The sequence below is a fragment of the Pleurodeles waltl genome, chromosome 1_2 (genome assembly GCF_031143425.1).
Source record: "Pleurodeles waltl isolate 20211129_DDA chromosome 1_2, aPleWal1.hap1.20221129, whole genome shotgun sequence".
Taxonomy (NCBI): domain Eukaryota; kingdom Metazoa; phylum Chordata; class Amphibia; order Caudata; family Salamandridae; genus Pleurodeles; species Pleurodeles waltl.
Genome location: NC_090437.1, coordinates 600,972,584 through 601,260,941, shown reverse-complemented (window position 1 = coordinate 601,260,941; position 288,358 = coordinate 600,972,584). Strand labels below are relative to the sequence as shown.

At 44.8% G+C, this 288,358-nt stretch overlaps 1 protein-coding gene across 1 annotated transcript; it reads left to right on the top strand.

Moving 5' to 3' along the window:
* Positions 1-79,415: 79,415 nt before the first annotated feature.
* On the top strand, positions 79,416-267,696 carry LOC138301868 (uncharacterized). The gene is made up of 11 exons (XM_069242359.1): positions 79,416-79,690; positions 80,057-80,351; positions 125,195-125,601; positions 140,977-141,047; positions 199,166-199,228; positions 203,342-203,484; positions 214,412-214,508; positions 227,202-227,354; positions 229,913-230,085; positions 256,863-257,028; positions 258,327-267,696. The coding sequence occupies exons 2-11, from the start codon at positions 80,140-80,142 to the stop codon at positions 258,519-258,521; spliced, it is 1,680 nt and encodes a 559-aa protein (XP_069098460.1). The 5' UTR covers positions 79,416-79,690; positions 80,057-80,139; the 3' UTR covers positions 258,522-267,696.
* The last annotated feature ends 20,662 nt before the right edge of the window (positions 267,697-288,358 follow it).

Here is a 288,358-nt window from a genome sequence, read left to right as displayed (position 1 = left end):
TTTGAAGAAAACAATATTAGAACAAGTGTGTCAGAATCCCATTCAGAGGGCCACAAGGCAAGTAGGAGCTATTGAGCCCAGCTATGGCAGCTTATGTCTTTCACTCTTGATGTCCGGGGGCTCGAAACTACAATGAGTCCTGAGCAACTGTGAAGAGAACCCTTTCAGCACTTGACTCTAATTAGTATGCTTGGTTGAGCAGTCCAAGGCTTTTTGGTGGGGCGGTAAGGGGTTTTCAGAGCATGGAGTGAACACGGACTCATAAATCAAAATATGCACAGCAGCAGCAATAAATGATTATCCAGCCATATACCTACTTTTATGAAAAAGAGGTATATTACTTTACTGTTATCAACAAAAAGGGAAATATGGCATTCACAACTTTCACAGTCCTCTGAGTTCAGGAATCTAGTGTTTCTTTACGTTGTTCCTGAGTCCCATTCCCACATTGCTCTAGCTATAGTGGTTATTCCACATTTACTATAGGCTTCATTGAGGGGAATCCTCACTAGTAGCCTGAGTCTCGGGAGTCCCACTCCAACTCTGTATTTAAAGCCAAAGTGCTATCTGGCAAGCACGTTCCCCTAGGGCCAACTGGCCCAAAACAGTCTTAGCTGTACCTGCAAGATTAGAGTGGGCAGAGTCTCTGATTGTTAGACCTGACAGCCGTAGGGTGGCCACCCCTAACTTTTTGCCTGCCTCCCTCCACTTTTTAGATATTGTTTTTGCTGGTTATAAGACTCTGCACACTTTACCACTGCTAATCAGGGCTTAAGTGCATATGCTCTCTCCCTTTAAACATGATAACATTAGATCCTACCTGATTGGATTATTTAATTTACTTATAAGTCCCTTGTAAAGTGCACTATATGTGCCCAGGGCCTGTAGATTAAATGCTACTAATGGGCCTGCAGCACTTATTGTGCCACCCACTTAAGTGGCTCCTTAACTTTGTCTCAGGCCTGCCATTGCAAGGCCTGTGTGTGCAGTTTCACTGCCAATATGACTTGGAATTTAAAAGTACTTGCCAAGCCTAAAACTCCCCTTTTCCTACATATGTCACCCCTAAGGAATGCCCTAGGTAACCCATAGGGCAGGGTGCTGTGTAGGCAAAAGGCAGGCCATGTACCTGTGTAGTTTACATGTCCTGGTAGGGTAAAACTCCTACATTTGTTTTTACACTACTGTGAGGCCTGCTTCCTTCATAGGCTAACATTGGGGCTACCCTCATATACTGTTTGAGTGGTAGCTGCTGATTTGAAAGGAGTAGGAAGGTCATATTTAATATGGCCAGAATCCTGCTGAATGATGAAGTTGGATTTAATATTACTATTTTAGAAATGTCACATTTATAAATTGAGCATTTCTCTGCACTTAAATCCTTCTCCGCCTTACAATCCACATCTGGCTGGGTTCAGTTGACAGCTCCCTTGTGCATTCACTCAGACACACCCCAAACACAGGATACTCAGCCTCACTTGCATACATCTGCATTTTAAATGGGTCTTCCTGGGCTGGGAGGGCGGAGGGCCTGACACTTACATGTCAAAGGACAGTAGCCTGCCCTCACACAAAGGACTGCCACCCCCCCTACTGGGACCCTGGCAGACAGGATTGAACTGAAAGGGGAACCTAGGCACTCCTAAGCCACTCTTTGAAGTCTCCCCCACTTCAAAGGCACATTTGGGTATTTAAACAGGGCCTCTACCCCTACCAACCCAGAAACTTATTGACAAGACACCCTTATTACAGACACTTCCTGGAGAACAGAACCTGAACCAGAACCTGCATCCTGCCAAGAAGAACTACCTGGCTGCCCAAAGGACTCACCTGACTGCTTTCTGTGAAGAACTGCTGCCTTGCTGTTGCCCTGCTGCATGCTGCTCTCTGGCTGTGGTGAGAAGTAGTATCCAAGGGTTTGGATAGAGCTTGCCTCCTGTTCCCTGAAGTCTCAGGACCAAAAAGACTTCATCTCTACAAGTAGGACTCCTTGTGCGGCGAAAATCAACGTACAGTCTGCATTGTGGTGAAAAATTCACCGCATGCCGAACCGGGACGAAGCAGCCCGACTTCGCAACAAGAAGACGCAGCACCAGCATAGCTACTGGAAATTCAACCCACGGCCCACTGGATCGACGCACAGCTGAGCCGGAACAACGCAGCCTGACTTCTAGAGAGGAATCGACGCAGCGCCTGCCATGCGGTAGAAATTTCCACCCAACGCCCACCAGATCGGCGCAGCCCCTGTGACTTCGTCCTGTCAGTACTGGAAATCCACACATCATTCCTGGGGCATCTGAAAACCCTGCAACCATAAGAGGATCTATGACCGAGCGCCAGAAATCGCCACACAGCCGTCCCTGCGTGAAAACTAAACAACGCATTACCATGTGCGTCCCGAGAAATCAACGCACACCTCCCTGTTTTCCACGCATCACCTCCTCTGCGGTTCTTTGCGGAGATTTTGAACGCAAACCAGGTACTTTGTGCTTGAAAGATACATTTATTGTTTTTAAAAGACTAAAAACACTTTATATCACTTTTACAGTGATATCTCAACATATACTTATTGCATCTTAATAGTTTTGACCTGCATTTTATCAGATAAATATTATATATTTTTCTAAGCACTGTGTGGTGTATTTGTGTGATGCTATACTGTGTTATTGCATGATTTATTGCACAAATACTTTACACATTGCCTTCTAAGTTAAGCCTGACTGCTCAGTGCCAAGCTACCAGAGGGTGGGCACAGGGTAACTTGGATTGTGTGTGACTTACCCTGACTAGAATGAGGGTCCTTGCTTGGACAGGTGGCAACCTGACTGCCAACCAAAGACCTCATTTCTAACACTGAGCATGCCCTCTCTGCTTGCACAGGAGTTGAAGTGGCTGTCTTGGTAAGTTCTCTACACATGGCCTAGGCGCGCTGGGCTTGGGTGTCATCAAGTTACTCACACACGGTTGCGCAGCCGCCAGTTCCTCACTGCATATCGGTGATGACACATTTAGCACAGCTATGACCACGGCTCACTTCACAGTGGCCCTCATCTGGCACATGAGGGTTGCTGACTTTTCCTGCATAAAGGCAATGATCTGATTGGAGCCGTAGTCGTCTCATCACACATCACAAAGGGAAATCACTGGCCAGGATTCCCCACTGGAATCCCTCCAGTGCTTTCCTCTTCCTCACAGGGAACACTGGTCTTGGCAAGCAGGCAGACACTCATGCTCTAGACTGCAGGGCAGATGGTCCTGAATTCTCTGGTGATGTCATCTTACCCAGATGGAAGGTCCTGGTCAAAGGTAAAAGTCTTGCAGAGCTTCTCCTGCTCGCACAGCTCAACTGGCTGCTTGACAGCTGACAATTTTGGGGATCTCACTCTCCCTTTCTTTATAGTCCATTTTCAGACACCAAATGTGATTTAGAGTATGAGTCTTTGAAGTTTATATTGGGGGCCTGCTTCCTTTTGAAGTGCCCACTCCTCTGACCTTTCTTCCTCCAGAAAGCTGTCTGTCACAGCAGGAGTGATTCCAAAGCTGATAACCTCACAACACAAGCAATGGGAGCGACTAGGAGTTCACAATTTGATGTCAGGCACAGCGACATGTGTATCAAAAGGTTGGTCCAAGGCCTAGGCCCTACTCTTTATAATTCTCTTATCAGCCCTTTCCTTACTGAAATGTGTACAGGCCCCTTCCTTGTGACCTCTCTATGAACCAAGAGCACCCTTCAAAGTGTCCTGGGGTGCCTGGCTCTTTCTCTCTCCTGTGTCCTCCACCCAGCTTGCAGGATTGCAACAGTGCACAAATATTGCTGGGGGACACCTGGACCTCCTCATGTTTCACCATGTAGGCCTGGGTCTCCCAAAATAGAACCCATAGTCAGCCATGTACTGTACCATTCTCAAGCACACATATACCCAGCGCATGTAGATTGCGCACACGCACTACACTGCACCCTTCATGTGATGTACCACTCACAGGCACACATACACCCAGCACATGCATATAGCATACACACACCGCACAGAAGTGCATTAGCCCTATATCATACCATTCAAAGATACACATACATTCAGCACATGTACTCCACCCAGGCACTGTGCAGCACTACAGTAAGAGTAAGAGTAAGTTAAGTCCACAGCAGCAGAACTTTAAATGAGTGAGCCTCTAGGCTTCATTCCAGAGACACAGGTAAAAGGACCTGTCCATTCCTGCTGATCACTGAACTGTATGCTGTTACTATTGCACTTGTGCTGCTTAACTCCTGGTAAAAGCAGTGACCTTTCGCCACTATGAGGGTTGTGCATTTGGAACCCCTCCTGGTCCAACAAGACCTCAATCCCTGAGACAAACCTATGTCATAATGCACACATATGGTCCATGTTTACCTAGCACAACAAAAATCAGCATTAGAGATCCACATATCAGTGCAGTTAGGACACTCAGGTCAGGGGTGCACCTCCTTTACCATGTGGAAGACTTTTCCATTGCAACTAGGGGACAGATGTAGGAAACAGTTTGCGACTCGCAAACTGCAAAAATTGCCGCTTGCGAGTCGCAAACCGGAGTTTCCTATGCAGAAATGCATTTTGCGAGTCGGAACCGACTCGCAAAATGCATTTCCGACTCGCAAATAGGAAGGGGTGTTCCCTTCCTATTTGCGAGTCTGAGTGGTATGCAATACCATTTGCGACCGCGTACGCGGTCGCAAATCGTATCGCAGTTACAATCCACTTCAAGTGGATGGTAACCCACTCGCAAATTGGAAGGGGTCCCCATAGGACCCCTTCCACTTTGTGAATGGACCCCAAAATATTTTTTCAGGGCAGGGAGTGGTCCCAGGGACCACTCCGTGCCCTGAAAAAATACCGAAACTAAAGGTTTCGGTTTTTTTTTTTAAGTGCAGCTCGTTTTCCTTTAAGGAAAACGGGCTACACTTAAAAAAAAAAAAAACTGCTTTATTGAAAGCAGTCACGAACATGGAGGTCTACTGACTACAGCAGGCCTCCATGTTTGCGAGTGCCTATACTCGCTATGGGGCCGCAATTTGCGACCCATCTCATGAATATTCATGAGGTGGGTCATTGCGACCCCATAGCGAGTTGCAGTCGGTGTCTGAGACACCGTAATGCATACCAATTTGCGAGGTGCAAATTGCGAGTCGCATGGACTCGCACTTTGCACCTCGCAAATTTTTAAGTTGCTACATCTGGCCCCTAGGTGTAATAAAAAGAAGCTCTGTTTTGCTAAGAAGTGCTATCATCTCTTCTTATGTTAACTTTTTGATCGAAAGGGGTTTGTGTTTCTACTTGATGAATGTGACATGCACATCAAGACATTTAATAAACATGAAATGATGACCCATTTAATTTCTTGCTACGGCTTTTTTTTCCTTCTGGTGTTTGACACCGACATCCGTGGCACATCAATGTATGTCCTGTTTTCCACATGCCAGGGATTAAAAGGTACCCAGGGTTTGTGGTTTACTTTGCAGGACCTTTAGAACGTAGCTAGAATATGGCAAAATTAGTTTTATTAAATATTAAAACAGTGTTCGGCACGAAAGTGCATTTTTTCCTAAAACGACATTTACAAAATGCTTTTTTTTTCTTTTTGCTTTCATCTTCCCAGCTTTCATAAGCAGGCAAAGGTATTTTGAGCATCTTTCTGTCACTTTTCTAAGTGATGATCACTATTACTATTTATACCTAATTGTATTTATGGTGAAACTGCCGTGAAATTCGTGGGTAAACATGTAAAGCTAAACATTTTCAAACAGTAGACAAAATTCTAAATGTATCAAGGGGTTATTTGTATACCTGTCTCAAGTGTTTCCCCAACAAAACTGACTGTTGAAATAAAAGATAATGAATAGAAATGTGAAAAAAGCGATAGGTGTCAAGGTCTTCATCTATTAACTGTTCTCATTAAAGGGTGATGTACAAAGGTATAAAAATGAATCTTCCAAACGTCTTCTGGTTGCAGAAATGTATCACATTTGCAATGTATTCAAAAGTAAGCAACATCCAGAGCTAACAACGGAGCTATAATGTTTCATTGTGTACTTACCATGTATCAATTGATAATGACAACTCTAATCAATAAATTTGGGTCTGTTGGAAATTCTTGCATTTCTGAAAAGCACCGAAGAATATTAATTCAGGTACAGTGATCATTCATACAACTCTGAGTTCTGGATACCCTTAAAGTCAAGTAATTCTGAGGGTTTTCATTTTCCAAAAGGGTGTTTTATGGGGACCTATATATTATGCAAAGCTAAAACTACAGGCGAATTCCATAGATACAGCAGAAAAAACAAAAACGCTTTTGTTTTTGGGATGTAGCTTGCTCCCTGTTTGGGCCTGTGATTGAAGGCCACACAGTGCAACCTACCAAACCCAACTCTCTCTGAAAACTATAGACTAAGGGAGTTCAGGATAGTGTATCTTGTGTAGATTCCACTGTTTTGTCTTACCCAGAATACCCTGCAGACTTCAGCCTTTGATTAGGGAAACAAAGCTCCTCCCGTTACAGTGATTGAAAGCTCCAGAATATGGGGAACAGCAACCTCACTCCCAAACAAAGGCCCCACACATCACCTGATAAAGGCCATTCCCCATGTGTGTAGGTGGACTTACCACCTGGGACAGGAAAGGTCCATGGCTCAGCTATGGAAAGGGTGCAAAATATGCTTTGTAAAAGCTCGTGTTTTGGGATATGGATAGCTGCAGTATTTGAGCCTGTAGTCAGTGGGAACCCAGGGAAACAAAACCTAGAGTCCCAGAAGACTCAAAAGTAGTGGCTTGTGTCGGTACCGCCACTTTTTCTTATATACAATGCCCTGCTTACTAAACATGAAAAAACATAATTTCCCATATTTCTGTGAATTTGTGGGAAACGGTAAAGGTCGTACCACCCAATATTTTTACATCACTTATGATAAAAAGAGTGCCTCACATGTCTGAGTGGGCCTACTGCCTGGAACAGGACTGCTCCAAAACACAGCCTCGGAAAAGTCATTCCATTTGCTTCAGAACAGCTTGTTTTTTAGAATCCCAAAGGCTGCTGTATTTGGTCAATACCATCATTGTGAGACACAAGCTTTCTTGGACTGTGCCAAGGTGATTAGCACAGGCATGAGTTTGCTGAACAGTAGGAGCAATTTCCACACAAGGAATATCGCTCAGCAGCTAAAGGAAACCACTCCTGCCAAGCCGAAAACTTCCTGGCCAATGTTGGGAGCGGAGCGGAGCGAACATCAATGGTGTGAACACTTGACAGTTTAGCCTTTACGGAGCAACAGCACCAGCAATAGCAGAAGTACACTGGTTGCTAAGGTACTTTGCTTTTCCCATATCCCCAAGTGACCTAAAGTAAAGTGGGGCCTGTAGGAAGCAGGCTCTGTACATACTATATCAACATGAGATATAGGCCCTCATTATGACATTGGCAGTAAGTCCTGCTTACCGCCATGCCGACTGCCACCAACATACTGCGACTGCGGCGGTATACCGCTACCCATATTATGACACACATAGCAATCCGTCACTATACGGACACAAACACAAGTCCCCCAGCCCAAAGGTCAGTGATAAACTAGCGGTAGCACAAACCCACACCGTTACGCCAACAGAGCTACGCCCACAGCATTATGACCCACGAATCACCACAGCGGACATTAAACCACAGTAAACCATTGGCGGTACATATAGCCGTGCTCAAAATACAAATACACATACAAAACAACACCACATTGAACAATTCAAACTACACACACCTGACACTCATACACACACCACACCACTATAGAACACACCCCCACACTACCCACATCCCTTTACGACTCAAAGAAAATGACAACTGAGAGAGAGACACACCAAGAGCACCCACAGAATCAGAGCCACAGAACACCATCACCCATACACCATCCACGCACCTCACAGCACACACCCTAACACATTACCCCACACACCCTCACACACACCACACACACTACACCCATGGCACCACAAAGGCACCCCAGGTTCTCAGAGGAGGAGCTAAGGGTCATGGTGGAGGAAATCATCAGGGTAGAGCCACAGCTATTCGGATCACAGGTGCAGCAGACATCCATTGCAAGGAAGATGAAGCTATGGCGGAGGACTGTGGACAGGGTCAACGCTGTGGGACAGCACCCCAGAACAAGGGATGACATCAGGAAGAGGTGGAACGACCTATGGTAGAAGGTGCGTTCTGTGGTTGCAAGACACAAGATAGCTGTACAGAGGACTGGCGGTGGACCCCCACCTCCTCCCCCACAACTAACAACATGGGAGGAGCAAGTCTTGGCAATACTGCATCCTGAGGGCCTGGCAGGAGTAGGAGGAGGACTGGACTCTGGTAAGTCAAACCTCTACTACTTTCACCCCCCTACCTGCATGCCATCACATACCCCCACCCTCACCCTCACTCCCATCACTCCATAACCTCCCACACACCCCACCATCACAACCCACCCTTCCCAGTACCCAGCACTGCATGCACCACCAATGCATGGACACCACTCACAGCCCTGCATGGACACCCATCACCACAGCATGCACACTAGAGAGAAGTACCTAGCCCACATAATAACTACTCACACAAGGCAAAGATGACAGGGCATTCACAACCATAGAGGCCAACACACGCATGCACAAGATGTCACACGCAGAAACAATAACACTGCATTTACATCCCCATAGGTCTTCCTTCCCCCTGAGGTGCCGGTGTTTTTTCAACCTGATGCCCCAGCAGTGTTCTCTCTGTATTGAGGCAGGAGTCAAGTGGGGCCTTGGCCTATGTGATATGGCCCTGTGGCCCACGGACATAATGGACTGGGCAGTGTCCCTTCATTTGTATATCTGTAAATACTGTTTTGATTTTTGAGGATGTATTTCTAGTATTTTATCTTATTGCACTCACTTTCTTCAAATCATTTTGTCCTTGCATTATTCCTGAGGGGTAGGGGTTAATATGTAGTGTTATTGCATCTGTTTATGTGTATGGTGTTGGGGGTGGGGACGGGGACGGGGGTGTTGCATGTGTGTGTCACTCTCTTTTCCTTCCCCCTCCCCTGTGTGCTAGGCGGCAGTACTCACTGTGGTCATTGTCGCTGGTGTTGGTATTCCTGGTGTAGGAGGAGGTAGACCAGTATGGGGAGCACCTGCGGTTCGGTCTCCATGACGTCGTGGTTCTTCCTTGAGTCTCCAGAGATGAGTCATTTGCCTTCTGTGTACTGTTTCCACTGTGCTTTTGATGGCATTGGTACTACCCCGGAAAAGGTGGCGGATAGATCAGTTGTAATATTGTGGGGGGTACATTGTCTTCCACCTGGCTGTTGGCGGTTACCGCCACGGTTCTTGTTGTTACCGTCGTGGTGGTCGGTGTGTTAAAGTGGCTGTATGTGTTGGCGGTTTCCGCCGTGGTCATAATTCTTTTTTTTTTACCGCCGGCCTGTTGGCCGGTATTACCGCCGCTTTATCACCGACCGCCAGGGTTGTAATGAGGGCCATAATGTGCACAGAGTCCAGGGGTTCCCCAGAGGTTTAACAAAGGCTAAAGTAGATAATACTAAAGCTTTCTTTTGTGGTAGTGTGGTCGCGCAGTTAGGCTTATCAAAGGATAGTGCAAAGCATTTGTTGTCCACACACAGTCAATAAATGAAGCACATACTCAATGACTAACTCCAGGCCAATGGTTTTTATATAGCAAAGATATATTTTTTTACTTTGTTTCTAGAACCCCAAGATTCAAGTTGCAGGTAAATACATTTGTAAGTATCCAACATATATAACAATGCCACTTTGTTTCAAATTGGCAAGTTATACGGTTTTCAAATAAATCGCAATAATCTGTTTTAAAAGCTGACAGAGCAACTTTCAGAAACAGTTCTGGGGGGAAGAAAAGTTAGTACGATTTTGAGGTGAGTACGAGACTTACAGTTCCAGTCTCCAGGGGTTATGATGTCCACAGGTTAGGGTTCAAGTTAACCTCAAACACACCCCACCAGCAACACGGGCCGGCTGGGTGCAGAGGTCAAAGTTGAGATTGATTTAACATGGGCTTCTATGGAGACTGGGGGCACTCTGAATAAGGCCTTCTTGCAGGCAAGTACCCACGTCTTCGGAGGGCACAGCTGGGAAGTTTAATGGAGCACCAGAGGGGCCACAGGTCAGCACCAAACATACACCCTCAGCAGCACTGGGGCAACCTGGTGCAGGGTGCAAACACAGCATCAGGCTCCGAGTGCTTTCCTATGGGGGATCCCAGGGGTAACAAAGATGCTGCAGCTGATGTCCAGTGGGTCGGTTCTGGAAAACCAAAGGCTGAACAAGGAGAAAGGCTGCCTGCTGGACGTTGCTGCAATGAAGGTTGGATTCCCCAAGGCCAGGGGGCTGAGGGTGCAGGGGTACCTTTTGGCGTTGGGAATCCACCTGGTGCTGTCGCAGTCAGGGGGGTCCTCCGGATTCAGGCTTCAGGCATCGTTGTGTTGGACAGGAGGGGTCAACCCAGGGTTGTCACTTGCTCAGAATCACCTGGAGACCAGCTCTAGTCGGTTGGGCCACCTGATGTGAAGCACCTCCACCCAGTGCAGGCTTTGTTTCTGGCCACAGAGAGCACAAAGGCTCTCACCCCATGGGAGTTGCAGGCTGGCACAGACTGGTCAGTCCTGCACTAGCAGTTTGGCTAACATAGAGGGGGAATCTCTAAGATGCCCTCTGGGTGTATTTTTCAATAAGTTCAACACTGGCATCAGTGTGGGTTTATTGTGCTAAGAAGTAATTAATACTAAACTTCCCGTTATTTAGTGCTGCCACTATGGAACTGTGGAGTTCGTAATGACAAACTCCCAGACCATATACTCAATATGGCCACACCACTTATAATGTCTCAGAATGGACTTAGACGCTGCAGAGGCACATTGCTATTGCAGCTATGCCCTCACCTGTGGTATAGTGCACCCTGCCTTAGGGCTGTAATGCTTGCTAGAGGGGTGTCTTACCTATGCCAGGGGCCCTTTGTCTTTTTCTCCCCACCAGCACACACAAACTGAAATGGCAGTGTGCATGTGCTTGGTGTGGGGTCCCCCAGTGTGGCATAATACATGCTGCAGCCCTTGGGGACCTTACCTGGCCACATGGCCCTTGGTACCATGGGTACCTTTTGCAAGAGACTTAACTGTGTGCTAGGGGTGTGCCAATTGTGGGAACAATGGTATAGTTTTTGGGAAAGAACACTGGTAGTGGGGCCTGGTTAGCACACTCTCAGTCAAGTTGACATCAATATCAGGCAAAACATGGGGGGTAACCATGCAAACAAGGCACTTTCCTACAGGACCGAAATGCATCCATAGGTTTTATTGGAGGAGTCAATCGAAATTTTAAGAATGAAAGAATCATATGGACACATAATTAAAATGGATTGGGCTAAAACTGCCCATGTATGTGATACCACACAAGGATTAACTTCAATGTAGATTATGTATAAAACTACCATGTGTTATATTGTGGGAAGATTGAACACAAGAATGATTGTATTTTAAATTGTCACTTTTGGGTTGAATATTTAAGGTGATTTTTCCCTTCTTGCCTTCTTTTTTTAATTTGTTGTCAACATACACTCCAGGTACTACTATGCTGGGGGAGAGAGGACTACTATGCAAAGTAAAGCAACTAAAATGTTGTATGTAAACCATACTGATATCCCAGTGATAAATTAATGTTTCATTGTGGTATAAAGAAATACATGATCTATTCCTACAATATGTACCATGTTTATGTTTACTGACTTTAATGCCCAGGTTTAGTTGGTTTATTGGGCACACCCCTATAAGTTTGTGTATTTGGACCAATGGTCAGCTGGTACTCAAAGAAACCTTGCAAATGCACACAGTTCTCAAAACTAGATACATGAAGGAGTAGAGAATGGTGTAGCTTGTGTGGAAGACGCCATGTTTTCTTGCCCAGAATACCCTGTATATGTCAACCATTGGTTATAAAAGCATATTTTCCTTAATTTCTGTTATGGAAGGCTCTAGATTTAGTGGGAAAATGCAAAAGGTCATTCCAGCCTGCATTCCCACAGCTCCACCCAAAAAAAATGCTACACCACATGTATGGGTGAGCCTATTACTCAGGGCAAGAAAGGTGCAAAACATAACTATGGAAAGGACATTACATTTGCTTTGAAAAATCATGCAATTTTGTGTTATGACTGCTGCTGTATTTCCACATCCACATCCACAACACACAGTAAGTAGTACTATGGACATGGAGAGATCATGTCCATATCATCCAACACGTTTATTCCATTGTTTTCCAATGTAATGCAGTACACAGGGATTTAAATTTCAAGAAAACATGAATATAACAAAAGTAATTCTAACAGAAATAGATATTGTTTTTCTCAGCAATTATCCTAGTGTTTCCACTGCAGAAAATGAGAGAGATCTTGCTGAATCCAGATACCAACAGATATGTCTGAGCCGGATCTGGGATCCAGCCTAACCTATGAACTGTGGTGAATTTGTCCTGGTCCCATTTTCTGACACTGGGACACATTTCAAAATAATAGAAACTGTATTATATTGCATTTACAATCATAATATTTTTTGTTTCACTTTAAAAAATAAACTAAAGAAAACTGACTCAACATTCTAGAAGTGGTTTGAGAAATTGACATAAGTGATGTACGTGGCAAGAGAATAATCACTGCTCAATAAAAAATGAGGTATTATTATCAACTGAATATATTTTTGCATACATCCCTCATAAGCAATTTTTATTTTTTCTGTTTATTTAGACCGAAGACTTGAGAGGGTTACTTGGGAAACCCCATAATGTGTATAGTACTGGGACACATTTCAATAGCACTTGCATGTTATCTGCGTTGTGTCCAGAGCAGCAACCTGTAGGCAAGTTTCTTATTTTGTCTTCCAGCAGGTCCAAAACAAAGGCATGATTTAAAGAGTCATCATCCACCTTTTTGTTTGAGTATCATCATGGTTGGGAAACTTCTATTGCTGTACATCTAGACATCAGTGTAATCGAAAGAAATAAAGACACACAGCTTGTTATTGTGTCACAAGTACTTAAGAGAAACTACAATTTGGAGGCAGGTGTTTAACTTTGATTGACCCCTATGTAAGAGATGTGCTTGCATTATAAGAATGGCAGATGTATCAGTGTGTATGAAAAATGATGTAGATGGCATCTACTAATTTATTTTTAATTCTTCTATAGCACTAATCATCCTAGTGTGGGGTGTCAATACACTTTATATCATGCACAGAGAGATAATAAATCATACAAGTGTGTAAATCAATGTGCAGGAAATGTTACATGAGACAATAATAATTATAAGATGGAAGATTCACATATCGTCCACACTTGTAGACATTAAGGACCTGATTCACAAGGGTAACTTACACCTTTGTGTAAGTTTACATTTTGAGTAAGTTTACTACTTTAATAACTTACATTTATGTAGTAGCTTACACTTTTGGGATGACTTACAAATGTAACTTACACTTTTGGAGTAAATTACACTTCTTTGGTAAGTCCAGCACTGCACATGGCCAACCACTGATTCTGCAACACTCACTCATACAAAATATTGGAAGTAGGGATTAAAAAAAAAATCATAGGAAATATTGTTACATTAAATTAGAATAAATCTAAGTATATATAAATTAATGTTAAAAAATATATGAACATAGTAAACATTTATTACTTAATTATAAAACATTGAATAACCTAGTTTTAATTTTAAAACATCAGGCAACATTTAATGTTATTAAAAATAATGTATTTGGTTAACAAGATGAAGATGGAGGACGTGTGACCTTGCTGCTCCACACCGGCATATTATCTATCCTGACCCATCCACCACTCTAGGCAGCGGCAGGCCTCAGCAAAAACCCCTAAATTAATGGCCATTCTCCTGGGGCTAAGCTCCAAGCAACAGAGAGTCCCCATTTCCTGAAAAAAAGACGGTGATCCCCAGACTGTGAAGTACAATCGACCCCGGCCTTTAAGATGGCGGCTGGGACCTGAGGTCTTTCAACATCGCCACAAAGCGGCTGAAACGTGCTGCAGAAGACAGTGCAGCTCTGGAGTGCAATGAGGGAGCAGACACTCACTCTGACACCGGTGAAGAGTCTGGTGGTGGCGTCACTGCAACGGTGAAGTGTTACATGAGACTGCCCTAGCGGGGAACTAGCAGACTGATTGCTGAGGGCCTCGGGCTTGTTCCTGGGCCCGGGTACAGAGGCCACACTGGGGGACTGACAGGGAGCCACCTGATTATGCAGCCTGGTCATACTTCACCCTCCCCCTGATGCTGAGAGTGCTGGAAAACAATGCCTAGGTGCGGACGTGAGTAATTGCAGCAGCGCTACCCGGGTGGTCCGAAGTGCACCGCTAGCCCCAGCCCACAAAAGACTAACTGGGGCCTATTTCTGATATTGTTGCTATTCCCGGAATGCCCTGCTTGCATGCGCAGGGTGTGGTGTTCCCGGCGTGCATTGAAGGGACTACCTCAGCCCCTGGTGGTGCCCCTTTTCCTCTCTGAGAGCAGGAAACACAAACTACACCAGCACAGGAGGACATGGAGGGCTTGAATATCTCAGGGCATATACCAGGGCCCAACGCAGGGACTGGAGCCTGCTATGTGGCTGTGGGCTCATCGACTGCTCCCTCACTGAGACTGGAGAGGACTGAGAAAAAAAAAACTACATATAACTGGAGGGTTGCTGCCTACAAGATTGGACCCCCTACAGAAACAGTGAACTGGGGGGGCCATATCTCCTAACTCAGTGAGGCAACATAAGCAGCAGTGTAGACTGCGAAACCTGAAAGTATCCCTGTCGGGGAGTAGAGAAGCAAACTTGGAATAAGTTCAAAGGAACAGGGACACCAATGTAGATTTGACCACAAGATTTGTGGGGCACTGGCTAGCCTTCCATGCCCCCTGCTGCCACCTTGAGCTCTCACCCCTATCGGACACAGTGCTGAGGGGTGGAAGAATGAATAGGGGTCTCAAACAGGGCTACCTCTGGCTATGCTTGAGTGTGAACCCTCCTATACATGAATGCCTTGCACCTGCTACACCCCTGAAAACAACCACCTCTCTACCCTAAGGAACTGGCCATAGAAGACAATAGGCTCCACGGGGAACCTTGACCATAGGGTTCCCCACCAGGTACTTCTCTCTGGAACTGGCCATCCTTCCGTGAGCCATCCAAGTTTTACTCTTATTCAACAGAACCAACAGACCTCCTGTAGAACCTTGGCCTCATCTTTGCTTGCCCTCCTGGAGAGGCCGCCTCTCACATGAGTTGATAGAAGCCTCGGGGATACAAACCTGTTCTTTCTCCTGTGGCACTGCTCTCCACCTGTCCACACAATGAGGTTTGTCCCGGGCACAACTGGAACTGGTAGCCCTAATCACTACAGAAAGGACTGTACGAGTAACCCTGATGGGGAAACCTAGGGCCAAGCAAACTGGAGGCCAGTGTGGCTCAGGGGACCCCGCTGGCTCCCACTGGTATACTCCGAGGAGCCTGAACCCCCAAAAAACTCCATCCTTCTTCACCTTGACAAGATCCTGGCCGCCATAGCAGCCAACAAGAACACCCTTCGACAGAACATTAGCATTATGTTTGTGGGCTTGGGTCTACTACAGGCAGAACACGTCAAGTTGGCTGATTGGGTTAAGGAAGTGGAGAGCTCAGTAGAGGAGCTACGGAAAGTCAGATGTTGACACACCAGATGGTGGAACTGACTGTCAGAATATAAGTATATGAGCACTGAGCAGAAGGCGCGGAGGGGCATAACCAATGGAACAACATTCGGGTGGTGGGACTCCCTGAAGGCACTGAGGTAAGAAACATGGTAACCTACCTTGAACGTTGGCTTCAGTCGGAAGTAACTCTGAACCACCTGGCGCCCTTCTTTGCTTAAGGGTGCTGGCAAGCCCGTTAGCTCTGGGTCACCCTTTCTGCCCTGTCATTGCTAGATCACTTCTCTATAAGGACAGAGATATTATCCTCTGGAAGGCTCACATGTGAGGCCCCTTCACAGTGGATAATGGTGTTCCCAGACTTCACATCTGTCGTGCAAGCCAAACGGGCCTCCTTCCTGGAGGTAAAAAGTCCCTCCGGGACAAGGGCCTACAGTACTCCCTGATGTTTGTTGCCAAACTCAGGCTAATACTTAATGCACCATACACTTTTGTGATTATTCCAGAATGGCTTGGGACTGGCTGGAAGCCTATAGAACTGTGTTGGCTCTCCTGAAGGCTAGCACAAACCAAATGCTCCCGGATGCAAATCAAACAAGTGCTCCCGTGAAGCCCCACATGGCAGATCCCTGAAAGTCTGTCCTCATCACAGATAGAATAGGACCGAGCTGCTGATTTCCAGGCTGTGGCTGAGATCATGATGACATTAAGGCTGGACTTCAGGACTGGTACTCCTTTTGAACACAAATCTGTACTCTCAGACTCAGAGTCTTCCTTGGTGGACAGTGTTGCCCTACCTACAGTGATGCCACAGTCTGTTGAGGACATGATTTGATGTGTATTATCAACGCCTTTCTTGGATTGTTGAGGGATTGGGATTCCGGGGTGCCCACTTGCAGGAAGTTTAGGAATTGTCAGAGGTTGGACCATTGGGGATTCTGCATTTACAAAGTTCTGATACAACTTTTGGGATTCACCAACATGAAAGCACTGGTGACTGGCTGTGGGTTGGGCTGCATGCCAGGTGAATACCCATGGGCTGGGCCGATGCAGCTCTGACTTTATTTGGTTTGCTTTGTTTCCATCCTGCCAGCCGATTGGAGGAGGGGTTCTACAGACAATGTTTGCATATATTAAGTTTGGGTGGACAGATGTTGCTCGACTACTCTTGAGAAAGGATGTTTACAGTTAGGCTTTCTATTGTTTCTATTGGGGATCGCTCTACATGTTGAGAGGGGAGGCCTGGACACAGGAGTGACCCGAGAGGTTTGGACAGGATACATACACCACACAATCAGATGCCTGATCAATGCCAGCCATTGACATTACCATTATGGAATATCCATAGGGTGGACTCAGCTTCCAAATTACACAACATCCACAGGCATTTAAAGAGGTGAGGGGTACAGGTGGCCATTCTGCAAAAGACGCATCTTACCAAAGGGCTTATTGACTACCTGAGATGTATATAGTGAAGTCAGTTAAATGCCAATTCATACTCTGCCTTTGCTCTGGGGACACTGATTTGGATCAGGGCATGGATTCCATTCGAATATATCCACTCCTCCATTGACAAAGAGGGCTGTTACATCCTAATCAAGGGTAGCCTGTTAGGCAAAGATATAACCCTAGGGAGTATTTATGCGCCAAATCAGGACCTTTCCTCCACTCTCTATCGGCCCCTCTGGCACTATCGGTAACAAATTGCCTACTACTGGATGGTGACTTTAATTGTGTAGCTGATGTCTCGCTTGACCGTTCACCGACCCTCCAACGACTGGTGCACCAGCACATAGGATAGCAGAGAGACTCTGGGACTGGCTGGGACACTGGGATCTGGCAGTTACTTGGAGGAACCAACATGGGAAAACATGGGACTATTCATATTGCTCCCACATCTACCAACGTCATGCCCACATAGATACGTTTTCATGCTCACACAAACTCAGTCAACATGTCACATTCACCAATTATCTAGGGTGTACCCTTTTAGACCACAATCCTCTGCTGCTAGGCTTCCAACCTGTTGCAGGGTGCCTGCGGATCTCTATATGGCAACTCAATCCATTGTTCTTGGAGGATACCTGCATCTGAGGCTCCCTAGGGGAAGTTATTTCAGGGTACTTTGATCTTAATCACAGTTTAGTGGCCTGGTCCAGTGTGAGACGTTTAAAGTGGTGGATCGAGGCCACTGTTTGGGTCACTCGGTCAGTATTCAGAAAGAGTTGAACAGGGAACTTCGGGTCCTGGGTGATAAGTTGCACAAGCAAGATAATGCTCTGGGAATAGATCAAACAGCACTGGGCAGACCCCAGAGGCCTGGGAGCAATACAATGCCACCTTAAAACAGCTGCTAAAATTATATTGCTAGGGCACATAATGAAAAGGGAAGACTGGGCAGGCTCCTGGATTGGCTTATTAGCCGTGAATCCCAAGAGACCCCTATTACGCATATCCTAGCAGGTGACAGTATGCCATGCTACTCCCCTGGGGCCATCATTGCTTCGTTCCAGGAATATTACAAAACACTGCACAAATGGCCGGAGTCACTCTTGCCTAGGATACAGGTTGCCTTCCTGGACAGATTGCTGTTGCGGGAGCCAGGAGGCTAGGGAAGACCTGGGGGGACCAGTAATGATATAAGAAATCTGATTCGCTATAAAAGAAATGGCTATGGGCAAAACCCCAGGCCCTGATGGCCTGCCTTCAGAGTTTCACTCTGCATTTGCAGAGATCCTGGCCCATACCTGGAATCGTTATATGCAGACTCTCTGAAGTTGGAGCCGTTGCCTGACTCCATCCGAGGCGCAGTTGTAGTTCCACTCCCCAAGACCAAAACTCAGGGAGCCTGAACCTCAGAGTTTCACCCACTATCAATGCTTAACATGGACTTTAAAACCCTTAGGAAAGTATTAGCCCTACGATTGCTCCCTCAGATATCCTCATTAATACACAAAGATCAGAATGGCTTCCTTTCAGCCTACAATACTAACCCTGAATCTCAGAAGAATATACCATTTCCTTTATCATCCGCACATCCGATCTTGTCCACATAGTATACTTATGTCGGTCAACCTTGAAAAGGCCTTTAACACAGTACAATGAGACTTCCTGTTTTAGGTCATGCACCAGATGGGACTAGGGAATGCTGGGTTAACTGGGACAAACTACTTTACGCTACCATCTTCCTGCAATACAAGGTATACAACTGTACTAGGCAGGGATGCCCTTTCTCCTCCCCTTTATTCACAGCAGCCATTGAGCAATTGGCTGAGCTGTTTTGGCAAGAGGGAATGGGCTCTGTTGTGGGGGTTGAAGGCTGAGAGCATATTATCTGTCTTTATACCGACGACCTCCTAGTTTACCTTGCGTATAGGCCCATGGGCTTAAAGGCTACATGGCACCTTCTGAAGGAATGTTAAGAAGTTTAGGGCCTACAGATCAATAAGACCACAACATACATGTTTCCCGTGTCTCCAAATGTCCAGTGACCACACAAGATATTCCATCAGCTCTAACGGGGTCCCGTCCTCCTTTCGGTACTTGGGCATACAAGTCTTTTGTTCCCTGGAGAATTTGCAGGAAGGTAACCTAGGAAAATCCCTCCGATCCCTTCAATTTTGTATTTCCTTTTGATGCTCTCTTAAGCTGCTGATTAGGGCCCGGATCTCAATATCCAAAATGGTCATGTTACCACAACTACTCTACTTCTTCATTAACCTCCCGGTAGGGGTGCCAGTCCCTTGGTTTCAGCAACTAGATACTATGCTGCTGGAATTGATATGGTATGGGGGCCCCCAAAGAGTGTCCCTGGAGATTCTTCGGACCCTCTGAATGAGGGGTCCATTGGTGCTCCTGATTTTGAGCAGCATTTTTTGGCTGTACAGCTCCAGTTGATCACTCAGTGGCTCAATGGACCATACCAGGAGGTGTTGGACTTGGTGGGGTTATCCACACATCTTGGCACCCTGCTGTCTAAGCTACTTTGTCCGGTGGTGATAATTCCATGTCCGGGAGTGCTACTAGCAGTGGCACTGAAATGCTGGAGGCGCTCTGTGTGGGCCTCCCTCATTGTGACCCACTCTCCTTCTTCAATGTGTGGCAACTGTCAGCCTGGACGGATGCCAGACTGGTAGCTGTGTGTAACTGCTACCAACAGGGTATTCTGCTCCCATTGGAGTATCTTGTAGCCCAGTATGACTTGCCTATAGGCCAGTTCCTCACATATGAGGCCCTGAGACGAACGTTCAGAAACCCATGGGCTGGGGAGGCGTGATCACATACTGTACTGCAACTGTTGGTATCCTTGGGCACCTCAAGACAATTGGTGGCCTGGCTTTACCAAGTCTTATCTGAGATGGCCCGGAGGCCCTTTTTGGCAATATGGTGGCAATGGGGGAAGTACTGGGGCTTGATGTTATGGATGTGGAGTGGCGCAAGATCTTGGCTTATCCAAAGAAAATCACCAGGAACACAAAGCTGAAATACACCTGCAGTATATTTGTCTACATGACATACATGACCCTTTCCCTTCAGGGTAGTGGGCATGGGACATTTCAGCGGGAGGCGGGAAGGGTGGGTGCTGGTTTTGAAGTGGTGGGGTCCAGTTTTGTTACTGGGGGATAATTTTGCAGCTGTGCTGCAATATCGGCCTCCAGGAACAAAATCAGCAGTGGCAGTGCAGGCCCCCCACCCTTAGGGACTGGTTCGACAAAATTGTCAGGGCTGCTTTGGGTTCACAGACCAGCCCTGTCCCCCATAGACTCCAGGTTGTTTACAGCAGGGAGCCTCATAACTGTCCTAGATAAAATCACCCAGATGCTAACTTTGTCCATATGACCCGGATCTGTCCCCAACTACGTGCATTCTGGAAAACCGGGACAGACACCCTGAAAACCTTATGGGCTGCTACCTAATCTGGTCCTTGGAAGTCTGCTTGTTAGGGCTGTTCCCAAGACCTCCCACATGAAAAGTAGGCTCTAGATTTCTAGACTTGGCACTAGTGTTGGCCAAAAGGCAAATAACAATGGCCTGGAAATCCACAACGGGACTGGCAGTGGGAACATGGGTGAAAGATGTCACTTAGTGGGCCAGGGCTGAAAATCAAGCCCTGGTTAGAGAGGATGCTCAAGGGGTGCTGAGATGCCCCATTGCGGGGCTGTGGATAGAGGTACTGGTGGCCTGGAAACACCCAGAGGGGGAATCGGGGAATGAGCCTGAGGGACAGGATGGACTGACCAAAGGAGATAGGACTCACTCAATGAGAGACTAAATTGGGGAAGGGAACACACACCGAATTTAGGCCCAAACAAGGCTACCAGATTGTGACAACCTACCTGAAGTTGTGGATCGGTTGGCTACACACCCACTCAATTACCCCTGAATCCCCCTGTTTGTTTTCTCTCCTTTGTGTGTCAGTTTTACTTGACCTGGCTAATTTGAGTGATCCCCGAACTGGTTTGGTTGTTCCCACCTCCCTTTTTTTTCCTTTTCTTCACCCAAAATTATCATATATTAGTTCACACAGTTCTCCTTTATCCTTTTGCTCCATCTTGATCTATTTTAACTTGAAGACTGAAATAGGCAGCGAATATCATTGGGACAATGTATAAATGGTGCACAGGCCTTGTTTGGTGGATCATTGTTTGTATCCCTGTTGAATATTGTGGATCTAACATGCCCTGTTTGTGATGCTTTTAATTTGAACTGTGTTCACCCTCGGTGTTGTTTGTTATAAAAGCCAATAAACATATGTTTAAAAAATTACATTCATTTTATTAAATTCTATGCATCATCAATAATGAAATCATGTGTTCCTTTTCCTGCCCCACCCATAGTAAGATGCAAAAACCTCTTGTGTATATGTGCATACGGGAAGGTCTCCCTTCCTTGCAAAACAACACTCAGGGGGTCATTCTGACCCCGGCGGGCGGCGGTCGCCGCCCGCCTGGAGGGAACCGCCATTCGGCCGCCCCGCGGTCAAAAGACCGCTGGGGCCATTCTAACTTTCCCGCTGGGCTGGCGGGCGCTACCTAATGTAGCGCCCACCGGCCCAGCGGGAAAGGGGCCTGCAACACAGAAGCCGGCTCCGAATGGAGCCGGCGGTGTTGCAGGTGAGCGACGGGTGCAGTTGCACCCGTCGCGCTTTTCACTGTCTGCTAGGCAGACAGTGAAAAGCATACTGGGGCCCTGTTAGGGGGCCCCTGCACTGCCCATGCCAGTGGCATGGGCAGTGCAGGGGCCCCCAGGGGCCCCAGGACACCCGTTCCCGCCAGCCTGTTCCTGGCGGTAAAAACCGCCAGAAACAGGCTGGCGGGAAGGGGGTCAGAATCCCCATGGCGGCGCTGCTTGCAGCGCCGCCATGGAGGATTCGCCCAGCCGGGGGAAATCCGGGGGGAAATCCGGCGGGAAACCGCCGGACCCAGTTTTCCGACCACGGCATTACAGCTGCGGTTGGAATGGGCAATGAAGCACCGCCAGCCTGTTGGCAGTGCTTCAGTCATCCGTGGCCCTGGCGGTCTTGGACCGCCAGGGTCAGAATGACCCCCTCGGTCCTGTAATGCAGGCTTCCTTCCACCCATGCTGCAAGGAGACCTGCATTGCAGGGTTGAGTGTTGTTCTACAGGAAGGGAGCTCATACTGTATGCACATATACACAAGAGGTGTTTGCATCTTACTATGGGTGCTGCAGGATAAGGAACACATGATAAGAGGTGACAAGGTGGATGCATGTGGACAGTACTCCCCCTTGCATCACTCTTACAACACATGTGGGCTGGCAGAGGAATCTGACACATACCCAAAATGTGCATCTGGCAATGCAACAGATTCTGTATGCTTCTATGGGAGTTGCATGGGAACATCCCAAGCAACACCTATGGCATGCAACTATCACGCAGTCTAATGCATGAAATGAGTCCATATGCAGAAGCCCATTAAAAACCACATAACTTGGGTTTGACAAGACTGGGAAATGGGGACTGGCAGAATGTGTCAACAGAGCGTTAAACAAATTGACGCTCTGGTAGCACATTGTGCTACTACAGGCTCAAAAATAAGGGCCCTGATGTGTGGGTCTGTGCCATGTAAATAAGGCACCAGTAAGGAGAATCTGATGACTCATGTAAATAGCTACTACAGCCCAACATTGACATGTCTCTAGTTCATTGCAGAGGATGATGCCATATCTCCTGCCGAGCTGTCTGTCCTGTAATACTCCAATGATGGTGATGACCAGCTTGAAACCATCATTTCTGACACTCTCCAACAGATCCTGGGTGCCATCCAGACACCATCTGTGGTTGCAGGGAGAACACAGAGCATTGTGGGGTCTCCAGATGACCCACCCAACAGACAACACGCACGACTTGGCAGCTCACCCAGAGCCCTGGACTCCCAGGACCTTGACATAATTTTTCAGCAAACAGTAGTAGGGGTCCAGTGGGAGCTGGCACAGTAGTTGCAGGTGGGGATGGAGACCATGGTGGGCAGCCCTATTGGGAGTCCATAGGTGCCTCAGTCCGAAGAAGGACAACTCTGCTGCCATCAGAGGCACCTACTCTCCGCTTTGTGGACTCCAGCAGTCCCTGGCCGACATCACTAGTGTCATGAGTCAGAGGCATGAACACATGCCCTGTCAAAGTGGCACCAGCAAGGTTTCCAACAGGCTGGGGGCTATACAAACTGTCCTGGAGTTCATGGAGCAGAAGCAGGACTCCCTCATTAACAACTTTGCTGCATACCACTGTGACGTTGCTGCCGTGTTCAGAAACCAGCAGGTCCCCCTTGCTGCAGTGACTCTTTTCATATTTCCACAGATGACAGCTCCCGGGACCTTGGAATCAACATCTTTAGTCCTTGATGTGTGTGTGCCTTCTTCCACTTCAACACCAGCAACACCACTGGCACAGGAGGCAACCGCACACATGAGAGGATGAAGATGTGGAAGGAACATTTTTCACTCACAAAACCGCCTGGTAGCTTGAGTCTATGGAATATGGACAGTTTTTCTTTTGCTCTATGCTTAACATCATGCCAGTGTTGCAAAAACTAGCAACGTCCCCTCTTCACTCTCTCACTGTTGACCTACCACACATGTGGACTATCAGTGTGGCCCATCCTATCTAATGGCAACATGATCACCTCCTCACTGATGCACTCCTCTCCTATACATGTCTCATGATATGCCCCCCTCACTCTTGGAGTCTGTCTACCCATCCAATGGCTTAGGATCAAATTGGGGTCATTCTTCTGTGGAATGTACAGTCTGACAATTACAAATATTGCACATGTAAATAAATTCACTAAGACATAATTTGTGTTGAATCTGTGTCTGACGAAGTACCTGTTTGATCTATATGCATTGTGTGAAGGCAATAGACTGAGAGGTCTATGTGAATAGCAATGGGGCACCACTGTGCTGCATGCAAGTTAACTCTGCTGAGCTGTGTCTACTCAAAAAAGTAGGGTGTGTCATATGTAAAAGAATACTATGTGCCCATGTGTACCGCTGGTGCTGTATCTGCTGCCTAGTCTCAATGTAGGCACCCTTGCACCATAGTGCAAAAGTGTCTGGGTTGCAAGGAATGGTTGTTTATGTGAAGGAAGGTGTCCCTCCCTGCACATCAACAACCCATTATGGCTCTTTGATGTTTCTATGTGTGCTGAAGAATACAGCACACATAGAAAAAACACACTCTTGGTGAAACAATAGTATTTCTTCCTGTTGAGCCATGCCCACCCCATCCTTGGTGTGGTGTCAGTGTTTTGGCACTGCCTCAGGTGTACATTTCATTGTAAATCGGAGGCAGCACCAAAATCAATGGTTGTTGTGTGGGTATGCTCACACCAAAACCCATTGCACATACCTCTGCAGCATACATCTGAGTTGGGGGAACAGGTAAATTTCAAATGTAGCTTCAAGCCATGCAAAGTTGTTTCTTGCCACATTCTAAACATGTGAAAGGACACAGCGCCACTGGAGCTTCCCAAAAAGTGATGCTGTGGTGGTGCTAGGGACTTGTCAATATGCCCCTGCGTACCTGCCCAGGGGATATGTATGGATTAGTGACAGTCACAAAACCACACACACTGACTGCTACACAATTTAAATGACTGATAGCTATGTGGACTAGCAAGTATTACCCGAGGCTCACAAGAATGACATGTGACAGTTAGAATGCATGTATTGGGATAGCTCACAACAATCCCTACACAAGTGCCTGGGCCAAGCAAGGATGGTGGCAACAAAGCAACATTGATGCAACAAATAACTGAATGCAGGTGTAGGACTGTGAGGGGCACTTGTGAAAGTCTCAGTAACAACTTCTACATTTAATTGGAGTGCAATGACTACAACATAATGATCATGCAAGTCACCTAACCTCACAACACAGAGGAATGCTGCTTGCATACCTGATTTGGGATATGTATCCATACACAACCAAAGTGCCACTACATTGCAGATTAATGTCTGGATTCTCTGATGTCACACCATTGCCAACCTGCCCATTGGGGACACATAGTCACACATGTAACAAACTATGGCTTGTAAAGCCAAAAGCATCTACAACACATGACCTGTGCAGACATGCTATCACTTACACAGTTAAACATGATAGAGTCCATACAGTGTGGAAAAACAAAATGTAATCAAACATCAGTTTTAACCATAAGAAACCATATCCTAACTAACCTACCTATCCTAACTTAACATATACTATTGTAACCTACACTAACTTATCCTAACTTATTCCTAAAACAAACTTATCTTGTCTGAACTAATCGTAGACATCATACGTGACTTAATAAATATCAGCCCCCCCTTACAATACATCCTTAGACAAGGAACACATGTACTACAGCTAAACATTACCTAACTAAACATGTAATCTAAACATATATATATATATATATATATATATATATATATATATATATATTATAACTTTGTTTGGTATTTTTTATTTTTTTAACACAGATACTCGAACACCTCCCCCCTCAAAAAACCCAAACAAAAGAGATACTGAATAACCCACCAACCCTAAGAAAAAAAATACTATAACCTAAAACTACTCTACACTACGCTAACTAAGCTAACCCTAACTATCTATATACCACAACCATGCTACAAACTATATAAATGGGGAAGGGAAGTATTGTCCATCTGGCCCATTGTCCGGTTGATTGTTTTGTGATGTGGGCCTTTATTTTACTGAGCTTTAGTATTATCTGCTCAGACTGGTGCTACAACTTTCATATCCGGTATTTCTGGTCGGCAGGCTCCGTTCTGAGCTCCTGCACAAAAAGGGGCTCTATGTATTGCTGGACTACCTGGGATGTGCTAGGTGAACTCATGGATGCAGCTGGCATTGATGGTCCTGCAGTTGCAGTGGATGGTCCTGCCCCTGTAGATCCTGGCATGTGTGAGGCCTGAGACTTGCCTGCGGTGTGGGTCCTGGGGGCAAATGGGTGTTTGTGTGGACCTCCGTGTTGAAAGGCCTTCCATGTCCCAGATGCTTTCTCACTCTCACAGAGGTGCCCCATTCTCCTGAAGACCTTCTTAACTTGCCGGATGTGTTAGAAACATTTGGCATGCTTCGTTAATTTCTGCTTCTGGGATGGGGACATGTTGGCAGCTGCTGCAGGAATGGGACATGTCAGGCATTTGTCTATTGGGTAAATGAACAACAGGCATGCAATAAAAACGCCATCAAGTCATCACAAATCACAATGACATCTTGAAGGGCAAGGCTACTACACATCTGCACATCAACCATCATCTCCATGTTGTCCAAGGTATCAGGCAAGCCGCTGTTGCACAATACCATTTCACCATCTTGTAAACATCTTCAAAGGACCATGTCATCTTTGACCAAGATTATCATACACATCAGTCATGTGACCATGGTAGGTCACAATCATTACATTGGATTTCTCATCAATGTCCCTCATGCTTGTGCCATTGACCTCAGATCCAATGGGATGTACCAAAGTCATCTGAGCAAGGACTGCCAGTGAAAGCTAGTCTCATAACAGTTTGTGCCTGAGATGGCAAGGACATATGTCTGAAGACATTGCAACATAGAAAATGGATGTGACAGGTATCATATGTGGAAATGGAGGGTGGAACAGTCACCCACGTCACACAGAGGCGTATTCTCATGGCAAGGAGGGCGTACCCATTCAGGGAGGCCCGTAAAAATGGCGCAGGGAAACGTATAAGCTTTCACTGCTCCATTTTTAGGGGCATTTTTAAAGCCTGCCTGAGGCAGGCATTAAAGTGACGCTACTACCGTTTTCAATGGGCTTCCCTAGACTTTGCAGGAGTAGCACCATATTTTTGGTGAAAAATGTTTGAGTTTATTGTCCTATTGTATGTCATGGTGAGCCATATTGTAACTATGGCGCACAGATGGTGTCAATAGGGGGGTGCAGGTTGATGCAGGAAAAGTGGCACATCAGGACTGATGCGCCACTTTCTTGTCAATATGCCACTTAGGGTCTCACTTACAAACCACTAGCACCGGTACTGTGAGTGTACAGATTTGAGGGTACATGCATTATTGGAATCACAATATGTAAAGGGCACATTTGGTAAGTTTGTGTAGCCACACAGCTTGGGATAGGTGGCCCATGTGCACAACATATTTATGCACATGACACCTTTGTTAAGTGTATATCCAGGGATGCCAGTGGCTTTCCTTGGAACATAGGCAGGTTACCCACCCCTATGTCAGTGCATTAGTGTAAAAATGTGATGTGTGTCCCAAGAGGCATACATCAGGCTGTCACATAACATGGGTAACTTACAGTTCCCTGTGCAGGCAATTGCTGGAATGTGAAGGACACACATTTGGCATGGATGTGTTTATTTACATGGCATGCAAGTGAGTGGTATGTGTTCTTCATGTGTGATATTTGCAGACAACTACAGTGGTCTGTTCTGGGATGTGACTTCAACAACCCTTCAAATGCATTCATGGGTCATATGACTCCTTCAGAGCAACGTCTTTGCTCATGTCTGTGAACAACATGTCACCCTCTGTTGATACATCTCTACTGTATGTCAGTATTAAGAGGTTGCTTCTCTGATGCATATTTGCATTTGTCCATATTCAAAGTTTGCGACTGCACTAAGCCCGGAGCACCTTGTGGGTACATTGAGTTTGCATTATGTGACAATGTTCCTTGCACATACACTTTGACTGTCTAATTCTGCACCAAGTGGTTTTACTCAGCCTTCTTTTAGCACACAGTTTGCATGGCAGGGCTGCCGTCAGACAGTGTGGGCAGGCTACACATCAGTGCACAGTCACCTGCAGCAATCCAACTGTACAAATAGACTCCATGCCCTATTATCTACTAGGGACTTAAAGGCTCTTAGGGTCAGCCTTGCCCTATTATCTACTAGGGACTTACAAGTTCTTTATGTCAGCCTTGTCCTATTATCTACTAGGGACTTACAGGTGCTTTGTGTCAGCTTTGCCCTTTTATCTACTAGGGACTTATAGGTTCTTTATGTTGGACTTGCCTTATTATGTACTCTGGACTTATTTGAAACTGTGTTTTAGGATGGTATTTTCTCTTTTTAGACATTGGTACTTCAATTAGAGGAAGAGCGACATGGACATGTCTGCAGACCTAGGGTACAGATAGTGTTAGTTCCCACATGCATCACTCATACTTGTTTGTGCTGGCCAAGCACACAGGGGGGCTTGCTGAACGTGTGACTGGGATGCTTATTGGCCTACACAATGTATATGCTTATGTGTATGGCCTTACATAGTTTCAATGTTGTTTTTTTAAGTGAGTGTTTGACATTGTGGGGGTCATTCTAACTTCGGCGGGCGGCCGAGGCCGCCCGCCAAAGTTCCCCCGGCAGCATACCGCTGCGCGGTCAAATGACCGCTGCGGTAATTCTGGCTTTCCCGCTGGGCGGGCGGGTGAACGCCAAAAGGCCGCCCGCCCGCCCAGCGGGAAAGCACCAGCAACGAGGATGCCAGCTCCGAATGGAGCCGGCGGAGTTGCTGGTGTGCGACGGGTGCAGTTGCACCCATCGCGATTTTCAGTGTCTGCCACGCAGACACTGAAAATCAATGTGGGGCCCTGTTAGGGGGCCCCTGCAGTGCCCATGCCAGTGGCATGGGCACTGCAGGGGCCCCCAGGGGCCCCCAGGGGCCCCATGACACCCGTTCCCGCCAGCCAGGTTCTGGCGGTGAAAACCGCCAGAACCAGGCTGGCGGGAAGGGGGTCGGAATCCCCATGGCGGCGCTGCTTGCAGCGCCGCCGTGGAGGATTCCCTGGGGCAGCGGGAAGCCAGCGGGAACCCTTTTCTGACCGCGGCTTTACCACCGCGGTCAGAATGCCCCCGGAAGCACCGCCAGCCTGTTGGCGGTGCTTCCGCGGTCGTTGGCCCTGGCGGTCATGGCAGAATGACCCCCGGTGTATTTATTCCTACACGTTGTAGCCATATTGTGTACTGTGGGCTTCAGGTGCCACGTTGCTGGCAGTGTTTGGGCAATTTGTACTTGCTCCTTATCTTTCTCATTGTCACTGTCCAGGGGTTCATGCATGTCTTAGTGTTTGCTCCATGTGACGTTTGTAAATGGACATTTGCTCTTCTACTGGCTTTGCTGTACCATGACCACTGAATGCAGGATGAGTGACTGACGCCCACACATCTCCAGACTCCACTTGTGTAGTCTATGAGTCACCTCCACAAAGTGGCTGGGCCAGGTAAGTAGAGAAGTATCTCAGCTGTCCTTCAACATGTGTGTGTTTGACATGGGCACTCACACACAGCTGCAGCCAACATCCTTTGTCAGATGCACAATATGTGTGGGTGGATTGAGTGATTTATTCTGACAGCTACGAGTACAACATGCTTGTGTTAACATGTCTGTTTCTTGATTGCCACATGCAGTTTGGCAAGGTTTTGAGACATGCTATGTCATTGTTTGGCATACATGCAAGATGACAACTGAAATGAGTGTGACAGACCTAGACATGCAGATGCAGTGTTCTATGTAGTTCACTCATTATATGTCATATATGTGTGTGTTGCTGAGGGATATGTTGTAAGTTATCACCTGTGATTGTGACATTCAGCCACTGAGTTGTCACATAGCTGACACTGACCTACTGTTGTACGTACTGACTACTCTTCCACAACCAGGGCCAGACAGATGTACAGCTTTCATCACATGGATTCACAATTTGTCTGCTGGCAATTGTCAACCAGACAGACTTATGTGATATGTGTGTTGCTATGTTAAATGTGTGTTCAACTGGCAAAGCAAACATTACACCCAAACATTCATATATCAGTGCATTGTCTGTATTTTTTTAACTTTCTGAGTATGTTCCTACTTGATGTCGAACTGTTGTGGCATAGTCATGCTTTCCGAGATGTGGGTGAGTTGCTGATGCATTTGAATCTGACAAATGCTCCAAGACAAATGTGTAATCAAGTGATTTATTTAGATATTGTGCGGAATTGGGTACAATGTTTAAGCAAAGAAGTTTTGCAAAATATTTTTCTGTCTGCATGCCCCCACTACAGTATTTTGTGCATCTCTCTCCTGAGGTGGACCGTCATTGTCCTCATCCTTCTCCCTGGAGTACTCCACCTGTTCATCCCAGGGAACATTGGTTCTAAAACAAATGTTATGCAATACTGCACAAACTATTATGATTGTGCACAGAAGGGGTGGCACATATAACAATCCCCCCCCTGATAAATCAAGGCATCTGAACCGGGACTTAAGGATGCCAAATGTCCTCTCAACCACATTCCTTGTTCTTCTGTGTGTCTCATTGTATGCCTTCTCAATGTCAGTGTGTGGGTCCACATAAGGTGTCATCAACAATGGCTGGATGCCATGTTCTTGGTCCACTGCAAAGAGGGAAGAGAGACAGAGTCAGACTTTCCCTTGTTTTTTCTCCCAACTGGCCTTGCACAGTACTTGTCAATGACGTAGACACTCTGACTTGCATCTTGGTTTGTCTGGGTTCCTGTTTGCATGCATGATTTTATTGGTGTGTTGTGGTGCATCTTTCAGTCAGGGGTACAGCCTCAGGGGCGTGGTGATTGTGTGATTTTTGTGGCATGACACTTCACCCATGCAGGATGTGTGTGATGTTGCAGATTAGTTTACATTTGTCCTGTCACATATGGCGTGCCAATGTGCCATGTTGTGTGAGTTTAAAACTCTTTGTATGGTGTGTGCCATGAGACGGGTATTGTGCTCTGTGTGTTGCATGTGAACCCCCCATGTGCATGGTACACCTCCGTTGCACACAGAGTTGTTATCCATATTTCCTGGCTGGCATGCATGTGTGTCTGTAGAAATCATGCTAAGTGTGGCATAGTAGCTTCAGATGTGTTGCCATGTATGTGGCTAGTTTAAATGCCCCTGACGACCCAGGTAGTGTTCTTCTGCACTGCCCTGCACCACTGGTAAAGGCTAGTGATGTGCCATTTCTACTAGATCAGCTGCCAGGCTGCAATGTAGGCACCCTTGCAGCATGGTACAGTGATGCCTTGCATTGCAGGAGTGATTGTTTCTGTGCAGTAAGGTGTCCCTTCCTGCAAATGACCAATCAATGATGGCAATTTTCTCTTTTGAAGTGTGCTGCAGAATGCAGCACACATAGGAAATGTGTACACAAAGAGAGTACACTTTTCCTATGAGAAAGTTGTTTGTTGGTCCATGGTAATCCCACACCCAGGGTGGCATTGTTTACTGGTGCTGCCTCAGGTTTGCAGATTGTCGTAAATGTGGGGAAGCACCAAAATGCAATGTGTTGCACTGGCATGCCCACAGCAAAAGACACTGCAGGCCCCTTTCACACTAAGGGGGATATTTACAAGCCCTTAGCGCCACTGGAGCTTCACTTTTTATAACGCTCTGGTGGCGCTGTGCACTCAGCCATATTTACAAGGTAGAGCTAAGCCACTTTTTGAGGCTTATAAATATGGGCCACTCTGATGCAGTTTTATCCGGCAGAGGGGTGTGCAATGGGTGTTGTTGTGGGTGTTCCACCACAACACTTATTGCTTTTGATGCTGCTCCCAACTTACTAGGAATTGGAAATCTGAGGCAGCACCAAAAACTAATGCCACCCCAAGGGTAGCGTTAGCATGGCACAACGAGGAGAAATACTTTTATTTCTCCTTGTTTTTGCTTATTCCATGTGAGCCGCATGCTGCAGCACACATAGAAAGAGCAAAACACCATGATTGACAGGCGTGTGCCATATTTTTGTAAATACAGTGCATCCCTGCATATCAGAACTGACACAGCACAGTGCTGCCAATTTTGCTGCAGTGCTGCACCAGTTTCTTGTAAATCTGGCCCTAAGTTAAGTATGTGAGCAGGCCGTATTTTCAAGGCTCTGTTGAGACACCAGAAGTGGCTGAACATCACCTTGTAAAATCGGAGCGGCCATTGTCCTAACCAAGCATGATTAAAAGTGACAGTCCAGTGGTGCTGAGGCTCTTACATGTGGCCCTATCTGAGGGTGAAGTGCATTGGATGTGTGGAGTGATGCATGCTGCATATATGTTGATCAGCAGTCAACCATGATTCCCTATCCATGTGTGGGGAGTGTGGTGTGTGTATTGTTTGCCCCATATGTCTTGCTTGTTGTATGTGTTATGTAGTTGTTGCGTGCTTACCTACAAGTAGGTAAATGCCATAATGTCTGTCTTGGAAGTGTTGGTTGTTTATGGAGTGCCTTAAGATGAAGGCATCATGCACACTGCCAGGATATTTTGCTAGGACGTTGGTGAATAGCCCCTGATGGTCCACAATGGCCTGCACATTGATGGAGTATGTGTGCGACCTGTTCCTGTACAGATGTTCTGTTGCTGCAGGAGGGACGAGTTGCACACGTGTGCAATCTTTTGCACCCAGGACATGAGGGAATCCAGCAATTTGGTAGAATCCCTGTTTGTCTCCTACTGCAGTTGCTGGGTGTTGGGTAACAGGATCTTGTGGGAAGTGTGGGGGGATGATGGCACCCAGTACAGTTGGCAGGAAGGCATAGAAGGATGGTTGTGAGATACCACCTACTCCTGCTGCAGTTGTCTGAAAGGATCCAGATGCCAGCATGTGCAGCACAGCCAGGAGCTTGGTCATGGGTGGTATGTTTGTCCCCCTGTCCGCTCTCTCCGTGATGGTGGGTGAAATCTGTTGGAGCAGATGGACTATGGACTGACGCTTCAAACAATAGTAGTGGATGCACTCTTCTTCCCTGATTTCAAGGATGGCTGTATCTTGGTGATATACCTGCTCTCTTCTTCTGCACTGTCTTTGTGGCTGCTGTTGTGTTGGTGGAGGGTGCTGGGCTGGTGCTTGTGATACTTGGTGTCATTGTTGACATCGCCTCCGGTTGCCCAGCTGGAACAGTAGGAGGTCCATGTTGTCCTGTTGGTTGCCAGAGTGCCTTGTGTCTATTTCCTTATGTAGCAGTATTTGAGTGTCATTCTAGCACCTGGTTTGACCAGGCGTAAACTTTTGACGCCAAAGTTAGCTCCATTTTCCCTAGGCTTGTAAATAGAGCGCTAGCGGGCTAGCGTCATTTTTTTACTAGGGAATACCTACCCTGCATATCATTGTCGTTAGATGGTGCAGGGTAAAGCTGTGCAACTAAAAAATTATGCATGCCTAGAAAAGTGGTGCTAGACAGGTCTGGCGCCGCTTTTGCACCAAAAAATTGTGCAAAAGCAGTGCAAAATCCCTTGTAAATATGCCCCTATATGTGACTTTAATGTACTCTCTCTTCTCCTAGTGCAGAATCGACCTCCACAACCCCTGTCTTAGAAGTGCTCACATCTCTCATCTAGCTAACGCGAATTCTCCTGTTAATAATGTTCTTCAAAAATGTGAAACAAGCTTGGAAACAATATTAAACGTAAAAGAAAGGCAACAATGTTCTATTTAAAACGAAAATAGTTCGAATAACCTGCTATAACATTGTCTAATTTATTTTTTAATAAGGGTACAAACGTCTCCCGTGTTTTTTGATGTTGCTTTTGCAAGCGAAATGCATCTTCATTTCCGAGTAAGATTCTTTACTTTCGTAACCGGAGCCGTTTTCTCATTTTACAGTAGATGGCAGTGTTTCATTGCTTATTGCTTTTGGCAACAGCTTTTTCTCGGTTGCCTAACATCACATGAAGGGACTCATTATAAATTGATCTTCACTTCGAAGCCTGATAAGAAAAAGAGTTACCGGATAGCTGGAATTACAGTGACTCCAAATGCCAGTTAAGCCAGATTTATCAATATTTGGTGCAGCGTAACGAGCAAGACAACTTTCCGTGCCCAATTTGTAAATAAAAACGTGCTAGTGCCCAAAGCTCTCCTTTGAAAGACGCGACTGCAGCAATTAAATGTGCGAGCACGGAATACTGAGGCAGGTAATCCTAAAGGTATCTCGGTCCTCTTTAATCCATTTACAGCCACTCCCTACCCCTTCAATTCACTCTTGCAGTTTTCTGATTTCTCTCTTTGTGGCGCCTTTTTTGTTTTTGTCTTCCTCTGTCTTTCCCATACTTGTCTTTTGATCGGAGTAAATGGCTGATGCAAACAAATAAGTCCCGACCCTCAAAAATAAGTGTTGGTGCTCCCCACTGGAAACCACTGGCTCAAATTAAGCACAGGCTGTGCTGCGTTAAATGAACAAAAATGCACCACATTTACTGACATATGGTGCATTCCTACTCTCTCAATGCGCCGGTGCAGTATGTGCTGCCTAGCGCCAAAGTAGGTAACCTTGCACCATGGTGCAAGGTGTCCTGCATTGCAGACAGGATTGTTTTTGTGCAAGAAGGACACCTTTCTGCACAGGTGTACTCCTCAGAAGCATTTCCTCTTCTTGCATACTTTGAAACAGAAAGCAAGAAGGAGAAATGAATATATTTCACCTCGTTGTGCCTTCCTGAAAGGTGTAAGGTTTTGGCTCAACTCCAGGTTTACAGGCTCTCGTAAATCTGGAAATACGTCAAAATCCATAGAATGCCTCCCTGGTGCAGAGTAAGGCAACACTGCATTTGCATTGCCTTGCCTTACTCCATATCTATGAGGCCATTCAAAGCCACGCAAAGTGTCTTTGCGTGGCCTCATAAATATGGTTGAGAGGTTTGCACCACTGCTGTGTTACTAAAAGTATTGCAACGGTGGTGCAAGCATCTTAGAAATGTGCCCCCTGGTATATCTGGGAATGTGGCAAAAAGCAGGTGGGGATGCCTTCCCGGTGCAGAGTAACACAAAGCAGTAAATTATGCTGCCTTGTGTTACTCCAGATTTACCAAGCCGCGCAGGACCGCGCAAGGTAGCTTTGCATGGCTTGGTAAATCGGACTTAAGGATTGCGTTGCCCTTGAGTCATCCTGCAAGAGTAATGCAATCTTTTTATAAATCAGGTCCATTGCCCACTCAGAGACTGCAGTACCTGAATACAGGAAAAAGACAGAGACAAAATGAAGACTGAGGCCCATGTTATGAGCGGCCTGTTATAAAACACATCAAAACAAGAAGGGAAAACAAACCCTGTCTCCCAAGGAACTTGGGTATACAAGCCATTATTATAACAAATGTTCCAAAGGCAAATATTTAGAAACACATAACAGGTAGGACGCCACAAAGGTCCCTATTGACACAAAATAAATGGTGAGAATGTATGAAAAAACTATTCAACTTTAGTGATTGGATTAATCATATTTATAATCCTCTTTGGAAATTTCAACAGGTGACGGTGCAGTGCAAGTGAAATCAAGTGAAGTAGAATACATTAATATATACAGTGCACATAACTAACTCAACCAACAGGACAAGACTTAAATATACAAGAATGCAATATCTAGTCAAAGCATATTTTTGGGAAAGAGTCTTTTCAACAAATGATCATGTGGTTGAGATGTATTGGTCAACATTTGACCCTTAAAGACTGAAGTTTAACAGGGTCTGCCTCAGGACAAATATAGCAATCAAATAAACATGAAGGCAGAAATGAGACTGGTTGAAGGAAACAATGAGAATATCTGAAGCATACATCAAAGAAGACTCCACTGCAATCAGGAGTAACCAGGGCAATTGTGGACCTTGACCTTGACCTTTTCCTCACAATAGGGACGATCCTTCCTTACCACGTGTGGTTCGGCAGTGGCATGTCATGGATTATGAATATGATTAACCCAATCGTTAAAAGCAAATCTTTTTTCATACATTCTCACCATTCATTTTTTGTCAGTGGGGACCTTTGTGTCTACCTATCTTTTATGTCTTTGTAAATGATTGCCTTTGGATCACAGGAAAAACATGCAGGAATCAGCACTGAAACTCCTAGCATTCATTACTAGTGTGACATAAAATGGAGCACCGGGAGCTGGAACGAGACCTTTGCTGGCAGCTGAGGTAAGTAAAAAAATGCTTTTAAATGTATGTTGAGTGCACGCTTGCAGGTGCGAGTGCGCTTGTGAGAGTAATACATACTGCATATGTGGGACCTTGTGTGTTTGTATGTGTGAGCATATGGGTGTGAGTGAGGCTCAGTGAGTGGGTGAGAATGAGTGAGACTGGGTATAATTTAGTGAGCATGACAGAGTCACAGTGAGTGAGAGCAGGGAAGGCTGCATGTGAATGAGAGTGGGGGAGTGAGAACGAATGAGTAAGAAAGAGTATAAGGGAGTGTTAGTGTGAGTGAAAATCAGTGCGAGCAAATCGTTATCATTTAGTGATAATGAGTGAATCAGAGTGAGTGAGAATAAGTGAATAAGATTGAGTACAAGCGAGGGTGAGTGAGAAAATAGGGATACGCGAGATTAAGATTGGACATGAGTTAGTTTGAATGGTTGAGTGAGAATGAGTGAGTCAGAGTGAGTGAGAATACATGAGATGGAGAATGAGGGATTGAGAGTAAGAGTGAGTGCAAGTGATTGTCAGTGAGTGGGGAAGAGTGAATGTATCAGAGTATTAATAATTGATAGTGAGTGAATGAGAACAAGTGAATGAAAGTAAGGGTGGGTGTAAGCGAGAGAGTGGAGTGCAAGTGATTGTGAATGAATGAGTTAGAGTGAGTGGGACTGCGTTTGAGTGAGTGGATGTAGGTGAGTGTGAGTAGGAATATGGTATTATGCTTGCAGGTTTGTCATTAGCCCAGGCATACTGAAGGTAAATCTTAGCGTTTAGAGGCTCTTATGGCAAAATACTGGCATACTGGATGCAATTCTTAGCATGACTGGCGCCTTTGAGAAAATATTGGCACCTGCATACTTCAGGTATTTATGTGAATAATGGGCAATATGGTAAAATACTGGTACAGGCATAGTAGAGGCCGTTTTTGACAAATAATGCACACCTGTGCTGCAGCTGCACATTTTTCACTTGAGCAAATTGTTGGCATGGGGCACCTGTGGCAAATTGGTGGTAGCATATTGCAGGTAATTCTTAAAAAAAAAAAAAAAACTATAACATACAGGGAATGGCAGACCTGACAAAATGCTAGCCAACACATTACAGGTAGTTTTTGACATAACGGTCTCACATGGCATATAATGACACCCATGGCAAAATGCTGGATAAAGCACTATGGAGGTAATTTTTGACATATCGGGGCTCCCGTAGCACATTTTGAAAAAATGAGGCCAACTACGTGAGCGCAATAGATTTAATTGGCTTGGCATATCATAAAAGGTATAATTTCACAGCTATTTCTTTTATTTCTTTACCACATTGATGGCAGAGTCCTGCTTTAAAATGTAAAACCTGATCCCAATTTTGTAAATGTTCTTTGGGAACCCCCAACCCAAAATCGCCTCTAAGAGTTTTGGCTCAAAATCTTTGCTCATTTTTTACAGTAAAAGGCAAGTAATATGTCCCCCTCCACACATTTTCAAAGCTCAAGTCTGTACACTAATATAGAGGGCATCTAAAATGAACATTTGTCTACAATGTTATGTTAATCATACATTTACTACAGAAATTAAGCAATGCCATTTTTTTGTGATGTCATCATAGTTAAGGTCATGTGACCATTCCCGGGGAAACGTCAAAGTGATAGGTTATATGAGTTGACTTCCTGTGAAGGTCAAAGAATGTGTAGTCATTTTGGCTACCCCTGGGGTTTTGGTGAAACGACGCCCAAACGACTTGCGTATATTTCCCCCCAAAATCTTATCATCTCCATTATTTCCCTATCCCCATATTAAATGGAAAAACCACTAACAGTAATTTAGAGGTGATGAGATCCCAAGGAACAGGTCGGTCATAACGAGGGCCTAGCCAGCAGAATACCATCTCTTATTTCCTATTCTGATGGTTAGTCTTCATTTCTAGGGGCACCGTAAGGGCTCAACTCATAAAGCTCATGCCCCCTTATTCCTCTGACTAATCAGTACCCTTCATATTGGTAATGGAGTGGGAGTGGAATTACCACACCAAAATCAGTTTAAATTTTGATGGCATCAGAAACTGGAATTACTGGCCTCATAAGAAATCAGAGCTATGTGGTAGCTCCGCAGATTCAAAGGCATATCTCTGAGGGGTTTGTGCCATGCTTACACCACGCAACATGCTTCATGTGTGGCGCAAACCACTAAACCATATTTTTGAAGCCACGCAAAGCCACGTTGTGTAGCTTGGAATGGCTTCAAAAATATGGAGTAAGACAATGCATTGCAAATCACTGCACTGCCTTCATCTGTGCTAGGAAAGCATTCCATTGGCATTGCATGGGTGATTCCACGCAACTTTATGTTTTTTTCGCATTCTTAGATTTACCAACCCTGGTAAACCTGGGAATTTGCCAAAATCCTATGCCTCACAAGGTGAGGCATAACGAGGAGAAATATCCTTATTTTCCCCATTTTGTACTCCTTCTATGTGTGCTGCAGAATTCAGCACACATAGAAAGAGGAAAAAGCCTCTCAAAATGCTCCTTCCTGAACAAAAACAATCCTGCATGCAAATCAAGCACCCTTGCACAATGATGCAAGGGTGTGTGCATTAGCGCTAGGTATCCAAAAGGGTGCCAGCGAAGGGGGAAAGGACAGGAATGCTCCGTGTTGCAAGGTGACATGCTGCACTGCCCTGCGCCAAAAGCTCATAAATCTGGGCCTTACTTTGTATCTTAGTCGCTTTCCTTCCTGCTTGCTGTGCGACTACTTAGCACAGTCCAGTTAGGGGGACATCTTGCCATGTACGCTTTATCTTTCATACCTTTCCATTCAGACTTAGCTTTTACTATTACTAGAGCTCCTTGAAAATTCCACTGCTTATGTAAAGATTTCAAAATATATTGCATGACATGATTATTTAAAATCTATTATGTTCTCTAAATAAGTTCGTTTTTTAGAAAGCTACTACAACAAGACAATGCTCCACAGCTCCTTGGACATATTCAATGCCATGTTTGGAAGCAGCTCACTGTTTAAGTAGCCTTATCCATGCAGCACACAAATACTTCCTTCAGATGTGATAGACTATTGCTCGGCACTCCAGCATTCCTGCCTTTCCCATGTGGAGCAGGGCAGCACAACAGGGTGACTTGCTACGCCGCCCTGCACTGCAAAGCCCATAAATCTGGGCCTTAGTATCTTTCGCCAGGAGATGCCACCTGCTAAAAGCTCATTGAGTGTACGGGTAGCAAACAGGGCAAAATGAAGAATAGCCATAGGAATCAGGACTGGTATTACTATCATCCCAGTAATTCCTTCTTTCTTAACGGACCCTCAGTGTCACACATGGCATAACCAGACTTTTTGCTGACTCTCCCAGAGTCACCAATTTCCACAGTATTGGTAATTCCAGGTGGTCCAAGCTACCGAACTCACCCTGGTGCACTCAAAATGAAGCCTACTTGACCCTGATTATCATAGTGCTACGAAATGATAAGTGGGTATGAAACGTGTATCCATATAGCTGTGCATCCCTCTTTTTGTCCCATTATCTCGGTACGTGTGCCTGCTTGTACCATGCATGACACTGTTGATATTTGGTGGGACTATATCTCTGTTTTAGGCAAGACCACTCCATTCACAATGCTTTTTCCCCATTCTGCCTCTCTTTTTTCTCTCCTTTCCACTCTCTTGTCATATCTAGCCATTTGGGCATATAGAGGGTCATTACGACCTTGGCAGTCTTTTCGCAAGACCGCCGAGGTACCGCCTAGGTACCGCCGTGCTGAAGACCGCCAGTGGTGGCGGTCTTCCGCGCCACGTATTATGACCGCTGGCAGCCTGCCGTCTTTTTTCGCACGGAAAGCCGCCAGCAGCCATACTGGCGGACGGCGGGAAAGTGGAGGTTGCTCAACCTCCACCGCCACGTCAACAGAACACCACCCACTGAATCACATCCCATGATTCGGTGTGGCGGTGTTCTGGTGACGGTGTTCTGGTGGCGGAGCTGCCCCCATGGATCCCGTCCCCTCCCGGAGGATCAACGGACAAGGTAAGTTGATCCTCTGTTGGGGAAGGGGTTGGGGGGGGTGTTGTGTGTTGTGTGCGTGCATGGGGGTGTGCGTGTGGGAGTGTAGAGGGGGTGAGTGAGTGAGTGTATGCGTGCGGGGGGTGTTGTGTGTATGGGAAATGTGTGCGGGTCGGACAGTGTGCATGTCTGTGTGTATGTGTGTGGATATGTGTTGTCGGGGTGTATGTGTGTATGTAGGAGTGTGTATATGTGCATGTTGGAGGGGTGTGCCTGTAGGGGTGTTTATATGTGCATGTTCGGGGTCGTGGGGTGGCAGGGGGCAGGGGGTGTGGGAGGAGGATTTGTGGAAGGTAGCGGGGGGTGGGGGAGACCCCTATCAGTGCCAGGGAAGAAATTCCCTGGCACTGATAGTGCCTACTGCCATGGATCTCATGGCGGTTCCCAACCACCCGAGATCCATGGCGGTATGCAGGGTCCTGATACTGTCGGCGGTCTAGTGATGACCGCCGGGCTGGAGACCGCAATCTCCAGCCCATGGTGGTCGGAATGGTGAAGTGGCGGATGAGCCGCGGTCATAATTCCACTTTTTTTTCCGCCGGCCTGTTTGCGTTCTTACCGCCGCTTTACCACCGACCGCCAGGGTCGTAATTAGGGCCATAGTGTCAAGCATATACTCAACACAACCTACCATATGTCTCTCATTCTATATCTATAGATGATCACAGCTTAGAGCTCTGTTTGAATGGGGGCCTGGAGCTCGTGTGATTCAATGTCTATTTGGCAGTCTAGGCGGGGGAGGGCTCTGAGTGTGTCTGTCGAAGTGTATGTGAATGTCTGCAGGTATACTGCTCTGTCTAGTGATTTACAAACCATTATTTTGGCTTCCTCAGTTGTTGTGCAATTATGTGATACAGACCAATCAGGATGATAGTCCGCAATTGTGTTCCAGGTATAAATCATACTGGGGTTGCAAAGTGGGGGTGGAAATAATGCACACATGTATTTGCATTGGATGCACAATCTTGCAGGTGTGCAACTTGTACCCGCTTCTGAGTTCGATACCTCGGAAGGGAGAATAACATGGCAAAAGCTCACTCCATTTTGAGTTGCACATATAACTAATATGTGTTTTTACTGCTGTGATTTTACTTGTTTTAAATCATGCAATCAAATACCTTAGATGTGTGCCTGATTCATAATTCTGTTTCTCAGCTATAAACATACATTGCAATTGAATATACCTTCATGTGTTTAAAACTAACATGCAGGTGTATGTTGCCAAAATAGGGATAAAAATTCAGCATGGAGTCAGGATGGTTAGATTTTGTAATAAATTGTATTATAATTTCATTTATGTACTGTTTACTACCCCTGATAAGGAATAGAAGTGCTTTACACTGGGCAGCACGCAGCTTCAGAACCTAAGGTTACCATTTTTTCTGTAGTAAAGTTGCTTATTGGGATTAATCTTGTGCTCTGAAGGAAACTGTTCCATGGGTTTACTTCAGTTTCTTTGTATTAGATTTCATTGATAGTCGTTAGGTATGATCTTTATTGCGAGGAGTGTGTCAATTCGTACAAATGTTTGGCTGTATTAATAGATGAGATATAGAGATTGGGTATTGTTAGGTTTCAGGGGTACGACTTTTAAAAGAGAGGTTGTAATCTTTGAGATGAAATGTGGACAATTTGCAGCAATACAACAATATTAAGAGTAGGCTGTGCTCGGAAAAAGCAAACATGCAGAGTATGGAAAATAAGGGGAGGTTAATTTGAATTAAAAATGTAGAGGCCATAGTCAGATGTTTTAAGTCAAGGTCAATTTTCATAGGACTGCAGAGGTGGCTTTTTTGAAATTGCATGCAACCTTACGATGCAAAACTGTAGAAAGAACCAACATTATTTGCCTGTTAGTGCTATATTAGGTACTTTTGATAAGCATTAGAATCAGGTACATACTTTATCCCCTGAAAAGCTGCTGCTAGACTACCATTTTAGCAAGAACAGCTGATCAGATCAAGGGCTGGAAGGATAAAGTAATGACTTAATGCACATGTTCTGAAATATAGAGAGGTTTAGGTCGTGCTCAAAGCCAGCAGTAAACTCACTATCATAGCAATGTGAGAGAGTATACAGAGTAAATGAGCACACATCAAAAAGGAGATTCTACAAATGCTGGATTGTATGTCTTCTTATATTCACTCTTAAAGTTTTGATGACTATTATTTTCAAAAGTGATCCATTTTGAATGTCCCTTGTTTACCATGGCTCACGATGCGGTTGAGGATAGCCTCCCCAAACATTGGGGGCTTGATTCACAAAGTGTAAACTTCTGTGTAAGTTTACATTTGTTTTGGAATTCACAAACTCCGATTTAATAGTAAGTTGACAACTGCAGAGACTCCACTGTTGGTGAGCAGAACTCCACACATACAAATATAGGCATGTCACCTTTTGATGTGCTGAGCTCTCTACCCCAATTGCAAAGTTTCCGTAGTCGTAAACTTACTATTAAATCGGAGTTCGTGAATGTCAAAATAAATGTAAACTTATACAAAGGTTTACCTTTGTGAATCAGGCCTTGGATGTGTATTGCATGCATTCCCATTGCTGGGGGTTTGAGACCAGATAATAATGTGGGTAGGATGTAGACAGGGCTACTTTTAGCAATCCCAGAAATATTGTTAACAAGGTGGTGCTCATTAGATCTTCCAGGGCTCTATTTGGAAGATTGTGGGGGTGAAGGGTGGGACTATATTTCTGTTGTTCAAGGTGAGGACGTTTCAAGGTCAGGCCTGCCCTTTGTCTGTCCCTAAATGTCTGCTTCAGAGAAGTGAATTACAACCAGAAACCGAGCTCTCACATTTCACTGCACTCATGTTGTAGGTAATTCTGCCTGAAGCCAATCCCTCTGCTGCCTGGTGTGAGAAGCAGAACTCTACACAAAGCAAAATAGGATGAGATTGGTACTTAAAAATAACCAAACCGGTTGTGTAGCATGAGGTAGTCACAAACTGTTGCAAATTTAGGCCCTCATTTGGAGATTGCCGGTAAAAACCGGCTACCGCCGTGGCGACGGCCGCCAAAAGACAGTCGCCGCAGCTACCAGCCATTCGCTCTATTATGACCACAGTCGGATTTCAGCCAGACGAATGCCAGAAATCTAGCTGTGGCCATGCCGGCGGATGGCGGTAAGGTGGAGCTGCTGTCACAAGCAGCACCACGCCAGTAGACCGCCGCCAGCTGTATTATGACCCATAATACAGCCTGGGGGTGTTCTGCTGACGGGCACTGCTGGTGGCAGCAGTGCCCCGTCCCGTCTCCTGTCAGAGGACCCCCTGAACACAGGTAAGTCGAGTCTCCAACAGCGGAGGGAGTGGGGGGTATTTTGTGTGTGTGTGTGGGGGGGAATGTTTGTGTGCCCGTGCATACTGGTGTGTGTTGAATGCTTGTGTGCATGTATGGAGGTGTGAGTGCGTGTATGTTGTGTTATGTGAATGTTGTGTTATGTGAATGCGTCTCTGCATGTATGTATGAAAGTGTGTGCAAATGTGTGTGTGAATGGATGTATGCATGCATGGATGCATGTGGGAATGGGTGTGTGTATGCGTGTGTGTGTGTGTTAAGGGGGACATGAATGTAGGGGGGATGGTGGGGGGCTTTGAAAAGGTAGGGGGTGGAGGAGCCAACTGGAGAGGGAGGGGGGAGACCCCTATCAGTGACAGGGAAGGAGTTCCCTGTCACTGATAGTGTCTACCACCATGCTTTTCGTGGCGTTAAGAAAGCCATGAAAATCATGGTGGTAGGCGGGGTCATAATCCCGCAGGCGGAACAGTGACAGACTCCGGGCTGGAGATGCATATCTCCAGCCCGGCAGCTGTTACTGCCGTGGTGGTTGGAGTGGCACATTGACGGGTTGGCTTCAGCCAACCCGCCAATGTCATAATATCACGGTAAGTACCGCCAGCCTGTTGGCAGTACTTACTGCCTTATTAACGCAGACCACCGGAGTCATAATGACCCCCTTAATATATTTCCAAATTTCCCAAAAAAAGACCAACATTATAAATGTGGTGCTTCTTTCCTCCAGTTTACTAAATAAATAAACATTGATGAACATGACATTAAGAAAAGTGCACCTTTCCAGTTAAACAAAAAGTAGTCCTTGAATCTGGAGTCAGAAGTTTGAGACTGACACCTGTGACTATGCCGACTTCTCTAATCCCATAGCAGAGTGGGTCTTAACCTGTGGTCTGTGGACCCCTGGAGGACTGCAAAGCCTACTCGGAGGGGGAGGGGGGCATAGTTAGGATAATTAAATACCATAAGGGGTCTATAAACTACATAGACATAAAGCAAAACTGAATGTTTTAAAGTGTTCTCTAACTATGAAGGAATTTGAAGTACAGCAATGGAATCTAGCATGGATCATTGGTGGCATCAATTGCAAAAGCACTGGCTGTGCACCGACAGAAAAAGAGCCCAAAAGGCAAACTGATATGCAAGAGTACAGCGAACTGCTTTGTCTTTCAGAAACAAAACTAAACTTTTAAAATGCTCTAACCTTCCCAGTAAAATGTTGATTTTCACTTTGTTTTGGTTTAAGACTTCAATACAATGTTTCAGAATTTGTGTATTTGTTTCACGTATACTTGTTTCTGTATGCTTCTGTATTGTTGGTCGAATCATATACAATTTTTTAGCCAGGGGTCGCCGGTTTCCAGTAGTAATGCATAGGGGGGGTCCACCGATGTCAAAATATTAAGAACTGCTGCCATAGAGATTGAAAAACTTCCGTCTTTGGGGTGTTGTAAAAAAACTTTGACTTTCTAGTGCTGTACTATGAGAGAACTATGTTTGAAAGGTCTGTGAATTATAGTTGGTAAGAAAAAATCAAACACACTTGTGTGTTTGCGAAACGACTTAAACAAAGCCCCTGGCATTTGGACTAAAACACACTGGGCACAAGCGGAGATGAATTTATGCGCGTTGCAATTTGTACAAAGCACTTTCCGTGCACATTAATAACTTTTCACTTTTTATGTACACGCTTCAGATTTTTCAAATGAACTAAACGTTGACAAAAGCGCATCAAACTGAAAATACACATGTTCATTTAAACATAGTACGGGGAGGGGAGGCTTTGTCCTCAAAGAAATGCTTATGGCTGTCTGTGCCTAAATTTGTCCTTTGCTTCTTTAAGAGCCTCGCACACAGAAACGCCCTGTGTTTGTAAGGCTGCAAGCAATAGTTGCCATATTAGGGAATGATTAAACATAGAAGCGCAGATTTACAAAAATCTGGCGCATCAGCACTGATGTGCCAGTTTTCTTGCCTGGTTTAATGTCTACTTCCTGTTTACAGGTCACGAAAGGAGATTTAGCGCGAGACATAAAGAGCATATCTTGGGTGGACAACAATGTACTGTTATTCAGTTTGCAACAGGGCTTCAAATTTCATTTTTAGGGGCATATATATCAAGACTTTGCACAGGTGCAAACTCAAATGAACTGACACAAACTAGCATAGCGTCTTGATAAACTGTTCACTGTTTAAAAGCAATGCAAACAGTGCTTCATGCTACTGTTCATTTCTTTGCTTCAAGAGGGCATTCTATGGATGGTAAATGGGCCTTCCAATGCAACCACCCAAGGGTTTTGATGCAAAGCCCTGTCTACTGACAATACTAGACAGCTTTGTCCTCAAACGTTATCAGCTAAGTACTGGTTACAGGGATTGGTTACATTCATATGAATCTCAATACCGGAGACACCACTGTTTCGATTTTACTCAACCAGTTTGCAACTTTTTTGTCACATGTGTCAATAACTGTGAAGTGAGAAGCCCTGCACCCCAATGACTGCGTTTATTACTTATATTAAGGAAGCAATTAGTGGATTTTCTGCCTTTTTCTCATCACTACAAGAGCGGCCAAATGAGCCCCACAGGGATCAGCTCTCAGTCCAAATATAGTTCATCTAAATATGATTGCTTCAGCTAAATTGATCAATGAACCTGGTTTCTACTTTTTTCTGCTACCCAAATGACATAATGTTGAATCATGAAACTCAGAATTAGGCCAGCCATACCTAACAACCTTTCCATGACTGTATGATTACAATAGCAGAGTAAATAAAACTACCATTCTTAATCAGAAGACTGAGACCCTCACTCTTCAAAACATGCCAGTTCGCCTTCTGATGGCTGGCAGCCCTCATCGAGTGAACTGCCCCCCACCCACTGTGGCAGTACCTTACTCCAAAATACTGCCATTATTTTTGTTTAAGACCTTTCTTTCTAACCAGGTGTTTTGTTGTACTTTAGACTGAGAGGAGACAAAATAAAAGGAATGCCAAGAATGCAGCACTCTTAGTCTGAATAATGAATTTATTAAGGCAGTTCTCAAAGTTTGTAGAGGGATATCATAATGTGAGCGTTCAGGTCAAATGCGCAACACAATTGCACTTCTGAAAATAATCAGAGCAGTAGAATAATAATGATCATAGAAACAAATAAGGAAAATACACTACGTCAACGGAGGATAATATATATATATATATATATATATATATATATATATATATATATATATATATATATATAAGGTGACAATGCAAAGCTAAAATTAGGAATTAAAAATGCATCACCATAAGGCTTGACAGTGACATCATCCCTTTGTTTTCCATCATCAGGCCGTGGAGCCAAAATTACCGAAAAGAGAGAACTACCCACAATGGGATTAAGTTCTAAGCAAGGCGTCCCTCCTCACATAAGCTCTGTCCAACCAGCCGTCAAGCTCCTACTATCTTTTATGCTTTAAACAAGTTGGAGAGGAGAATTCTAGAAACTCCCCCTCCCATCCAGTAAGTTGTTGTTCAATAGCTGGCCATACCAGGTCAGTGTTGAAACAGCACATTCAGAGACTGGTCACATCCCAAGGTGTGCTCCCAAGACCGAACTGTTCCCTGCGTACCATAAACCTTCTCTGGTACATCCTTATCTCACCTTCACTACTCCATGTTATGTCCCTGCACTTGGTGAGAAAGAGAGAGAGGAGCAAAAAATATGTTGCATAAGCTGTACGTGGAAAAATACCTGCACCACTAATGTGACAGTGTTTGAAGCTCAGCTAAGCACAAAATGGAGTCAGTGGACAAGATGGAGCAGTAGTTAAATACATAAAGCATTACACCAGGGGTATCTAAACATTCATCCTTATGTTTCATGTGACTTTCACTTCAGGAAGACCTTTCCTATTGTTCAATGGATTGCTAGAAATGTTGTCAAGTGGTGACCACATTCTAGTTAGATTACGAGAATACATTCTAGCTGGGGCTCCACAAATACACACTCCGGAGAGTGAATCTTTTTCACACCTCATCTCCAGGGTGTTTTCTCGGGTGCCCACTTGGGACCAAATCTCTGGCTACCTAAGATATATTCATTGGCTCCCAGTGCATAACTGATTGATGTTTAAGAGCCTCCTTATCTGGGATTGTGTTTTACGCAAAACAGAACCAATCTTCTTTGGCATCACTTTTCCTGATTTGTCCCCTCTCGAAATCTCAAGTCTTTTTGGCAAGCAAACAGCAGATCTGTTGGATTACAAGTGAAGGTAGATCATTATCTGTTTGGTGGGCGAAGCTTTGAATTTCCTCTCTCCTAATATACCTGTCATCTCCAACTGTCCTTCCAAGAAAATATGGCTGTTTGACAACAATGTCTGCATTTCTTAGAATCATCCTGTTCTTTTTTCATCATTCAGTCATGCATCACACATTCATTTATGCACTTATTCAACCATCCACTCTGTTGGAAAATGGCCCTCTCTGAAGGGTCACCTAACATTTTTTGCCTTCCTCCTTCTCTTTTTTTTACCTTGTTTTTGTTGACTTTAGGACTCTGGGCACTTAACCACTGCTAACACATGCAACAGCGCATGTGCTCTCTCCCTAAAACAAGGTAATCTTGGTTCATACCCAATTGGCATATTTAATTTACTTATAAATGATGTGCCCAGGGCCTGTCAATGTAATGCTACTAGTGGGCCTGCAGCACTGATTGTGCTACCCACATACGTAGCCCCTTAGGCATGCCTCAGGTCTGCTATTGCCAGGCCTGTGTGTGCAGTTTTATTGCCACTACAACTTAGAATTTAAAAGTACCTGCTAAACCTTAAATTCCCCTTTTCTTACACGTCACCCCAGTAAAGAAAAACTCCAACAGTTGTTTTTCACTTCAGTGAAACCTGCTCCTCTAAAAGGCCAGCATTAGAAATCCCCTTATATGCTTTTAAGTGGTGATTTCTGATCTAAGAGGAATAGCCTTGTCATATTTCGTATGGTTGAAATGGTAGTGAGAGATCCTACTTACTGGTGAAGTTGGATTTTTTATTACTATTTTAGAAATGCCACTTATAGAAAGTAGGCATTTTTCTGCCCTAACTGCAGAGGTCTTCAAACTTTTTGATGCCGGGACCCCCTCTTAAAAAAATTTAGGTGTAAGGACCCCCTTCTGATAAAAATTTCTAGAACCCGGAACACCTCATCATCAACAACAATAATAAACGTCCCCATTTCCCACAGCAAATCATTTTTACTGTGAGGAAATAATATTAAACAGTGTTTAGCAAACCAAAGGTCAGTGAGTGTGGGGGTGTGGTCAAGGGTGTGGCTAAAAACAAAGGTACTCATTTATGAGGATTTGGCATAGGAGAGTGCCACAAGTCTTCTTGCTACACTGCCCCACGCCAATACAAAAGGGCAGGAATGCACCGTATTTATGAAATACTGTGCATTCCTGTCCTTTCCCCCGCGCTGGAGCACAATTGTTGCCTAGCGCTAATATAGGCAGGATTGCATTTGTGCAGGAAGGGGCACCTTCCGACGCAAAAACAATCTAGAGAGGCATTGTACCTCTTTCTATATGTGCGGCAGATAGCAACACGCATGGAAAGAGGAAAAAACAATGAGAAATGAAAACATTTCTCCTCATTATGCCTCTGGGGAGGCGTAAGGTTTTGGCACTGCTCCAGTTTACTTGATTTTGTAAATCTGGGGCAGCGTCAAAATCCATGCGTGTTGCATGGGAACACCCACCACTACTCCCATGGAACGCCTCCTCGACGCTTGCGCTGCTTTGCCTTTCTCCGTATCTACAACGCCATTCAAAGGCACTCAGGAAGGCTTTGCGTCACCTCATAGGTATGATTGAGAGGCCTGTGCCGCTGGAGCATCAAAAAAGGTGATGCTCCAGCAGCGCAAGCCTCTCATAAATAAACTCAAAATATTCTCTATGTTTCTTTTAGGTCTTTCACTGTCAGATAGCTACATATAAAATAACAGCCAGCTTAAATGAAAAATAAATAAAAGAAAGTTGTTACTTATTGGTAAATGCACTGTAGTGCATTCTGAAACCTCTATTAGTTAATGCACTGCAGAGGTCTGCATGTAACCAGAGAGCGACAGAACGAAATCTTGGTTAGTGCAGTTGAGATTAGTGACTTGTGTATTTTTAGTGCCATGAGGTCACAGACTGTGACAGAAAGCACTGTGAATATGTGAGGCATTATTTTATACTTGCATTACACACAGTATAAGATAGGCCACTACAAAAAGGTTTAAGACAAAACCGTGGTTCCAAAATGTAGATTTAAGTAATACCAGAGCATATGCAATACCTTTTTTTTTTAATAGCTGTCCCTTCAACACCTCCAGGTGAAGTAAGCACCGTGGAAATACAATTACAATTAAAAGCAGGCACTTCACAGCCCAGTTGTTAACTCTTTGCACTACCCTCAAAAAGAATAAATATTTGTCGTCCCAAAAGCTTTGAGTGATTCCATCATTTAAAGCTGCTCCCAAGCACCCTTTACATTTGCAGATGAGCTCATAGAGCACATTTGCATTTCATTCAAGAAGCAGACGCCCTGGGAAGGCCTCAGCTGTCTGTGAGGCTTTCACTGCACAGGAGACTCAAAGTTCAGCTGAGGTATTTAGGATCGGCTGGGGGACTGCGGGACCCCCTTTCCAGGACTCCGCGGCCCCCCTGGGGGTCCCCACCCCCAGATTGAAGACCTCTGCCTTACTGCCATCTGTGCCTTACAGCCTGTCTCCAATCCATGTCTGGTCTGTGCTGGTTGACAGTTCCCCTTGTGCAATCCACCCAAACTGCCATAAACACAAGACAGTCAGCTGCATCTGCATTCATCTGCAAACAGATGGGTTTCCCTGGGAAAGAGGGGTGGAGGGGCTCTCTCTTACACTTCATAGGCCGGTGGCCTGCCCTCACACAAAGGACTGATAAACCCCCCACCCCCCCAGGGATCCTGGTAGACAGGACTTATTTGAAAGGGGAACTTGTCCACTTCAAAGACTAGTTTGGGTATATATACTGGGTCTATGACCCCACCAAATCAGACACTTCTGGACCTGCGACTGGACTCTGTTGAAGGTACTGCCTGGCTGTCCAAAAGGCTCATCTGGACTTCATTGTAGGATGGACTGTTGGCCTGCTTGTTGCATTGCTGCCTGCAGACCCCTGACTCTGCTGGAAGGACTTACCTTCCTCCTCAAGTGCTCTCCAATGGCTTGGATTGAGCTAGCCTCCTGTTCTGAGGTCTCAGGGCTATCAAAGACTTCACAATGGAGAAGAAAATCCAGCGCATTGGAAAAATCGGTGCAAAGCCTTTAATATTTGACACCTGCCAGATCGATGCAGCGCCTGGCTGAAAAATCACTGCATTGCCTGCCAGATTGACGCAGCGACTGTTGCCTCCTCTCAACGTTTTCTGTATTTTCCACGCATTATCCCTCGGCGTCAAAATATCCCTGTATTGTAGTGAGGAACCAAGGCTGTGCTCCCAGAAACTGACGCATCGCCTTGCAACGTGGAAAGAAACAACACATCTCCTTTGCAATGCTGGAAAAATCAATGCATCGCTTTACTTTTAGATGCATCTCCTCCTCTGTATCCCTCGTCATTATTTTTGAGGATACAACCACTGATTCTCAAGGATTGCGACTCATTTAAACCTTTAAAAAGTTATATCTTGACTCATACATATAGGATCCTTGTCATTTTGGTCTTATTTTATTCAGATAAATATTATCTATTTTTCTAAACTGTTTGGTGTTTTCACTGTGTCACTGTATGGGTTATTCCACAAATAATTTACACATTGCCTTCTAAGTTAAGCTTGCCTGCTCTATGCCAAGCTACCAGAGGATGAGCACGGGAAAATTTAGGTTGCATTGTGACTTGCCCTGACTATGATTGTGGTCCCTACTTGGACAGGGTGCATACCTCTCCCAAGTAGAGACCCTGTTTCTAACATTTCCCACTCACTACCACTATTGTGTAGCTCTCACATTCATGGACGTACCCATCCGCACCTGGAATTACCGAAGATGCATTTTCACTTGTAAGGCAGACCTATTGAATTCACCAATGCTTGATTATTTATTATATGTAATAATTTACCATGAATGGCACAAGCACCATCACAGTAGGGCCTAAACACTGAGTGTAAAACGCTCAGCTTCTCTAGACTGTTGGGCCCAAGATATGTCAAATTTGTGAGATGAATTATGAAATAAAACACTTCTTTGAGACAGACGTGGAGTTTTACTGCATCCTGCTTGTAAATGTTTTCCTAGCAATTATTCACTGCTGTCGGTTCAAATATGGACTTGCTTCTTAAATGCTGTGTTTGCAGTGTACAATTTCAGCCACTGTATCGGTTGGTGTTGGTGGGAAGCACAAATCTTGCTGGTTTTACTGGATTTAATCGCTCTGTATGAAGTCATGCAATGACAGACAAACATGCATGCCAACTATTTTACAGACATTACAAAGGTTCAAAACCATGACCAACGCTCTACTCGATCAAGCATTTGTTTGTGCATGCGTTATTTATTAGGAAGTTTGATAAAGTGCTATCAGCAGTGCTTAATTTGTGCTTGTTGTTTCCGGTGCTGAGAACCAGCACTTACTGTATTTTTGAGGGCCGGTGCTTATTCTTCTGCCTCAAGTATTTGTTGCAAGCAAAAGACACATATGGGAATGACAGAGGAAGGGAAAACGAAAAAAGCGTCACAAAGAGAGACAGTAGAAAGCTGCAAGAGTGAGCTGAAGGGGCAGGGAGTGGCTGTAAATGGATTAAAGAGGCCCGGGATGGCTTCAGAATTACGCCGCCACAGTATTCCATGCGTGCACATTTAATTGCAGCAGCCGCGTGTTTAAAAGGAGGGCTCTGGGCACCGACACGTCTTTATTTACAAATTAAGCACTGGTATAAAGCATGGAAGTAACAAAAATAGCGAACCCTGAAACAGCATTAAGTAGCCCCAAACCCGAATGAATGAACAAGTTTCAGTATAAATATATTTCATACCCCCACCACTCGCCCCTCCGAAAAGCTAGAATTATCTTTCGCCATTTAGAATTCGCTGTCAATAAAAATTGCTCATTTTGTTAATCTAAAAAAGAATGCAACCTTTCAATTACGTACCAATAATTCTATTATCCTAAGTCTATTCTGTCTTGTTCTGATCGTCATGGTGTCGCAGGCATGCTTTTAAGAAGTTGCAATTGCCGTAAACCAAAAAAAAAGGCAACAAACTCCATATTGTGGGGACATTCTGACACACCTATGTCCAGCACATCCTTATATGTTAAGCTACAAACCTCCTATAATCCCAGTCAACCATGCAATGGTTGGAAGAGAGGGTTGTAATGATCAGAAGGAAGAATGGACTCACTGTACTGTAACTACCAGTAAAAAATTAAAACATTACCTCCTTGTCCTCTTTCTTGTTCTGCTCATGACAGTCTGAGGACAAGCCAGGTGTTCACTAGGAGGACTGGATAAAAAAGATACAGCCAAATAAAAATTGTTGCCATAAAAAAGAAAATATTTGTCAAGGAAGTACCCCATTGAATTTAAGAGAAAGCTGGGGTGGACCAAGTTGCTACTCAAGAAATCTCTACCAATTTTATTGCCCTGAGAGTCTGCCCCACAGTCAGCCATACCTCTTACGGATAGACTTTGCACTCCTGCAGACAAGGCCGCCCTTGAATTAGAAAAGCAGATGCAAACAAATATTTTATCAAGCAAATAAAATACTGGTTTGATTGTTTACTACCCTTCTAAGCCAGACAAAATTGACAAAAGGAGCTTCTGCTTTCGAAAAGAGGACTCTCTATCTAGATAAAAAGAAAATTCTCTTTTGACACCAAATGACTGGAGGGCATGCTTCTGCAGAGATGCAGGAGATGGAAAACATTCATGTAAAATAATCACCTGGTTCAAATGAAAAAGAGAAGACAGCTTGGCACCAAATCTCAGAATGATCCGAATATGAAAAATCTTGAGATAATATAACCTTAAAGTCTGCGGTACCAGGCTATACCAGCCACTAGAGGCCTGCTCCAGCATTAAAGGCCTGAGGCGAAGGCCTATGACAAGGGTGCAGGTCTTTAATGGCTGGTATAGCCCAGCTCCGGTGGGCTATAAGGCTATTAGAACATTTAGCCCCTAGTGGGCAAAATATTCTAATTAGTAAAACAAAGGCCTCATGGAGCCCGAGGGGATTTCAACCCCCTTGGGCCGTGTGAGGCCTTTGTTCACAGCAACAGCTATGAAAGGCAAACATTAGAATGTTGATGCTCCGGACTCACCCGGAGCACTCCATTGTCTTCAATGGAGCGCTCAACATACCAATGTTCTAAGGGGTTTTTAAGAGCCTAGTTCTCCGAATCTTTTAACAGTTATATTGGCTACTAGAAAAAAACTTTCAAGGTGAAGTTCTAACTTCTACTAAATGAAGTGGTACAAAAGGAGGATTTTTGAGGTCCTCCAAGACTAACAACAGAGATCTTAAAGAGGGCCGAGCATTAGAGAAACCTTTGTGAAGACGTAAATTTAACTATACACAGTCCCTTATGCCTCCCTATTTATCTCTAAAAAATGTAATTGATGCCCATTAAATATTGAAGGTAGCAATCTTTAAACTCAATCTAAACTGATCCTACAGTAAAGGCAGCACATTAATGCTTTCACAAATTGAGGGATTCAAATTCATTCTCTCATTCCCTCATCTAAATGACTCCCTAAGTAAATCTTAAGAGTTGACTGCCGCCTGGAGGTTTGAACAGCAATAGGCTATTCTCTTGACGGGCCCTTTTTATGTTGACTAACCCACTCAACTTCCAAGATATTAAGCACAGATAATGAAGAGCTTCATGTGACAGGAGTGGAAATACCATTACTACTATTAGCAGACCATATTCTGGAGAAATGTTTTTCTGAGTTAACAGAGGAAACCAGCAATAACAAACCAAAAATGAAGCAATCATTGGCTTTCTCTCTCCTTATCCTGGTCGGAACCTCAAAATCAGAGGAGACCAGGAAAAAGCATGCATGATCCATTTAGATGAAGCACAAGAGAGAGCACACAATTCCCAAACCTTCTCCTTTCTTGCCTTCAAATGGATGTTGGGAATATGAGCTGTCTTCTAAGTGGTAATCAGATCTATTACTGGACCTGCCTTTCTCCCCATCCTCCTCATGTATTCCTGACAAATCATTGTTAGAGGATGGGATTCCACAGATAATCATGGGAAGTTAGAAAAACTGAAGCTGGTTTGCATACTCTGAATGTGAATTGCAGTAAGAGATATCATGTGATCCACTGTTCATTAAAAATTAGTCGTTGAGTTTTGGAAAGAGTTCTTGAATCAGTCCTTCCTTGTCATATTGTCCATTCAAATTAAGACTGCTTTCCCTTGCAGAAAAAGAGGAAATCCCAGATTGCTGCCAGCTCCCTCAAGTAAGAGGAACAACTCTTCTCATGAAGAGCCCACCTCACCTACAGAGTTCCCTCTTCCCCTACCTGTACTGCTGGCATCTATTATCAGAGTCAGTGCAGGAGAATATATTAAACTATTCTGAGAAAATGTGTGGAATTCAGGCTTCATTTTAATTTCATCTTGGTTCGAAGATTTATCTTTACTCTGGTTGCTGTAGTCATGGGTGTCCTGAGTCCATACAGCAAGGAAATGATTCATAAGAGCCTCCATATGAAACCTGGCCCAAGCAAATAGGCATAGGGTTGATGCCATGTATCCTTGAATCTGTAGCCATGATCTCACTGAGATGTAGTGGCACTGGAACTAGGGGTGCAACAGGTGCCATAGCACCCTCAGATGTCCTGGGGGAGTTCAGCAAGACAAGAGGCAGTAATGAGGCCTCTTGATGTGTTTTTTTAAGTGTGCTTACATTTCTTAAAGGACAAATAGAAAAATGACATTTTATTTGTTTATTGTAAACAGGGAAATAATATTGTTATTTATGATTGCTTTTAAGAACACCCACTTTTCAGCAGTTGCAACTGCAACAACTACAAATGAATAATTGATAGTTTTAATGCATTTTAGTTTTTCAGAGTTGATTACATACAATCATAGTTACTGTGTTTCTATAAATTTTTCAGTCATTTAATTCCACACTTTCAGTGGGCTATGTTCTGTGACACTTTATTATTCTACACTAAAATATAGTGTAATGTTAGAGTGAAATATGCACAGGGATGTTAGTAGATTCACCAGATCTGTTTTCCCTCTGTTTGAGGTTTTGTGGAGATTGAGCATAAGGCAATGAACCCACAAGTGCACCATGCTTTACAGTAGTCCACTCCTGATCTTCTAATTTCAACTTGATGACTGTGTTTTATGGTACACGCTACTGAAAAATGCATTCTTGTGTGGTTTATATGTCCTGAGATGGAACAAATGGGGCTTTTGCATATGGTTACTTGAAAAAGTGCATTTTTTGTAATTGCTTTGTTTTATTTTGCGCACCTTTTCTGGTACTCTTTCTCACTTAATAAACATGCTTAAGCATTTCAATAACAATGTCTGAAGAACCTAAACATACATTTAATTTGTTTTTAAGATATTATCTGAATGCCGTTGTTTTCCCAAAGGGTGTTGTGTACTTGTGGCAATTTAACATATGTATGATGCTGCAGTAGATGCATCAGTTTTTAGCTGGAAGTCAACAATGTTATGCTTATGACACTCAGCACACTGCTAATATATACAAAATTGACATCAAATTAGTTTCTCTACTTTACCCTTCAAGGGGCCCCTCATTCAGCCTAAGGCCAAGGGAAGTCTGTAAGAGATAGGAGACTCAGAGGCCCTCACCACATTCTGCAGGGGGAGAAGGGTTACATAATTTGGCGTTACGCCACTGGGAGGGGGTTATGGTCAGTGCTTTAAATGGGCAGGGACAATCCGGTACTGAGTACCTGCACTTCTTTAATTGTAAAGGAAGAGAGTACCGGAACTTCTCAGGGGCAACCCGGTACTCTTTTATTTAAAGTACCTGCACTTCTATATTTCCGTTTAAAGCACCGGTTATGGTGGCATGCATCATGAAGTGATTCGCTGGTGTTAACACTGAATTTTTACTAATGAATATTCATGTATTCTGAGTGTTGAATCTGCATAGAAAATGAGCTAACGTAGAAGAAATAACACACACGTTTGAAAATGTACGTCCTTGAGTGACCAGCAGTATTCACAAAGTGTATTTATTAACAGCTTATTAATGTAAAATGTTGAACTCATGATTGGATTAATGTAGTAGTATGTCATATTAATGGTCATGGATTATGTATTTGCTTTATTAATAATAGGCCTTAATTTAGCGAGGTATTGGACCTAGCTGCGCGGCCTCATGTCAAGTTGCATTGCTAAGGCAATTTATAAAACATCTGCTTAAAGAATTAAATTGTGATTTTCCATTCTATGGACTGAGTGTTAATAGCTACAGTTCTTTCCTATGAGAACTGCTTGCTAGAATATGCTGTACTAACTAGGGACACATTGTATAACTTAGTGTTTGTAAAGACGACCTTCCCAGGAGCAGACAATGGATGCACTGACGGGAGTAGAAGCTGATACAAATTACTTACCTGACAAGCCCAATGACAGAACAGGAGAAGAGGAGCCTATCATCGACATGTGAACAGTGGCCTAGTAAATTCTTAGATTTGGGATTCTACTTTCATTGGGCTAAACGTAAACTTATGATTCTTTGGCCAATAGCAACGTGGGAAGTGGTTTTAGGGAATCTAACTTAGCCAGACTACACTGAGAGGAGATGTGCCATTATCCCCATTCTTCTTTAGTGTTCAGATATTACTCTTTCCGAAATGCACGAAGAGACTTTGTTTTCCTGAACTTTACTGCTGAAGTCTGATGCTTTGCTGACGGAACTGATGTCCAGTTGACGAAGACTGTCACAGCTTGCTGAACCATATTGAGGCAAGTTATAAAACAATGTTAATTATTGCTTTTGTCCCTAGGTACTAACCGCTAGTTTTTATAAGAGCCATAGTTAGATGGTTTGCAAATTTGTGTTGACTAAATTGTTTTGCATGAAGCCCAAACATGCTATTCTAATCTGAAGCTTAGTTAGGGTACTCACTGATGATGCTTGCTATATGTAATAACAGTTGATGTCTTTTCTTTGCTGAATCTAAATGTATGCCATTTCGTTTGCACAGTTATTCTTGCTATTGTTATGTATTATATCCTAAGAATGTGTAGTGGTCCGAGCCTTGATTAAATTGCGATTCCTTAGGAGATTTGGGCAGCCAGTATTGTTTCTGTATGTTTACCATTTGATTTTGGGACTAAGTTACGTGATATTAGCATTGTTAATATAGGGAAATAAACATTTTAACTTTCACATGAAGTTGTGATTATTCATGGCCGAGAGGTCATGGTGTGTGGAAATTACTGACTCCGATGATAATGGATGCTGTTGATTATCTTTGTTATTGTTTTGTATTGGTACGGAGTCTTAAGTGGGAAATACTCTAAGTGCAGTCAAAAGGTCCATCGACCTATAAACACATCTCCTTATAAATTAATGCCAATTAACCAAATAAGGTCGAACGCGCTAGCACTGGTATGGCGATTCCCCACACAGATGGCTGTGGGCGCAATGCTGCAGTTTTTCTAATTATGCCAGGTTTAACGGGAAAATGATATGTGTGGAAGAACTGCTGGGTCTGTGCGAAATTTCCACATAACAAGATTTGGGTGCAAATACCCATTTATGCTCGAGCAGGGATTAATGACGTTGTACATATGGCATTAGTTCATACAGATAGGATGTTGCAGGGTTGCTTCCCTGAGGGGCTATTTTATTTTAGGCCATTTCTGCCCCCCTTGTGGGCAGATCAGCCTATTTTTCTTAGGCCAATCTACCCCCAAGGGGGGCAGAAACCACTAGACACCAGGGATTTCTTTTTTGCGCCAATTTCACGCAAGGGGAGCGACCCCTTAGGCAAGGGTTGCTATCCTAGGGGGCAATTTTATTTTAGGCCATTTCTGCCCCCCTTGGGCCGATCTCCCCCAAGGGGGGCAGAAACCACTAGGAACCAGGGTTTTATTTTATTATTTTTTTTACAGATGGGGAGTGACCCCTTAGGCAAGGGTCACTCCCCTAGAGGGCAAATTTATTTTAGACCATTTCGATTGGCCTGTTTCTATTGGGGGGGGGGCAGAAACCACTTGGGCACCAGGCATTGGTGTGTGTGTGTTGTTTGGGGGGGCTGCCGCTTAGGTCAGAGTCGCTCTCCATGGGGACACATTACTGTTGGCCATTTCTGCCCCCCTTGTGGGGCAGATCAGCCTATTTTTGGAAGGCCCATCTGCCCCCAAGGGAGTCAGAAAGCCCAGCAGAGACCAGGGAAGATTTTTTTTTTTATAAAAGAGGGTGGAGGTATGACCATACCGCCACCCCAAATAAATGGGGACAAAGTTGTTCTTCCCACTGGTGGGCAGATGGGGCAATTACCCCCCGATCTACTACCCAGGGGCAGAAAACCTACTAGATGCCAGGGAATTAAAAAACAAATAGTTGGGTGGTGGCTACCAACCAGTATGGGCATGGTTATGCCCCTACCCAAACAAAAGGGGGTAACAGCCTTCCAGCTCTCCCCCCGCACACTAACTGATCTTACCCCAGTGGCAAGCAAGAGGACATTTGATTATTTTGGGTTTTGGTTTTACATTTGGGCCATGAGAGCTTGTTTAACTCTCAAAATCGTCCCACTTGGAATGGTGAGGGCTGCACTTTTTGGACTTTGGGACACTCCCATGTAGAAAAATCTATGAGACCAAGACACATCTGAAAACTACATATCTGGGTGAGTCCAGGGAGGTGTGCTTCACATGCACAGGGCACCATTTTATTACCCACAATGCCCTGCAAATTTCCAACTTTGCTGAGGATTCTAGGTAAGAAAACACTGGGGATCCATGCAAGTCACACCTCCCTGGACTCCCTTGGGTGTCTAGTTTTTAGATATATCTGGATTTGGTAGGTTTCCCTAGATGGCCACTGAGCCCAGGACCAAAAACGCAGGTGCTCCCTGCAAAAACAGGTAGTTTTTTTATTTGATCATTTTGATGTGTCCACATAGTGTTTTGGGGCATTTCCTGTTGCAGGCGCTAGGCCTATCCACACAAGTGAGGTACCATTTTTATCGGAAGGTTGGGTAGAAGGAAGTTTGTGGCTCCCCTCAGATTCCAGAACTTTGCAGCACCGAAATGTAAGGAAAATAAAATGTGGGTGACATTTTGAGGTTTACTAAGGATTCTGGGAAACAGACCCTGGTGAGAGCCCCACAAGTCACCCCATTCTGAATTCCCCTGGGTGTCTAGTTTTCAGAAATGTCAAGGTTTGCTAGGTTTTCATTGGTGCTAGATGAGCTAGAGACCAATATCCACAGCTAGGCACTTTGCAAAAAACACGGCAGATTTCAATGTAAAACTGTGATGTGTCCATGTTGCGTTTCCCGTCGTGGGCATTAGGCCTACCCACACAAGTGAGATACCATTTGTATCGGGAGACTTGGGGGAACACAGAATAGTAGGACAAGTGTTATTGCCCCTTGTCTTTCTCTACATTATTTCCTTCCAAATGTAAAACAGTGTGTAAAAAAGAAGTCTATTTGAGAAATGCCCTGAAATTCACATGCTAGTATGGGGACGCCGAAATTCAGAGATGTGCAAATAACCACTGATTCTCAACACCTTATCTTGTGCCCATTTTGGAAATACAAAGGTTTCTTAGATACCTATTTTTCACTCAATATATTTCACCAAATGAATTGCTTCATACCCAGTATACAATGAAAACCCATTGCAAGGTACAGCTCCATTATTGGCTCTGGGGTACCTAGGGTCCATGATGAACATACAAGCCCTATATACCCCCACAACCAGAAGAGTCCAGCAGATGTAACGGTATATTGCTTTTGAAAATCTGACATCGAAGGAAAACGTTACAGAGTAAAGCGTGGAGAAAAATGTTTGTTTTTTTACCTCAATTTCAATATTTTTTTATTTCACCTGTTATTTTCTGTAGGTAAACCTTGTAGTAGCTAAGCAAATTACCCCTTGATGAATTCAGAAATTTGTCTACCTTTTAGAAATGTTTAGCTGTCCAGGATCCAGCATTAGTTTCACACCCATTCTGTCACTAACTAGAAGGAGGCTAAAAGCACAACAAATAGTAAAAATGGGGTATGTCCCAGTAAAATGCCAAAATTGTGTTAAAAATGTGGTTTTCTGATTCAAGTCTGCCTGTTCCTGAAAGCTGGGAAGATGGAGATTTTAGCACCACAAGCCCTTTGTTGATGCAATTTTCAGGGGAAAAAAATACAAGCTTTATTCTCCAGCACTTTTTCCCATTTAAAAATAAAAATAAAAAATTGCTGTATTTTGGCTAATTTCTTGGTCTCCTCCAGAGGAACCCACAAACTCTGGGTACCTCTGGAATCTCTAGGATGTTTGAAAAAAAGGACACAAATTTGGCGGGGGTAGCTTATGTGGACAAAATGTTATGAGGGACTAAGCACGAACTGCCCCAAATAGCCAAAAAAAGGCCTGGCACCTGAGGGGGGAGAAGCCGGGAAGTGAAGGGGTTAAGATCTGAATATACATTCATTCTCAAGATGGCCGCTCTGCATTGCACCATTATTGATGCAATTTTAACTGTCACAAGTCCCCTGATATACATCAAACACGCCCATCATTATTAGTAACTTGTGATCGGTAAAGCCAGGCTTTTTTCCGATAAAGTAATTAGCATTAAATTAAGCCACATGGAGATCCCTTTCTCCCTTCTAAATTGTCAACACCCAAGATGGCCGTCAATCTTTGGACGGTCTGGTAGTTCCTAGCTGACATCTTGAGAAGTCATCTACATTAAGTCAGTTTCCTGAAACGTCTAGAACTAGCCGAAATGTTATAAAAACCTCAAACTGCACAAATGTTGTCTTGATGCAAACACGGATATTTAAACGATTTTACTTGAATGGGTTTTTGATACATTGACAAATGAAAACATTAAACATTGTAACTTTATTTAGATAACACGCTGTCAGTGTATATTTAGCCATCATTTATATTGAAGCCCAGTATACCTTTTGCTCTTGAATACAAGTTTGTTTGATTTAAATCATTTCACAAACCTGTCCGTGTTATCTTTTACTGAATTTCCATTGTTAAATTGTTTTATGTAAATACCACTAATTAATTTACAATACCATGTTTGGACATTTCAAATATATCAAAACTCTGAAATTCTTGTGCTTTTGAATGATTCCCTTGCCAGCAATTTACCTTATTATAGTTTCATACCCAAGCTCAAATATGATTATTGGGCTGCCCCTTTGTTTGAAATAGAATAAAATCTCTTCGGCCTCAATAATTGTCCATCTATTGCCATAGTTGTAGAGGGGAGTGCAAAATGAGGCAGCATTGCATTGCAAATAAGGTTGGCATAGACAGAGGTGCAAGATTAAGTCGCACCTGACCACTGAGGCTGTGCAAAGCTACTAATAGGGGCAAGCCAGACTAACAAGGGCCTAAATGACCACTAAAAAAGGTCCAGACAAACAGTGGTTGGAGAGTAAAATGAGTTTGTGCAGGACCTCAAGTGAGGTCCATTCAGAAAAAACTGGACAAGCAGCTCCATGAATGAAGATACAGCTACAGATGCAGCATAAGTTATAAATAAGGAGACAATACAGCCCAACCCTCAAAAATGAAACACTTGCTGAGAACTTGAGCCTCAGGAATGCCTGTCAATTATTCCAAACATAACTGTGGTGCAGTTCAAGTCATTTCAAGAACACCATGGCCATGTGATCACAGCAGCTTCTCGGCTGCCATGTTGGAGACTGAATTAGAAAGGAAAACTGATACAAATAAAGAAAGCACGAATGAGAAAGAGCATGGCCGAGTAAGATAAAGAGACAGGAATTATAGGGTAATGGAAGAAAGAGGCATGAGATGTTGTAGGAAATTACCATGTTTTGTGTGGTGTACCCCAGATTTTTGCCTTGAATGCTTTTGCTGCTGTAGAACTATGTGTGCTTAACCCTGGCTTACCAGGGGTAAAGTGCCTTTGCTCCTCCTTTCAATGTGATGAAATTGGCAAATCCCTAATTGGCATACTTAACTTACCTATAAGTCCCTTTTATATGGTACAAAATATACTCAGGGCTTATAAGTCAAATATTGTGAGTGGACTGCAGCACCTATTATGTCACTCACTACAGTTACAGTGCAAACATGAGTGGAGGCCTACCCATTGTAACCTGGCTGTTGCAGTTCGATCTGCCAAATATAAATCCTTATGACAAACCATCCTTTTTAAATATTTGCAGGTCATCCGTAAGTAGGCCGTACTGTCCATAAGGCAGGGTGCATGAAAATTAAAATTATAACGTGTAAATGTTTAATGTTAAACATGCCCTCACAGTGAAAAGGCCAAAAAGCTGTTTTCACTTTAGGCAGGCCGACTGTTCCATAGGAAAACACTGGGTTACGTTGTTACATTTAATAATGCTAATTTCAGTTAGGAAATAGCTAGAAATCTAATTCAAAGACTCTTTTTTAATATTTATTCAAATACCAATTTAATGGTAAAATGTAATTTTTAAAAGTAAAAGGTACTTGTAGAAAGTTACCTTTTCCCTGCCTAAAGCTTCTGGTGGCCTATTTGAATGTGCTCCAACTGTTAACTAGCAGATGAATAGCCCCCTTGATGAGGTATGAATCCTGCTACCAGATCAGGGCAAAGGCCTTGGGGGTAGGGAGGTGTTGTTGTTCCTTCAACAGTATATCCAGTGTGCTGTGTCCAGGAACTTGATTAACTTCAAAGAGGCCTACCCTGTCACCACAAGCAGATGTTAGCTGACACCTAGGCAGGCTCTTAATTTGTTTCCACAGTCTTGCAGGCACCGATCCCAGAAGGAGAAGAACTGATGTCAAAACTGGTTTAGAGTGACCACAGGGGAAGGGTTGCTCATCTTCCTGGCCACACCTCTGTGGTGGGGAAAGAGGGTCTGCAGAGGGGGACAAATGTTTTGCAATATTGATTTTAGGCAGAGAGGAAAACTGTGGGATTGTTTGCTGTAGGCCATGCTGAAACTACTGTAAAAGTGGGTAGAATTACACCTGGGAATTTTCACCCCATTGATTAGGGTGGGACCAAGAGGCACCCACAGGCTGGTGCCAGGCATAAATGTGGTCCACAGTCCCCCACTTGAACACTACTGGATCAATAGAGGATCAGAAGAGGACTGAATCTGCTGCCTGAGAAGTGGCTTCTGCTGGAGTGCGTGTTGACCCACAGGTGCTCTTTCTGATGTACTGGAACCCTGGGCTGTGTCAAAGTGTACTCCTACTAACATCCTCAGAGCCCTGGGACTTAGATACGTTTAGCTCCCAAAGACCTCCAGAGGACCAAGATAAACCTGCCAAGCCGATGCAACAAAGCTGAATTGCCAGTGGGCTGAAGACACAGGTTTCCTTCAGTCAGAGCTTTTCCACAGCAGCAAATCCAAATCAGCAGGACATCATGTAGAAGGTATCTGGCCTTGTGGCGTTCTCTTCAGTTACAGGTGCAGCCTTACTCCGATGGTGGAATCCGAGCTCTAAAACTGCAACTAAGTCTGAACCTCGAAATCTTCACTGGGTGAATGATCCAAAAGTATCTGGCCAGCGAGATACCTTCTCTGTGCGTTAAATTCAAATTTCTCACGCTAGGAACTTTCCAGCTAAAAGTCAACAGTTTCACTGGGACCTTGTCCAGTAGCTATCTGGCCTCTTGGAGGCCTTCTAAGCCACTGCCTGCTGCCTTGCCCTGCTGAGGATTTTTGACTTCCATTTCAGTGATTAAGTACAAAGGTAAAACTTCTGACAAGGACAAACCTGGTTTCTGTAACTGACCTGCACTCAGTTGGAGTCAGCATCAAATCATGCTAGATCCCAGTCTACCACAAAACAGTTGGCCGAGGCTGGAGCTTAACCTTTTCTGCCACTATTTTGAACCTTAATCTTTAAAAAATTATATCTCTGTAGGAGGCTGGCTCAGTATATGGTGTACACCTATAGGTGAGGCACCTTTTACTGGGTCCATGCAACCCTTGGTAATAGTGTAGGCGGTTCTAGATAACCAGAGCTTTCATAAGGGTAGCTGTGGAAAGCAGCTACAGCTTATCCAGGAGGGTGTTAAGCCGTTGCAAACACCACACAGGTCAGTCAGTGATGTACACACAGGAAAGAACCACACCAGTGTTAGAAAAATAGGTTATATTTATTGTAACACACACTCTAGAACTTGCCTTGGTATATCTCTTAATCGGAGATATGAACATATAAAAATGTATTTAGCAACAGGTAAGTAAAGGCATAACATATCATGGGCTCCTATGAGTGGAGATAAACCATATGTTAAACAAATGTAATGTGAAAATCACTCCCAACCCACACTACCACCCAAGGACCCTCAGGACTGGGCAAGTACTAAAACCCCAAAGGTAAATGGGTAGGATTTCGCAGGCATCCGAGTGCAGAGTAGTAATCTCTGGGCAGAGTCCATAGGATAACATGGGGAAGTTGCGATTGGAGTTTTCAGTTTTTAGGACCCTTGCCAGAGGACCCCAAGGAAACCTGTAGTGGCAAGGGAAGTTGGATGCTGCCTCCACCAGTTGATACCCTGAACAGGAGGGTACCTACACCAGGGAGCCCAGGCGCATAGGGGTGAAGTTGTGTCGGAACCTAGTGTTGAAGTCAAAAGGGCCCTCGGTTGTCCAGCTGCTGTCGTGACCCATGGACCAGGTCGGTGGAACCTAGGCATGGATTCCTGAAGAAGAGAACCTAAGAAAAGAGGGAACAGAGTCCAGACCACCTGGAGGTGCCCGGGCGGTGCAGGAGGGCAATGCCCACCATTCTCGGAGATGCTTTCCTGTTGGATGGTGGATGAAGATGTGTAGCAGTGGGATCCAGGCAATGCAGGAAGATTCCAGGTCTCATCCCCAAACTGTCCCATGCTGGCTGTCGAATTGCAGAGGAGTCATTGGTCAGCGGGACTACCAACAAGCCTTGGCAAATACAGGGAAACATTGCACTGAGTTTGCAGGATTTGTGGGGACTGCAAGGCCCAGATGACCCAACCTTGGCAAGTGGGTCAGGGCCAGTCCTCGGCACACAGGAGAGCCATCAGGATTCAATGGAGCCCTCAGCAGGACCCTCTGGCAGCAGACACAGGGAGTCAGAGGGAGGCCTTAACAGCATAGCAAAGAGGGATGCCCATGTCACAGGAGTTGCAGAGAGGATGCAGTTCTTGTAGCTGAAGAGTGCTGGAGGCTGGGGCTTCTTGGAGCTAGGAGGTCTCCGGATTGGAGAGCCAACAAACCTTGGCAACGACAAGCAGATGCAGTGCACAGGGGTTCCAGTCAAGCAGCTCCAAAGAGGGACCACAGACTTCCCAGATGCAAGGAAGATAGGTCAGACCTCTGAAAAGCCACAGAACTACCACCCGTGTTGTAGAGCCTTGAAGAGTCTGTAGGACAGCAGGATCCACAAGATGGTTGTCGTCATTGAGGTGCCTGCTGATGCAGGGAAGTGACTCCTTCACTCCAAGCAAGATTCCTTCTTGTTTTCCTAAGTACAGGCATAGTCCCTGTGTCTCTGGAGGGCGCACAGCCACGGCTTGCAGAAGTCTTTGCAGAACTTGGAAACAGAGTTGCAGTAGGAGCCCTCTTACTGGATACAGTCTTGTTCTTGGTTCCAGCGAAGAATAGCAGCAGTTAAAGTGTCCAAGTTGCAGAAGTGTATTGCAGAGGAGACTTGCAGTTGGCAAAAAGTGGGAGTAACTATGCCAGAAAGGTGGTATTTTCCTACAATCTCCAGTTCCCCTTATTGTTTTTTGTTGTTTTGGTGTTATTTTCTTTATTAAAATCTACTTTATTTTTCTAAATTGGTTTGGAATTTTTCTTACATTCTGGATTGGCTTTATTTATTTTTTGGTGCTTCACAAATACTTTACACATTGCCTTTAAGTTAAGCTTGTCTGCTCTATGCCATCCATACAAGAGGGTTGAGCTCAGGTTAGTTTAGTCTTATTCAGAATTATTAGAATTATTCAGCCTCAGAATAATTGTGGTTATTGCTTAAGGCGAGTCATCACCTCTTTAACTTCTATCCCCAATTTTTTTACAGGTGTAATCAAGACTAGGCTGTCCCAGCATTTTGTAGCACCGATACAGGATCTGAAGAAAATCTTTAGACCTCTGCACTTACATTTCTTCAAACTAACTGATGTATATACCTGACCACTGGCTACAATCATACACGTCAAACAAGAATATGCAATACAGACACATTCCCAAAAGCTACCAATGGTGCAGTGGCAACAGGGGTCAAGGCCTTAGGTTGTCTATTGAACCCTGGTTATTATTGTAGTTTACTAGCTGGTCAGCAGTAAGAAGTAGCAGCAGTTTCTTCTCGTGGGCTGGGAAGTGTTGACCCCACCCACTGCGAGCCACGCAGGTAAAAATAAAATGACAGTGATTTCATTGCAATTTATTTTTAACTGCACAACGCGCACCAGCCAAAGCACATGCTGGGTGTGTCCTCTGTTGCCGGCAACAGAGGACCGGAGCGGAGCATGCACTGGATGCTCCAAAGGGCATATGTCACTTTGGCCGGCTGTTTTGTGCCAGACAAAGTGACATATGCACTTTGAAGCTCCCCACTCAGCTGTCTTAAGACAGCTGGGTGAAGACCAAGCACAGACCTCTAGGGCCTGAAGGAGCATTTAGCCAGGCCAATCCAGGCGCTACTTTCCTGCTGGTTAACAGCATGAGAGCAGTGTCTGGATTGGTTAGGGGACCTCTTCCTCTATCGGAGAGCAGAAGTACACAGGGGAGGACGTGCAGCCGGTGGGTAAGTGCAGTTTTTTATTTTAAATGGATAATGCATGTGTAATGCATGTGTGTGTGTTATGAAAATGTGTGTAATGCATGTGAGTATAGTGGTTGTGTTTGTTTTATAGTTGGTGTTATGGTGTCATTTGGACCAGTGCTTAATTTGTAAATAAAAACGTGCCGGTGCTCAAAGCTCCCCTCTTAAACAAGCGGCTGTTGCAATTAAATGTGCGAGCACACAATACTGAGGTACAGTAAACCTGAAGCCACCTCGGGCCTCTTCAATCCATTTACAGCCACCCCGTACCCCTTCAGCTCACTCTTGTAGCTTCCTGCTTTTCCCCTTTCTGACGCTTTTTTTGTTTTTCTCTTCCTCCGTCTTTACCACATGTCTTTTGCTTGCAATAACTGCTTGAGATGAAAAACTAAGCCCCGGCCCTCAGAAATAAGTGCTGGTGCTCAGCACCTGAAACAATAAGCGCAAATTAAACACTGATTTAGACTTTTGGAGGGAGGGGTGTTTACTTTGGGGTTTTGGAGGGAGGAGGTGTTTTTTTTTTTAAATCAGAAGTGGTGGGATACTTCACTCGCCCTACCTCTTTCAAAGGGTACAAGCCGCCGCTGGTAAGAAGGCCCATTTGCCTTGCTTGCACCCAGGTTCGTGGGCACCCTTGCTTCATCTTTGATCACAAGGAAGATGGAGGAAGGATAACCCAGATGCAGGGGGTTCCACTTTGAAATGCAGTGTGCCCAGAAGTCAGAATCCTACCCAATGTGGCCATATGCACACAAAAACTAAAACCTGATTATGCTAAGAGGCTATCCCAACCCGCTGAGAAAATCTTGCTCTGCCCTCTTTCTCAAGGTACAACCCCCCTGAACAGTTTATAACTGAGCTACCAACAGGCTGTTCTGCTCCCTGCAGGGCTTTCCCTAATAGAAAGAGATGCTTCTTTTGGCCCATAGGGTTGACATGGAATAACTACAAAAGTAAATATCAGTTCTGAAACATAACTGGGATACACAGAATAAAATAAGCACACTGTTATTTCAAGAGATGTACACATATAGGCTAGTCTTCTGATTCAGTTTTAGTCAAACTATTTTACACAAGAGGTCAGAAAGGTTTGTGTTAATACAGCCACAAAATATACTGCATAATTTGCCTTCCTTTGCTACCCAATTGAATCAATTATATCACATTAATTGGTCTTCTGTTAACACGTAATTCCAGTGACACTGGGTATCAATGCATGTGTTTGATGTTTAGGGCTATATTAGCATGTAAGGAAAAGACTGGTGTTGTTAGTGTTGTACCACCTCTAAATTGAGAGTAACTTTTTTCACAACTTTAAAGTGTATTTTAGAGAGTTTGCTTCCCTCACAAAGAAGACTAGCAAATTAAGTAACAGCCCATTGACTTTCCAAAAAGGTGGTGCATACACTGTTTGAGCGGACAAGATAGCTTGGTCAGTTGTCTGCCTGCTGCTGCACGTTGCAGCCAGTATGTCGCGTGCTAGCACGTACATCAGTAGTTCATTTTTTTAAAATCATTTTTATTGGTATATTTAGGCAAAAACCAACAATTAAGTAACATAGAGACCAGGGGATACACTTAGTTGGATAATATCATGGGAAACACATGTTATCCATGTACATATATTGTATAAATTATCCAGAGAGCTAACACGGTTAACATAAGGATAGTTCACATGTACATATAAGTCGAAGTAGAGCACCTATTGATAACATTTGTAATCGTACACGTTTTAGAGTGGTTATTACATGGAGGGATGTGTATCTGCTAGTCATACAGGGGATGTTATGAACTTGGGAGAGGGAAGGAAAGGAGAGGAGAAGAGGTAAAAAGGGGATGGCGATGGTACGTATCTGTAACTAGGTATGACTAGTGTGGTTGTTCTAATGAAGTGTGGTTGTATAGAAGCAGTGAGAAATGCACTAAGTGGCATTCTCTTCTTTTTCTATGAAGTGGTTTAGTGTTTGCCATATATTATTTGGTGTCTTTTGAAAGCATAAAGGCGATTCAAATAGCTTATTAGTTCCTCTTAGATATGTGACCCATGCCCACCATATGTGAGGGGAAATATGTTTGAGGGATTTCCAATCTGCTAGTATAACCTTAATTGCAATGGTTAGAAAGAGATCCAATAAGGCCATGTCGCTCTCATCAAGATTGGATCTAGTTGAGATACTCCAAGGGTCGAGTATGATTAATGGGAAATCTAGGGTAATTGATGTCTCAAACATGTCATTACTTTGGTTAGATATATATGACCAATAGAAAGCTAATTGGGGACATTGGAGGTCATTACAACATTGGCGTTAAAAGCCGCTTACCACCGTGCAGAAGACCGCCAACACACCACCGCGGCCACCGAATTCCGTCATTATGACCCACAGCTCGGAATCCGGCAAAATCCAGACACCCAGACAAGTCCGCCACACCAAAGGTCAGTGATAAACTGGTGATAACAAAACCGACACCGTCACGCCAACAGGAATACGCCCACACTATCACGACCCACGAATCCACTTCAACTGCGGTATTCCATTGGCGGTACACACCGCTGGGCTCAAAATACACACACATTTACAAAACACAGCCACATTGGACAATTCCAAATACACACACCTGATACACATCCACACACCACTCCCACACACCCAATACAATATAAAACACACACCCACATCACCCACAAACCCCTACGACCAAAATCCCGAAAGAAGGCCAGAGAGAGACACCACAATCTACAAACAAGCATCCACAGGCACCCAACACTGTCACCCACATAACATCCACGCACCCCACACAACACACCACTAAATATCACCCCACAAATCACAACACACTTTTCCCACACATCGTCCACACCACCCCATGGCACGGCAAAGACACCCCAGGTTCTTTGAGGAGGAGCTCAGGGTCATGGTGGAGGAAATCATCCGGGTAGAGCCACAGCTATTCGGATCACAGGTGCAGCACACCTCCATTGCTAGGAAGATGAAGCTATGGCGCAGAATAGTGGACAGGGTCAACGCAGTGGGACAGCACCCAAGAAATAGGGATGACATCAGGAAGACGTGGAACGACCAACGGGGGAAGGTGTGTTCCGTGGTATCCAGACACCACCTTGTGGTACAGAGGACTGGCGGCGGACCCCCACCTCCTCCCCCACAACTAACAACATGGGAGGAGCAGGTCTTGGCGATTCTGCATCCTGAGGGCCTCGAAGGAGTAGCTGGAGGAATGGACTCTGGTAAGTCAAACCTTAACCACCTTATCCCCCACCCTGCCTGCATGATATCACATACCCCCACCCTCGCCCTCACCCCCATCACTCCAACTCCTCACACATGTCCCACTATCACAAACCACACATCCCAACACCAAGCCCTGCATGCAACACCAAAGCATGGACACCCATCACCAATGCATGGCCACGGCACATACCCATACACCCCCCTAAAACATCATCACACAAGGTCCCACTCAGGAATGCAAGCACTGTGGTACACGGTCACCCACCCATTGCACACCATGGTACACACAGATGCAATAATCATGCTTTTACACCCCTGCAGGACCCCTACCCAACGTCACCGCACAGGAGGGTCCACACATGTCCACACCACCAACAGAAGAGGGCCACAGTGATGACAGCAGCTCTTTCCAACTGGATCTAGATGACCAGCCCGGCCCATCTGGGACCTCAGGACAGTCGGTTCCCCTCACACTGGCACAGGCCACCACAGAGCTTCCCCCCTCTGGAAACACCAGCACAGCACACACCCAGCTGGCCCATACCTCTGTCCCCAGGACACGTCAATCAGCAGTGTGTCCACCACTACAGGGAACCCAGGCTAACCCACCACCCCAACAACAACAGGGACCTGGGGGCAGTGGTAGTGGGCACACCGTTCAGGGGACAGAGGCCCAGGAACACAGGGGAATTGGGAGGGCTGCTGTGCGACAGGGGGAGGACAGGCCCAGGGAACCCACTCTCCACGAGGCCCTCTCCAACATCATGGGAGCATACCATCATTCCCAGAAGACGATGGCAACGGTAATGGCCAAGTTTCAGGACACCCAGCAGCTGCAGGAGGAACAGTATTTGGGCTTCAGGGAGGAACTCAGATCCATCAATTCCACCCTGGGCACCATCGTAGGGGTGCTGAAGGAAGTCCTCAACACCAGGAGGGACACTGTGGCACAACAAGGGGCCCCTGACACTAGCCTGGACGATGAACTGCCCACCACCTCCGCCGGCGCTAGTGGACAGGAGGACCACCACACCAGCACCCCACCCCCTGCAGATGGAGAACCACCCCGCAAACGGTCCCTGAGATCCAGGACAAAGACAGAGAACAATGCCAAGACCCCCGCCAAGAAATGAGACTGCCCTGAATGTCATCCTTTTGTCCCACCTTGTCACCCTGTCCATACTCAAACTGCTCCAGCTCCACTTCATATACCCCTTTGGACAATGCACCTGTGAAACAAATAGACTGGACTCTGTCATGGACATTCCACCACCATCACCCCTCACCATTTTACAGCATTCTCCAATATTAAGCACTAAAATAAACACCCTTAAAGCACAAAACAATCTGGAGTCTGTCTGTGATTTCGAAATAGTGTATTAGCAATTACAGTGACAAAATGCTCTTTCAATTGTAATGTCAACATACCTATGTCACACAGCTCTAGTCCATAAGGAAACAAAGCAGATGTCACACAGTGGGACCCACATCAGTGAAATCGTAAGGGAAAGTGAAAACTCAGTGACCATACACTGGGTGAAAAGGACAGACAGTAGAGAGGTAGTAGCGTTAAATTACATGTAGTAGGCAGGTTTGTCTTCTTACCTGTGTCTCACTGGAAGTATTGCAGGATAACCGAGTTCCTGTTGTCGATGTCCTCTTCTTCTGCTTCCTCGTCTTCACTGTCCACAGGCTCCACAGCTGCCACAACACCTCCATCTCGACCATCCTCCTGCAGAAAAGGCACCTGTCATTGCGAAGCTAAGTTGTGAAGCATACAGCAGGACACAATGATCTGGCATACCTTCTTTGGTGAGTGGAATAGGGAACCACCTGTCATATGGAGGCACCTGAACCTGGCCTTCAGAAGGCCGAAGGTCCTCTCTATAATCCTCCTAGTTCGCCCATGGGCCTCATTGTACCGTTCCTCTGCCCTTGTCCTGGGATTCCTCACTGGGGTCAGTAGCCATGACAGGTTGGGGTAACCAGAGTCACCTGAAAAAGGCGAGGGACAACTGTTAGACACACACTAACTCTTAGGGATATCCCCAGACCCAGACAACTATTCCCACTGATTTGGTTCCAGGTGCTCACCTAATAGCCAAACACGGTGCCTCTGGAGTTGCCGTATCACATAAGGGATGCTGCTATTCCGCAGGATGTAAGCGTCATGCACTGAGCCAGGGAATTTGGCATTCACATGGGAGATGTACTGATCTGCCAAACACACCATCTGCATATTCATCTAATGATAACTCTTCCGGTTGCTGTACACCTGTTCACTCCTGCGGGGGGACCAAGGCAACAAGTGTCCCATCAATGGCACCTATGATTTTGGGGATATGTCCCAGGGCATAGAAGTCACCTTTCACTGTAGGCAAATCCTCCACCTGAGGGAAAACGATGTAGCTCCGCATGTGTTTCAGCAGGGCAGACAACACTCTGGACAACACGTTAGAAAACATAGGCTGGGACATCCCTGATGCTATGGCCACTGTTGTTTCAAAAGACCCACTTGCAAGAAAATGGAGTACTGACAGCACCTGCACTTGAGGGGGGATTCCTGTGGGATGGCGGATAGCTGACATCAGGTCTGGCTCCAACTGGGCACACAGTTGCAGGATTCTGGCACGATCAAGCCTGTAGGTGATGATTACATGTCTTTCCTCCATTGTGGACAGGTCCACCAGCGGTCTGTACACCGGCGGATGCCGCCATCTCCTCACATGTCCCAGCGGACGGTGCCTATGAAGGACAACAGCGAGCAAACAGTCAACCAACTCAGAGGTACGTACACACAGCTTACACAGAACACGATTCATAATCCGAAATTAGCATGTATGAGTGTTGAGGCAAGGCCTAGGTATGTGTGACGCAGTTAAAAATAGAGCCATGTGGGCCCCTGATATGGCGTCTGCCTGACCTGTAAAGTGGGACAATGGGATATGAGGTAACTGCACTGGCGTTGTACACCGTCGCGGTAGGCGGTCGAAGACCACGGCGCAATTCTGCATTGGTTAACATTGGACCCTATGGGTCCCAGGAGCCAATGACGATGTACGCCGGCGGTGACGGTATGCACCGCTGCGGACGTGACCGCCATTTTCTATCTGTTCAATCACTTGATACCTGATTTTCGACAGGAGAGGACCTACACTGCAAGTGCTGTTGTGACTTCAGTCTGGAAGAGACAATGGCTCGTGCGTCTGGGGAAAGGGCCCCTGCCTTCACATCAGAGGAGTTGGAGAAACTCGTGGATGGGGTCCTCCCCCAGTACACGCTACTCTACGGTCCTCCAGACAAACAGGTAAGTACACTGGGAGCATGCTGTATGGGCTATGCCTGTGTGGAGTGGGGTGGATGAAAGATAGGGGTGGGGAATGAGGCGTGCATGAAACGACGGTGAGTGCATGTGCCACAAGGCAAGGGTAGGGATGTGGGCCAATGACTGTGACGGTGCAGTTGGTAATAACTTCTCTTTTTCCCCTGTACAATTCCTGTAGGTCAGCGCTCACCAGAAGAAGGATATTTGGCGTGCCATCGCCAAGGACGTCCGGACCCTGGGGGTCTATCACAGATGGAGCACCCACTGCCGTAAGAGATGGGAGGACATTCGCCGCTGGAGCAAGAAGACGGCGGAGGCCCAGCTGGGGATGGCCTCCCAACGTGGGAGGGGTGCCCGTCGCACCATGACCCCACTGATGTTCAGGATCCTGGCGGTGGCGTACCCGGAGTTGGATGGGCGCCTGAGGGCATCACAGCAGCAACAAGGGGGTGAGTACACTCTCATTCTGCTGATTCAGCACGCAGTGGAGGTGTCTGGGTGGGGGAGGTGGGCTGTGGGTTCCCCTAGGCCAGGGCGAGTGTGCTAGTTAGGTCCCCTTTTTCAGGCAGGCCCTGTGGCATCCCACCATGCCTGGGTACAGTGCCAACTACACCTAGTCAGGCTCCTGTGACATCCATGTGTGCAGATGTCGGCCATAGCCTTGTAGGCCATGTCCCAGGGATTGCATAGTGGACCCCAAGTGCGCGGCGTAGTGCAGGGGGCTTCTGTGTCTGTCGTGTCCGCCAATGGTAACGATAATGCATGCACTCAACATGTCTTTCTTCTGTCGTCCCCCCCCTTTTTGTGGTCTCCCTGTTCTTGTGTGCATTAGCATCATCAGGTGGAGGAGCAGTGGCACTGGAGCAGGAGGGAGCTGCATCCCACATGGCCCTGGAGGGTGACAATCCGGAGTCTGATTTCACCAGTGGGACGGAGGGCGAGGGGAGCTACACGACAGGGACAGGAGCTGACACCAGTGATATGGACTTGTCCTCTGATGGGATCTCCCTTGTGTTGGCGGGCCCATCTGTGCCCCCCCCATCTACAGGTACAGCCGCCACCCCCCCTCCAGCACCGCCCTCCCAGCAGCCCCTCAGCCTTTGCCCTGTGCCCGCTCACCCAGGAGGGTGGGCATCTCCTTCGCCACAGGCACCTCAGGCCCTGCCCCAGTCACTCCTGCTGCCCTCAGTGAGGAGGCCACTGACCTCCTCAGGTCCCTCACTGTTGGGCAGTCTAACATTTTGAATGCCATCCAGGTTGTAGAGAGGCAGTTGCAACAAACCAATGCATTCCTGGAGGGCATTCATTCTGGTCAGGCAGCCCTTCAGCGAGCTTTTCAGATTCTGGCCTCAGCACTGATGGCAGCCATTGTCCCTCTCTAGCCTCCCCCTTCCAACTTCCTCCACCCAGACCCACACCCCTGTACCTCAGCCTACCCCAAGCACACCATCAGACCAGCATGCACACACCCCAACACACAAAGGAAGCTCAGGCAAACATAGGCACCACACATCCCACAGGCACTCACGCAAACATCCCACACATGCAGACATAGCAACATCCACTGCCTCCACTGTGTCCCCCTCCTCCTCGTCTCCCTCCTCCCTCCCAGTCTCATCTCCACTCACACCTGCATGCACTACATCTACAGCCATTACTTCCATCACCAGCACACACACCACCACACCCCGCTCACGTGTAGTCACTACCCCCACTACCATTCACACATCCCCTGTGTCCTCTCCCAGTGTGTCTGTGACGCCACCTCCCAAGGTACACAAACGCAGGCACACACCCACCCAACAGCCATCCACCTCACGACAGCCTCCAGCCCATGCACCTTCACCCAAAATCACCAAATGTACACCTCCTACAACCACAACCACAACCTCTTCCTCCACTCCCAAACCCCCTCCAGCTACATGTCCCAGTGTTCCCAAGAAACTTTTCCTGTCCACCCCTGACCTCTTTCCCTCACCTCCCCACCCTGTCAGTCTCCTAGGGCCCGACTCTCCAGGTCCCAACCTAGCACCTCAGCCACGACATCGGCGGGATCAGTGGTGCCAGTAGTCACCGGATTCTGGAGTGCACCAGGCAGGATGGCAGCCAGTGTGGCAAGGAGCCACAGCACGGACAGTCCGCAACCTGTCAAGCATCAAAAGTTGGCTAGTGCCCGGCAGGAGAGGGGGAAGACACCAGCCACCAAAGCCACTCCCAGGGGTACAGGTGGGAGTGTGGAGTCAGCTGCGACACCTTCCAAGGTGGGGAAGGGGCACAAGAAACCCAGCAAGTCTGCGAAGATCAGCACGGCGGAGAAGACTGCCATCAGCCCCGCTGCCCAGGAGGCAACCGCTATCAGCCCCGCTGCCCAGGAGGCGAGAGACATCAGCCCCGCTGCCCAGGAGGCGAGCGCCATCAGCCCCGCTGCCTAGGAGGCAAGCGCCACCAGCCCCGCTGCCCAGTAGGCGACCGCCATCAGCCCCGCTGCCCAGGAGGTGACCGCCATCAGCCATGCTGCCCAGGAGGCAACCGCCATCAGCACCGCCAGCAGCAGCCCCGCTGGCCCAGACAGGACCGCCAGCACCAGCCCCGCTGGCCAGGAGGCGACCGCCAGCAGCAGCCCTGCTGGCCCAGACAGGACCGCCAGCACCAGCCCTGCTGGCCAGGAGGCGACCGCCAGCAGCAGCCCTGCAGGCCCAGACAGGACCGCCAGCAGCTGAGTCGCTGCAAAGGACACAGCCGCCACAAGCACCGCTGAACAGGACACCGCCGCCACAAGTACCGCTGCCAAGGACACCTCCGCCACAAGCACCGCTGAACAGGACACCGCCGCTACAAGCACCGCTGGCCCATGAGCGCCAAGAGCACTGACGCTACTGAGTCCGCCACGAGCAGGATGAAGCACTCTAGGCACCAAGCTGCCTCCAGAACCAGTGGAGATTTACATCCACTACCTCAGTCCTTGGCTGGATGAAGCACTCTGGGCACAAAGCCCCCTCCAGAACCAGTGGAGAAAAGCATCCACTACCTCAGTCCTTGGCAGGATGAAGCACACTGGGCACAAAGCCCCCTCCAGAACCAGTAGAGAAAAGCATCCACTACCTCAGTCCTTGGCAGGATGAAGCAATCTGGGCACAAAGCCCCCTCCAGAACCAGTGGAGACTTGCATCCACTCACCCTATCCCTGGCAGGATGAAGCACACTGGGCACAAAGCCCCCTCCAGAACCAGTGGAGAAAGGCATCCACTACCTCAGTCCTTGGCAGGATGAAGCACACTGGGCACAAAGCCCCCTCCAGAACCAGTGGAGAAAAGCATCCACTACCTCAGTCCTTGGCAGGATGAAGCACTCTGGGCACAAAGCCCCCTCCAGAACCAGTGGAGTAAAGCATCCACTACCTCAGTCCTTGGCAGGATGAAGCACTCTGGGAACAAAGCCACCTCCAGACCCAGTGGAGATTTACATCCACTACCTCAGCCCTTGGCAGGATGAAGCACTCTGGGCACAAAGCCCCCTCCAGAACCAGTGGAGACTGTTATCCACTTGAGAGACTGTGGCTTTGCACTCCCCAGGATTGAACAGTGGGCAAACCACCCACTGTAGAGACTTGAGAGACTGTGGCTTTGCACTCCCCAGGATTGAACAGTGGGCAAACCACCCACTGTAGAGACTTGAGAGACTGTGGCTTTGCACTCCCCAGGATTGAACAGTGGGCATGTGGCCCCCTCGTGGATTTGGCGTCGTGCACTCAACCGGTTGAGGTGCTCCCCCTTTCCCTTCCCCCTGAGGTGTCTGTTTTATTTCTATCTGATGCCCCTGCAGTGTTCTCTCCGTCATGTTCGGGTACCTTGTGTGGGCCTCGACCATGCAGTGTGGGCCCAGTGTTCCACAGACTTAAATGGAGCAATACCTGGACTTCTATTCTTGGTGTATATATTTGTTAATAGTGTATATATATTTTTGCGTACTGGATTTTAATAGATTACAGTGGTTACACTAATTTCCTTTTGTCTTTGCATTCTTCCAGGGGGTTGGGGGGTGTAACTGTAATGTATCAACATGTACTTGTGTGTGTGTTGTAGTGGGTGAGGGTGGGGGTGTTGCGTGTTGCGTGTGTGTGACCTTGTTTTTTCCCTCCCCTGTGTGGTAGGTGCAGTACTCACCGTGGTCTTCGCCGCCGGCGTTCATGCTCCTGGTAGAGGAGCAAGAAGATAAAGGCTGGGAAAATGTGAAGCTCTGGTTCCATGGTGTCCTGGTTCCTCATGGGGTGTGTAGAGGTGTGCGTTTTCCCTTCGAAGTCCAGTTTCCGCCGTTTTTTTGTTTGCGGTGAATCCACCCCGGAAAAGGTGGCGGATTGGTAGGTTGTGATACTGTGGGCAGTACATTGTCCTCCGCCTGTCTGTTGGCGGTGACCGCCGCGCTGTTTGTTTGTACCACTGTGGCGGTCGGAGTGTTAAAGTGGCTGTCTTTGTTGGCGGTTTCCGCCACGGTCGTAATTCCAATTTTTTTACCACCGGCCTGTTGGCGGTTTTAGAGCTGCTTTAACACTGACCGCAAGGGTTGTAATGACCACCATTGTGTGTAAAAACATATGTTCATGGGATCCCGGAGCCGTTCCACAGTTCCAACATTTGTTGTTTTATCTGAGACCCAGCTTGTGCTGTCTAGTGGGAGTCTAATGTAGGAAATGCATGGTAAAGAATTTAGATTGGATCAACGACGGGGCAACTTTATTTCGAAGGGCATAGTTGCCTATATTAATCCAATTCTCCTCAGAAATATGTATTAAATCTGTCCCTCCTAGATGTTTAGCCCATTTAGAAATTAGAGGTGACCTGCCCTGTGTGGTAGGTGATTCGAGAGCTTTGTATATCTTGGAGCAGATATGTCCTATAGTGCCATTGTTTTAGTCGTTGGCATATGGTTGCATTTGTAGCCCAGTATAGTTTAGAGAATTTAGCTTTAATTCTTAGAAAGATATTGGTAGTTCATTTTCTGAACTAAATAAACCCACACACATTACATTGGGATCATAGCACTAAGCATGGGATCATAGCACCAAGTGGTATTTGCAGACCTTCTGCAAACCTAATACCTGCCACACTAAGCGCTTTGTAAATAAGGCTTGGTTAATAGTCACAGTACAAGGAATGAATGTTCAAGAGTGTGGTTTAGCCTTGGCTAATCGTTAGTCTAATCCATCTAAGGGTTAAACCGGTCCCTCACGCTGGAACGCCTTACACGCTGGAAAGCAAAAGCCCCTCCCCGCCACCCCACACGAAGGAAGGTAGGGGAGTTGCGGCTGAATGTCACCTGATGATGTGGCGGCCTGTTTGTGTTACAGTCTGAGATAGGTGATAGACTTATGTCACACTCAAGGAAAAAGCCAAAACACACGGCACCTGGGAGGAGAGAGGTGGAGGCCTCGCGGCGTGGACTCGGTGCGGTTGCCCTGCCGCGCAGTGTTGCTATGTAGTACAGAGAAAACTGTTTCTGACCGAGGAAATGCGGTCTGCACAAGACTTTTGGTTCACTTTCATTGCAACACGGACGCTAGGCGCTGCTGGAAGGGTGAGTTTATGTATCTCTTTCGGAAAGTCAGTAGCGAATGTCTCATTACTTACAAAAGATGCTTAATAAATTCTAGTGACAATTCAGTGCACGCTATTATAGTCAGAATAGATACTAATAACGTGCTGTTCCTTTTTAATTATACTATACATTTGTAGCCGCATACAATACTTTCATAATTACATCGCGTGAAGGGTCAGTGAGTATTGTTGCAGAGTTAAACCGCGGCCGGTGCGTCACAAAGAGCCGCCTCTGTTACAGCGCTGCAGGTCCTGCAGCAATGAGTGAATGAGTGCCCAGTGTCGCGGTGATCGGTGGGGATGATAAACATATCTGAGAGGGGTGTCGTCTTTCCCTCGCCTGCAGGAGTCACTGGTCAGTCCCCGCTTCAGCTTGGACTGTCAAGGAGGAAACCGTAAGGTTTTGGAGGCATCTGCCGCGGGGTCAAGATGACAGCGCTTCGCCCCGTCCCGCCAGGGGAAGCTCCGGGGGCTGTGATCCGGGAGAGGTCTAAGTGGAGCAGGCTGTCTGGGGCCGGGGATGGCCGAGATGTGGTGGCAGAGGGGATGACACCCCAGTGTGCTGAGCCGAGACTGCCTTACAGTGCCTGCACGGTAAACTCCAATGAGGCGTCGGATATTTTCGACGCTGCCAAGCTAGGGTGAGTAAAACCCAGATCTAATATTTCCACAAAGACGAATGACTTGAAACAACGGCTTTACACTTATTATTAATATTTGATGAAAGCTATTTAAATTATCTCTCTCTCTATCTCTCTCTCCCTTTCTCTCTCTCGCTCTCAAGATGCTTTCCTAGCTTTTGAAAATGTCTTCGATTATTTCTTTATTTTCGTATTAATAAAAAAGGCTGTATGCCGACTGTGACTCTGTTTCTGGTGTCTAGCAATCAGGGATTTTATGACGATGACTTACGGTTAGACTCTTAGCAGTTACTTCACTTCAGGTCAGGCTTTTTTGTGGCAGTTTTCTACTGGGCGAATTTGGCCAACAGGCATCAGAGCGTTTTACACGAGCACCAGATTACTTTACACAAGGGTCAGATGTTTTTTAAGATTAAGTCATCTGTATAGAATGGCAGGGTGTTGATTTTTTTGCCTGGATTCGAACCTTGCTTCAAAAGTAGGCAGCTCAGCCCGTTATGCCACATTTCTCTCGGCTCCCGTACTTTTGTCTGACTCACTGTTCAGTTGCACAGTCCTGTCCCCATCAACATAAGCACTAGAACGAGGCTGAGAGCACGCTAGGAATGTGGCCGTTGTCAGCTCTTGACACTCACTCCCAGGGTGGAATATCTCGACAGTCGAACATACATACTTATGGGTCCTCAGGGCAAGAAAGACTGGCTGTTTACTAACGACTGAAATTTGAAGGGAAGATCAGAACTACGAAACTATGTTAAAGTTGCAGTGAGCTTCATAGTCACATTTAATACATGAACATAAAAAAGCCCTACCATGAACATTTATTTGGACGAAGTAGTAATAAATAATAGATGGGTGCCCATGCTAAATATTGTGTGGGTGTTGGACTTTTGGCCATACGCATGGTCATCCCTAGTCTTTTTGCCTCCTTCCTCCTGGTTTTTCTGACCTCTCGCTGTTGGCTCTAGGACTCTGAGCACTTTATCACTGCTGACCAGTGCTAACGTGCAGGTGCTCTCCCATCTAAAGTTAGTATGATTGCCTTATACCTAATTGGCATATTTAATTTACCTATAAGTCCCTTGTACAGTGGTATCTCTATACCCAGGGCCTGTAAATTAAATACTACTAGTGGGCCTGCAGCGCTGCTTGCGCCACCCACTGAAGTAGACTTTCAAACCTGTCTCAGGCCTGCTAGCGCAGGGCCTGTGTGCGCAGTTTTCTGCCACAGGGACCTGGCATCTAAATTTACTTGCCAGGCCCAGAACTCCCCTTTTACTACATGTAAGTCACCCCTAAAGTACGCCCTAGCTAGCCCTATGGGCAGGGTGCCATGTATGTAGAAAGGCAGGACATGTGCCATATTGCATGGCCTGTCCTGGTAGTGACAAACAGCCTAACTTGGTGTCTCACTGCTGTGAGTGCTGCCTTCTCATAGGATTGCATTAGAAATGCCCTGCCTTATGTGTAAGGGGTATTGTCTGATTTATGAGGGGTAGTGTAGGCATGTTTGGTATGGTTGTGATGGGGATAATAAATACTGCTTACTGGTGTGGGTGTATTTTTTATTACTATCACAGAAATGCCACTTCTAGAAAGTGCGCATTTCTCTGTTCATATGACTCTGGTGTTTTGCACCTTGACTCCAATCCACGTCTGGGCAGAGTGACAGTTGGGGCTTTGTGCATACTTTTCAGACAGCCTGTACACAGGGAGGGTGGAGGTGTCACCGAGGTGCATCTGCATACTGAATAGTCTTCCTGGGCTGAGAGAAGGGAGAGGCGGGGCACACCTGCATTTGTAAAGACTGTGCCCTGGCCTCACACAATAGGGTCGTTAACCCCCCACTGTTTGGAGCCTGTGCTGAAAGGAGAGAGGGGGCACTCCCAGAACCAGTTGCAACTGGCTGGAACCTCCTCTCCCTATCATTGTAAAACACTGTAAAAACAGGACTATAAGTACAGGGGAATTTTCCCCTCAATTTGAACATTCTTGGAACTTAAAACTGGACACAGAACGCTGATGAATGGACTCACCAGGAAATCGCCTTGGACTGCTGCTGCTGTGCTGACCTGTGACCTGCCTGGTCATTAGGAGGAATTGCCACCATCTGCACCCCTTGTGCTGGCCTGTAGCTGGGCCCACCAGCCCTGTACCTTTTCCTTGATTACTGTTCCCAGGGGCAGGGTGCTGTGGCCCCTGACCCCTGCACCGATTTTCTATGACATTGTCTTAGCGCTTAGGGGAAAAGCGCTCTTATGGAAAGGCTGTAGAAGATCACCGCCGCAGCCCAGGCAGCATGAGTATCTTAGCGCTTTGAAAAGTGCCTTTCTTGTGCCCAGGGAACTCACCGCCGCAGCCCAGGCTGCACAATTGTCTTAGCGCTGTGAAAAGCGCTTGATGGAAATTCACCGCCGCAACCCGGGAGCCTCTTGGTGCCTTTGCGCTCTCCACGGCGCCTTTTGTGTGCTAGAATCACCGCCGCAGCCCGGGCAGAGCATTTGTCTCTAAGCGCGAGGTCCGCGCTGTCTCCAGTGCCCCCGGGGCACGTACAAAACCCAAAGAAGGAGCTAGCACGCTCCTAGCGTGCTCCCGGGGGACGCGCGCTTTTCAAAGCGCCCCCGGGGCACCAACAGGCCCCACCTTGGGCCGCGTCGTCATCCGGACAGCGAGGGAGAGGAGGACGCCTCTCCCTCGCGTGCCGGAGTCCCGGAGGACTCCACTGTTACCTTGGGCCGGGCGGCTGCCTCGCCGGAGGCTCGCCCTGGCCCCCGGCTCCCTCGTTGGCCCCCTCGCAGGCCAGGAACATCCCAGTTAGGGGTCTCCCTTCGAGGAAGGGCCACGGAGGCCCAGGGAGACCCCAGAGGTTAGCGGGTCCCCCGGAGGGGCCCGTGTGGCAGCAAGGAGGGGGTGCGAGGCGCCCCCCTCCCCCTACCAGTATTGGGTGACCTGGGCCCCCCACAGGAGGGCCGGTGGAGGCCCGGGGGGGCCCCCAGTGGTCGCAGGCCCCAGGAGGGGCCCGTCAACAGTACAGAGTGGGTGTGTGCCGCCCCCTTCTCCCCCAGGACTCTAAGGAGGCCCCCTCATTGCGCAGAGGAGCGCTGGGGGCCCCTTTCTTCTTTGTCTTCAGGCACAGAGGGTGCCTGCTTCATCAAAACAGGTACTGTCTAAAATGGACCAATATGATGATAATCTAAAGTTCTTTCTACAGACTTTATTAATTATGATGTATTGCCTACCTGTTCCCTGATGCTTTGACATATGTGTGCACATGTTCCTTTTATGGGCATGACTTGCTAAATATGTTTCCCTAACTTGCCATAGGTTTTCTAATGTTCCTACTATGGGCGTTTTATGATATTCTTATGACAAGTGTTCTAATGTGATAACGTGTTTCCTGACTACTGCTTATGTTGCAGAATACTGAGTAACCTGTGTGTTATGTGTGACTACTGCTAGTTTGCAGAGTAACTAATGTGTAACGTTCTGACAACTGCTAAGGTAGCAGGATAGTACTGTTATGTGATGTTGGTCTAATAATTACGTTGTGTACAATACAGTATATTTTCATATAATCTGGTGTTGTGTTTCCTTTGTGGTGGGGATATTGCGTCACATGTATGTGTGTGTTGTGCAAACGCTTTACACATTGCCTCCGGGTTAAGCCTGACTGCTCGTGCCAAGCTACCAAGGGGGTGAGCAGGGGTTATCTTGGACGTGTAACTCCCTTGCCCTGACTAGAGTGGGTAAGTTCTGCCTGGCTGAGGTGCATACCCTAGCCAACCAGAAACCCCATTTCTAACAGTGGGGCTAAGGGATGAACTAAAAGCATGCAACCCACCCTAAAAGAAATTAAATTTTAACTTTAGTTGATTATCCACCCAACAATGTGCACGAATAATTGTGCGTCCTGGATGTCTTAAAACAATTTGTGGCTTTAGATTGGCCTATTAATAATGTTCACAATTAGATGGGATTATGAGGCATTTTAAAAAGGGAGTGGTGCTTCTCCCAAAGGCCGTTTTTTAGAACGATTGTCACACGGTGCGTTTTAAACAAAACTAAAGGGTTTATTTAGCCTTTTGGAGGATTGTTTCACATTTCGCCAGGCTAGCAGCGGAATGTACTCCACTGAACTGGTGGGCTACAGCCCGTCATCTTTTGCGTTTTCCGTTAAGGATGCTCCTCTGAAGGCACTGAAGCTTTGCTGTGTGAGTTCCATGTTCATGGTGCCACAGAGAAAAGTTTTTTGTATATCAAAAACAAACTCCCAAAGTGAGAGTTTATTCTTGAAAAAAAATGAACGGCCCTGACCACTGGGAGTTTTTACAATCGCATGAAGGAGAAGTTCATTAATCCTGTTTCCTGTTCAAGACAACCAAACTTTCTATGGTGGTCCCAAACTGGAAAAAAGACGAAGTTTGGAACATCTGCCCTATTTCGGGCAGATGGTCTGACGTCTATTGACGAATAACCCAATGTCAATCGTGCTGTCGGTCAAAGGTTTTCACCTCCTCTGCCTCCAGAGGCTCCAACAGTGAAAAAACGGTGATTCCCCCAAAGAAACAGAGGAAAGGAGCCAAAAGTTTGGAAGACGTACTCTGCCACATGCGAGGCAGAGTACCTTGGCCTCCAAACCATGAATAAGTAACTGTGAGGACCTGGGTGTACTGTATGATTTGGCTGTGGGGCCTTATCGTGCAGTACACTCTCAAATACCATCTGGGTATACCGTCTTGATCCACTCATGTACGTTTACTTAATCTTAAATTCAACCCAGGGTATCTTTGGTTGCCACAGTTATGAGCAGTAAGACTTAGCAATGGAACAATTTGTAAAGCATTTAACAGCACCAAACAACGAAATAAGAAAGAAATTACACACAAAAGAAAGAAGACACCAATTTATAAAAATAGATGATACTTTATGATTTGTTGGTGACCTTGATGAACAAAATCCACTGGAAGGTTCTGGAGATGCAGATTTCAGACAAGATCATTACTTTTAAATGCAACCGCAAACAAGCATTGCTCAACTTTTGAAAAGTTTGAAACAGTTAGTTTGGCTATTCTGTCCCAGTTTGGGCAACCAGTTCCAGCAGGACAGAGCTCAAGGGGGCCGAGTGGACACTTTCGACTGTTACCAGGCCACCATTGCATTTTTTAAGCAAAATCCAAATTTGAAAGGACAACTGCCATCAACGACAATGGAGTAGTCCTGATGCTGAGGGATGCACACAAAAGATGCTCAAAGAATGCTCCGGTTATGTTGAGGTCGACATGGGTGTCTTTGTTGGTGATCCTCGGTTCATGGGTTAAGTGGAGTGAACTTGGCCACAGAGCTCTGGGTCCCTCGAAGTCCTCTACGTTTAAACAACAGACCAGCAGATGCTGGGCTACTGGTCAGTCTGCACCGCGATTGGGATGAAATTCCTAAGTGTGGGCTAGTGTCCCTTGGATATGATTAATCCAGACTTGGATAGAACTCCAGGGACAGGCAGACTCAGGAGCAACTTTTGGCTATCTCAGATTTGTCCTCTTGTGACCCTGGAGACTCGTGGTGGCAAATGTCTGTGATGGCTACCAACTTGGTGATTTGGACAACTTTAGCTCTTGTGTCCCTAGAGCTGGTTCCAGGAGATCAGCCAACTGATCTTTGGAGTCACTGCTGTTGCTAGGAATCAACATTTCCCCAAGCCAGGAGTCGTAGGCGTAGTCCAATCTTGGGAAGCCCAAAGTGAAGAAGGTGCAGTACTTCCTACCATGCAGTCTCTCTTTGCGCAGGTTCAAGTGCAGCTGGGCAGTCCTTTTTCAGTCGTCTCTTCGATTCCAGTGTGTTCAGGGTCAGAGTTTCAGGGGTGCCCTTATTTATCCCTGGAAGTTGTCCTGAGTGGATCACGCATTCAAAAGCCAACGGCTACTGCCCCCCCCTAACTAGAGATGAAGTTCCTGTGATGCGTGGCATCTGGTTATCCCAGAGTGCCACATTCATGCCCCTTTCAAGATGTCATACCCTTCCTTGGTCATTAGGAGCACGGTAGTCCACCCTAGTGGAGTAGCTACCAGAGGGCTACATATTCATGGCAGAACCGGTTTGGGGCGAGTTTTCCCTCTTTGAACCTGTCTCCACTTTGTCTGTAGGAACAAAAGGCATCCTGTTCAGGGGTATTGGCGTTACTTCCCTTACAAAGGTGGCTTCACCTTTGAAGCTCACCTTTTGGGCTAACACCCGGAGTGACCATCCTGGGGGAGGATGTGACACCTCTTTCTGCAGCAAATGCCTTTATTCCTGTGCTGGGGAGTCGTTCATACGTCTCCCAAGGCAGTCAGAAACCTGTCTGTGCCTTTTTGAGGCCGCTGGGCTAGCTGAAGCACAGTGGCAACTTTCTAACAATTCCTTACCTTTGAAATAGGGGCATTAAATTCGACCTGGGCATCAATTCATATTTAATGCCACAATTAATTTGATTCCTTACATGACCCAGGTTGGTAGTTCCATTCAGGACCAATAAGGCTCGTTATCCACAGCAAAATGACAATTTGGAAGTGTTACTGTTAAGACATATCAAAAACACATGTCTTACTTAAAAAAATAGCGCTCCCTACAATAGGCCTTCCTTAGGGATGATTTACATATAGTATTAAGAAATAGGGTGGCTTTGCCATTGGAGTGAATGGCAAAGCCAAAGTGGCAGTGAAAACACTATCCTTCCAGTCTGAAGGGGCAGGCTGGGGGGCATTTTGTTCCATGCCACACACATGGTGGCACAAACAGTGGTGCAGCCCTGAGTGGACACTGCCTACGTGCCCTGGATACCCTGGGTACGATATACTAGGAACCTGTAAGTATGACAGTCCTTGCCAATGGGGTGTATCCATTTCGACATGCAATTTGTACAGGATCAGAGCACTGGCACTGAGATCTGTCCGGCAAGCCTCTGTGCACTCTCAGAGTCGAAACACCAGCAGCACCAGGCCAAAACCGTGGGGGTGAATATACAAAAAGAGGCATTTCCTTACAGTAACTAAGGCAGTAACATCCAAAAAGGTGAAAGGGACCCTATTCTTAGTACATAGTTGATCCATACATATTTGATTAATTCTGGTATGGCATATTTGCTTTTGTTTGCTTTTGTTTAGTGCCCATCACAGTCAAGAAAGTGCTTCCAGGTGCTTTCTTGCCCATAGCCATTACAGAGTCATAGTACAAGTTACCCCCAATGCTAGAACATAATTTCTGAGTATTATTGATACAAAACATCGCCATCCTAGCCAACCATGGTAAAACTACTATAGCTCATATCATTCAATTTATGCAGTGCCTAGGATAACACACATTGACAAATTCCACAATTCTTAATGCAACAGTTACCAGACCTAAATAGATTCTATAATGTCCTAGTGAGCACATTGGCACATTCAGTAACATCCAAGTTAGAATGCATGATCAGGGCCCATAATGGCTCATTAAGCATAGTGTCAGTGCAAGACATTGGGTTGTTGGTTGAGAGGGGTGAAAACCCTACTCAAGCAACAACAATAATCCTTGTCAGGGTGAACCAAAAAAAGTCACTAAATTAGCCTGTGTTTAACCCTCTGGTAGCTTGGCACAAAAGCAGTAAGGTCTAACTTAAAAGCAACATAAAGGCAATGTTTAAAGTATGTATGCAGCGCACAAACAGCAATGAAGTGAAAACCCAACACAAGAAAAATCCCAAACCAAGTTAGAAATATAGAGTGACATTTAGTAAATAAAATGACACCAAAACAATCTAAACCAATCAGTAGAACCAGAATTATGATTATTTTAATTGTTTGATGAAATCTAAAAGCATAAAGCACCACTCACAGTCATCTTGTCATGCTAGACCAAGGGAAAGTGTCAAATTCATCCTGAGTACAATGGCGTGTGGGCCAGATAAATGAACCAGGTTAGTCTCCCTGAAAAGTTTGCCTTCTCAAAGTTTGTTGTAAAGAGTTCAGTTTGCGGTGGAGAAGGTGGAGAAGGTGAAGAGGAGCTGGGAGAGCGTCACGGATGGCTATTGCTGTAGTGTGAAGTGCGGGCCGGGTGTCTAGGACGGTCACCTCTGTACCACAAAAATTCTGTGGGACATTGCAGAGGGTCGTTGCAGGAACTTCGCATTGGTGGTGACCGTGGGCCGTCTTTACTGTAACATGAAGTGCAGGCCTTGAGTTGCTGGTTGTCACTGTCAGTCTCTGTAGCGCAAATAAGTGGCCGCTCGGTGCTTCGATTGGCAGTCCGCTTGGGCAGCAGGTCGCAAATCCTAAAACTTTAGGATTTTCTCCTTTTCTTTCAGAGGACTGCACTCTGACTCCAGCTAGAGTCCAGGACATAGGAAGGCCCATCTTGGGAATCAGGGACTCACTCTAGCAGTGGCCGGTAGGGCTCAGGCAAGTCCAGTTGCAGATCCAGACAGGTTCAGTTGTAGCAAGTCAGCTGGGCGGTTGCAGGGAGGGATATGTAGCTTTTTGTGTTCCTTTAGTTAAGAACAGAAGGTCAGCCCACTGACCCTTGGACTCACTCAGGTCAGTCTAGGACGAGGGAAGCAGCTCTTTTTTCTTAGAGAGCAGGGCTTGTCTCAAGCAGTAGGGCAGTCCTCTGGTAGCAATAGGAGAGTCTTCCAGGGATCAAGGCAGGCCTCAACCAGCAGCGCAGTCCTCTGGGGAACAAGGCATGCATTTTTTTACAATGCCTGTAGATCCAGGAGTGTACTGATGAGTGACTTAAGAGGGCTAATATATATACCTCCATAAACTATCCCCACATCTGGATCTGGAAAATTCTTGCCTTCCCCTGCCGAGGCTCCAAGGCGTCTGGGGTGGCAAGCCACTAGTGTCAAGTTCCTTTCTGTGGGCTAGCGGGAAGCTCTTTTTAGTGTAAATGGGACAGGAAAGACGTGCGACCCCAGCTATCCTGGCATGATGGCCCATCCTGCCAGCACATCATCCCTTTGTCTCACTGTCTGGCAGGAATGTACAAACCCAAACAGTAGAACCATTCACAGTTATGTGACCCAGGATACTGGCAAGAGGGAGCAAATGATTAGGACAAGAAAATGCCAACTTTCTAAAAGTGGTATTTTCAGAATTGTGACTCAAAATCCGACTTTAACATTAAAGGGGGTTTTAAATTACAATTAATTTGAGTGTAAACATGACATCTCCACCCACTCCCAAACCAAAGGTAGCACTTACTAAATGTTATAATGTAACCCAATGTTAGCCAAAAGGAGCACAGCTGCAGTGGCAGGCCTGAGACGTGTCATAAAAGGTTACTTTACTGGGTGGCACAATGACTGCTGAAGGCCTATTAGTAGCATTTAATTTACAGGCTCTTGGTGCATGGGAGTACCACTTTACAAGGGACTTAAAAGTAAATAAAATGTGCCAATTATTTGTAAATCAATTTTACCATGCTTGAGGGAGTGAGCACAAGCACTTTAGCACTGGTAAGTATTGGTAAAATGCCTCACTTCCAAACCAATATAAACAAATTCTGCATAACAGGAGGAGTGAAGGCAAAAAGCTTGTGGCAATACGACACCAAGGATGTCAGGTCTGACAGTCAGATTTCATAGTGCTTCATATCACTGGTTTAAATGATCAAATTCAAATAGGCCAGATGGAGGGATGACTCACAAACAGGGAACCCACAAGAGACCATACAGACAAAAGACATGCAAAAAACAGTGTTAAGAAAATAGATGCATACAAACAGTGAGAGTGGCAGATCTCACTTCTTCTACAGGAAATGGACAGTGCCACTCCCAAATAATGTTTCTCTGAGTCTGCTTTGACAATTAGCCAATACAAATACATAGTTTGGAAGTACAGACTTAGGAAATGATTTAAAAGGGCCATAATCTGTAAAAGTAATGAGAATAAGAATTTACACAATGTGAAAATGCTTGTGACAGTACTTAAGACTCATCATGATGTTCCTTGATGGTTTCTTCAATGCCAAGAGTTCCTTTTGGTTCATAAACCATACTTCACAAGAAATCTCACATAACACGGCAGGTCGTTAGGCAAAATAACTCACAGAATACCTGAGATTACAGTAAGATTGTACTCTGTTGACTGATTACTCTGTTTGGGAGAGAACCCCTGTGGCTTCAGAGGCTGAGATTATAAGATGCAATATTAATGTGTTTACAGAGTTCAGAGCCTAAACCACAATCCTGCGCAACACAATGAAAAATTAGTTTCCATTGTACATTAGCTTGATGTGTTGTGTTTCACAAGTATCTTTACTTGTAATCACTTAAGCGTAAAACCTAAACGATAAATGATAAAATATACAAGAAGCCTAATGGGTTACACAAGCAAGTTTAGTTACTGGTCAATTGGCTTACTTGTAAAAACAAAACAGGACCCACCTGCAAATCTAATCAATTTTCCAAATTCTGTGAAGACAATGACCCCTACACAATAACTTAACATTGTGTAATTCAGTCATGTTAAGCTCAATTGAGTTGTTGTTAAAACCACAAGTTAATCCTTGTAAAACCAGGTGCTGGAGTGCTGAGCAATATGTCTATCTCATCTGTAGGAAGTATTTGGTATGTGTGTGCTGCATGGATAAGGCTGCTTAGACAGTGAGCTGCTTCCAACATGGCACTGAATATGCCCATTTCTGTTGAAAGGAGGTGTGGAGCATTGTCTTTGTTGTAGTAGGTTTCTAAAAAACAAACGTGTTTAGAGATCACAATAGATTTCTGATTATCATGTCATGCAATATATTTTGAAATCTGTACATAAGCAGCAGACTTTCCAAGGAGCTTAAGTAATATCAAAAGCTTAGTCTGAATGGAAAGATATGCGAAATAATGGGTACATCAATCAATCAATCAATCATAGCATTTGCAAAGCACAGCAGTATCACCCCTAAGAGTATCTGGGTGCTGAGGATGCAGGGTCTCTGTCGCAAAACTCTACATCTTGAGTCTCCTTCTGAAGTCCACCAGGGAGGGAGCTGTTCAAAGTTGGAGGGTCAGATGATAGATGCTGAGGGAGTGTGCGAAGTTGAACGCAGTGGAGCGTAGTTGTCTTGCTGGGACGTAGAAGCTCAGTCAGAGGCTGATGTAGGATGGCCCTAGTTTGTGGAAAGTCTTGTATGTGAGTGTGAGGATGGGGAGCCAGTGGAGGTTTCTGAGGTATGGGGTGATGCTAAAATGCTTGGGGAGGTCAAGGATGAGTCTGGCTGCCGTGTTCTGTAGAGTCTGGAGTCTTATGAGTAGTTGGAAAGACATTCCAGAGAAGAGAGCATTGCCATAGTTGAGGCGGCTGGTGACCTGGGCGTGCGTGACTGTCTTTCTGGTGTCGGTAGGGATCTATCTGAAGATTCGGTGGAACATACAAAGGAAGTAGGAGTAGGAGGTGGTGACTGAATTTACTTGTTAATTCATGGATGGTTAGCAGTCGACGATGATGCTGAGGTCTTGCGTGTGGTCTGAGGGAGTGGGTGTTGGTCTGAGTTCTGCTGGTCACCAGCTGTGGTTCCAAATGTAGGTGTTCTTTCTGTAGATAAGGTCTTCTGTTTTGTCGGTGTTTAGTTTGAGGGAGCTGTTTGTCGTCCATGTTGCTACGTTGGCCGCGTCATTGCAGAAGTTGACTTTTGCGTTGCGGGGGTCTTCAGTGAGCCAACAGATTAGTGGAGTGTCATCGGCATAGGAGACTGTATTGAGTCCATAGGATCTGATGATGTCTGCAAGGGGGGTCATGTAGATGTTAAACAGGGTGGGGTTGAGGGAGGATCCATGGGGTACTCTGCAGGTGATGTTCCTGGGTGCAGAAGTGAAGAGAGGAATGCAGATGCTCTGCTTGCGGCTTGAGAGGAAGCAGGCGATGCACTTAAGAGCGTTTTGTTGGATGCTTATGTTGTGGAATCTGTATTGAGCGCTGCAGAGACATCCAGAAGGATCAAAGCTGTTGACTCTCCTCAGCTGAGGAGGGACCTGTTGCGATCAGGGCTGTCTGCCTGCTGTGGTTGGCCCGGAATCCTGATTGTGAGGTGTCGAGAAGATGGGTTAGTCAGTGAGCTGTTGGTTGATGGCTTTCTTAAGCACTTTGGATGGGAAGGGGAGCAGTAAAATCAGTCACTGTTTTTTTAGGTCTCTGGGGTTGGTGGAGGGTTTCTTTGGGAGGGGTCTGACCTCTGCGTGCTTCCATACGTCTGGGAAGGCTGTTGTGGAGATGGAGCTGTTGAGTATGTGGGTTAGGTCTGTGTTAATAGCATTGGCTCCAAGGTTGAAAAGCTGGTGGGGGCAGTGGTCGGTGGGTTCCTTGGAGTGGATGGATGATATGATGGCTGTGGTGGTCTGTGTGGTGATCGGGGACCAGGAGGTTCCATTGTGGCTAGTGTTTGTTGTTTAAGAGATGTTGTCTAGGCTGGAGGTGGAGGGTTAGGGGTCAAAATTGTTGTAAATGGTGGTGATCTTGCTGTTGAAGCAGTCTGAGAAGATGAAGCAGAGTTCCTGGGAAAGGTGGATGGTGGTCTCTGCGGCTATCAAGTTGGAGAACTCCTTGTTGATTTTGAAGAAGTCTTTCATGTGGTTGGCTGCAGTGTTGATGCAGGCAGTGATCGCTGCTTTCTTTGCTGCCTTGATGTGGTGGTGGTAGTTGTTGAGGGTTGCCTTGTAGGCAGCTCTGTCAGAGGGGTCCGTGGTCAGGCGCCATTGTTTCTTGAGTCATTCGCAGTTGCATTTAGAGTTTTTAAGTTCTGGAATGTGCCATCTTGCTGGCTTGGAGGTGTTTTTGGTTTTAGCTGGTTTCAGCAGGGCGACTCTGTTTGTGGATTTGGCTATCCAGGTGGTGAAGTTTTAGACAGCTTAGTTGAGATCAGCTGTGGGTTTGGGTTGTGAGGTGCCTAGGGCATTTGCCTTCGGGCCTCAGTTATCTTGCCCCAGCTTTGGCAGGGCTTGTTGTGGTGCTTGGAGGTGGTGTGCTGTGATCTGGAGATAGTAAAGTGGATGATGCTGTGGTCAGTCTAGGTGAGTTCAGTCAGATGGGTGAAATTGATTCTGTTGCTAGAAGTGAGGATGGAGTCCAGTGTGTATCCGGCATTGTGCATGGGTTTGGTGACCATTTGGGTGAGAATGATGTTGCTGAGGTTCCTCATGAGGGAAGTGGAGTTGGTGTTGTTGGGATCATTCAGGTGGAAATTGAGGTCACCGTTGTTGTTAGACCTGACAGCCTTATGGTGGTCATCCTACAACTGTTTGTCCTCTACTATTCTGACACTGTTTTTGTGGTTTTAGGCCTCTGTGCACTTTACCACTGCTAATCAGTGCTAAAGTGCATATGCTCTCTTCCTTAAACATGGTAACATTGGTTCGTTCCCAATTGGTATATTTGATTTACTTGTAAGTCCCTAATAATGTGCACTGCATGTGCCCAGGGCCAGTAAATCAAATGCTACTAGTGGGCCTGCAGCACTGATTGTGCCACCCACATAAGTAGCCTCTTAACCATGTCTCAGGCCTGCCGTTGCAAGGCCTGTGTGTGCAGTTTCCCTGCCACTTCGGCTTGGCATTTAAAAGTACTTGCCGAGCCTTAAACTCCCCATTTTCTACACAAAGTCACCCCTGAGGTAGGCCCTAGGTAACACTTAGGACAGGCTGCGATGTAGGTAAAAGGCAGGACATATACCTGTGTGTTTTATATGTCCTGGTAGTGGAAAACTCCTAAATTCGTTTTCCACTACTGTGAGGCCTGCTCCTTTCATAGGCTAGCATTAGGGCTACCGTCAAATAATGTTTGAATGGTAAATTCTGATCTGAAAGGGGTAAACAGGTCATATTTAGTATGGCCAGGATGGTAATAGAAAATCCTACTTATTGGTGAGGTTGGATTTAATATTACTATTTTAGAAATGCCACTTTTAGAAAGTGAGCATTTCTCTGCACCTAAAATCCATCTGTGCCATACAGCCTGTCTCCGATCCACATCTGGGCTGGGCTGGTTGACAGCTCCCTTGTGCGTTTCACGCAGACAACCACAAACACAAGATACTCAGTCACACCTGCACTCATCTGCATACTGAATGGGTCTTCCTGGACTGGGAGGGTGGAGGGCCTGACACTTACATTTCAAAGGCTAGTGGCCTGCCCTCACACAATGGACTGCCAAATCCCCTACTGGGACCCTGGCAGACAGGCCTGTACTGAAAGGGGATCTTCTGCGCTTCAAAACCACTCTTTGAAGTCTCCTACTTCAAAGGCATTTTTGGGTAAATATTCTGTGTCCCTGACCCCACCAAATCAGACACTTCTGGATCAGATCCTCCAACATGTCAAAAGGAACTGCCTGGCTGCCCAGAGGACTCACCTGGACTGCTTTGCTGTGAAGGACTGCTGCCTTGTTGTTGCCCTGCTGCCTTGCTTGCCCCTGACTTTGCTGATAAGTGCTCTACAAGGGCCTGGATTGAGCTTGCCTCCTGTTTTCTGCAGTCTCAGGGCCAAAAAAACTTTGGCCCTCATTTCAACCTCGGCGGTCTTTTTCCAAGACCGCCGAGGTACCGCTGTGCTGAAGACCGCCAGTGCAGGCGGTTTTCCGCACAGTGAATCACGACTGCTGGCAGCCCTCTGTCCTTTTTCGGATGGAGAGCCGCCAGCAGCCATACTGGCGGTCGGTGGGGAAGTGGAGGCTGCTACACCTCCACCGCCCGTCATCAGAACACCGCCCACCGAATCCCAACCCAGGATTTGGTGTGGCGGTGTTCTGGTGACAGGGAGCTGGCGGCGGAACAGCCCCCATGGATTCCGTCCCCTCCCGGAGGATCACTGGACAAGGTAAAAGTGATCGTCCGTCAGGGGAGGGGGGTGTTGTGTGTTGTGTGCGTGCATGGGGGTGTGCGTGTGAGTATGTAGAGGGGGTTTGTGAGTACGTGTATGCATGCGGGGTCTGTTGTGTGTATGGGAAATGTGTGCGGGTCGGTCTGTGTGCATGTCTGTTTGTATGTGTGCGGGTATGTGTTGTTGTAGTGTATGTGTGCGTGTAGGGGGTGTGTATGTTGATGTTGGGGTAGGGAGGGGGGTTGTGTATGTTGGTGGTGGAGATGGGGAGGGGGTGTATGTTGGGGTGGGGAGGAGGGGCCTGCCACCTTTGTGGGGTGGTAGGGGGGTTGAGGGAGTGGGGGGAGGACTCGGGAGTGGGGGACGGGGTTGGGGGAGACCCCTATCAGTGCCAGGGAAGGAATTCCCTGGCACTGATAGTGCCTACCGCCATAGATTTCATGGCGGTTCCAAACCACCCGAAATCCATGGCTGTATGCAGGGTCCTGATACCGCCGGCGGTCTGGTGATGTCTCACCGCCCTGGCAGTCGGAGCGGAGAAGTGGCGGATGACCATGGCGGTAACCGCCATGTTCATAATTCACATTTTTTTTTCTGCCAGCCTGTTGGCGTTATTATCGCCACTTCTCCCCCGCCCACCAGGGTTGTAATGAGGGCCTTTATCTCTTCAAGGAAAATCGTTGTGCACCGAAAATTGAGGCACAGCCTGCCGGAAACTATACACAGCCAGCCCTGTGATGAGAAAATCGCCGCACAGCAGAACTGGAACGACGCAGCCTGACTTCCCGAGCAAAGATCGATGCAGATCCTGCATTGCAACCAGAAATTCTATGCACGGCCGGTCACGGTCTGCACGATGCTTCTCACCTTTGGCTGAGGAACTTGAAAGAGCACCCGGTCTTCTGCTGGTTCTGGACTGACCAAGATAAGAGCGACCCTTTCTAGTAGCCACAATGCTGCTTGACACGGTACGCCTAAGCAGACCGTACACACCAGAAGGAGTCCCAGAGGAAAAAAAACAAAAAATGTGGGAAAAACCTCTACACAGGAACTCCTGAAAAAGAGGATAAAAAAGAATGAAAAGGGAAAAAAGGGAAAAAATGGAAAATCTCAATCAAAAGCAGCAAGAACTGGAGAAAAGTAAGATGAAACAGTAGCGAGGATCACCACCAAACAGAAGTGTTTGCAACGCAAAAAAGACGAGGACTGAATGACTTGTATTCCAGGAGATAGGGAGTAATAAAACAGGAAAAGAGAGCGACACCATCTTGGATTGGGAAAGGCCAATAGAAAAGAATAGGGAAAATTTAGCAGTATAAAAAAAAGAGCATGCTGGGAAAAAAGGAACACATAGAAGACAACATGGAGACCAGAAGAAAGAAAAGGCGAAGTGAACAGAGAAAAGTAAGAAAAAGAGAAGAAAAGAAGAGGAGTCCCCCCCACCAGGTAGAGAAAGAAGATATGTCCGGGAGACAGGCTATAAGGAAGGCGCGACCGGGAGCACGAAATGTGCTTCCTGGAACGTGCTGTCAAAGAAATACAAAAATGCAGGCCACGGTAAGGACGGCGCTCCGATATTTGGAGTGGTGGCCCGACCGTGGCTGGCAAAAGAGACGCCGCAGTTAAGCACAGCCTCACAGTAGGCACCCTTCCCAAGGCCCCAGGTTTGTCAGGAAAACAGGCAAAAAAAAGAAGAACCAAACGGGGTGCATGGACTGATGATGCATCCTCCCAAGAGCAGTCACTGAGAGGATAACCCTTCCAGTGGATCAAAAACTGCAGTCTGTTACGAAAAAATTGAGAATCGCAGATCTCGTGCACCTCATATTCAGAATGGCCATCCACAGAGAGGGGCAGAGGACATTGAAAATGTCAGTGGTACGGATCAGGAATGAAAGGCTTTCACTGGGACACATGAAAAACAGGATGAACTCTCCAAGTATGAGGCAACCTTTGCCTAACAGTAACAGGATTCAAAACTTGTAGTATCTAAAAGGGGCCATAAAAGCGAGGTTTGAATTTGTTTTGAGAGAAACGTGAGGGCAGAAATCTGGATGAAAGCCATACTTTGTGTCCTGGTTGATACAAAGGTGCCACCTGACATTGACGATCCACCTTCCTTTTTATTGCTTGTTTGGAAGCTAAACGGGTGGCATAGATTAGGCCCTGGATATGGTGGATTTGTCGCGCAAATGAAGTGACTGCAGGAACAGACAAAGATTTACGAGGAATAGTGGAAAAAGCCTTAGGATGGAAGGGTTTGCTCCAGTTGCGCTATGTACTGTATTGTTGTAAGAAAATTCAGCAAGAGAAAGGAAATCTGACCAATTACTTTGAGTGGCATTACAGAAATATTGTAAGTATTGTTGGAGTTCTTTATTGAAGCGTTCAGTCTGACCGTTGGTTTGTGGATGAAATCCTGATGACAAGGACACGTCAATGTTTAATAAAGCACAAAAAGCTCTCCAAAAACGTGACACATATTGTGGTCCTCTATCAGAAATAACCTCTTGGGGAAGGCCATGGAGGCAAAAAATATCTTGCATGAATATACAACTCATTTCAGGGCCTGTGCGTAATTTCTTTAAGGCTGTGAAATGCACCAGCTTGGTAAAGAAATCCACAGTCACCATGATAACATGATGACATGAAGAGGACAGTAGAGAACATATACAATCTGTGGACAGGGTACACCATGGTGCTGAAGGAACAGGTAAGGGCATCAATAATCCTGCAGGTTTAGTTCGAGGTATTTTAGTTTGAGCGCATACGGGACATGCTGATACATAAGTTTCAACATCGTCCTTAACAGTAGGCCACCAAAAAAGAATGTAAAAGCAGCTCCTGGGTCTTCTTGACTCCTCGATGCCTAGCTACAGGAGAATTATGACACATCTGTAATGCCTTGTTTTGTACCTTTTTAGTAGGTAGGAAAAGATTGTCTTGATAATAGAAGTAGTCTTGCTCCTTTTGAAAGTGATGAGTCAATTTATCCCACTCTTCAAGTGGAAGAAACTGGTATTCAGATTTAACACGATCAAGAAAAGACTGAGGGGGTCATTCTGACCCTGGCGGTCACCGACCGCCAGGGCCAACGACCGCGGAAGCACCGCCAACAGGCTGGCTGTGCTTCCTGGGCCATTCTGACCGCGGCGGTAAAGCCGCGGTCAGAAAAGGGGAACCGGCGGTTTCCCGCCGGTTTACCCCTGGCCCAGGGAATCCTCCATGGCGGCGCTGCTTGCAGCGCCGCCATGGGGATTCCGACCCCCTTCCCGCCATCCTGTTCCTGGCGGTTTTTACCGCCAGGAACAGGATGGCGGGAACGGGTGTCGTGGGGCCCCTGGGGGCCCCTGCACTGCCCATGCCACTGGCATTGGCAGTGCAGGGGCCCCCTAACAGGGCCCCACAAAGATTTTCAGTGTCTGCATTGCAGACACTGAAAATCGCGACGGGTGCCACTGCACCCGTCGCACCCCTGCAAATCCGCCGGCTCCATTCGGAGCCGGCTGCCTCTTTGCAGGGGCTTTCCCGCTGGGCCGGCGGGCGATCTTTTGGGGAAAGTTAGAATGACCGCCGCGGTCATTTGACCGCGGTGCGGTCTTTTGGCGGGCGGCTCTCGCCGCCCGCCGGGGTCGGAATGACCCCCTGAGTGACCCCGATGATTCGACTGGATTCAATGAGGTGTGGAGAGGAGGTATTGGCGCTTTCAGGATACCAACGGGGTAATGCATCAGCCAGTTCGGAGATCCGGGTATGTCGGTTATCACAAAATTATATTGACTAAAAAAGAAAGCCCATCTTGCTTGACGACTATTACGACATTGGAAACTTCGAATACATTGTAAATTACAGTGGTCAGTCCTTGCTTCAAAAGGCTCTCTAGTGCCCATTAGGAAGTGTTTCCATTCTTTACATGCTACCTTGAGAGCAAGTAACTCTTGTTCTACCACTGAGTAATTGCGTTCTCCTTCTGTTAGTATGTGTGAGAGGTAGAAAATAGGATGTTCCAACCCATCATCGTCTTGTTTTTGCAGTAGAACTGCCCCTATGGCTCTTTCCGAAGCATCAGTTACTACTATAAATTTCTTTGTAGTATCAGGGTGTTGCACAATAGGTGCTTGAGTGAAGGATTTGTTTAGATCTTGAAAGGCCCATTCTGCACTATCGTCCAGACAAATCCCTTCTTAAGATTTTCTTTTTTAATAGTCTGGGTGATATAACTTTGTTGATGGACAAAGTCCTGAATAAATTGTTGTTAAAAGTTCGAAAGCCGAAGAAAACACTGAGTTTCTTTTACAGAAGAGGGAGAGGGCCAGTCTAGGATGGCTCTTACCTTGTCTTGATCCATGGCTATTCCTGTCTGATTGATGCAGAACCTTAGATACAGTACTTCAGTCTTGTGAAATTCACACTTCTCTGGTTTACAATATAATTGATTCTGTTTGAGTCTTTCCAGAACCTGAAGTACATGTTTAGTATGTTGTTCAGGGTTACAGGACTATATTAGGATATCATCCAGATAGATCACCACACTCTGATTCAAAAAATCAAAAAACATGGAATCCATGAATCGTTGGAAAATAGAAGGTGCATTGGTTAAGCCAAAGGGCATGACTCAATATTCATAGTGACCAAATGGAGTACATAAGGCTGTTTTCCATTCATCTCCTACCTTGATACGCAAAAGATGATAGGCACCTCTTAGAACTAACTTAGTGAATATTTTGGCTCCTTGGATGACATCCAGTATATCCCTAATTAAGGGTAAGGGATAACAATCTTTGATTGTTATCTTATTAAGTCCGCGAAAGTCGACACAGGGACGCAGATCTTTCATCTTCTTAGGAACGAAGAAAAGAGGAGCCCCAGCAGGAGATGAAGAAGGAGCAATTAACCCATTCTTTAAATTGTCATCTAAGTATTCTTTGAGTACCTTCTTTTATTGATCCGTCAAGGAATGCATCCGACCAAATGGAGCCACTTCGTCCGGAACCAATGGAATAGCACAGTCATAGATACGATGAGGAGGTAAGACGGGGTTGCAAGGCTTCTGGAAAACGTCAGAGTATTCCTGATAACAACAAGGTACTCCCTGAATCATATTAATAGAGCTATCATTATTCTTGGGAGAATGATAGAACCCTTTGGGAGACCAATACAAGTTGGCAGAATAGCAATTTTGTTGACAAAACTGAGATGTCAAGGATATGGTTCTCATTTCCCAATTGATGTATGGGTTGCACTGAATCAACCAAGGTATTCCGAAAATCATTGTGTGGTTTGGCGAGGATATGAGATCAAAAGCAATATGTTCTTGATATCTCCCAAAATGCAGACAGAGAGTAGTAGTGAACTCCATCACAGGCCCTGAGGTTAAGGGGGAGCCATCTACAGAATGTACTTGCTATGGTGTTTCCCTTGGAACACGTGGAATACCTCTGTCCTTTGCCCAGGTCTCGTCCAAATAGATACCACTTGCTCCACATTCCACAAGATCAAAGAGCTGCTCTTCTAGACCTTGTGAACATTGTAAAGTAACAGATAATATAAACAATGTGGAAACATTTTCTCTGGAGGAACATATTGACCATACTTCAGCTCCTCCCGTCCCCTTCCTCATCACAGGGGACGGGAGTTGGCGTTTCCCGAAGGTCTGGAGGGACAGACAGGACAACTATGAATCAGGTGACCAGCCTTGCCACAATAAAGGCAAAGACCCTTTCTCCTCCTGTCCTCCTTTTTAGAATCGGACAGAGGTCCATGGACAAGATCAATCTACATGGGTTCTTCCTCAATAGATGTAGATGCTTCAGAATGGACTTCATCAGATCGTCGGCTTGTGGTACGGTGTGCTCCGGAGTGGTACTGTAATCGTGTTCTTCGTCTTTCCTCCGTAGTCTATATTCTATGTTCATTGCTTGGTCCATCAGTTCTTTCAAAGATCGAGTTGGAGTGGAGTGTACCAATTCATCCTTAATTTCTTCTCGAAGTCCTCAGCAGAACAGGGTTACAAAGGTGCGTGCCACCCAAGTGGTTTCGGCTGGCAATTGTTTGAAGCGGGTTATATATTGTAAGACATTCTGATTGCCTTGCTGTCTATCACATAATGCCTCCTCCGCTACTGCCTCCAACCCAGGTTGCTCGAACATCTGCTTGAAGAGTTTCAAAAAAGCAGAATAATTATTCAGGACAGGATCTTCCCCAGAGACCAAGGGAGTCACCGAGGCTAGTGCGGGGCCAGACAAGGCATTGATCAGATAACCCACCTTGGCCATATCAGATGAAAATTGATTCAGGCGAAAGGCAAAAAAAACTGTCAAGGCGTCCAGAAATTCTTTTACCTTATGCGGATCCCCAGAATATCGAGGTGTCGAGGTGGACACAGGTGTACCATCTATTGATCGGCAAGACAAGACTTGTCTTAGTGCGGTATTTTCAGCCCGCAATTGCTGCAATTTTTGAGCTTGTTGTTGAACTGTCTGCAGCATGGTTTGTGCATTTTCTATGACGTCTTCCTGTGGTCCTTCCATGGTCTTTGTACAGCGCAGATTATTTTGGCGTTGCAATCTGTCACGGTCTGCACGATGCTTCTCACCTTTGGCTGAAGAACTTGAAAGAGCACCTGGCCTTCTGCTGGTTCTGGACTGACCAAGATCAGGGCGACCCTTTCTAGTAGCCACGACGCTGCTTGACAGGGAATGCCTAAGCAGACCGTTCCCTCCAGAAGGAGTCCCAGGGGAAAAGAAACAAAAAATGTGGGAAAAACCTCTACACAGGAACTCCTGAAAAAGAGGAAAAACAAAGAATGAAAAAAGGGAAAAAATCGAAAATCTCAATCAAAAGCAGCAGGAACTGGAGAAAAGTACGACGAAACAGGAGCGAAGATCACCACCAAACTGAAGTGTTTGCAACACAAAAAAGACCAGGACTGAATGACTTACCAGGAGACAGGAAGTGACAAAACAGGAAAAGAGAGCGACACCATCTTGGATTGGGAAAGGCCAATAGAAAAGAATAGGAAAAAGGTAGCAGTATAAAAGAAAAAAGCATGCTGGGAAAAAAGGAATACAAAGAAGACAACATTGAGACCAGAAGAAAGAAAAGGCGAAGTGAACAGAGAAAAGTAAGAAAAAGAGAAGAAAAGAAGAGGATTCCCCCCCCACCAGGTATCGAAAGAAGATATGTCAGGGAGATAGACTATAAGGGCAGCGCAACTGAGAGCACAAAATGTGCTTCCCGAAACATGCCATCAAAGAAATACAAAAATGCAGGCCACAGTAAGGACGGCGCTCTAATATTCGGAGTGGTGGCCTGACCGTGGCTTGCAAAAAAGATGCTGCAGTTAAGCGTGGCGTCACACGGCCCTACCAGATCGACGCACAGCCGAGTTGGAATAACGCAGCCTCACTTCCTGAGTGAAGAATTGACGCAGCGCCTGCTGTCATCAGAAAATTTTATGCATCGCCTACAATGCTTGTGACTTCTTCCTGCACGCCCAGGATTTTTCTTCACATCGTCCTTGGGCGTCCAAAGATCCCAGTGACAAACCAAGACTACCAGAAATTGATGCAAAGCCCCTTGCAGCATGGAAAGATGCACACCTTATTTTTTCACGCATCTCCTCCTCTACGGCCTCCGTGCGTGGTAATTTTGACGCAAACCAGGTACTTTGTGCAAACAAGGGACAACTGTTGATTTCTAAGACGTAAGACTCTTTTTAAACTTTTAAACTTGCAAACATAATATCTCAACTTGTGCTTGTTGAATCTTTATCGTTTTTACCTTAATTTAATCAGATAAATATCTTATATTTTTCTAAACCTATGTGGTGTATTTTTGTGGTGTTTTCACTGTGTTATTGCATGATTACTTGCACAAATACTTTACACTTTGCCTCCTAAGTTAAGGCCAACTGCTTAGTGCCAAGCTACCAGAGAGTGGGCACAGGATAATTTGGATTGTGTGTGACTTACCATGACTAGGATTGTAGTCCCTATTTGGACAAAGGTGAATACGTCTGCCAACTAGAGACCCCAATCTAACAGCCGTGTAGGACGTAGTGGAAGGAGTTGATGGCAAGAGGGGAGATGAGGTTGGTGATGGCATCCCAGAAGGCTGGGTGTTGTCCCGGGGATCTGTAAACGAGCATACCTCAAATTGTGGTCTTGCAATCGGTCTGGAGTCGGAAGTTGAGGTGTCTTCAGCGTGGTGGTGCTTCAGCCGCGCTCCAGCCTCCATAATATGTGCTGGGAGGTGGGAGGGGGCAGGGTAGGAGGTGGGCTGGTGGAACGTGGAAGTGGCATGAAGACATCATCAATAGAGGTGTTAGCAGATGCCATATGGCCCAGGAAGCGGGTGAAGCTGATAGCAGCAGGCAGGAGAGCTGTGGAGCGGCTGGAGAAATGTGACCCGCCAAAGGGTCAGGCACTTCTCACCTGGACTGTGCTGCGGCCTCCATAATGTGAGCTGGGAGATGGGAGGGGCCTGGGCGGAAAGTGGGGTGGTGGGAGGTCAGGAGCAGCAGTGGCGCAAAGGAATCATCACCAGAGATGTCAGCAGATGCTATCTGTCCCATAAAGTGAGTGGAGCTGACAGCAGTAGGCAGGAAGGTAGTGTAGCGGCTGGGGAGCTGTGGCTGGCCCAAGGGCAGCCTCCACAATAAGTACTGGAATGTGGGATGGGCTGGGTGGGGGGTTGGGCTGGCTGAAGTGTGGGAGTTGCAGTCAGGCAAATGCCTCATCACCAGAGGCATCAGCAGATGCAAACCAGCCCAGGAAGCAGGAAGAGCTGACAGTGGCAGGCAGAAGGGCTGTGGAGTAGCTGGGGAGCTGTGACCAGCCCAAGGGTCACGCAGTTCTCACCTGGACTGCGCTGCAGCCTCCATAATATGTGCTGAGAGGTGGCAGGGGCCGGGTGGGAGGTGGGCTGGTGGGAGTGCAGGACCGGCAATAGCATCGTCACCAGAGGCATCAGCAGGTGCAATCCAGCCCAGGAAGGGGGCGGAGCCAACAGCGGCAGGCAGGAGGGCTGTGGAGCGACTGGGGAGCTGTGATTGGCCAAATGGTCAGGTACTTCTCACCTGGACCACTGTGCGGCCTCCATAATATGTGCTGGAAGATAGGCCGGCAAGAGAGCGGGAGCGGTATTGGCACACAGGCGTCGTCACCAGAGGCATCAGCAGATTCAATCCAGCCCAGGAAGCGGGCGGAGCTGACAGCAGCAGGCAGGAGAAGGTGTAGTGGCTGGCGAGCTGTGATTGGCCCAAGGGTCATGGCAAGACGTCCCCCTAACAGGAAGGAAAGCGACTAAGATACAAAGAAAGGCCCAGATTTATGGACTTTTGATGCAGGGCAGTGCAGCATGTTGCCTTGCTGCACTGCCCTGCGTCAAAAGGAAAGGGCAGGAATGCACAGTATTTATGCAATACAGCACATTCTGTCCTTTCCGACTGCGCTTGCACCATTTGGCTGCCTAGTCCCAAAGCAGGCACCCTTGCACCATAGTACAAGGGCGTCTCTATTGTAGGCAGAATTGTTTTTGTCCAGGAAGGGGTGCTTTCCTGCACAAAAACAATCTTGAGAGGACTCTTTTCTCTTTCTATGTGTTCTGCTAAATGCAGCACACTTAGAAAGATGAAAAACTAAGAGATATAAATATATTTCTCCTTGTCGCACCTCCCCTGGGGAGGTAAAAGTTTTTGGCGCATCCCCAGGTTTACAGGCTTTTGTAAATCTGGGGTTGCATCACAATCCATGGGTGTTGCATGGGAACATCCACCGCAAAGCCCATGGAATGCCTCCCTAACACAGAACAAGGTAACACAGCGATTTGCGCTGCCTTGCCTTACTCCATATCTATGAGGTCATTCAAAGCCACACAAAGTGGCTTTGCGTGGCCTCATAGGTATGGTTGAAAGGTTTGTGCCACTGCTGCATCACTCAAAGAGACACAACGGTGGCACAAGCCTCTCATAAATATGCTCCTAAATTCATAGTTTATTCTAAGTGACAAACGCTCAAAAGGTGTGGGAGAAACAACTGCCAACTCCAACTGTCACCAAGGAAAGCCCGTAATAGAAACAATGTTCCTTGGTAAAAGCTTAAGTATACAGTAGGATTCAACATTTTACAAAATATTTCAAAATAGAAATAAAAGATGAATGTAATCACCAGATACAACAGACTGTCACAAAAAAGCAAGCAGAACAAATTGGTTGATAGGGTGACCACCCAGCAGTAGCAACCACCCATTACGTAAAAAAGGCAGTGCATTGTGGTGTACTTTGCCTTAAAAGGAATGCATTCAATGGTCATCTATTTAGATGGGCCTAATTTTCATTCAAGGTTGACCAATAAACAAAGTTTCTAGCCTCTGTTAACTGATGGTGTTGTGATACAGTTTGGCATTACAATAACTGTTGTGAAAAGAAAGACAAAACAGTAGAGAAACAGTAGAGACGTAATGGTGCTTGAGGTACATGTTGATGAAATGTAATCAGTGGACACATAATTGGGAGTGTCAATGTAAAAACTTGGAAGTCAACATTGGTACATGTTTTGATAGGTGACTTTTTGCCAGCGAGCCAGTTGCATAAGCACTGCATAACCAGGTAGATAGATAGATAGATAGATAGATAGATAGATAGATAGATAGATAGATAGATAGATAGATAGATAGATAGATAGATAGATAGATCGATCACACAGTGGTGGTTGTCCCTATGTTGTTATTGTTATGTCTAATTTTCCTTAAGAAGAGCATTTATTTGTTTTGCTAATAACTTTGATGCCAGTTAAGGAATCTTCACGAATGTTTCCAAAATAAAAGGTCATCCACCACAGCTGCCCACTGGAGAAGCTAGGGGTGATCTGTCAAACAGAGGCTGAGAAAAAGAAGGGGGGAGAGGGGATCCCCTGTTTTGCCACTGGAGTTTCCAATAAGATTTTATGAGGATCTTTCCTCATAAAACATGCTTTTTGTGATTTTGTGTAAATCTGTTTATAGGTTTTTGAGAAATGTAGGTTCAAAAGTTAGTGATACCTTGACAGTTGATCCAGTGGAAATCCTGCAGCACTCCCACAATGTTGCAGATTAAAAAAAAAAGAGCAGTCTGATTGGCAGTGAGTGCTCTTTTTCCACTCAGCCCACTCAGTACTGCTAGAACTCTCCTAGTCCAGCAGATCCGGGTGACCCAATTAGCTGGCCGCAACACAAACAGATGTTACAGGACATGGGTACTCAGTGCCCATGTCCTGAAAGTGAAAAAATAAGCTATGAGAGGGCCAGGGTAGTAGTACCCTGGCCCTCTCATAGTTATTGGCGGGGGGCGGATCCCTATAAGATCCCACCAGAGCCCCAAAAAAGTAAAAAACACTTGCCCTACAAGTCTCATGGTACTCCTGCGGGAGGCAATGGTGACCTTGGGTACTCCTGTGTCAGTCCGATGGGATTACTAGGGATTGTGTAAAATAAATAAAAAACAAGCTTCTGTGGGCTCAACTGGCAGAGATCCCACTCCATCCAGACACTCAAGACCCTGCTATACACTCTGTTCAGTCTGTACTGCAGCCTTTGTGGATAGGCGACCTCTCATGCCTAATAGATGAGACACTGATGGCCAAGCCCGTACAACATGCAGCCTTCGATATGTACAAATGTCTTCACTGAGAGTCCACTCATCTAGCAACTCAAGCCCCTTTTACATTAGCTTTTGCACTGTACTGTACTCCTTACGGGAAGTCCAACTGTGCTGGACCATTTGCTGGTAGGTGATCTTTCATGTGCAATCAATGAAGTCCTAACAGAAAAACCAGTCCCTCCAGATGTTCAAGCCCCATTACATACCCAAGCCTCTCCTACTGACAAAGTTCGCCCTGTACTGGATCATTTGTTGGTAGGCTACTGTTCATGCACAATTAATGAGATATGGGTAGCCAAGCCCCTACAATGCAGAGCTTTTGCTTTGTACAAATGTCTTCACAGAGAGCCCACTCCATGCAGACATCCAAGCCCCATTCGGTGGCCAACCCCTTACAACCCACAGCCCTTGTCCTGTATCAGACCGTTTGTGGGTAGGCGAAATCATATGCACAATTAGACATGAGTGGCCAGACACCTATGATGCACAGGCCCTTAGTTTGACCAGATGTCATCACAAAAAACCTACTCCCTCCAGATAACCAAGACCCATTAGATGGGCTAACCCCTAACACACAGCCTTTGACCTGTATACAACTGTTCACGAAAAGCCCACTCCCACAGACAATCAAGCATCTTTAGGTGGTTAAGTCCTTACTATATACAGCCTTTGCACTGTACACAGCCCTTTTCCTACAGACACCCCAGCCCCATTAGGTGGCGCAGACCCTTCTTCACACAGCCTTCACCCTGTACTGGACACTTTGCAGATAGGCAATCTGTGCGCCGTCAATAAGACACAGTGTGGCCAAGCCCTTACAATGCACAACCTTCACTGTGTACAGAAGTCGCCATTGAGAGCCCACTCTTTCCAGACACCCAAGCACCAATAGGTGGTAGACCTCCAACTGCTCACAGCCGTCACCCTGTATAAAACCCTTTTTTCGAGTAGGAGAACTCTTGTGAGCAATCAATCAGACAAGGGTGGCCTAGCCCCTACAGTGCAAGTCTTTGTTGCTTTGTAAAGAAGTTTTCAAGAAGAGTCCACTCCCTTCAGACACCCAAGCCTTGTTAAGCGACCAAGCCCTACAGTGCACAGCCTTCACCATGTACAAGTCTGTTTGAGGGTAGGTGACCTCTCATGCACAATCACTGAGATATGGGTGGCCAAACCCCTACAACACACACCTTTCACTTTGTACAGAACTTAGGCCCCATTAGGCAGCCATGCCACTATTACGGAGTCTTGGCAGTGTAACAGACCTTTTGCAAATAGGTGACCTTTTGTGTGCAATCAATGAGACACTGATGGCCAACCCCCTAGAATGCACAGTCTTCCCTTTCTACAGAAGTCTTCATGGAAAGTCCCAAGTCCTGTTAGGTGGCTAAGCTCCTACTACCCACAGCCTTCTCGCTCTACCAGATTCTTTGTGGGTAGGCAACCTCTCATGTGCATTCAGTGGAAATGGGTGGTCAAGCCCCTAGGACACACAGCCTTTTCTTTGCACAGGAGTCTTGATGGGGAGCCCACTTGCTTCAGACACCCAAGCTCAATTAGACGGCCAAACCCCTACAACGCACAGCCTTAGACCTGTGTACAACTATTAATAGAAAGCCCACTCCCTCCAGACACTCAAGCCTCCTTAGGTGGTCAAGTCTTCTACGTACAACCTTTGCTCTCTGCATAACTGTTCAGGAGAGACACCCAAGTCCTATTAGGTGGCCAGGCCACACCCAAGTCATGTTAGGTGGCCAGGCCCCTACTACATGCACTGTGCAGGACCCCTTGTATGTAGGTGACGTCCTGTACACAGTCAATAAAATATAGTTAGCCAAGCCCCAACAATGCACAGCTTTTGTTTTGTGCAGAAGTCTTCATGGAGAGCCGATTCTCTACCTACAGCCAAGACCCATTAGATGGTCATCCCACTACTATTGTACAGCCTTCCCCCTTTACCAGACCCTTTGTGGTTATGCAAACCCCTGTGCACAATCAGTGATTCAGTAGAGGCCAAGCCCCTAATCTTCACAGCCTTCATTTTGTACTGAAGTCTTCACTCAGAGCCAACTCCTTCCAGACACCCAGGCCCCATTAGATGGCCAAACCCCTCCTTTGCACATCGTTTGCCCTGTGCATAACTTTTCACTGAAAGCCCACACCCTCAGACACCAAAGCCTCCTTAGATGGTTGAGTTCCTACAATGCCCAGTCTCCGGTCTGTGGACAAGTCTTTACTGAGAGTCTACTCCAACAGAAACCCAAGCCCCATTAAATGTTCAGTCTCCTACTACGTACAGACTTTACTCTGTGCAGAACGCTTCACAGAAAGTACACTCCCTCCAGGCACCCAAACACTCGTAGGTGACCAAGCCCCTACTACTGAATCCTTTGCAACTAGCAGTGGGCAATCCACCAGACATGGGTAGGAAGTCCTTGCTGAAGTTGGTCTTTACTCCGTATATAATCCCTTACAACTAAAGCTCAGTGAAGCTCCATTAGGTGTGAAATTCTCACTGTTCATTGCACTCATCTTTTCCATATGCCTGTTTGACGTGGGCAGATGAGGTAGACTTTTTTTTAAAAACTGGTAAAAGACTTTTACATATAAGTTATTTACATGGTACTGTACCACAATACACCTGCAGTACTAAAAATACTTAAACATAGTTTGTTTCTACCATTTGAATAACTGGGAGAAATGGTGGCTCTGAGAAGAGATATTACATTAATAGAGAGTTGTGCACATTCCTTGATGTTCTTCAGGTATACCCTGCTCCCTTCTGCATGCTATTGTAATTATTAAGGACAAAGGGCAGATTTAGAAAAAGTTGACGCAACACATGGCAACTAGGAAAGCTGCTGCGTTGCATGACCTGGAGGGAGTGCAGATGTGCCATATGTACAATGAACTGGCACAGTTCTGCTCTCTGCCTGTGATCGCCCACTTTCTGCAGTCGTGCGCCAAGGCAGGCAGCCTTGCACCACAATGGAGGGGTGTCTGCTTTGTGGTCAGGATAGGCTTTGTGCTAAAAGGGGTCCCTTCTTGCACAAAAACTATGTGTACAGCAATTTCCTTTGCATAGCAGAATGCAGCACACATGCAAAGAGGAATAAAGAGGAAAAACGAAGAGAAATAACATTTTCCTCATTTTGCGGTGCAAACCCATGTCTACAAGTCTATGTAGCAGTGGGGGGTGGTAACCATTGAAATTAGTAGGGCTTAATACTTGCCACAGGTTCACCTCATTGTTTTAAAAATGTGCCTTGGGTGCACTCACTCACAAATGTACACACACACTCACACTATTTCTCACTCATAAACACACTTGCACACACTCACACTTGCACAATCTCTGAACCTCACTCACAACTGCTGGTGCATAAGGGCATTCGAACTCCAGGGCTATAGATGATCTACTTTATTAGTGCTTTAGTAGTGCAGCAGATGCAGTTGCACCAGGGTCTCTATGCCCTGGTTCGACTGTGCCTGTTGCACCATTGATTAAGATGCCCCTGACTTACTCCCACTCCCTATCACAATCTCCCCTTCACTCACTTATTCTAACTCACACTGCTTTACTCACTCACTCACTTAGTCACTCACTCATTGATTCTTGCCTTTTCATTCACATTGACACTCCCAAACATGTTAAACTAACACACTCACTCAATCTCATTCTCTCTCAATCACTCACAAACAGGCTTTCACTCATGCATGCACAGATAAACAGCATTGATTCTTTTTACTTATCTTTGTACCTCGCCAAAGGAGCAGCCGAGCAGTAATCAGGTGCTGGACATAGGAACCATCAAGCCATAATTCCTGTTGATGAGCCACAGAGAGCAGCATGGCCAAGTTTCAGAGGAACCCCACCTGGAACCCTCTCCCAGCTTCTTGACAGGGCTTGAAACACAATCCTATCAGAAGCTGAGACAGTGCTGGGGGTCCTAGCTCTGCTGCTCTGTGTGGCTCCTCATTGACCTCAGGAATGCACTGATGTGCACCCTCAGAGCCCCATTTAAGCAAATATACTATGCTTTCTGAGGCATGCACACTTTGGTGGTCATTTCAAGTTTGGCGGGCGGCGGTTGCCGCCCGCCAAACTTATGCCGCCACTTGGCCGCTCCGCGGTCAAAAGACCGCGGGGGCCATTCAGACTTTCCCGCTGGGCCGGCGGGCGGCCGCCAAGGGAGCGCCCGCCGGCCCAGCGGGAAAGGCCCTGCAACACAGAAGCCGGCTCCGAATGGAGCCGGCGGTGTTGCAGGGGTGCGACGGGTGCAGTTGCACCCATCGCGATTTTCACTGTCTGCTATGCAGACAGTGAAAATCATGCTGGGGCCCTTTTGGGGCGCCCCTGCACTGCCCATGCCAGTGGCATGGGCAGTGCAGGGGCCCCCAGGGGCCCCACGACACCCGTTCCCGCCATCCTGTTCCTGGCGGTAAAAACCGCCAGAAACAGGCTGGCGGGAAGGGGGTCAGCGCCGCCATGGAGGTTCAGCCCAGCCAGGGGAAATCCGCCGGGAAACCGCTGGATCCCCTTTTCTGACCGCGGCTTTACCGCCGCGGTCAGAATGGGCAGGAAAGCCCCGCCAGCCTGTTGGCGGTGCTTTCCGTCGTTCACGGCCCTGGCGGGTTTTACCGCCAGGGTCGGAATGACCCCCTTTGTCCACTAATTAAAAAGGATTTTGCCTGTATTAGGGAATTGTAGTTGAACAACCCCACTTCTATGTTCAATCCAGACCTCCATCTACAGAGTGCTGTGTTCTAAAACAACACTCTATAGCTGGATCCTCACAGGTATTAGGGCCCTACTATGCATATACTGATTTGTGTCCATGAAGTTAGGGAAGACAGCGAATTGCACTGCATTCCATTACTTCTGCTAACAAACCAGCACAAATTACGATTTGTGTTGGTTTATAAATATATGCTTACATTTTGTGCTGGGTCTGCATTAAAAAAAAATAAAACAAAATCATGGCAAATCTGGCAGAAATCTATTATTATAAAAGTTTTTACTTAAACTTATACCAGTAGACTTAGGGCCTCATTCTGAGTTTGCCAGTCTTAAGACTGCCAAACTGGCGGTGGCAGTCTGACTGCCGCACTCCTGGCGGTCCGACCGCTAGATTACAACCCTGGCAGTTGGACCACCAGGGGACCGTCGCCACTGGCAGGATCACGGATCCTGGTGGGGTGGCGGCGGTCGGCGGCATTGCAAGCCACATTGGTGCCCGTGGCAGCACTGCTATGCAGATCACAACTCCACTTTCCGCCAGCCTTTCCATGGCAGTTTCACTACCATGGAAAGGCTTGCAGGAAGCTGGTGCTAGGGGCTACAGGGGGGCCCCTGCACTGCCCATCCATGGGAGCTTCAAGTAAATGGAGCAAGTGATTTCAACCACTTAAATCTCTTTCATATGTGTGTCATGCATCCCAAAGTGCTATCTTCAGGTAACGTAGGTGGGGGGGGCGGGTTGCAGTAATTTTAGGGGCAGGGTTGGGGTGGTTTTAGGTTTCAGGGGCTGGGCTGGGGTGGGGGATCACAGTAATTTTAGGGGTGGTGATGGGGGTTGGGGTAGTTTTAGGTTTTGGGGGTGAGGGGTCAGGGTAGGTTTAGGTTTTAGGGGCAGGTGGGAGTCGGGTAGTTTTAGGTTTTAGAGGTGGGATGGGGAGACAGTAATTTTAGGGGCGGGTTGGGGTGGTTTTAGGTATTAGGGGCAGGGTTGGGGGTGTTGGTGTAATTTTAGGGGCGGGGTGATTTTAGGGGCAAGGTGGGGGTTGCGGTAATTTTAGGAGCGGGTTGGGGGGGTTTTAGGGGCGGGGTGAGGGGTCAGGGGGGTCGCATCCTGGAACCATGCATGCCATTCCACGCATGTGTTTACCAGGAATGCCCTTACAACGAAAAATCGTTGTTAAGGCATTCATGGTAAAGGCATTAGTGGAAACAACACGGTCATTGTTCCGAGCGCATTGTACAGGCATGCGTGGTTCCAGCATGCATTGTTCCGACATACATTCCTTCTTCGTACCTCACACATTGTATTGCTCAGTACAAGTTCAATGATATTATTAATGACACCACTGATGACATCTCAAAGGACATCACTGATGGCATCATCCAACCTACTGCTGTTCATAATAATATATATATATATATATATATATATATATATATACTGTCGTAAAGGGACCCTCTCTGAAGGGTCACTTATGCTTTTTACCTTCCTCCTCAATTTCTGACCTTGTTTTTGTTGGCTTAGGTGTCTGTGGGCTTCACAAGTGCTAACCAGTGCCAAAGTGCTTGTGCTCTCTCCTGAAAAATGTGGTAACATTGGCTTATCCACAATTGGCATAATTAATTTACTTATAAGTCTCTAGTAAAGTGCACTACCAGTGCCAAAGGCCTGTAAATTAAATGCTACTAGTTGGACTGCAGCACTGCTTGAGCCACCCACTCAAGTAGCCCTTAAACGTGTTCAGACCTGCCACTGAACAGCCTGTGTGTGCAGTTTACACTGCCATAGGGGCTTGACCTTTAAGACATTATGCCAAGCTTTAAATTCCCATTTTATTACATATGACACCCCTAATGTAGGCCTTAGGTAGACCCTAGGGCAGGGCGCTATGTCCTGGTAGTAAAACAATCCCAAATGTGTTTTTGTATTACTGTGAGGCCTACAACCCTCATAGGTTAACATTTGGGATTCCTTATTACATTTGATAAGATGTAATTTCCCACTGAGAAGGAGTAGACATGTCATGTTTAGAACCTATGGAACTGTAATGACAAATCCTCTTAAATAGTAAAGTCAGGTTTATTATTACAATTTTGAAAATGCCACTTTTAGCGAGTTGCCATCTCCAATAAACAACTGGGGTGGGGTGACAGCTGGTTTCATGAATTCCTTCTAGACAGCCTCACACAAAGGAAGGGTATGTGTGAATGAGTGGCCATCTGTATATTGATGGGTCATCCTGGACAGGATGGGAGGGAGGAGCTAACACTTACATCCGAATAGGCAGTGTCCTCCTCCCACACAAAGCACTGCTAAACCCCCTGTAGTAAGTCTGTAGCCAAGGCAGTAAGAAAGGGTCCATGTGCACATCAAATACCCTTCTTTGTTGTTACTCTCACTTCAAAGGCACAACTGTATATAAGTACTGGACCTCTGACCCTACCACCTCAGTACAATTCTGGACCTGTGGATATTCTGCCAGGAAGAAGGGCTGCTGTGCTGCTACAAGGACTACCATTCTTCTGGACTGCTGCTCTGGGAGAACTGCTTTTCTGCCGTGCTGGCCTACCTGCTGCCTTCCCTGCCTAAGTGAGAAGAACTAGGCCTACACCATGTGAACCCAGAGTGACTCCATGGACTTGTCCGCTTGCCTCTTGTACTGAAGTCTCAGGGACATCAAAGACTTCCAGCAACTCTGAATCAGCACAGGGGCTCTGCCAACTGTGAGTCCTCCCTGTCAAGTTGTGCCAATCCAGTTCTGGGCCCTTGGAAGTGGGATTCTCTGTGCTGAACCAGCAAAATCCATGCATCGCCGTCAATACGTCATTTGGAATGGCTGCATCTCCCCTTGACGCCAATGCATCGCTGCTGCCTCCGAGGACACGAACATCGCAGCACCAACTGCGTGGCTCAGGTCCTATACATCGCCCTCCATCCTGATGCATCATCCTTGCATCGACGGTTGTGTGGCTCGACGCTGATGCATCTCCGACAGCGCAGATGGGAACCGACACATCTACTTCGCATCAGCCCCTCTGCTCTCCGCATCAGATATTCGACGTCAGTGCAACTCTCCATACAAGGTACTTTTTTCAGCGGGACAAATTTGCCAGCCTGAGCTCTATTGCAGCCAGCCTGAACATTTGGCTTTTCTCAGGTCTAACACGACCAGATAGCCCGGTTGGGCCTTTAACCCCTTCGGTGTCACAGACGCAACAGTTACATCCTTGGCCGCAGCCCTGCTGTGCCAAGGACGTAACCATTACGTCCTGCACCTGGCCCACGGATGAAGCGCTCCCTCCCACCCACACCCCCCGAGCAGAGATGACAGCGGAATCGCTTCCGCTGCCACCCCGACCACCTCCATCCCCATATGTTATGACGTCATTCATATGACGTCAGCACGCAACCTCATCAGAGGTTGCCCCTTTCGCGCTGGAAGCAAGACTTACAGCACATCTGAGGAGAAACTGATTTGTTTCTCCTCAGGATGGGGGAAGGGGCAGCTTGGAGAGGCATGGAAGGAAAGGAAAGGCTTTTCCTTTCCTTTCATGTCTCTCTGAGCATTCCTACAGCACGATCGCATAGCGATCTTGCTGCATGAATGCCCACTAGACACCAGGGAGTTTGTTATTTTTTTAAATATGACATGACGGAAGTGGCCCCTTGGGCAAAGGTCACTCCCCAAGGGGGGACATTTTTATTTCGGCTATTTCTGCCCCCCAGGGGGCAGATCGGCCTATTTTAATTAGGGAGAGGGCAGAAACCTCTACATAACAGGGATAATTTTAATTTTATTTATGTACATAAGGAGAGCGGCCGCTTAGGGTAGGGTCGCTCCCCTGGGGGCAATATTATTGATGGCCATTTCTGCCCTTTTGGGGAAGATCAGCCTATTTTTCTAAGGCAGAAATCCCAATAGACAGTAGGGAAGATTTTTTTGAGGGTGGAGGTATGGCCAGACCCTCACCCTAAATAAATGGGGACAAACTTGTTCTGCCTACCGGTGGGCAGATGCAGTAATTACCCCCGATCCACTCCCTGGGGGGGGGGGCAGAAAGCCTACTAGATGCCAGGGAATTAAAACAATTAGAAAGGTGAGGGCTGTCAACCAGCGTGGGCATGGTTGTACCCCCACCCTAACTGAAGGGGGTAACAGTCTTTCAACCCCCCCTGCAAACAAAAGCATTTCATCCCAATGCGAGCAAGAGGACTTTTGATTATTTTGGGTATTGATTTTACATTTGGGCCAAGAGAGCTTGGCTAGCTCCAAATATCATCTCACTTGGAATGGTGAGCAGCTGCACTTTTTGGACTTTGGGACGCTGCCACCTAGAAAAATCTACCAGACCTAGACACACCTAAAAACTAAACATGTGGGTAATCCAGGGTGGTGTGCTTCTCATGCACCCCACACCATTTTCTTACCCAGAATGCCCTGCAAACCTCCAACTTTGCTTGGAATCACACATTTTCCCTACATTTTTGTTATGGAACCTTCTGGAATCTGCAGGAATCCACAAAATTCCTACCACCCTTCATTGTCGCATCTATTCTGATAAAAATTCAGCCCCCACTTGTCGGCCTAGAAACGTTTTTTCCAAACTGCATTTTTGTACCTGCTTTGGTTCCCTCTCAATTGCGGCATGTTTTTGGCCCTTCTATGTCACAGCCACTTGATCCACCAACACAAGTGAGGTATAATTTTTATCGGGAGACTGAGGGGAAATTTGGGTGGTTAGAAATGTGGGCTGATGCGGTAATCCCACACAGAAATGTGAGGAAAATTAGATTTTTTAGCTAAATTTGAGGTTTGCAGGAGATTCTGGGTAAGTAAACACTGGGGGAATCCATGCAAGTCACAACTCCCTGGACTCCATTGGGTGCCTAGTTTTCAGAAATGTCTGGATTTGGTAGGTTTCCCTAGATGGCTGCAGAGCCCAGGACCAAAAACGCAGGTGCCCCCTTTGCAAAAACAAGTTGTTTTGTATTCGATAATTTTGATTTGTCCATGTTGTGTTTTGGACTTTTCCCTTTTATGGGCACTAGGCCCACTCACACAAGTGAGGTACCATTTTTATTGGTGGATATGTGGGAATGCTGGCTAGAAGGACATTTGTGGCTCCCCTAAGATTGCAGAACTTTTCAGCGCTGAAATGTGAGGAAAGGGTGTTGTTTAGCCACATTTTGAGGTTTGCAAATTAATTCGGGTAACAGAACCCTGTGAGAGCCCCAAAAGGAACCCCATTCTGGGTTCCCCTAGGTGCCTAGTTTTCAAAAATGTATAGGTTTGCTAGGTTTCCCTAGGTGCCAGCTGAGCTAGAGGCCAAAACCTACAGCTAGGCACTCTGTTTTCATTAGAAAGATGTGATGTTTCCACGTTGTGTTTTGGAGCCTTTCCTGTTGCAGCCACTAGGCCTACCCACACAAGTGAGGTACCATTTTTATTGCAAGACTTCGAGGAATGCTGGGTGGAAGGAAGATTGTGGCTCCCCTCAGATTTCAGAACTTTCCATCACCGAAATGTGAGGAAAAAGTTGTTTTTTTGTGCCAAATTTTGAGGTTTGCAAAGGATTCTGAATGACAGACCCTGGTGAGAGCCCCACAAATCACTCCATCCTGGATTCCCCTATTTGTCTATTTTTCAAAAATGCTTAGGTTTGCTAGGTTTCCCTAGGTGCCCGGCTGAGCTAGAGGCCAAAATCCACAGCTAGGCACTTACCAAAAAACATGTCAGATTTCAATGTAGAAATGTGATATGTCCATGTTGGGTTTTGGGCGTTTCTTGTCGCAGGCACTAGGCCTCCCCACACAAGTGAGGTACCATTTTTCGGGAGACTTGAGGGAATACAGAATATAAGAACAAGTGTTATTGCCCACTGTCGTTCTCTACATTTTTTCCTTCCAAATGTAAGAGTGTGCAAGAAAGACATCTATTTGAGACATACCCTGTAACTCACATGCTAGTATGGGGACTCCTGAATTCAGAGATGTGAAAATAACCACTGCTTCTCAACACCTTATCTTGTGCCCATTTTGGAAATACAAAGGTTTCCTTGATACCTATTTTTCAATATTTTACCAAATGAATAACTATATACCCAGTATACAATGAAAACCCATTGCAAGGTGCAGCTCATGTATTGGCTTTGGGTACCTAGGCTTCTTGATGAACCTACAAGCCCTGTATATCTTCACAAGCAGAAGGGTCCAGAAGACGCAACTGTATATTGTTTTCAAAAATCTACCTTAGATGTAAAAAGTTACAGAACAAAATGTAGACAGAAATAGCTGGTTGTTTTCAACTCAATTTCATATTTTTTTTATTTCAGCTGTTACTTTCTGTAGGAAAACCTGAAGGATCTACACAAATGGCCCTTGCTGAATTCAGAATTGTGTATACTTTTCAGTAATGTTTAGCTGTCTGGGATCCACCATTGGCTTCACACCCATTTCTTGACTAACTGGAAGGAGGCTGAAAGCACATAAAATAGTAAAAATGGGGTATGTCCCAGTAAAATGCCAAAATTGTTTTGAACATTTTGGTATCCTGATTCAAGCCTGCCTGTTCCGGAAAGCTGGGAAGATGGTGATTGTAGCACTGCAAACCCTTTGTTGATGCCATGTGCAGGGAATAAACACATGCGTTCTTCTGCAGCACTTTCCTCCCATTCCCCCCTAAAAAAAAACAAAGTGTAGCTGTATTTTGGATAATTTCTTGGTCTCCTCCAGGGGAACCCACAAACTCAGGGTACCTTTTGAATCCCTAGGATGTTGGAAAATAAGGACGCAAATTTGGCATGGATAGCTTATGTGGACAAAAAGTTATGAGGGCCTAAGTGTGAACTACCACAAATAGCCAAAAAAAGGCTTGACACATGAGGGGAAAGGCCTGGCAGCGAAGGGGTTAAGCTTCTAAGCACTGCAATTGCAGGTATTCTTTAAAAAAATCATATCTCGACTTCTGCTTATTGGATTTTTGTCATTCTGGGCTTGTTTTACTTATAAAATATATAATGTAATTTTCTAACTTGGCATGGTGTCTTTTTGTGTGGTGTCTCTTTTGGTGGTGTTTTCACTGTGGTACTGTGTTAAGTGTTGTGTTGCACAAGTACTTTACACATTGCCTTCTAAGTTAGGTCCACCTGCTCTGTGGCAAGCTACCAGAGGGTGAGCACAGGTTCATTTATGGTGTGTAATTGGTCCACCCTGACTAGGATTGAGGTCCCTACTTGGATAGGGTGCATCATACTTCTGCCAACTAGAGGCCCTACGTATATATATATATATATATATATATATATATATATATATATATATGTATATATCTGTATATATACATACATATATATATATATATATACATATATATATATATATATATATATATATATATATATATATATATATATATATATAAGCCCCAAGTCTTGCAATAGTATTCCTATGTTCCAGCACAATATATAGGAACGCAAATCTCTTTACATGATATGGGATAGTTGGTGTGTGATACTTTGAATATCACTGGCTTGTTGATGTTGATGTTGTTTATATATCTAATGCAGAAAGGTATTTTCTGAATTGTAGCAATGATTCATCATGTATTAGTGCATATTTCCTTTCTTACCCCACAGGCCACAAGTCACATCAGTTTCTCCCTAATGGGACCCTACTTACATGATTGACATTTCAAACAATAAAGCTCAGAGTGAAACTAACTGTAGTGTGTCTTAGTTGGGATGGCATGCTGTTTAAGCAGAGACATCTGAGTGCCCAGCCAAGAAAATTTGGGGCTCTCTCTGGTAACAATATCTCTTGCTAAGAAAGACAAAACAGTAATGAAGCCCACACAAATCTCTGCCGTGTTGTTGGTTGAGTTTGGTGTGCTCAGCTCAGACAATCAAACGTTTTGGATATAAAATTCAGACTCAGATGTTGATTGTGTCAAAGAAAGTCCAGTGTCACATTTAGGTTGATTCTGAAAAGTTTTTACTGTAAAACGTACTGGTGAGTTGGTCACAAAAAATGTAGACCAGGGGATCCCCTACAACAGCAATGGAAACAAGCTCTCTGAGGCAAGATGCAAATACAGATCCAATTTCTGGTATCAATCACATGGTTATATTTTCAACAAGAACACAACCAGGTGCTTAGAAGAGAGGGGGAGAGCATTTGTAGAAGAATTTCATAAACATCAAGAGTGTGCATAGTTTTTGGCTGAGCAAGGCCAATTAGTCCCGCTTCAGAGATACAAAGACAAAACCATATCTTTTAAGCACTCCCAGTGTTTTTCCTTGGACTTCTCACTCTCTTAATTTCATTATCCATGAATACACGATTTTACCATTTGTTGTGTGCAAATGAGGGTGAGCCCTACTGATCATCGGTCCCAGCAATCATTTGTCATGCACTGTCCTAAATTGGGCATGTGTCCCCCCTCAATATGCACTATGTTACTTACATACTGCTCGTTGTGCTGAATGGAATGTAGTGCAGCTACAAAGAACCTCAACATCTGTCTGTCTTCAGCAAGTTTCGATACCGTGCTTCATCTGTGGTTTAGGGTCTTCATTTCAGTTTCCACTATTCACCTCCCGGTGTTATTTGGCCTGCTTCTCTTTCCCTTGCCTTCTGGGTTCCAGTGGAGAGCTGTTGTGATGGAGTCTTGTTCTCTTCTGACAGTCTGTCTTCTATCCAGCTCCATCTTTGTCTCATAATGATAGTGTCCATGCTCTCTTGCTTGCATCTGGCGAGAAGTTGCATGGTTGGAGATTGTTTACTGCCAGAAAATGTACAAGATTCTTCTCAGGGGACTGATGTGTAAGGCTGACAGTTTGGTGATGTCTCTTTTTATCATCCGCCAACATTCTCATCCAATCAAGAGTGTGGACAGAATGCAGCTCTGGTGAACCCGCAGCTTGGTATTGGTGCTGTACTGACATAACTGTCATGCACTGTTCAGCATTTTGAATGAAGGCATTCCTGACCTTGTTCAGTCTGCTCTAGATGTCACTGCCTGCCATCATGTCTAGTACTATTGCCTAGGTAGGTGAACTTTTTATTCATGGCTAAGTCCTTTCCAACCACCTTGACAGGTGAAGAGTTTAGGATGTTGAGTTACAGGACTTACTAATTTATTTGTGTTGATCTTCAGGCCCACTTGCTGTGCATAGATGATGAGGTGAGACATATTTTTCTGCATATGCTGGTGACTGTGAGCGAGCGAGGCAAGATAATTTGCATAGTAAAGGTGTTCCACTATAGAGAATAAGATCCATCTGATGCCTCTGGCTTGGTCTTCTGTTGTGCATCGCACCACCCAGCTGACATCACGCATCCCTGTCTTGCACCGGTCTTGACTTCAAAGTTATACTCACTGTCTACCACCTTGCATTTAAAATTATCATAGATGCTGTTGATGAGAACTATCTGTTGAGGATGCCATAGGCTCTCAGTATACTCAGAGCCTGTTACGGCGTATACTTTCAAACGCTTCCTCAAAATCAAAGAAGTAAATAGTTGTCTTTGCCACTCCATGCACTGTTCCATGATATTGTGTAGAGTAAGGATCTGATCAATACACTCTCTGCTCTTGCGGAACCCAGTTTGTTCTTTTCTAAACAACTTGACCACAGCATCAGGAATGTGTATGAAATTATTTTTGCCAGGATTTTACTCAGGATTGACAGAAAGGTGATTCCATGCTAGTTGTTGCAGATGGTAAATGCTCCCTTCTTCGGAATCTTGATGATGAAGATCTCCTTTTTTCTTTCTCACCCAAATCGATGTCAAAAGTGATTGAACAATCTTGGCTAATGTTTCAGGGTCTCCCTCAAACATTTCTGCATTCAGGTTATCTTGGTCAGAATCTTTTCCGTTATTGAGAGATCAGATGACAGTGACGCTTTCTGCTTTCTATGGTGTGGCAGTGTTCATATCCAAGTCTGCCTCTGCTTCTTGGATGGCCACTTTGCTTGTTAGTACTGATCTGTTCAAGACTTCTTTGAAGTGTTCAACCCGGAATGCTTCCTGTGCTTTCTCTGCTGTGAATAGTCTGCCTTGCTTGTCCTTGGGTGTTCTGCACAATGTTTAACACGGACTATCTTAGTGATCTTGAAGCCCTTTTCTGGTTTTCTGCTACTGGCGTCCTACTCTGCTTCGCTGACAAAGTTATTCATGCACACCCACTTGTCTGCTCTTGTCAATCTTTTGACTGCTCTGTTTGCTTCTAAGTATTGTTTATTGTTGCTTGTACATCTCATCCAGCCTCTCAGGTTTAGCCTCCATGAGTTTCTGTTTTGCTGCCCTCCTGCCTTCAATGGTGTGTCATGTGTTCTATCTTATCCATTCTTTCCTCTTCTGTGTCTTGGTCCCAAGGCATGTTTCACTGCTCTTCTCATATATTGAAGAGATCTGTTCCCATTTCTTGTTAGCTGTGTCTGCAGTTGGCTCATACTGATCATAAGTGTCTGTCAGGAGTTGGAACCTGTTTTTGATTTGTAGGATGAATGCCTTCTCAGTCTTGGTATCCTGTAATATGCCACATCGAAGTGCTGTTGTCCTAATGTTTTGTATTCGGTTTTTCTGAGGTTTAGTTCACAAACGCAGTCACTAGATGGTGATCACTGTGGATGTTCGCTCCCCTCCTCACTCTGACATCCTTCAGTAAGCGTCTTTTGGTGCTGCTTATCATCAGGTGGTCACTCTGGTTTCTGCCATTAGGTGAACATCAAGTTAGTTTGTGAATATCACGCTGGAGGAAGCAAGTCCTCCTATGACCAGATTATTTGTGTCACAAAATTCCAACAGTCTTTCTCCATTGTCGTTCATATGCACTATGTTAAATGTGTCAAATTGACTAAATGTTTTCTTCAGTTTGTTTGTGAGACCATTTAGCCAACTTCTGGCCATGATTAATCCATCCCAGGTATGAATTTGTATTTACCTAAAGTATCTTTTTGCTTGATTTAAAAATAATGCTCTAAAGGAAGCTGACTTACAGAAGAGTTAGAAAAGAGACAGCTGGAGTACCACTGTCTTGTTTGATGTAACTCCTCTCAGAGTACAGGGGACTCACAGCAGTGTTCTTGCAGGCTAATGTCAAGCATAACATTAAACATTTACAATAAATGCAACAAATAAACAATTAGTAAAGTTCACATTCAGAAGCAATGCAATAGCAGAGATGATTTTGGTTGGTATCCTTACCTTGGCTGGCTGCAGTGAACCTAAGCCAACGTTAAGGAGCACCTTCCGGATTTGCAGGACTTAAATGGCAGAGTCTGATACGCCTCACTCTCCAAGACACAGTACTGCAAATATATGAGTAAGCACAAATATCAGTACCAAACTTTAAAGAGAAGGTGGAATGGAAATAAGAGAGAAAAGAAAGCTGGAGTACCACTGTCTTGTCTGATGCATGTTCTCTTAGAGTTTATTTGACTCACAACAGTGTTATTGCAGGCTAATGTCAACCATAACCTTAAACGTGTACAATAAATCGAGAACTAAACAATTACTCAAGTTCACATTCAGAACCAATGTAATAGCAAAGATGATTTTTCATTGGTATCCTTACCTTGGTGTGTCACAGTGAGCCTTAGCCAAGGTAGAGGAAGCACGCACTGGAAATGGTGAGCTCTAGGTTGAAAGCAACCTGGAAAACAGTTAAGAGAAATCAAGGGACAAAAGACAACAAACAAAGCCACATCATTATACAGAAGCAAGTCGAAATTCAGGCAAAAGGTCAGGAGGCTAAGGGAATTGAAACAAGGAGAAATGTAACAAAGTTGAAGGGCAGGTAATATAGTGAACCAACTATAGCAACAATGAAGGAGCCAATGCAACACGAGAAGTAACCAGGCACCTTCCCAAAGAAGTGAACAGCATATAAAGCACAGTTGCCCCTAATAACCTGGACGCCCCATCCCCTTGACCTCCTGGCTAGGAGTCCTAATGCCCCACCAGCATCCGCCAGTCCTTTGCAGTCTCAGGGATTTAAGGGCAAAATTTGCATGGCTTTATGTGCTTGCAAACTCAGAATCAGGACGTTTGCAACTGCAAAAAAACCTTTTTGTATGTACAAACCCCATTTTGCAATTTGGTAACTCATTACCGTATTGCAAAATGGGTTTGCGATTTGGTATGAGAAAGTGCATGGTAAGTGCGTCCCTTCCTAATAGTGACTCGCAGGGAGATGGACACTGAAATGCAGTCACAAAACATTTGCAGTTTACCACCAACTTCAAGTTGGTGCTAACCCATTCGCAAACCTCTTCCCCTTTGTCAAGGTGGGTGCAAAGTTTTTTTACCACAGACCACTGCCACTGGCACGGACCACGGGCCACAGACTACTGCCTGTGCTTAAAAAATTCCCCCAAGGAAAACAGGCTGCATTTAAAAAAAATGCTTTATTTAAAAAACAATCACAGACATGGTGGTCTGCTGAACCCTGTTGGCCACCATCCCTGTGATTTTTGGCCAGTTCCAATGGGTCACAAATTGCGACCTATCTCATGAATATTGATGAGGTAGGCCCATTTGCAACCCACTGGGAATCACTTAGACCCATATTTATACTTTTTTAGCGCCACATTTGCGTCATTTTTTGACGCAAAAGCGGCGCAAACTTACAAAATACAATTGTATTTTGAAAGTTTGCACCACTTTTGCGTCAAATAATGACCCAAATGCGACGCTAACAAAATATAAATATGGGCCTTAATGTGTCTGAGGCAGATTAGTACACCGCTGTTTGTAAATTTCTAATTGTGAATTGTAATTCCTGATTCACAATTAGGAAATCGGAAATACAAAGCTACATACATCTAGCTTTTAGAGCTGCCTCAGTTAGGTCTTTTTTCCACAGCAAGCACTTGTCTCTGCACGTCCTGTTGCTTCGTCAAAAGCACACCCTTTATATAGGTTTTTTGATTATGTCAAACTTTCCAGAGAGACGCTCACACTTGTCCTCAAAGCTGCCAAGTGTGGTGCAGATGTCAGATTTGTTTTGCCATGTAATTGGAGAAAACCTTCAGCAACACTGTTTACAGCCAAGGTGTCCATTGTGCTGGTCACCTGTTATATTTTATGAGTCAGCCGAGGTTAACATGCAATATAATTTGTTTTTATTGTTTATTGTTGTTTTCACACTTTTCTTTACCAGAGTCCTGAATCTTCAGGGACTAGCACCGCTTACGTATCACAATATCAAAGACTGAACTATTTGGGCTGATGGCTCACAATGTAACATCTGTAATGATAGCTGATGTTTGGCCACTAAAGAAACCAGAGGCATTGTCTGTGGGAAATGTAAAACATTTAAATATTGAGAATAAATATAACCTGTTGTGTTTCAGAAACAAAAAAATGCACAATAAAAACATGTAGCAGTAAAACTTTGACAATCTGGAGAAACCACATCTAACCTGAAGACAACCATAGGAAGATTATCTGGACAACTGATTTATATTTTCCATTTATTGAGCTATATGAATTATCATTTTGCTAGTTAAATTATATAGAACGTATTATTTTTTTATTTGAACTATTAGGATTGTCTGTATTTGTCTTCTAAGGTACCCTGGAGTATTATTTCATTTATCACTCCTGCTCCTTATGCAGAAACTGTTCTTACATTTATCTCCCACAGAGACATAAAGAAATGCCAGCAAATAATCGAGATGGAAGGGACTAATGTTCTGGATAGTTACGATGAGAAAGGTCATATGCCAGCACACTGGGCTGCCCTCACAGGAGCAACAGAAGTACTGCAGTATTTTCTGGACTGTAAAGGACCCGTGGATGAACCAAGCCGGGCAGAACTCGGACAAAGACCTATTCACTGGGCAGCTGCCAGCGGTGACATTTCTGCTACTGACCTATTGCTGAAGGCGGGTGTGTCAATAGAGGTGGAAGACCAGAAAGGACGCACGCCCTTGATTACGGCAGCACAGTATGGACAAACAGCACTCTGCTGCTATTTAATGAGTAAGGGTGCAAAATTGCACACATGTGACTCTGAAGGAGATAATGCTTTGCACTGGACAGCTTTCAAAGGTGAGTTATTGATTTATTGAAGACATTCATTTTAAAAGGTGCAAACATTATAGTTCCTCAGTTTGATCTTATTTACCTATTTTATGATTGAGGCATTTTTCTGAAGCACAAAAATACATACAAGCATTGACAAAGCCAATAGTTCTTGCATTAGCCTCCAGCCTTCTGGCAATTCTTCTTTTGTTTTGACATGTTTTTTGCAAAACGTTATCGCTTAGAAATATGCCAGGCCCTCGTCAATCTAAAAGAAGTCATTTGCTACAAGCAAAAACGTTTTTGGGTTTTAAAAAAAAACACACATTACTGTAGTGCTCCCTGAATTGAACGGAACTACCTTGAGTGTGGATGTGTTTCTTGTGAAAGAGCGGCACGCTGCAACGTGTAGTGAAGGCAGTTATTCGCTTAAGTGGGCTGATACATTGCCCTATAATGCTTGCTGGAGTGGGTGGAAGAAAAATGTGAATGACATTAACTACAGACTAATGGATGAAGTCTGATGGAAACCCCCCTAAGTAACTGTGCTACACACTTAACTTTAGTAAAATCACGGACTTGAAAACGTCAGTTAGTTTGGCATTATCTGCAAGCACCTTGACTTTGAGAAAGAGAGAAAAAGAAGGACAGTGAAGGAAAGAGTGGGTACGAAAGAAGGAATTAATGAAAGAAGGAAAAAGAGAGAGAAGAACAACAGAAAAAAAGGAGGAAAAGAAAAGAAGGAATGAAAGAAGGCAAGAGTGAAAGCTGGAGAAAGGAAGAAAAAGAGAAGGAAAGCGAGAAAGAGAGGGAAAAAAGAAGGGAAGAGAAAGGGAAAAGGGAAGGAAGGAATGAAAGACGATAAGACTGAAAGAAGTCAAGAGAAAGAAAAACAAAAGTAGGAAAAAAGAAGGGAAGGAAGAGAAAAGAGAGCAAGAAAGAGAAACAAAGTGAGAAAAACAAAAAGAAAGAAAGAATGACGGAAAGAAAAAAGAATGAAAAAGGCAAGACTGAAAGAAGGAAAGAGAAAGAAAGAAGGTGATGGAGAGAAAGAAAGAAACAAATAAATTAGGAAAGAAAGAAAGGAGAGAAAGAAAACAGTGAAAAGAAGATAACAATACAGAACAGTTTCAAAAGGGACACAATCTGGTATGCTGTGAAATAGTCATAGTCAGAAAAGCAAAACTCTACAAAACGAATAAACAACAGCATTGGCAGGATATGGGATCTGATCAAGACAGAATGTACATCAAAAGCTCTCACTATCAAGTAATTGTAACGTAAAAACAAAAACACTGGCACTGGCACTGAAGGGAGCAAGCTTGTGTGAGGGTGCGCTCATTGTAAAAGGGCAAAATGCAGTCACTCAAAGTGAAGCTAGCCAGTGACCGAAGTAGGCCGGCCGATTGCCCCATGCTGTATGCTTTACTGGGTAGAAGTAAAATGTGAATGACACAACATACCAATGGGTGATGAGAGGTTGCTGGAAGCTGCTATATGTATGTATACTATCCATATTTTAGTAAAATCAAAAGATCTTGGTTAATGCTAGACTTAACAAGCATTGGCAAAGCCAATCGGTCTTGCCATTGCAAGAGCTATTGGCTTTGCCAATATGTTTTAGCCATGTTGTACACCAGCGTGGCTACTGTTCAGCAAGGGTAGAAGGTACTGCCATTCCACTTCCCTAGAATACTCCACTCTATGCCACTAGACTCTACAACAGTCTACTCAACTCTACGTCACTCTAATCAACAACACTCTACTCCACTCCGTTCTTCTCTACAGTACTCCACGACACTCAATGCTACTCCACTCTGATGCACTACTCCAGTCTACTCTCTTCCACTCTGACATTCTACTCCCTCCGCTGTACAACACTCTGCACCAGTGGCTCCCAACCTTTTGGTACACATGATACACTTTCTTTGCAGCGGGCATGTTAACCATCTGTGTTACCTTATATGAGTCAAAACTGCCACTAGATAAAACTCCCATTTCTCTCCAGCATGTACATTAATCACCAGTTATCTTGCCACTTTTATTTTTCCTGAAAACCTCTGGATATATAGGGAACTTCCAGTGCATTTAAAACAAATGAAGTAACAAATATACAAACACTCATGTGTTTCTGTTGAGAGGTCCCAGCTGGAGAAGTGCCTTCCTGTGGGCCCAGCCCTTGAGATGCCTCTCGACCCCCTGGGAATGTGTCACAGACCCCTTGGGGTCCACGGCCACTGGTTGGGAACCGCTGGCATAGAGTGTTGGAGTGGCATAGAGTGTTGGAGTGGAGTGACATAGAGTGGAGGAAAGAAGTGTAGTAGAGTGCAGTAGTGTGTCCTAGAATAGAATATAGTGGAGTATAGTGGCATGGAGTGGCATAGAGGAAGTTGCATAGAGTGGAGTGGTGTCATAGAGTGGTACAGAGTCGAGTAGAATGTTGTAGAGAGGAGTGGCATAGAATGGAGTATAGTTTAATAGAGTGGAGTAGAGTAAAGTGGCATAAAGTACAGTGCTGCAAAGTGGATTGGCATAGCGTGCATTGGCTTTGAGTGAAAGGGTGTAATGGCCATTGGAGTAGAGTCCAGTGACATACAATGGTGCAGAGTAGAATGCAGTGCTGTAGAGTAGATTGTTTCAGATTAGAATGAAGTGGCATAGAGTGAAGTGGAGCAGGATAGAGTGGAGTGGTGCAGGAAGAGTCCAGAGGTGTAGAGTAGAATGGTGCAGAGTGCAGTGTCTTAGAGAAGAGTGGTATAGAGTTCAGTGGTGTGGTGTGCAGTGATGCAGGATCAGGGGTGTGGAATTTATTAAAATATCTACTTGTCCACGGGACAGGTTGCTTCTCAAATCTACTTGTCCTGTAAAAAGATCTACTTGTCCCTTTGGTGCCATGTAGTGTGGCGCCAAATTATAGCAGCAATCTCATTATGTAAGAGCTCTGATAATAGCCTCTCTGATTATGCCAGGGCTACTACCATAGTAGGGCTTGAATACTAGCAGTTTCAATCCCTACTGTAGCAATTTCCTTATTTTTCCACCTTTCTGCAGATCTGCATACTGGGGCTGGAGGAAGCAGTAAGCAATAGTTCCAGGGCTGGAATGCCTTTGAGTCTGCAAACCTACTAACCTGCATGTTTTAAAGATTTTCACCAGCTTCTCTCTAATATTTTCCCATAATAAGAAAGGTTGGACATTTACTCCTGACAATGGCAGAATTAGAACTTCTTCCAGGGTTGGGAAGAAAGTGGCTGGAGGGAAAATGAACTTGCAAATGCTCAATAGATTTTCACATGAGCAAATCTACACATGCGTATTTACCCATGCTAAAATACAGTTCACAAATATTTTATAGGGGTACGACATATACCATGGTTGCACTTTTGTGACTTTCTTTAAGAATTTGGGGCCACATGTAGGTAGGTTCAGATTTGTGACCCGCAAATTGCGAGTCGCAAATCCGAATGTAGGATGGTGTCCCTGACACCATCTGTGATTCGCAAGGGCTTCGCAAATGCTCACCTCATGAATAATCATGAGGTGGGTCGCAATTTGCGACCCCCTTGCGAATTGGGGCCTCACAGGGATGGTGGCCTGCTGGAGACAGCAGACCACCATGTCTGTGACTGCTTTTCAATAAAGCAGTTTTTTTTTTTTTGTTGTAATGCAGCCCGTTTTCCTTAAAGGAAAACGAGATGCATTACAAAAACGAAAAATGAAACGTTTTCGTTTCATTTTTTCAGAGCAGGCAGTGGTCCGCAGGACCACTGCCTGCTCTGAAAAAATGTTTACAGTGACATTCACAATGGGGAAGGGGTCCCAGAGGGACCCCTTCCCTTTTGTGAAAGTGTTAGCACCCATTTGAAATGGGTGCAAACTGAGATTGGTTTGCGCCCGCATTCGCAAAACAATCCTACATTGCACTGCGAGTAGCAATTAGGAAGGGAACACCCCTTCCTAATTGCGAGTCACAAACCCGTTTTGCGATTCGGTAACCAGGTTACCGAATCGCAAAACTGGGTTTGTGCATCGCAATGTGCTTTTTGCACGTCGCAAACAGCGAAAGTCGCTGTTTGCGAGATGCAAAAAGCTACCTACATGTGGGTCATGGTCCCTAATTAGGTCTGGTGTTAACAAAGACATTTTGTTTTTATTAAACTTCTATTTCTCTCTCTTTCGGCTGGCTTTACTGTGAGTGATCGCATTCTTCTCTTCCTCAAGGAGCATATTGCCACACAAAGTAGTTTTGTTCAGTGTCAGGAACTACAGTGGCAATCAGTGACGTAATGAAACTGGAGGGTGCCCCTTTGCAAAGAACATGGAGGAGCCCCCTCTCCAGACTCACTCAGGGCAGGTGCTGTGCTAAAGGGGCCCCCTGGAGGGCGGCTGCGGGGCCTTTGTTATGCCACTGGTGGCAACATGTGCTTTTAGAGTTCAAAAACGTTTTGGTTTTTTTTGCCAGTGTTTGTTACAATGTTGAGGACCTGGTAGCTCCCACAACAATAAAGTGTTACAAAAGCCATGTCAAAACAAGACACGCATTGATGAAACTAAAAGACTTATAAAAAATATGTCAGATCAGTTGGCTTTGTCAGTGTTTGTTTATTTTCATGCTTCCCATAATCGTGTTGAAAATGGTTACACTGATTTTCCATTAGAAATATTTTTGGGAAATACTAGCATGCATCAAAACATTTGACTAAATGACACTTCATTTGCATATAATCAGAGAGCATTCTGGGAGCATTATACTTAGCCTCATAGCCTAAACTTTTCAAACATGTGTATACACGTTTTTTTTTTTTGTACTGGAACCAACGTCAGTAGTGAAGTGTGACATTAAAACATTTATTTACAGCACTCACCCTAATAATGAAGGTTTTCAAATAATGAACCATAAATACAAGTTCGAACAGCATTATCTCTTGGAAACACATTACCTCAACTGCAGAGAGTTCCACTCTCTGTAAACAGGCAGCCAAAGGGTTTGTGCTGCAGGGGGTTGGGTCTACTTGTCCTAAGGACAAAGTAAACATAAAATCTTGTTGCCCTTGACCCCAAACAAGATGTCCCGGGCGTCGGGCATAGGAATTCCACATCCCTGAGGATAGATCAAAGTGGTAGAGTGGAGTGTTGTAAAGTAGAGTGGTGTAGAGTGCAGTTGAGTGGTGTAGAGTTGAGCAGTGCAGAGTAGAGTGCAGTGCCATAGAGTAGAGTGACCTTGAGTTCAGTGGCGTAGAGTGCAATCTGGCAGAGTAGAGTGTCTCAGAGTGCATTGGCATAGAGTAGAGTGGTGCAGAGTACAGCATAGTGGGGTAGAGTGATGAAGAAAACAGTGCAGTGGTGCAGAGTTGAGTGATGAAGAGTAGAGAGGTGTAGAGGGCAGTGGCAGAGAGTGCGGTGTTGCAGAGTAGAATGTCATAGAGTAAAATGGTGTAGAGTAGAGAGGTGTAACGTGCATTGGTGTAGAGTGCAGTGCTGTACAGTGGTGTAGAGTAAAGTGACAGAATTTTAGTGGTGTAAAGTAGAGTAGCATAGAGTGCAATGGTGTAGAGTACAGTGATGTAGAATGGTGCAGAGTAAAGGGGCATACAGTGCAGTAGAGACTGGCATAGAGTGCAGTGACACAAAGTGTTTGTTTTTTAGCAAAATGGCATAGAATGCAGTGCCATAGAGTGGAGTGGTGGAGGGTAGATTGCAGTGGTGTAGAGTGGAATGACAAAGAGTGAAATAGAGTATCATAGAGTAGATTATTCTCAGAGTAGAGTGAAGTGGCTTAGAGTGCAGTGGCATAGAGTAGAGTGTTGTAGTGTGAAGGGATGAAGAGTGCTGTGGTGCATAGTAGAGTAGTGTGGAATAGAGTGCATTGGCATAGAATAGAATGGTATAGAGTGGAAAGAGGTCTAGTGAAGAGTGGTAGAGTGAAGTGGTGCAGAGTAGAGTGCAGTGATGCAATGTGGAGTTGAGTGGCATAATGTGGAGTGGTGCAGAGTATAGTGTAGTGGCACAGTGTGGAGTGGCATAGTGTAGAGTGTTGCAGAGCAGAGTGCAGTGTTGTGGAGTGGTATAGAGTGGAGTGGGGTAAAGTAGAGTATGCCTGGTGTGGGAGCGCACTGCCATTGCAAGCACATCTTCAATTGAAATTACCATTACATTTGCACAGATGTACAGTTTTACTGTTAAAAGTATACAGTGTACAAACCATAATGTGTGGAAATGTCATCACCTAGTATATTGATTTGTTTTGATCATATTAAAATATTTGTTTCTACCACAGTTCAGAATTACCAAAAAGTTTACATCATTTGTGCTTTCCATTTTCTGTAATATCTGCACAGATCAATTACAGACATTAACATTTTGTTTTGTGCTAGAAAAAAAATAAAATTGTGCAGCACACCCTGAGAAGCCAGCTGATTGTCACAAAAATCCTCTCACTTTGAAGTCAGGGAAACAAAAGTAAACCCCAAGCTCCCTGGGAGACAGAGACTGACATTTAACCTCAGTCTTTGAATGCAGAGGAAATATGACAAGAGAAGAACAAGATTTAAAGGCCTGTTTACAGATTCAGTACTGGTGAAAGAATACAGTAAATAGGGATTGAGAAAAGGAAGGGATAAACTCAGGTTGGATAGCCTAAAACAGAAAGCAAGCAAATGTGAAGTGCAAACCACAACACGAATGGTAAGCAATGGGATGAATGCATTCTTTGGGAAGCTTTCCAAATGTCCCCAAGATATCATTAGCAAACCAGAAAGCTTATCTGTCTGGTAGGCCACAACCTAAAAAGACCATTGCTTAAGTAGCTTTCAATGTTTCCTTACATGAAGCCCAATTTGTACTGCTTCAACATCTCTTATAGTTCTTCCAATTAGGCACAAAATGCTTAATGGGATGCCATTTTTTGCCTTTGATAATACATGTTTGTTAAACATTTAATTATTTTATATCTGGTTACTCCTTTTACTAGGGTTCCTAATCACGAAATTCAACCACCAAAGAACCCATTCATGATGGAACACTAGAACCTTAGAGCTCCTACCTTTTAAATAAGGAAGTACCAATATCTCAGTAAGTTTTGTAATGTGCGCAGAAAACTAGTGTCCAAGAGAGGCAGGCACAGAGTCATTGAAAGTACATGCACTGGATGCTTCCCAAGACAGAAGCATTTTTTTGCACTGTCCCCCAAATACTCTGGGCATCCAGTGGACATGCCATAAAGAAAAGGGAGGTGAGCTAGGAACAGCTCATCAACATATTTCTTTCTCCTTATGATCAGTTTATTGTTAAACTGTATACCAGTGATAATCCTGTGTGGACTTAAATCATATTAAAATTTTCAACCCATTCACAGCACAAAAATAACTATTGCTGTATTATATTTGATGCCCTTTATTCGATTTCACCATGGAGGGAGACCAAATTCTAGCCTATTAAAAACAGCAGCTCTAATTTTTCTTTCAAGTCAAAAAAATGTTGTACTCCCAATTCGGTAAAGCAACTAAGAAGGAATGAAGGTTGTGAGTTTTATTGGGGACTTTAGAAACCTATTCTCCGAAGGAAAGAAAACAGAAAAGATAAATTGTCCCCTCAGTTCTGCATCAGGTAGGAGAGAAGAAAATGTTTCAGCATAGTGAAACTGTCATGGCTGTGTTTGATTGCCCAGCCCCCAAAAGTCATGGACAACACAAGAGCTAATTCATTCTTGCATTTGATCTTAGGTATGGAACCCTCCACATGTAGGCAATGCAAATGCTTGAGTGCTCCAAGTGTGATGCAAGTTCAAGTCTGTGTCCTGCTTTACTCCAGATTGTGTAATTTGCAAAATATGTGAAAACCTGCTGATATGGATGTGAGATTATGTTCAACGTTTAAAGAAAAGTGGAGAAGGAAAGGTTTACTGTTATGTTATTTTTGGCTCTAAAAGCACCTCATATTTGTAGCCACTGAACTTCACCTTCTTTCTACCTATCTATGTTTTGATGCCCACTGTTTACTGACACTGCGCCTATACTCATGAGCACTCCAGCGTGTATTGGGTCTGTATTCAACAGCCCAAGATTGGCACTGTGTCTGTATCATCCTTATAAGAGCTGGTGCTGTGGCTATAACACAAAAAGATAAGAGAAAGACAGAAATACAGTGACTAAGGGAGGGGAGGGGCACGGAGGAAAAAGAAAGTGCAAGATTGAAATAAATGGGCAAGGAGGTATGGTGGTGGAAGGAAGAGGCATGAGGTGGAATCAAGACTATGCAGTCTTGGTATTCAGCTATCTTGACATTCATCAGTGCCAGGTGGGGGCCTCTCAGAAAAACTTCGGGCACCAGCCACTTATTATTTTACAAACTAAGCACTGCTTTATCGTATAAGGAATACATTAATTCTGTTTGGAAGAGAGACATCACTACTATTTTTTTCTCAAGTATTATATAGTGTGAACTTGACTCTCTTTTGTAAGAGAACCAGACACTACACATATTTTAGGCACAGGGAGATTAACTAATTTGCTCAGACTCACAGAACATTTAGTCAGGACTGGGATTCGAACCTGGGTCCAAAAGTCAGCAGCGCATGCCACTCCACCACATATTCTCTCCAATATAGTGTACCAGCCAAGGATCCAGACTGCCATTATTTTGGTAGCCAATGCTCTTTAAAAAACACATTGGGTTCTTGAGTTTTTTTCAGTTCAGATGCCCTATAGGCCTGCCCTCTGAACTCGTGAGATGTGGCGTTTCTTCAGCTTTGGGGCAAATTAGAGAGGAGATGTTTAAAAAGTGCCTAATGTCTTAACCTACATTAAGAATATCATACACTTTATGCCCTGAAATCTATTATATTTAACCAGCAAGCAACGCTACAGCAGTGTGTTAATGCCAACGGAAAGAAACAACAGCTGGTGCCTGTCCCCAAAATCTGTAAAAATGTATTAAGCTTACAAAATGTGCAAAATATGCTGGCAAAATAGGAAGTCGGTGATTTGACAGGTACCGCCAGAAATTGAACTGATTCTGCCCAGCTGCACCTCCACTTCACAGGCACTAGCCTGTTGTAAAATCTCTGGCTGTTCCCAAAGACAGTGTATAAATACATAAACCGTGTGGCCATCAAAGTTAAAGGTTGTGGTCTGTTTTCACACTGCTGCTCTGCCCATCCTCGTGCTCGCCTTTACTGCCCTTCACTGAGGACAGGGAGACTGTCAGGTTGTAAAGACTGGCAGAAGTGAGGAAAACTCACTTTCCCACAGAAAGGTTGGGGGGATTGCTCTAGCCCTACAGCAATTAAATGGGAGGGGATGTGTTCTTGGCCAGTGCTTGTAGAAACATCCTTGCCGAGTACGAATAATTCTAAAAACTAGAACGAATGTCTTTGCTTTGGGACTCAGAGAAAGTCAAATATTCTTTGTTCATGTAAATGTCTGGGGTGCAGAGAAAGGTCTCAGTGCTCTATTACCATGAGCCTTTATTGCACTGTCAATACTGATGCATTTACTTTGGCGAAGATCATGCCAATATACTTCTAAAATACAATTAAACAACTCAACTTAAAAGAGCCTCCAGGAATATGTATTTTCCTAAATTAGTCTTCCAAACTTGTCATGACAAATGAGTGTCTTTTCAATGACAGTCGTATTTTCCATTGTAAACGCGAACCTTTTTTTGGGCTGTTTTCACTTAAATGTATATTCCCTCTTATTGTTCCAACATTTTAAAAGACAATTCTCTTTAATCTGGAGACTGACAAATAACAGTGATTGTAGTGGATTTTACCAGTAAAGTTCTGTGTGTCCTTGAGCGTTCGAGAGAGCGCTGCAGGGTAAAGCATTACAGGTAGCATCAACATGGAGATCCAGGAATAGAACGAGGAAATGAAATGGGTTGGCTTGGAGCATTGGGGGCTCGAGTTGAATTGAATGAATGTCTACTCATGTAAAGCGCTCCAATACTTTCAGGTTGAGTTTGCACAATCTTAAAACAGCAACAAAAACAAAAGTCAAAGCCTTTCATGAAGGCATCTGGCCTCTGAGAGTCATTTATTGTGCTGAGTGGGAGGCCAGCAGAGAGGGAAGAAACACACTGATGGTCAGAGGAAGCAAATGGCAGAGCTACAGAACATGCTGTCTGTAGTGGGGCTCAACAAAAAGAAAAAAAAAGTTCTGAAAATTTCGAGCAGTGTAAGCACACAAGTACTTGGGCCATGCTCTAGGGGAGCATCAGGTGCAAGAAGAGGGAAATGCCGACCGCAGAACTGACTAGCAGAAAGCAAGCAATTGAGAGTGTCTTTGAAGCCTACCAATGGTAAATAGTGGGTGGCACTCATACCCACTAAGAGTAAGCAACATGTCTCGAAGAGACAGAGCATGCACTGTCTAGATTAGACCTAATTAAAGGAGTACTTCTGCTATAACAAAGAAGAAACTAGCAGACATATTTGCTTTTACCACGTTCGGGCAAATTTATTTTTAAGTAGATTCTAAATTAATAAAGAGGAGGCCTTGATTAACAATGTGTGGTCTGATTTATAGTTTGGAGCAGATTAGTTGTGAGATCATCTCCCCAGGGATTAGCCAGTATTTGTTCAATGACCTGTCAGCCCTTATCATCAGGGGAATGTTTCCGGATGTTCCACCAGTGGTGTGCCTAGAGTACTGCATATTATTCTGCTAAAATATTGTAAGAATCGCGCTTCTATCTTTTCAATGTTTGTCCAGCACAGACTTTCTTACAGGCGCACCACACAGCGTAAATTACATTCCGTGAACTAAGTAAGAGTGGTATGGAATTTTAAAGGTATTTTGACACAATCATGCTAAAAAAGGTTGACTCTACAGTAAATGTACAAGCACTACAAATGACACATTTGAAATGTTTAAAAAAGAGAGGGCAGACTCAAGTGTGATCTTAAGGTGGGTGCAGAATCTGTAGGTAGCAATGATCTAACCCCTGTGACTCCCATGTATGCTATTACCTTTTAGAAAGCAAACATCTACCATATTTTCCATGGCAGTATTAACTCTGCGAGATATAGGTGTGTATCAGTAATTCCATATTGGGTGACTCCTCTGCCTCCACGTCTGGCAGAGTCAACCCAAAACCTTTGCTGAGTAGACGGTGGAGCACTATGAGTCTCTCAGGTAACATGTATGCCAACTGAGGTGCAGTCAATAGGGTTGTTATAGCTCTGCGAGAGAGGCGCAGAATGTACAATTTTTCAGCTGATTCTGTATTATCATGTACCTCGAAATCAAGACTAAACCCTTGTTAGGAAAATCACTGTTTTGGAATTCAGTGCTGTTTTAGAGCTCCATATGAGAACTCTGCATGTGTGGTAATGTTTTCTGCAACCCTAAGCTCTAAAGATATTTATATGATGATGTACGTGAAAATGTAAAATATATTTACAGTGACTTTTTTCATGTGTATGTGTATAAAACAGTTTAATAAATTAATTGAAAAGCCTTTATTGTTTAAAAGTCATCAAATAATAATGCGTCAAATGTCCCATCACCACAGATCAGTGCCTTTCCTACTAAACAATAGCACATGTCATGAAAGGTTGCATTTTTAAAGGCCAACAGTGATGACTCTGGGACTGGAAGAATGCTTCAACTAATATACCAACTATTGTGCCTCAAGCCCGCATAACCCTACGCTGGGTAGACAAACAGGGGGAGCAGCAATCCATTTGTTTTCAGAAACAGGTGACAGCTGTTCATGTGTCAATGTGCCACACTCCTCAGCATGGAAAGCGTAGTTCAGATCTAGCCAAAGTATATCATGCTGACCAGTACCAAGGCACCCAAAGGAAGAGGGTCCTGTGTCACTCAACTGTCCCTCATCTAGCAGTGTCTCCCTTCAGGACCTTGGCAAATGTAGTTTGTAGCATTTAAGGAAATCCTACTCCTTTTTCTTCATATGCAAGATCAAGAAGAACCCAGACGCAAAAAAAAAATCCCTATAACACTGTGTAGTTTAGTGGACCTGGGGGTCAAAATGTACAGGCTGCTCTTAATAATGGGAAGCGTAGTTCAAGGCTAACTATGGAGGGTCATATTGATCAATGGAGAGGCGACCAATGTAAAAGTTGGAGGCATCACTTCACCGTTGGCATCCTCTACAAATTACCTTGGGAAGTGTCATTGCTTTAGGGCTGTCTTGATTGTTTGTGTGCATAGAATTCAAAATTGGGGACACCACAAGTAGATCCGTCATGAAATTGAATGATTTAATGTACTCGAGCAGTTAATTTGTCTCAGTCCATATGTGTCATTTATGAGAACCCTGGATTAGCTATGATATGTATTGGGACCATGAAAAAGTCGAAAATATAATTCTGTTTCTATTATTACATATTGAGCGCTATATACTACAAAGTTTAAGAAGCCTCTGAAAGGGTGTTTTGAAGGGAGTTTGTGGCTGCCCTTGGGGCAGCACATTCGCTGTAATAGGACACACTTTCTCTGTTTGCGCACGGCTCACCTATTTAAATGTGCACCATGGCACAGACAGGAAAAGTGCACCTTATCTGTAATACGGCCTTGGAACTCAATCCAACTCTTCTCCAACACTGACTTGATCAACTTTCCCCATCCCCTCAATTCCATCACCTTTGACAGTGCTATTCTCCCCTTATTCATCAAGACGCCTTTCACCCGTTTGCATCTCTTTGTCGACTCTAAACATTGTCAACCCATCCCTCTCTACAGGAACCTTCCCACCATCTTGAAACTAGTCAAAATTCTTATTTTACAAAAGAACCTCAAACTTATTGCAAACAGCTGATCTAAAAAATGTCTACCTTTTACTTTTCTACCCTTCCAATATGTAGTCCTGGGAAATCAGTCCTTAAAGCAAGATTGATATGGCCCTACTTTCTGTGATTAAAGCAATTCTGGCTGATTGGTTGTGAGATCTATTGAGCCTGGCAATACATTTATTGGGTAGACCATAATAGATTATGTTACAGTAGTCAAGACGTGACATCCAGTACAACACGTGGTCCAGGAACACATAAATGTCATTTAGAATGTGGAAGTTGTATTGAATATAATCAGCATACATTTGGAAATTCACGTTACAAAGCTCTTTGAGGTCTGCCAAAGGGCAAAGGTTAACAAGAAGACACAAGAGGGAAGATACTTGAAGAATGTTGCATGACGCTGCATGTGGGGATGGTTCGATTGATCTGAATTATTTATTTTGGCTATGGCCAGTGAGGAATGATTCAACCCACTGCAGTAAGGTCCTGTGAAACAGCGTTGTAGAGCATGGCCAGGTCGAGGAGAATCAGGGCAGTTTTCTTATCCTCTAAGGAGAATCTCTTACTAATAGGAGTGAGGCAATGATGAGGTCAGGTATGTCCATCACTAAAGTTGTGAAGAGTTTGAAGCCTACGGCTGAACTTGAACCAGAAGGTGCTTTGGATGCACTTATTTTGAAGGTCAGGTTATGCTCCTCAGTTGAATCCAAGAGTTGGAATGAGGTGATGGTAGGTGTGGAGGCGTGATTGCAGTGATAGTGGGTAACTCCAAGCCATTATTGATAAAATTGTTAATTTTGCAATTTTGGATTCGACAAAGATGTTGCTAAGATGTGCATGGGTTTTTCTGCACAATGATTAACATTATCCTGTGCCTCCACAGTGTGTGGTTTTGTATCACTTTTGGTGTGTGTGCATTGATATCTGTGTTGCATGGGTAATAGCATAATTTCTGAACTCTCTGAAAATGGATGCCTGTAAGGACGTCAGTCTGTTTTAATGCATGCCCATAAGTTATGCCCCTCTGTACAAAAGAAAAATCTGTAGGTTATGTCAAAGCTTGTTATTTAAAACAGAATTAATTTGACACATAGGAGAGGTAGGGCATGGTCAGTAGGGGGCACAACATTCGGCTTGCTTGTTAGGAAACTGAAGCGGTGTTAGAGTTGAGGCAGACATGAAGTGCCCACTGCGGGGAAGCATCGAGAAGAAGTACTCCAGAGAGGAAGCAGAGAGGAAGCATGGTTTAAGTGCCTGCTGTATCAGTAGGCAGATGTCTTCAGCCTGGTTCTGGGGAAGAAAGAATCACAAACAGGACTAAGAAGAAGGGGGGTGGTGTGCGCTTGGGGCATGAGAGGTATCGTTCTACATCCAAACGGGTATAGGACAAAACAACACTGTGAGATTCCATTATTAAAACAAACCTACAACGTATCTTTTTTAAATAAAAACATAATAGAAAACAAATGAAGCTGAATGCCACCTTCAATTTGCTGAGTGCAACAAAAAACTTGTGGGATCGGATAGATTAATATTCCAACAGGGCAGGGAGCTATGGCCCAATAGAGTGTGTAGCCTTTTGCTATGAATATGTAGTATTGGTTTTTTGCAGGCGCGGCTCCTCTGTATGGGCAGAGGAGCGGCACCCCCCTCCAGCAGCAACCGCTGCAAATCCTTTTACACGGAAAGGATAATAAACAGAACTTATTATCCTTTCTGTGTAAAAGGGGCGGGGCATTGGGGGTGACAAGCCGAGGGTAGTGCTCTGTGCACTCCCTTCAGAGCGCATGTGTGTTTGGCCGGCCATCTCGGGCCGGCCAAACTCACATGCGCTGTAGGCTCTCACGGGCTGGAGAGAGCCTGCACAGGCTCCCAGTCTGCCTTGGAGCGCCGTGGCTGGGCGCTCCCAGCCAATCCTGACGCTGCTTTGAGCAGCGTCAGGATTGGCGCAGGGCAGGTTGGGAGCCTGTGCCTGCAGCAGCGACGGGAGAGGAGTGGCGCGAGGCGCAGGAGCAGAGGTACGTTTAAAAAAAAAAAAAAAAAATTTGTAATTATTTTTTCCCCGCGCCCCCTGCACCCTCTGTCCTGCCCAGCCACACGAGCCGCTCCTGGTTTTTGGTTTAATATTAAACGTCTGTGGAGACCCATGAAAGAAAGGACATCTTGTTAAAACAGATATAGAGTGATTCTTTTACAAACACAAAAAAAAAAGTAAATCCATAAGAGTGCAAGGTGTGTGCAAACTTTGGGATAAGAGTGAAGTAAAGTACATATAGGCATTTCCCTAACTCTGCCCTTAAAAAATTCACAAAGCCCTCCAGTAAACCAAAGTGCATAGGAATACTATGTTCTGCACCATAAGCAAAGTTTGAAACACGTGACTGAATGATTCTAAAATGAAAAGCTACGTTTCATTGCACACGACAGAGATTTTTAGTTTTTTTTTTTTCTCTGCACAAGAGTGATTTAAAATTGTGCAAACAATACAAAATTGATTTTCGACTGTATTCTTACCGTTATAACAGTGACAACACTCATCGGTATGAAACTGATCTTAAACATGTTGGCCACAAATAAAACATTGGTTCACGGCCTTCGCCTCAATGTCTAATTGTAATTATTAAATATTTTTGCTTGTACAGGGTACTGTGAGCTAACCCACCTGTTGCTATACTCTGGTTGCGATGCAAAACTGCCAGATAGCTACGGACAGGTAAGCTATTGTTTGTGCTAAAAATTTTTACAAGTTGCCTTAGATACCAAATTATACCTATCACCTTTAAAGCAGTGACATGTGGGGCATGACGTGAGGACCTGAAGCTCGCCACATTCACCTTTGTCTTGTTATTCACCCAGAAGCCGCAGGCTTTAAGAAGGTATAATTAAAGTGCAGTAGTTCCAGTTCTGTTCATTTTTAAAGATTTTTGCTACGATGTTTTCCTTTAAAAACCAAACAAACTCTTTAAAACAGGAGAATATACAAATGTGACTAGATTTTCTAGAGCTAGGCTATCAGATTCAAGAAAGAATATAATAATCCAGTTCGGAACATAACTATGTAATTAATGATTCATAGAAATGATTACTATTTACATAATGTAATAATTGATTTGCCCTAATTTAATTACTTATACAAATCATTAACTAAACCAGTAACAATGGGGAAGTTGATTACCTCACAAATATTTTGATTTGGAGGCTTATCTCTTATGCAGCTATGGAGGACCTCTTCTGGTAAAGATTTTTATGTTTATACTGCAAGTCTTTTGCTTTCTTGTTAGTATTTCTAAATCTCCAACTCAGGTTTTTGTTAGCCAATCTCATTTCAAAGTTGTTGTCAGGTGCATCTTCAGCTCTTCTACATTTGAAATCAAAGGGAGTAACTGGCGCTGAAAATGGGGAAGTGGTGTAGGGTGGCGTGAGAAACTGTTTTATGTTGTATGTTTTTCTTTTAAGGTTTGTAACTGGAGTAGCGAGGTAATAAAGAGTGTCAGAAGAATTTAGGGGCATATTTACAAGGAAGTGGCGCAGCGCAGTGCTGGGCCAAAATTGACAGCGCCGCACTGCATCACTTCAGAAACGCAGGGATGCATCGTATTTACAAAAATACTGCGCACCCCTGTGCTTCCCCTAGCGCTAAATTCAGCTGCCTAGCACCATCGCAGGCACCCTTGCAATATAGTGCAAGGGTGCCTGCATTGCAGGGTTGATTGTCTATGTGCAGGAAGGTGTCCCTTCCTGTACATAGACAATAATTAATGGCCTTTTGATCTTTCTATGTGTGCTGCAGAATTCAGCACACATAGAAAAAGTAAAAATGAGGAGAAATAAAAGTATTTCTCCTTGTTGCACCATGCTAATGCCACTTCTGGGGTGGCGTTAGTTTTTGGCATTGCCTCAGATTTATGTTTCCTATTAAATCTGGGGCAGTGTCAAAAAGCAATAAGTGTTGCGTGGATAGGCCCACGGCAACACCCATTGCATGCCCCTCTGCTGCAGAAAACTGCATGGGGCCCATATGTACAAGGCGGTGTTAAGCCACAAAACGTGTCTTGACACTACCTTGTAAATATGGCGCTGGGCACAGCGCCACTGAAGCATCACAAAAAGTGATGCTCCTGTGGCGCCAGGGGCTTGTAAATATGCCCCCAATTGCTTTTCAGGCAGCGGAGTAGCAAAAGTAAGAATAGCTAGGATTACAGGACTTAGCTGTCATATCTTTTTTCTCAAGAATTGGGAACTGATAGGAGATAAAATGGTTGCTGAAGAGAAGTCAATTTACACTTTCTATTGGAGGAAGGGAAGCAACTGACTTGTGAACGGTAGAAGTAGGTGCCCAAACAGCTAAGTTATAATATTTTCTGTGAGCCAAGATATCAATAAGACAAGGTTTGAAAATCAACAAACATTGGCAAAGCCAATAGGTCTTGTTTGTGTAAGAGCTATTGGCTTTTACAATGTGTTGTAGCCATGTTGTACATGTTGTATAAAGCCAATAGGTCTTGCCTGTGTAAGAGCTATTGGCTTTGACTGTGTTTTTTGCCATGTCGTACACAGGCGAGGCAGCTGTTCAGCATGGGTTAAAGTTTGTGGCCTGGGATGTCATGGCTTAAAGTAGGGTAGAGTAGATAATTGTGGAGTGTCATAAAATGTTGTGGTATGGAGTGGAGTGGTGTTAAGTGATGTGGAGTGGTGTAAAGTGGAGGGGCATAGAGTGGAGCAGAGCAACATAGAGTGCCATGGTATAGAGTGAAGTAGAGTGTTGTAGAGAGGAGGTGCAATGAGTAAAGCAGAGTGAAGTGGTGTAGAGTGGAATAGAGGGGAGAAGCATAGAGTGGAGTATAGGGGCATTGACTGTTGTGGCATACAGTACAGTGTGAGAGTGGAGGTGCATAGGGTGAAGCAGAGTGTAGGACAGTTGAGGTGCATAGAGTGGAGTAGAGTGGAGTGGTGCAGAGTGTCAGACAGTGGAGTGGCGTGCAGTGGCTGAGAGGGGAGTGGAGTGGTATAGAGTGAGGTAAAGTGGAGTATAGTTTATTTGTGATATGTATCAGAAAAATTAATAAATAACATTCTGTTCCTACAGTTGCCTATTGAGTGCTATATACTATTAACACAAGGAGCCTCCTACAGGTGGTTTGAGGCGAGTTTATGGCTGCCTTTGGAGTGTCGTGGAGTGGAGTGCCGTAGAGTCGAGGGTCATAGAGTGGAGTGTTGTAGAGTGTTGTGGATTGGCATAGAGTGGAGTAGAGTGTCATAGAGTGGAGTGAAGTAGAGTGTTGTGGCGTAGAGTGGAGTAGAGTGTTGTGTTGTAGAGTGGAGGGGCATAGAGTGGAGTGTCGAAGAGTGGAGTGTTGGAGAGTGGAGTGTCGTGGAGTGAAGTGGCACAGAGTGGAGTAGAGTGTCATTGAGTGGTGTGACGTAGATTGAAGGGGCGTAGCGTGGCATTGCATAGAGTGGAGTAAAGTGTTGCAAAGTGAAGTAAAGTGTTAAGGAGTAGAGTGGAATGCCACAGAGTGGAATGGAGAGGAGTGTCTAGAGTATAGTGGCATAACATGGAGTGGAGTAAAATGTGATAAAGTGGAGTGGCTGGATGGAGTGGTGTAGAGTGGACTAAAGTGGCATAGAGAGAAGTGGCTTAGAGTGTCCTATAGTGGAGTGGCATAAAGTGGTGTACAGTGGAGTGGAGTACAGTGGAGTGGTGTACAGTGGAGTGGCATAGAGTACAGTGGACTGGCATAGAGTGGAAGGGCTTAGGGTGGAGTAGAGTAGAGTGAAGTGGCCTGGCATAAAGTAGAGTGGTGTACAGTGGAGTGGCTTGGAGTGGCGTAGAGTAGAGTGGCATAGAGTGGCATTGTGTGGAATGAAGTGGGGTAGAGTGGCATAGTGGTACTGTTTGGAGCAGAGAGGCATAGAGTGGAGTTGCATAAAGTGGCACTCTCGCAGTGGCGTAGAGTGGTGTGCTATAGAGTAGAGTGTATTGGTGCAGAGTGTATTGGCGCAGAGAGCAGTGGAATAGAGTGCAGTATTGGAGAGTAGAGTGGAGTGGTACAGAATAGAGTGGTGCAGAGTAGAGTAGAATGGCCTAGTCTTGAGTGGTGTAGAGTGCAGTGGTGAAAAGTGCAGTGGTGCAGAGTAGAGTGGCATAGAGTGCAGTGATTTCTAGTAGAGTGGTGTAGAATGCGTTAAAGTGCATTGGTGTAGAGTGCAGTGGTGTAGAGTGGAATGGTGTAGAGTGCTTTGGAATAGAGTGTAGTGGTGCAGAGCATAGTGGCATAGAGTGCAGCAGCATAGAGTGCAGCGGTGTAGAGTGCAGCAGCATACAGCAGAGTGGCTTAGAGTGCAGTGACTTAGAGCGGAGTGGCCTAGAGTTGAGTGGAGTGGCATAGAGTAGAGTGGTGCAGAATAGAGTAGAGTGGCCTACAGTACAGTGGCATAGAATACAGTGGTACAGAGTGAAGTGGTGCCGAGTAGAGCAGAGAGGCATAGAGTGCAGTGGCATACAGTGCAGCAATAAAGAGTAGAGTGGTACAAAGTAGAGTACAGCGGGCTAGAGTCAAGTGATGTAGAGTGTAGTGGCATAGAGCATAGTGGCACAGAGCAGTGGCGTGGAGTGTAGTTGGTGCAGAGTAAAGTACAGTGGCATAGAGAGCAGTGGTGTAGAGTGGCATTGAGTACAGTGGTGCAGAGTGGTTCAGAGTAGAGTAGAGTGGCATAGAGAGCAGTGGCATAGAGTAGAGTGGTGCAGAGTAAAATAGAGGGGCATAGAGTGCAGAGGCATAGAGTGCAATGGTGTAGAGTAAAGTGGTGAAGTGGTGTAGAGTGTTGTAGAGTATAGTGCAGTGGTGCAGAGTAGAGTGGCACAGACTGTAGTGGTTTTGTGTAGAGTGGTGTAGTGTGCATTGGTATCAAGTGCAGTGGCATAGAGTAGAGTGGTGCACAGTAGAGTAGAGAGCAGAGGCGTAGAGTGTAGTGATGTAGAATGGAGTGGAGTAGAATGGAGTGGCGCAGAGTGGAGTATAGTGGCGTAGAGTACAGTGATTCAGAGTAGAGTGAAGTGGTGTTGAATGGAGTGGTGCAGGGTAGAGTGCAATGGCATAGAGTAGAGTGGCGTAGAGTGCAGCGTGCAGAATAGATTAGACTGTTGTTGAGTGGCATAGAGTGCAGTGGCACTAAGTGGAGTGGTAAAGAGTAGAGTCCAGTGACGTAGAGTCCAGTGGCATAGAGTCCGGTGGTATAGAGTGGAGTGGCATAGAGTGAGGTGGTGCAGAGTGGAGTGGAGTGCCCTATAGTGGAGTGTTGTAGAGTGCAATGGCAAAGAGTGCAGTGGTACAGTGTAGAGTAGAGTGGCATTGAGTAGAGTGGTGCAGATTAGAGAGGCGTAGAGGGAAGTGGTGTACAGTGCAGTGACATAGAGTGGAGTGTTGCAGAGTATAAACCAGTGGCACACAGTAGAGTGGTGTAGAGTGGAGTGGCATAGAGTAGAGTGGCATTGTCTGGAGTGGGGTGGAGTGGCACAGGGTGGAGTGGCATAAAGCTAAGTGGTATAAAGTGGAGTGGAGTGGCATAGAGTATTGTGTAGTGGAGTGGCATAGAGTGGAGTCTCGTAAAGTGGCGTTAAGTAGAGTGGAGTGGCATAGAGTAGAGCAGACTGGCATAGAGTGCATTGGCATAGAGTGTTGTAGAGTAGAGGATTGTAGAGTGCATTGCATAGAGTGGAGTCATGCAGAGTGCATTGGCACAGAGTACAGTGGCATAAAATGCAGCATCATAGAATGCAGCGACGTAGAATGCAATGGCATAGATTAGAGTGGGGAAAAGTGCAGTGGAGTGATACAGAGCAGAGTAGAGTGGCAGAGAGTGCAGTGATCCAGAGTGTAGTGTTGCAGAGTGGAGTGGTGTAAAGTTGAGTGGTGTAGAGTGGAGTGGTGCATAGTAGAGTGCAGTGGTGTAGAGTGACACAGAGTAGAGTGGCTTAAAGTGAAGCATCCATGGTATGGTAACACACTGCTGTTACAGACAACACATTTTCAGTTGAAATTACATTACATGTGCACAGACATAGGTTGACTGATAAAAGTATGCAGCGTTCACACAATAACGTGTGGAAACGTCATCACCTAGTGCATCGATTTGTTTTGATTCTATTAAAATATTTGTTTCCACCACATTCAGAATTACAAAAAACGTGCTTCAACTGTGCTTTCCTAATTCTGATATATTATGAAATGCATGCACAGTTCATTTACAGACATTTAAAATGTATTATGTGCTATAAAAAAGCCTTTCCTTTCACAGCAAGATTGTCATATAAATCCTCTCACTTTAAAGTCAGAGAAAGAGAAGTAAACACCAAGCTGTCTTGAAAGACAGAGCCTGACATTTGATCTCTGTTTTGAATGCACAGCAAAAGTGACAAGATGAGAACAAGATTTAAAGATGTGTTTACAGAAAGCGAGCACTGGAGAAATAATACTGTAAACAGGGTATGCTCCACAGGAGGGACAAACCCGAGCTGGACTGCCTAAAACAAATAAAGCTAACAAATAGAAAGCAAGCAAATGTGAGTTACAAACTGCAAAGCCCATGGTACGCAGTGGCCGGTAAAGAGTTAATTGAAGAAACTCTATTACCTTGTGCAGTCACCATAGCGTCATTAGCAACATTGTTGCTGGATATACGGCATCCCAAATCCATGCTGGCGGGAGAATTCTAAGTTGCTGGCTCACGCCCTGCGAGTGCCCCTACCACCCGATCCACTTCAGGAGTCTTTGTCCCCAACACACCAGATTGAAGAAGCTCTCGAATGAGCACATCGCCGCCATTCCCTGCAGATAGGAGCTTGGCGACAGAGGCCATTGTTTGACTGCATGCCTCCTTCTGCTTGCTAAGTCCAGCCAATCATGCCATAGCAGCCGTAGCAGCAGGATTTACCCTGTGGCCACCAGGGGGAAATCCGGTCCAGGAGGCTTTTGTCAGAGCCAGTGCTACCCACTGACCGATATATTGCATCCATTTTCCCCATGAGGTCATCAGGCACCAGAATTGTGTAAATAAAGAAACTGACTGCATGTACTGGTGGGTCTAGACAACCCGACCAAGACACATTGCTGAAATTAAGTAGGGACAGCAAGCAGTAGTCAGCAGCATTCAGTGACAGTCAGAGGGTTGGGAGCAAGAAGAACAGGTACCGCCAGCCACACACCGAGTCGCTACACCAAGCAGAAAGTTCCAAGCACCACGCCACATCCAGAGGGGCAGAACGTCAGTCAGGAGAAGTCTAAAGGTGAAGAGTGAGGAACATGCCAGCAAGACCAACAGAAGCCAGGACTGCATGCCATTCAATGCCAGCAGGCTCCTCCTCCACCATCTGAAGCAGCCGGTAAGTTTTGAGGCAAGTTTATCTGAGACGAGCTGCAGAGAGGGGCAACAGCAGTGTTCAGCAGCAGTCATTGGAGAGTAGGAGAGATGCACACTCGCAGCCATGTCAACCCCCCACCATCTTTCCTGACCTTTCATGGTTACTTGCTTGCAATGGCACTTTAGTCACAGCTAGAGATACAGTTACTGCCATGACTGAGAGGAGGAATACAGATGCCTGTGATTCTCTATGAGGTGGAGGGGGGATGGAGCAGAAGCAGAACCAAGAGAGGTAGGGGAACTGGGAGTACATGGGCAGTCTACTCAGCAACCCTGCTTCATTTGACACTGCGGGTGAGGAAGAGGAGCTAGCTGTACATCGGAGAGGCTATTGGGTGGCCAGTTCCACTGGCCCCAGAGTGTCTGGGCTGATTCCATTAAGGAGACAGCACTAAATGGGACAGGGCCTGTTTCATGACAAGATTAACATTGTAGCAATACAGAAGTCATCTGTTGGACAACAAGGAGTGGGGCAGAAATGCTGCTGGCTGCATGCTACAATCTAAACAGGAATACAAGGGAAGTATGGACTCTTGCCAGCAGTCAGAGGTACAATCTAAGATCAGCCATTTGTCACCGTGATTTGCAGCCAAACTGAAGAGAAATCAAAAATCCTCAGTTGACAAGGGCAAGAATAAGGCAGCTCTTAGCTGTATGGCTTGCATGCCTGGAGACCACTCCAATTTCCAGGAGCACTGCACGAACTATGACATTATTAGTACAGCTTAGTCAAATCAACAGTCCGATGTAAGCCCAAGATTCACCGGGGATATGGATCCTTTTGTGGCACTATCTGGCGTATCCAATAGTCTAGCCACCTGCGCAAATACCAGTTGTGAGACTGTTGTTGCTGATGCTCTGGCTGAGGGTGCTAGCTGAAGTGCATTAATTACCAAACAGGCAGTCTCAGGCCCAATGTTTACTACAGAGCCGGAGCCAACACTGTCGAAAATCATTCATTTGATGCAAGTTCAGCAGTCTGAGGCGCTACAATACTATGCGCAGGTACATGCAGATAAGATTGAACTACTGCAACCTCTAGTGGCAATAGCTGGACAGGTTTCCATACTCTCTACTCAGGTTACAGAGCTGCCGCAAAGATTCGCTGATATAGAAGAGGTTGGATTATCCTCAGAGAAGGCCATTAGGGGACACAAGGCACAGTTTCCTAAGGTCCAAACCAAGGTGGAGGACCTGGAGAACCATCAGCGGTGGAAGAGTTTGCAAGTATTTGGGACCCCAGAGGGGAAAAAGAGGTCTCTTCCCCGGGAGTTTATAGTACAATTGCTCACATGTGCTTTTCCTGATCAGTCAAATCAGGACATGGATTCTCAAATTCAATAAGTACACCATCACCCAACAGGTCTAGAGGTCTCTAAAATAGACAAGGCTAAGCTCCCGCCTATATTGATATTCATAGACAACTTTGTACTGAGACAAGCAACATACCTTAAGGTTAGACCTTCACCTCCTGCCTCTGTCAACACTCTATCCTTCTTTGTGAGGTCAGATCTGTGTAGATTAACTATGTATCACTGATGGAAGCTCAAACAACTAATTGATCATGTAAGAGCTGTGGGTGCCCAGGTCTTCCTCCAGGAGCCTGCTAGATTGAAGATAGTGAGTGATGGTCAAACACTGTTTTGCCACTCGGAGGCAGAGACAGCCAAGGTCCTAAAACAGTGGCAAAGATAGTAGCAAGTAGTAGTGTGCATCTAATTCCCTACAAATCTTCTATAAATAGTGGATGATTAGGGGTCAGGGGAGCAACAAATCCTGCTGCTCCTTATGGTCTGGGGTTTTTGGAGGATGAACTGTATCTAATTGCACAAATTGGTTGGTGGCATGTCAATTGATATCTAGTATGTATTATGGCATTAGACGATAATTATTCTGGTCTCTGGTCCTGATGTATGTTTTGCCTGTCCTCCTTATGTGTCTCTATGATATTAGACATTAGGGGGTAGTGTGGTAGGGGTCAGGGCTGTGGAGTGGGGAGGGTGGTGAGGTGGGGATCAGGGAGAGTGGTGAGTGACAGACCGTAGGGGTGGGATGATTTATTTCCCTGACATTTGGGTGGGGGGGTTCTCTGGTGGAGGCGGGATTTCTGTATAACTTTTTGTAATAATTGGATGTGTTTCACTGGGTAGGCATTATGGTAAAATGAATTACCAAGTTTATAGTATGTTTCGGCTTTTGATTGATACATCTGTCTGATTTGTGTTAAGGGCAGAAATCTGTTTTTTTGGCTGTACGATTACATTATGGCTCAACTGAAGGTAATGAACTGGGATGTGGCTGGTGTCAATAGCTCGATAAAGCGTTGGATGGTCAAAGAGGAGATTTTTCCCATAAACCTCATACAGTATGACTAACTGAGACTCTTTTGACATATACCATTATCAGCACTACTCAGTCAATCTCCATTTGGAACGTGGCTATACTGTGCTTGAATCAATTGTAACATACTGTCCTTCGTACTGCCTCTGACTCCAAAGGTAGATGGGCAATCACTCAATCCTCGGTCTACTCTAGGGTGCTGACTGTCTGTGCTGTATATGGTCTGAATGTGGATGACCCTTGGGTGTTTGATCAGCTAAACCTGGATCTTTTGGATTGGTTGGGAGACTTTTTTAGTGGTTTAACCCACTAATCACAATGCCTATCATCGCATGGCTAAAACAGGGGCCTGTTTTTCTGAGATATTGTGGGTGCACAGCTTAGTTGACACATGGAGGGCACTTTTTCCTCAGACATCCAGTTATACCTTCTATTCAGCACCACACTGGCAATACTCTAGAATAGATTTGATTGTATTGCTTCAATGGGCTGTTATGGAGGTATGCCCTAAGATAACGTCGGACCATAATCCGGTTCTGTTAACAAGATGACTGCCTGAAACTACTCAAGAAGGGCGTTGCTCTACTTTCCCTCTGTCACTTCTCTCTAATTCCGTCTTTAGAGCTCGTTTGATGTACCAATTGAGAGGGTTTATAGCGGACAGTAAAGACTCTACCCATTACATATTGTATGGGAAACTCTGAAGGCTTTTGTCAGGGGAGGCGTCATGCAGTTTGTTCTGGCAGCAAATAAGAATGAAAGAGATAAGGCTTCTAAGCTGCGTGCTCAGCTAACAGAGCTGGAGGCAAAACATGCACTAGTGGCTGGGAACAAAAAGGTGATTGAGCATTTGATCTATCTGGAGCTGGTGAACCTCATATGTATTCTTGATCGAGCCTGCGCGAGAAAGTTGTCATTAAGCTCCACAGTAACAAGACTCTGAGGCCCTGATTTATACTTTTTTACGCAAACCTGCGTTAGCGCAGGTTTGCGCCAAAAAGTATACAGCCGGCTAGCACCATTCCTGGATGCCAGCCGGGCGTCATATTTAAGCTATGATGCTAGCCGGCGGTAAGGCCCAGTTAGTGTCAAAATTATTGCCGCTAACCGGGTGAGGGAGGCGTAGGGGAAACTGGAGGTTGTGCGTGAAAGAATGGCACTGGTCAGGTTAGAGTAAAAAAAAGACTCTAACCTGATTAGCGTCATTATTTCCACGCACAACCCCATTGGACATGACTCCTGTCTAAGTAAAGACAGAAGTCATGCCCCCCAGCCTAGTTGCCATACCCAGGGCACATAGGTCCCCTGGGCATGGCGACTGGGCACAGTGCCATGTAGGGGGGCCCAAGTTAGGCCCCCCCATGGCACTTTGCAAAATAAATTAAAATACTTACCTGGACGTACCTGGGATGGGCCTCCCCATCCTTAGGTGTCCTCCAGGTGTGGGTGGGTGGGGGTGTCCGTGGGTGCAGGTAATGGCATCTGTGGGCTGTTTCCAAGGTCTCTTACCATGGAAAAAGTTCCACAGGTCCCCTAACGCCTGCCCTTACCCAGGCGTTAAATAATGGTGCTAAGCAGGCTTAGCACCATTATTTAAGGCCCTCCTCCTCCCTGCGTAATTTTTGCATGGGAGGATAAATAAGGCGCTAGGACCTTTGAGTCATTTTTTGCCCGTGAACGCCTACCTTGCATCTCACTGATGCAAGGTAGTTTTCCGCAGGCAAAAAATGACTTTAGCTCCAATATTTTGGTACTAGACATGTCTAGCAGCAAAATAGAAATATGGAGTTAAGTTTGCGCAGGATTTGCGTAGAATAATGACACAAATCCAGCACAAACAGAGTAGAAATATGCCTCTCAGTCTGAATATGGGGAAGAGATCAGTAGAGTTCTGGCATTTTGGATTGCAGAAAAGAGGCATAAGAATGCAATTATATCTGTCAAAGATAAAGAGGGCCTTCTGCACTATGGTATACAGCTTAAGGTTGTCAGTTTTGTGATTTCTACAAAGTGCAAATCCCACAGGCTGTTATTGATGAGTACTTGCAGAAGGCCCATTTCCCATGCCTGGACCAACATCATGCTTCAAGTTTGGAGGGAGAAATTACTATACAGAAACTAGAGTAGGCAATAAAATCTCTCCCCTCTGGCAAGGCAGCAGGGAAAGATACTATTCCCCTAGAGTTTTATTGGATATTTAGTGAAATACTTCTTCCACTATTTATGCAGCTGGTGTAATCTATTGACAGTGGGGGAATTGTTCCGTAGTCTTGGAAGTCTACCGACATAGAAATTTTTCTTAAGAAGGATAAGCCTCCCCTGGAAAGGGGGTCATATCAACCTATCTCTCTTATCAATTCAGACACTAAAATATGTGCTAAAATTCTTGCAATCAGACCTGCCTCTCCTTTGCAAAATATTGTCTCTTCTCTACAGCATGGATTTGTCCCCAGCAGGGACACCACCAGCCATATGAATACTGTTGTAGCTATGTTCAATGTAGCCAGAATCACCAGCAGTACGTCGGGCATGGTTTTACTGGATGCCGAAAATTCATTTGATTGGCTCTCATGGTCCTTTCTTTGGTAAGTCTTGTCTGCAATAGGAATTGGATAACAATTTATATCCTGGGTAGGTCTCCGTATAAAAACCCTGTGGCTAGACTGATCTTGGATGACTATAGTTCACCACTCTTTTATTTATATAAAACATTTCTAGGCTAAAGGGCACAGGCTGCAGGCCTAGTTGCTAAAATAATGTGCCCAGAGGCATCACTAAAATGGCTGCACAACACCCTCCCCTTGTCGGTTCAGAAGTGGTAGAGCAGCCTAGTCCCTAATTTAACACAATTAAAATGCAATATTTTAAAACATATGTATATAAATGGCAACTGTGACAAGTCAAAACATACTTGAGCATGTGAATGAAAAACAATTTGAAGTGGACAATTCAAAATCTTAATAGTGGCGCCAATGAAGCTGAATTTTAAAGTCAGCGTCAGTTTGAAAATCTCCAATTATAGCCGGTACAGTTCAAGCAAGGAAATGTTCCATTTTGGCAGGTGATAATCTGACCAAATCAGTGTCAAAGAAAATCAAGGAGCACTCATGTTCCAAAGCCTGAGCTCCAGCTGAGGCAGCAGCACTCCGTGTTGTGACAGATGTTAAAGCAAGAGCTACATGATCCACAAAGGGCAGCTCATAGATGGCTTCCTGTAGTAAATGCACCCTCAATGTACATGTCTGGAAATGAGCCCTCAGTGAGAACATCAACAGATTAGCGTCCAATGAAAGTAAGCACCATGTAGAAAGACAAACATTTAGTGCACATTCAAAAAGGCACCAGAGGCATCAAAACACAGGCTGCACACAATCCAAAACCGGTCTAAATGACAGTTCTTCCAGGAGTGGAACTACAAAATACTGCATCATGTGTTCCCAACATAGTTGTGCCGGTGAAAACGCCATCATTCCTCCTTGTTGCGATGGGACAGCCATTGCAAATAAAAAACAGCAACAGCAAGATGCTGCCTATTATAGCCAAAGTAATTGGAAATTCCCCTAAAATACTCGAAAATATCAAATGTATGGCTGAAGGTGTCATGCCAAATAGAGAGGAGAAAGTACTGACAAAATCAGAATCAACAGCTTTAAAGAAATGTACAAGTCCTGTAATACTGCCCATGTTACAAAATCCGTCCCATGAGTTCAACAAAGTGTCTCGGAAAGTTTGTATTTAAAAGGGACTTTATTTCTGCAGATGACCTTGCCACTTGCAGCGTATAGATCTTGTGTACAGATGTCCGTGTCACATGTTTTTGGAACAATAGAGCTTTTAGTCTGCTTAATTTGTCAAAATTCACATTTGAAGTAGCAATATGAGGCCAAATATCTTCTAATTGTGTCTGTTGCATGGGGGAAGAACATTAACGCATTAGGTGACAATTTGGGGGACTGAAACTACATAAGCAGTTCCGGCTCGCATTTTGCAACAGCTCTCACTATAAAGAAGCACCTGGTACACTGGTCTAATCAAGTGGACTGGAACTCCCTTCAGATAGCAAGTTAAATTCCCTGCCGAAGAATTGCAGTGCAAGAACAGCTGCTTACAAACCATTGAATGGCTCACAGAGGTCTTGCATTTGCTGCCGCTAACAAAGACCTCTTTCATGCCATTGAGACATTTGTGCGATAAGAGCAGCTCCCACACCTCATGTATGTAACTATATACTAGCCTTTCATACCTGCCCACTGGAATTTGTTTTAAGCAGGATGTGAATGTCAGTGTTGAAATAGGCAGACTGACAACACAGTGTATTAACCATTCAGCAGATGGTGTTCCAGCCACAGTAAAAGACAATTTTTCTAACTTTTCAATGTTTAAAATAATATAAGTCTCTTCCTTCTTAGCCATTATTTGTTGCTGTTGCATCAAATTAAATGCTGAAAAAAATGTCCCTCGTGCTAACGTGTTGCCAGGGAATGTGGCCAGATTCCAGTGTTTGTAGTGTGCAATCTAACTACATAATGGACCTAAGCTGGCTCTGTCCATGTTGCAAAAATGACATGCCCCTTTGTATAATGTCTATTGCAGATGAAACAATGTTGTTTAAGGTGTATATGTGGTCGGACAAGGTATTAATCCCATTATCTACAATGGCTAATGCTTTCTGTAAATGTTCCTGATCTATTAGCCTTAACTGGGCAGTGGCTTCTTGTTGGGAAAGTTTCCAAATTTCATTATAAGCTACTATAAGAAGTGCTTTTTATGTTGTCTTCTGGGGCCTATCAGGAAATCCAGCAAGTTTGTGTTGTTTGACAGGAGACTGAGGTGTTTGTTAACAGCATCTAGTGAGGAACTTTTTAACCATTGCTGGCATAATTTCCCTACACTGAATGTTATTACTATACCCGAATGTTCTGATGACACATAGCAAGGGTCTGGTCTGGCGGGTGGCTTTACAAAATGCACAATAAAACCATTTGTGTCTATCGGCCACAATAACCACCCGCCAGGACATGAAAGTGATGTGTTAAATGTACTGTTTTGGACCCACCCATCGAGCTGATCTTCAGTTGCATTAATGTATTTTTGCTATTTATAGAATTTAGCAGGGACAGGGATACTGGGTGCATTCAAATCCTTAATTTTTGCCAAGCCTAAACAATTTGTCTGTTGTACAGTTTCATTTAGAAATATCGTTTAAACAGGTATCGGGCAAACCCTAAATAAAGCTTCCATTCCCCTTATTTGCCAATCTTTAGTTCCCCATACACTCTTTAAGTCAATCAACTTCAGCCAATATTCATAGCCTTCTATAGCGAACCAGGAAACAAAGGAATCAGAATAAATCAATTTTGTATCAGTCAATAAAACATTGCACATTTCCATTATAGGCAATTTAAAATAATATGACTCAGCATTTTTAACATTTTGGCGGCCATTAAAATATGCAAACTTTTCAGAGTATGTTTTTGATCTGCCTACTGGCGGAGTTGGGCAGTGTTCCCATTGGGTGTAATTAAAATAGTCTTTGGGGTACTTGCTCTATGAATGAAATGATGTCCATAACAATTAAAACAGAACATATCTCCATAATTTTCCTTTGATTGATAAGCATCTTCACTTCCAAATACAGTAAGATATCCCAGTTAAAATAATAATGGAATCAACAGTTTTTACATCACAATCATCAGAAACAACTCCAGGTGTTATTACATCATTCATTGAAAGTTTAAATACATGTGGAATTTGAATAACCTCCATCGGGCCATATATATTAAAAGATACTTTATCCCACACACTCCTATCAAGAATTGGTATAGCTTAAATGTTCACTGGGAACAAATCATGACAGACCTTATGGGAGGAAAAATGTGGTTTTAGGGCCTCATCCACCAGTTCAACTGCAAGAGCGTTCAGGAAGGTAATGACCAAGATGATGACAAACCCAATCCAAAGAAGGAAGGCATGTACAGTTAATAAGAGCCACAGATAGTTACATCGATGAATGAAGTAGGTAATTTTGAGCCAATGTATCAGCTTACGTGTTTTTCATATTCAGGTTGCAGAAGAGGCAGATGAGTCAGTGAAAGAGTCATTGACAGTGGCAAAATATGGAAGAGGAGAACTGTCAGAGGTTTCCCTTGGTGGTTCATAGTAAACAATTCAATCCGTTTGAGTTGAATTTGAGAACAATTACTCATTGTTGTTTACATTGCTTGTTTCAGAAGAAGTTATGGGAACTAATGAAATATCATTTTCCACCCTCTACAAGTTCGGGGAAGTGTTGGTGTTGCTGCTCAAAACCTGTAGAGAAACATTTAGTCTGTAGTGAGAGAGAGTTCGTACTACTCAGGAGTCCGCTAGGTATGCTGTGCAGGATCGGCCATATGATGTAGCTTGACATTGTCGATGGAGACAAAACGTTTTTCTTTAGAACCAGGCAGCATTGGTAGAATAACAGTTCTGGTACCGTGTATTCCCACAACTGGAAATGGTGCACAATAATAAGGACCAAACTCCTTTTTCACAGCAATATATTCATGCACTAGAGCCCCAACTTTTAGAATCTAACTGGCAGGTGTTATTGGTGCATCCCTTATTCCCAGGGAGGCGGCACTGGCAGATGCGTTGTCATCATGGAAGTGTTGTAAGTCCTGCAAGACAGTGACATGTTCATTTATGTCAAAAGGTGTATCTGCCGCCTCCGAGCCAGGACCATCAAGATCTGGAACATGTATTTTTGTTCCGAACAGGCATTCATATAGGGTACCCCCTACCAGGGACCTTCTGGGCATATTAGCAAGTACTCTCTGGACCCCATACAGGTGATTAAGCCAACTACAACCGTGCCTAATACTCTCACCATCAAGGATTGCTTTAAGTCCCGGTTTCTTCTCTCCACAACACTGTTTTCCTTGGGATGTTACGGAGACGAATAATACAGTTGGACCCCTAATGAAGCCATGGAGTCCCTGAATGCCCTTGCGGTGAAAGCAGGGCCCTGGTATGAGTGGAGAGCCGCAACTGCATGTGTTTCGATAAAGACTTGCAAATCTTTATTAACAGTTTGGGCGGCAGCTGAGCATTGTAGCCATACCCATATAAATCTGGAGCATGAGTCGACAGCAACTAAGATGTATTTATATGCACCTTCAGGTATTAAGGGACCCCAGTGGTCCAGGTAAACACATTGGAGTGGTTTGTTTGAAATTAGAAGTGTCTGTGGTAGGCATTTGACGGTGGACCCTTTTTTTGCTGACAGATGTCACAGAAAAGGAAATACTTTTTGGTCTGTTTGTCTAGACCTGGCCACCAGTAAACTTGCTTGTAGTAGAGAAATAGTAGCCGCCACACCAGCATGGGCAGAAGCCACTCCCTCATGCACTGCTTTAGTTAATTCAGGTCTTTGGTATTGGTTGGGAATCACATGATCACCCACCCCTGGTATTGTTACTAGGGCAGTATTTAGGCTAGATTTGTGGTAGGAATTCTTGCAGGATATTCCTTTGGCATGGGCTTGCTTTCAACCAAAGCTTTCACCACAACCAATGTTTCATCATACAACCTTATCCATGAATAAGGTATCACACCATCAGCAGCTATAGCTACTGCTGACTTGGCTGCTTCATCAGCCAAGTTATTGCTTGTAACGTGTATGCCAACATGTTGATGTCCTAGTGTATGAACTACATGGACATTGTGTGGTGTTTCTTCCAGATCCGCTACTTTCCCTCACAGTAGTCTGTGTTTAATGGTGTCACCTTTTGAATCTCTGAACCCATTCTGACACCAGTAACGCAGATATTCATTCAAGGACTGGACACAGTAGTACGAATCACAAACGATTAACGTTAACTGTCCTGTATTGTGTGTTCCAGTGCCATCAATAGAGCCTTGAGCTCTTCTAATTATGCAGTGCAGTCCCCTAAAGTCTGCGTGTAGCTCTGTTGTAGATGAAAATCACCATCCTTCACGTAGCCACTCACAACCGCACAGGTGGCAGAGTTTTGATGTTTGGTGCCTACTGCTGGTTGGGCTGAGCAATCAGTGTACATAATTGTTTGATAGGCAAAGTATTTGCAGGAACTGGGTATTCTAGTTCACATTGGAGAAATTCTTGAGTTTGTAATTAAGGGTCAAAAACATAATCAACATCAGTGGCTGTCAGAGATGTTGCCCATTGAATCCAACGGAGATGTAGTGCCTTGACATTAGGAAGGCTGGCTTTTGTGACAGCCTCAAAGGCTGGGATCGGAGATATGACAGTGATGTGTTTCCCCTGGGCCAAAGTTCTCTCTTTAATGACAGCCACCTGAACAGCTGTCAGAATTTTTTCTGCGGGAGCAAAGCGTTGTTCAGCTGTGGAATACAGATGTGATTTGTATGCTATAGGAAAAGTATCACCCTCATTGAACGTTACATAGGTGAAACCAGTGGTACCAGCAATTACTCTGATGACCAAATGTGTTTTGTTGTCTCTTGTGTATAAGTGTCTAGCTGCAAGCATATCTTGCCTCAAAGGCTCTGAGAATACCTGTGTGTTCGACTGTCTAATAGTTACTTGAAAATTCATGGCGTATTAAGTCATGCAATGGTTTAATGCTTGGTGCATAATCTGGAATGTAAGTTCTGCCAAAGTTTAAGAAGCCCAACACTAATTGGAGCTTTTTGATGGTGTTTTGTGATTGCAATTGTTTGCAATTTTCTAGAAATTGGGGTGCTAGGCTCTTACCTTTGTATGATAATTCATGTCCCAAGAAAAGGACACTAAGGAAGGCTATTTCTGTTTTTCTGAAATTAAATTTGTAGCCTAATTCGGCAAATCCCACAACAATGTGGCTCACCCATCTTATATGTTGAGCGAGATCATTATCTGTAAAGTAGATATCATCTATGTAGGACAATGCCTCAGTGTAAATGTTGTGTAAAATTGAGTAACAAGAGCTAAAAACAATCCTGGACTGTTTTTATACCCCAATGGGAGTCGGCAAAACATTTTTTGTGACCCTAAAGCACTAAAACTTGTTAAATCCCTCCGTTCAGGTGCTATATTTTAGAAGGAAATACCGTTGGGAATGTGCAAGGTTGTTTTGTATTTTTTGCACACTGTATTGTAAATAAGTGCAGTACTGTGTGCATTTTGAATGGGAAATGTGCGTGTTTGACTATTTAAATGTCTGTAATCTAAGACTATTCTATATGAATGGCCTGGTTTAGCAACAGGGAACAACGGGTTGTTCACTGGTGAGTCACAGGGTTCAATTACGCTCTGGTACTCTAGCTGCGTGGAGATTTCCCTCACCGGTGCTCTAGCTTCATGTTTTATTGGATATTGCAGTTGAGGTTGAACCTAATTGGTATTTTATGGTAGGAAGAATCTTTATCCCACCCTACATGGGTGTGATATAATGCGGGTGCCTGCGCCTTTGCCAAATCAATGGCGCAAGCCTCCCTGAGCTCTCTTGGAACAAGAGGCGAGAAAGAGGGTTCAATTACCTCTTCCCCATCTGGGAGATTGCAGACAAATTCTGATGGCCAATCTTTCTCGGTCAATAAAATATCATAAATGGTAACAATGCAATCCCAAAAGATATCATCTATTGTGCACTTAATGTCTCCTTCTAATTGTATTTTTACGTTATATGCCCTATTGGATGTGGAGATGCGCATGTCCACAGTCTCGACTTGTAAAAAGTTGTTAATTGCTTTCACTTCCAGATGGTCTTGAAGATTCCGGTGAACTATTGTGACCTCTGCCACGCTGGCTGTTCTTCAGTATAGTTCTCATCCTGAGTGGCATTTCGAATAGAAATCGCTGCCACCTTCTTCTTTTTGAATTGAGGACTTTGTTGGGGAAGTTTTTCTTCTTTCTTACCAGAAGCTTCTGACGAGCGTTGTGACTCCTTTCTCGGCTTCACATACTCAGTTTGGCTGTTCTGACCACTCACCTCTCTCACTGCATTTATCCATTGAGTCCTGAAAGGAACGAGATTGGCATGTATCATTATATTAATATCTATCGGGCATTTTTATATCACTCTCTTTCTAAGATTATAGTGGTTTTGAAGGGTCTCCGAATGTGGAGATGCTCCCCTTTCTTTTTTATGTGTTTGTTTTTGTTTATCCCAGCATTTTTGGGGTCACAAAAAAGCCCATTTCTCCAAATCAGGTAGTTTGCAACCTCCAAAAAGCTTTGTACATGTATGTGGGCCTTAGAACTCATCAACATTCCAAAGTACAATGAAAACACCAAGCATTCAGCCATTGTTCTTCTTTTTTTCATAATATCTTTTTATTTTTCATAACAAAAGTTCAGGCACATTCCAATACAAGCAATTGAGGCATAGCAGAATGGCGAGGTCAAGCATCATGCAATAATTAACCGCCTGGTCTCTACCAACATATCTGCAGTGGAATACAACTTATTCCATGGTTATAACATTACATTGACATATTGCTCTTCATCCTGTATACCATTAGTCCAACACTCTGGCCTCATCCCTGTAGAAGTGCCAGTTGTTCCAAATTGTTTCTCATTTTTTGACACAGCCCTTTCCCTGGTATACCAGCCTTTCAGCGTTTTGGCACCAGTCTATGTCCCTCTGCCACTCTTGAATCCTAGGTGGTAATGATACATTGAAATATTCCTCTTTGCCACACTGGCCCCAAACCCCAACCACAATGTAGTGTATTTTGGCCAATTTTCTTCATTCATCCCATTCAGGAGAAGCCATTTAGTGTTCATTGGGATTTCCACCATTGCTACTCTCGACATTAAACCAGTGACCCTCTCCCAATACAATTAGATCACTGGATGAATCTACCTTCGTGCCCGCAACCTTGTATGCAATCTCTCTTAGGTGCCCTCCCCATCCTGTGTATCAGTGTTGTTGCATAATAGGACCTGTGGAGGATTCGAAATTGGACCAAGCGAAACTTAGCCCTTGTTACTATGACTCTTGGACCTTGTAGCGCTTTACCGTATTCTTCAACTTCCAGGTCCCCTAAATCTGCCTGCCATCTTACTCTCAGGGGACCCAGCACACCTGAGGCATTATTCATATTTTTTTGTATGTTAGGGAGATAGTATTCTCTAACATTGGGTCCAAAAGAGTCTGTCTTTAAGTGGGAACCCCCAAGTGAGATGTGCTGTGAGGGTGCACGTCACCTGTCGATACTGATAGTGTTCTGTGTCAGCAAGTTGGAACTCTGCCTGCAGTGTCTCAAAGGTCCTGATTCCCCATCCTTCCAAACATCTTCCAGATTTTCTATACTCAGGATCTCTTATCTTGAGAATCCCTCCAGACCACCTACTTCTGCTAATAGGTTACTCACCCATAGGGTAGTTTGTTCCGTCACTTTCACTGCCCATCCCAGAAACATCTGAGTCACCTCCCAGTCCTCCACAAACTTTCTGTGTATATGGCGGCTGTGTCCATCTATGTCCGTTCCTATAGAGTGCCACGGGGTAATCTCTAGATCCTATCACCTCTCTGTCAACCCAGAGTACTGGTTCCTGCCCATCGGCATACACCCAATCATTTATTACTACTAATTGGGAGGCCCAGTAGTACCCATTAGTACTTGAGAATGTCCGGAATTGCTAGATCTCCCTCATATACCCCTTCTGAAGTTTCTGTAATGCTATTCTAGCACTCCAGAGCTGAGTCTCCTGGTCTACTTTTTGAAAGAAGGATCTTGGTATGGGGAATGGTGTATTCTGTAGGGCATAGAAGAGGTGGGATAAATCAGTTCTTTTATACAAAGCAACCAACGCATCAGTGATAAAGGCAGCGTCCCCCAATGATTTGCATCCTGTCAGAGCCTGTCTAATATGATGTATAAGTTCCGCTTCAGGGACTCTGCCGCTTCCTATGTAATATAGATACCTACATTTGTGAAGCCATCTAACTCCACCAGTAGTGTCGTCTCTAGTGATAAACGTGGCAGCTCACCCTCCAGTGAGAATTGACAAGATTACTTCCAGTTGATACAATATCCGGAGTGGTCCCCGAATATCTAAGACACCTACAACACTCTTATCAATGGACCTCCGTGGATTGGCAAAATACAGCAAAACATCATCTGCATAAAGGGATATGGGCTCCTCCAAAGCACCTGTTCCAGGACCTGAATCTATTCTGCTAATGGCTCCAGTGCGAACGCAAAGATCATGGGGGATAGTGGGAATCCTTGCCAGGTACCATTACCTAGACCAGACCTTGGGGACAACACCCCATTTAGTCTGACTTTTACAACCGGTTTCGTATAAAGAAGATGGACCCATGCACAAAAGCCTGGGCTAACACGCAGATACTGTAGGATGGCAAAAAGGGATTCCCACTCAATGCTATTGAATGCCATTCATGCATCCAGAGAAAGGATCACCGCCGGGTCTTTATGGGACTCCCACATCATATGTAACACAGCATCTCCCTTTGTGGCATAAATCCAGATTGATCAGGGTTTATTAATGTGGTGATGACTTTACGTAGTGTGAGTGCAAGAACCTTGGCCTCAACATTCAATAGAGATATAGGACGGTAAGACAAGCACTCAACTAGGGGTTTATTTTTCTTAGGGGGCACACCTATAGTTGCCATTTGTTGATCTATTGGGAGCTCCCCCTCCTTTAGCGTCACTTTGAACATGGCTAATAAGTGTTTAGACACCTTTGAGGCCATTCCTTTATATATTTTGACCGGAAGGCAATTAGGCTCTATCGCGTTCCTGGTGTGTAGGGATTTTAAGGCTCCTATGATTTCACCTTCTGTGATCTCGCTCTCCATGGCCTCTCTGTTATCGTCCGACAATGTTTTCACCAAAATGTCTCTGAGAAACTTAGCATATTTCTCCTATGTGGCACCCATGGATGGTGTAAAGAGGGCCTCATAATAGTCAGCAAAGGCTTTTGCTATTGCATCAGCAGATTCCTGGAGCTCCCCTTATCTGTCATGAATTTGAAGCACCCATCTCCTGCTCTGGTCTCTCTTCTCCAGCCAAGCAAGTAATTTGCCTGCCTTGTTTCCAGTCTCATAGAGCTGATGCTGCATACTAAGAGCATGCACTCTAGCCTGTCCTTCCGTAATCGCTCTGAACTCATTCATTTTAAGCTGGAACCTATGATCCCATTCAGCAGCTTCTTGATCGGGTCATTCACTCCCCCTCCAGCTCCTCAATATCCCTTTCAACAGCCTTCAAGTCCTCTCAATCTTTTTAATAGCTGCAATCATAGAGATCGCTTAACCTCTTATAACTGATTTAAACATTTCCCATATTATGCTTGGTGAATCAACTGTACCTACATTGTCCCGGATATACTGCACCACCATCTTTTTGAGCTGCGCCATGCTAGGTTTGTCATAAAAATACTAAGGATCTATACAGGGCATCGCGTCTCGTCAAGGCATCCTTCCCTGAAAGACAAATTATACTGGAATTTGATCAGATATACCCATGGCTTTGTGCTCTGTCCCAATGAATCTGTACGCCGTGGTATGGTGCGTCTGGAAAGTAATCTAAGTGGGAGCCGCTGGAATGTACTGCAGAGTAAAAGGTATATTGGTGCTCAAGAGGTCTATGTTCCCTCCAGAGTTCAACCAAGCCGAAGGCCTTCAACAAATGCCAGCAGCATATAGGTCCTGCCATCAACGTCCCTCTGTCCAGATCTGTCTGTTGTGGGATCCATAACCGAATTCCAGCCCCCTCCCCCCTAATAATGAGGGCCCTTGGGGGCATCCCCCATACAATGGCACCGGGCTCTGTTAATATGTGTGCGTGCATTCTGGGTACAATATATACATAGTATATGCTTATGAAACATCCCTGCCAATTGCCTGACTATACCACAAATCGCCCGGTGAATGGGCCACGTTGCTTGTGGGATGCATGGAAACAACTTTTTTAGTAGTATGTCTACCCCACTGGAGTCAAATGTGAAACCCATGTGTGCTTTCAGGGTATATTTCATCCTGTCTAGGGCAGGGTATTTGTTACCCCTCAAATGGGTCTCCAGTAAAAGTACTAAGGGCCAGATTTACAAGGCCCTAGCGCCACGGGAGCATCACTTTTAGTGACACTTCGGTGGTGCTGTGCAGTGCACCACATTTACAAGGTGGTGCTAAGCCACTTTTTGTGGATTAACGCCGCCTTTTAAATGTGGGCCCCTACGACGCAGTCTTCGGCTTTAGAGGGGCATGCAATGGGTGTTGCTGTGGGCGTTCTACTACAGTACCCATTGCTTTTGACACTATGACAGATTTACTAGAAAGAGTAAATCTGTGCCTGCTCCAAAAACTAACGCCACCCCAGGGGTGGCGTTAGCATGGCACATCGAGGAGGAATACTTTTATTCCTCCTCCTTTTTTTGCTTTTTCAATATGTGCTGCAGAAAGAGCAAAAGGTCATGAATGGTTGTTTATGTGCAGGAAGGTTCCCCTTCCTGCATATAAACAATCATTAAAAAATGACGATTTGTTACTTCTATGTGTGCTGGATTCTGCAGCACACATAGAAGTGCCAAATCGCCATTGTAGATTGTTTATGTGCAGGAAGGGACACCTTCTTGCACATAAAAAATCATTCCCCTCAACGCATGTGCCCTTGCACTATGGTGCAAGGATGCCTGCGTTGGTGCAGGCTGCTTAATTTAGCACCGGTGCAGGGGGAAATGTAGGGGTGTGCCGTATTCTTGGAAATAGGGCGCATACCTGCCTTTCAAAACTGGTGTAGTGCTGCTATTTTTGGTGCAGCACCGCGCTGTGCCAGTTTCTTGTAGATCTGGCCTTAATTCCGGGGAGTGCCGTTTCAAATATTGCAGCACCATGGTTCTCCTAATTATACTTCCCAGCCCATTACATTCCAGGTCATTACCTTTATAGTATTTTTGGGTAAGGAGTCCTCCTCCTGGATGATGGACCCCACACAGTCCCTACATATCATATCCACCCAGTCCATAGTAAAGTCTCATGTCTGCACCCCTGCCTGCCTCTCTATATGTCACAGTCCTGCCCTATATTGCCCTGTCGCTGAAACAAAAAACCATTAAAGAAAACACAAATTGAAGCAAACCAATACCCAACTCCCCCCTCCCACCCTCACTGCAAGGCAGGCTTAGAGCTACCTGCGAGCCATCTTTCTTCTTATGCGGGCTGTGGATAAACAGAAAACAAAACAGCAAAAAGTTTGATCTTTAAAGAAATGTTCTCTTGACCTTTGATGCACATCATTCCCATTCCTGCACTGCACCATGAAATCCCCGCACATCTTTCAAATTTAGACTTGAATTTCAAGAAAACAAGCAAATAAATATTTGTAGAGATGGGTAACTCTCGGAACAATAATAGTAGCCTTCTACTCACCAGGCTGTGGAAAATCTACATTTTACGTTAGGACATGGAGGCTAACATTCTGCAAGCGCAAAGCTTCGCAACCGAGCAATCTGTAGCACTTTCTACAGACAAATTAAAACTGTCTTAACATGAAATCACTTGTCCAAACTTCAGACATGAGACTATCTTGCAATGGACCTCCTATCATAAAATTTTTTGACACTGCACCTCCTCAAAGTTAATGTGCTTCAACACACCTCCACACTAGGTCTTATCATGGCATCTTTAACCCATCTGGCTAAACTAGGAGGTTAAACAACCTTATACGGATATTTAAAAGAAATGTGTAACTGTGTCACATACAGTGGTCTAACAGCCTCCGTTCATTCCTAGCACATCTTAACCCATCACACCACTTGTAATTTCACATTGTTATTAAAAAAATGACAGAAAATAACTTCAGAGAGTGTCTTTGTTCTCTTAGATAAGTAAACACATATTCCCTCCAGAGTAAAAATTCTGATAGACACTTCCAAAACATTTACATCCAACACCCTCCGGAAAGACACCAAAGGTAACAACATCGTCAATTTTAACGTCAAATCCTTTAGACATAGGCTCTCATTCATACTCCAGCTTTTGAATAGGATATGTACCTTAATAATATTCCAAATGGAATTATACCTTGAAACTAAAGGATTTGATACCTGCATGCTTCTCAAAAATCTCATTATCAGGATATCTTGACCAACAGAAACTTGGTTTACAAAATTATGATACACAGCCATTGCAGTCCTGTCCACATTTATTGTTTTGCTTGAGAAACTTGTCTCAAATACCTCTGATAAACAGTTTACCAGTGACACAGCAACTAAAACAGGACCAAATCTTTTTCCAGACACCAACAAAACCATTTTTGCTGCGCCAATCTATATGCCTTCCTAGTACTTGTTGTCCAGGATTCTTCAATGAGCTTTGACGCTCCTCATGAAAGGTCTGACATCTCCAAAACTTGCCTGAAACTTTCCATGCTACCAATATCAGTGACCTGACCTCACCAGCTCATGAATCTCCCTTGATGGGCATCTCAAAATCTCTTCAAATGAAGGAACTTGTATCAGACAATTTACTGGCATTTCCAACACTACTAGATGCTATTCCTGAGATCACCACAGAGGAGTCACCAACACCAGTCACTCCTTCTATTTGTGTATCATCACCTCCACTTTATGATAATAGCAAGGGGAGGAAATGCATATGGTATGAGACCACTACAGTCTTGTAAGAATGCATATATCTCTGATGATTCTGGATCTGGATGCCAGCTGAAAAAACATTTTACCTGCGCATTTGCTAAAAGGTCTACTCTAAACAGATCCCTTATATTCCCCAATCCTAGAAATACTAACCTTTCTAGCCTCCATGGCTTGTGTCATTGAAATTCCTTGTAAACCAATGCACCTCACCTATTTCTCAACACTGCAAATTGTTCTGCCTAAACTGAAACATTTTGCTTCAGACAAAAAAATAAAACCGTTTGTGAAATCCACCAGTCCCTTGACCACTGACCTCCCCCATCCTGTTACAGTCATCAAAAAACATTCCACCCTGTTCTCTCTGAAACCTTTTATCGCAAAAGATCCTGCCAACAATTCTAACCATTTTATGTGCATACTGCTCTGCTCCATTTACCAGCATTCCCCAGTTTAAACTGAACTACATTGTGCTCCCCAATCTTCTAAGCTTGTATTGACTCTATCATGACATCTGGGTTCTGCCCAAAAGTTGCTTGACTATTCCAAGCCTCCATATTTTTGAGCCACTACTCTAACTTCTCCCTATTGCCAGATAAATATTTCAGCCTCTCTGCAAGTACCCGCCTTTAATCTTTGCAGTGCACAATAATTCAATAATCTAAGAAAAATAGCCTGAAGGGTTAAGGAAAGGAGACCTACTGTCATTGCCAATATCCTCAAATAAACCTGAGCCAAACTCAGCATATTACAAATTACCTTTTGAATCCTTTTCTGCTTGTGTTTTAGGAGCTTTAAAACTCCCTCTACGGTATCCACCATAGAACCTAGAAATAGAGAAGAAAGAACCAATACATCTCATATTCACATTAATTATTCAATTCTGTTGTGACTAGACGTCTTCATTATATTGAAATTGCGCTTGTATATTAATGATTTCGTAACATTCTACATATGAGACTTTGCAATAAAATGATAATATTTGTAAAATAATCCAATGAATTGACCAACATTGCTGAGAAAATGCCCTGAACACATCAAGGCTTACAAAAGGTATGTATTAATTTCACTGTGTCAGATCTCAAATAGGGCACCACATTTCATCAGGAAAAACAGCAAACCATGAATAGCTCTCATTCTAACACCTAGGTGGAAAATCCTGACCCAATTTATTACCCATAATACGCTATTACCCTCCATTAGTAGTATGAGTCACCTAGATATCCATTGGTCCGTACTTTCCCTTTGTAGCACATTCGTATAACTGAATCGATTATTATCATGAATTACTCTCACTCCAATATTAAAGCTAAGAAGACCACGGACAACTAAATACAAAGAACACTGCACTTTATGTCGTTATTACCAATAATACCTACCTGGTTGATTTTCAAGCTACTGATTACTGTTAGTGCATCTTATGTCATTCCAAATCCACAAATGATAATACCTATGATATAGTAATAAAACCACTGAGGTTATATGTCTCAAACTATTAGTATTAAATCCTGCCTGGCAACAAAACTGCAATATGTGAGACGGTTGTCTTGATACTGTCCTGATACCTTCAGGTCCTCTCAGACATTCTAAATAAATAGTCCCTTAAGGTCTCCAATTCTCAAAAAAGGAAATATCTAAAAAAAAAAAAAAAAGAAAAAGGGAAATCTCTTAATATACCAATAGCATTCCTACATACTCACACTATCAATAATAATAACCCAGATGTACATACAATATACTTACGTGGATAAACACCACCAAAAATGAAAAAACTTATCCTATCGAAAACCAGGTCAGTCTGCCAACCACATAATAAAGGAAACTGAAAACAGAAATAAAAATTAAATTATCAAATAGTACAGAGAAAGTTGATTGTGCTACCCATTTAAACATTATTACACTAATACCACACAAAAATAATTTTGAAGTCCCACTAGTTGCATAACCACCTCCTTAGAAACTTCTAAAGTAGTTTTCTCAACATCTTCCATGAAATTAATTGCCTCTGATAAAGTCTGCTGCATGATGCAACTGAACCATTCTCTGTCTACGCCTATATATACTCCAATGAAAAGCCCTCCAAACAATTAGTGCATCCGTTGAGACCGGAAATGAATTGCTAGACTTCTACGAAGGGAAAATCCATCAATCTTTAAGGAAGTACTTCCCTTAATAAAAAACTTTAAATCTCTGAGAGAACAAACTCCTTGTGATACCTTATCCACAGCCAGGGAGCTGTTTTTCTTGTGTTGTAAGGACCATTTTATTACCCGGGTTGGGGATCACTGTCCTAAGTTAGTTTCACAACTAGTGCATTTGTTTACCTTTTGTACACAATTGTATTCATATTTTAGCTAGCCTGCTTTTAGCTATTGCTTTTACATATTTTATCAGCTGCCTCTATAAGGAAGGTAATGTTCAAACTGCACAGTTATTCAGCCATTATACCACATATAGGCCCTCATTATAACATTGACGGTAAAAAACGCCAACCGCCGCAGTGACGGCTGCCAAAAGACCCTCGCCGCGGCTACCAGGCATCCACCATATTATGACCGGAGCCGGAATTCCGCCAGAAGGATGGCCGAATTCCGGCTGCGGCCATGGCGGCATGGCGTTAAGGTGGTGTTGCTGGCAGCAGTAGCGCCACGCAAGTAGACCACCACCGACCGTATCATGACACATGATACAGCCTGGCAGTGTTCTGCTGGCAGAAGCTGCTGCTGGCAGCAGCACCCCGTCCCGTCTCCTGCCAGAGGACCCCCTGAAATCAGGTAAGTCAGGTGCTCCAACAGGCGAGGGAGGTGGTTTTTTTTGTGTGTGTGGGGGGTGTGTGTGTATGTCTGTGCATGTGTGAATGCGAGTGTGTGATGTGTGTTGTATGTGTGTGCACGGGTGGATGTGTGAGTGCGTGTATGTTGTGTTGTGTGAATGTGTGTGCTTGTGTGTATGTCAGTGTGTTTGGATGTGTGTGTGAATGGATGTATGCATGCGTGGGTGCATGTGGGTAAGAGTGTGTGTATGAGTGTGTATGTTGGTGCGTGAAGGTGCGTGTATGTTGGGTGGGGTGGGTCTGCAGTGGGTGGTTGGTGGAGGGGAAACCTGGGGAGGGGGACGGGGAAGGCCCTATCAGTGACAGGAAAGGGACTCCCTGTCACTGATAGTGGCTACTGCCATGGTTTTCATGGCAGTAAGGAGGCCACGAAAACCATGGTGGTAGGCGGGGTAATAATCCCGCGGGTGGGCTAGCGACGGCCACCTACCTGGCTGGAGACTGAAGTCTCCGGCCCGGCAGCGTTTACCGCTGTGGCAGACGGAGTGGTACATTGGCGGTTTGGCTTGGGCCGAACCGGGAATGTCATAATATGGGGAAAAGTAACGCCAGCCTGTTGGCAGTACTTTTCTCCATTATACCTCCATCCGCTGGGTTTGTAATGAGGGCCATAATCTGTACCTTTGTCCAGGGCTGCCAAGTACAGTACATGATATGTTAATTCATTTACCAGCTCAGGAGCCAGTTGCTATTTCCGAGAAACAGCATTACATTACAACTGTTTTCCGAATAATGCAAGTGCCATTATATAAACTACACATAAGCCCAAGAAGGTAGAGGGCATTCCAGTCATGACAGTTCTGGGATGCATAATACACAACAGACAGCTTTGCAGACCCTGGTGCTGACTCTTCACCTTCCTGAGAGAATTGCCATGGACACAATAGGCAGATCCCTGCTATTTGATTCAGGTATAGGACTGGGACTAATCCTTAGGTCGGCCAGGCAGAGGGTTATAACCACTATGCTCTCAGATTTAGACATCTTCGCTTTGGCTGTAATATTGGTTACTGTGCTCTGTTAATCTGCCTTATTATCATAGCATGTGCTTTTTACACTAAAATGAGATTACTTCAATAAGTGCATAGAAATCCAGTTTGCATCTTGTGTCTTGCCTTCACATGTGTGAGTAACTGAGTGAGAGGGATATGATATCTTTCCTCAACTTCCCTGAGGAGTCAGAGTGTCAGGTTCAAGTTGCTACTAATCACCTTTCACCGGGACAAGTTTGGAGGTTTGGGTGAGGCGCTGCCAAGTAGCCAGGAGTTACATGCACTCCTATTACCAAAATAGGAACTGCATAATGTGGCACCACAAACCTATCAAGATGCAGTACTTATTTAATGCATCTCCTGAGTAAATCTCTCACATATGCCAAAGGTACCCTAGTCACCTCTTATATGGAGACATCTGGGGTGTTAGGGAAAAATCCTCCTCAGCTGTATAGCAGCACATATATTACCTTATAGGTTCTTCAAGCTTGAACCTTAAAAGGATGCCTCATTTGGTGTCTCTGTCTCTGAATTCTATCTTACGGACATGGCACAACCAGTAGTAATTCCAGTAGATTGTATACAAGCTGTCATACATGATGTACTTGCTAATGGACTTTCCAGTGGGGGTAGAGGCCTACAATGCATACAAAACTTAAACATTTTATTCATGGGTCAATTTTCCAGCAGTCAATGCTAATTCAAATACATTTCATACATATACAGTAATAAACGCTCCACAACAATACAGAGTGCATGTTATTTAGAAGTTCCACTATCATATCAAGAACACCAAAACTAGTTACAAGGCATCCTCTAACACATAGTTTCACACGTTAGATTAGGCCCTCTCAACAATGAAAGACCAACATGTTCAGTATTGGCTACATATGCACCATATCCAAATGTACAAAATCTACAGGTCGGAATGTAAAAAAGAGTACTCACAATGCTCATATGACATCACGCTAAAAAAGGAAGAGAAACTTCCACAACAAAAACCACAGTTTAAAAAGAAGGTTGGGTGTTTTTCGGCTAAGTATGCCACACATGTTGAGGACATTAGTGAAGAACAAGACATGGGCAGAGGCTCTGCTACACTGCGCGGGAGAGGTCACAATAGTTTACCAGAACCTTCAAGAGTTTCTGGATGTGAGAGCAAGTAATAACTACATTGAAGTCAAAACAACAGATAGGCGAGTCACCCCTCCAGGTCTAGTTTATAAATTAAATATTCAAAATGAGGGTGACATAATGCACACTATTAAGGTATTTTCTGGAAAAGATTGATGCTCAGCTATGACATTCTCCTGGCAGAAAAGTATGGGCCACCAGCGTTTTTAGAATTCTCCTACAAGGGGAATATATAATTTTGCCTTTTTTTCAGTTGTAGTTCCAAATCCAGTAAAAGAAGCCTAAGCTGCATATTGGGCTGTAGCACAGACACCAGCACTGTACCCCAACCACGTGGGCTGGTATAGGGACTCTCCTTAATATGTTACACGTATACAATCCTTTCCACAAGTACAACCTCAATACCCAAAAAAATATGATGCAAAAGTCCCTGCTGTGCGGGACATTCTCTCCCAACTAGTGCACCATGGAGTAATTTAACCTTGTGTATCACCAATGGACAACCCCTTGTTTAATGGTCTTAGTTTACAGACATTTAAATAGTGCACACACACACATTTTCCATACAAAACTCGTATAGCACAGCCATTGTCCTTAAAAAATACACAACGACCTTGGCTGTCTGTATTGATCCTGAGGCGCTGTCCTATGTAGACGACATTTATTTGATGGATGACAACCTCAACACACATCTGGCAATGGGTAGCTCACATTGTATTGTGATTTGCTGACCAAGGCTACAAATTCAGCTTTAAGAACACAAAAATGTCTTCCCGACGTTCAGCCCAGTGGGAAAGGTGTGGCACCATTGTCGTTGGCTCATAATTGAGCCGACGGCAATGCTGCCACACACAGGCTGCCTTGAAACGCGTCCTGTCTACGCAGCAGACAGTGCGCATTTCAAGGGTGCAGGGCAAGGAGACCTCTACACTTGTTCTCTGCCAGTCTTTTCATGCTGGTGAAACCGCCATGAAAAGGCTGATGGAGAATACAGTTGTAATCAGCAGGGTGGCGTTGTGTTCAGCGCCGCCCTGGCTGATTACAACCAGGACTGCCGTCAGCCCATTGGATCTCACTGCGAGTCTGGCTGTCTTGTGACTGTCAGAATGATAATCGGCCCCTAAGTTTCGAGGTGGAGGATACAAGGTCCATCCACAACACTGTTGTTTCAGAAAATGTTATCATATATGGCTGTTCTATTGAGAAGTTACCAAGGCACAAAACATGCTTAAAGTGTTTGTAATACCCAGTCTATTTGTATAATAGCTCATAATTGAGCCTGCCCATGCTGTAATAAACCCACATCTCCTTTTATGAGGTGTAAAGCTGAGGAAAGAATATTATTTAATGAATACGCTATTTTAGAATGCATCTGCATCCCATTGTCCATAACTTTAAAAACTATTTGCTAAATTTCTAGATCTATTTGCCTAATTCTTTCTGTGGTTTAATTTTCTGAATATTTACTCAATTCATTATAAATGGCATATATTCCTGTAGCCAGGAATGTTTAATTTCTTTTAGGACATGTTCCCAGAAGAAAGTCAGAAAAGTCCCTGTTTTCGTTACTTATGGAAAAATGTTCTTGTACAACTGGAAGAATGGTATGTTCCAGCCATCACTAACATAGCTTACATACACTCTATGTGGTCACTTCTACAGGTATTTGTGTGTTATAAAGTGAGTCGGCAATTACCAGGAGTGTTGGAAATAAAACAGCGCACACAGGTGTCAGAATTAAATGGTCATAAGACTAAACCTTCAGTAGGAAACTGAACAAAATTATGATTTCCTTTTTGGATCATTTCACTTATATCTGATTCTGAAATATTTATTTGTGAGTGTAAATTATTGAGCAAGGTCAGCTTGACTTTTAGTATTTCTTTAAGTCCTTCATTGTACCAAACCTGAGACAGGTAGTCATTTGGATAGTTTTGTTCAGAAAAATTATTTCCTTTGGTATTATGCATGCTCACAATAAGGCTTCTTTGCCTTGGATCTGCAAAAATGTGTTTTTTCCAAATACTTTCCTCATCAGTTTTCTTTCCAATACACATATCCCTGAATAGCCAGATTTTGACTATACGCTGTAGAGTAAATCAGCTTGTTAGTAGTGATCAGATTTTTGGAAGCTATTGTGTCTTTTGTATGAAATAGAAAACTCACAGGTTTGAAGGATCAGCACTCTGGAAATAAGAGAATTTATTTAAGAAATTAGGATGGCTACCAGGAGGTGGCACCTCACATTGTTCCTAGTGTGTGTAATTGTGGATTTATCTAGCATAGCTAGTACTGTGTATGTAATAATGTGCATAGTGATGAAAACAATACATTTCTTTGTTATTTGCTGAATTCAAATAAGAATCTTCATTATTCAAAGTAGCATATGCCTGTAAATCAGACGTCATTTTTTTCAACAGTCTCAGTGTCCCAATCATCTGAAATAGAACCAGGTATTACAACAATATTCATTGAAACTTTTATCACATATCGCAGTTATAATGTCTGAATAGGTCTAATAATCTGATATGGATTCTATTCCCATGCTATGCCCTAAGGCACAGGCTAAGCGATAATGTTGTAATATAGGGATCCCTTCAAGCTCTGTGTTCTGAAGATTGGGGCGGTAGTTCACAGACAACAGGTGAGGCAATTGTTCTTGTAGGAGCAAAATGTCAGTTGAATAGCAGTAGAAAAACGAGTATCGTTGACAGCCACATAATGAAAAGAAAAGAGAAAAGCTCCTAAAGTGTTCAAGACAGAGGACCACAGAGCAGTTAGATACTTGTCACAAAACCATTGATAAGCATGAAGCAGTCTTGGATGGTGAATGACTGTGAAGGGGATTGAAAAATCCTCTGTAAAGTATCCAGAGTCATTCTCAATATTGTTAGTCTCTCAGGACTTTCGTAAGGGTACCAGTTAAAATGGTGTAGCATCACGTTGAATTTCAGAGTACAGCATGGAATTGCGATGGACAGTAGCCACTGTCAATCTGGTAGCATCAGCTGTATTTGTAGACAGCGTTCTGCATAGAGTTTTGCACTAGATATCCCCAGCTGGGAACTCTAGCTAGTAATGTTACTACTTTGTTCCTGGGGTATGGTATTCAGAATAGGGAGATGTGAGGCACTACTCTGAATCCTTCTTGGTGTCTGCAAGGAGCTGCTATGGAAGACTGGCCACATAGTGCTTCTTCACTTGATCAATGGACATCTGCCTTTTTCTCCTTGAGCCAGGCAAAGGAGGTAGAATAACAGTTATATTAACTTTTCCCCAAGAACCATGACAGGTAGTCTGTAGGATGATTGAAAAGCTTGCTGGATTCTTTCATGAACTAGGTTCCCAACTCTGGGAACCCGCCGGTCAACAACTGTCACAGTTGGCGGCATCAGAGTGATTCACATAAGACAACTTGTCTCTGACTTCTTGGACACTCTGTAAAACATTTAAACGTTTCTCCATATCAAATTTTACTTCCTCCTCCACCTTCCCAGGATTATCTAAATGAGGCACATACATTGCAGCTCAGAGAGAATCTCGTATGGCGGTCGTCCTCCCAATACTCGTCTAGGCGGGTTATTTAATGCTCTCTGAACTCCGTGCTGATTATGGTACCAACTAAGACCTGAAATCAGTACCTTAACAGTTAAGGCTTCTTTAATCATGATGTTAACACATTCAACATTCAATTCAGAGTTGAACTGGTTGCTGAATTGCAGACAAACTCCCAAAGCAGATTTTGAATCCCTGTAAGCCATTGAGAAAAACATAGGACTGGTATTCTAATTAAATGAATGAACTACCCTAATCACTACCATACACTGCAAATCCTTTACTACTTTTAAAGCATTTGCATTTCTCTGTGACCACACCCATAGGAATCGAGAACATGAATTGATTGCCACCAACATGTATTGATATTGGTTCGTTGATCGAAGGGGACTGATGTGATCCAATTAAATCATCTGTAAGGGAATATTGGAGATTGTGAGGGGAGTTGGCGAGAGTCTTTTGACAGTGGAGGGTTTAATCTGCTATCAAATGTCACACTGCCTAACATGATCCCTAGTCTGTTTTGTACCAGGCCACCAGTAGCATTGCTGTAGCATTGCCACGGTTGCATTGACACTTGCATGTTTAGATGCTGATCCATCATGGGCTTGTTTGATTAAATATATGTGGACAGATTATTAGCCATTATCCTGTCTCCCACTACTGGTAGTGTGATTACAGGAGTGTTGTCTGAATTAAGAGTATAAGAGTATTTGGGAGAAAAGCCTACATTAAGTTCCCCACCTTGCTTGGTTGCAAATATGGCTGTCAAGATGTCTGTGTTTATCTTTGTTTGAGATCTGGTTAGCACTGCTATTCTAACAGTCTGAATTGCAGCCTTTGCCACGAGGTCGGCCGCACAGTTCCCCTTTAATGTCATGCTGATGGCCCAACATACGTGTCACATGGACCAGTGGAAATGTATCTTGTGAGACAGCTACCTTTCCCCAGAGCTGTTTATTTTTTATACGTTTTCCTTTTCAATATTTGAATCCATTCAAACACCAATGCTGCAAGTCAACATTGTAACCCTGCACAGAAAGGATGAGTCTGACACAATAAGTGGGGTAACTGAGGAATCAGCCTTTTTTAGTGCAGGTAACAGGGCATGTAATTCAGCATATTGTGCAGTGCTTTCACCAAGACTTTAGTGTGAGTCAATCAATCAATCAAAGCATTTGTAAAGTGCACTACTCACCTGTGAGGGTTTAAGGTGCTGATGGGTGGGGGCTGCTATTAATCAAAAAGCCAAGTTTTGAGCTGTCTCCTGAAGGTAAGTAGGTCCTGTGTCTGTCGTAGGTGGGTGGAAAGAGTGTTCTGCGTCTTGGCGGCGAGGTGGGAGAACGATCTGCTGCCAGGGTTATTCTGTGGATGCGTGGGACAGTGGTGAGGGCAAGGTCAGCGGAGCAAAGCTGTCGGGTCGGGGTGTAGAAGGAGAGCCGTCTTTTAAGGTATTCTGGTCCAGTGTTGTGTAGTGACTTGTGAGCATGGGAGAGGAGTTTGAACATGATTCTCTTGTTGACAGGGAGCCAGTGCAGGTCTCTCAGGTGGGCCATGATGTGGCTGTGGCGGGGGATGTCCAGGATGAGGCGTGCGGAGGCGTTCTGTATGCATTGCAGTCTTTTCTGGAGCTTGCCCGCGGTTCCTGCGTAGAGGGCGTTGCCGTAGTCCAGTTTGCTGCTTACAAGGGCTTGAGTGACCGTCCTTCTGGTTTCAGTGGGGATCCATTGTAGGTCTTCCGAAACATGCGGAGGGTGTTGAAGCAGGAGGAATAGACGGCATTGACTTGAGTGTGCTGTAGAAGGAATTTGCCATCCTTCACTACTCCTTGCTCCACTGCGCAAGCTGCGCACTACTTATAGTTTGCTGCGACCACTGGTTGGGCAGAGCCATCCATATAGAATATGCTCTGGTACGAATCAGTGGGCAAAGTAGTTGGAGTTGGAACAACGGGTTGTTCATATCGGAGAAAAGCTTGCGTGCGAAGAGTGGGATCATACTGAAGCTTTACATCAACAGCACTTATAGAAGAGGCCCACTGCACCCACCTCAGGTGTAGTGCGGTAGCATTGGGAATGCTTGCTGTAGTGGCCACTTCTAGTGCCGATACGGGAGAAATTACAATAAAATGATTTTCTTGCGCAATGGACGGTCATGCCTTCAAAATAGCTGTTTACACAGCTGTAAGGATTTCTGCAATGGAAGTTGAGCGTGCTTCAGATAAAGAATACAAATGGGACTTGTAAGCAATAGGAACTGTCTGTCCTTCATTGTAGAGTTAGTTTTATTATCGCTAGTATCTAAATATTTAGTCTTGAGCATATTTGCTTGTAGAGCATGCAAGATATCAGTGTGTGCCCTCATAGGAAAACGTGTGAGTAATCCAGTCACACAAGGGCTTAACTCCCTCAGCACAGGAAGGCAAGAAGGTATGTCCAAAGTTGAGAAACCCCAGGAGGAATTGCAACTTTTTCAGTGTGTCTGGAGGCTTCAAGGTAGCACAGCTCTGAATCAGTCCATAGCTAGACCCTTGCCTTCACTGGATAACTCGTATCCTAGGAAAGTCACTGTGAGGTAGGCACTTTTTGTTTTCTTAAACATGATTATTTTATCTATGCAATATTGAGACCTGGTGTGGTTTACCCTAACTTTTTGCCTTCTGACCTCCTCTTTTGCTGACTTGTTTTTCTGGCTTTAGGACTCTGGGGACTTTACAAATGCTGACCAGTGCTAAAATGAATGTGCTCTTTCCCTAAATATGATAACATTGACTTATCCACAGTTAGCATATTTAATGTGATTTAATATTTAATTTAGTTTAATTCAATTTAGTAGTCACGACTTGTCCAGGGCTGTAAATTAAATGCTTCTGGTAGGCTTGCAGCACTGATTGTGCCACCCACTTCAGTAGCCCATTGCAGAGCCCGTGTGTGCAGTTTTAAACTTCAATGTCGGCCTGGCAAGTTAACCCTCTTGCCGGGTCAAAACCGTTCTTTTTAATATATATAAGTCACCCCTATGGTAGGCCCTATCTGCCCCAAGGTAGGGTGCAGTGTATTTAAAAAGTTGGACATGAACTAGTAAGTTTTACATGCCCAGGTAGTGAAAAACTCTTAAATTAATTTTTCTCAATTGCAAGGCCTGCCTTTTTCATAGGATAACACTAGAGTTACCTTATTACATTTTATAAGTGTATTTTCCAAATGGGAATAGGTATTCAGTTCGTGTTTGCTGTCTCTGGAATCCTAATTTAAAATCCTAACTTAAGGCGACGTCAGATTTTAAATTACAGTTTTGAAAAACTACTGCAAGTCCTATCTCTCCCATAGGATAACATTGCGATTGTCTTATTATATTTTATAAGTGGGATTTCCACATTTGATGTCTCTGGAATCACAATTTAAAATCACAATTTATGATGAAGTCGGATTTGAATTGTGATTCTGAAAATACCACTTTTAAAAATTTGGCATTTTCTTACATTAAATCATTGAGAACATTCTGCCTGTCTCTGAATACACATCTGGGTGGGTGACAGCTGGGCTTTTGTGTCCAAAGGGAGCTTAGGTGTGACTGAGTTGCCATCTGCATGTTGATGGCCCATCCTGTAGAGGATGGAAGAGAGGAGCTGACACTGACACCTGAATGGACTGTGTCCTGAGCCCTCACAGAGGTATGCATAACCACCTTAAGTGTTTCTGGAGCCAGGGCAGGAAGTACAGAGGCTTTGTGCACTTCAAATGCATGTCTTTGAAGTTTCCCCCACTTCAAAGGCACCACTGGGAATAACTTCTGATCCTACCAAATCAGTACACTCCTGGACCTGAGGTCATTCTGCCAGGAAGAAGGACTGCTGTGCTGTTGCAATGAATGCCACTCTGCCGGACTCTGTTGGAGTCCTGCTTTGCTGTGCCTGCCCTGCTGCCTTTTGCCTTCCTTGCCTGGGATTGAAAAGGACTGGACCTACATCCCTACATCCTCAGAACCAAAGTGACTCCAAGGGCTTGCTGGCTTGCCTCCTGTTCGAAAGTCTCAGGTACATCAAATACATCACTGAACTCTGCTACACCCTATGGACTCTTCCAGCTGTGAGTCCTGCCCTGAAAAGTAGTGTCGATCCAGTCCTGGGCCCTTGGAAGTGGATTGTGCAGCTCTTTCTACAAAACCCGTGCATTGCTGTCAATGCACCGATCAGAACCGCTGCATCTCTCAACACGAACGCATCCCTGCTGCTGCTGAGGACAATGACAGTGCAACACGAACTGATGGCTCGGAACCGGTGCATCACCCTCATTCCTGATGCATTACCTTTGCATCATCACATGCGCACCTCAAAGATGATGCATTGCCTTAATCGGAAAGGGTTTGCTGCTGCACCGCCGCTCGAGGACATCTCAGCAATTACTGTGCAGCTCAATGATGATGCATTGCTGACTGTGCAGATCAGAACCGATCCATCTCCTTCACATCATCCCCTCTGCTCTTTGCATCAAATCCTTGACATTGATGCATCCCTCCAGACAAACACTTTTTCAGCTGGACAAGGTTGGTCCCTGTAGCTGGCCTGCACCCCATCGCAGTTGGCCTGAAGTTTTATATTTGCCCCGGTCTAGCACGAAAGATAGCCCTGGTTGGCACTTTTAGTTTCTAAGCACTATATTTGCAGATAATCCTTAAAAATTCATATCTCAACTTCTATTGATTGGATCTTTGTCATTTTGGTCTTGTTTCGTTCATTAAACTAAGATCTATTTTTCTAACGTGGTGTGATTATTTCTGCATGGTGTTTTCACAGTTTTACCGTTCTGACTGTTGCACAAATACTTTACGCTTTGCCTTGTTAGTTAAGCCTGCCTGCTCTGTGCTAGGCTAACAGAGGGTGAGCACAGGTTAATATATGGTGTGTAACTGACTTATCCTGACTAGGACTGTGGTCCCTACTTGGACAGGGTGTATACCTCTGCCAACTAGAGAGCCGATTTCTAACATTTGATGTTAATATGGTCACTACTCTATCTAGTTAGGTGTAGATCTAAATCATCATCAATAGGATAGATATCATCAATGTATTATAATACCTAAGGATCTGGTTGTAAGATGTCCATGATGCGTGCAGAAAATAAGCTCGGACTTTTCTTATAGCCCATAAGCAGACATGGAAATGAGAACTGTACCCCTTCGAAACTAGAGGCGGTTAGATACTCACTTGCAGGCACTGTATTTTGAATAAAAAAAACATTGGAAATATCCAGGTCATTTTGTATTTTGTCCGCACCAGGTTGATCGTTAAAGCCATGCTATGCATGTTTTGTACAGCATAGGTTTGCGTATTTAAATTCAGATTCATATAGTCTAAAACTATTCTATAGGACTTGTCTGGTTTGGAGAAAGTAAAAAATGGCATGTTCAGTGGTGAAAGACAAGGCGCTATTATGCCTTGATATTGCAATTGATCTTAAATTGCTTTGATACCACATTTTGCTTCTGGCTTTAAAGGGCATCAAGTTTGTGGTTGAGGCTAACAGCGTAAGGGAATGACATGTGGACTAGAGTGTTTGTCCCACCCAGCTTGATTTCTGTATAAGGTCGGAGCCTGTCTTACAGCCCATTCACTGGTTTAACTTTCCCTAATACCTTCAGGTACTATGGGAGAAAAAGCTACCCTCATGAGTTCCTCACCCCAGGGCACTTCCCTAATAAAGTCTGGAGGACAGTGTTCTTTCACGAGGATGATGTCTTCATCATCGGACAATTGTGACCAGAAGACTACTTTAATGGTACGTGGTATACCCCTCCAATTTTTGTGTTAAAATTATAAATCCTATGAGGTGGATTTAAATGTTTATCTGGAGTCTCAAATTGTATATACTCATCAGTTGGATTCACATTCAGAAACCTCTGAAGAGTCTGATGCACTATTGTGACTACTGCTGTGCTGCCTAGAAGCGATCTCGCCCAAGTACTGTTTTGCAGCAGGAACCATAGTTGTATTGCATGTTTCTTATAAAGTTCTACTATTTTCTTTTTTGGGGGGGGTTTTAGTGTTCAATCTTTCTCCTACCTCTTTACGCTGACGTCAGTCTCGCATTCTGCTTCCCTTTTTCCACTGTACCCCTCTTTTCTTTGGTACTCGGATCGGCTCCCTCTCTGTTCTTTTACCGTCAGTGTCTTTAAAAGAACAAGAAGAACCACTATCAGAATACTGATACTGTTCAGGTTTTTTATTTTTTCATGATCTCTTAAACTGTAACCACCCCTACTGGATTCCCAAGAAGCGGGAGATCCAGTTCATCTTTTTTTTTTCGTCTTTGTTTCTTCGTCCCTTCTGTTGCAGATTTCTCCTTAACTGAACCCTTAGGCCCATATTTATATTTTTTTGTGCCATATTTGCGTCACTTTTTGATGCAAAAGTGGTGCAAACTTACAAAATACAATTGTATTTTAGCGACTTACAAAATACAATTATATTTTGTAAGTTAGCGCCGCTTTTGCATCAAAAGTATAAATATGGGCCTTAGTGTCCCCCTTAGGTTTTAAATGTGGTTTAACAAGTTGAGAACCTATGGTATCTCTCCCCACCTAGGTATAAACTTCCACAATTATTTTTGGTAATTCACAATCTTGAACTGTAACTGCTTATATTCTCTGGTGGAAGGCCAGAACCAAGGCTTCTAATTCATATTGCTCAGGATGATAGAGGAGACTGTGGAAAAGTTCCCCATTAACCTTATTCCTAAATCCAGAGCTGGTGCCACTTTGTGTTCATTTTATACCTGCTTAAGTACATCAGTGAGAACTGCCAATGAAAGCCTGCCATACATGCTTGTGTAAATGCATGCAAAGATGCTTCCCCAGGTGTGACATTCCTCTATGGGTGGCCCTATCCCAAGAGGAAGATGCATAGTCAGTATTCTATGTTTTTCTTGTAGAGTAGTGTACGGATACTCTGTCTCTAACTGGCTGGTCTTGCAAGCAATCGAGAAGGCCATTTCATCATGCTTTGTGGGCACTTTTACCATGATAGCATTAACAGTCTGGGGACTAATAGTTTGTACTTTTGTAGGGGCAGTAGGTCCTCCTACGAGAGTAGGGCTGGAGCTCAGAGTACGTTGTATGAACTGTATGAGTCTCCTGTGTAAGGCGAATGTATAGGTTGAAACCCCGACCACCTCAGTGATTGTTAGGTTGTCGAGACAAGGGTCGGGCATGTAGCTACCGAAGACCGTCCATGTGGCTAATTCATTGCTCAGAGGTTTGCTCAGAGGTCCCAAGCTGACATTTCTGTGCATGTGTGACAATTGACCAGCAATCCAGTTCCGATTTTCCTAGTAGGTCAGAGGGATTTCCAAACCTTGGTAAGCTCTATAACGTGCCTACAGGTCTACTTCTTTGTAGGTATGGAACTGTCCAGTATCGATAGATGTGAACTCCACCTATGAGTAAATTGTTTCAAAGGCATTTGTGCAGCTATTACATAAGTAACTGCCCCCCCAATCGGGTACATCTGGAGCTTTACGATGTTGAGCAACTGCTTCCCTGTATCTGGGCCCTATCACAATAGTTGCTGCCATAGTGAACTGCCTCAATTGAATAGGGAATCAAGCAATTATAAAACCAACAGAATGGGAAATAACCTTTTATGAGTCAATCTTGACAAACCTACGGGAGTAGGTGCTCCCTTATCCCCCATAGGAGGTGACCTTAATTACTATGGACGTTTCTGTAATGACATAATAAAGGTACGTGTGGGTGAATACAGAAACACTACTCAAGCGGTAACCATAAGGGACGAGTTCCACGTTGAGCACCAACTTTTGCATAACTATGAATTTGGTCTAGTGCTACAAGGTTTGCTTTCACATCAACAGGTGACACAAGTGAACTCAGTTCAGTGCACAAGTGCTGAATGTGAAAGGCAGGTTATTATAGCTCTGTGGAACCCTATCCAATATGTTGTTGAAATAGAGTTATTGCTTTTGGGGTACTAGCTATCTCTATTAAGGGATCAGGGGCACTGTGGTAACAGAAACAAACTTAATTCATTTCTCACAATATCACACCCACTGCACTGAGAAGAATTTTATATAAAAAGCATTTATAATGACAGGAATAACCTGTTTCTCAGATCACCTAAACCAACATCACAGGATATCATAAAAACAGCAAGCCGGCATGTTGTGAGCAACAAGAATAAAATGGACACTCTAAAGCCTACTTCTATGTGCTGCACTGAGAGAGCATGGAAAGTAGAGCAACTTACAGTCTAGAGTTTTAGGAAGAAGTGACGCACTGCACACCTTGTTGACAGCAAAGTCTGTTGTTATCAGTGGAGACGTGAAAGCAGTGTTCCCTGCTAATGGCACACACATGCTGTATTAGCAACCTTCCTCCAGGACTTGGCTTTATCATCACTGAGCAAGATGTAGCATCTCGAAGTGTGCCAGCAGTAAGTGATAAAATGGCAGTCCCTATATACTAAATCTTACCAGAGACTGGAAATTCTGACATAAGCGAGTCAATTCAGACTACACTATTTTGACTATGTGTCTGTACTTTTCTGATGTGACCTAGACACTTCTGAACAAGAATGTGATGTGATACTTGTGAGTTTGTTGTTGACCCTGCTATACTGAAGGTAGTTATTGTCTTATGGAAATATCCAGGGCAAAATACTGGTGCTGGAATACTCGCAGCGATTCCTCGTATGACAGACACCTGTGACAAAATACTGGCATTGGAACACTGGGGTAACTCTTGGCATAACTGACACCAAGGGTAAATTACTAGTGCTCGAGGCTTTAAGTGGGATGAAAAAACTGGGGGGAGGGGTCTCTCAAAGGGGCGTGACCAGTGTAATTAAGGGCGTGGCTTAAACACAAGCTAAAAATCGGCGCTAACCATGCTGTGCCGCCCGACTATTATTTTGCTGCCTCTTCCAGTTATTGAATCCAGATATTTAATACAACAACAGCATTCGACCTAAAACTGGTGATGTACGGCTGCCAAGTTAAGATTTTTTTTCATTCTGGGGGAGAATGCAAAAATAGAGAGCCCGATAGGGACCCGTCTTAGCACCTGGTTTTTAGGACTGCTATTGCTGAGCACCGACTGGACCCTGTCCACTTAAAGCCCTACTAGTACTGCTATACCAGAGATAATTCATGGCACATAGAGCACGCATAGAAAAAAACTGGCCTACTTGAGGAAATTCCTGGCATGTGGACACCAGTGGCAGAATGCTGGTACTAGCTTAGTGCAGGTAATTCTTGGAACAAAGGTGGACAACCTGGCAAATTGGAGGGTGGCAACCTTGACAAAGTGCTGGCCCTGACATACTGAGGTAATTTTTGACATCAGAATCATCTATGGTATGTGGAGGGCATAAATTGCAAAACTCGTTAGCACTGGCATATTTTATGTCATGTTTTTGTATAAGAGTGGACCCATGGAATATGGGGACACTCATGACAAAATGCTGCCCATGATACAGTGGAGGTAATTTTTGACATAATGGGGGCACCCATACCACACTTTGAAAAATATGGGGTCAACTCCTGGGGAATGTCAAGTTTAATTGGCCTAGCACATGATGATAGGAGTTGAAAATTTAATGAGTGGTTTTTTAGCGCCTGTTGTTTTTTAGCAATTTTATGCGAAAACTGTGCTTTAAAAAGCACATTTCGCCCCATTCTTTTCAAATTTGTTTCTTATGGGAAAACTCCACTGAACGAAGTCTGTCTTATTTGCTTTGATTGCTCATTACAAGTCAGGGCACGTAGTATGCCACCGAACTTTCAAATATCAAGTCAGTACCATAAAATAGATGTTATCTAAAAGAGACGTGTCTGTTCCATGCTGTTATATTAATCATACAGTTATTTTGGAACTTCAGCAATGTCAATTGTTTGTCATGTCAGGATCATGTAACATGCCTTCCTGGAAAAGGCAGGTTTAATGATAATATGATTTCAGTTTCTGTGGTGTCATGAAGGTCAAATGGTATATGACTTCACTTCCGCTACCTCTGGCCTTTTGGTGAATCCACGCCTATGCTGGTTGTGTGTTCCTCTCCACAACCGTCCACACTAGGATGGCATTACGTCCAGGGAGAAAATCTGAACTAGGTGTAATGGGATGGGGAGCTGAGGTGGCCAATAACATCACAGCGATTGCTAAAATGAGCAAAGGCGTGGCCTTAATTATGGAGCAAGGGGTTGTGGAATACCTATAATGAGAGGGAAATTTGCAAAACTAGCCTAAAAGAAACAATAGAAAAACAAAATTAAACCAAAAACAATGCAGACAATAATAGCATCTCATTTGTCTTTAGGCACTAGGTCTACCTGTAAAATCTATACGTGTGTCCAAAGGTGTACTGGAAATAACACAAAAGATTAAAAAAAGTTTGATTATTAAAGATTTTCTGCTAATTCACGTCTGCATGAAAGCATATGATATTGAATCCTACATTTAAACTTTCTGAAACTGGGTCACACTAAAAATGCCAAAATATGCCTTGCCCCGGGCCCTAAAATCCTTAATATTCTGGCTAGAGAGAAAGCCAGAGGTAGAGGAAGGTAAACAAAGGGAGAGAAGGTGAAAGAGGAATAAAGGTGAGTTAGAAAGATCATTTTCCCAGGAGGCCCATTGGTAGGTTTGACCTCTGGGCAATTGTCAAATTTGCCCATGCCTTAAAACGGTTATGGTTGTTGCAATGTATTAGAATCTCCTTATACAAATAGTATATTTTATAATGTGGAGACAAAATGCAAAGCATACTGTGCATGCGTGTTCCTTGCCTCACTACTCCAATACCATTGCCGTGTTTTACCCCATCTTTACATAGCTACATAAAAGTTAACCATTTTGTACTGTTCTGTTATTAACTCGAGTTTTTCTTACATGTGCTCAAGTTGCAATTACTCAAAGTTACAATACCGCAAATGTGCATTGTCAAACATTGATTGCAGAGTCTAGTGCTTTTATTTTTCCTTTTCTTCCTGTGATTTTGCAGGAAATTGTTCGAAAACTAAGCTCATAATTGCTGCAACTTTTTTTCTGTTTTGAAGCGTGCTCTGTGTTGCGTGCTGTGATACTCAAGTATAATATTAGATGGGTGTACTATCTAACTAAAGATGACCTAGCTGCTTTTGCTGACATCAGAAACATGATACTCGGAAGCAGCGGTTTAATGGCATGAGCTGTGTTTATACAGTGTACTAAATAAGGCTGAAGGGGTGGCGTTCCAAGGTGTCTACTTACTGCGTAGAAATGTTGGCGGTGCGCGTGCCACTTGTAGCCTAGTCTAAATGGCAACCGTTTCAGAAACTTCCTGTATAACCCCTCCTCCCCCCCTCTAATTAGCCTAAACCCGAAAACGAGACTGTAACTGTGACGGTTACTCTGTCATAAAAACAACTGTGTACCTACTTCAGAGATGAGCGCCAAAAATAAAAAATAAAATGACAGTTCGTTTAGCATCAGTACAGCTCGCAAAAGGAAAAAAACACTATAGTCAACCTGCTCAATGTACTCAAAAGGTCATTCACTAGATTAATTTCCATATAGTGAAGGGCATGTTTTGATTATGGGTATGTTTTAATTATATGCTCACTTATTACTGTCCTAATCTGCTCTCTTGAATTATTAGTTTAGGCCAGTAGAGACGGAATATTGCAGCTGTTCCTATATGCATTGAGCATTCATTGATTTCTCAAGATAAATTCTTGAGGCCTGTGTTTGACGAGAGTATCAGTCAGTTGCAGTTGGTAAAATAAACCGTGACAATGCTAAAGGGAATCACCATCAAAAGCATGCATATATTCTGAATTGAGAGAACAGTGTTGTTACATTTGACGTTTAAAGGTGCTTGCGCCATTCATGGTGAATATGCATTCTATTCGTGCTCTAAGCAGTTTTGGCTTAGCATGGTTCAGCCATTGGCTGCCTTGAATCCGAAAACTTGAGCCATTGGTTTGAGACATTGACAATCACATCTTGAACCAGCCCAAATTAGTATTGTAGTCTCACCTTCATTCTGTTGGCTGACACAGGGGGTCATTCTGACCCTGGCGGTAAAAGGCTCTTACCGCCAGTCAGAAGACCACCATCATCCCGCCACGGCCGCGGTAAACCGCCACGGTCATTTTGACCCACAACTGCCAAACCGCCAAAAACCCGACATCCACTGAAGCCCGCCTCATCAGCGGTCAGCGATAAACTGGAGATGACCAAACCTCCACCGTCACGCCAACACAAACACACCCATGCCATTACGACCCACGAATCCACGCGGCGGTCTTTCAACCGCGGTATCCCATTGGCGGTACACACCGCCGCCCTCAAAATACACACACATTTACAAAACACAGCCACATTGGACAATTCGAAATACACACACCTGATACACATACACACACCACACCCACACACCCATCACCGTATAAAACACACACCCACATCACCCACAAACCCCCACAAATCGAAATTCAGAGACAAGGCGCAATACACAGAGAGAGAGCACAGGGAACGCAAACCACAACACACACAGGAACCCAACATCATCACCACATCTACGCACAAAACACCACACACCACCACACTCATCACCACAAACACCACCCCACACCTCATCCACACCACCCCATGGCACCCCAAAGACACCCCAGGTTCACGGACCAAGAACTCAGGGTCATGGTGGAGGAAATAATCAGGGTAGAGCCCCAGCTCTTCAGCACACAGGTGCAGCACACCACAATAGCCAGGAAGGCGGAGCTATGGCAAAGGATCATCGACAGGGTCAACGCTGTGGGACAGCATCCCAGAAATCGGGAAGACATCCGAAAGCGCTGGAACGACCTACGGGGGAAGGTGCGGTCGATGGTGTCAAGATACAACATCGCTGTGCAGAAGACTGGCGGCGGACCCCCACCCACTCCACCCGATTTCACAGCATGGGAGCAAGAGGTCTTGAACATCCTGCATCCTGAGGGCCTCGCTGGAGTAGGCGGAGGAATGGACTCTGGTAAGTCTAATCTCAACTACTTCACCCCCCCCAACCACCAGCATGCCAACCCACACCCCCACCCTCACCCCTAACCCCCCAGCACACATACTCCCTGTTAATGTCTCACCAGCACAACCCACCCAACCCAACCCAAACCCCTGAATGCCAACACAAACCATGGACACCCATCACCTAAGCATGACCACTGCACATACCCATCCCCCCCCACAAACCACCCTCACAACTCCTCCCACATGGGCCTGCCAGCACTGGGGGACAAGGGCACCCACAAATCGCACGCCACGGCACACACAAAATCAATAACCATATTCTTTTACCCCTGCAGGGCCCGAACGCCAACACACCGGCCAGGAGGGTCCAGATTTGTCCATCCCACCCCCAGAACAGGCCCCCAGTGATGACAGCAGCTCTGTCGACCTAGAACCTGATGACCAGCCCGGACCATCGGGGACCTCTGGACAGTCGGTTACTCTCAGTCAGCCCCAGGCCACAGCAGACCTACCCCCCTCAGGAAACACCAGCACAGCACCCACCCAGCGGGCCCATGCTTCTGTCTCCAGGACAGGTCAAGCAGCGGTGTGTCTACCAGTACAGGGCACCCAGGGTAACCCACAACCCCAACAACAACAGGGACCTGGGGGCACTGGTAGCGGGCACACCGTCCAGGGGACAGAGGCCCAGGAACAAAGAGGAACTGGGAGGGCTGCTGTGCGACAGAGGGAGGACAGGCCTAGGGAACCCACTGTCCAAGAAGCCCTCACCACCATCATGGGAGCGTACCACCACTCCCAAGAGACGATGGCGACGGTCCTGGCCAGGTTCCAGGAGATCCAGGCCATGCAGGAGGGCCAGTACATGGGGTTCCGGGAAGAACTGCGCAGCATCAGTTCCGCAATTGGTACAATCGTGGTGGCACTCAACCAGATTGTCACCACATTGCAGGACCATGTGGCCCCCCAAAGGGCCCCTGCCACTAGCATGGAGGAAGAACCGCCCACCACCTCTGCCGGCGCTAGTGGTCAGGAGGCCCCGACACAACAGCAACGGCCCTCCCGGACCCCACCCCCTGCAGAACAAGAACCACCCCGCAAGAAAGGCCTGAGATCGAGGAAGAAGACAGAGTAGGATGTCAAGACCCCCGCCATGCACGGAAACCCCCGGCTGTCATCCCACTGTCCCACTTGTTTACCCTGTCCAACCTTGAACTGCCCCTGCTCCACCTTCCACAGGCATATGGACAATGGACCTGTAGGAACGACAGTCTGGACACTGCCATGGACATGCCTCCACCATCACCCTGTTTGAACTATACACCTATTTTAAAACTTCAATAAACACAATTATTGCACATTAACCAACTGGATTCTGCTATCTATTTATTTAAACCAAATGTATTCGATATAACCAACAAAACATTTCTAGTTACATTGTGATGACAACATACCAGTGACACACAGCGGTAGTCCATGGGGAAAAAAAACAGAGGGCACTCCGTGGGGATCAGATCACTGAAATAGGAAGTGATATACACAACTAAGTTACCATACATTGGGGTGAAAGGTCAGACAGTAGAGAGCCACTACAGTTACAGATATAATACAATGCAGGAGTAGATTATTACCTGTGTGTCACTGGAAATACTGCAGTATCACTCTGTCCCTGTTGTCTGTGTCGTCCTCTTCGTCTTCCTCCTCTTCACTCTCCGCAGGCTCCACAGCGGCCACAACACCACCATCTGGACCATCCTCCTGCAGGAAAGGCACCTGGCGTCGCAAAGCCAGGTTGTGAAGCATGCAGCAGGCCACGATGATATGACACACCTTCCTTGGTGAGTACATTAGGGATCCACCAGTCATATGCAGGCACCTAAACCTGGCCTTCAGGAGGCCGAAGGTCCGCTCAATCACCCTCCTAGTCCGCCCATGGGCCTCATTGTACCGTTCCTCTGCCCTGGTCCTGGGATTCCTCACTGGGGTCAATAGCCAAGGCAGGTTTGGGTAACTAGAGTCACCAATTAACCACACACGGTGTCTCTGTAGCAGTTCCATCACATAAGGGATGCTGCTATTTCGCATGATGTACGCGTCATGCACTGACCCTGGGAACTTGGCATTTAAATGGGAGATGTACTGGTCAGCCAAACAGACCACCTGGACATTCATCGAATGATAATTTTTACGGTTCCTGTACACCTGCTCATCGTCTTTTGGGGGAACCAAAGCCACATGGGTACCATCAATGGCACCAATGATATTGGGAATGTGTCCAAGGGCATAGAAATCACCCTTCACTGTAGGCAAGTCACCCACCTCAGGGAAAATGATGTAGCTCCGCATGTATTTCATCAGGGCAGACAACACTCTGGACAACACCTTTGAAAACATAGGCTGAGACATCCCAGATGAAATGGCCACGGTAGTTTGAAATGATCCACTTGCCAAAAAATGCAGTACTGACAGCACCTGCACTAGAGGCGGAATCCCTGTGGGTTAGCGGATGGGTGACATCAGGTCTGGCTCCAGCTGGGCACACAGTTCCTGTATAGTGGCACGGTTGAGTCTGTAGGTGAGTATGACGTGTCTTTCTTCCATTGTCGACAGGTCCACCAGCGGTCTGTACACGGGAAGATTCCTCCGTCTCCTCGCAAGTCCCAGCGGACGATGCCTAGGAAGGACAACATGGAGCACAGAGTCAAGCAACCCACAGGTAAGTGCCCACAGCATGCCCAGTACACAAATCTCTCGGGATTGAATGGCTAGTATGATTGTCGGTGCAAGGCCTAGCCATGTGTGACGCAGTAGGAATGAAGCCATGTGGGCCCTTGAAATGGCGGCTGCCTGACCTGTGAAGTGTGACAATGTGAAGTGAGGTCATTGCGCAAGCGTGGCACACCGTGGCGGTAGGCGGTCGCAGTCCGCGGCGCAAAGCCGCATTGGACAACATTGAACCCCATGGGTTTCAGGAGCCAATGGCGGTGAGCGCCGGCGGTCGCGGTACGCACCGCCGCGGCACGCACCGCCGCGGCCGTAACCGCCATTTTCTCTCGGCTTGATCACACGAGACCTGAGCATCCACAGGAGAGGACCTATACTGCAAGTGCTGCTGTGACCTCGGTCTGGAAGTGACAATGGCTGCTGCGACTGGGGAAAGGGCCCCCGCCTTCAGTTCCGAGGAGTTGGAGAAGCTCGTGGACGGGGTCCTCCCCCAGTATGCGCTACTCTACGGGCCTCCAGACCAACAGGTGAGTACACGGGGGGCAATGCATAGTGCCCAATGCCTGGGCTGAGTGGGGAGGATGTACGATGGAGGGGAGGGCAGAAAATGACGAATGCATGGCACGACAGATGAGAGCATGTGCCACATGGCAAGGTTGGGGAGGGGGGCCACTCACATCGAGCATGCAGAAAAGTGATGATGTTTCTCTTCCCCCCCTGTACATGTCACATAGGTCAGCGCCCATCAGAAGATTGACATTTGGCGTGCCATCGCCAAGGACGTCCAGGCCCTGGGGGTCCACACCAGAAGGGGCACCCACTGCCGCAAGAGGTGGGAGGACATCCGCCGCGGGAGCAGGAAGACCGCGGAGGCTCTGCTGGGGATGGCCTCCCAACCTAGGAGGGGTGCCAGTCGTACCTTGACCCCCCTGATGTCCCGGACCCTGGCGGTGGCCTACCCCGATTTAGATGGGCGCTTTAGGACATCACAGCAGACACAAGGGGGTGAGTACCAGCACATTCAGCTATTTTGCGCGCAGTGGAGGTGCCTGGGTGGGGGAGGAGGGCTGTGGGTATCCCTAGGCCAAGGCGATTTCTGTAGGATAGGCCCGTCCGTGAAGTATGGTCCTGTGCCCCCGCCCCCCACCTCTGTAGGGTGCCTAGTAATGCGATTCATGGACCAGTGTATACTGTGTGGGCAGTTGTCGCCCATAGGCTTGTAGGGCATGTCCCAGTGAATGAGTAGTGTACCCCAAGTGCGCAGCGTAGTGCAGGGGGCTTCTGTGTCTGTCCTCTCCGCCAACGGTGTCCCCAATGCATGCACTCAACTTGTCTTTATGTTTTCCACCCCCCCCCATTTTCTTTGTTTTACTGTGAATGTGTGCATTAGCATCATCAGGCGGAGGAGAAGTGGCATCGGCGCAAGAGGGAGCTGCATCTCACATGGCCTCAGAGGGCCATGCAACGGACTCCGACATGACCAGTGAGACGGAGGGCGAGGGGGGCTCCACCACGGGGACCCGTGGAGACGGCAGCGACACCGACACGTCCTCGGAAGGGAGCTCCCTTGCGGTGGCGGCAACATCCGTGCCCACCGATCCCACAGGTACAGCCGCCACCCAGCGCACCAGCTCCGCCCTCCCAGCAGCCCCTCGGCCTTTAGCACGTGCCCGCAAGGCCAGGAAGCCGGCCATCTCCTTCGCCCCAGGCACCTCAGGCCCTGCCCCAGTCACCCCTGCTGCCCTCAGTGAGGAGGTCATTGACCTCCTGAGGACCATCATTGTTGGGCAGTCTACCCTTTTGAATGCCATCCAGGGTGTGGAGAGGGAGGTGCATCAAAGCAATGCATACCTGGAGGGCCTTCATTCGGGTCAGGCTGCCCATCAACGATCGTTCAACGCTCTGGCCTCAGCACTGACGACAGCGATTGTCCCTGTCTCCAGCCTCCCTCTTCTGACTCCCTCCACCCAGTCCCACTCCCCTGTTCCTCTGCCTATCACATCCACACCTACAGACCAGCCTGCACACACCTCAACACCCAAGGGCAGCTCATCCAGACATAAGCACCACAGGACACACAAGCATTTACCCAAGCAACATCCAGATGCAGACATGCCAACAGCCACTACCTCCTCTGTGTCCCCCACCTCCTCGTCTCCCTCCTCCCTCCCTGTGACATCTCCACACACACCTGCAAGCACACCACCATCAGCCATTGCACCCATCACCAGCACACCCTCCACACCAGTCCGCACACGTGCAGTCACCACCCCCACTGCCATGTACACGTCCCCTGTGTCCTCTCCCAGTGTGTCTGTCACCCCCGCTTCCCAACCACACAAACGCAGGCAGGCACCCAAACAACAGCCATCCACCTCACGTCAGCCTCCTGCCCAAGCACCTGCACCCAAAGACAGCACAATTGACTCTCCTACAACCACATCCTCTTCCTCCACTCCCATACCCACTCCAGCCACCCTTCCCATTGCTCCCAAAAAAAATTTCCTCTCTAAAGTGGACCTCTTTTCCTCACCTGACCCACCCCCTCCATCCCGTAAGAGTTCCACAAACACCTCAGCCACGACCAGCCCAGCAACTCCAAAGAACGTCGTGCCTGGTTTTTGGAGTCCGCCCTTTCCTTGGGCTGGGACATCGTCCAGCAGCAAAGGCACAGCCATCCCCCCCCCCCTGGGAAGAGGACCAAAAAACTGAAGGGCAGGCGCGACAGGCCTGATACGCCTGCCCCCAAGGAGGGTAGCCTTGCACCGTCACCTGCCACATCGGGTAAGGGAGCCAAGGGCCACGGACAGTCTGCCAAGGAGGGCAAGGGCAGCAAGGGAGGATGTGGAGTTCGGGTTCCATGCTGTTCCGATTCCGCATGGAGTGTGTCGAGGTAAGCGTTTTCCATTGGAGATGTCTGTTTCCGCTGTGTTTTTATCGGCGTGGCTCCCGCCCCGGAAAAGGTGGCGGATTGGTGGGTCGTGATAGGGTGGGCGGTACATTGTCTGCCGCCTGCCTGTTGGCGGTGACCGACGCGCTGTTTGTTTGTACCGCCGTGGCGGTCGGAGTGTTAAAGCGGTGGCCTGTGTTGGCGGTTCCCGCCAGGGTCAGAATTCATATTTGTAGGCCGCCAGCCTGTTGGCGGGTTGGCCGCCGCTTTAACACTGACCGCCAGGGTCAGAATGACCCCCACAGTCTTCACTTTCAACTGCTTTATTTGAGTTTGTTGTTACAGGTGGGGCCCACATGCACTCATTTTTGCAGACCCTCACTTATTTTTTCTCAGAGGAGTTTGACCCAGAAGAAGAGAGAGAAAAACACACACAGGGATAAGAAGGAGAAAGAGAAAGATGGAAAAACAGTGACAGAAAGAAAGCAGGAATGAAAAAGAACCATAAAAAACGAGCTAAAGAGGCAGGCGGGGTCTGGAGGTGAAGTAAAGAGGCATGGGATGGAAACAAGAATGCACAACCTTGGTATTCGGCACACTGGCATTCAAAGAGTTTCTCAGCAAAACTTTGGACCCAGCATTTATTCTTTTACAAATTAAAAACTGATCCTTCCACAGCCTTTGGAATACTCAAAGGGCTTTTTACATGTGATGTTACACACTGACAGTACACATTTAGTTATTTAACTCAACCATGCATTGTATACACAAAGCAATCCTTTTTTATTATTTTGAACTCCAGAATCCATTTATTGATTTCATTCGTCAAAACCTGAGTGCGAGAGTCAAAGTTATTGGCTTTGCCAATGCTTGTTTTTACGTCTGGCCTACTAGATCGGTTTCAGCTGTCTTGTTAGGTGAAAACATCTTGTGGACCATACCAAAAAATGTACAATTGGCTTAGACCCTGCCCATTGCTTGCCCTTGATTGGCTTCATTGTCTTTGTCATTTGATTGCTTTTTATTTAATAACTTGCCTTCCTTTTCTTGTGTTTCTTCCTTCCCTGGAGCCTAGCCTCTTTGCTCTCCTTTACATTGGCTGACTTCTGTTCTTCAACTGCTCTCACTTATGAAGCTACTGTTTTCTTTTTCCATGAGCACTCTATGAGAAGGGTCGGACTAGAAAAAAAAATAGACCCACACACCGAAATGAAAGTGGCCCTCGTTAGGGAAACAGATAGATAAATAAGTGGCCCACATTTGCAAATCAGGCCAGTTTTGAACTTCTAAAGACAAGCTGTATGATTATTTTGCAAGTAATGGGGGATTGCATGGATTTGCGTTTGCGGCACACAGTGTTTGTTTTAATATCAGGGAAATCAACAGAAAATCTGGCCCACTTGTCCATAAAGCAGGTCCATAAACTGCTACAAAATGGTCCATACACTGATCTGTGAGACCAGCCCATCAGGCACTTCCTGATTGCCCTATAGTCCAGCCTGATCCTGTCCATGAGTGTGAATGTGTTTTTAGGATCTCTCCCTCATGTACCATATTTCCTCCAATTGACCTCCCCTCCGAGAGTTCCATGTTGCTCCCTCCTTAACTTGCTCTCTCCCTCGTGTCACTTTTTTCCTTCATCTCCCACCCCATGCACTCCTTGTTGCTCCCTACACCCCCCACCTTATCCGCTGCTCTTTCCTCCTTGACATTCCTAATAGATTTATAACCCCCTTGTCAGTTGTGCCTCTTGCCTATTGCTCCCCTGCCCCTTCTCCATTGCTTCTCTCCTACTCACTCCTTCGGTGCCCGCCACGCCCACCCCTTACGATAAATGAAAAATTGGACAGCCAGGAACCTAGCATTTGCAGCCAGGGCACTCAGCTTTTAAAAATGCACTTTTGCACAGTCAAAACTATGGGGGTCATTCCGACCCTGGCGGTCTTTCGCGGATGACGGAAGCACCGCCAACAGGCTGGCGGTGCTTCCTGGGCCATTCTGACCGCGGCGGTAAAGCCGCGGTCAGAAAACCGGGTCCGGCGGTTTCCGCCGGATTTCCCCCGGTTGCCCAAATCCGCCATGGCGGCGCTGATTCTGACCCCCTTCCTGCCACCCTGTTTCTGGTGGTTTTTACCGCCAGGAACAGGATGGCGGGAACGGGTGTCCTGGGGCCCCTGGGGGCCCCTGCACTGCCCATGCCAATGGCATGGGTAGTGCAGGGGCCCCCTAACAGGGCCCCAGCATGCTTTTCACTGTCTGCCTAGCAGACAGTGAAAAGCGCGACGGGTGCTACTGCACCCGTCGCACACCTGCAACACCACCGGCTCCATTCGGAGCCGGCTTCAGTGTTGCAGGCCCCTTTCCTGCTGGGCCGGCGGGCGCTAACTTGGCTAGCGCCCGCCGGCCCACCGAGAAAGTTGAAATGGCCCCAGCGGTCTTTTGACCGTGGAGCGGCCATATGGCGGTTACCGCATGGCGGGCGGCTACCGCCACCCGCCGCGGTTAGAATGAGGCCCTATATTTTTTACTTACAATCCGAGTGCTGTCTGCCATCTTAGATTAGTAAATAAATAAATGAAAAAAATGGTGCCCAAGCCACTTTTTATTCACTCTTGCACAACCATAAGTCACCAAGGATACATGAACAAACTGAATGATGCGGTTAAGTAGCGTCATGATGGGTGTGTGCTATATGCACATAGTGTCATGCCTTGGAGCATTGCCAAAACATATTTTACTTTTCAATGATGCTGTATAGCATCACCAAAAAGCACTGCCAAAGCAATTATGATTCAAAAGCAAGACCTATTGGCTTGTCTAGTGATTGTTTTATTTTAGAAATTGCAATTTGCAGTTATACATTTGGGAGTGCATACATGTTAGACCCGCCAGCCTTAAAGTGATCTTCCCCCAAATTTTTTGCCTTCCTCCCCCATTTTTGCTAAACTTGTTTTTGCCTGCAGTTGGACTCCACACTTTAACGCTGCTAACTAATGCTAAAGTGCATGTGCTCCCTCCTTAAAACATGGTACCATTGGCTTATCCCCAATTGGCATATTTAATTTACTTTTAAGTCCATAGCAAAGTGGTATTACATGTGCCCAGGACCTCTAAATTAGGTTAGCTACTAGTGGGCCTGCAGCACTGATTGTGCCACCCTCTTAAATAGCCCTTTAAACATATCTCAGGCCTGCCATTGCAGCCTATGTGTGTGCAGTTTTAAACTGTCATTTTGACCAGCAAAGTAAACCTTTTGCCAGGCGCAAACCTTCCTTTGTAATACATATGTCACCTCTACGGTAGGTCCTAAATAGCCCAGAGGGCAGGGTGCAGTGTAGTTAAAACGCAGGACATGTGCTTTTATGTTTTACATGCCCTGATAGTGAAAAACTCTTAAATTTGTTTTTCACAATTGCAAGGCCTACCTTTTTCATAGAACAACACTAGAGTTACCCTATTGCATTTTATAAGTGTATTTTCCAAATGGGAATAGGTAATCTGTTCATGTTTGGTGTCTCTGGAATCCTAATATAAAATCCTAACTTAAGGCGACGTCAGATTTTAAATTACAGTTTTGAAAATGCCACTTTTAGAAAGTTGACATTTTCCTGCCTTAGCCATTTAGTGCCTGTAGTCTGTTTATGGTCACATGACTGGTTGTAGCTGACAGTTGGGCCTTGTGTATTCCTCCTAGACAGACACACATAATAGGGAGCTTAAATGTGCCTTGATGGGCCATCACTGGCAGGAGCTAGGCACAGCCCTACTTAGACCTGCCTCCACAGAAAAGGCTGCATATCCCTTGTAGTTAGTCTGGAACCAGGAGAGTGAAGGCAAGATGTTTGGGGACTTCAAAGGGAAACCTCAAGAAGCTTCTCTCCCAATTCAAAGGCACAACTGTGGATAAATAAAGAACCTCGGACACCATCACTTCAGTATGCTTCTACACCTGTGAATATTATTCCAGTAAGGACTACTGTACTGCTGAAGCATTGCCACTTCACTGGTCTGCACTCTGCTGACCTACTGCCTTGCTGTGCTGCTGCTCTGCTGTGCTGACCTGCTGACCTCTTGCCTTGGTCAGAAGGACTGGACCAACATCTCATGAATCCAGAACCCTAGAGTGACTCCAAGGCTGGATGGCTGGCCTCCTGACTCCAACCTCAGGGACAGAAAGGTCCACCTTGACTCTGCCATCTGTGAGTCTACCCTGCAAGTGGTGCCACCCCAGTCCTGGACCCTTGGAAGTGGGATTAAGTTGCTTTGCTAGCCTCTGTCAATCCAGCAGAACTGACGCATCTCCTCTGATATGCAGCGCAACCCTAAGCGAACCAACGCTGCTCTGCTGCTGAGTGAGTTGGACCCGTCGCAAAGCCCTGCATCACTGCCGCAGCCCCCATCACCGCTGCATAATATATTCTTGGTGCAGGCCCTGCGTCTCCCGTCGACAGCAGCCTTGATGACAATGCAGTACTCGCAGCTTCTCAAAACCGAAACATCACCCTGACTGTGTGGCGCATCCTTGACTCCGGACTCTGCTTTGCAAGCCCGCATCTCTGAACCAATGCATCGCTTCATCTGTGCGACGCTTCTTCAATGTGGATTCCCACAATGCTCCACAAACAAGAATTTTAAATACTGTGTTCAGCTGGCCTAACTGGGCCCCTGTAGCTGTCCCATGTCCACCGCAGTCAGCCTGAACTTATGACTTTGTCACGGTCCAGCACGAGCAGATAGCCACAGTTGACGCTTTATGCCTTTTGCCACTGTTTTAAAAAAAATCTTTAAAATTGAATATCTCCAGTTCTACTTATTGGGTTTTTGTCATTTTGGTCTTGTTTTGTTTATTAAAAACAACTCTGTTTCTAGCTCTGTTGTGGGCTCCTTTTGTGGTGTGTTTTCTTCGTGTTACTCTTTGAACTGTTGCACTAATTTACACATTGCCTCTGAGTTAAGCCTGACTGCTCTGTGCCAAACTACCCAAGGACTGAGCACAACTTAATTTAGGGTGTTTGTGACTTCATGTAGAGAGGAATTGTGGTTGCTACTTGAGAAGGGGTTCACTCCCATAAACTTGGAACCCAATTTGTTACAATACAGTGTAACAATTAGGTAGTTAATGTTGACTCTGAAATTAGTTTGCCACTATAAAATGCAAGAACCCACTTTTTTTATGTAGGCGTATGTGTTCTAAGTGGCGGAAGACGATGTTACTGATATTCAGGCTGTACTCTTTGACAGTTCAAACCGAAAGCAAACAGCTTCACTGAAGCACACAGTTAATATTGTACTTATATGATTTGTCTGCGGTAATAACTCTGGCTGTTACTTTCCACAGACTCCGCTGCACTTAGCAGTTTTGAGTGGAGACCTTCCTACAGTTCAGCTTCTGTGCGAACAAGTAAGTACAGTGACGTGGCAGTGTAGCTATGTACGTGGTGTATATGATGAGAGCATTGCTGTGATCTAACCTTATCAGGATGGACAATATAGTGCCGCGCTCTGTCGTTTTAGAAGCTAATGGACGCAGGGTTAGTTGTTGGAATGTGTTGGGTCTTGCAATGGAATGTTGAGGTGATGCTGGCTAATTGGCTTGCATAGAAAGATACGCTAATTGGCGGCAACGGCCTGCATTCCAGAACTCTAAAGCTTGTGAAGCAATAATGTTGTATGCATCGGTCCTTTGGGATGTGACTCAGCATTTTCTGCGGCTCTTGCCCAAGGTACTCATTATAATGATTCGGTTAGATAGCATTGCTTGCCACACATAGTATGTTAGCTTTCTAGTCTATGAAAGAATCTCCTAAACCTCTGATACTCGCGAGGAGCATATTTTAATTTGTATACTTGTAGTTTATTTGGTTACATATAAAAGCACACTAACTGAAGTATACCAAAATGTATAAAATCAATTGGTAAAATTCGACATTTGCATCAAAAAAATAAAATGAACTTAACTCTACCTTTATGAAATCTTAAATTCATTAAAGAACAAATCATATCTTACAGTGAACCGGTGTCAATATTTTCAACTAACCTTCCTATTATTCGTGCTCTCAGGTAACTGAATACTGTGCTTAAAAATAACGAATTATGAAAGGATTCTATTAATTTCCCACATAAACGGAAAGATAATCCGAGTAGCCATTCTATAGCGGAGTTGAGCTGCAATTGCCCAAATCTAAACGTCGATAGAGTTTTGCCGGCAGCAGTAGCTGGGGTTGCAGTTAGCAGCAATTATTTAATCGCAGATCATAGTATTCTTATATGGACGATAAGATGAAAGTGATTCCAAATATAAATCATCCGTCTCTATGATCATAGTGGCCATTTTACTATCTTCTTAACAATTATTTTAGTAATTGAGCCACCAACAGCTAATATTTCAGACTTCATTGCTTTATTATTCCAGCTCTTCCTACAGCCCAAAGTACAAATCGATAGGCGAATGCCTCTGTTTACAGCCCATGCGGTGTCGATGAGCTGGATCACTGTGCAGGATCTGCCTGGTGGAACTTTTGAGGGATTTTCTGAACTGTGCATGAGAACGCTTCTCTGCGGATTTGTGTGTCTGTGTGTGTGTGCGTGCAAGTGTTTGTCTATGCGTGTGTGTGTGTCTGTCTGTGTCTCTCATACTTTTTAATTTCTTTGTGTCTCTGATGGTTTTATGGACTGGATAATCTCCTAGCTCATTATTTTCAGGTCGAGCCTGTACTAGTGCTTGTGCTGCAAGCTATCTCGTTTGCAAGATGCTATTGTTTACAATAAAGGACTTGGAGTCACCGCATTGGTTGCCATTTGTTGGCTTCAGTGTCACTCTTCTTTCCTGCCTTCTTATTAGCCAACACGGGCACACCATCACTTCCATTTCTTTCAGTAGAGCATGGACCAAACACACACTGACTAAACTAAATTGGTGTCCTTCTGCTGCGCGCACAGTGATTGAGGTAATAGTTCTCCTTCCCCCCTCTTACTCCTCCAACTCCAACCCGTGCAACCTCCTTCCTTCTTGCATCTCCCTCGTTTTGCTTTCCACCCCCCTCCCAGACATCATTGCTTCTCCCATTCGCTCATCTTCCTCATGTTGCTTCCCCACCTGCTTTTTTTAATATATTGCACAGCAGAGTGGGCTGCTGTTTAGCATGTCCTTTAAAAAAGAAATACAAAGAGGCTGTCTACGCTAGCCATGTCACAGCACTTGTTTTTTAACTTTAAGTCAACCTGCTGTGCAACATGTTAAAAAGACATTGACAAAGCTAATAGATCTCGCATAGACAAGTTTATTAATCCTTCTAGCCTTGCTAATGCTTGCTATGATTACATACACTCTTCCAGAGTACACCAGTGGTAGATTGTGTCACCTATAATTACTTAATCCTTCTCGTCCAGTTCAAAGAGCACACAGTCCAAACAGTGCATCATTTTCAAGACAGAAATCACAAGCATTGGCAAAGCTAATCAATCTGCCTTTGTCAATGCTTTGTGGCCTCTGTTATTGCCTTTGCCCGTGCTGAATGCTTTTAACATGCACTGGCATTGGCAAAGCCAATAGCAGCGACAATCTCTCATGAAAGTCTAGTTTTTTTTTTACTTTCAAGATGGTCGCCACATTGCTTGTTGCAACATTGCAGGACACAATGCGGCAGCCTTCTTCAAACAATAGAAAAAGTGTTTTCATACTTTCAAGATGCCTCCTACTTTGCTTGATGCTACATGATGTGACATAATATTGTGGCTATCTTAAAAGTATTGAAAAATGTTCATACTTTTAAGATTACCGCCACTTTGCATCACATTATGTCCATTCAATGTGGCGGCTATCTTAAATGAATGAAAACATTATTTTCCAGATTTTCAATATGTCTTCTGTATCACACTATGTTTGTGCTGTGTAATTTGGTGGCCATCTTGAAAGTATAAGAAATAGTATTTCAAGATGAACGGTCTCTGTTATTGGCCTCGCCACTGCCAGTGCTCTTTAGATATACCCGGCATTGGCAAAGCCAATTTCTGTGGTTAGAAAGAAATAGGAGACTGGTGATGTGAGTGAGGGAAGCAAGAGAGACAGGGTGAGAGGCACAGGAAGGTCCAATTGGAGAGCATCCAGTGGATCACCAGGCCCACTATCAGACACCTGGCACAGTGAGAAGGAGTCAAGAATACCTCCAGTCTCATCTGCAAGGAGACCTGAGGGGTGGTTAAGTTCTTCATCGTGCCAGGAAAGAGGGGAGCGGAGATGGACAAGTGGAGAGAGCAAGAGTTGTGCTAAGAGGGTACTGGAGGAGACAGAAGGGGTGGGGAACAAATAAAATAGTTTGAGCACATTCCATGCACCAAAGAGGTAGAGGAAGAAACAAGACATGTACTCCCATGAAGTGCCAAATGATAGTTTAGCGCCCACCCCTCAAAGAAACTGTTCCACCATGTCAGCAGTGGAAGGATACAACTCCTAGTCTACCATATATATGATAGTAGAGAAGAAGTGTTCCAGCGGCGGAACAAACAAGATAGGGAGTAGGGATCTGAACAAAACAAGAAAGGCATCCAATAATGTGCAAGAGGCTGATCCAAAGCCTGCTCTTTGTGTTATTGTATGCACTGCTGTCTGGGACTGACACGTGAAGCTGTTTGTAGCAAGACCACAGAAATGCACATTTGCTTGCATAAGTTCTTAACAAACATTGTGAGCTTCTCTGCAAATAAATGGGACATAGAGAGGTCTGATGCCACTGTCAGTCTTGGCTTAATTTCTGTATGCTTGAGTGGGACCATGAAGGAACTAACAAGGATGGCTGAAGGCTCAGGTTGCACCCATCCCCCTAAGAGCTCAATGCTGTGCGATACAGTCTGACCCCTGTCAGGCTATTGGTGTCTTTGCAGTATAAACTCTTGATCTCTCTCTTGGGAAGTGGGGCCATCAGTTAAATGCCCCTGGAACCCTTTAAAATTGCGCTCCCGGGGAGAGAGCATGGGAAATGTGAACCCCCCTCATTAGTGTTGCATATTCTATACGTCCTCCAAGTATTCACTGCCAATGCACATGTTTCAGTATTATGGACCACGTGTCTTGGCAACACCTCAATGTATATGAGGGAACACTCAGAGTTTGTCCCTTGAGTAATTTTAATCTATGCACCCTGCAGAAAATTGTCCCACAGCGACCTCTGCATGGGGTACAGACCTTCCAATCTGGTCTTTAGAACTATATTATGCTATGTGCCCACTATACGCAACAGGCACAGGATGGTATTAGAGAAGAAGACATGCACATTCAATCCTGGCCTTAAAAAGAGCACAAATTGAGATACATGGGCTTAGTGTGTCATATTGTACTCCATTAAATTATACATTGCATCCCCAATGTTTGATTGTAAAACAATGAAATCGTTCAATATGTTTCAAAATAATTGAGGGCCCAACATGGCCTCGATGATTTCCCTAAAAATACCCCAAAGGGTTTTCATGCTGCTCATGAGTGATTGCCAATTACCTTCTGTCTTTATTTCTGATGCAGGATGGAGTTGGCTTGAAAATTAGAGACAACAACGGGAACACTCCATTGAAACTCGCCAAGGGACTCAATGCTAAAAATATTGTTTCCTACTTGCAAAGTGAAATTTCAAGGATAAAAAATCGGAACCAAAGGTTTGACTGGAGGTATGAATAATGTTACTTGTCACTGAGGTAGGGAGAATGATGGAACTTCATCATGATGATGAGGATTAGGAAATGCAGCATGCTTTTATGCTTAGTGAGTCCATTCCTTGTCATATTCCACTTCATTTATGTACTGTGTGATCCTGGGCAACTCATTTTCATCATCTTGGCTGATTTAGCGCATTGTAATAAAGTAACTTTGTTAAATTTCAAACAAATGCATAATTTAAAAAGAAAATCTCGCCTACTTTATCTCAGATGCGTTTGCTTCATTAAAAAGGTACACTGTATTTTTCATATATGCTGCAAATGCCACCAGCGAGCTGTGACTCTATACTTATACTGAAAGATGAAGGCATGAGGAATCAAAGGCCCAATTTAGTGTTTGCAGACAGGCTACTCCTTCGCAAATCTGGCCGAGTACAATATAATCCTGACAGTACCAGACAGAAAAATGACCCCCATTCACTAAGAGGAAACTACGAGGTACTGGGGGCCATTGTTTTTTTTTTGGGATTCTCTAAAAGACACCCCTTTATTTTTTGCAAAACTAAAAAAAAGTCTGATATGCGGCCACCTATAAGATGGCAGCCATTCACCAAACTTGCAATGCCTTCAGAGGAACCACAGGCGGTTCCTCTGATGTGCGGTAATCCATCCGGGTGTAGTTCTTACGGACAGCGGGCTGTCTGACAACTTTCATTCAGCTCCATTTCTTGGTAGAGTCTGGGTGAGCACGTGCTAGTAAGACTTAGCAACATTGCAGAATGATGCACATAGAACAAAATTAACACTCTCCGGCCTCCTGTAATAGTGAGTGATCTGCAAGCCCCTTCTAGCATTTACAAAAACACTTTCTGTGGTACATTTTTAATAAATAAAACAGTAGAAACATGGTTGACTACTCTCAACTCTCACTTTTTCTAATGCTGTGTTTGTATTGGCTAACAGGGTTTTGATCTTTTAACATAAGCTCACGTGGCTGAGGCACAAATACAGGCTCCAGTGCTCAATCCAGGTAAAAAATAAATTACAGAGAGAGAAAAAACTGTTGGAGCTTCACTTTAGGGCAGATAGGATGCTTGCACATACAATTTCAGGGTGTTTTGAAGGAAGACACTATGGCCCAGCTTAAAGTTTAGTAGACCGGGTATGGAGTACCATGTCTGCCAAACCTTGGTCCATTGCCTCATTTAGGAGATGTAAGAACGTTAGGTTTTCCGTCGATTGAGACCAGTTGGCTTTGTCGATTAAAACATTATTTGGAGGAAGTACATTACACCACCTTCCCTATTTAAAGTGGACCATGCAATGTCTTATATTTTATGACCACTACTGCCAGGAAAAACTAAGCAGTGAATGTCAGAAAAAAAGAATGACCCCCATGCCCTGGAACAAAATTCCCGGGATGTGGGGAGAATCTGTTTTTTGTTGTTCTGAAACAAACTCCCACTTTCGCAGTTTGTTCCTGAAAAACCAAAACATTTTAAAGTAAGTGTACAGCTGTCAAAACAACTGCGGCCTTCTGCCAAACATTTTGTACATTGAAAAAAACAGCCATGACAGCGGTACCTTTCAATGCACAGAGATGACCACTGGGCTGGCAGTCATACTTAAATTTGATGGATGTTTCCTTCAGGATGCAAACGGAAGGTCCTCCGCCATTGCAACGCATTGAGTACCGTCAATCAAACACCAAATTAAGCAATATATCTAATCTATGGTTGATCTTTCTGTCAAACTAAAAGAATCTGAATAGATAATGCAAATTTGTTATGGTAGGTCCCAGAGTGGAGCTTTCCACCATGAAGTTTATGTATTGGAGGCACATAGAATATCTCAAAAGCTTTGACATTTCTCTCAGAAACTGCAGTCTCCATGCCAGTTATGACAGAGACGTGTTTTTCAAATGATTTAGCACTGAACACCTTCAAAGACCATGACAGTGAAGCCTGTCTCTCAGCCACGTCCTTCATTTGTCTTTGTTTCCTAGGCAAGTCTCTTACTGATAAAAAATAGTGCTTTATATGGGCAGGTACTGTCCAGTACTGAGTACCTGCACTTCTTTAAATTGAAAGGAAGAATACCTGCACTTCTCGGCACTGCTGCAATACATTTAATTGGAGAGTTCAGGCACTTCTTGGGACCAAACTGGTACTGTGGATAATGAGTACCAGCACTTCAATATTATAGCATTTATAGCCATTAAAGGCCTTTAACAAGAGAGTGGGACTTTAATGTCGGTATAGTCCAGCTACAGAGGGCTATAAGGCTATTAGAACATTCTGCCATAAGAGGGCAGAATGTTTCAATAAATAAAACAAAGGCCTGACAGAACCTAAGGGGATCAAAATCCCCCTGGGCTCTGTGAGGCTTATGTTCACAGCAACAGCTGTCGCCAACATTGGAATGTTGGAGCTCCGGGCTTCTACCGGCCATTGGAAGCCGGGAGCACTCTATTGTTTTAAATGGAGCTCCCAACATTCCAATGTTCTAATATACCCCTAGAGCCCACCGTAGCGGGCTCTACCGGCCATTAAAGGCCCTCTTCTCGGGCCTTTAACACAGAGGTGGGCCTTTAAGGCCGGTAGAGCCCGCTACGGCTGGTTCTAAGGCTATTAAAACATTCTGCTACCAGAGGGCAGAATGTTCTATCAAATAAAACAAATTCCTCACGAAGCCTGAGGGGATTAAAATCCCCTCAGGCTCCGTAAGGCTTTGTTCACATCTGTTGCTGTGAACTAAGAACATTGCAATGTTGACGCTCCGGGCTTTTACCAGCCAGTAAAAGCTCGGAGCACTCCATTGTCTGCAGTGGAGCTCCCACATTCCAATGTTCTAATTCCATTTAAAGCACCAATAAAACACCTTAAGTTGTCACCCCCATTCTTATTTAAGTGAGCTAGGATAGCCTCAATTCAAAGGACAGAGGGAAAAGTCTAGGTAATACATTCTTTGCTGTGATTTGGAGACTCAAGAACATAGGTTGTATGAGGAGTTTAGTATTTAAGGAGTCCAATTGTGTACCATTAGCTGCTTCTCAGAGGTTCATTCCAGCAACGTGCCATAACACTGCCAACAACATTTTACTCACATTTTGTGGTCTGCGTGTGAAGATTACCTGAGTCTTTGAGCTCCACAGTCCAGAATGTGTTTATTTTTTCTTGGAGGGAATGCATGTTGCCACTACAACAGAATCCTTGCCTACTTGATATTTAGTGGCCTCACTATCTTGGTTTGTTGAAACACTTGGAGCACTTTCCAATGATTTGGTCTCTGCAGGTGGAACTAAAGACAGCAATATCATTCTGGTAGGTGACACTTAAGCCTTGTTTGTGGAGCTGTACTGGTGAAGGTTTTGAGCTACAACAAATCAAGAATCAATAAAGTTAAAAGAATAAAGCACACAAGATCTGACATTAATATAAAAAAGAATGTAAATGGACAAAAATAGATTTAACTGGAGCAATGAAAGTCAACAAGAGATATCATCAATGTTGATGGCTATGAACATGCATTTTATCCTTTGTGAAATGGTTAAAAAGTCAGCAAAATAAATTAGGTGTATTTTGAGATCTAATAATAGGTGCAAATTGTTTTATGCCTGTTTTAGTCCATATTGGTGTGTCCAATAATGAGTTCAGTGCCAATTGCCCTTTCTCTCACTGTGCTCTCGCTAGTAAAACCATCTCAAAGTTTGTGGTAAATGTGGGTTCGGCATATTGAATTATAGCTGGGTAACATTGAATAATGGGGATATTATTCACCAAGGAGTTCGGAGTGGCATCAAAAAGACATCAAGAGTGAATCTTGAGCTGTCCATGATGTAACTCAGAACACTGAGATGAAAAAGATCAGTTACTCAATTTTTGCCCATCTATCATTTGATGTGCCATATATCCCCCAAAATCATCTGTCCATGCTTCAAAGTACTATTGAACTGAAGAGGAGTAATGGGGAATCCATATAACTTGCTCTGTCCTCCATGTCCCAAATGTAGAAACAAATACCTGGCCTCCTTCCATCCACCCTTAACTCTTTGTGCCTTCTCTCCTTCTCACCTCCCAATGCTGTGCTATTTATGACCTATTGGCCAAGGAACTGTGAGAAACAACATTTGTTTCACATTGTTGCTGCATGATTGCAGTGAGTAATCAGATTTAGAATCAGCTATTCACAATAGTGACTCACATTGAGAGCCATACATAGCAATGTAATAAACCATACAAAACGAGTGCTAAAAAAGAATAGTATACTGTTAGACTTGACATGCCTTAGGGTGGTCACCCCTAACTTTTTGCCTGCCTCTCTCCACTTTTTGGACTCTGTTTTTGCTGGCTTTTAGACTCTGCGCACTTTACCACTGCTAACCAGTGCTAAAGTGCATATGCTCTCTCCCTTTAAACATGGTAACTTTGGATCATACCCAATTGGACTATTTAATATACTTATAAGTCCCTAGTAATGTGCACTGTATGTGCCTAGGGCCTGTAGATTAAATGCTACTAGTGGGCCTGCAGCACTGGTTGAGCCACCCACTCAAGTAGCCCCTTTTCCTTGTCCCAGGCCTGCCATTGCAAGGCCTGTGTGTGCAGTTTCACTGCCACTTCGACTTGGCATTTAAAAGTACTTGCCAAGCCTAAAGCTCCCCTTTTTCTACACATAAGTCACCTCTAATGTGTGCCCCAGGTAACTCCTAGAGCAGGGTGCTGTGTGGGTAAAAGGCAGGACATGTACCTGTGTAGTTTACATGTCCTGGTAGTGTAAAACTCCTAAATTCGTTTTCACACTACTGTGATTCCTGCTCCCTTCATAGGCTAACATTGGGGTTGCCCTCCCACATTGTTGAAGTGGCAGCTGCTGATCTGAATGGAGTAGGAAGGTCATATTTAGTATGGCCAGAATGGTAATACAAAATCCTGCTGACTGGTGAAGTTGGATTTAATATTACTATTTTACAAATGCCACTGTTAGAAAGTGAGCATTTCTCTGCACTTAAATCTTTCTGTGCCTTACAATCCACGTTTGGCTAGGTTTAGTTGACAACTCCTTGTGCATTCACTCAGACACACCCCAAACACAGGGTACTCAGCCTCACTTGCATATATCTGCATTTTGAATGGGTCTTCCTGGGCTGGGAGGGTGGAGGGCCTGCTCTGACACAAAGGACTGCCACACCCCCTACTGGGACCCTGGCAGACAGGATTGAACTGAAAGGGGACCTGGTGCACTTCTAAGCCACTCTTTGAAGTCTCCCCCACTTCAAAGGCACATTTAGGTATAAAACAGGGCCTCTGCCCTACCACCTCAGACACTTGCTGGAGAAGAAACCTGAACCAGAACCTGCATCCTGCCAAGAAGAACTGCCTGGCTGCTCAAAGGACTCACCTGTCTGCTTTCCACAAAGGACTGCTGCCTTGCTGTTGGCCTGCTGCCTTGCTGAACTCTTGTCTGGCTGCAAAAGTGCTCTCCAAGGGCTTGGATAGAGCTTGCCTCCTGTTCCCTGAAGTCTCAGGACCAAAAAGACTTCTCTTTTTCATTTTGACTCCTCGTGCGCTGAAAAATTCGACGTACAGCTTGTTCCGCGGTGAGAAAATCGCCGCATGCCGATCCAGAAAGACGCCGCTCGGCGCAGCGCCTACGGTGCGACCTGAACTTCGACGCACGCCCTCGCCTGGACAACGCCACCCGACTTCCAGAGAGGAAATCACCACGATGCCTGCCGTGAGAAAGAAAATTCCACGCACAGACTCCCGGAACGACGCGCAGCTGGATAACAAGCCGAGGAATCCACGCACAAACCCTGGGACATCTGGTAATCTCGCGAACCATAGAAGGAGTCGGCCCACATGCTGGAAAACGACGCACGTCTTCCCCAAGTGAAAAATAATGATGCAAGTCCGTGTGTGAAGGGGCGAAACCGACGCACACACCATTTTTCTTCCCGCAGAACGACGCACGTCTCCCCACGTGAAAAATAACGACACAAGTCTGTGTGTGAAGGGGCGAAACCAATGCACACACCATGTTTCCACGCATCTCCTCCTCTGCGGCCCTCTGCAGAGATTTTCCAAGCCAAACCAGGTACTTTGTTTGCTTTTTAAAGACTTAAGACACTTTATATCACTTTTCAGTGATATTTCTACAAATTCTTATTGCATCTTTTATTGTGTTGATCTACAAATATCCAGATAAATATTCTATATTTTTCTAAACACTGTGTAGTGTATTTTTGTGGTGCTATATGGTGTTATTGTATGATTTATTGCACAAATACTTTACACATTGCCTTCTAAGGTAAGCCTGACTGCTCGTGCCAAGCTACCAGAGGGTGGGCACAGAATAATTTGGATTGTGTGTGACTTATCCTGACTAAAGTGAGGTGTTCTTGCTTGGACAGAGGGTAACCTGACTGCCAACCAAAAAAAATATTTCTAACACATACGTTACGCATAATTTTCCTTACAAAAGTTTACATTTGGATACAAAAGTTCAGTGGGAATAGTAATTTGTGCCTTGGAATGTTTGTGCCAGTTTTAACTGTGGGCTAGAAATTAACCTGTAAGTGACATGTTATGGATTGGGACCAAAATTAGTCCAGAAAGGGCTTGTAGAAATTCACCAAGTTGGATACACTGAGTGAGTTGTCATGGTGAGGGAAGTTGAAGAAGGACAAAAACTCCACCTAAGGGATGACGTCTCTCGATAGTTGGTGTATTTTATTGATTACTTCTTTTAATTCAGAGATTCTATAGTTTTTTTTCTCTTTGCAATGAGCAAGAGCAACAGAGCACATAAGGCTAGAAAGGAGTTCTATGCCATTGGATCAAGCATGTCGCAGCTTGTTGTTAGGAGCACATGGAAATGGGAAAATATCTTCCTAGACTGATGCTGGTAATGAGCCATAATCTTACAGTGTGTCTCATACCCAACAAGTTTTTTTGTGCAGTAACATCTTAATACTAAATATTGCTTATCATCGTTCATGATAAGCAGTAATCCATCTGTTGCAGTTCTGCATTGACTTTGATCCCAGGCATGTTTCTAAAGTTGGAAAGAGAGTTGTGTCAGGTCAAAATTATCTACTATGCATGAGTCAAGTGATTCACCATTTGAATGTGTGGGTCCCTTCTGTAAAATCAAAGTTAATTTCTTGTTGGACTAACAGTAAAAACTGCAGTTTGTAGAAATGCTGCACTTTTAGCGCACACTTTCAAAGACCATTGTCAGTGGCATAACATAGGCCCCTGAAGCCCCTGTGGTGTGGGGGGCCCGAGCTCTAAGGGCCCCCTCAGCACAGTACACTGCGCACAGGCAGCCCACGCCTTACTGGGTCCGGGAGTGAGGGGGACCCCCTCAAGTTTTGCTATACCACTGGTCATTGTTAAAAATGTCATGTTGTAACTGTTCACTTTGTGAATGGTTTATGTGTCCAGTGGTGATATCAACATCTCCTCACTGTTAGACCTGTCAGCCCTAGGGTGGCTATCCCCCATTTTGCCTCCTTACCTCTATTCTGTGATGAAATTCGTTTTTGTTGGCCTTAAGACTCCTTGTATTTTTCCACTGATAACCAGTGCTAAAGTGCTCATGCTCATCTCTCTAAACATAGTTAAATTGGCCTATACATCATTGGCATAATTAATTTACTTATAAGTCCTTTGTGGTGGGGAATACCATGTACCAGAGCCTATAAATCAAATGCTACTAATGGGCAAGTAGCCTGGGATGTGCCAACCACTTAAGCACCACCTGAAAACATGTCCCAGGCCTCCACTGCAACTGCCATTTTGACTCAGCAATATTTCCCCTTTGCCAAGCTTTAAACTTTATTTCATATATGTCACCCTGAAGCGTAGGCCCTAGGTAGCCCACAGGGCAGGGTGCATTGTAATTAAAAGGCTGGACATGTACTTTTACATTTTACATGTTTTGGTAGTGAGAAATAACTCCTAATTTCATTTTTCACTATTGTGAGGCATATCTGTCCCACAGGATGATATTGAGTTGCTTTATCACATTTAATGACTACTAACGTTTGATTGAAAACAGATAAGCATTTCATGTTTTATATCTATGAAATTGTAATAAAAAATATTGATTGGTAAAGTCGGAATATATATTGCAATTTCAGAAAATTCCACTTTTGGAAAGTTGGCATTACCCTGCTCTTGGGCTGTTGGTGCCTAAAGCGTCTGCTGCGTCATATGACTGAGTGTGACTGACAGACCATGTGAATTCCTTCCAGACAGTGACACAATAGAGAAATTAGGTGTGCCGGAATGGGCCATCTGCTGGCAGGATGGGGCGACGGATCTATGCACAGCCAATCTTGCAACTGAATGGGTTGTGTTTTGCCTTTACACAAATGGCTTATCATATTCACATTGTCACTGCAGACATCTTGGAGCCAGGGGAATCAGGAAATTCCAAGCACTTCAAAGAAAAACTTCTAGAAACTCTCCTAACTTCAAAGGGGGCATTAGGTATAACCTTAGGACCCAGAGACCCACTCCCCAATTCACTCCTGGACCTCCAGGAGGACTCCCAGAGGACTGCCTGTTGCTGTGATCTGCTGTGCACTCTGTTTTGCTGTATATGGACTGCTTTGCCACCTGAAGCCTGCCTTAAACCTTCAGAGGCCAGCCCTGCTGTTTGAACCATGCATCTTCTCCTAATCCAGTACTATCAGAGTGACTCCAAGGGCTAGTTTGCTGGCCTTCTGTTCAGAGTCACAGGGACATAAAAGGCTCCCACCCGTGCCTGGACTCAGCCTGAGTGGACCCTGAGCCCCCAAGTGATGCCCCACCAGTCCTGGACCCTTGGTTGGGGTGCTAAATGTGCCCTGATAGCCAAAGTCCGGAATTCAAACACATATTTGTTGGCTAAAACTGCTCTAAGAACCAAGGGGAGACTGGGACCAACCTGCTATTTGATTTGCTTAAGATGCATTGCCAGTCCGCCGACTTTGTGGCTGCTCCTGCTATGTTCTTCTCTGCAGCAGCAAATTCTTTTCAGCAGTCCTTCGCCAAAAGAGTTTCTGAGTCCCTGGAACTATCTTCTGCTACAGACTCCTGCCTTGCCTTGCTGGAGATTGTTGACTTCTAAAAAAGAGTAAATCCAAAATTAGAAATCTTCACTGCAGCTTTGACGCAAAGCTCCCGACAATGACACTCCCTCCTTGGACATCATCGGCAGCCTTGCCCCACTGAATTTTACCTTCTCTGAACATTTTTCTTGAAAAGTTCTAAGGTAATCTCTGACCGGGCCCAATCCACTTCTTGTATCAAAACCAAGTTCCATCGTCATAGCCATATTTTTCTATTTTGACCCGGTCTTGTGTGACTAGATGTCCTTAGTTTGGGCTTTGATCTTTTAGGCATTAGTTTTTACACAAAACTTGAAAAATTCATTACTCCGGTTTTACTAATTGGATTTGTGTCGCTTTGATTTCAATTTATTATAATTTACTCTTTTTTTCTAAGTTGGTTTGGGATTTTTCTTACATTGTGTTTTCACTTCATTATTGTCTGTGTACTGCATAAATACTTCACACATTGCCTCTAACTTAACCCTTAAGTTTTGGGCCTGGGTTAAGCACAGGTTAATTCAGTGAGTTGCAAGTTATGGGTGCCCACTATTTTTGCAATGGGCATATCTCTAGGGAAACTCTGATTTCACTAATGCCTGTCCCTCCAGCAAATTACCCAAGATCCGTATTCCTTTCAATAGAATCCATCATTTGTGGATGTAAACAGCATTGTGGGCTTCAAAGTGTGATTTAGGCACACAAAAAGATTTCTGAATCCGGCTCAATATGGACCACCCTGAAGGTGCTACTACTCTCTGCAACATCTGTATTCCTCTCTAGTGCAATCGCTGGTTCTCTTTCATGATATGTCTTTCCACACTAGTCCAGAGAAGAGGGTGAGGATGCATTTGTATTTTTTTTTTAATTACTGGCATTTTATTTCTGTAACAAAAATACCACTGAGGAGTCACTAACTTTTACAGGTAACAAAGTATTAAAATATCTTCCTGCTGGAGAAAAATACATGGCCCCATAACGCATTTTTACGACACACTTGCTTTTGCAGGTTGTCTACAGAAGTAATTGTTGGGTAGCAAGAGTGCTGTTGAAAATTAATGCATGCTCTAGACTTCCACAAATACTCCTGGGGATTTTTTAGAATCCCAAATAAGTGAGAAATCTACTTGATACATCAGAAGAAACCTACGGTGAGGAGATTTCCAACCTTGAAAAATGTGTTAGTGAGTCATTCATTTTGTGTCTGAAGGAAAAAACTTACCTCCATGGACCTTTCTGTACTGCTAGCACTAAGTAGAACTTCGGACTTACTTATCTGACTGCACACCCATCTCATGTCTAAACGAGTGATGGGCATATTTTTCTAGATTTTATCATGCTCATCATATGTAAGTTTTACATGTTTGACACCATCAGTGAATAACGAAAAGGCAATTTTCTTCTTTGTTATTCACACACACATACACAAACACCCACACACACACACTTATACTTATAAATAAATGTAAGTAGCAAAAAGCTACTGCCAAACTTCCAGAATATCTGTGCTCACTATCATGATGCCCTCCCTATGGACACACATTTTCAACTATACTTAGAGTTTGATCAGTTTTCTTTTCAGTCAGTCGCACACCCATAAAATGGTACATTTACTCTTAGACTAATTTTCTTGTAGGTGTGGGGTTGCACTGGAATGGAGGGTACAGTTTCTGAACACAGGAACATTGAAATTTCAGGTTTGATATAATTCTACCTTTAGGAGCATCTTTGATATCCACAATTCCTTATTTGCTTTTGCGAATATGCTGTGTTTTATAGAATGCCCTACTTTCATTTCAGAATGACTCCTGATTGTGTTGTGTCTTTTTCTCTTTTCAGAACCTGGGTTATTGGCCGACCTGAGAGAACAAAAGCACCCATTCTTTTCTTTTATGGAAACCTATTTTTATGGGGCTACCCAACCTATTTTTACCAGGTAGGTAGATAAAAACATTTTTTTTCCAATAAACGAAAGTTATGATCTTGCCTTATTACCTTACAGTGCGCCATCAATCGTACCGTTACTCATTTCAACATTTGTTTACTAATATATTTGTGTATTGTACATAGACAAACATTTACCCTTACTCTAACCCCAAAAATGACGCTCTCTCCTTTACCCTAAGCATTTGTATGTTGCTCCATGTTGTATGTCTTTGCCTCACACCACCTGCTCTTCCACCCTTCTCCCTCTGCTAGTTCTTTTACCATCACTTACACCTTCCATTACTCGTCTAACACAACCCCCAAACCTAATGTAACCTTGACCTTAACCTTTACCACAATTCTAAAACTATCCCTTATCCCAACCCTAACTATAACACCTTCGTTCCTCCTTCTGTGACACCACCCATTACTCTAATCATAACTGAACTCCTAAAGCTAGTTTATTCGTAATCCTGTCCCTTTCACCACCCCTAATTATTTTCCCAGTTCGAACCATAACCCCATTCTTACTCCAGTTCTAGCCATAACCTCCACTCTAACCCATCCACCTTCCCTAACAGCACCCATAGCTTCAGAAACCCTTATTAACTCCTAAACATAGCCCAATCCTAACCCTGAATCTGTCCCTGACACCATCACGTATGACAACCCTAACCTGTGCACATTTTCAGTATTTTTGCAATATTTTTTGCATATTCTACTTCTTGATGCTCTATCGTATACCTTTATATCGTTAAATGCAACATTTTTCTTGCTTTACTTTTTTTAGTCTATTTGTTAATGCCAGGCCATAATTGTGCCCAAAAATCTGTGAGGTCCGGCATTCAAGTGACAGCCCTCAGACTAGTTTGTTACTAATATCATCCGTAAATCTACTTGGATTTTGCTATAAAGCAATAAAAAGCCAATGATTATTGTGATCCTATTCAGCCAGCAAAAAACTGGTAATGCTTTCTCGAGCACGCTATTGAAAATGTCAACTTCACTGTCAAATATTTTGATCTTTATTAATTTGATATTGAAAAGAGATACGCCGGCAAGTCAAGATGCAAGATTGCACTTAACCGTACATCTGAGCCCTTAACTTTACTTGTAATATAGTACAAATTCACTTCTAACATTATGAACGCCAGTAGCAATGGTTAATACAACTTATAACGTATTTTATTTAGCACTTATTACAAGTATTTTTTATTCGTCTAAGCAATGTAAATAAAAAACTTCAATACTTCCTAATTTAATTGCATGCACTTAGGTGACCTCAGAAGAATAAGCGGCTGAGTGGGCTCAGTCTGGATTCAAATTTGTATGTTGCACATCACATCAGATGTCAATAGCCAGCACTCAACTTGCTGCACTAGTATTCCGCATGTTCCTCAGCAGGAAGGAAATGCAGACTATTTTACTACTGTCTACATTACACCTCATTGATTGAATGGATGATCGATAGAATCTCAAGTGGGCATAGCATTGCATATTTTCTGCCATCATACCTATTTTCTTTCTTGCTTTCTTATGTGATGATCTTGTCAGACTGGTTGAGTGGTTGAAAATCAGGTAAGATGCTTCGGTTTTCCATGTAGCTCCACCTCACCACACTGACATTAGTATTGTGACCATTCTAGACAAACTTGTCAGAAGTTAGTGTAAAGCTTCGGGAGAAAACTTAGAGCGGAGTCCACTGGATTATTTAAAATAATGTACTGCAGGCAGGAGAAAGCATTGCTTCTGACATCATCTAGTGGTCTGGCCATGTAAGCTTATTTATTATTAATAACAATGGGAGATTTGAGTGCAATAATGCACTCTTTGCCTTCCTTTCACCCTTGTGATAGAGGCTGCTTCAAATTGAAATCAGTGTCAGTAACAATCAGCATTTGTAGGAAGGTAGCCTCTTTCTAGCCTTGTTACCCCCACTTTTGGCCTGTTTGTGAGTATATGTCAGGGTGTTTTTACTGTCTCACTGGGATGCTGCTAGCCAGTGCCCAGTGCTCATAGTGAAAAGCCTATGCTGTCAGTATGTTTGATATGTGTCACTGGGATCCTGCTAGCCAGGACCCCAGTGGTCATAAGTTTGTGGCCTATATATGTTCCCTGTATGGTGCCTAACAGTATCACTGAGGCTTTGCTAACCAGAACCTCAGTGTTTATGCTCTCTTTGCTTTTAAAATTGTCACTGCAGGCTAGTGATTAATTTGACCAATTCTGATCGGCACACTGGAACACCCTTATAATTCCCTAGTATATGGTACCTAGGTACCCAAGGTATTGGGGTTCCAGGAGATCCCTATGGGCTGCAGCATTTCTTTTGCCACCCCTAGGGAGCTCAGACAATTCTTACATAGGACTGCCACTGCAGCCTGAGTGAAATAACGTCCACGTTATTTCACAGCCATTTTACACTGCACTTAAGTAACTTATAAGTCGCCTATATGTCTAACCCTCACTTAGTGAAGGTTAGGTGCAAAGTTACTTAGTGTGAGGGCACCCTGGCACTAGCCAAGGTGCCCTCACAACGTTCAGGGCAAATTCCCCAGACTTTATGAGTGCGGGGACACCATTACACAAGTGAACTACATATAGGTCAATACCTATATGTAGCGTCACAATGGTAACTCCGAACATGGCCATGTAACATGTCTAGGATCTTGGAATTGTCACCCCAATACCATTCTGGTATTGGGGAGACAATTCCATGCATCCCCGAGGCTCCGGCATAGAGCCCGGGTACTGTCAAACTAACTATCCAGGTTTTTCTCTGCAGCTACTGCTTCTGCCAACCCTCAGACAGGTTTCTGCCCCCCTGGGGCCTGGGTAGCCCAGTCCCAGGAGGGCAGAACAAAGGATTTCCTCTGAGAGAGGGTGTGACACCCTCTCCCTTTGGAAATAGGTGTTAAGGGGCTGAGAGGAGTAGCCTCTCCAGGCCTCTGGAAATGCTTTGAAGGGCACAGATAGTGCCCTCCTTGTATAAGCCAGTCTACACCGGTTCAGGGATCCCCCCAGCCCTGCTCTGGCATAAAACTGTACAAAGGAAAGGGGAGTGACCACTCCCCTGACCATCACCTCCCAAGGGGAGGTGCCCAGAGCTCCTCCAGTGTGTCCCAGACCTCTGCCATCTTGGATGCAGAGGTGTGAGGGCACAATGGACACCTCTGAGTGGCCAGTGCCAGCAGGTGACGTCAGAGACCCCTCCTGATAGGTGCTTACCTTTCTCTGTAGCCAATCCTCCTCTGAGGGCTCTTTAGGATCTCTCCTGCGGGTTTCTCATCAGATAACGAATGTAAGAGCTCACCAGAGTTCCTCTGCACTTGCCTCTTCAACTTCTGCCAAGGATTGACCGCTGACTGCTCCAGGATGCCTGCAAAACCGAAACAAAGTAGCAAGAAGACTACCAGCAACATTGTAGCGCCTCATCCTGCCGGCTTTCTCTACTGTTTTATGGTGGTGCATGCTCTGAGGGCTGTCTGCCTTCACCCTGCACTGGAAGCCAAGATGAAATCTCCTGTGGGTCGACGGAATCTTCCCCCTGCCAACACAGGCACCAAACTTCTGCATCACCGGTCCTCTGGGTCCCCTCTCATCTTGACAAGTGTGGTCCCTGGAACACAGGAGCTAGATCCAAGTGTCCCCAACAGTCCAGTGGCCCTTCTGTCCAAATTTGGTGGAGGCAAGTCCTTGCCTCCCCACGCCAGACAGTAATCCTGTGTACTGAGTGAACTGCAGCTGCTAGGGATTCCGTGCACTTTTGCAAGACTTGCTTTGTGCACAGCCTAGCCCAGGTCCCCAGCACTCCGTCCTGCATTGCCCAACTTGCTGAGTTGGACTCCGACTTCGTGGGACTCCCTTTTGTTGTGCTGAGATGACCGCCGTGCTCAGATCTTCTGAACGCCTGTTCAGGTGCTTCTGGGGGTGCTGCCTGATTCTGCATGGGCTCTCTGTGTTGCTGAGCGCCCCCTCTGTCTCCTCCTTCAAGGGGCGACCTCCTGGTCCTTCCAGAGGGCCCTGGCAGCACCCAAAACCTTTAACCGTGACTCTTGCAGCTAGCAAGGCTTGTTTGCAGTATTTCTGCGTGGAAACAACTCTGCATCCTCCAGCACGCCGTGGGACATCTTCTAACCAAAGGAGAAGTTCCTGGCACCTTCAGTTTTTGCAGAATCTTTGGCTTCTTCCACCTGGAGGCAGCCCTTTTGCACCTTCATCTGGGGATTAGTGGGCTCCTGCCCCCCCCTGGACACTTGCGTGACTCTTGGACTTGGTCCCCTTCCTTTACAGGTCCTCAGGTTCAGGAATCCGTCTTCAGTGCTTTGCAGTCAGTTGTTGTCTTTGCAGAATCCCCTATCTCGACTTTACTGTCTTTCTGGGGTAGTAGGGTAACTTTACTCCTGCTTTTCAGGGTCTTGGGGTGGGGTATCTTGGACACCCTTAGTGTTTTCTTACACTCCTAGCGACCCTCTACACACTACACTAGGCCTGGGGTCCATTCGTGGTTCGCATTCCACTTTTGGAGTATATGGTTTGTGTTGCCCCTAGGCCTATTGTCTCCTATTGCATTCTTTTGTGTTCTACAGTGTTTGGACTACTTTTCTAACTGTTTACTTACCTGATTGGTTTGTGTGTATATTTTGTGTATATTACTTACCTCCTAAGGGATTATATCCTCTGAGATACTTTTGGCATATTGTCACTAAAATAAAGTACCTTTATTTTTAGTAACTCTGAGTAGTGTGTTTCTTATGATATAGTGCTAAGTGGCATAAGTGGTATGGTAGGAGCTTTGCATGTCTCCTAGTTCAGCCTAAGCTGCTCTGCTATAGCTACCTCTATCAGCCTAAGCTGCTAGAACACTACTAATCTACTAATAAGGGATAACTGACCTGGCACAAGGTGTAAGTACCACTAGGCACCCACTATAAGCCAGGCCAGCCTCCTACAGTATTCCATACTCTTCTCATAAGTTGTATCTTTACCACTGCATCTGATCGTTCAGATCATAAGAAGGCTGTCAAACAGCATACACATGTGCTGTCCCTCAATAGAAACCTCCGTACAAACTTGTGAATCTAAGATAACAAACAAAACATAGAAATGCCTCGTCATCATCAAGGGTGGCTTGTCATCTTCAAGCTGGCCTCACATGCTAGCTCGAACAAAAGTTTACTCTTATACATTAAGTTATTGAAAAAACACCAAATGGCTTCTCAAGAAGTACGTGTTGTCAGCCTGCACCGAGGCCAGTCTGTGGAGATAAGTGCCTAAACTGCACCAGCTGATGCATACATATAACACACACTGCATAGGACCAAGTGTACCACCAAGATATTTCATTAGGACTGACCCCGTGTAGGACCAAGTGCACCACCAAGGTATTGCACTAGGAGTGGCCCTGTGTAGGACATGTACCACCAAGGTATTGCACTAGGGCTGGCCCGGTGAAGGACCAGGTATGCCACATATGTATTGTACTAGGGCTGGCCTTGTGTAGGACCAGGGGTACCACCCAGGTATTGCACTAGTTCCAGCCCTTTGTAGGACCAAGTGTACCCACAAGGTATTGCACTAAGAACTTCCCTGTATAGGATCAAGTGCAACATTGAATATCTAAAGTTGTGTCATCAGTGAATTTTAGACTAGTAATAGTACATAATCAGCATCTAGTAAGAATGGGAAACTGGGTGAGTTTCAAGGGAAGAGCATTAGATCCAGATAGATATGATGTCTCCTTGCTCTCTTCTCTGTAGGCGTAGGTAATGTGTGGTTTCCTACAGGTCTCTTCCGTGACCACCTTTTGGAGAGTGTGCCATGTTGTAGATTGTATGCTGATGACACACAGGAGATGAGAACAGAAAGGGTCCTTTAGTCCTATGTCTCTGTGGCACTACATAATACGTGACTATCTACTCTATGTCCAACACTGGTTGCCAGCAAACTGGCTAACCCTGGTCCAAAAAAACAAAGTCCAGTGGTTTGTCTTCTTGCAGTATCACTTCAACTTGTTATTCCATTTTATTGCCTTGCAACTTTTGTGCCCATTCAACAACACGTTCCATTGTAGTAAGATGAGATCTTCTTGATCACTTGATCATATACTGCCCTTGATTGCAAAAGAGCATTTTATAAAGCTCTGCCATTTGCAAATGTCCCCATCGTAAGATATCAAAACTTATCTGGATCCGCATCATAGAGCCTCCCTGTTTAGGGGATCAACCATGCCTCAATCCGATTATGCCACTAGCATTTATGGAGGCTCACACGAGCCTGCCAATTCATTAAAAGTAAAACAGGCAGGCTCATCTCCAACCTAAAACTCTGGGGTCATGCTTCCCCAATTCTAAAGCTGTTTTAATGGATGCAAAGCAGAATGTAGGTTAAAAAAGGAAGTAATATTAAAAAATGTATAATAAAAGGGAATTACATTTTACTAGCAATCCTACATATTCTCTCACCAAAGCGAGGAACAATTTGGGAGGACTCGATCAAGGTGGATGTAGTGCTACGTCACACAATTGGAACGGAGGCAAATTGGAAACTAAGTATAGAGAATAATATGACATCAAAATGAAATAGCAATTTCAATAGCATTAAACTTCGATAGCATGCTGTCCTTTTTCTTGCTGTTTGTCTGTACCACTAAAGGAAGCAACACAATAAGTTATCAGATTATCAGTATTATTAGTGGCTGTCTGATTGTCATCATCTATCTATTCGTGTTGCAAGGGAGGGGGCGGATATGTGTGTTTGTGTCCATGTACTTACATGGCGAGTGCCTCCACCTTGGTGGCTCTGTCTATACAGCTCTATGCACTTGGATGCTTGTATACAGCTTGTTCGTTATGCATTAGCCAGTGCTTAATTTGTGCTTGTTGTTTCTGGTGCTGAGCACCGGCACTTATTTTTGCGGGCCCGGGCTTATTCTTCTGCCTCAAGCATTCGCTGCGAGCTCTTGTAGCAAAAGACATATGGGAAAGACAGAGGTAGAGAAAAGTGAAAAAAAGTCACAAAGTTAGAAAGCAGAAAGCTGCAGGAGTGAGCTGGAGGGGCAGGGTGTGTCAGTAAATAGATGAAAGAGGCCCGAGATGTCTTCAGGGTTACTCTGCCTCGGTATTCCGTGTTCGCACATTTAATTGCAGCAACCGGGTGTTTCAGAGGAGAGCTTTGAGCACCAGCACCTTTTTATTTACAAATTAAGCACTGGCATTAGCACCTCAAAATAATATTTGTGTTTAATTCTGGAAGGACATAGAACAAATTGACAGAAATCAGATGACCAGTCACCTGACTGATTAAAAAACTGCACTTTCATCTTTGATGTTTTTAGGTTTAACAATTTGAGGAAGTGGAGACACCAAATAACTATACTCGGTTGCACTTCTTAATTGTGATGAAACAGCTGTTGCCTTCACTTGTCTAATAAAATACTTGGTAATCCTCGGAGCAGACCTATAACATGTTTTCTATGTGCTATTTAATGCTAAATATCCCAAAAATGAAAGTATGTTTATCGCATCTGCTTTGGGTGAAAGCTGTCAACGTCCGAGATTTGTAACTGCACCAATATTTTCCTACCATTATAGGTCCTCAATATTTGGCATGTAAAAGTACCATTTTAAACCAACAAGGAGAGAGAGAAATGTCCTGTGTTCCTGATTGTAATTGAGTCTCCCTAACTTTAATGTTCTAAACAAAAAGAAGTATGGCTGAATGATGGCTAGTCCTGCCGGGCGTCAGACAAGTGCAGAAAACATTTACCCCACAATGACGCTAAATTGGCACCATTTCACCATCTCATGATGTGATGTCAGATGGTTAGATGCCAAATGATGTTTGTCAGTTGTTCCTGTTTTTCTGTGCCTTTTCAATATGGCCTGGATCTCTTTTTCAGTTTCTTAGTGATTATGGGGGTCATTACAACCCTGGCGGTCAAAGACCGTTTGCAGCGCTGGCCAGGGGATTACGAGTCCCCGACCGCCAGCCTTTTCCTGGCGGTTTGAACCGCCAGGAAAAGGCTGGTGGTACGGGGAGTTCAGGGGCCCCCTGACAGGGCCCCATGCAGCTTTTCACTGTCTGCTATGCAGACAGTGAAAAGCGCGACTGGTGCAACTGCACCCGTCGCACGGCCGCAACACCGCCGGCTCCATTTGGAGCCAGCTCCTGTGTTGCAGCCGAGATCCCTGCTGGGCCAGCGGACGGAAACCAGGTTTCCGCCCACCAGCCCAGCGGGGATCTCAAAATGACCACGGCAGGAGTGCGGCTGCATTGGCGGCCGCCCGGCAAACCCGCCCGCCAAGGTCATAATGAGTGCCTATATTTTCAGCTTTTGACAGCAACTTGGTCAAATGTGTCCTCAAAGGGCCTAGGTGTCAAGTCCTGCTGACGGTGCAGAAAGAAATGTCCCTTTCAAATACTGCAAAGACCCTTCAATAAAGTTTGTCGATGCCAGATTCTTCCTCACACCGGGTGAACCCGCAGTGCAGATTGGAGTTCTGCAGTCCTTCAGCTGATCCCGCACAAGTTGAGGCTTTCTGGGTAGCAATGCTGGATCTTTTCAGGGCAGTCATTCACCATCTTGGCACACTCCAATGGGGGTACATTCCAGTAGGTTTAGTGATTGTGATGTCGAACTTTCATAGACTTTCACCCCATTGTCTAAGACAATGTTGAAAATGTCTAAGGCACTGTCCCCTGTTCATTTGATGCCCTCCTCAGCACTATCACTGAAGTTGGTTGTGGCTTTAGCCACAGAGCCAGCTCCAGAGCAGCCATGGAGTTGATAGGACAAATTGAAATCTTGTGGCAAGGGAGAAGGGCAAAGCTAATTTATAAAGCAAATCAGGATTTCTGTTGTATAGTTTCCCAAAGTAAAGCAGATTTATGCTGTGCTCCTCTTTGTGTTACTTTGCTTCAACAGGGAATTCCATGGGTGGTACATGAGCATTTACATGCAACTGTTCATGGGTTTTGATGCAAATCCCTGTCTACAAACATCCACAGGTCCAGACGTGTACTGAAGAGTGGGTGTCCGCGGAACAATATTTAAACCTGGGCCTTTCTTCGAAGGAGGAGAAGCTTCAAGAAGTGTCCCTTTGAAGTCCCCAGGCATCCTGCCTTCCCTGTCCTGGCTCCAGACTAACAACAGGGGGTATGCAGCCCTTTGTGTGAAGGCAGAACATAGCCTATTCAAGTGTAAGTAGGTCTGTGCCCAGCTCCACCCTCCCATCCTTCCATTGATGGCCCACCCAGGCACACCTAAGCTCCCTGTTCTGTGTGGCCATCTGTCCACTGCACCCCGTCATGTGACCCAGAGACAGGCTGCAGGCACCAAATGGGTAAGGCAGGAAAATGCCCGCCTTCTAAAAGGGGCATTTTCAAAATTGTAATCTAAAATCCAACTTCACCACAAGTTAGGATTTTTCACTACAATTTCAAAGACAATAAACATGAATGAGTTACCTGTTCCAATATGGAAGTTACAGTTTATTAAATGTAATATGGTAACTCCAATGGTCACTACCAGGACATGTAAAACTTCAAAGTGCATATCCAATTTTTTAATACACTGCACCTTGACCTCTGGGCTGTCTGGAGCCTACCCTAGGGGTGACTTACATGTATTAAAAAGGAAGTTTTGGGCCTGGAAAGGTTTATTATGCCAGATTGAAACCGCAGATTAAAACTGCACACTCAAGCTGCAAGACGTTTAAAGTGCTGCTTACGTAGATGGCACAATCAGTGCTGCAGCCTACTAGTAGCATTTAATTTATATGCTTTGGGCACAGGTAGTACCACTTTACTAGGACCATAGAAGTAAATTAAATAAGCCAATTGGGTATAATCCAATTCTAGCATGTTTTAAGGAAAACACAAGCAGTGGTAAAGTGTGCATAATCCTAAAGCCAGAAAAAACGAAGTCATAAAATCTGAGGTCTGAAGTTAAAAAGTTAGGAGAAAAAAACACACTAAGGATGTCATGTCTAACAATTGCTTATATCAAATTCAACTAAAGTAGAAGTCCTCATTTCCAGTGTGAACACAGCAGATACAGGGATGAAGACACTGGCTCCAGAAAGGCATGAATCTAAACATCATTTGTATGAGAAGTTCCATCATTCTCTAATAAGATTGAAAAGATGAAAAGCAGTACTGAGGTACCCAACTTAGGAGTTTTATGGGCACCCGCCTTCCCAAAATGTATGGACTATAAACAATAGATGATGAAATCTGAGATACATACTTCCCACGAGTATGCTATTAGCGTTTTACCCATTTGGTCACTTTTATTGTAAGCGTTTTGATATCTTTAATGAATCTGGCCCACAGACAGCTTTAATTGTCTTGCAAGCCCACTTAATAAAAGATCATCAAAAAAACATTCATGCACATACAGGGAGTGCAGAATTATTAGGCAAGTTGTATTTTTGAGGATTAATTTTATTATTGAACAACAACCATGTTCTCAATGAACCCAAAAAACTCATTAATATCAAAGCTGAATATTTTTGGAAGTAGTTTTTAGTTTGTTTTTAGTTTTAGCTATGTTAGGGGGATATCTGTGTGTGCAGGTGACTATGACTGTGCATAATTATTAGACAACTTAACAAAAAAAAATATATACCCATTTCAATTATTTATTATTACCAGTGAAACCAATATAACATCTCAACATTCACAAATATACATTTCTGACATTCAAAAACAAAACAAAAACAAATCAGTGACCAATATAGCCACCTTCTTTGCAAGGACACTCAAAAGCCTGCCATCCATGGATTCTGTCAGTGTTTTGATCTGTTCACCATCAACATTGCGTGCAGCAGCAACCACAGCCTCCCAGACACTGTTCAGAGAGGTGTACTGTTTTCCCTCCTTGTAAATCTCACATTTGATGATGGACCACAGGTTCTCAATGGGGTTCAGATCAGGTGAACAAGGAGGCCATGTCATTAGATTTCCTTCTTTTATACCCTTTCTTGCCAGCCACGCTGTGGAGTACTTGGACGCGTGTGATGGAGCATTGTCCTGCATGAAAATCATGTTTTTCTTGAAGGATGCAGACTTCTTCCTGTACCACTGCTTGAAGAAGGTGTCTTCCAGGAACTGGCAGTAGGACTGGGAGTTGAGCTTGACTCCATCCTCAACCCGAAAAGGCCCCACAAGCTCATCTTTGATGATACCAGCCCAAACCAGTACTCCACCTCCACCTTGCTGGCGTCTGAGTCGGACTGGAGCTCTCTGCCCTTTACCAATCCAGCCACGGGCCCATCCATCTGGCCCATCAAGACTCACTCTCATTTCATCAGTCCATAAAACCTTAGAAAAATCAGTCTTGAGATATTTCTTGGCCCAGTCTTGACGTTTCAGCTTGTGTGTCTTGTTCAGTGGTGGTCGTCTTTCAGCCTTTCTTACCTTGGCCATGTCTCTGAGTATTGCACACCTTGTGCTTTTGGGCACTCCAGTGATGTTGCAGCTCTGAAATATGGCCAAACTGGTGGCAAGTGGCATCGTGGCAGCTGCACGCTTGACTTTTCTCAGTTCATGGGCAGTTATTTTGCGCCTTGGTTTTTCCACACGCTTCTTGCGACCCTGTTGACTATTTTGAATGAAACGCTTGATTGTTCGATGATCACGCTTCAGAAGCTTTGCAATCTTAAGAGTGCTGCATCCCTCTGCAAGATATCTCACTATTTTTTACTTTTCTGAGCCTGTCAAGTCCTTCTTTTGACCCATTTTGCCAAAGGAAACGAAGTTGCCTAATAATTATGCACACCTGATATAGGGTGTTGATGTCATTAGACCACACCCCTTCTCATTACAGAGATGCACATCACCTAATATGCTTAATTGGTAGTAGGCTTTCGAGCCTATACAGCTTGGAGTAAGACAACATGCATAAAGAGGATGATGTGGTCAAAATACTCATTTGCCTAATAATTCTGCACTCCCTGCATACATACACAGAAAGGCTTTGGGTCAGCCATCTTCATCTTTTGATCTCTTTAACTGTCATTCACATTTTCTTCCTACTCCCTAAGTGTACATCATGATGCAGTACCTCAACCCACTTTGGCCATTTGGTTTCATGCACTTTGATGGACAGCATTTTGCTTGATCACTTGTCCAAATCGACCTAAAAAGAAGTACACTTCAGTGCCAGGCCTAGTGGGATAATACTTTAGTTTTTGGTAAAGCTTTTTCTTTCCATTCTTTGTCCTTTTTTTTCTATTTGTGTGTTTAAACAATGTCTTCAGCTTAACTAATTTGAAAACAAATATATCATTGTGTAGCACAAACAGCAATCATATTTTCCTGTGATGCACTATATTACTGAAACGTTTTTATACCTGTAATAAGAACACCTGCCTGCTAGTAAAGACTCATTCTGTGCTATTAAAATTATATTCAATGACCTTTTAAAAAAAAAAAAAACACTTTTTTGTGAGCATATGGGTGCCACCTTTAGGTGGAGGTATAATTTTATTTTTTGTAGCATATGCTTGCAATTGTTTTAACAAAAGAATTAACCATCGCACTAGCTTGTCTTGTCAAGGCCAGACTGATTGGCTTTGCCAAGGCTTGTTGATAATATTCTTCAATCATAATTAAAGATTTAAATTTTGTACATAATGCTTTTGACTGGATGACTCTACTCACATGTTTGTTTACCACTGTTGTGTTTCTCATTCCACAGCTTGTCCCAGTCTCCCTTTACGCGCTTTGGGACCTGCACATCACTTTCCTTGTTGGCAATGCACTGATGTGGTTTTTCTTCCTCAGTGCTTCCCTGATGGACCCGGGATTCCTTCCTTGCCACTCAGAGGCATATGATCGGGCTATTAAGCAGGTACTGAACCTGTAACCAAAGGGGAAGGTCCACATGCTTTGTCTCCATTTGTCATTTAGACTCATGTGTTAGTTTTAAAACATAAACAAAGTTCAAATTGCACAGCTAGTTTCAGGTGGTATTTGATCAGGAGTATTTATGCACACTAGACCAGCACTACTCCTGTTTCAGTCATGATTCCTCGTTGTTGGACCCAATACTTCAATCAGGTCCTAATACGCATCATGCACACAGCAACAATGTTAATTGCAGCGGGGTGACTTATGGAAAACATTTCATGTTAGGGTCCGAGTAAGTGTAATCCCACCTGTCAACAGGAAGGCAAAATTGCAAACATGTTATGCATATTCTTCCTAAAAAAGCAAATTAATATAATAACTCAACTATTCATATATTACAAGTGTTTATTTTCTGTTCAGTAAAAGATATATACACGATGAAAGAAGTGAGTAATCCTGTGTTAACAGTTAGAGTAGAGATGTGTTATTTTTCTTCTTTAATGGATTCTGGCTAATCTTTTGCAGACACCAATGGGTGTGAGGAGTTCTGAGTGTCTAGAGGGATGAGCTAGTAATGTGTTCATGTAATGGATGACTGTTCTCAAAGCATCCACTCCTCAGTAACCATTCCACTATTTAGATACTAAGGCCCATATTTATACTTTTTGACGCAAACCAGCGCCGGCGCTGGTTTGCGTCAAACATTACGTGCCATGCGGGTGCCTTATTTAAGGAATGACGTTAGCCGGAGCTGCAACGCCGGCGTAGGGGAAAATGGGGGTTGTGCGTCAAATAATGGTGCAAGTCAGGCCTCAAACCGGACTTGCACCATTTTTTGATGCACAACCCCCCATTGAAATAGCTCCTGTCTTAGCAAAGACAGGAGTCATGCCCCCTTGCCCAATGGCCATGCCCAGGGGACTTGTGTCCCCTGGGCATGGTCATTGAGCACCGTGGCATGTAGGGGGGCCCAAAAAGGTCCCCTATGCCACTTTAAAAAAATTTAAAAAAATACTTACCTGAACTTACCTGGGATGGGTCCCCCCATCCATGGGTGTCCTCCTGGGGTGGGCGAGGGTGGCAGGGGGTGTCCCTCGGGGCAGAGAAGGGCACCTCTGGACTCCTTCCATGGTCAGAGACCATAGAAGTGAGCACACAGGTCCCTTAACGCCTGCCCTGACCCAGGTGTTAAAAAACGGCGCACATCAGGCTGTGCGCCGTTTTTTAAGGCCTGCCCTCTCCCGTGCGTCAAAATGACGCAGGAGTATAAATAAGGCACACAGGCCTTAAAGTCATTTTTTGGGCAGGAACACCTACCTTGGATGTCATTAATGCAAGGCAGTTTCCCGCATCCAAAAAATGACTCACACAGAGGAATTTTGACGTCCGCGGGCTCCGGCGTCAAAGTTTAAATATGGTGCACAGTTTGCGACGAATGTGCGTCAAAATTTCTTCTGGAATTTCAGATTATTTTCTTTACATTTTTTTAATTAGCTTTGAGCATGGAATTCCACTGCTTTGCTTCTTGTGGTCAAAAGGCTCTCCATGAATGTGAGAGAATTTGAATTTAGGTATCACCAACCTATGACCATAAAGAGTGGAACAAATAATTGAGCTGGTTGTGGAAAGATTTGTTTTGAGAGAACAACTGTGCCTCAATTGAAATAAAGCCTAATAAGTCAAACAAAGTGCCTCGAATTGAATAAATGTCATGAAGAAGTGGTAGTTAATGGAGAAATGATCATATTTTGGAAATCACGTGGAAGAATGGTCATGCATTCATGTACACAGGAAGGAGACATAGTTAAACATGCCTGCTATAAACAGCTTCTGTAGTGGCATTCAATGTCAATCCTGATTCAGTCATTCTGCTCAAATTGCTAATAACCATTGTAGTTGTAGTGCCCCGTGGTAAGTGGCAAAAGGCAAATAGCCAGAATAGGGATTCAGAATTGGTGGGTAATCTCTAATTTAGTAGCGTTCAACATTAAAGAGCAGATTCACATAAACAAAGCTATCAACCCCAATAGTTGCTTAGCTGATGACACATTAAGAAGGCTGAACACTCATTAATAAAGCTACTATGTCATCAGTAAACATATACACTATCTTTCATAAACATTAGGTAGGACTACCAGAGACTGAAGGTAGCCATGGAATAGGAGAGTAAAAAGCCAAACCTTAGAGTACTCCCTGCCTTACAGTTTTATTTGAAAACCATAAAAGTTGCAAATACCTTTTGTTGATTGTTGGCCAAGAAAAATGGAATCCAGTTGATATGATTGTTTGTTCCTTCAGTCATCAGATGAACAAAGATTAGAGGAACATGGAGTGATTTGTAATTATCCTGGGTGGCTTTTTTGGTTTTTTTTGCTGCTCTCTTCTTTGTATTCTACTAACCAAATGAGAACTATATTCATGTATTCATTCTTGCACAATAATTTGTTTATCCAGTTCAGGTGGAATTAATTAAATACTTTATCTAAAACAAAAAGTAATGAAAAATTCTGCTTTTGACCCACATAACAGGAATAATTAATTGAGTGGTTTTCATTTTAGGTGAGCAAGTTTAATGATTGGGAAAAGGACAAGAATCCTTTGAGCAGATTGTGTCACACTTGCCACCTTGTCAAGCCTCTTCGTTCCAAGCACTGCCGTGTCACCAACAGATGTGTGGCCTGTTTTGATCACTACTGCCCTTATCTCTACAATAATGTTGGCTATAGAAACAGGTAACTGTCATTATTCCCTACAATAATGTTGGCTACAAAAACAGGTACCTGGACACTCTAAATTTTCATTGAAATACATGCAGTGGTAGTTAGGATGTGTCTCTTGGCATACTGTAAAAAGGCCAACATAGATGATGGGAACTCATCATTCTTTCGGGGCGTGATTGGTAATGGCTTGTACCTGCACCAGTGATAGTAAACCTGTGAAAAGGTCATCCTTTTTGCCCTAAACACCTCCATTCTTTTAGAGATACTAGTGGTTTCTGACTCTGACTGGCCCCTGGGCTCTGCTAACCAGATCCAGGGCCAGTTCTCTGTTTAAAAGGTATATGCAAATGAGGCACAATTATAATTGGCATGACAACCTACCTGTAAGTGGTAGGTATATGGTGGGGCTTGTGGGTTTAGAAGCTCAACAAAATTAAGGCACTTACGTGTGCAAAGCTGAGTAGCCTGCTGTCACTTTAAAAGCAAGTCCTGCTTTGCAGGCAGCTTTTAAATTAAATGCATATACAAATGTGACTTTGGAATTAAAAGTACTTCCAAAGTCTCAAAATACCTTATTTTTACATATAAGTCAACCATAAGGTCTCCCTAAGTGCCTGAGGTGTATTGTGCCTTGTAACTATAAGCAGGGACAATATAAAATTAGTTTTATATGCTTTGGTGAAGAAAAACTGCCAATTTTGTTTTCCCCATTGTAGTACATTAGTTCCATAGGCTAACATGGAACTACTTTTATAAAGTATAACAATTGCTAGGAGACAGCTAGAAATGCCATTCTTGGACTTAAAATTATAGAATAATTCCAAGAAATTGGATTTAGTGTATTTATTATAACTATCACGGCAATGAAGTTATAGAACTTGCTTTTCTTATGAGCCAAATTCCAGCCTTCCTGCAGCTCTTCTCTGATTGGCCAGTCTCTTCCAGGCTGAGCTAAGCTACCTTAACCCCTTCGCTGCCAGGCCTTTTCCCCCTCCTGTGCCGAGCTTTTTTTTGGCTATTTGGAGCAGTTCGCGCTTAGGCCCTCATAACTTTTTGTTCACATAAGCTACCCACGCCAAATTTGCGTCCTTTTTTTCCAACATCCTAGGGATTCTAGAGGTACCCAGACTTTGTGGGTTCCCCAGAAGGAGGCCAAGAAATTAGCCAAAAAACAGTGAAAATTTCATTTTTTTCAAAAAAATTGGAAAAATGGGCTGCAAAAGAAGGCTTGTGGTTTTTTCCCTGAAAAGGGCATCAACAAAGGGTTTGCGGTGATAAAATCACCAGCTTCCCAGCTTTCAGGAACAGGCAGACTTGAATCAGAAAACACAATTTTTCAACACAATTTTGGCATTTTACGGGGACATACCCCATTTTAACGATTTTTTGTGCTTTCAGCCTCCTTCCAGTCAGTGACAGAAATGGGCATGAAACCAACGCTGGATCCCAGAAACCGCAACATTTGTGAAATGTAGACAAAAATCTGAATTCAGCAAGGGGTAATTTGTGTAGATCCTACAAGGGTTTCCTACAGAAAATAACAACTGAAAAAGAAAAATATTGAAATTGAGATGAAAAAAACATAAATTTTTCTCTACGTTTTACTCTGTAACTTTTTCCAGCAATGTCAGATTTTCGAAAGCAATATACAGTTACGTCTGCTGGACTCTTCTGCTTGCGGGGATATATAGGGCTTATAGGTTCATCAAGAACTCTAGGTACCCAGAGCCAATAAATGACCTGCACCCTGCAGTGGGTTTTCAATCTATGCCGGGTATACAGCAATTCATTTGCTGAAATATAAAGAGTAAAAAATAGCTATCAAGAAAACCTTTGTATTTCCAAAATGGGCACAAGATAAGGTGTTGAGAAGCAGTGGTTATTTGCACATCTCTACTGCCCATACTAGCATGTGAATTACAGGGCATTTCTCAAATAGACGTCTTTTTTACACACTGTCTTACATTTGGAAGGAAAAAATGTAGAGAAAGACAAGGGGCAATAACACTTGTTTTGCTATTCTATATTCCCCCAAGTCTCCCGATAAAAATGATACCTCACTTGTGTGGGTAGGCCTAGCGCCCGCGACAGGATATGCCCCAAAACACAACGTGGGCACATCACAGAAAACAGAGCTGTTTTTTGCAAAGTGCCTACCTGTAGATTTTGGCCTGTAGCTCAGCCGCCACCTAGGGAAACCTACCAACCCTGTGCATTTCTGAAAACTAGAGACCTAGGGGAATCCAAGATGGGGTGACTTGTGTGGCTCGGACCAGGTTCTGTTACCCAGAATCCTTTGCAAACCTCAAAATTTGGCTAAAAAAACACATGTTCCTCACATTTCTGTGGCAGAAAGTTCTGGAATCTGAGAGGAGCCACGAATTTCCTTCCACCCAGCGTTCCCCCACGTCTCCCGATAAAAATGATACCTCACTTGTGTGGGTAGGCCTAGCGCCCGTGACAAGAAATGCCCCAAAGCGCAACGTGGACACAGCCAAATTGGTGAAGGAAAACAGAGGTGTTTTTTGCAAAGTGCCTACCTGTAGATTTTGGCCTGTAGCTCAGCCGCCACCTAGGGAAACCTACCAAACCTGTGCATTTCTGAAAACTAGAGACCTAGGGGAATCCAAGATGGGGTGACTTGTGTGGCTCGGACCAGGTTCTGTTACCCAGAATCCTTTGCAAACCTCAAAATTTGGCAAAAAAAACACATGTTGCTCACATTTCTGTGGCAGAAAGTTCTGGAATCTGAGAGGAGCCACGAATTTCCTTCCACCCAGCGTTCCCCCACGTCTCCCGATAAAAATGATACCTCACTTGTGTGGGTAGGCCTAGCGCCCGTGACAGGAAATCCCCCAAAGCGCAACGTGGACACAGCCAAATTGGTGAAGGAAAACAGAGGTGTTCTTTGCAAAGTGCCTACCTGTAGATTTTGGCCTGTAGCTCAGCCGCCACCTAGGGAAACCTACCAAACCTGTGCATTTCTGAAAACTAGAGACCTAGGGGAATCCAAGATGGGGTGACTTGTGTGGCTCGGACCAGGTTCTGTTACCCAGAATCCTTTGCAAACCTCAAAATTTGGCTAAAAAAACACATGTTCCTCACATTTCTGTGGCAGAAAGTTCTGGAATCTGAGAGGAGCCACGAATTTCCTTCCACCCAGCGTTCCCCCACATCTCCTGATAAAAATGATACCTCACTTGTGTGGGTAGGCCTAGCGCCCGTGACAGGAAATGCCCCAAAGCGCAACGTGGACACAGCCAAATTGGTGAAGGAAAACAGAGGTGTTTTTTGCAAAGTGCCTACCTGTAGATTTTGGCCTGTAGCTCAGCCGCCACCTAGGGAAACCTACCAAACCTGTGCATTTCTGAAAACTAGAGACCTAGGGGAATCCAAGATGGGGTGACTTGTGTGGCTCGGACCAGGTTCTGTTACCCAGAATCCTTTGCAAACCTAAAATTTGGCTAAAAAAACACATGTTCCTCACATTTCTGAGGCAGAAAGTTCTGGAATCTGAGAGGAGCCACGAATTTCCTTCCACCCAGCGTTCCCCCACGTCTCCTGATAAAAATGATACCTCACTTGTGTGGGTAGGCCTAGCGCCCGTGACAGGAAATGCCCCAAAGCGCAACGTGGACACAGCCAAATTGGTGAAGGAAAACAGAGGTGTTTTTTGCAAAGTGCCTACCTGTAGATTTTGGCCTGTAGCTCAGCCGCCACCTAGGGAAACCTACCAAACCTGTGCATTTCTGAAAACTAGAGACCTAGGGGAATCCAAGATGGGGTGACTTGTGTGGCTCGGACCAGGTTCTGTTACCCAGAATCCTTTGCAAACCTCAAAATTTGGCTAAAAAAACACATGTTCCTCACATTTCTGTGGCAGAAAGTTCTGGAATCTGAGAGGAGCCACGAATTTCCTTCCACCCAGCGTTCCCCCACGTCTCCTGATAAAAATGATACCTCACTTGTGTGGGTAGGCCTAGCGCCCGTGACAGGAAATGCCCCAAAGCGCAACGTGGACAGAGCCAAATTGGTGAAGGAAAACAGAGGTGTTTTTTGCAAAGTGCCTACCTGTAGATTTTGGCCTGTAGCTCAGCCGCCACCTAGGGAAACCTACCAAACCTGTGCATTTCTGAAAACTAGAGACCTAGGGGAATCCAAGATGGGGTGACTTGTGTGGCTCGGACCAGGTTCTGTTACCCAGAATCCTTTGCAAACCTCAAAATTTGGCTAAAAAAACACATGTTCCTCACATTTCTGTGGCAGAAAGTTCGGGAATCTGAGAGGAGCCACAAATTTCCTTCCACCCAGCGTTCCCCCACGTCTCCCGATAAAAATGATACCTCACTTGTGTGGGTAGGCCTAGCGCCCGCGACAGGAAATGCCCCAAAGCGCAACGTGGACACATCACAGAAAACAGACCTGTTTTTAGCAAAGTGCCTACCTGTAGATTTTGGCCTGTAGCTCAGCCGCCACCTAGGGAAACCTACCAAACCTGTGAATTTCTAAAAACTAGAGACCTAGGGGAATCCAAGATGGGGTGACTTGTGTGGCTCGGACCAGGTTCTGTTACCCAGAATCCTTTGCAAACCTCAACATTTGGCTAAAAAAAACACATGTTCCTAACATTTCTGTGGCAGAAAGTTCTGGAATCTGAGAGGAGCCACGAATTTCCTTCCACCCAGCATTCCCCCACGTCTCCCGATAAAAATGATACCTCACTTGTGTGGGTAGGCCTAGCGCCCGCGACAGAAAACGCCCCAAACCGCAACGTGGACACATCCAAATTTGTGAAGGAAAACAGAGGTGTTTTTTTGCAAAGTGCCTACCTGTAGATTTTGGCTTGTAGCTCAGCCGCCACCTAGGGAAACCTACCAAACCTGTGCATTTCTGAAAACTAGAGACCTAGGGGAATCCAAGATGGGGTGACTTGTGTGGCTCGGACCAGGTTCTGTTACCCAGAATCCTTTGCAAACCTTAAAATTTGGCTAAAAAAACTCATGTTCCTCACATTTCTGTGGCAGAAAGTTCTGGAATCTGAGAGGAGCCACGAATTTCCTTCCACCCAGCGTTCCCCCACGTCTCCCGATAAAAATGATACTTCACATGTGTGGGTAGGCCTAGCGCCCGCGACAGGAAACGCCCCAAAGCGCAACATGGACACATCCAAATTTGTGAAGGAAAACAGAGGTGTTTTTTGCTAAGTGCCTACCTGTAGATTTTGGCCTGTAGCTCAGCCGCCACCTAGGGAAACCTACCAAACCTGTGCATTTCTGAAAACTAGAGACCTAGGGGAATCCAAGATGGGGTGACTTGTGTGGCTCGGACCAGGTTCTGTTACCCAGAATCCTTTGCAAACCTCAAAATTTGGCTAAAAAAACACATGTTCCTCACATTTCTGTGGCAGAAAGTTCTGGAATCTGAGAGGAGCCACGAATTTCCTTCCACCCAGCGTTCCCCCACGTCTCCCGATAAAAATGATACCTCACTTGTGTGGGTAGGCCTAGCGCCCGTGACAGGAAATGCCCCAAAGCGCAAAGTGGACACAGCCAAATTGGTGAAGGAAAACAGAGGTGTTTTTTGCAAAGTGCCTACCTGTAGATTTTGGCCTGTAGCTCAGCCGCCACCTAGGGAAACCTACCAAACCTGTGCATTTCTGAAAACTAGAGACCTAGGGGAATCCAAGATGGGGTGACTTGTGTGGCTCGGACCAGGTTCTGTTACCCAGAATCCTTTGCAAACCTCAAAATTTGGCTAAAAAAACACATGTTCCTCACATTTCTGTGGCAGAAAGTTCTGGAATCTGAGAGGAGCCACAAATTTCCTTCCACCCAGCGTTCCCCCACGTCTCCCGATAAAAATGATACCTCACTTGTATGGGTAGGCCTAGCGCCCGCGACAGAAAACGCCCCAAACCGCAACGTGGACACATCCAAATTTGTGAAGGAAAACAGAGGTGTTTTTTTGCAAAGTGCCTACCTGTAGATTTTGGCTTGTAGCTCAGCCGCCACCTAGGGAAACCTACCAAACCTGTGCATTTCTGAAAACTAGAGTCCTAGGGGAATCCAAAATGGGGTGACTTGTGTGGCTCGGACCAGGTTCTGTTACCCAGAATCCATCGCAAACCTTAAAATTTGGCTAAAAAAACTCATTTTCCTCACATTTCTGTGGCAGAAAGTTCTGGAATCTGAGAGGAGCCACGAATTTCCTTCCACCCAGCGTTCCCCCACGTCTCACGATAAAAATGATACCTCACATGTGTGGGTAGGCCTAGCGCCCGCGACAGGAAACGCCCCAAAGCGCAACGTGGACACATCCAAATTTGTGAAGGAAAACAGAGGTGTTTTTTGCTAAGTGCCTACCTGTAGATTTTGGCCAGTAGCTCAGCCGCCACCTAGGGAAACCTACCAAACCTGTGCATTTCTGAAAACTAGAGACCTAGGGGAATCCAAGATGGGGTGACTTGTGTGGCTCGGACCAGGTTCTGTTACCCAGAATCCTTTGCAAACCTCAAATTCTGTCTAAAAAAACACATTTTCCACACATTTCTGTGGCAGAACGTTCTGGAATCTGAGAGGAGCCACGAATTTCCTTCCACCCAGCGTTCCCCCAAGTCTCCCGATAAAAATGATACCTCACTTGTGTGGGTGGGCCAGGTGCCTGCAACAGAATAAGGCCCAAAACTTGTAGAGATAGAGGGGATAGCACAGCAAGTTTATAAGGACATATTCTTTTATACATCTTTAGACTGACTCTGCTTTGGGGACCCACATAAGTGAGGTGTCATTTTACTTGGGAGGCTGAGGGGAACACTGGGGAGTAGGAATTTTGTGCTGGAGTGGTGATCCTACGAAGAAAAATAAGGAAAATATGCTTTTTTAAGCACATTTTGAGGTTTACAGAGGAGTCTGGGTAAGAAAATGTTGGGGGATCCACGCAAGCCACACCTCCCTGGACTCCTTGGGGTGTCTAGTTTTATAAAATGTCTGGGTTTGGTAGGTTTCCCTAGATGAAGGCCGCACACAGGACCAAAAACATAGGTGCCCTCTCCCCCCCAAACACAGGTAGTTTTGTAATATATCGTTTTGATGTGCCCACATACGTCCGTGATGTGCCAAACACTAAAATTTTGAAAAGAAACACAGTTAGGTTATGTGAAAAAGACCCCTCACCCACCAACCAAGTTGGTGGCATGCTTCATCATCGGGGTCCCACCTGAGGCACCTAGCGTGTCACAGGTGTGCTGCGACGCCTGATTACAGCGGAGCAGGTTTTGTCATTTTTACTACACATACTGGTTGGATTTGGCACGAGGGTGAGTGATGGTTCAGTGGATCAAAATTTACTAACAAGAGCTTTCACAAAAATGAAATGCACTGTTAGTAACTGAAAGGCAAAAAACTGAACCAAAGACTCACAGCTCGTGAGCTGTAAAGCCGCGACAAGGCACCAACCGCTTTACAGTCCATTCACACAACTTTCATACATGACACACACAAGGCCATTCACACCGCCAGCCACGGGCCCAGCACATTACAACACTCACATCGACAGACAGCGCCACTCAAGGGCCCATCACTTACATACGCCCACATGCCTGATACAACAATCACACCAGCTGATGGGAGTGTGTGGACTGGTGTTTGGCTGGCAGTGTGTTGCAGTAGCCAACAGCAAGTCAATATGTACACTCTCAGCCAAGCCCCACTCCACCCACAATGGCATCATTTATTTTATTTTTTTTAACAAAGGAACCCCTAACTAAGTAGAAAGAATTACAAAACTACAAACACAAAAGCTCTAACTAAGAACATGACAGAAATGCTAACCATGAAACTAAACACATGAAAATACAAAACAGACATGAGTTTACACTCATGGTTGTTCCCAGAAATTCTTCTGGGTGTGGTAATTCTTAAAACAAGCACCGACACACAGCCCAGGCTTTGAAGGAAAATCTGGGCAGTACATTCGAGTCTCCCTCCGGATACCTCTTCGAAAACACACTCTACATTTCTTAGCTGGAAAGTCTTTTTTGGGTGTGGGAGGAATGTGCTCAGCAAAGTGGCGATCTTTCAATCTAGCCACATCCTCCACCACTGCTCCTCTAGGAACTCTGGCCTGTTCCACCACAATAAGGCTCTCTATCACTGACTCCTGAAATTTCACAAATGTCATCTTTGACTCTGGAGACCTATCCCTAAACACAATAAAAGCATTGAAGGTTGCTAAGTGGAAGAGGTGAAGTGCTAACTTCTTATACCAAACGTAAGACTTACGAATAGCAGTATAAGGTTCCAACCTCTGGTCAACTCTATCTACACCTCCCATGTGCTTATTATAATCTAAAATGCACACAGGTTTGCACACTTCAGCAACCTGGCCCCAAACAGTCACAGGGGAAGTACTCTCATCATGGATGGTACTTAGCATGTAGACATCCCTCTTGTCTGAAAATTTCAAAGCTAGCAGCTCCTCGTTCCGCAAGGCACAGCACTGTCCTCTCTCAAGTTTTTTACAGACAAGCTCCCTTGGATAGCCTTTCCGGTTAGAACGGATTGTGCCACAAGCAACTGTGTCCACTCTAAACAATTCCTTGAACAATTGCACACCAGTGTAGAAGTTATCTACATACAAATGGTGACCTTTGTTGAACAGTCGTCTACCAAGATCCCACACAATTTTCTCAGTAACTCCAAAAGTGGGAGGACAACCAGGGGGGTCAATATTGGAATCCCTACCAGTGTACACACGGAAACTATACACATATCCTGTCCTACTTTCAGACAGCATATACAATTTAATTCCATATCGTGCCCTTTTGCTAGGAATGTACTGCCTAAAAACCAAACGACCCTTGAAGAGGACCAAAGGCTCGTCCACACTTAACTCTTTGCCTGGAACATAGACCTCCGAAAACCGATCTACAAAATGATCAAGGACAGGCCTAATCTTAAAAAGACGGTCAGAATCTGGGTGATCTCGTGGCAAGGCTAAAGCATTGTCAACAAAATGCAGCATCCTAAGAAGAAGCAAATACCGATTACGACTCATGGTCGCTGGAAATATAGCTGTTGCCATCAAGGGACTAGTAGACCAATAAGAAGCCAGTGACGGCTTCCTTATCAACCCCATCAAAAAAGTCAAACCCAAAAACTTTTTTAACTCCTCCAAATTTATGGGAATCCACTGGGCAGCTCTAGAGTGTGGCCTAAGTCTAGCAGCGTTGTCCCTCAAATGCTGCTCCGCATACAAATTAGTCTGCTCAACAATCTCTTCCAAAAACACATCATCCATGAATAACTCAAAGAAATTGATAGGCATAAAGTTCTCTGTATTGGCGTTACACCCCGGGAGACCAGTAAAGGCAGGCAACTCTGGCTGCTCCATGTTTGGGGCAACCCAGACATCAGGTCTTATAACGGGAAACCTTTCAGCCCCAGGTTGCTGCACTATTGGCACATCAATGTCCTCCTCTAAAACAGGCCCTTCATCTGCACTGAGTGTGGCTTCATCATCAGAAGATTCCCCTCCAAGAGAAACATCACTGCCAGAATCTCTGACTTCCTCCTCTGCCTCAGATGCAGAGTCCGTCTCATAGTCATGATCAGACTGTGACTCAAAAAGCATACCAACCACCTGCTGAGCGGTCATCCTGCGGCTAGCCATGATCTCTCCTGCTAAAATTAACTGGACAAATTCACCATCAACAACCAGCACTGTGTAAGACAAGTAACAAAGTGTAGCTTTGTTAGTAAGAGTTATAAACTCAAAAACTATACCGCTCACTTGCCTGAAAAAGCTTGATTCACCAGCTACTACACAGCAATCACCAATGATATCCCACTAAAAATAAAGAAAGAAAGGCAAATTAGAAATAAGACAAAACAAATATCATTGTGCACAAACCTAAGGACAATTTCACACACAATCCTGCATTTAGTACAACCCCTACAAACATGTCATTCATGCATGGCAACAATACTCCTTTGGAGAAAATTGTTTTTACTTACCTAAAACATGCAACTGTGCAAACTGCAGGTCAACCACCGCTAAAACCGCAAGGAGCCACAGCAAATAAAGCAAAAGCTTTGAACTAGAACAAAAAGGAGGAAAACATTTTTTATCACAAATGCAAAGACTTCTTCAGTTGACAAACACCCCACCATCAAACATTTAGAAATTGGTGCCTAAGTGGATTCTACCATAGGGGCAGATGGGCCTACTAATAAAATAGGCCTGTCTACCCCAAGTAAGCCAGAAAATACCTTTAGTAGTGTGTCCCCATGGAGAGCGACCCTTGCCAAAGGGGACAGCCCTCAAAAAAAAAAAAAAAAACACACACAACACTATCCCTGGTGCCTAAGTGGCTTCTACCCCCCTTGGGGGCAGGTGGGCCTAACAAAATAGGCCCATCTGCCCCCACGGGGTGTAGAAATGGGCAACCGGTCAATGCCCCCCTTGGGGGGGGGGGCGACCCGTGACCAAGGGGACGCCCCCCCACAAAAATAAACAAATAAAAAAAATCCCTGGCGTTCTACTGGTTTCTGCCCCACTTGGGGGCAGACCAGCCTAAAAATAATAGGCTGATCTGTCTCCAAGGGGTGCAGAAATGGCCTGGGTACATGTGCCCCCAAAGTGGGGGGCGACCCTTGCCCAAGGCCCCCCCCCATCCACTAACACACACACACTATCCCTGGTGTCTAAGTGGCTTCTGCCCCCCTTGGGGGCAGGTGGGCCTAACAAATAGGCCCATCTGCCCCCAGGGGGTGTAGAAATGGCCAACAGGTCAATTCCCCCCTTGGGGGGGCGCCCCGTGACCAAGGGGACGCCCCCCCACAAAAATAAACAAATAAAAAAAAATCCCTGGCGTTCTAGTAGTTTCTGCCCCCCTTGGGGGCAGACCAGCCTAAAAATAATAGGCTGATCTATCTCCAAGGGGTGCAGAAATGGCCTGGGTACATGTGCCCCCAAAGTGGGGGGCGACCCTTGCCCAAGGCCACCCCCCATCCACTAACACACACACACACTATCCCTGGTGTCTAAGTGGCTTCTGCCCCCTTGGGGGCAGGTGGGCCTAACAAAATAGGCCCATCTGCCCCCAGGGGGTGTAGAAATGGCCAACAGGTCAATGCCCCTCTTGGGGGGGCGCCCCCTGACCAAGGGGACGCCCCCCCACAAAAATAAACAAATAAAAAAAAATCCCTGGCGTTCTAGTAGTTTCTGCCCCGCTTGGGGGCAGACCAGCCTAAAAATAATAGGCTGATCTGTCTCCAAGGGGTGCAGAAATGGCCTGGGTACATGTGCCCCCAAAGTGGGAGGCGACCCTTGCCCAAGGCCCCCCCCATCCACTAACACACACACACACACACACACTATCCCTGGTGTCTAAGTGGCTTCTGCCCCCCTTGGGGGCAGGTGGGCCTAAGAAAATAGGCCCATCTGCCCCCAGGGGGTGTAGAAATGGGCAACAGGTCAATGCCCCCCTTGGGGGGGCACCCCGTGACCAAGGGGACGCCCCCCCACAAAAATAAACAAATAAAAAAAAATCCCTGCCGTTCTAGTAGTTTCTGCCCCCCTTGGGGGCAGACCAGCCTAAAAATAATAGGCTGATCTGTCTCCAAGGGGTGCAGAAATGGCCTGGGTACATGTGCCCCCAAAGTGGGGGGTGACCCTTGCCCAAGGCCCCCCCCATCCACTAACACACACACACACACACACACACTATCCCTGGTGTCTAAGTGGCTTCTGCCCCCCTTGGGGGCAGGTGGGCCTAAGAAAATAGGCCCATCTGCCCCCAGGGGGTGTAGAAATGGGCAACAGGTCAATGCCCCCCTTGGGGGGGCGCCCCGTGACCAAGGGGACACCACCCCACAAAAATAAACAAATAAAAAAAAATCCCTGGCGTTCTAGTAGTTTCTGCCCCCCTTGGGGGCAGACCAGCCTAAAAATAATAGGCTGATCTGTCTCCAAGGGGTGCAGAAATGGCCTGGGTACATGTGCCCCCAAAGTGGGGGGCGACCCTTGCCCAAGGCCCCCCCCATCCACTAACACACACACACTATCCCTGGTGTCTAAGTGGCTTCTGCCCCCCTTGGGGGCAGGTGGGCCTAAGAAAATAGGCCCATCTGCCCCCAGGGGGTGTAGAAATGGGCAACAGGTCAATGCCCCCCTTGGGGGGGCGCCCCGTGACCAAGGGGACGCCCCCCACAAAAATAAAAAATAAAAAAAAATCCCTGGCGTTCTAGTAGTTTCTGCCCCCCTTGGGGGCAGACCAGCCTAAAAATAATAGGCTGATCTGTCTCCAAGGGGTGCAGAAATGGCCTGGGTACATGTGCCCCCAAAGTGGGGGGCGACCCTTGCCCAAGGCCCCCCCCATCCACTAACACACACACACACTATCCCTGGTGTCTAAGTGGCTTCTGCCCCCCTTGGGGGCAGGTGGGCCTAAGAAAATAGGCCCATCTGCCCCCAGGGGGTGTAGAAATGGGCAACAGGTCAATGCCCCCCTTGGGGGGGCGCCCCGTGACCAAGGGGACGTCCCCCCACAAAAATAAAAAATAAAAAAAAATCCCTGGCGTTCTAGTAGTTTCTGCCCCCCTTGGGGGCAGACCAGCCTAAAAATAATAGGCTGATCTGTCTCCAAGGGGTGCAGAAATGGCCTGGGTACATGTGCCCCCAAAGTGGGGGGCGACCCTTGCCCAAGGCCCCCCCCCTCCACTAACACACACACACACACACACTATCCCTGGTGTCTAAGTGGCTTCTGCCCCCCTTGGGGGCAGGTGGGCCTAAGAAAATAGGCCCATCTGCCCCCAGGGGGTGTAGAAATGGCAACAGGTCAATGCCCCCCTTGGGGGGGCGCCCCGTGACCAAGGGGACGCCCCCCCCACAACAACAAAAAAAATAAAAAATCCCTGGCGTTCTAGTCGTTTCTGCCCCCCTTGGGGGCAGACCAGCCTAAAAATAATAGGCTGATCTGTCTCCAAGGGGTGCAGAAATGGCCTGGGTACATGTGCCCCCAAAGTGGGGGGCCACCCTTGCCCAAGGCCCCCCCCATCCACTAACACACACACACACTATCCCTGGTGTCTAAGTGGCTTCTGCCCCCCTTGGGGGCAGGTGGGCCTAAGAAAATAGGCCCATCTGCCCCCAGGGGGTGTAGAAATGGGCAACAGGTCAATGCCCCCCTTGGGGGGGCGCCCCGTGACCAAGGGGACGCCCCCCCACAAAAATAAACAAATAAAAAAAAATCCCTGGCGTTCTAGTAGTTTCTGCCCCCCTTGGGGGCAGACCAGCCTAAAAATAATAGGCTGATCTGTCTCCAAGGGGTGCAGAAATGGCCTGGGTACATGTGCCCCCAAAGTGGGGGGCGACCCTTGCCCAAGGCCCCCCCCATCCACTAACACACACACACACACACACTATCCCTGGTGTCTAAGTGGCTTCTGCCCCCCTTGGGGGCAGGTGGGCCTAAGAAAATAGGCCCATCTGCCCCCAGGGGGTGTAGAAATGGGCAACAGGTCAATGCCCCCCTTGGGGGGGCGCCCGTGACCAAGGGGACGCCCCCCCACAAAAATAAACAAATAAAAAAAAATCCCTGGCGTTCTAGTAGTTTCTGCCCCCCTTGGGGGCAGACCAGCCTAAAAATAATAGGCTGATCTGTCTCCAAGGGGTGCAGAAATGGCCTGGGTACATGTGCCCCCAAAGTGGGGGGCGACCCTTGCCCAAGGCCCCCCCCCCATCCACTAACACACACACACACACACTATCCCTGGTGTCTAAGTGGCTTCTGCCCCCCTTGGGGGCAGGTGGGCCTAAGAAAATAGGCCCATCTGCCCCCAGGGGGTGTAGAAATGGGCAACAGGTCAATGCCCCCCTTGGGGGGGCGCCCGTGACCAAGGGGACGCCCCCCCACAAAAATAAACAAATTAAAAAAAATCCCGGGCGTTCTAGTAGTTTCTGCCCCCCTTGGGGGCAGACCAGCCTAAAAATAATAGGCTGATCTGTCTCCAAGGGGTGCAGAAATGGCCTGGGTACATGTGCCCCCAAAGTGGGGGGCGACCCTTGCCCAAGGCCCCCCCCATCCACTAACACACACACACACTATCCCTGGTGTCTAAGTGGCTTCTGCCCCCCTTGGGGGCAGGTGGGCCTAAGAAAATAGGCCCATCTGCCCCCAGGGGGTGTAGAAATGGGCAACAGGTCAATGCCCCCCTTGGGGGGGCGCCCCGTGACCAAGGGGACGCCCCCCCACAAAAAAAAAAAAAATCCCTGGCGTTCTAGTAGTTTCTGCCCCCCTTGGGGGCAGACCAGCCTAAAAATAATAGGCTGATCTGTCTCCAAGGGGTGCAGAAATGGCCTGGGTACATGTGCCCCCAAAGTGGGGGGCGACCCTTGCCCAAGGCCCCCCCCCATCCACTAACACACACACACACACACTATCCCTGGTGTCTAAGTGGCTTCTGCCCCCCTTGGGGGTAGGTGGGCCTACAAAAATAGGCCCATCTGCCCCCAGGGGGGGCAGAAATGGCCAACAGGTCAATGCCCCCCTTGGGGGGGCGCCCCGTGCCCAAGGGGACGCCCCCCCACAATAATAAACACATTAAAAAAAATGCCTGGCGTTCTAGTGGTTTCTGCCCCCCTTGGGGCAGATCAGCCTAAAAATAATAGGCTGATCTGCCCTCAAGGGGGGCAGAAATAGCCCTAAAAGACATGCCCCCCAAAGGGGAGCGACCCTTGCCCAAAGGGGCGCCCCCCCATCCACTACACACACAATCCCTGGTGCCTAAGTGGCTTCTGCCCCCCTTGGGGGCAGATGGACCTAAAATAAATAGGCCGATTTGCCCCCAAGGGGGGCAGGAAAGGCCAACAGTTCTCTGCCCCCTTGGGGGGGGGCGCCCCTTGCCCAAGGGGGCACCCCCCCCACATAAATACACATACAAATAAAAAACCCTGGTGATCTAGTGTTTTCTGCCCTCCTTGGGGGCAGATCTGGCTAAAAAGTAGCCAATCTGCCCTCAAGGGGGGCAGAAATGGCCCTAAAAGACATGCCCCCCAAAGGGGAGCGACCCTTGCCCAAGGGGGCACCCCCCCATCCACTACACACACAATCCCTGGTGCCTAAGTGGCTTCTGCCCCCCTTGAGGGCAGATGGACCTAAAAAAAATAGGCCGATCTGCCCCCAAGGGGGGCAGAAAAGGCCAACAGTTCTCTGCCCCCTTGGGGGGGGCGCCCCTTGCCCAAGGGGGCACCCCCCCACACATAAATACACATAACAATATAAATCCCTGGTGATCTAGTGTTTTCTGCCCCCCTTGGGGGCAGATCTGGCTAAAAAGTAGCCAATCTGCCCTCAAGGGGGGCAGAAATGGCCCTAAAAGACATGCCCCCCAAAGGGGAGCGACCCTTGCCCAAGGGGGCGCCCCCCCATCCACTACACACACAATCCCTGGTGCCTAAGTGGCTTCTGCCCCCCTTGGGGGCAGATGGACCTAAAAAAAATAGGCCGATCTGCCCCCAAGGGGGGCAGAAAAGGCCAACAGTTCTCTGCCCCCTTGGGGGGGGCGCCCCTTGCCCAAGGGGGCACCCCCCCACACATAAATACACATAACAATATAAATCCCTGGTGATCTAGTGTTTTCTGCCCCCCTTGGGGGCAGATCTGGCTAAAAAGTAGCCAGATCTGCCCCCAAGGGGGGCAGAAATGGCCTAAGTAATTGCCCCCTAAAGGGGAGCGACCCTTGCCCAAGGGGCCGCTCCCCGCGTGCCAGAAACAGAAAGATCAACAAAAAAAACAAATCCCTGGTGTCTAGTGGGCATTCCTGCTGCCCGATCGCAATGCGATCGGGCAGCAGGAATGCTCAAAGAGACACCGGGGAAAAGGAAAAGCCTTTCCTTTTCCCCGGTGCCTCTTTAGCCCCAACCCCCCACCCACCGGGAAGAGGAACTCACCTCTTGACTCGTCGCCGCACAGGAAGCAAATGGCTTCCTGTGCGGCGAGGATCCCATAATGAAGTCAGCGCGCCATCGCGCGCTGACGTCATTATGGGGGGGCGGGGGTGGAAGGGGAAGGGCTTCCCCTTCCATCCCTGACTTTGGGGGGTGGGGGGGAAGCACACAGAGGGAGCGAGAGTGCTCCCTCTGGGCTGTGTGCCGAGGACGTTGTGGTTACGTCCTCGGCACAGCAGCACTGTGCCGCGGGACGTAACCACTACGTCCGCGCCACAGAAGGGGTTAATGAGGCGTGAATTGGCCTGCATTGAGACAATGGGACAATAAGTGGGTGGAGATCTGCAAGCTGCAGAGCAAAAGGGGGCTGGGGAGCCACAATGGGCTTCAAAGGGGGAATGACAGGCTCACCCCACTTCCTGCCACCCCAGCTAGATGGGAGCCCCAGTAATTAGATTAGCAGAAGGGCTGGAAGGGGAATGATAAAGAAACTTGATCAAACCAGTGGGAGGGCATAGTCAGATCTTAACCTTCAGGAGAGTTTCTCCATTTTGGATTTTTTAAGAATCGTGTTTTCTGCGATTGTTTTTGCCACACATCGCAGAAAGTGGTCACCCCAGAGGGTGGCACCCTGCACTCCATTGGTCAGGGGTGCCCCCCTGATTGCCTGCCCAGAAACACTGGATACATATGGGAGAGTTGACCAGCAACTCAGATCCCTGTCTAAAACTACAAGGAGAAGAACGACTACATTGCTGGAACCCTGGTCAGCACCCCAAAGGACTGCAATCTGGTTGACTGCAATTGCTGAACACTGAGAACTGAGAGCTCAAAGGACTTTGCAGAAGTAAAGATTCCCTGAAAACAACAGGTTAAAAGAGCTTCACCTGCATCTCCTCCTCCAAGAAGAACCAAACTGACCACTTTTAATTGAACTGTTAAGGATTCGACATGTGCATTCTTGGAAACTTAGTTCCAGCATCTCAGAAATTTTAGACACTTGAACTGGTGTTGTGGAACTCTGGAGACCCAGTGGAGGACTTCTGGAAGAATAGCCAGAAGTTTGGAGAAGTGTGGAGCAATTGACAGAGTCAAGCTGCCAATGTCAAATCGCAACCAGCCTGAATTTCAGGTTCATCCCGCTGAACCTCTGGAGCTCTTCCCCATCAATCAGACTTCCAGGAGTTGACCAATACCTCGCACTGAGCCAAGCTGTCAATGTCACATCAAAAGCTGTTCTGACGAGGAGCCTCACCGATGAGAGAAAAAAGCTCCAAAAAAGTAATTAAGTCATTAGGTAAACTTTTGACGGGCTCTACTGCTAAGTGCATCTGACTCACGCTCTATTGCGGTTGGCCTGAAACTTTGACTTTCTCCTGAAGCTCTAGAAAGCACATTTTTACATTTAACCTTTAAAATTTCATATTTTTGGTTCCATACATTTGATTTTTGCTGTTTGATGTCATTTTAAAGATAGGAATATTTCCTATGTTTATACTTGGTGTTGGATTTTTGTTGTATGTTGTGTCTTACTTACTTATTTAATTTAATGGTGTTTTTAAATGCTTTACGCACTTGTCTTCTAAGTTAAACCTGCCTGCTTGTTAACAGCTACCAAGGGTTGAGCAAGGGATTAATTTATTAATTTATTGAGACCTTGACTGACCCTTATATTGTGATTGTGGCCTTATTACCAGTGGTGGGTACCTACCAACCCCTACTAATAAACCACTTTCCAACAAAATCAAAGTGAATTATTTGTAATAGATGTTGTTTTGAAGTCAGTAGAGTCCAGTCATCTGCATGCTTGACCATCAGCAAGAGTAATCTTTAAACTTTTAGATAAATACCCAAAAGAGCATGTATCAATATTTACTTAGACTGTGTCAAATTTATTCAGCATCTGCCCAGATTACCGTGATCCTAACATTTATCACACTCTACAATGCATCCTTGTCAAGTAAAACAGGCATTCCCAGCAGACCAGTATTCAGGCCCTTTTTCTCACAGGGCCACAAATAAATGTATTTTTCCAACTTTAAGTACTACGTCACAGCAGCCTTAGTTCTCAGTACACCATTATCTTGCATTTGATACAGTATTCCATGTCTGCAGAAAGACCTTTCACAAATTGGGACTTATTCTAAGGAAAAAACAATGGCAGCACATCTTTAGAAATATTTGTTAAATGGAATCAAGCACACCTAACAAGAGCCTGGTGAAAGACTTACTGGAATTTGAGTGTGATATGATTAGATTATGTTTAGCTTCCAGATATAAGGCAAGCACACAATCCAATTGGGTAAAATCTGTGTTGAAACAGATTTGTCTAAAATGCCTACTCATGTACACAGTAGCCCAGTAACAAAAAATGGTAGTTAACATGAGAAATCAAAGAGCCTGTAAAGATTAGCACTGGACGACAGCCAGAAATTAAATACTGTTCACCTTAACCATATTTGTAAGGGCACTGAGCCCCTTAGAAAGTTTTAAGGGACAGAATTTGCTGATGAGAATATAAAACAAAAAAATATAGGGCCTCATGGTGCCTTTTTCTGCAGAGTTGCTCAAAATAATCCTATAAAAGTGAGTACCCACTTTTTAGGCTTGTGTTCCCTCGAGTTGTCTGTGGCAGTCCTTCCTACACAAGAACATTTTGAAAAAATAAGGCCAAATGGAATATTTTACAGCACAATATTCAAATACATTAGCTAAATCCATAACATTACAAGCATCACTTAAGAGGCACTTATGAAATAGTCAAGTGGTGCACCAGACAAGTCTGATTTACCTTAGGGGTATTGCCAGGCATCACCCCCACCCACCAAACACCTCGATAAATATGAGTGTCAAAATAAGACAGTCTAATGTCTCTAAAATTTCACTTTACAGGCAGTTCAACTCTTCATATAAAATGCACTGCTAATTAACTCACATATTACATCACACTGAAATGTTTTATTACATCATTGATAACATCTCTGCAACATCTGAAATTACATCATTAATGACAACACTTGGGGGCACGAGTTATGGTTACTTTAGGGCATGAGTTATAGTTATTTGAGATAACTATAACTGGCTTATTACAATGGTTTTGTTTGCTTAAAACGGTATGTTTCAATTGACATTTTCATGTCCTTTATCCTTTTTGTTTTCCAGTGAATATGTTGCACCTGCACCAAAAGCTACCTTTCTGCCATCCTTGGTGTAAATCCGTTCAGTGGTTTGGCCGTTAACTTGTTCAACATTCCCATGGAAAAATGCGTGGGGAAAAAGCGTTATGGCCCCCCCCCCCTTTTTTCTCTGCCCTCGCTTAAGGTATCACCCCAAAGCTTTTGAGGCAGCAGCTGAAGTGAGCGTTGTATCTTTTTTTGGGAAAAGTCCTTGAAGATTCATCAAACTGCGCCAAAAGTATTAGCAAAACAAAAAACACTTTTTCTATAGAAACTAGGTCCTAATTACCCAGTGGCAACCACCACTGGGCATGTATGTATATATATATATATATATATATATATATATATATATATATATATATATATAGTTAACACACAGACATACAGAAACACACACACAAAAAGAGAGCTGATAACTCTGTCCATTCTTGTTTAAGCAAAGATTAAGAAGGATGGACAACAGAGGCAGATTTTGCCCATATGTTACGTTAGCCCATGCAAGTTATTAGGAAAAATCACAAACTGGTATTTGTGTGCTGAATTTGAAGATTTACTACAGATGTAAAACAAGGATTTGTTATTTTCAGAAACACTAGCATTTAGGAACAAATATGTAGTTTTTCTTTAAAATAAATCTTAAACTTAATTGTTGCATTTCTCCAATATATACATTCAAAACTCGTATTTTGATGTGGCGGCACCTATTGCTGATCCTAATGGTTTGGTGCCAGACAGACAAGCTATTATTTCAAGAGTCTTTTAGCTGTATTCTATCATGTCTATAGATATTGGTCTTTAAGATGCTAGCATAAGCACTGGTGTTTGAGATTTGAGTCTTGTAAGGAGTCTGTAAAATTCAAATCTGACCTGAGAGACAGCCCTGCTGTGAAATGGCAGAGATGACATCACATGCATAACTTTTAATATCCGACATTTCAACTTTGAAGTAAATAAAAAAAGGATGCTACCTGCACCAAAAGCTACCTTTCTGCCATCCTTGGTGTAAATCCGTTCAGTGGTTTGGCCGTTAACTTGTATACAATATATATACCTTCCCGATCTCGTGCTGAGATCTGATTGGCTGCCAACACTTCAACAAGGAAATGTTGGCAGCCATCTTAGGAGCTAGGGTAGTGATACTCTGACCCCTTAGCTCTGGTGCTGCTCTCCCCTGACCAAGAGCAAAAAAGCATTTTTTTAACATTTTTTAGAGAGTCGCAGCGGGTCCGCAGAACCGGCAAGAACGTATTTTAAAAAACGACACTTGTAACTGACCTCGCCACCTCTCCCACAGCTAAATTAAATCTGGTGGGCCCCACACCCACCCCCCACAGCTCTAGGTACCACCATCACCCCAGGGCAAAGATAGAATTGTATGCAGGGGCATGCACCCCTCCCCTGCAGGCGGGTGAATTTAAGGAATGAAGGGGGCCCATCACGGACCCCGACCCAGAGAGTAACTAAAAATATGTTTAGGCCAGGCCCAAGGGGATGGGCTCCCCAGGGCCGCGATCAGCCCACAAGCAGTTCCACCTACCCCCAAAAAAATTAAATGTTTAGGCCGGGCCCCAGGGGTGAGACCGGCATCGGGAGATTACCACGCGGCCTCACTCCCCAAAAAAATTAATATATTAACACCAGACCCAGGGGGATGGGGTCCCCAGTGTTGAAATCAGCCGGGGAAGGGAGGCCTTTGGTTGGATTAATGTATAGTAATGAAAATTACTTTATGTTACAAAACCATAGAAATTCACTTAACAAAACAAAGGTTACAGGGACGTTATAGCAAGGTTCACATTTTAAACATACAAAACCGTAGAAATTCACCATAGTTAGAATTATCACAAGTAACTATAACTCATGCCGTAAGGTAACTAAAACTAGTGCCGTCGCCATGCACTGCTAATGGCCCCACAAATTACGGCACTCATGACCTCTTTGATACATCACTGATAATCTCAATGTAATAGTTGCAGTAACATTTTTGATTAAAAAAACTGCATGGCAGGTGTGCGAGTTATAGTTACCTTAGGGCACAAGTTTATATTATACCATATTAAGGAAGAGGTAAAAGTGAGAGAGCGAGTGTAAAGCAATTGGGATACAATACTCTCTTGAAAGTAATAAATGTGTTTTAATAAAGTAGGCCCATATGACACATAGAATTTTTTAATGGAAAAATCAGGTAACAAAGATCTTTAAACAGAGACCCAAGATGGAGGAGGGATTGAAAACTAGTCATAAAGTAAACAAAAATGCTCTATAAGAATAATCGCTTAATGGTACTTTGTAAAAATAAGGATATTGAACTCCACACTCCATTTTAGGTCTTCTGAGTACAGTTAATGCAACCTTGGGGGATTTTTCATTCCATTGATAGTTAGAACATGTAGATTATAATCAGCCACGTAAATTGTGAGCTGCATGAGGCAGGGATCTCAGTTACAAGTGGCGAGATGTTTATTGTACCTGGTAATTACCATGTGTGATAAAGTCTGCTCCCCTTGTTACATTTTGGCAGGTAATAACTGACAGACCTTAAGGAATGGAAATGATCCAGAAGATATTGAGGCATAAGGATTTTAAAGAGGTAAGGGCAAATCAGGATAAGCGATAATTTTCACACCCAGTAAATAGTGAACAGCTCAATGTTCGATTTTATCTGCTATATTAATTAGCACTTCCCTACCTGTGGCTCATAGAATCGAATGGGGTAAATATATAAGAAAGAAGTTTGAATGGAAGCATGGATAGAACAAATAACACTTTAGGAACAACATTGATCATTAAGGAGAACATTCAAAACAAGAATATTCAAACATATAACTCAAACAGTGTTTATTTAAAGGAAGAGTTTATGTTTTGTTATTTTATTATTTATAACCAGAACCTTCAGAATAAGAATGACCCTCATTAAGAGAAAGATTCAGAGAAGGTGTGGGGTTGGACATATATAGTAATATATCATCAGGGTATGCTGAAATGTTAACACTCCTATTTTTAAATGTAACACCCTCAGATAAGGAGTTACATTATTTTTTTCCAAAAAGGACCCTAGGCATTAGATAAACAATAAGGGGCTCCTGTGTCAATACATCCTTTTCAGCTATCCTGATTTATTGTTTTGTTATACTCCGCTTTTCCTTATTTTTCTTATTTCTCCTGTTTCTTTCTGCTTTCTGTTTCTAGTTTCATATTTATCTTATTTGTCTTTATTTCTGTTTCCATCAATCACTCTTTTCTCCCTATTTGCTTGCTTCTTTTCTTTCCTTTTCTCTGATTTCCACTTTCTTTTTCTTTATTCTTCTCTTTTCCTAGTTTCTTGCTTCACCCTTCTTCCTTTGGTCTTTCTATCTGTTATAAATTTTTCTTGTTTTGCACTCTTTCCATTTTTTCTTCTCCCTATCATGCTCTCCCTGTTTTTTCTCATTTCTACATTTTCTTGCTTATCGCATTTCTTTCCCACTTTTTTCTTCCCCTTTTTCGCTTTCCTTTGTCTCCCTTCTCTTTTTATCACCAATGTTTGATTTTTTTGTGTTTTCCCCTTTTTCTTTCTTTCTTTCTTTTCTTCTTTCTATCCTTGGTTCATTCTTCTTTATTGCTTCAGTCTCTCGCTTATTCTTCCTTTCATTTCTCTATTTTCTTCCTCCCATTATTTCTGTTTCCTTCTTTTCCCTTTATTTCTTTTTTACAATTCTTCTCCCATTTCTCTATCTTTCTTCCCATCTTGCTTACTCCCCCTGTACTTTTCCTTCTATACTGTTCATCTTTCATTATGAGCCTGTGACAGACCTCTGGCGGCTCTTCGCTGTGGTATTCATGATCTTCTGATGTAATCGAAATCACTGGGCTGCTTGTCAACTCTCAGTCTTCTTCACCTTTCAATTGAGTGGTGGGAGAAATGCCATATTTACTGACTATACTGCTTGTGCACTAGCATCATTCGAATATTTCCTTGTACAAGACAGAATGAACGTTACACTTAATATAGGATTTTGGGTGTGGTCACACAACACCACAGATCTACTTGATGTCCATTATGAACGTCACTAAAAACATTGCACTTATGGCAGACTCTGAGAGAAAGAGATTACAGACCCAACATATATACTTTCTACAGGGCCATTTCTGTGCCCAGGTCACACAGGTGCTCTTTTATGGTGCACTCTGCTAGAGGGCAGCGCCCATGAATCATGCAATGTTTTGCTTTGCCAAATCTTGGTTGAGAGAAGCTGCTTCCTCTCTTAGTAGATGGACTGTTCTTCAGGGGGTTTGTCGTGAGGTCAAGCTTTGTCAGACAACACTTTGCAGACACCAGTGTCAGCTGTAGGGTAAACTTTGTAAGTCACCTAGGGTATCAAAATACCTTAAGACTATTCAGGCTTTAATACAATCTAAGGTTAAAGCTTCAGATGCATCTGGAAAGATGTTTGTTGAGAGCCTTTTAACATAGGTTAACAAAACAAAACCCATCATATGCCCCCTCCATTTAAGTAGGGAATTATTTGTATCATCCTACATGCTGTTCCAGGCCATTTATTTGCTTGTGACTGTGCAGCTTCAAGTTCTGAGATTAACCGAAGTTGCTTCTAGTATTTCCAAACTGGGATGATGGAGTAGAGGCACCAACTTGCAGAATTACTGACCTACCGCTGGTGCTGCAGGCAGCACAATTTCTTGAAAATTGAGTTCACGGCCCTTAGTGAAAGTGGGACAGCAGAAAAAAATATTATAGCAGAAAAAAATACTCGGGTCAGCCTGACTGCATGAGAGTCAGGATTCTGCAGTCTCTTTCAACAGATAGATTTCAGTAGCAGCATCCTGAGTACTTGTTTGATAATAAAAAAATTACTTTTGTTGTAAATTCAGAGTGGGCAAGCAAACAATGATGCATCTCATCCATGCATCTTACCTTAAATGTCTCTTCCTTGCCCAACTACCTCAATGGTTGAGTCCTTACAAAAATGGGATTAGGTTTCAGTTGGTTGAGTTCAGTGTCATTCTCCACATTCATATGGGTTTTTGAGTTAAGCATATATAACTGAGGATGTCTGAGTAGCATCTCCTTCCACTTTACACACACCTTGCGTGTTCTATTGGCCATTACAATTAATCCTTTTATTTGTCCGACAACTTGAAATGTGATTCTGACATATTTAAAATTGAAATCTTTTAAAACTTCCTCTATGAACTTGAAATATATAGGATACCTTTGATGTAACGTTTTCAGAAATCTCTGTGTGGTGCAAAGTCCAAAGTTCTGTACTTTAGGTAGAGTGCCTTGTTGACCTCAAGAGAAACACAAACATATCACACCAGATGGCTAAGTAAGAACAGACACGAAACATTCCCACTGAGATACAAAAAGGTTGTGGGCAGGCCTATGCACCACCAAGGCTCTATTTACTGGAATTATTTCCCATTGCCTCCTCACCATAATTAACATCAGATAATTTTGCAAATAACAGAAGACCCGCATCTTCCACCAAGCATTTGGTATTAAGTAACTTTTTCAGCCTGCTGAGAATCTTCTACCCTTGCTTGTTCTGTCTGGTATTAATCAGCATCCACCCATTGATATTTTTAGCAAGTTATAAAAACAATAAATGCAATAAATACATGTATACATAGTTTAAAATTGTAATAGGCACAATCAATAGGAAGGTGGCAACTTGTAAGAGCAGGCAACTTTTATTAACATATTTCCTGTTATGGACAATCATTTATAGGGAACCATATTGTACATCATTACAAATCAACATAGTATCTGTTTTACAGATTAACATAGAGTGGGCCCCCAGACTAATGTTGGCCACACCCAATTCTAATAAACTACACATTTAACAGTCCAGTGGCAGAGCCTAAAGGCACAATAGAGACAAAAGGTGCAACAGGTATGATAAATTAGTAGTTCTGTCCCTTATTCTTTGTGGAGACGTGGAGCGAGTGAAGAAAGGGTGAAGGTAGCCCAAAACAATGCCACCTACCATTGCCACACACCTTATTCAGAGGTTGATCCCTGCCTCAAAGTCCATGCAAAACAAGCCTTTGCCTCTAAGCTGGAACGTCAAAGAACTCCTTTAATGGTGGCAGCTTCAGGGCCCACTGTGTCCTCGACTGCCCTAAGCACAATGGTATGGACTCACTATTGCTCAATTAATCATTCTCTTTTCTTTCGGGAATTGATCAAATGAGAAGGGCAGAGTTTAGTCATTTTTAGCGGCAGTGTGAATAGGGGACTCATTTAAAAAGAAAGCCTTTTGGGGATGGCATAATACAAAATGAAATGTTTTGTGCAAACTGGTAATATGTTTAAGACAGCAACTTCAAAGTCGTCTTGGCTATCAAAATACCAAAAAATATTCGGATGTAAAATGTAGATTTTATTTTTTTCATCTCAACATGAAATTAGAGGACCCTTTTACATGTGCAAATATCATGCATGCACAAATAATTATTAGGAATGCTGTCTTTAACTTAAGCTATAAATCAGACACAAACTATATGAGTAAAAATGACCTTACGTACATAAAGATACCTCATTATTTAGACATCCTCCGCCATGTATGTGCTTACTCATCATCACTCGATGTATACATTTTAGTTATATTTGGGATCAGAGAGTTACCCTTATGATGTTAAACTAGAAGATGGGACGGTCTTACGCACATGAACTTTATGATCTAAAGAAATCCAAGACATGCAACATGTGCTGTTTGACTCACAAATAAATTCAATTCAGTAGCATTGTTTTAGAAATATGGGCCTGTGTATCAAGGGGTTTTAGCCATTCTGGGAAAAATGCGTTGGTTCATAAAAGCCTGTGTTGTTAAGGATTAGTGCTTATAATTCTAAACTAGCTCTTCTGTTTTTTATGCCCTCCTTATAGTATCACATTTTATAAATATTTTAATCAATTTATGGAATTGTGTTAATTTTATCACGATCTAAATGCTGTATTACTTTCCTAGACATAACCAAATATGTGTGTGTGTGTGTGTTTCGTAGCCATCTATTAGAGGGCAGTATCAGAAATAGTAATGATTACTTAATATCGAATAGCATTCTCAGTCACAACTACTGTTAATGCCTGTACTGCCGAAGATCCTATTCTGTTTGTAGAATACCAAGTAAAATATACTTATGCCAACCTATATCAATGTATTAGAGTAAATGTAAGTGCATAGTTCTACAATACATTATATTCTAAACCTACACACTTAAATAATGATAGAATTTGTAGGTAGGAAATTATATATATGTATGGAGTTCATCAACAACCTGTTAGCATGTCACTAGTTCTATTGCATTCTTTCTTAGAAATTCTCTCTCTACGTATCACTGTGTGGTATTATGGTCCATTACTGTTTGATTCATCTTTGACAACTGGGCTCTGTCTTTTTAAGGGTAGATGCTGCACAGACGAAAGGGAATTAAAATGTATAATGCCACCCATATCACATTTTTTTTATGTTCCTTATGTTGTAAATGATGAAGCAAAGCTTGTTATTCAGAATATTCGTATGCAGCTATTTTGGTTTCTCACAACTTTGAGGTTTCACAGTTGAACTTAAAGTTTGGCAAATCATACTTTAATGTAAAGGTCTTTGATGTACTCCAGAAGTTTCATAAATTTATGGTTGTTTGTTTATTTTGTAGGGCCTATTTTGTTGCATTCCTGGCTACTATGTGCATGAACTGCACGATCGGGGCATACTTGTGCTGGGACTGGTTTGATATAGTTGGACGCAGCTTCTTCCTCGGAATGGGATTCCTATTTCTCTCTGTCAACGCTGTCATTTCAGGAGGAATGGCTGCACTTTGTGTATGTTCCTTCATTTTCATTCAGTAATTTGTTTCTCTTGTCTAAGAAACTAAGCCAGACAAAATGACATCCTGAGAAAAATCACATCATCAGATGACAGTAAAGTCCTGGGCGGGAGTCTGGTAATGCATCTTTCGAGATTAACACTGAAAGCTTTTCTGAACTGTAGTGTGTAATTATAAGTATAGCATCAAAAGTTGGACTTTCCGATTTGTGTTGCTAACAGGAGACCCTTGTTTTCAAAACTCATGTTTCTGGCTGGTGACGATAATTTATCCTGGCTTGAATGTAAAGTTGTCCACATTTCTAGTACACCTTAAAGAAGACCCATAAAACATACATCTTTACTGTGTTTGTAATCACAAACCAATGAGGCTCTTTCTTCTGTGGGGTTAGGAGCTTCCCTATGATAGATTGGACGATGAGATGGGAAGCCTCATTTTTAAAATGTAAACAAACGAATGAGCATTGCATTGAAATGGTTACGTTTAGCTAATGAAACAGTCCTTAGGACAGCTGTTATGTGTTAAAGAAGAGCATTATGTCTCTCTTGGATTATGTTTTGTTATTAGCAGTTGTTTTGTGACATTTTCTATCTGTAGAATAAAGGGAAATATGTAATTGAAGACCATGGCTAGATTTTTAACTTTTATGTTTTGGCTCTTTGGAGATCCTTGGAATAAGGAAGGTCTTACACTTGCTTTGCTCCATTATTTATATAACTGAACTCTACTGAAGATGGCATGGCTCTGGGTGCTGGCCTTGGAGGCAATGCAGAAACTGGCACTGTAGTGTGTGCATTATATTCAGTGCCAATGTGGAAAGTGCTATTGTGGGTGTATTTAACCTGATATGTAGCATTGCTGTCTAAGGCCCAAGCCTGTAAGATATATAGTGTAATATATAGCTCTGCTCTCCTAGTCTGGTTGATAAGTAGCCTAAAGGTAATCAAGAGTAATCATTTACTGGCAACAAACTTGGAATCCTGAGAACCATACCAGTGTTGGGACAATGAGCATCCCTTATCTATATGAACAGCACTGCAGATAGTCACAATCAATTGCAGACCCATTACACCCATCTATAAACTATTTACACATGTGTCAAAATAGAAACAGAAACTATATTTGTCACAAAATTGTATACTTTGCCTGGCAAGTATAGGATTATATTATGAAGCTTTGTTTATAGAAAAATGGCCAGCTCATCTGTTCTAATGTCCTTTGAGTTATCATGTCCTTTGATTTATCTGTTCTAATGTCCTTTGATGTATCTGTTCTAATGTCCTTTGACTGCAGGTGTACATGGCAGCAGTCAACATAACAACCAATGAGCGAATGAACTACATGAAGTACAGCTACCTCAAGGATGAAAATGGACGATTTGTGAATCCTTTTAATAGGGGCATTTTGCTAAACCTATTGGAGTTCTGTCATCTGATTCCTTCTCTGAGGGAGGATCAAATACGAAAAGCAAAACTCTCCTATCTCTGATGAACAATAGTACAGAGGGGGGAACTCCATAAACAAGCCTACATTCAGAAACCACGAGTAAAAACGGTATGAAGGATTGAACAATAGAAAGTGCATCTAAGTGAACGGCCACATCATTATGTGACATTTCTTCATGTTACATTCTTATGGATTGTGGTCTTTAATGTTTACAATGTGCCTATAAAATCTCCCCTGCGAATGGAGAAGTCCAATTAGCAGCAAATTATTAATGACATTCTTTGTTACCATGTTATCATTAGCTTAGACTGATGACACTGAACTTTCATAAGTTGTAAAATATTCATAAATGCATTTATTTGTTTACATGTATTTTTCATGGACTGATACAAACCAATAGGCTTCTTGACGTAAACAAAACAAACAGAAGGTATTCAGCTTCCTATGAAGGGCAAGGTAATAAGGAGGAATTTGTGGTTCATCTGGGCACCCAGTCTGCCTGTAGACATGGAGAGCAAGTACTGTGCCAGAAGCACAAGACTTAAGCATTTTGATAACTGATTATGATCAATTATCTATGTTGTGTAAATTGATAGGTACAAACCGCGTACTGGTTTTTTGGTCTGCACCTAACCCTTAACTCTCCAGAGCAAACGCCATCCATCCCGTTTTAGTCTAAATGTGCCAGACCTCTGTAGAACATTGGTGATGAAGCCATCAAAATCAACAGGTACCAAAGACCCAAATTTGACAGTTGTATTTACCTAATTACAACCCATTCAAAGACCATGATGGCAGTCAAACTAAAAAAGGAAATTGGCCCTAGTTTATAGTCATACCCAGCAACTATAATGCCAGTATAATATCACCAGAAGGAACTGTTCCACAAGACAACCTCAATTTATAAAAAAAAAAATTAAAGCCTATGATAAAATCCTTTGCTGAAGAAGCCATACTGTGCAATCTAACACAAGAGACATACAAACTAAGCCCCTCTTTAATCAAGAAGGCATGCAACACAAGAGAGGGCAGCAACTAAATTTGCTGCACTGCATTGCATGAAAGGGAGAGAGCAGAACAGTGCCATATCTTCTAAGATGTGATGCTGTTCTGATCTCTTCTTGCACTGGCACACTTTAGGCAGCCAGGAGGAAAGCAGACAGCCTCGCACCATAGTGCATACTGCCCATGCACCACCAATGGAACACCACTTGATGAAAAGTAACACACAGCAGCACATTGAGCAACTTTGAGTTGCATTGGGTTACTATCCAATGCAAATCTCAATTTGTGTTGGATAGTAAATCCCATCTGAACACTTTGCATCAGCTTTGCATTAAAAAAGTAACACAAATTCAATGCAAAGTTTTTAAAATATATCTTACGATTACTGATAAACAGGGAGAGAGGTGGAGGTTGAGAGAATTGGAGAACTACAGGACAAGTCAGCTACAGACAAAAGCCTTTCCAGCTATAAGAAGCACAAACCAGGAAAGACATTAGAAGTAGACCCATTAGGTATGAGCATTTCACCCTTCCAGCATATTTCAGAGAACGCTAACCCAAACGTTTTTGCAAGAAGTGAATATCAGAGATCTTTGTAGATTATTTTCAGATGCTTCTCAGGATCTCCCGTAGATTTACTTATGGTAAGTTTTTCACAATGGAAAGTAGTAACCTTATGAATTTTGTAATGTTACTACTTTTTTAGAAATTAAGAAACCATCCAGAGCTCTATCTGGAAATCTACATGCTTATATTTTAGTCTAAAAAGGTGGATTTTTTTATTCGGAAAACCAACAACTTACTTTAATTTCAAGGTGTAAGTGTCTGTGTCTCAATCCCTTTCCTAGACTCAGTCTTTTGGGGCTTTTGGGATCCCAAAGAAATATTGAGATCCTCCTTAGGGTAAACCCACTCTGTGCTCTCCTACTGTGAACTCTCCAGCACAGGGACTAACTCAGAGAGTTAGCGCTAGTGCTGGACGGTGCACTGGTCCAGTGTGCGTCAAGCACACCCATTGAGGATGTGCACCAATGCAAACCTAGGCCCTCACCCACTTTGGTAATCCGATCCAGGGTGTTTCTTGAAAAGAAAAGGCTAGTGTGGACAGGGAGATAAAAGAGACATCATATTCCTATATATGCAGTCAATCCCAAGGTAGCAGTCATTCTTGCACAGCAAGCTACGGGGAAATTTACATGTAATAGAGCAATGCTGATGTTTAGGATGCTCCAAGAAAACTCCTAATAGAAAATAGATATGTTGTAGGTACTTGAACATAAGATGTGTTGTAGCCATCCTATATAATCATTCTTATTCAGCAGATGAACATTTCCAAACATGGTCTGCATAGTTGATGACAACGTCCACACCTTGTTACATTTCTGACATATTTTGTCTACTAATTTTGATCTCTTGTAAACCATGTACTCAGAAGTCCATGAAGGTGACTTTGCAAACTCTCCCACATCATTTACACAATATCATCCTCTTTCATGACTGCTTACCAGCTCTCAAACATCTTCAGGGCATCCACTTATTACAAGCATCATAGTAATAAAGGCTGGTACCACCGATCCACAGTCAGTAATAGCACGTTCCTCAGTCTTTTAACAGAAGTAAGCCTTGAGCCAACCATGTTATCGGTACCACTTGGGGATGGGCTCTAATATGATTTATTAGCAAGGTATGGATGCCTAGAGATGGAAAAAACGTGATAGCAAGTCATGACTCTTTGCCTTTTGTGAGTTACTTCTCAGATACCAATATACCTTGATGTAAATGGAAGTTTTTCATAATTTTTATTATTGTGAATTTTATTATAAAAAATTGCAATTACAGTAAATGTGATTATAAAAACTGATAATACTTATAATAGTAATTATGATTATATTAAGTGCACCAAGTAAAATTTATACATTTCTGAATAATTTCTTTTTCCAGAGCCGGTGGTGGATGACCATGCAGCATCATGAAGAAGACTGAAACAAGCACACCCTGTCCGTCTGATCTCCAGTATATAATTAATTTATGGTTAGATGTCCAACATGGAGTTGCGCTAACAAGCCTGCAGGACAACTCATCATGGAAAACTTTGTTGGAGGAAGCCTAAGTAAGGAATCATATTCCACTGTTAGCCATTGCAAGGAATTTGGAAAGCAACACGGTTCCCCAAGTATTTTACCACAGGAAGTGCAGGAGCCTGTTTACTATGAAGAGAGATTAACAGACTATTAAGCGAAAAAGCTGAAGCAAGTGTCAGTCATAATGCTGGAACGAGTGAGTGCATGAGTAAACGCTTAAGCAGAAGAACATCATTGAAGGCAAATGTGCATGGTGAAGAATGTATATTTTGTGGAAAGATAAAATGCTACAGGGGAACATCAATGTATGAGAAATTAATCAAGGCCACAGAGCTTAGCGTTGACAAAAGACTTTGAGAGTGTGCAACCGTTAATTTTGATTTAAAGATTCTAGCAGTTCGTAGTAGGGATATAGTAGCTGCAGAGGCCCATTGTCATGCATCTTGTTATAGAAACTATACAAGGGTTAAAGCAAAGGAGGGAGATCATGCATCTAGCATTCAAACCAATGATCACTACAAAAATTAGATGAAGCATATGATGAACTATTTCAATACATTAGAACTGTGATTGTTCCTAACAAAGAGGTAATATGAGTGACGACTCTCACTGAAAGGCTTGAAACACTCTTGACTCACAGAGGAATACAGGGAATAGATGAATCAACCAAGAAGCATCTTAGAAGAAATATGGACTCTGAGTTTGATGCCAGCCTCCACATATTCCCAGAGAACCAAGGGGAATTATTTGCCCAAACTGGTAGCGTCATGCTACAGAACATTGCAAGAGAAAACCAGAGCTTGAAAAGAGAATGATCAGTTTTAAAGGTTAAGGTAGCAGACATGAACAAGATCGTTGATCAAACATCATCACACATAAGAGCAATGATTAAAATAAACTTCACATCAACACTATGGCCATATCATCCATTAGACATTGATAAAGATTCATATACAGTGCCTGATTACCTTAAATGTTTCCTATTAGGATTTCTGACTGGAGAGCCAGAAAACACAGCAGTCCAAAACGGTTGCCTTACTTATGCAATCATTCATTTAGGACATTATGTATGCAGTCACAAAAGGCCAGCAGAACCCACCCAAGGAGTTGTTCCTCCCGTACACCGTAAAAATGCTGATAGGGAAGGTAGAAATAATTCTCACTCTAAACAGACTTGGTCATGGGATTTCATACTCACAAGTGGAAGAAAATGATACTGCCTTGTGTCTTCAGAAACTTACTGCTACCTTAAATGAGCAAATTGTTCTTCCACCCAGCATATAGCCTCATGTCTTCACTAATTTAGCATGGGATAACATTGATAGGCTGGAAAAGACTCTTACTGGGCTTACATCGAGACAACTGGATAGCTAGCTGTGTAGCCAAAGTTGTTTGGACCACAAACTTTCGCAGCTCCTCTCCCAAGCATTGAGGAACAAAAGCATAGAAAGCTGGCCACCACACATATTGAAAAATTGTTCATGTATGTTTCTGGTGAACGAGTTGGGCCTCAGCCATTGATGACGAGTACCAAATTCATGCCAGAATGTGTTGCCCAATTGAAGCTTGCACAAAATAAGAACATAATCTGGGTTATAATAAGATAAGGAGCGAGCCTCACACAGATAATACCAAGCTGGACAGGATTTAACATCGGTACTAGAGACCTAGTTAGTGGATACCATGGCTACCTGCCCACCAATAGTACCATTGCAACTGAGTTGACAACTGTTTCTGAAATTTTGGAACAGTCAGAGCTGATAAGGGAATCACTGTATTTGGCAGAAATAGTAGTGGTCATGGATCAAGCTCTTTACGCAAAAGCAACTGAGATCGTCTTGAAGCATAAAGCAACTTACAACAGAATTATTCTTTGAATGAGCACCTTTCACATCAATTGCAATGTCATGTCCATTCTTGGAAAATGCTTTCAAGACACCTGCCTCCGCGACCTTTGCATTGAAAAAGACACAATAGCAGGAGGATCAATATTATCAGTACTAGAAGGTCATATGTACAATTGTGGAGTTTGGGTACACAAGAGTGTGTGTGAAGCTATGTTGAGACTGGCTTGGTTGGAATTTATCCCCTGGGTGGAGAAGAATTACAAAGAGAACATTCAGGTAATCTACTCCTTCTTTGAGGACTTTAATGACTTTGCAAAAGACCTATGCCAGCAGAGATTAGATGACCTCTTGCAGAATGCTGACTTTGTCTAAGTAAAACAGCTTTGGGATGTATTCCTGGAACATTTCTATCATTATAATGGGGATCTCTCTACATTTTGGATGTTGTATGTGAATGTCACTGAAAATGGCTTTCTAGATCTGCTGTGTGCTGCTTTAGAAGTAAATTGGCATTAACATCTTACCGCAATACGCTCTATGATCCCATGGTGTTTTGCGTATGACAGGATGAACTGCGCTATATATCTTCCTGTATGCTATGCCGAAATTACATTACTTGCAGTGAAACATCCAGAGTTACACCACAACTTCATCAACAAATGCTTTTCAGTTCAACTGTCAGATGTTAATCCGTTTGGACAAATTCCGGTCGATCAAGCAATAATGGTAACAGTCAACAAAGACAACAAAGACACAGTAGATGGTTGGTATGACAAGGTTCAACCTCAAAGCGGGTGTTGTACATTATATGACAGCTGAACACAGAAGCGCTTTTTTGGGTCAGATAAGGGAAATGGTTCAGAACAACAGATCAGATCTTACACAGACCTACATAAGTCACAAATTGAAAAAGATGAAGATACTGTTACGAGAGCTGTTAGTCTAGTTGAAAGCTGAATTAACCCATTTGTTGGACCACATGATCTCATTAGTCTTTCCATGGCAAAAAAAGGCATCTCAAGACAGTATATGACATGATGAGGGCATATGAAATAGGTGAACAGTGCTATACAGACTTCAAACTTGAGCGACTTGAGAATAATCAACCTATTAAGAATTTCCATTACTCAATGAAAATAATGAACTAAAAACCTTCACTAACATGTCCAAGAAGAAGGCAGTGAACAGCAATGGCAGGGCAATCATCATGAAAGCAGACAAAGCACTACTTGGTTGAATCATTGTGACAGCACAGAATCAGAACCTTCAAAAATGGCAGATATACTTATCCCTTAGGACCTTTACCATGGACTTTAGCAACTCCAGAAGATCTGTTGTGAAAGACAAACAATCCTGTTTTACCAACATACTTACAGTAAAACGTTAACCATGCTGAGGAAATACCTGGAAATTCAACCGCGCTGATTGATGGTATTGTTCTTGTTCAGAGAGTAAAAGAAGAGGAATCAAACTTCGGTGATGTGGCTATATCTGTCTTGTCCCTGGCTTTGGGGGAAGGAAATAGGAGTCAAAGAATTTATGTTGTGTTTGATATGTACAATTTGATATCTATTAAGAACTGAAAGGTCAATCAGAGGGTAAGAACTCAGGCACCAGTTACAGAGCATCTCACCTTCCAAGACTGTCAGACAGTGGAGGAAATTCCTAAACCACGTAACGAATAAAACAACTCTCATTGTATTTCATGTTAACAATTGGAGGACAACAGAGTATTTTGTAAAACTTGAGAATAAAACACTGTTCGCAAACTGTGAAGAAACATGCTACAAAATCACATCTGAAGGGGACCTCGAACTGCCCGATCTCAATAGTACACACGAAGAAGCAGATGGTTGTTTCTTGCTGCATGCTGCACTGGCTGCTAATGGGGTTATGAGGCAATAATGATAAGCTCAGAGGACACCAATGTGTTTATTATGTATTTGGGATTCCATGACAGAATCTTGGCTAAATTGTTTCTGATATGTGGTACTAAAATATGCCTGTGAGGCCTTGACATTGGGAAAATAGCATCAACTCTTGGTGAAAATGTTTATCGAGCTACGGTCGTTATACATACGTTTACCTGATGTAACACAGTAGGCACATTTGAAGGAAAAGGGAAAGTAAGTGCATTCAAAATCCTGTCTGCCAATAGACATACACAGGAATTATTTTCTCAGCTTGGAGAGGAATGGGATCTCTCTGAAGAATTAATGGACAAATTGGAGCAATTCTCGTGCTTGTGGTATACACCAAAATCTTCGGTTCATCACGTGAATGACATGCGATATCACCTATTCTGCAAAAAAAAGGGTGAGACAGACATCAACTTCCGCCTTGCAGGGACTGTCTGAAGAAACATGCTGAACATGCGAATTATCAAGCCACTTTAAGCAAGGCTTGTCCTCTGAATGATCCACAGATACCTAGTCCAATTGGGAGAGGGTGGAGGTTGGAAAAACACAAGGGATTAGAGCAACTAGCGGTGGACTGGATGGAGGCGCAGCCAGCACCTCAGGCTGTGTTAGATCTACTAGCTTGCAACTGCATTAGGAACTTTAAACTGCCAACATGTGTCTGCTGTCTAAATGACCAAGTACACTGACATGTGAAGACTTCCCACCTGTGAAAATCAAACAGATGCAGAGAATGATGACACCTATTCAGAAGAAAATAATGACCGCAAATGTGAATAATAAAATTGTGTTTATGTTCACTCATGACATGCATTGCCTATGTAAGATGTGACAATTATTATTATTTAAAATTGTAAGTGAAAATATGCATATAATCTATATCAATATATGAGAAATACAATGAAGTTTTATTATTTTAAGGACTCTATTGTTATTATTACAATTAATAAATATAATTATTTTTAACTTATATGGTATGTTACCAATCTTGTGGAATTAGGTTTATTTTTCCACATATGATGAATTTGTACACTATTTATCAAAAATATGAAAACCATTATTTTTTTCAGCTATGGCTGCTAATACAATAATATCAGGCAAAAGGCAAAGAGTGATGGCTTGCTATCACATATTTTTCATCTCTAGGCATCCATACCTTGTAAATAAATCATGTTAGAACCCACCCCCTGAGTGGTACCAATGTCCTAAATGTGGGGTCCTGGCTCATCGCCTAAAATGGCATTTCTAGATTTCTAAGCAATGAGTTTATTTTTCTATTTAATTCATATTCTGCAAGGCCATGCAGACATTTTCTTCAGGGACCCTACAAACAAATGCAGAAAATAAATGACTTGCATGTAACTTAATGACAAGTGTGAATCTATTATTTTTTGCAGTACGTAGAGGCCACATCCTCTGACCAGTATGCCCTCCTCTCCCACTTCTTTGAACCTCCTTTTAGAACAGATAACATTCCCTAGAGCCATTGCTTCGTGCCTTCGACCTGTGCACTACCTAATTCTCTAAGAGGGCCTATCCAAGACGAGTACTATTTAATCGATCACAAAAAGAAGGCTTCATGACGTGTGCATTGAAGTCTTTATTGATTGATCCATTCAGAGGAAGCATGGCCTTGACATTACTTGCTTAGAAGAAAATGGCCCTGACGTGTTTGAAGACTCCGTTTTTAAATCATAGGCAAACAAACATATGTAACCTTGGTAATAATCCATTTGAAATCCTTGTCCTTTCCTAGCAGAATTAAAAAAATATGTCAGTTCTTTTCTTTTGACATTCTGAGAAGCTTTCTGTGAATGTGTGTGTTCTCAGGTTCTCTTACATGATACAACAGATGCCATTTTGTGTTTAACACTTCAGAAATGTATATCATATTTTGCAAAGTATGTGATTTTACTCTTTTGAACTCCTGACAACCTGTATTTTATACACCCGATATTTGTACTCACTGTAACTTATAAATGTGTATTGAATTATCAAATTTACTACAGAAAATTGATGTATCCCATAGTCCTAATTCAGGTAAAGCAGGACGCTGCAAAAAAAGGAAAGTGTGCTTTGCATCCCTAACCAGCAACAGCTTATTTCTATTGTATTGTATTTAGGCAATTGACAGACAAAAGGGAAAAATGGTTTCTCCCAAACCTGATTCTCATTATGTAAACTCAATAATGTAATGAGGAAATGGCACAATTACTTGGTAAACAGCTCATTAGCTCTCTGTTTATATATATATTATTTTTTTTACAATTTATATTTTTATATCTTGTAAGCATCCTTTCTCATTATACCAAAGACAGACTGTCAAAGATGTGTAATAAAATAAAGATAACAATTGGCTCACTAATTTCTGTAGCTCATGGTTTGATTTTTTTCAGCCTTATTTGTCTGGGGCTGAGATACGCTGCAACCATTAACAGCCTGTTGTATGAGTCCGGTTTTACAAGGTAGTGCAAATTGTATCTGATATAATCATGGGTTCTGTGTGGGGTGCCTCTGTTGTTTGTGCCTACAAGGCAAATCTCCCGGCAATGCTGATCTATATTTATACTTTGTGGATGTGACAGTCTCCATTATTGTTAGTGCCCAGAACATGGTGGTGAAAGCATGAGATCAATGAAAATAATTTTGTATATTTGATTAGGAGCACATGATGGTGCTCATGGGTTTAAGGCCCTTGTGCAGCTGCTTGTATTCCAATGATACTTTACACACGGGGCCCCCCTCCTGTGCTTTGTCCATCCCTGGGGAACACCACCTCCCCGGGGCAATTCTGGAATTTTATGTGGGGGCCATGGGGACCCCTGGAGACCCATGGACCGCCACCTCCCCGAGGCATTTCTGTAATTGTATGCATGAGGCAGCGCTCCCCCCCCCCCACAGCCCTGGGGGCCGCCACCTTCCTGGAGCTTTCTTGTAATTGTATGCGGGGAACGTGGCCCACCACAGCCCTGGGGACCACCACCACCTTCTTGGGGCTATTTACGTTGGAGGGGGCCATGCGGTCCCCCTCGAGGAGCCACAGATGGCCCTGGGACTGCCCCCCATTACCGACTCCTACTATGTCACAGAGTGCCAACCCCAGGACATATCTGTTGGCTCTGGCTTGGCAGCAGCTTTGACAGCTGCCACCAAGTCACAGCAAACACTCTGCTTGCAGTGAGGGAGTGCTATCAAACAGCTCTCCCTCGCTGTGATCAGAGGCTTCTTGTGTCTCCCTTCCTGTGGAGATGCAGGCAGGGAGAAAGAGGAAACAGTTGTTCTCACAGAGAGGGAGCTGCTGTGACAGCAAAGCTGGCTCCCTCAGGAGGCAGGGAGCCAGCTGGAACCATGCGGGCCTTCAGGCTCCCCCCACAGTCCCCAACATTGTGACTGGGTGCCCTGGGGGGTCACCAGGTCACATGGCTGGGCCCTGGGGGATGGGGTCCATGGGGCTAAGATCAGCCCTGGGTAGACCCTTCCCCAAAAAAATAATAAATAATTAGGCCGCACCCCGGGGGAAGGGGTCCCCAGGGCCAAGATCGGCCTGGGGAGGGGGCTGCATGCCCTCCCCAAAAAACAAAAAATAATAATTAAGCCGCACCCTGGGGGGATGAGATCTCTGGTGCCCAGATCGTCCTGGGGAGAAGGCCGCACGGCCCACCTCCCCAAACAAAGTTAAATGTTTAGGCTGGGACCCTGGGGAAGGGATCCCCGTGGCCGAGATCGACCTAGGTGGGGGACCACACAGCCTCCTCCTCAAAAGTAAAAATGTATGCTGGGCTTGGGGGATGGGGTCCCCAGGGCCGAGATTGGCCTGGGAAGGGGGGCTGTGCGAGGTTGGGTTGTTATAGGGGTTGGCAGAGGGACAGGACGAGGGTCGTTGTGCAGCGTCGGGTTGGGAGGTTATGGGGGCTGGCTGCAGGGCCTGGCCACAACCTTAACTAAAACATCCTAGTAACCTTTGTTTTTTCACTGAATATTATATATGTATATATATTCACTGAAAAAACAAAGGTTACAGGGAAGTTGTAGTTAAGTTCAGATTTTACACACACACAACCACAGAAATTCAGCAGTTACAGTTATCACTCAGGCCCTAAGGTAACTATAACTCAAGCCCCTGCCATGCACAGTTTTCTGATCAATAACTGTACAGCAAATGTTGTAGTGCTATTATCAATGATGTCATAGAAGATGTTATGAGTGATGTAATGTGTGAGGTAATTAGCAGTGCATGACCAGGGTGCGAGTTATAGTTACCTTAGGGACTGTCGCTCACTTCTAATGAAATGTTCCTGAATAAGAGGCATGGCAGGAGAAAACCTTATTTCGTCTTGAGGTTCTCTGGCAGGAATGTGCTGTAATTAAGGAATACAGCACATTCCTAACTTTTCCCCCTGCACTCGTGCACAATGTTCTGCCTAGCCCCAACACAGGCACCCTTGCATCATGGTGCAAGGGTGCCTGCGTTGCATGCAGGATTGTTTTGTGCTGGAAGGGACACCTTCCTGCACAAAAGCAATCCTTGAGGAATATTCCTCTTTCAATGTGTGCTCAAGAATGCAGAACACATAGAAAGAGGAAGAAATTAGGAGAAATAGAGATACTGCTCCTTGTTAATCCTCCCCTGGGGAGGCATAAGATTTTGTCGCATCCCCAGGTTTACAAGTTCTGGTAAATTTGGGGGCGCATCAAAATCCATGGGTGTTGCATGGGAACACCCACGCAACACCCATGGAAAGCCTCTGTAGCGCAGAGTAAGGCAACGCAGCAATTTGAGATGCATTGCCTTACGCAAGATTTTTTAAACACTCACAGCCATGCAAAATGTGTTGCATAGCTTCAAAAAACTGACTGACGGTTTGCATCACTCTTGCACCACGTTGCGTGACGCAAGAGTGACGCAAACAGGATCATAAATATGGCCCTAGGACTATAGCTACTGTAATGTTGGCCTGACTGTCAAATGTTCCCATGACTTGTATCAACTGTATATCAAATTTCTACTAGAGAGAACACATTTGTAGTTGACAGTTTAGTAACAACTTCTTAGTAATGGGCTCAAGTTTGGTTTTTTTTTTGACAGTGACTGCATACTGCTGGCACTCTCTGTTATGTTACCCCTATTTTGAGTAACACTGCTGTTTGAAGAGTATACAAGAGCTCCCACCTCAATGAATGATTCAGACTTGTGATTCTATGAAACATACCAACGCTAGAGAACAGTAGTTACACATAAGTAACTTGTGATTTTTTAAAGTCAATTGTGCCCCTATGAAGGGACAAAATCTCTCATTAGGTGCCCTAATATCCAGTCGCGGCTTGCCGGGGGGGGGTTGGGAGTTGGCGCAGCACATGGCGGGGGGAAGACAAACACATATAAATGATAATTAGAAAAAAAAGGAGTTTCCTCGCCGCCTTCGCCGTGATGCTCCTCACTTCTCACAGCAGGCACAGGCTCCCCGACTGCGGCCAATCCTAATGCTGCTTACATGCTGCTGGTAGCATGAAAGCAGCATTAGGATTGGTCGAAGCATCCTGGCTTCGCGTTCCAAGGCAGAGTGGGAGCCTCTGCCTGCTGTCTCCAACCCGGCAACATAGTTTATTATTATTTTATTGTAAAAGGTTTGCAGCTGCTGCTGCTAGTGAGGGGGAGGGGAGGGGGGATGCTACTCCCCCACAGCGGAGGAGATGCCTCTGCTAATATCTTTAGTATTAGAGGCAGAAAAGGTGGCTGAGCAAATTGCAGTGTACATCTGCAAATCCACATGTAGGACGGTATTTACATTGTTCAGGTCAGTGCTTGCAATGGAAAAATTAAAGTGCAGGTACTCTGTGCCAGAGTACCTGCTTGTTTCCCAGAAGTGCCGGTACTCTCCAATTAAAAGTATTACGTTTTTCTTGAGATGTGCCGGTACTCTCCCTCTCAAAATAAAAAAGTGCCGGTACTCAGTACCCGACAGTATCGGCCCATTTAAAGCACTGGTTCAGGTAGTGTCCCACCTTGGCAACACAAATGAAACTACTCTGGTTAAATGCAGGGTTAAGTGGTTTTCACTGTGTAAAACGGAAGGGAACATTATATTTAGCAAGAGCTTTTAGGAAGGGGTTTCACCACTGAGACATCCGATTTTCTTGTGGAGGAAATTAAATTACATGTGCAAATTCACATTTCAGCATGATTTACCCATACACATTTTCTAGTAGAAAATCCTCATGAATACGATTTGAAAGGTAGGGGTGTTGCTGGAATTTTGCGACTGCCATAGATATCCAAGAGTATTTCAGTGATTCTCTGTAAATTACGCCAAGTTGGAAATCTACTCCAAACACAGGCGGAGTAAGGGGCATATTTATACTCCGTTTGCGCCGGAATTGCGTCGTTTTTGTTTATGCAATTTCGACGCAAAACTAACTCCATATTTATACTTTGGCGCTAGATGCGTCTAGCGCCAAAGTCCATGGAGTTTGCGTCCTTTTTTAGCGTGGACACCTACTTTGCGTTAATTATATGCAAGGTAGGCGTTCCCGTCTAAAAAAGTGACTCCGCGGCATGTGCGCCTTATTTACACTCCCGGGCAAAATTCACGCCCGGGAGTGGGCGGGTCAAAAAAAATGACGTACGGCCGCTTTTGCGCTGTTTTTTAGCGCCTGCAAAAGGCAGGCGTTAAGGGACCTGTGGGCTCGGAAGGAGCCCAGAGGTGCCCTCCCATGCCCCCAGGGACACCCCCTGTCACCCTTGCCCACCCCAGGAGGACACCCAAGGCTGGAGGGACCCATCCCAGGGACATTAAGGTAAGTTCAGGTAAGTCATTTTTTTTTATTTTTTTGTGGCATAGGGGGGCCTGATTTGTGCCCCCCTACATGCCACTATGCCCAATGACCATGCCCAGGGGACAGAAGTCCCCTGGGCATGGCCATTGGGCAAGGGGGCATGACTCCTGTCTTTGCTAAGACAGGAGTCATGTCAATGGGGGTTGGGAGTCCAAAAAAAATGGCGCAAATCGGGTTGCGGCGCAAATTTTGCCTCAGCCTGACTTGCCCCATTTGTTGGCGGCCAAGCTCCATTTTCCCCTACGCCGGCGCTGCCTGGTGTACGTCATTTTTTTTTAACGCACACCAGACAGCGCCGGCGGCTAACGCCGGCCAACGTCATTCAATAAATACGGCGCCCGCATGGCGCTTCAGAATGGCGTTAGCCGGCGCTAATTTTTTTGACGCAAAACTGCGTTAGCGCAGTTTTGCGTCAAAAAGTATAAATATGGCCCTAAATGTCCATGTTCTGCAAGGAGTGTTTTTTTTATTTTTAATCAAACTCCATACGATTAAAATGCGAGCTCCTCACCCTGCATAGCATCCAGTATTATGTAACTAAGGCCCATATTTATACTTTTTGACGCTAAACTGCGCTAACGCAGTTTAGCGTCAAAACATTTTGCGCCGTCTAACGCCATTCTGAAGCGCCATGCGGGCGCCGTATTTATGGAATGGCGTTAGACGGCGCAATCAGACCGGCGCTGCCTGGTGTGCGTGGAAAAAAACCACGTAGACCAGGCAGCGCCGGCGTAGGGGGAAAATGGCGCTAGGGCGTCTTAAAATGGCGCAAGTCGGGTTGACGCTAAAAAATCGTCTTAACCCGATTAGCGCCATTTTTTCGACGCCCAGACGCCATTTAAATGACTCCTGTCTTAGTAAAGACAGGAGTCATGCCCCCTTGCCCAATGGCCATGCCCAGGGGACTTATGTCCCCTGGGCATGGTCATTGGGCATAGTGGCATGTAGGGGGGCACAAATAAGGCCCACCTATGCCACCCAAAAAAAATTGAAAAATAACAAAAATTATACTTACGTGAACTTACCTGAATCTCCCTGGGGTGGGTCCCTCCATCCTCGGGTGTCCTCCTGGGGTGGGCAGGGGTGGCAGGGGGGGTCCCTGGGGGCAGGGGAGGGCACCTGTGGGCTCATTTTGAGCCCACAGGCCCCTTAACGCCTACCCTGACCCAGGCGTTAAAATGTGGCGCAAATGCGGGGTTTTTTGACCCGCCACCTCCCGGGCGTGATTTTTGCCCGGGAGTATAAATACGACGCATTTGCGTCGCCGTCATTTTTTCAGACGGGAACGCCTTCCTTGCATCTCATTAACGCAAGGAAGGCGTTCACGCTAAAAAATGACGCTCTTTGCCAATACTTTGGCGCTAGACGCGTCTAACGCCAAAGTATAAATATGGCGTTAGTTTTGCGCCGAATTCGGCGCAAACGGAGTATAAATACGGGCCTAAACATGTTAATGGTTCACACGAGACGAGCAGATCACAATGAGTTTGAGATGACTAGACACCAATGCACTGAATGACACAGGAAAGTACTTCCAGGTAAGTGATGTTTCATGCTCTTTAAGAGTTAGGTGAGCGACTGACTGGACGCAAGTGCTATCGATCACACGGTTTCTCTTCAAGCAAATAAATCATAAGTAGTTCAGTCATCTATAATGGACAGGAAAATTATCTTCCCGTTTTGGACCCATAACAGCAGTTTTAACTTGCGGTTTAGCAGACACACCAATACACATGCAAACGGAAGCTCCACATTGGTTGCTGCCGTTTAAAGAACCACAAAAGCCGATGAGCAGGAGCCGCTGTGCAACCGGCGCCTCGTGGTCAGGTTGTTGGGTTTACTAGAAATGAGAGCGCAGTCAATTGCCGAGCGCCTTCAAGTTGTGACTGCCTTCTGCTAGCCCTGATCTAGGGCTGAGACGATGGGCGGTACCTGAGGGCCAAGTGATTGTGAATCTTTCTTATGCATGGCTCTGTGCAATGGGTGGCATGCTCGTTGCAACAGACTTCTTAAGGATAATAGTTCGCCCTCTGCAGCCTGGAATGGTAAGGGTCTGGCAGTGCTTAATTTGTGAATAAAAACGTGCTGGTGCCCAAAGATGTCCTCTGCAACACGTGGCTGCAGCAGCTTAAATGTGCGAGCACGGAATACTGAATCATCGTGATCCTAAAACAATCTCGGGCCTCTTTAATCGATTGACAGCCACTCCCTGCACCTTCAGTTCACTCTTGCAGCTTTCTGCCTTTGTGCCGCTTTTTTTTTTCTTTTCCTCCGTCTTTCTCATATGTGTCTTTTGCTCGCAGTAAATGCCTGAGGCAGAAACATAAGTGCCGGTGCACCGCACCGGAAACCACCGGCTCAAATTAAGTACTGGGTCTGCCGTTCAGACCCCAAAGCTGGTCACTTTATTAAATACTGCTTCGTGCAAACCTCAAGCTCCTGTCAGTCCAGCCTCCTAAATAATCTTCTACGTGTTCCCTCGTTTGCCAGAAGATGACATTTTTGGCAAAATGAAGAGCACTTAGAAGGATAAAGTCTAAGTGCCGAGAGTAAAAACATGTGCTTTCAGATCGTCACATTTGATTAAAAGCATGAAATTGATTAATTATGTGCCAGATTGTTTACACGGAAATCTGAACTGCTCCATTTAAGTGAAAATGCAGCAGTGACCTTGAAAAGTATTTGCTGGTATGTTAGCTCCATGCTTTACTCATTTGGATGGTTCTTGCTTGAGCGAAATGTTCCTATTTCTAATTCTGTGTAAATGCAAGAGAGCCATCTCTGAGTTGGGGCAGAGAAGTTTCTATTGTATTGTATTGGATTGTAACATTTGTGGAGCGCACACTCTCCTTGTGTAGGGACCTGAAGCACTTGCCTACACGGGTGGCTTGCAGGATGTGTGGTTAGAAGGCTTTTGTTTTGAACCTATGTGGGAAGTTTTTCCATAGCATCCTTGATGACCACCGAACTGCGATTATCGCGTTATGAGGCACAGTGCTTAGCAGTGTGATGGATGAAGGGCTAGGGATAGGCGTGCAGTTTGTGATTTACAGTCACCTGGCAGATTTGAATGATCACGGACCACTGTACTGGATATTGCACTAGGTTGTCCATTCTGGAATTTTAGTTTCATGCTAGGTCCTGAGCAGGCATAGGCTGAAGGGAGAGATGTTCAGGAGATCTGCTAGGATGAATTTGTTAGTATCATTCATATATTTTTGCCTTGTGAGATGTCAAGAAGCGGCCATAGGTTACAGCAAGTTGGGCCTGCAGTGGTCGACTAAATTGTAGTTCTCCATTGGCCAACAGCATGTGGCGGTTCTCTTTTGTTATTTTATGTCTGTTCTATTGGTGATGTGTGGTTTATTTGTATGAACTGGTAGAGTACTGTGTGATGAACATGACCCATAAAGTTTGTGTTTTAAGTTCAAGTTACTGTATTCATTAGCATTATTGAGGGCAAGAACAGTAATAAATAACTTGACTTCATTGTATAGTACCCAAGTTAGACACAGGTCATCCTTTCATAACTTACCTGGATATAGACTTTAATGTGCTGGTTGGGCTAGTCTATATCTGTTGTCTCTAGATTGTTGATTTCACTTGAAAGGAGCAATTATTGTTCCAGGTTCTGTCCCAGAGTTAGGGGTTGATGTAGCTATCTTTAGAATCACCATGTTTCCACCTCCCTCCTGCAGTGTAGATGCTCCTGAATGCTGTGAATCTTGGCCAATAGGATGCTTCAGTGAGAAAGCGGTGCTGCCTCTGGGTTTCTCATAATAAGGTATTATTGTGATCATTGAAGCAAGCCTGGAGAGCAGTGTCCTGTTTTGTTTGTATTGCTTGAATTTAACTTGCATGTCCAGTGATCATTTTCCTCGGAGGCTATGTGAATGATGCAAAATGCCCTGAACATTGCTTGTCTAGCTACAGGTAGCCAGTGGAGTGCTTGCAGGACTATAATTAAGAGTTTTCTTGGGTGGAGTCAGAGACGGAGTCTTGTGGCAGCATTCAAATTAGTTGTATTCTGCATTTAATGAAACTGAAATCACTGAAGTATAGGCTGTTGGCACAAAGAATCTTGGAGATTATGAGTGTGGCGATAGTTTTCCGCTTTTGTTAGTATTCAAGGGATGGGAATATGCATTGCAGTTATTTTCATTGTGGAGAAGCTGCTCTTAGTGACTTTGGTGACGTAACATCAATGATAGGTCGGAATCCATGGTTATCCTTAGGTTTCTTACCTCGCTTGATGTAGTTGGAGGACCCTTGAGTTCTTTGGGCTACATGGCGGTAAGGTGGTGTTTTGCCATTGAACACGATGTCTGTCTTTTGCAATGTTGAGTTGTACGTGGTTCGTCATCATACATGCGTTTATGATGAGACGTAGTAGCATAGTCTTAATTTGTAAAGGTTTTCTGGCCCATTCATTTTTAGAATGATTTGTGTATCATCTGCGTAGTTGTAACATGTGAGGTTGAATGTTCTAATAAGGCCTAGTAAAGGGGTCAGGGAAATGTTGAGTGTTAGAGGAGATAAATTGGACCCTTCAGGGACTCCACAGTGTTGCGTGTGAGGGTTGATGTGAAATGTGGTAGGTACACCAAGCATGTCTGTCTCTGAGGTAAAAGGCAATCCATTACAGAGCATTTTTAAGAATTCCAAAATGATGTAGCATTTGAAGTATCATGTGGTAGTGGACAGTATCAAATGGTGCTAATAAGTCCAAAAGCAGTAGGCAGCCACTCCGTTCTTATCCACTATGAATTTTTGGCCATCCCAAATTTATTCAAGAGCTGGATCTGTTCCTCTACCAAATTAACAAATTAATATATTAAATTTGCCACTTGTGATACTCCACTGATGCTCGTAGAGTGGACACTTTTCATCTAGAAGCTAAATTCCCTTTTACCAACGTTCAGGGGTGTTAGGTTGGCTATCTTGGTGTTACCAGGTGGCAGTCAGTGATATAGTCATGTAGGAATATGTCTGTAATTTAGGGTGATAACAGTGCAGTTTACATACAAATCATTAGAATGTAAGGACTGCTGCTACATATGATTGTAGCATTATCTCCAATAATATGGTGGTGAAAAGGAGCAGGGTCCAGTCACAGGAAGGTAGAGTGACGGGCACATTGGCTATGCAAAAATGCAGCAAGGCAGGAACATCGGTATGCAACAAAATATAGAAAATTATATTGACCTCTGTTATAATGAAATAGGTAAATGGGGGCAAATTATAGATATGGCTTAATATACACATCTTTAGACACATGGGCTACCAATCCATGTCCCCCGCAGCCAACACTACACTGCCCCCTAATCTAAGACCTTACTCCCCCAAAGAGTGTCTGTCTAGTTCAACAAACTTGCAACTCTTGTGTACCAAACGTGCCTCCTAATAGATCACATTCTTGGATATCAGCATAGAATACATCAAAATTGTATTTACTATAGTTGATACTTTTAATGGCAAGCAGACTGAGCCATCCACACTAAGGCCCATATTTATACTTTCTTACAAAATACAATTGTATTTTGTAAGTTTGCACCGCTTTTGCGTCAAAAAATGACGCAAATGCAGTGATAAAAAAGTATAAATATGGGCCTAAGTTTCAATGTAAAGTGTATACTTTGAGATACAAAACCCCTTCGAGCAAGAACCTCAGTCTTTCAAGCACTTTAACATCAATGAAACCTCCAGATGTTGCTCAGCTAGAAGTCTCTCATCTATCCAGGGGGTCAAGTGATTAAACTACACAAAGCCTTAGCTTCATCACAGGATAATCTCTACTATGGTGACACCCTTAACATAATCATGGACCTTTACTGTTTGTTACAGGGATAAAATCATCTACCATTGAATTAAGACATAATTTTTATAATTGTTCTAAGCTACAGAAAATGATAAAAGTTTGGATGTAACTTTCATTTTAACTTGACTGCAAAGCTAGCTTTGGTTTGTGGGCCGGTGTTTCTGAGGGGCCCTCTATACAACACTAGGAGGCGGTTTCCTCTTATTACTGTAGCATTACCAACTCTAAGCCGCCTCCTGCATCCTTTAGTACATGAGGATATGGCAACTGCCAAAAAACCCTCTTCCAAATAGGAGGAAAGAGATATTGCATCTTGATTGCCAACGTGTCACATGACATTTCTCCTCTTACTTCATATGGGGGGAAGACAGGATAAGCCATCAAGCTGTAATGGTGAGGCGATGTTTGATTTATGGCACTGGGGGCAGCGTGAGGTTTGCCAAGACAGCAATTTCACCATGGCGTCCAAAGTATTTTATGTGGAATCCATCATTGCTGGAATGATGGGTTCGCCCTGTGGCTTGGGTGTTACAAAATCTAGTGATTGAATAGAGTCATGTGGATGACTATAATTAAATGTAGTAATCTATCCAACGTCACCTGTGGATCTTCTTCCTCAAGTGGCTGTAACCCCTGGGTGGAAGGTGGCCCAATGGAGAAAAATGTTCCCTCATGCTCTCCTTGACATATAAACAAAAGATACTGTGCAGTCAGTCAAAGTGCAGTCCGAATTGGGAGGAATGTAAATTTTACTTTTGGGCAATAAAGTCCTGGTGTACTTCAGGGAATTTCCTTAACACTTCCCACTGTATTAGTTGACACAATAGTATGTATGTGGTAACATTACTAGCATTTTGTGTATACAATTCTGGCTGGTGCAAGATATTGTTTCCCACTGAAAGGGTGTTTACATTGATAATAATCAGTGATAGTATGGATGGGAGTTGGTTTATTGTGTACTTTACTATACTTTGTAAGCTGTTTTGACCCAGTGATTTGAGTTGTATCTTTTGTTGACTTGCATATTGTAATCCCATTCTGCAAGTACTTCGTTTGTTGCGTTACAATTGTGAACAATAAAATAAACTCCAGTGACCTAATCAGTTAAAATAACCAGCAAAAGATAGGTGCTCATAAAAATGTAATATAAAAAGGAAAAGTATAGTTGCAAATTGACCATAATTTCCCATCGCCCAACACCAAGTAGCACAGCAGTGGTGCTATTGTCAACCTTAGTGCATTGAATTGTCACTCAGGCTCTGTGTCACCTTGGTTTCCTTTGTAGGTAGGTGACGAGGAGAGGAATGAATGTGGAGGGCAGATACCCAATCAGGCAACAGGCACATCAGTTTGAATAAACCACATTAACTCACCAGTCGCCACCACCTAATCACAGGTACTAATGTTGCAGCGCTCACTGTCCAAAGTTTAGGACGAAGCTACTGTGTGAAGTGTAAAGGTCAGGCACTGCTGCATTTACCAGCCCTTGAACAAGTACCTGGATCCTTCGTAACGAGCATCAGGTGTCTGTGGACAGTGAGTGTGCTGTATAGTATCTGATTCTTATGAGTACACCACCATACCACAAGAGGCCACACTTTTTTTGGATTGTTGTATAGGGCCTAATATAGAACTTGGTGGACAGGTAATTCTGTCACAACTGTGACAGATATCCCGTCCACCTTAATCTCAATCCCATAGGACATGATGAGATTTAGATTTTGCGGATGGGATATCCGCCACTGTTGTGACAGAGTAACCTATTCACCGAGTTCTAAATCAGGCCCATAGTTCTTTATTACCTTAGCTCTATAACCAGCAGGCTTCCCTTTAGGGGAAGGCTATTCTGTGATCATGTGCCCTTTGTCCTTCCTCCTATTGTGACCCTCTTCCTTCTTCCTGCAGAGCTTTATTTGCATTTTGTGAAGCATTTGCTGATCACCTCCATTTGAAGGCTGTCACCTTTGCTGCAATATTACTTCCCACCCCTGTCTTTCAGAAAAGATGAGTCATGGATTCCCATGTAGCTGGTTGGGTTTCTCCATTTACTGATTCGATTGTAGGGTCCTGTTGCACTGCTTCTGCACCACGTCGTTTCTGAAAATCAGTGATGGTCTGCATGGTGGAGTGCTGTCAAGTCCCACCAGAGATCTTTGTTTCTTTGACATGCTACACTCTCAAGGTGTTGCTTCAAAGTTGATATCTGTCCGTTCAAGCAAGTATATGAATATGAGCTAGCAAGCTGTACCAGTACTCACCCGGTTGGCCTACTTAAGTCTTGGTGGTTCCTCCAATTTTTTCCCTCCTCAATTTGAAAGCCACAGCTTTGATTGTGCCTTGTTGCTGGAGATCTGTGCTGCAGTTCCTCAAGCCCTTGATTCCCATTGTTCAGCATTTAATTTTTACTGTGCCACAGTGTACCTTTGTCGCATTAGAGCACAGAAATGACTGTAGCTGGCACACAAGGAAGCTTTTGGCTAGGGATTTTGCATGAAAAGTAGAACTACTTCAGACAAGGAAATATCTCCTGCACATGGATAAGCATTTCATCTTGTGAGCAGACAACTGTCTTGCTTTCTTGGATTTTGTTGGTGGAATCATTGGTGGTTGCTGCTTGCAGAGCTGGTGTACTTCATTGTGATGCGTGTAACAGGTATGGACTCCACTGGCATCCCATAGTCTGTATTGTAGGTAGAGATTGGATGGTGCCATATGATAAGACCTTGTGAGGCAGTGTTCTGTTTGGAATTGTAGTGGCATGAGATCTAAAGCTCCTAGATAGTTTTCCTTTCATTGGTGTGTTTCTGCCAACTCTCTATTAAATTGTTGACCTCAAATGCAGTTATAAGTTTGTCTTCCGCCATGCTGTCCTTTAGTTGGACTTGCAGATGTCCTTCATTAATTGATCTTTCTAGGAACAAGGTACAAACAAAGAACATTCAATGTTAATGCATTCTAACATTACCTCAGTTCTCTCTGATGTTTCACAGAGAAGTTCAGAATGCTGCATCTGCTAGGAGAGGAGACTCATAAAATCAAAGGATGAAGAATGAGTACTTAACAAAGCTTTGTGGTTTAATGTGGAGCACCAATGCGTAGGCTCCCGGAACCTTGCTGGGTGTAAAAGACACCAATTATTTTTAATTTATCAAGCATGAAGTAACTGTGATCAGGAGATATGGACCATGAACCTGGCCTGAATATATACGTTGCTGGGACAGGAATGCCCCCTATATGGTATACAGGCATGTTCACCTGCCCTGAGAACCTTACTACATGTGAATCTGGTATTGTGGCCTAAAAGTCACGCTAATCTAGCATGTTGTCAGAGGTCAAGTCTTCTCCCTGACAGTGTGAGGTAAGGGTCCTGTCCTGTGACCTGGAGAGGCACACCAAGCTTACCCTAGCAATGGGCAAAGGATTACTGTTCCTGTCCTGGGTGTAGCACGATTGGCGGTGGTGGCGGTATACCATGCTTTGTGACATATAGGGTGACCAGACCTTTTCATCTGTGTCAATGTGAGTGTGGCTATTGCCTCCTCTAATGTGAAGTTCCATTGTTATGTGTAACCCAGAACGTTGAGCTGACATTCAGGGTATTATGAGTGCATGGGTGTGTACATTGAGCCTGTAATACATGCATGGAAATAGGGCTTGTGTGTGTTTGCGTGAGTTTGAGTGCTGAAACCAGTGGAATCTATTTTGGTTGCCGCTGGTTTAGAATGGCAGAAGACAGAGGATAATGACAGCATCCCCACATAGTGAAAGTATATTGCCGGAATTCCTGTGACTGAAGGGCTTAAATCCAAACACTGAACTTTAGAGAATTGGAGATAGGGATACCTATCGAAATTCCATGAAGACTTTTTTTAGCAAGGGGTCGCTTCTTGAGCCCTTCCATTTGGTAATGGTAGAAGTGAAGGGCAGACTTGCAGTTTCTGTTGTTTAAGGTGAGGACACTTCTAGGTCAGGCCTGCCATTTTGTCTGTTCCAGGTTGCTGCTTTAAAGTCTGATGACAGCCAGATATAGAGATCGGACGCCTTATTGTGCCCATGTGAAGGATGTTTTTGCTCAGAGACCGCCCAAGTGCTACCTAGTGTGAGAAGCACCACTTTACTCAAAGGCTGTGAGGGTGATTCCAACTCTGGCGGGCGGCGGTAGCCACCTGCCAGGCGGGAACCGGCATTTGGCCGCCATGCGGCCAAAATACCGCTGCCCCCATTCCAACATTCCCGCTGGGCTGGCGGGCGCTAACCAGCGGGAATGAGGCCGCAACACAGGAGCCGTTGCACCCGAACTGCTAGGCAGACAGTGAAAAGCTGGCCGGGGCCCTGTTAGGGGGCCCCTGCACTGCCCATGCCACTGGCATGGGCAGTGCAGAGGCCCCCAGGGGCCCCAGGACACCCCTTACCGCCAGCCTCTTACTGGCGGTGAAAACCGCCAGAAACAGGCGGGCGGTACGGGGGTCAGAATCCCCAGGGCAGCGCTGCTTGCAGCGCTGCCCTGCCGGATTCTCCTAGCCGGGGCAAAAACTGCGGAATACCGCCGACCCCGGCAGGGCGACTGCGGCTTTACCGCCGCGGTCAGAATGCCATGGGAAGCACCGCCAGCCTGTTGGTGGTGCTTCCGTCATTCCTGACCCTGGCGGTCAGAATGACCCCCTGTGTCTGGAAGGCAGCATGAGAAGGTCACTCAAATGAGAACCACCCCGAACCAGTTCTGAAGTTTGAGACATTGGATACACATCCTGTTGAGAAAATGTGTGTAAAAGTGGGACCCAAAACAACACATTTTGTTCCAGGATACTCAATAATCGAAGAGCTGCTTTTTACATGGCGTGGTGTTTACCTGGCAGCCTCTTTCCTAGGTGTAAAGGGACATCACCTGAGGTCTGTACTTTCTACTGGAGTTTCTGTGGGCCTGCCTAGTTCCTGGAAAACTGCTTGCCTAGTGAGAGAGAAAAGGACATTGCCTAGCCTTGCACGAGGAGATAATGTCAAGGAAGCAAAGCCCAGTGTGTATCCACAGTGAGTTAAACACCAAGAATAAGTGGACATTAGCACAGAGCGAAGCTAGGAGCAACCTAGAATGTGAAGGGTTTCCTTTGGTCTCCCACATTGTGAAGGGGTCCCTGGTCTATCTGTGTGATGCCTATATGAGAAATGCCCCAAAGACTGTATATACCAGGCATAGCCATATCTGCTGTCCACTGCAGCCATGACTGTGCAGCTGCTTCTACACCTCGCAGCTGCAAGCCTGATCATCCTGGGAGGCCACAATTGCACCTCACCATTTTGAACCCAAATGGATCTAGGGGGACATACCTGAATTTTGCTGCTGTGAACTTGACCATCTAAAGAGACTGCCTCCACTGGCAAAGCTGGACCGCAACACTTGGACCCAAACTGCATCCACCCTGCTATACAGACATCAGGAAGTGGTTAACATAAGTGCTGTGTGCTTGTCTTGCTGACTGACCTGTGAGAACAAGCACAGAGACATTTCAAGGACCCCTCACACCTGTGACTGGAGCAACCCACTGAGACACATTTGAAGGAAACAAGCACGGGAACTTCAGAATTTCTACCTAAAGTAAACAAAGGGTGTGCTTCTAATACCTACAGGGGTAACTCTGAAAAGCTTCACCTATGCCTAATTTGTGCATCTGCCACTATGTACTTGGGACTGTGTCACCTAGATACCACACGGGGGACGAGGACATTATAGTGTGAGGGTGTAATGCCACCTGAAGACTGAAACCAGGAATTCAATGTGTTGTCTTTTTTTATAACATTTTGTTTCAGTTTTGCATGAGCGTTAAAACAATTTGTAACAGAACTGAGAACAGGGGTCCTTCATTTGCATGTCAGGTTATCATTACATAAATTCTACCTCTTTTGGGATGCAAGTTTACTCAACCATATATATCGTCATTATTTGTGTCTCTTGCATCTCACTTTGGTTCTACTTTCAATATGGGGCACCAACATAAAGGGTTTAAGGGGCCCACATTCTCTTGTATTTCTGTGGCACTTATGGAGTTTGTACTCCAGTTTTTCCATCACTGTACATTGGTTCATTACCCTGGTCCATTTATCTAGTGGTGGGTCCTGAGGCCCCCTTCAATGCCAGGCCAGGTTACTCTTTGCCTTCAGGTTGGCCATGGCCTCCAGTGCATAGGAAGCATGAGTCCCCTCCACCCCCCCATGGTATCCATAATTCCCAACAGGGCAATTTTAGAGTCTAGGTCCAAGTACCTCCCTATCACTTGCCACAATATCTAATTGACCCCTAGCCAGTAGCTGAGAGCCATGGGGCAATCCCAAATCACATGGAAGAATGAGACCGGGGAGAGATGACCCCAGAGGCATTTTGGACCCCTGCCATGGCCCATTCTCCATAGTCTGGCTGGTGAATAGTAGACTTGATGTAGATATTTGGGCGGTCATTATGAACATGGCGGGAAAGACCGCCGACCGCTGTGTCGGCGGTGAACAGAATCCCGCCGTTGGCGGTGAATGGAAACCCGCCATATAATGATCGAAAATCCCAACCCAGCCAAAAATTCCCACACCAAAACTCCCCGCCAGGACTCTGTCGATGGGAATCCCGGGCCACACCACCCCCCCCCCCACCACCAAGCACACCCACATCCCACCCTCCAAATAATGATGCACAAATCACCTCGGCGGACAGTGGAGGCCGGACGACCATTGGCGGCTGCGACCGCCATGGGCGGCAAGTGGACTCAACAGCAACAAGTGCACACATTGGATAGGCGTATCACCCACACACCTGACACACATCCAGAACCCCATAAAACACCCCCAGGCACACCCCACAATCCCTTGCGACAAAAGCAGGACAAGAAGAAGGAGAGCACCAGAGCCAGACAGCAAACTGCAGCATACGGAAGACACACATCGACCCACAGAGGAGCACCCTTACCCTGTCCCCAGTCCCGATGCCATCCACCACACTCACCATGTCCCCCCCAAAAAATCCACACTTCACCGAAAGGGAGCTAAGGACCATGGTGGACGAGATCCTGAAGGTGGAGCCACAAATATTCGGGCCGAGGTGCAGCCCACACCCATCGCCCGGAAATTGGAGCTGAGGCAGACCATTGTCAACAGGGTGAATGCAGTGGGACACCATCCACGCACCAGGGACGACATCCGGAAGAGTTGGAACGACCTGCGGGGGAAGGTCGGAGCCATGGCATCTAGCCACCACATCGCAGTGCAGAAGAATGGGGGAGGGCCGCCACCAATACCACCCGACTACACCAACTGGGATGAGAAGGTCCTCGCCATCCTACACCCAAAGGGACTCACTGGACTCACTGGAGGAATGGACTCGGGTAAGTCATCTACAATTACCCCATATACACCTCAACTGCAATGCATGCACCACCCCACACCAACCTGGACCTACACCCCACCCAGCCGTTACCCACCACATCCACCACCCTGCTTTACCCACAACCCACTAACAGGCCCACATCACTCCTGCTGTGCACAGCCACCCACCCCTGCACGTACCCACAATGGAACAATACCCTGCACCACAATGCAACCCCACCACTGGCGCTAAATGCTATGTCACCTCACAAAGGCACCCTGGAAGGCCACTGAAATTAACACCAGCACAAAATAGCACAGTCCTGTAAACCTCAACCCTACATGCATATGTAACAGACATGTGTATGTCCCCCAACAGGCACCACCACCCATGCAACCCTAACGGACGGGACAAGGAGTGCCTCAGCCCTCCAGGGAGACAGAGCCACCTCACAAGACCTTGGTGAAGGATCCCTGGACACTGATGAGCAGGCAGGCCCCTCACACAGTCCTGGATTCTCACCATGCAGCAGCCCCACCCAGGAAACCACTGTCACGCCTAACACCCAGTCAAGACCAGCAGGCCAGGGGAGGCATACCCACACCAGTATACCCAGGGCACAAACTGGTGTAACACAGCTACAGAGGCCACAGTCTCCCACTCCCAACATGCAGGAAGGCGAAGGCCCCAGTACAAGTGGCACGTCCAGACCTGTGCAGGGGACACAGGCACAGGGGGCTAGGGCAAGTTCAAGTGTCCAAGTGGGCCAGGGGGGAGGCCACAGGATGGATGCAGCAGCCCAGGACGTTATTGCACAGGTATTGGGGGGGCTACCAAGATACCCAAGACAGGTTGGCACAGATTGTGCCCACCCTGGAGCAAAGTCAGAGGATGCAGCAGCAACAACACCAACAGGCCATGGAGCAGTGGAAAAAGAACAATGCCACAATGGCCACCATTGCTGGAGCACTGCTGCAGTTGGTAAAAAACCTGTCTGACACCCACACCGAACAAGAGGCCCCCACAACAGCCCTGGACAACCAGTATCTGATGACCCAAGCAGCAGAAACATCACAGGAAATACCCTCCCAGGAAACACAGGGGCCAACCCTGCCACCCCAAGAAGCTCCACTGCAAGCGCCCAAATGTACTCTTAGGCCAAGAAATGGCACTGGAAACCAAGCGAAGAAAAAGGCCCTCTCCAACAATTGACTCTGCTACTAATGCAAAGCAACCATCAGACACATTCACCAACAACACTTAGCTGAGGGCAATTTGAAGTACTGTTTGACAAAATGGACCCATCTAAACCATCCAACAGGGCTGCCACCAAGTTGGTTTTGAGGACACCCAACCCTTATGACTCCCATCACTGTATATAGCACAATTCACTCAATTCTACCAATAAAACACATTTCACACCTGTAACACTGTCCCCTGTCTTAAATTGTGAACAAAGTGGAGTATGGATGTAACTGGCAGAGAACAACTTGATTGTAAATTTTTGCTTGATGGTGGTACTGTGTGTCCAAATGGTGGCCAGGAGGGAATGCATATATTTTCTGTCAGTACCATGCAGAAGTGGTCCATGTAACGCCTATCATGACCAATCCCCCCTATATGACAGAGCACACTGACAGTATTAGTCACTAACCCCAATGACAGGCTTAAGTCCCACACAGTTATTGGAAGTAGAGTTGTATCAGTTGGTTCCTGGACTGGAAATCTTCCCCTTCCTCATCCTCACCATCACTCTCCTCACCTCTCTGAGGTAGCTGATCAAGACCTATAGCACCCCCCACCTCCAAGAGGGGATAGAATGTCTCACTGCCACGTTGTGCAGCATGCAGCAGGCCACCACTATTCTACACACCTTATCAGGGCCATAGGCCAGGGAACCCCCAGATATATGTAGACACCGGAATCTAGCCTTCAGGAGACCTACAGTACGCTCTATTACCCTCCTAGTATGTCCATGTGCCTCATTGTATTTCCTCTCTGCATCCGTCCTGGGATTCCTCACTGGTGTCAGGAGCCAACGCAAGTTTGGATAGCCAGAATCACCTACAAAATGGTTCAATACAGACTCGTCATTGTTATGTCCCTTAGTCAGACAGGCTGGTTTTCAGCAATGTGTCACCTATTGACAGGCAAACTTACCTATGATCCACCCTCTGTCCTCTTGTAGTTGTTCCATCTTCTGTGGCACACTACTGTTCCTCAACACAAATGAATCATGGACTGAACCTGGAAACATGGCATTCACATGTGAAATGTACTGGTCTGCAGTACACACCAATTGGATGTTCATGGAGTGAAAGTTCTTCCTGTTTCTGTACACCTGTTCACTCACTCTTGGGGGATGATGGGTATGTGTGTGCCATTGATGGCACCTATGACATGGGGAATGTTTGCAAAGGCATAGAAGTCAGGCTTGATGGCAGGGAGGTCAGTGCTTTGGGGAAACCGCACATAGGATTGCAGATGTTGTACAAATGCATTCAGAAATCTTGTCAGTACCTGGCTGAACATTGGCTGTGAGAAACCAGCACCCATGCCCATTGTCACTTGAAATGAGCCTGTGGCCAGGAAATGGAGTGCGGAGAGCACCTGCACCTCAGTTGGAATGGCATGCTGATTACGATTTCCCAGAGTTAGTGCAGGATCCAGTAATGCATAAAGGTCCTGAATAGTTGCACGTGTGAGTCTGTAAGTGATTATGATCTGACACTCCACCATGGTCCCCATATCCACAAGTGGTCTGTACACTGATGGTGCCCTTCCTCGCCACAAGGGTCGGTACCTACGAGGGGTTACAAAAAGGAGTGATGTAGACACATACATAGGCACACTTCTCAACATGTCTGCACTGCATTGTTCATTGTAGTGTCTCTACAATAACAGCTACCTAACAGATATACATGTGCTTCACTGGGAGGAAACAGAGTAATTTATGTGTTCTACTATACGGAATGGATGGAGGCCTAGGTACTTCATGTGGCTAGTAGGCCCTGCATTGTGAGTAGTAGG

Coding starts and splice junctions, on each gene's coding strand:
- LOC138301868 (XM_069242359.1), top strand. CDS start 80,140: ATGACAGCGCTTCGCCCCGTCCCGCCAGGGGAAGCTCCGGGGGCTGTG. Junction 141,048..199,165: donor TGCCAGATAGCTACGGACAG/GTAAGCTATTGT, acceptor TACTTTCCACAG/ACTCCGCTGCACTTAGCAGT. Junction 227,355..229,912: donor ATGATCGGGCTATTAAGCAG/GTACTGAACCTG, acceptor TTTTCATTTTAG/GTGAGCAAGTTTAATGATTG.